At 33.7% G+C, this 288,358-nt stretch overlaps 14 protein-coding genes, 1 long non-coding RNA gene and 1 pseudogene across 41 annotated transcripts in view; 8 read left to right on the top strand and 8 right to left on the bottom strand.

Annotated features, from left to right (window-relative positions):
• The window catches only part of LOC7487580 (uncharacterized), a 2,972-nt gene extending 1,534 nt beyond the window's left edge, over positions 1 to 1,438 (top strand). For 2 of the 3 annotated variants that reach the window (XM_024593912.2, XM_024593913.2), the window contains exons 2-5: positions 1 to 40; positions 170 to 283; positions 546 to 971; positions 1,072 to 1,438. The exon at positions 1 to 40 is cut by the window's left edge. In XM_024593912.2, coding sequence (XP_024449680.2) covers positions 1 to 40; positions 170 to 283; positions 546 to 971; positions 1,072 to 1,248 — 757 coding nt within the window. In that variant the 3' untranslated portion in view covers positions 1,249 to 1,438. The remainder of the gene's footprint in view (positions 41 to 169; positions 284 to 545; positions 972 to 1,071) is intronic. The other variant, XM_002300380.4, reaches the window with a different exon arrangement.
• Positions 1,439 to 2,888: 1,450 nt separating this feature from the next.
• LOC7487579 (sodium/calcium exchanger NCL) lies at positions 2,889 to 14,024 on the bottom strand. Its single transcript, XM_024593910.2, has 7 exons — positions 13,393 to 14,024; positions 12,588 to 12,779; positions 6,492 to 6,673; positions 4,719 to 4,864; positions 4,344 to 4,620; positions 3,960 to 4,271; positions 2,889 to 3,353 (listed from the first exon to the last, which is right to left on the bottom strand). The coding sequence occupies exons 1-7, from the start codon at positions 13,808 to 13,810 to the stop codon at positions 3,105 to 3,107; spliced, it is 1,776 nt and encodes a 591-aa protein (XP_024449678.2). The 5' UTR covers positions 13,811 to 14,024; the 3' UTR covers positions 2,889 to 3,104.
• Positions 14,025 to 30,103: 16,079 nt separating this feature from the next.
• Positions 30,104 to 36,376, bottom strand: LOC7453596 (sodium/calcium exchanger NCL2). 2 transcript variants are annotated; one of them, XM_024593909.2, is made up of 10 exons: positions 36,272 to 36,290; positions 35,896 to 36,036; positions 34,585 to 34,773; positions 33,875 to 34,056; positions 32,720 to 32,865; positions 32,330 to 32,594; positions 32,046 to 32,191; positions 31,675 to 31,933; positions 31,027 to 31,326; positions 30,104 to 30,395 (listed from the first exon to the last, which is right to left on the bottom strand). In XM_024593909.2, exons 2-10 carry the CDS (start codon positions 36,023 to 36,025, stop codon positions 30,147 to 30,149), a joined length of 1,866 nt encoding a protein of 621 aa, XP_024449677.1. In that variant the 5' UTR covers positions 36,026 to 36,036; positions 36,272 to 36,290; the 3' UTR covers positions 30,104 to 30,146. The 2 variants fall into 2 exon arrangements, with proteins under 2 accessions (XP_024449677.1, XP_024449676.1); XM_024593908.2 differs by having other exon boundaries at positions 35,896 to 36,376.
• A 594-nt stretch (positions 36,377 to 36,970) lies between these two features.
• On the top strand, positions 36,971 to 39,101 carry LOC112327117 (uncharacterized). Its single transcript, XR_002981164.2, has 2 exons — positions 36,971 to 38,137; positions 38,395 to 39,101. It is a non-coding gene; the product is annotated as an uncharacterized LOC112327117 (long non-coding RNA).
• A 3,428-nt stretch (positions 39,102 to 42,529) lies between these two features.
• Positions 42,530 to 49,347, bottom strand: LOC18095389 (sodium/calcium exchanger NCL2). Of its 2 annotated transcripts, XM_024611014.2 has the most exons (9): positions 48,840 to 49,330; positions 47,326 to 47,514; positions 46,626 to 46,807; positions 45,174 to 45,319; positions 44,785 to 45,049; positions 44,503 to 44,648; positions 44,136 to 44,394; positions 43,547 to 43,843; positions 42,530 to 42,838 (listed from the first exon to the last, which is right to left on the bottom strand). In XM_024611014.2, the coding sequence occupies exons 1-9, from the start codon at positions 49,240 to 49,242 to the stop codon at positions 42,590 to 42,592; spliced, it is 2,136 nt and encodes a 711-aa protein (XP_024466782.2). In that variant the 5' UTR covers positions 49,243 to 49,330; the 3' UTR covers positions 42,530 to 42,589. The 2 variants fall into 2 exon arrangements, with proteins under 2 accessions (XP_024466782.2, XP_024466794.2); XM_024611026.2 differs by lacking the exon at positions 43,547 to 43,843 and having other exon boundaries at positions 48,840 to 49,347.
• A 13,395-nt stretch (positions 49,348 to 62,742) lies between these two features.
• On the top strand, positions 62,743 to 67,057 carry LOC7485149 (glutamate receptor 2.8). The gene is made up of 5 exons (XM_002300379.4): positions 62,743 to 63,181; positions 63,447 to 64,705; positions 65,285 to 65,591; positions 65,695 to 66,092; positions 66,510 to 67,057. The coding sequence occupies exons 1-5, from the start codon at positions 62,926 to 62,928 to the stop codon at positions 66,891 to 66,893; spliced, it is 2,604 nt and encodes an 867-aa protein (XP_002300415.4). The 5' UTR covers positions 62,743 to 62,925; the 3' UTR covers positions 66,894 to 67,057.
• Positions 67,058 to 70,042: 2,985 nt separating this feature from the next.
• Positions 70,043 to 73,934, top strand: LOC7485148 (glutamate receptor 2.8). The gene is given in 10 exon segments (XM_002300378.4): positions 70,043 to 70,373; positions 70,464 to 70,517; positions 70,520 to 70,656; positions 70,658 to 70,836; positions 70,838 to 70,964; positions 70,966 to 71,223; positions 71,226 to 71,717; positions 71,860 to 72,166; positions 72,288 to 72,679; positions 73,129 to 73,934. Coding segments are annotated over 10 exon segments (2,592 nt in total). The 5' UTR covers positions 70,043 to 70,108; the 3' UTR covers positions 73,510 to 73,934.
• Positions 73,935 to 92,786: 18,852 nt separating this feature from the next.
• LOC7485146 (glutamate receptor 2.7) lies at positions 92,787 to 176,099 on the top strand. Of its 15 annotated transcripts, none has more exons than XM_052445963.1 (6): positions 92,981 to 93,117; positions 153,720 to 153,904; positions 172,945 to 174,099; positions 174,249 to 174,555; positions 174,677 to 175,074; positions 175,558 to 176,099. In XM_052445963.1, exons 3-6 carry the CDS (start codon positions 173,038 to 173,040, stop codon positions 175,930 to 175,932), a joined length of 2,142 nt encoding a protein of 713 aa, XP_052301923.1. In that variant the 5' UTR covers positions 92,981 to 93,117; positions 153,720 to 153,904; positions 172,945 to 173,037; the 3' UTR covers positions 175,933 to 176,099. The 15 variants fall into 15 exon arrangements, with proteins under 15 accessions (XP_052301892.1, XP_052301888.1, XP_052301894.1 ...); XM_052445946.1 differs by lacking the exon at positions 92,981 to 93,117 and adding an exon at positions 115,929 to 116,247 and having other exon boundaries at positions 153,807 to 154,622; positions 173,663 to 174,099; XM_052445936.1 differs by lacking the exon at positions 92,981 to 93,117 and adding an exon at positions 115,931 to 116,247 and having other exon boundaries at positions 153,807 to 153,904.
• A 22,880-nt stretch (positions 176,100 to 198,979) lies between these two features.
• LOC7487578 (glutamate receptor 2.7) lies at positions 198,980 to 203,620 on the top strand. Its single transcript, XM_024611495.2, has 5 exons — positions 198,980 to 199,325; positions 200,490 to 201,730; positions 201,975 to 202,281; positions 202,416 to 202,813; positions 202,977 to 203,620. Exons 1-5 carry the CDS (start codon positions 199,046 to 199,048, stop codon positions 203,367 to 203,369), a joined length of 2,619 nt encoding a protein of 872 aa, XP_024467263.1. The 5' UTR covers positions 198,980 to 199,045; the 3' UTR covers positions 203,370 to 203,620.
• Positions 203,621 to 211,564: 7,944 nt separating this feature from the next.
• On the bottom strand, positions 211,565 to 214,291 carry LOC7487577 (basic leucine zipper 61). 4 transcript variants are annotated; one of them, XM_024604957.2, is made up of 5 exons: positions 213,796 to 214,291; positions 213,028 to 213,680; positions 212,698 to 212,791; positions 212,480 to 212,606; positions 211,565 to 212,206 (listed from the first exon to the last, which is right to left on the bottom strand). In XM_024604957.2, the coding sequence occupies exons 2-5, from the start codon at positions 213,648 to 213,650 to the stop codon at positions 212,055 to 212,057; spliced, it is 996 nt and encodes a 331-aa protein (XP_024460725.1). In that variant the 5' UTR covers positions 213,651 to 213,680; positions 213,796 to 214,291; the 3' UTR covers positions 211,565 to 212,054. The 4 variants fall into 4 exon arrangements, with proteins under 4 accessions (XP_024460725.1, XP_024460729.1, XP_002298901.1 ...); XM_024604961.2 differs by having other exon boundaries at positions 213,028 to 213,699; positions 213,943 to 214,291; XM_002298865.4 differs by having other exon boundaries at positions 213,943 to 214,290.
• A 5,944-nt stretch (positions 214,292 to 220,235) lies between these two features.
• LOC7485142 (homogentisate 1,2-dioxygenase) lies at positions 220,236 to 223,388 on the bottom strand. Its single transcript, XM_002298864.4, has 9 exons — positions 223,062 to 223,388; positions 222,737 to 222,979; positions 222,582 to 222,661; positions 221,892 to 222,059; positions 221,599 to 221,774; positions 221,438 to 221,507; positions 221,167 to 221,321; positions 220,909 to 220,992; positions 220,236 to 220,664 (listed from the first exon to the last, which is right to left on the bottom strand). The coding sequence occupies exons 1-9, from the start codon at positions 223,274 to 223,276 to the stop codon at positions 220,461 to 220,463; spliced, it is 1,395 nt and encodes a 464-aa protein (XP_002298900.1). The 5' UTR covers positions 223,277 to 223,388; the 3' UTR covers positions 220,236 to 220,460.
• Positions 223,389 to 228,089: 4,701 nt separating this feature from the next.
• LOC7487576 (ras-related protein RABA1f) lies at positions 228,090 to 230,872 on the top strand. Its single transcript, XM_002300372.3, has 2 exons — positions 228,090 to 228,443; positions 230,089 to 230,872. Exons 1-2 carry the CDS (start codon positions 228,223 to 228,225, stop codon positions 230,513 to 230,515), a joined length of 648 nt encoding a protein of 215 aa, XP_002300408.1. The 5' UTR covers positions 228,090 to 228,222; the 3' UTR covers positions 230,516 to 230,872.
• Positions 230,873 to 231,368: 496 nt separating this feature from the next.
• LOC7487575 (F-box/LRR-repeat protein At3g48880) lies at positions 231,369 to 232,211 on the bottom strand. The gene has a single exon (XM_002298863.3). The coding sequence runs from the start codon at positions 232,209 to 232,211 to the stop codon at positions 231,369 to 231,371; it is 843 nt and encodes a 280-aa protein (XP_002298899.1).
• A 12,129-nt stretch (positions 232,212 to 244,340) lies between these two features.
• Positions 244,341 to 249,161, bottom strand: LOC7487574 (probable E3 ubiquitin-protein ligase ZFP1). 5 transcript variants are annotated; one of them, XM_002298862.3, is made up of 7 exons: positions 248,849 to 249,161; positions 247,352 to 247,455; positions 246,242 to 247,102; positions 245,704 to 246,104; positions 245,416 to 245,514; positions 245,030 to 245,194; positions 244,341 to 244,858 (listed from the first exon to the last, which is right to left on the bottom strand). In XM_002298862.3, exons 3-7 carry the CDS (start codon positions 247,083 to 247,085, stop codon positions 244,712 to 244,714), a joined length of 1,656 nt encoding a protein of 551 aa, XP_002298898.2. In that variant the 5' UTR covers positions 247,086 to 247,102; positions 247,352 to 247,455; positions 248,849 to 249,161; the 3' UTR covers positions 244,341 to 244,711. The 5 variants fall into 5 exon arrangements, with proteins under 5 accessions (XP_002298898.2, XP_024439610.1, XP_024439620.1 ...); XM_024583842.2 differs by having other exon boundaries at positions 246,242 to 247,099; XM_024583852.1 differs by lacking the exon at positions 247,352 to 247,455.
• Positions 249,162 to 261,486: 12,325 nt separating this feature from the next.
• LOC127904086 (uncharacterized) lies at positions 261,487 to 266,372 on the bottom strand (annotated as a pseudogene).
• A 6,406-nt stretch (positions 266,373 to 272,778) lies between these two features.
• Positions 272,779 to 278,626, top strand: LOC7485140 (RNA exonuclease 4). Of its 2 annotated transcripts, none has more exons than XM_024603269.2 (9): positions 272,779 to 273,011; positions 273,131 to 273,197; positions 274,017 to 274,095; positions 274,550 to 274,631; positions 275,389 to 275,497; positions 277,142 to 277,230; positions 277,328 to 277,392; positions 277,491 to 277,569; positions 278,053 to 278,626. In XM_024603269.2, the coding sequence occupies exons 1-9, from the start codon at positions 272,928 to 272,930 to the stop codon at positions 278,113 to 278,115; spliced, it is 717 nt and encodes a 238-aa protein (XP_024459037.2). In that variant the 5' UTR covers positions 272,779 to 272,927; the 3' UTR covers positions 278,116 to 278,626. The 2 variants fall into 2 exon arrangements, with proteins under 2 accessions (XP_024459037.2, XP_002300407.1); XM_002300371.4 differs by having other exon boundaries at positions 272,783 to 273,011; positions 278,049 to 278,626.
• The last annotated feature ends 9,732 nt before the right edge of the window (positions 278,627 to 288,358 follow it).

The raw sequence follows: 288,358 nt of genomic DNA, 5'->3' as shown, positions 1-288,358 counted from the left end.
GCAACATGGACAACATTCTTCTTCTTCTTCATGCTCAATGGTAAGATATATAGTTCCTTCTAAATACGTGTGTGGTTTCTTAATTTCCTTCTTAAATTTAGTGTGATCTTTTTTGTGTAAATCCTAAAAAATCTTGCTTTGCATTATATATTTCGTGGAAATTGTGTAGGTAAATGCCTCGTCAGGAAGTTCATCATCATCTTTGCAAAATCCTCAGATGGAGCCCCCTTCAAACCAAAGCTATTATGACAACTATGTACCTGTTTGGATAGAGGAAGAGAAGGTGATTTAACTCTTCTCTTAATCAGTGAGTTAATGAATGCAATAGTACACTTTAACTCATTATATTTTTTTCTTTAGTTTTTAGTATAATCAATTAAGATTTCTCTTTAACAATAATGCTTAATACAATTCAAAGGGGGCAAAAAAAGGAACACGCCAATTTGTAAATGTCCTGATGGGAAATTTTTATCGGTTTTGAATTGAATGAAAATAATGGGAAGCATTTCTTGCTGTTTGTGAATTTGTTTCACATCCAAGTATAGATGGTTAGCAAGAAGAGACCGCATCCCTTTTCGCTAGGCTATCCACCAGGTTCTTCTTCCCACTGCTACAAGTGTCCCACAAATACCTCATTTGGCAATGGAGGCTTGTATAATTTCAGTTTCAGCAGCCGAAATTGCAGGTTTTTTTCTTATTCTCCATGGCATACTTGGATATTCTACTTTACAAGTGTTTTTACTGTATACCACTGTGCCCATTTTAGAGAAGACTCCTCGTGTTCTACTTGTATCTTGGAGCCCACTTCAAAGAAAATCATCAAAGAAAATGGGGCATGCAATGCAGATTTCCTCACTCCAGCCCCTCCTCCTGCTACAACTTTGACATCTACAGACTTCAAGCTCAAGCCTTCAGCTTATCTGGACTTCCATAACTTTGAATCCTTTGATTTCGATTCACTGCCGTATCAAGTGAGATTGCTTAAACAGCAAACCATTTCACTCGTTTTATTTTTTGTATTAAGAAATATTATCCACTTACTTTTCTTTTTCTCTCATGCATTTGTTGAAGGGTAACGTGGAAGATCGAATTCTCCAGCAGCCAGGAGCAATTGTACCAAATCAACAGCAGACCTACTATTGCTTCCTGCCCCCAGCAATAATGCAAATTGGCCATCCAACAAAGTCTAGTAATGATTACACTGGTGATGAAGTAGGGGAAAATATTGATTTGAATTTGAAGTTATGAACACCTATATAAAGTAGCTTACTTTTTCTTCGTTTTCTTCTCTCTTTTGCTCATCATCTCATGTGCTATCTGAGGAAGGCCAGCTGTTTCTCTCCATGAGACTATATGTAGTAGGCAGTCCTTGACTCCCTTTTCCCATTAATAACTTTTGAAGAAGAGTGAATATGTATAAATATGGATTTGTAGCTAAGAGTTTGAAAGTGACCCCTAAATCTTGGCCATGTGAGGGCAAGAGAGAAGAGAGAGACTGGGGAGGTTAGGAGTTCTAGATTTGTTTTTTGATGACCAAGTGATGAATTTGGTTTAGGTTCTGGGATTTCTTTTGTGTGTGTGTGTGAGAGAGAGTAGAGAAAGCACTTGATTATGGGTTTCTTTCAAACTCTAATTAGCTATAATTTTATATATTATAATATTAATTCTGAAATGGAACATGGAAATAAACTGATATAAGAATGATTATTGAAATAATATTAACAAATTATTTAAACGTTATTAAAATTTGTTGAAATAAACATGAACTTTGGATCAATTTGGTACAAAAAGTCATGTAAAAACATGAAAATAAAATTGAGTATTGTACATAGAAAACATGCTATCATGATTTGAGTTGCTAGACTACCCTTATTAAGAACTTAACACAAATTAAACAAGAAGAAGAAATAAAGGAGAATGAGAGATCCAGCCACCACCATTGGCAACCGGCCACGGCAGCTTCAATTAGAGCCGCCATGAATTAGGGGACTGCTTCTAAAAATACCCACGGTATTTTCCCGTGGAGATGGAATATCTGTTTGGAAATATAATAAATATTATGTTTTAAATTGTTTTTTTATTTAAAAATATATTAAAATAATATATTTTTTTATTTTTTAAATTTATTTTTAACATTAACATTTCAAAACAATACAAAAACAAAAAAAAAAAAAATTAAAATTTTAGAGAAGTCAAACACGCCCCCTATGTAATATGAATTTTGAGATGGGTTTTAAAAGGATCTTAGGTGCTTTTATTTTATTTTATTTTTATGTGAAAAATGATGCTTTTTAATTAATTAATTTTTTTCAATCATTTATTCTAAATTCATTTTCTCCTTAGAGTATTTCAATCTTTAGTGATGTTTTCTTAGCCAACACAACTAAATTTCTACTGCTTAAATAATAAGCCCACAACAAAATTAAAGTTTTCTAACTTATAATTTATGTATACTAACCCTAAGTAAATATTCAATTCATTTTATTCTTCGTCATCTTTTTTCACACTCTCAATAAAATCTTCTCACAAAAGTATTTTTATTGCAATAATGTTTTCGATGATGATGTCAGGAGATGCTGCATGTCTCCTCTCACACGACAACCTCTCCTGGGAATTTTTCGTGTGGTGTCTTTTTCCAGATGTGTTCTGTTTAGCTGAAGCATTAATCAATCCCTTATGATTAGTAAGGAAATTGCCAAAATATTCGTATTAGGTGAATCCTTGTTTTGCATCCATTAGAATCCCTGTCCCGTTTGTGTCTTGCTTAGCTGCTAAAAAGGGCAGAAAAACACAGCAAAAGATGAGGTTATGTAGTAGCATATTAAATCATAACGAGAGAGAAAAAAAGAGGAAGGGGGCAAGGGTTGTTTTCCAGGAGGGAACGGAGCTTTGAAGTCTGAAAAAGCACAACTGTAAATAGGAAATGTCACAAGAAAATCACAAGTACAATGTCTTCTGGATCAGCTCATGTGTCCAACAAAATTCATAATCACGCTTGGACAGCCAAAAAACACTCTCATAAAAGTCCATATGTTCGCTATCAAACAGGAACCATCCCACAAGATCCAACTACGAGCCTTGCTCTGATTTCAACTTGCATAAACCTATGACCAACCCAAGACATAATCAAGAACATAGACCAGTACCAGAGAGAATGGATACAGGAAGTATGCCAGAAAACAGGTCCAGAGAGGAAATGTGGTGCGGAAGCTGGCAAAGGCGCCCATCACGATGCACACAATACAAATAACCAGCACTTCAGCTGAGAAGTCCCAGGTCAATTCCCTGAAGTAAACAAGGGCCAAGAACACTGATAGGCAAAGGACATTATTCATAGTGACTGCCCCATATAGCTGCAGTAAGAAAAGCCATCAAGGTCAGCATTCAAAAAAACCGCAGTTTCTTTTATGATTGCATGATTATGTACTAACATAAGACTGCAAGTTGCCTCCTAAGAATGTAAGCAAGGCACAGAGTTATCTCTGAAATTAAACAGAGGATAATTCTTTGTTTATTTTCATCCCCTGTAATAAAGGCAAGTCATTTCAAAGGCAACCTTTCAGAAAGCACAACTACCATCCATACTATGAGTCTCCGTAAGTGGTTCATTGAGCTTGTGCTGTATGGGGTGTTTTTAGACAGGATACTGCATCACATGCCCAACTGAAATGAGTTAACATTTAGAGGAGATAATGCAAGGAACCATCTCAAATTGAAATGCATTCAGCTTGGAAATAGAAATCAATAACAAGTTCAGAATAGCACTGTGCTTTTGATGCTGCCTCCTTTGGCAATCAGAAATTATATTCTTGAAGACAAGCTATAAAACTGTACTCGAAATTTTTCTATTTTAGATTGAAATGTGACCTTTTAAATAGTTGCAAATGCCTACAGTAAATTATAATCAACTTTAAAGAGCAGGAAGCTGAAACACTGGGACTGGTAAGTAAGAAACACACCTCAGAAAATGTTAACGAGGCAGTGGTGACTTTCTTACGGCTAGCGAAAATGATTGCTGATACAGCTTCACTAGAGTTGGTAGCCAACGGAAGAGCAATAAATGAGATGAAGAAAGTAGGAATACTTGTTGCATCAGAGAAATTGTCAACAGCATCCACCAGAGGATCCGCGAAAGCAGCAGCAATAACAGCACCAGCCAACAACATCAGTGATGCTTTGAAGGACGTCCACCTGGGGTTTTTGACTCCCCCATCACTCTCTCCCTCCTCTGGTTCCTTAGACCCCAATAGAGCGTGTGCTTTCTTTGTTTTCTGCATGAATTACGAAATCAAATGATCATATGATACTATGGCACTAAGGTAAGCCACAATACTGCCACTTACATCATGAAAGTTATCCAAGTACTTATGTGTCCGGGGACCAGGGTCAGGAGAGCCACCTCCTACACGCATTGCCTCATCAAGCCATTTTTGGATACCATTAATGAACTCCCTAAAATTAATAAGATTATCATTAGTTTTGTCAAAATCTTTAATTAATTTAGAAACAGCATCATCCTTGTCGAAGTCTATCTCTTCAAACCGGATTCCTATGACCAGTGCCTTTAATTCAGAAGCAGAAAGGCAACCATCACCATTCTCATCAATAGTGTTGAACAACCTGGCATGGTGTATACATTAGAAAATTACAAATTAAAAGAGGTATAGATTGAAAGGCAAAGACTATCAGTTCAGGTGTAATGGAAGCATGGAACTGACTTTTGTACGACACTTTCATCCAGTGAACTGTCATCAGCCAAAAGCCTTCCTAAAGCACGCTGTTTTAAATGCTTTAAAATTCCTGACATCACAAGTTTGTGCCTTGTATACTTAAGTTTTCTCTCCTGGATCCAAGGCTGAAAGACCTGTCCGATATAATATGAAAGGAAAAACATTAATTTGGAAAGAAGCCCCAAAAACAGATCGTAGAAGGCTAGATTGTAGCATCTGATAACACACAGGCAGGCACCAAACACACATTATTTGACTCAATTATAACAAGAACCCAAGCCGCAGTATCTAACATTTGGGCCTTAAAATATAACTACTAAATAGGGCAACTCAGTCGATTCCTAACCTATTTTAAGCAAGGGAAAACACCAAAGTAGTATCAAGTTCAAACATATATTGTATGGCTGTCCGACAATTGTTAAAAACATTACTAGCAATAAATTTCTTCAGTGACAAAAAAGAGAAAAATTGAAGTAATTATTTGCACAATATAGCATGCACAATCTTACATTGGTATATTCAAACTAATCCACCCTAACAAACCTGCAACATTGTAAACAAATCAGAGACCGTAGAATGGAGAAAACATACACTGGTAGCTAAATTTTTTGCACTCGCTTAGAGCAATAAGCCATTAATTACCTAGAGCAAAAACTGAAAAAAAAAAAGAAGTTTCTACGAAGCTTACAGATATTCACATTCTAGATTTGACTAAAACTTGCAAATTGCTAGGGTCTACTGAAAATAAACTAGATTTACCAAATAACTGCCTGGCTCTTAAAATTCTGGTCTAAACTAGCAAGAAGTCACACCTCAAAAAACAAGAAGTCTGTGATGATAAGGCCAGGGTCTATTCATACTCCTTTTCCAAAACCAGATTCTTTGGATGTGAATTTCTCACAATATGGAAAAGAAAGTGCTTTGGTTTTGAGCACATTTTCATTGAAGTAGCAACTGGCAACTCGACAAGACACCTTATCCAGCAAGTCACCTTCCAAGAGGTGCATGTCAGTTTAGGATGCAGCTCACTCACATGATGATAAATAGCATATTTATTATGTTCACAGAGTACGGAGTAACACTTAGGCCCTTAAAGGCTACCACTAATCAAGAGGTTGATTTCCAGATTAATTTGTCAAGTACAAAATCATTAAATGACATTTGTAGAATTTAGAATATAATGAAACTTGGAGGAATTATTAGGTCTCACGAGGGTATCAAAAGAATCTAAACTTAATATGCATCAACGTTGGAAACTGTGCAACCATAGAGATCGAAACTTTATGGTAATTTTAGTATGCATATCATCCTTAACCAAGTAAAACCAAATAAACTTCATCGATCTTTGAAATTATAACATGTTACTGAACCTAGCAACATTTGCAATGTCAAATTGTTTAGGAATTAACATGATAATTAAGTCAAATTGTAGGGCCCCAATCTAGAGAGGTTATATTAAGAGAAAAGATGACCTAACTGCGTTGTTAGAAACATAAGGGACAAGCTCAAAACTATGCTTCCCAAGCATACCGAGTGCAATTATAAACATGGGCTCCTATTTCAATGAACTACAAAATATGAAAGCATGTGGAATGCCCGTTTAGTTCCTGCCAAAACTATGCAGCCAAAAGCAAGCCTTTGTAATTTTATGGGCTACAAAGAAGTGGGGACTGCAACAACGAGGTAGCTTTTAGCTTCTCAATAAAAAAAACAGCTTAATAATATCTACAAACTAGGTACACAGGAAAGAAAAATAGTTACCTGGTAAAGACAGTAAGATATCAAGATAGCAAGAGATAAAATTAGCCCAATCAAGACTGCTAAGTGCTTTCCTGAAGTTGAATGGAGGGTTTGCAGTAGTTGAACAACAATAAATGGAAGAATAGATATAGCCATTATTCTTGCAGCATAGCATGTCCAAATATCAGTACTAACTCCACTGCCTGCAAACATGGATAAATTATTTTGAGTATGGAGGCATCTAGTATATTCAACCACAATTTTCATACTGTTTCACATCACAGCTCCAATTGTAATCAATGCAATAAATTTGATAATGAATGTGCAATGTCTTAGAATGATATTTGTTTATAAAATTGGCATACAAGTAACCATGTAATTACTTCAGAATTTGATGGCTTCCATTATCAGTATAATGTTTCACATTTCACAACCCCAGCCCCTCCCCCTCTCTTTCAATTTCTGTAGGATTTAAATCCCTCCCCCCATCATTCCTTTCATACATCTGCTGCTAAGCTCAGCTCCCTCTAAATATTACATTTTTTTTCTGATTTTCACTCATCCTTTCCCTTTCTGTACTGTCAATAGAATGCCATAAATTATGCCTTATTAATAGCTGTTAATTTAGGTTGTATATAGGAGAGGAGATTTAACTTACCATGTATAGATTCCTAAAATCACTATGTAATTAGCATGTATAGATTTAAGTTTCTTTGCATAACTAGCAATCTTGCCTATATAATGAAAGACCTTCTCAAGAGAGGGCAATTCGAACCATTCTGTTACGGTTTCAGAGTCATTCTCTAAGAAATCTTAGTTCTAGTTTTCCCAGTCATAGCCTTAGTACTTATGGAGAAGTTAGATATTGTTTGTCAATTCTGATTGATTTACTAGCAAAAATTATGTTGCTTGGGAGTTTCAATTGGAGACCTTCCTAAAGGGTAAAGAGTTGTGGGGACATATAGATGGTAGTAGCAAAAGAGAATCTACCGGGGAAAGGTCTCTGACCGCAAGGAAGCTTGGGATGCCAAAGATAATAAAATCATATCCTGGATTCTTGGTTCTATAAAGCCACATCTTATTATCTCTACGTCCTCATAGGTCTGCAAATGCTATGTGGAATTATCTCAAGCAAGTCTATAACTATGACAAAAATGTTAGGCGTTTCCAGCTTGAGTTGGCCATTGCTAACTATACTTAGGGGGATCTATCAATTAAAGACTACTACTCTGGTTTTCTGATTTTTAAAAATGATTATTCCGACCTTGTTGCAACCATGGTCTCTATAATACAACACGTACACAAAACCAGACAAAGAGATCAATTTCTAATGAAATAGAGGCTTGACTTTGAATCTATTTGTGCCTCTAGTAAATAGAGATCTTATTCTGACTTTGGAGGTCTGTTATGAGAACTCTTGCGTGAGGAACAACGCTCAATACTCGAAATATTATGGAGCAGTCTTGTGTTGCTTCTAATACTGTCTCAGTTGCCTATGTTGCTTAAGGCAAGGGCAAGGGTTGTGACATGAGCACCACATAATGCTATAGTTGCAAGAAATATGGTCATAATGCTCCTAACTATCCTCAAGAATTTTGTAATTGCTGCAAGTAGTCAGGGCACATTATTAAGGATTGTACTATTCATCCTTAACGCTTCAACAAGGTCTATCATGCTGTTGTTACTGGTGACTTACAGCCAACTATGCTTGTTATTGTAACTTCTGTTGCTGGTTTATAGTCTCTAGCACCTTTTCTAACTCAGGAAACAATGCAAGAAATGATTGTGAGTGCATTTTCAACATTGGGTCTTCAAGGTATTGGTTCTTCATATCTCTTTTAGATCTTAGACGCAGGTGCTTCTAATCGTATGAATAATTCTCTAAACGATTTAAGTAATGTAAGAGAATATCGTAGCTCTTCACATATTCAAACAGCCAATGGTAGTGCTTTACCCAATATAGCAGTTGGTGATACATCTTCTTACTTTAAGGATGTTCTTATATCACCTGAATTTAGTTTCTTTTGGCCAGCTTTGTGGACCAAAATTATGATGTACATCTTACTCCTTGTGGTTTTTGTTGTGCAGGATCAAATGTCAGACAATTGATAAAGAAGGGGCCTAAGCATGGATGTCTTTTTTATCTACAACTACCTATTCCACAAAGTTTGCCTTATTTCTCTATACTGTCTTTATCTTCTAAAGTTCTATCTAATATGTTGAAATTTGGTCTATTGAATAATAAAGAGTATTCTTCTTCCATTGTGTTTTCTAATTGTGCAACTTGTAAACTTGGCAAAAGTAAAACCTAACTCTTTCCTTCTGAAGGAAATAGAGCCACCTATAATTTTGAGATCATTCATAGTGATGTTTAAGGTATTAGTCTTATTATTTCTCATGCCCAATACAAATGTTTTCTGACAATCATTAATGACCACAGCAAATATACATGGATCTATTTCTTGCAGCACAAATCAAAAGTTTTTCATATGTTCAAACTATTCTTAGCTCTTTTTGACACTCAATTTTCAGTTGATGTTAAAATTCTTTGGTCCGACTCGAGTGGAGAATATCTATCTCATGTGTTCCAATCTTTCTTGCAATTTAAAGGTATATTTTCTCTCAACATTCTTGTCCATATAATCCACAACAAAATAGAGTAGCTGAACGAAAGAATCATTATCTTCTAAATGTTGTCGGAACCATGCTCATTAAGTCTTCAGTTCCTCCTAAGTTTTGGGTAGAAGCATTTACCACAACAACCTTTCTCATAAATAGATTGCCTTCCCCAGTTTTGGATTTCGAGTCTCCATATTTCAGGCCTCATACAAATCTTCATATTTTTAGGTGTGTATGCTTTATAAAAACCAAGATATAGAGGGGAATAAAATTAAAAAAATTAATTCTGGACAAGTTTCTAGGGATTAATTGTCATTCTTGGTATAATTTATGCCCATGAGCAAATGTACATGCTAGACAAAATTTGATATGTAAATTGTTAATAAGGAAAATAGTAAACATTCATCTTGTCTGTCATAATCATTTTGGTGGTGGTTAGAATGATTTATTTGGGTATCCAATTGTTTAGAAGCTGCCTAGTTTAATTAGTGAGATAATGATTTGTAGTTTAATTAGTGATATAATGATTTGGAAATTTGGGCAAAACATATTTTAAAGTGGAATTTTCTACAAATAATGTCATTCTATATTATAGATAGCTTTGATAATCAGTGGTTAAGTGAAGATCTTTGTCATATTGCCACCTAGGGCTTATTTGAATCTTGTTTTTGCATTTCTTGCAAGATCATGAACAACTCTTAAGGAACATCCGGGTCTATTTGCTTTCAAAATCACTTTTAGCTTTGCTTGCTCTTACATATTTCACACTTGTTATTTATATTGTTCTCATGAGGATACCTAGCAGTACCCAATGAATATTCGAAACCCAATCAGGTCGGGTTTGGTTTATACTCAATCGGGTTCGGTTAAAATTTTTGGAATCAAGTTCGAATAAGGATGCCACAAAACCCGATCCATGAATACCCTTTGTAATCCCTAACAGCAGGCCATTCAGGAAGAACTACGTGCTCTTAAGGCTAATAAGACTTGGGAAGTGGTGGATTGTCCTGCTGGTGTGACTCCACTTGGATGATGTAAGTGGATCTATTCTACAAGGTCAAGTCTGATGTTAGTTTGGACAGGTATAAAGCCCACTTAGTAGCTCTTGGAAATAATCAAGAATATGGAGTAAATTATAAGGAAACGTTTGCTCCATTGACAAAAATGACTACCATCCACACAATTTTGGCTATTGCCGCTTCTCAAAATTGGGTTTTAAATCAAATGAATGTGAAGAACACCTTTCTTCAAAGGGATCTCAAGGAAGATCTTTATATGCGTCATCCTGCAGGTTTACTTTCCACCCTTACTTCAATAGTATGCAAGTTGCCTCGCTCCTTGTATGGTCTTAAACAGGCCCCTCGTGCATGGTATGAAAAATTTACTTATACCTTACTCAAGTTTGCTTTTCTCAAAAGCAATTACGATGCATCTGTGTTTCTTCGCAAAACTGAGATTGGGGTTGTCATTCTCTTAATGTATGTTGACGACATAATCATCACGAGCATTGATTTGGTTCTAATCTCCCAATTAAAGCAATATTTACATGACTCTTTTCACATAAAGGATCTGGATCCCTTACATATTTTTTTGGTCTAGAAATTACCGCTGGTTCATATGATATTTTTCTATCACAATACAAGTATACCCAGGATTTGATGGTTGTTGTTGGTCTCCATGACTCTACCCCTCTTGATACTTACTCCCTTGGAACTTAATCTCAAGCTACTCAAAGAAGAGGGTAATTTGTTATCAAACCCTGAAGCCTATCATACATTGGTTGGCAACTTGGTCTATCTTACAATTACTAAACCTGATATTTCTTATGTGGTCCAACATGTTAGCTAGTTCATGGCTTCTCCTCGGCACCTTCATATGGCTACAATTCGACGAATCATTCGCTATGTCCATGGCATAGCTTTGCAGGGACTTTTCTATCTTGTTGGTATTTCACTTGATCTTTTAGCATATAATGATATTTGATTATGTGATTATGCCGGGTGTAGTGACACTCGATGTTCTACTATAGGTTGGTGTATGTTTCTCATTCCGACTCTTATTTATTGGAAAAGTATAAAACAAGATTGTGTTTCTAAGTCCTCTACCAAATATAGGGCTATATCCCAAGCTTATGTTGAGATACATTGGCTCTGAGGGCTATTGCCTGAACTTAGCTTCTCTTCAGGTGGCCCTACTTCTCTTCATGCAAATAAACACTACTATCATTCACATTTCAGTCAATCTCATCTTCTATGAATGCACTAAACATATTGAGGTTGGTTGCCACTTCATCTGTAAGGCGTTTGAAGCTCAAACTATCTCTCTTCCTCATGTGTCTAGCAATCTTCAAGTGGCAAATATTTTTACCAAGGCTCTCACACGATAGCAACATAATTTTCTTACAAACAAATTGATGCTTATGGATAACCCACATCAATTTGCCGGGGATAGTTTTCAGACCCGGCCCGATCCAAGGCCCGAGTTCCGGGTTTTGACCGGGTCATCGGGTCGCTTGGGTCAATTTTATTTTTTTTAATTAAAATAACGTCGTTTTAGTAAAAAAAACAAAAATCAATGGGTTGCAACCAGGTTTTGACCGGGTCTTGCCGGGTCAACCCGCTGGGTCACACCGGGTTATTCCTTCCTCTATTTTTTCTTCAACCCGGCCCAGTTCCAGCCCCGGGTCGGCCGGGTCCCGGGTCGACCAGCCGGGCCGGGCCGGGTTTAAAAACTATGGCCGGGAGGGTCAATAGAATGCCATAAATTATGCCTTGTTAATAGCTGTTAATTTAGGTTGTAAATACTCTCATAAATAGAAGAAGAGATTTAGATGTATAGCTTCCTAAAATTACTCTATGTAATTAGCACGTAGAGATTTAAATTTCCTTGTATAACTGGCAATCTTGCGTATATAATTAAATAACTTCTCAAGAGAGAGGGCAATTAGAACCATTATATCATGTACAAAAGGGCAGCATTCAATATTCGGAAAGCTTATGATGTGTAATCTCAAGAAATTTTATGAAAATGTTCACTATATTTGATGTCCTCATGCATCATACATTTAATTGCAACATATTTAATAAATATGTGTTCGCAAGACAAAATGCATCACTTGCACTGTTTTCTAAAAAGAGAGGGGTAGCATTTATCCTAAAAAAACCCAAGGAAACAATGAAACTGCACAAAAAAATCCTGTCTAGGAAGGTAGATCTGGGCTTCAGAAAACTGATACAGATTGAGCATAACCTTATACCTCTAGACGTTACCAGATTAACAGCCTCGCAAGATTTCTCCACTAGTTTAAGTAAATAAGTTAAGTCTGATACTTCAGTTTGCATATTATCTAAGAAATACTGCTTATAATCTTCCAAGACAAAGAATGGTAAACAATATTAACCACATTTTCTGATGCCATAGTGCTTTAAATCTTTCAGAACTCAGCGTCTGTCTCTAAGTTCTGTCGATACCATGTTAATTCTAAGAAAAGAGACATACCAGTTAGGCTGAATCTTTTTGTGTCCTTTCGGTCTATTGCAGAGTTTTCTGTCTCACTCATGTCACATTTTCCGACAACAACACACGATCCCCAGATAACTGTAAGAAGCATTACAGTTGACCCGGCCAACAAGCCCATTCCAACCGAGACCTGGCTTTGAGCAGTTTCAGTACTTCCAGAAAGTCCAGAAACTATGGAGCAAAGGGGAGAAAATTAGACAATGTTACCAAACAAAAGCTATCTCGTGTCACCAAAATCACCATATACAATACAATTGGCAGTAATAATCAAAATGATTCGACAATCACTTTCCTTGTATCCGTAACACAGAAAATTCACATTCACATTCACATTCACATAAAAACTAATTCTTTTCATTTTCAGATTCAATGTTTCACTGTAAATTTTTAATGCTATGAGTAAATATAAATGACTATAGAAAAAATATAGAAAGAGGTAAACAAAGTGTGTGTGTAAAAAGCAGGCAACAGTATAAAGCACAAAAAGAAAAAATCTAAAAACTACAAATTTTAAAAAACAAAATCTAGAGGAAGAAAATAAAAAAACTCTTTTTTTTGCCGGTAAAACCATCAGATTCAAAAACCAGATAATTTCACACCGAAAATTATATATATATATAGATCGATCCAAAATGTTCATGTCATTTTTAATTAAACAATCGAAAATTAAATCCTAAATATCCAGATCACAAAACGAGATTAGTAAAAGTTGAAATTAATAGATTCCACCTCAAATCAGTCATATTTTCCACAACCAAAAAGAGGAAAAAGGAGATGAAATTACCGAGAATGAGCAATGCATCAGGAAGAGCACCAAGGACGGGAAGAAACAAGCCACCAATAATACCAGGTCCCAGAATCTGAAGCAAAAGCTCACTCCCACTAGACAGATATGTAGCGGCAAAGAACATCAAGTAGCCATAGACGAGAATCAAAAACAAGTTTCCAATCACCGTCGTAGTGCAGGGCAGGAAGCCGTAGGTCTGCTCGCACGTCTCCTCTGCACTACTCTTGAGGGCGAGATGGAAAGGCGATGATGTAGTTTGATTAAGGGACTGATTGTTGTGGACGCCATCGGAGATTAGATCAGACGGATCAAAGGGGGAGTAACGTGAATGCACGGTTGTGATTAGGAGGAGGAGGAGGAGGATTGGGATGGTGAGGACGAGGTGGCGTCTGTTAAAACTGAAACTGTTCCTCATGGCTTGGTTTCTTTGTAATGTTTAAGACATGAACAAAAAGAGAGGAACTGATGGTCAAGTGTTTTCCAAAGTGATTGGTCGTTAGATAGACGGGAGGAGTTCTGAAAACTAAAGGACGAGGTTAGGTTTGGTGAGATAGGCCGTGTCCTAGCCGCGTCAAGCTTCCAGATATGGAAGCTGTACCGTTTCAACTTGAAAATCACGACCCCACCTGTTTTCCGTATCTAAGAGGAAACGGCTTAACTATTTTAAGATTCTGCTTTTATATATTTAATCGTATTCTTATAAAAGTTACTGTGTTTTTAATTCATCTTTCCTTTGTATTTTTTTTTTTTCTATCAAAAATTCAAAACTAACTGAAATGGTTCGCATAATTATTAATTTTAAAATATTTAATCCACTCAGATGCCTCAAACTTTTAAAGTTACACGTATTTATTCATGAAAATGAATAAAGATGTGAAATTAAAGTGACATTTTAATATTGTTATAGTGGTTGTTTTTAAAGTATTTTTTACTCGAAAATATATTAAAACAATCTATTTTTTAATTTTTTTAAAATTTATTTTTGACATTAACATATCAGAACTTAAAAAAAAACACAAAATAATTAATTTAAAATAAAAAAATAAAAAATATATAATTGTTTTGAAAAACACTTTTAAAATTCATAAATAAACACGATATAAGAATTGTGAATATTAATCGATATAAATCAATCTTTGAAATAGAATCATTACACTTCATGAATATCAGGAGGTAAATTAAGATTTATCTAAATTTAAACTTTGAGGTTTTCTTTTATATATGATATAATTTTTTATTTTTGAGCCACCAAAAATGATTTTCAATCCACATTTTGAACTCTATAATAATGCTGATAAGAAATATTATTTAAACAATTTATAATTTTTGAGCCCAATGGTAGGACCATACCCGAGATGCCGCGCCGCGGCTGCCCTTTTTCCTTCCTCGTTTTCGTACAGATCTGTGAGTCAAATCGTGATTTATAATTAATTGGTGGAATAGAAATAGCATGGCAGGTATATACCGTTTTCATAATGATATTTCTTGTTAATTATATTTTTTTGCGGGAAAGAATCTACGTATACAAATATTTTGATATCTCTTAATATTTATTCTTTAATTATATTTCTATTTTTATTTCTTCTTAATTTTTATCCACAATTTTCTATCATGATAAAATTTGCTTCTATATTTTCTTTACTACCAACCTAATTATTTTAGTTCTTCCTTCTTGTTTTTTTAATCTTTAATAATAATAATTTATTATAATTATTATTATTAGTAATAGAAACTAAAACAAGAAGTGAAATTACTATAGCTAAAAACAATATAAACCTAGACAAAGGTAATATAATTACAAAAGTGATTTCACTGAGTTAATTTTTTGTTACTTAATTATTATTTTTAATTGCATCATTTTCTCATTTAATTAATTTGGGTTGAGTTCAATGGTTAGCTTTGTATAGAATTCTTGAGTGTCAAGGCAAAAATCTAACGGTGGTTAATATTCGGTTTGGCAAAAAAAAAAATGATTTCATTGATTCAAAATTATTAAAGCTTTAAGGACAAATTCAAAACTTGCCAATTCAGAAACTAATTTGAATGAAAAAGGGGAAGAGTTATTGGCACGTGTAAAATACGCACCGTGTAAAAGAGGTTAACCCGATCAACCTTTACAGCCAATTTTTTTAGCTTGTGATGATGACTTTTGGCTGATAGGTAGGATCCTTCCCGTTTGAATCAAGAGCCAAGATTTATTCATAATAAAGACCACATGTCCCTTTTTCATCTCCTATAAATAGAGGTGAATTTCATGCATAAAGAAAAGAGAAATCAGAGTGAAAAGAGAGCCAAAAAAATCCTTCACACCATTGTTTTTGTCCTTCTCGGCTTAACCTCCCCCGTATCTCTTCTCCACCACCAAACCATTTCCCTGCCATTTTTGCCTTCACCAATGACAGCCTCCTACACCAATAGTCGTGCATCTCCTTCACCAGCTCCTCTCCTCCATTTCATCCACAAACAACAACAGCAGCAGATGAGCTTTTTCTCCAGACCAGCAATAGGAGCACCAACAGTCTCACCAACCACCAGCTCTTCTACCAGCATCTACACCATCCTCACGCTAGACCTCCCAACTACAGTAGCCAAGTACACCTTTGACCTAGGTACTTTTTCTTTTTCTTCTTCTAACCCTAACTAGTATGCCTTGAAACTAAAATATGCAGAACATGAATATTAATTCACGTTTTGTATGTTACAAAATTTACATGGTCATTGGGTTAGGCCAATGACCATGTAAGCTGGGTTGAACACTTAGTGTAGCCCATCTTGTTTTTTTATTTTTTTTAAAAAAAGAAGGAATTGTTAGGTCTTCAATCGGCCCAACCCAACCAGATTAGGCATGGGTCTTAGGCCCAACCAGCCTAGCCCCCTAGACTAAGGGTGTGTTTGAAAACACACCCTAATGTCTTTCCCTTAGTTTTAAATTTGTCTTTATTTTAATGTTTAGCAAAAAAAAAATCTGAAAATTTCAAGGACCATTTTGAAATTATTTGTGCTTCTGTCACATGTTTTTTCAACAATTTTGCCTAATATTATGTCATAGACTTACACTGCAAGATACGAACCAGATATTCAAAATATCTTATTTTTCTCTTCCTAAAGATTTTTCATGCATATTTTCTAAAAATGATAAAATCATATTTTTATCATGTTTTAAAAATTAAAAATCGATATTGTAGTCAATTTATGATTATCCATTAGGGTTTGATTAAAATACCAAAAATCCCATAATAATAATTAATTTGTTATTTGGAGTGTTAGAATCTAATTGTAGACTTTAACATCTAAGAGTATAAAATTATACTGTAAAATATACTTTCAAGTATTAAAGATACAAAAATAAAAAATAAATGTGATGCTAAAATTAGAGTCTTAGAACGATTATGATTTAATTTGATAAAATAAAGACTTCCTCGTGAAAGAAGGTTAGCTTTGAACTATAGATGAGACCAACAAATAAAAATATGCTTTAGATTAACAACCAATCAACAAGTTTCTTGCTAATTTCTCAACATCTTAGGACTAAAACATTAAAAAAATAAAATTTCAAAATGAAATATAAAAAACTAAATAATACATAGAAGTTTACCTTGCTAAAAATGAAAAAAGTTATGTTTTTCTTGTGTTAAATTTGATATTTGTTCTTTTTTTTTTAACTATAATCTACAACTGTATTTTGTCTCATCGATTTTAATTTAATGCTAGATTCTTTTTTATACTTTATATATGTAAGAGTATGTGAAGAAAAATAAACTTTAACAAATAAAACCATGCTAATATAAATTTTAAAAATATAAATATAAAAAAATAAAATTTAATGATCGAAGTATAAAAAGTTGTATTGTAAAAATGAATAGTTTATATTGTTTAAAAACCACAATTCTTTTAGTTTTTATACTAGTTTATTAGCTCATACTCCACCACAATCAGATCAATTTTTTTAAATGTAAAAAGGAATGTTAAGAGCACAAAGAGTTTTTTTAATAGTGTCATTAAACTTAGCCAAATGGATCAATTTTAAAACCTCTCGTCCTAACTCTTTGTCTAACTCAAGTTTCCAATTAAACCACATGGTAGCTGGCTTGACTTAAATTGATTAATTTTATGGATTCAAAGGTAACCTGAATGACTAGTAAATACACAACCTAACTTTAAAAAAAACTTCAAAATGACAGTTTTTTAAAAAAATATTAAGATAATGACAAAGTGGATCAACCCCAGTCCCCTGCGACTCGGGTCATAGACTCTATTGGGTTTAATAATTTTTTTTATAATTTTTTTTATTTAATTATATAATCGGTCGGTAGGTAAACTAGTCAAATCTATGAATCGGGTAACTTGAGCTAGCACGCAAAATCCATGAATCGAGTTATGGACTCCACTGGGATTGTAATTTGTTTTTTAAAACTATATTTCATTTAGTTATATGTTAATAAAAATAAATAATTGCAAAATCGAACACCAACTCAATACCGAATTGTTTTTTAAGACCGCGATAACCTTATAATTATAAAACTAAATTCCTAATTAACCTAATATCTATATATGAAATAAAAAAAAAATGTTAAACTTGCTAAACCCGCGAACCATGTCAATCAACCAAACTTATGGACTTTATAAAGTTTAATAATAAGGTTTTTTTCTAAAATTATTTTTTTAACTACATGAAAAAAAAAATTAACAATGAAAAAGTTAAATTTAATTAAAAAAAAAACACCCTACTGAATTTATAAATTGAAACAACTTGAATTACTCTGACAATTGCATAAATTACTTTAACCCTATAAAAAGGCAAGATGAAAAAAAAATTACAAGATTCGATTTTTATAAAAACAAATTTAAAAAAAAGTTCATTAAATGAAAACAATGCACGGTGAATTATTATTATAATGTACGTTGATGAATAGTAGTTATCCGCGCCTTTAAGCTTTTCAGTTATATATATATATATATATATATATAATTGCAGGGGGTACCACAGCTATATATATATAATTGCAGGGGGTACCACAGCTTTTCGGTTGCCGACTTGCCTTGGGCGTGGATAATCTAGTAGCTGTCAACATTTTGTGTACTTTAATAAAATTTTATATTTAAAATTATTTTAAGTGTTGAAAAACAAATTTCAAATATCAAATTTAGTATTTAAAAATAAAAAATAAAAATTAGAGTGAAACACAGATGAGAAATAAAAATTAAAACTAGTTGTTTTTATTACTCATTTACATATTATTTTTAAAAAAAGATATTTAAAGGATAAAATAAAGGTAGTATACATAATATAAAAAAAATAAAATGAATTAAATTTTATTTATTTGTTAATTAAACTTAAATTTAATATTATAATTAAATTTAATTAAAAAAAAACAGTCACGCTGTTAATATCAGACGCCATGACAAATACCTAAGAATTTGCTGAAGTTATCATTTGTCAGAAAAGTCAAATCCATATCAAGTCTGTTTGGAATGAACCGCGTTCCTTTGTAGCGGAAGACAAATCTAAATTAAAGAGGAAGTGGGCAGTGGTGCCACTTGTATCTTCTTTTTTGGTGGAAAGGTAGTTGTGATTTCGGAATGATAAAGTCGGCAACTTGATTGCTTAGGCGGCAAGTTGCCTAGATGACAGATGTCGTTACCTCTTATGCCAGGAGTCAAACTTGTAACCTGTCGATGCATGCGTGGCATCTTGCCGACATCCGCCCACCCGCCCGCCCGCTAATCCTCTCGCCATTTGTTTGTTTCTGAGATGTCGATGGAAAAGCAAACAACAGGTAAGTATACTATTATTTTACGGTTAAACATTGTTTTTTAAAATATTTTTTATTTAAAAATATATTAAAATAATAATATTTTTTATTTTTTAAAATTTATTTTTAATATTAGTATATTAAAATTACTTAAAATAATAAAAAAATAATAAATTTTAATAAAAAAAATTCAATTTCAATACCAAACAAGATTGAAATGACAAAAATAATCCTGAAGAAAAGCTTTTATATATATATATATATATGCTTTAAAGATATTTAACTAATATATATTTTTATTACTGTTAAATATTTTCAATTACTTATAAGGGAATGGATATAAATATTTATTAAATTAAAATTTTTTATTTTAAAATTTGAATAATTTGTATAAAATCTGATAGTTAATATAAAAGCACTTTTAATTATACTAAAATAAAAAATTAAAGACATAAAACTCAATTATTTTTTATTATTTAATAGTTGGTAGTTAGTATAATAAATAATCATCAGTGCCCAATTTTTACCCACTTTAAGAATTCTTCATCTTTTATTTTAATTTTATTCTTACGAAAATAGAAAAGAAAAGAAAAAAGAGATAAGAGGCCAACATTCTTGGACTTGGTCCAGGTGCATGCTATAGCCCAAGTTTCAAGATTTTTGGACATTTTTTATTTGTTTTTCATGAACTTTATTTTGGGCTATTAAGACTCTTCTTTCTTTATTTTTTCCTAGTTGATGAGTTAATGATGAATTGCTGGCGAGTTGATGAGTTGATGGAGATGGCCTGGGTTAATGAGATGAGAGTTCAATGGACTGAAAAGTGAGAGACAATGTTGCTTAAATAGTATTTTCTCCATCTCAAAAATATTTTCTCACAATACAAGTTTTTACAGTTTTATCGATGGGCAAAATCTGTCAATATGAGATTCAGACTCCGTCGGTAATTTTTTTACCGACTAAATCACCGATGGAAATTATCTGTCGACATACCTTTCGTCAATAATACCACATTCCGTCGCTAAGTTTGTCAGAAACAAAAAAAATATTACCGATAGTTTTACAGACGGAAATTGCGCACCAAAAAAATTCCTGCTGGAAATATACTGACGGATTTATTCCTTTGGCGATAGTGGCATATCCAGTAAATATGTTGCAGCTCGCGGTAAAATGCCGACAGACAGTATCTGCAGGTGAAACCGTCGGTGATTGTGGCATTTGCAGTAAATATTTTTCAACTCTCTGTTAAATGCCGACGGATACATTCTGTCTGTAAATCCGTCGGTGATTATTTAAAAAAAAATTAAAAAAAATTTATTTAGAATAAATAATATAAATTTATATAAATTTATAGTAAAAAAACCAATTATGCAAATAAATTTTATTAAACATAAAAAAGAAAGTTAAATAATATTCATTACAAATTGAATATGTTTCCAAAAAATATTAAATTAGCACCATGGTGGAGCTAGAGGAGGAGGCTGGTTGTTCCCGGGACCATACGGCCACAAAGGGGGCGCACATGTATCACTACTCTGTGATGTCAAGTTCATGACCATTTAGCAAAGTTGTTCATAATTCGTCGAGAGTTGCTCGTATTTCTCGGTGAGATGAGTCGTGTGTTGATCATAATTCGCAGTGTGTTGTTCATAATTCGTCGATAGTTGCTCGTATTTTTCTGTGAGATGAGCCGTGTGTTGCTACAAGGCCACAAACTCCTTAGATTGGGTGCTCGATATTGATTGGAAGCTTCGAACGGTTGAGACACTATGGGCCGCCCGCAAGTTCTCGGCCGTGGTGTTGGAGAGCCCGTACACCCGATTTTTATCGGGTCCACCAGACGATCCTACCTCCATCCACAAATCCGGATCAAAATCCAGATGGATCGAAGGATCGTCTCCATATCTCTCCCTCAACCGGCTATTATAGGTGTCCTGAAAATGAAAAAAGAAATCATCATATTCAATTTAATAAAAATAATAACTTACGAAATAAAATGGTTGAACGAACATACCACAAAGTGTTGAGCGTGGTTGTCAACGAACTGTTGCACCCCCTTTTAGCGATCTTGACTCCGCACGTGCGTCTCAACAAACAGCTCCATTGGGCTCGGCTCACGTCCAAGAGACGTAACCTGTAAGGGAAAAAATTAATTAAGTAACAACAAATTATTTAACAATATATTTTATTTACATTAATCTCACCATCCGTTTCGCATGTGCAGCAAACAGAATGGAGCCGCCGGTGTGCGTTGTCACCGAACCATGAATTGGCCGGTTCCGGTTGCCAGCATCGGACTGTGAGTGTCGTGTGAACCGCTCAGACATCACGTGCTCAATATATTGCAGCCATATATCTGCCGGGATGTATAGCGGTTTGAAATCCCTCCAAACTGCCACGTCGTTCCAGCCTTGAAGACCATTATCTCTCGTGTTTTTTTTCTTTTTTTGTGTTTCATATAAAAAATCATGCAACCTACTTCCATAGTGAGAAATTAGATTTTAAAACATAAATTTTTTTAAAAACATATTGTATTGTTTTCGATGTTACCTAGTTGCCGCGTGATTTTCCCACACCCTCCTCACAACAGTGTCATACGCACTGTCCCAGGTGAATTTATCCTATGTATAAATAATTAATTTTAAATCAAAATAATAATTTATTTACTTAAAAATAAGCTGGAAATTAGAAATTAACACCAACCTTAAAATCTGTCAAACCATGCATCGATTTGAGTTATCCATAAGGGGTGATCATTTTCGGTTCGGTTCGGTTTTTATAAAAAAAAAGTAACCAAACCGAAATTATTTTTTTGAAAAAAAATGGAAACCGAACCGAAACCGGTTCAAACCGACCGTTTCGTTTTTTAGGACAAAAACCGGTTCAAACTGGTTTGGCTCGGTTTGGCTCGATTTTTTCGGTTTGGCTCGGTTTTGGCTCAGTTTTTTTCGTTTTTGTTTCGGTTTGGGTTCGGTTCGGTTTTTTCGGTTTTAGACTTATAAAACCGAAACCGAACCGAACCGACCGGTTTTTTTAAAATTTTATTCGGTTTAAACAGATTTTTTTCACGGTTCTGTTTTTTCGCTTATTTTTTTCCGGTTTTCTCGAGTTTTCGGTTTTTTTGCTCACTCCTAGTATCCATTTAGGATGTCTGGATACTTGACTCCATTGAAATAATAGAATCTCCATCAACTATTTAAACATCGATGATATTACTCGGGCGGCCTCAATGTTTGTAAACCTGAAAATAAATTAAATTAATGAAAAATAATTAGTTGTTCATAAATTATGTTATAATTAAAAAAAAAAAGTAAAACCGAAACAAACTTACATTGAAAGGTCGTCCTTCCATTGTGCCTCATACTTGCGGGTGAATTGATTCCGCTGTGAAGGCACCCCACCTCTGCGCTGTGAAACCGCGCTGGAAGAGGCAGCATCGGTAGATGGCGCAGGTGCCTCTTTTTGATGGGAACCAAAAAAAATCTTGAAGTAAAATAAAGTAGAGGAAATACATACCTTTTAATTTGCTGAAGATTCAAGTAGAGATTACAAGCTAAACAAACAAAATATTTGAAGGAAATGAGAGAAAAAAAAACAAAATGAGAGTTCTGAAACGAAGGAGACGAAGAAATGAACTGAAGAGGCGGTCGTTGGGATTTATAGCATAGTTTTACCAATGGAATTGCCAACGACCCATTTAAATAATATTATTTTTAATTATTCCGTCAGTGATCTTTCAAAAATCTGTCAATAAATTTTGAATTTCGCATCAGAATTTTTAATTACCCTCTATATTTTTCCCAGTCCGTCGGTAATGGCACGCGGTCAGAGATGCATTTAATACTCCGCCCCTTGGAATTCGCAACGTCCGTCGGTGATTATGAACTGCCGACGACGGACTATATCCATTTGCACAGTTGTCAGTGATTGTGCCCTTTCCACCACTCTCTGTGAAATGCCGACGGACGGAATCCATCAGCAAAGTTGTCGGTGATTGTGGCATTTGTAGTGAAGCTCTCTGTCAAATGCCAACAGACTTAATCCGTCTGCAAATTCATCGGTGATCATGGCATTTCCAGTGAAGCTCTCTGTGTAATGCTGACGGACTATAATCCGTCGGTATTGACATCGGTGATAGTGCACTATTCAAGAAATATTATGTTTGTGTTGTCTATTTACCATCCTGCAAACACTTAATTTACAAATTGTCAATCACACAAAATAATAACAACAGTTAACACTTATAAAATAAATATTTTGTGTTACAAAATATCATTTATAATATATATTACATGAAAAAAATGCTTTACACGTTGCTTCATTCTGATAGTTAGTCAGAATTTTTTTCTTCTTCGTCGTCAATTGAATAGTCATCACATTCACCACAATCTTCAATATGGATATCATCATCATCATCTTCATCGATATTTGCTTGTCTGCTAGAGCTCAAAACAACATTCAACTCCTCTGCGTCAACATCAATAAGACTATCATCGAAAACATGAAAATTTAAATTTTCTTCCAAGTCAATCGAAGGAGCAACTCGATATGGTTCAACCAACTCACTAACTTGAAAGACTTCATCTCGCACACTTGTGTCTTTGTTCTCATCCTGAACAACCTCGACATGACCCCTGAGTTTCGTTTTTAAAATGGATAACCAATCAACTATTGATTGATCCTTTCTAAAAGAAAGGGTGTATGTGTAATAAACTTGTTGACATTGCTTTGTGAAAACAAAGACATCGTTTATGTTGCAGAGTCTAGCTTTTGAGTTGATTTCGACCAGACCATAGTGAGGATCAACTCTTATTCCTCTGTCAGTGGTGTCATACCAATAGCATTTGAATAAAAACACTCTATTCTGCTCGCTATGATATTGCAGTTCGACGACCTCTCCTAATCTACCATAGTAGTCAACTTCTAACTCACTACTAGTCGATCCCTTAACACAAAAACCGTTGTTGTATGTCTTTCTTCCATACCCGTATTCTTCAGTATGGAACACATATCCATTGATAAAATACCCGTTGTAGCACTTAACTTTTCTTTCAAAGCCCAGGTTTAGTGAAGACAATGACTTAGCAACACTCCTTCCCATTTGATAAACCTTGATGTAATGTACAACAATGAACAATAAACGAGAATTTTATAATGACATACAGTAACTTTGCAAGAGATAATGAGTTTGTGATAGTACTTACATGTGTACCATGTGGCAAATTGTTCATCTTGTAATTGAAAGATTTGGGATTCGGTTAGCTGTGAGTTATTAGACAACAAATATTATCGATGTTGCCTGCAAGGTTGTTCCAAATTATATGAGTTTATGATATTACAATATATAAATAGTATATTATTAACAAAGTTTAATTAATAGTACATATATATACTTACTGAATAAAAGGTCTCAACTCATCATAGTTAAATAGAACATAATTGCGTGCTTGTCCGAACTCTATTTCCGACAAATATCTTTCCCCTATGGCTTTTTTAGGTGTGGGTTGTCTAGGATTGGAGAATATTGACAAGTTCCTACTAGAAGGCACTTCACTGCCATCATCATGCCGTGGAACGCGATTGATTCTCGTTCTTAAATAAGGTTCGAAATAGTACGAGATAAATGTTGACATCTCCTCAACAATATAGGCCTCACATATCGAAGCCTCAACATGCGCCTTGTTCTTAACCTTTTTCTTGAGATTGAACAAGTACCTGTATTGAATTAATCAAATATTTTCAATTAAGAAAAATAAAGAAAATACTTTTATATATAAATTACATTGCAACAGTAATATCTAACCGTTCAAATAGGTACATCCATCTATACTGGACCAGTCCTCCAACTTTTACCTCAAACGGTAGATGTATGAGGAGATGCTCCAGTGAGTCAAAAAATAATAGAGGGAATATCATCTCAAGTTTGCATAGTGTCTCGACGATATTTGTTTCAAGCCTCTCAATGTGATCGACATTCAACTTGTTGGAACATATATCTCTAAAGAAATGACTGATCTCGTGAGTGCATCACATATCTCTTTTATTTTAGAAAAGGATTTTGAAAATTGATTACCACTGGAAAGCACTTGGCCTTCGACAACTTGTACAAAAGTGATTATTCATCTTGACGGCTTATTTTTTTTATATTTTAAATGTGTTTTAAAAAAAAATTAATTTTTTTAGTTTTTCTTCAAATTAATATTTTTTTATGTTTTCAAATCATTTTGATATGCTGATGTCAAATATGATTTTTAAAAAATTAAAAAATATCATTTTAATGCATTTTCAAATAAAAAACACTTAAAAAAAACAACCATAACTACACTTTCAAATACCTCAAAATATCTACCTTATTTTAGCCATTATGGTAAGATTGAAGATGTGTGAAAATCCTTGAATCCCTCTACGTAGGGATGAATGTAGCCGGACCGGGCCCAGATTTTTATGCAACCTCACTTAACCTAACCTTTTTAATTATAAAAAACTTATATAAATTTCTTGTAACACTTAACAAATCACTTTGGAATGAATTATGATTAAAAATAAAAAAATTTCAATAATTTTGTTTTTCTAAATCATATTTAAATTATTAATACTAGATATAATATAAAACTGTATCATTAAACATCACTCATGCTATGTATTAATTACTCAATCATTTGTGATTAGTTAATATGTATATAAAATCCATGTATATAGTGTTGGATTATGCACTTATTTTTTTGTTAAATGACTTATATTCTGTACTTCAAAAAGAATACACCAATTACCTAACTTGCATCGTATACTACAAGATATTACATAACAAAAAATCTGATTATTTAAAGATTTATCATTGTATTCATTATAGTCCCTGGAGCATCAAAATAATGAAATTGCCATCCATGATTTATAATTACAATAATATAATCCATAATTCCATAAACACAAATTCCTTTTTGAATGCATCAAATATATTTTTAGAATTAATTAGAACTCCTAACTGAATTCATAGTATATTTATAATAGAATTTTTCTGGGTATTCTTAATTTTTTTTATTAATATAAGTGTTCATATTATTTTATATATACTTTGACTAATTTTATGGGTCGTAAAATTAACGACTAGATAAATCTTTAATAATTCTAAAATTTATAAAATTTAAATTAATAATTTTTTAAAAATAAATTTAAAATTTAATCAGTTAATCGTATATCTCTGAAATTTAATTATGCCGTCTATCTTGATAGGGTTGGAGAGGGCCCCACAATAATATAATATTAACTCAAAACATATTTTATTCAAATTCCAAGGAAGAAGTTACAGTCTGCTGCGACTTCAAAAAGACTAGGCAGAAGAGATAGAATTAACGACTTTTTCTGGGCATCCTCTGTACTTTCGACAATACCTCAACTTTTATTATATAATTCAATAGGTGGGTCTTCATTGATAGTGACGACACTACTAATAAAAGTCGGTAAAAACGAGGATGTTGAGGTAGAAAAGTACGGATCTTGAAAAACTTTAATAATTTTATAAAAATTAAATAAAAAAACATTTTAAAATTTAATTTTTAATCAATTTAATATTTTTTTAAAAAAACTAAAATCAACATGGATTAACATGTTAAATCTGAATTATAAAACAAAAATAACCTAAGAAAAAAAAATTAAAAAAATTATGAAACAAATTTCTAATTAATCCAATATTGAAGGATGTAATTGAAAATAAAAAATTCAGATTAACCTGTCAAACTCTTAACTTAAGTTATGAAACTGAGATAACATCTTATAAAATAAATTAAAATAAATTATAAAATTTAATTTTTAATTAATTTAAATATTAAATGATAAAATTAAAATAAATTTAATTATAAAAAATAACCCAAAATATCTCTAATCAAATAAACTTAAAAAAACAAATTAAAATAAATTATCTGTTTTGAACACTTATCGGCTAAAAGAGAGCTCAGATTTATCGAAGGTTGCAGTGAGTTTGCAATGCTTGAAACGAAGTTTCCACCTACTGGTTGTTAACTCTGGAGAATGGAGAACACGAGACTCTCATCCTTCTTAAGGAATTAATGGGAGACTGGTGGAGCTCTTCCATGGATAGTCAAGCCACGAATTTGATAATCCTTCGAAGCTTTGTTAATTTGAGTTGACAATCCTTCTGCACATAAGAGAAAAAGATATGGAGACAATATATCGGTCTCCTTCCCGCAGATCTCGTCACGGAGAGAGAGATTCACCACGAATATTACTGATATAGAGTTTAATTCTGGTTACTCATCCTGCTCATAAATTTTTTTTTTTAGTTTAACGTAGGTGTTTAGACCAGTTTACGCGCATCTCAACTAATTTCACGGGCCCTGAAGTTAACAACCATGTAAGCCTCCAGTGACCATCATATGAGTAATCATAGAGCTCGAACCTGAGACCACAGAGGGAACAAACCTCTTGACCCAAGCTTTTACCACTGGACCACCACCTAGTTGGTTCCTGCTCATAATTTTCTTTTCATAAGTGCTGTGTTCCCACTTTTCACTTTCTATCCCATTTGATCCCCCTTTTTTTTGAACATTTTATTTCAATCCCAAACTTCATTTGTATTACATTTGTGTTATTGGATTTTGAGAGCGGAGGGAGAGATAGACTCATCAGAAAATAAAAATAAAAATAAGCCAAGCACGAGTCCAGACTCTCAGGCGCAAGCATCGGCCTAGACTCTCAGGCGCAACCACATGCTTGGGTTTTTAAGCACAAGCACGCATGAGATCTTTGATGATTGGCCAGACATGTGGGTCGGACCCCTCTTTTTTTTTTTTTTTTTTTTTCTCTTTCATTGTTTTTTCTATTTGATTAATACCCCTTTCTTAACTTTTAACCTGTTTGGCCTAACTATTTTTTTCAAAAATTGTGATTGATCTTTTTATTTTTTGTTCTAATTTTATAATGTTTAAAATATATTATTATAATTTATTTTTATTTGTTTTCTCTAATATTATATATAAATGATTTTTTTTAATGATGCATTTACAAAAACAAAACAACCGGTTGATATTAGCAACCAGAATTAAACTCTAACATGAAATAAATAAAAATGTATGAAATAAAATAAATAGGCAACATAAAACATTTGCATTTGTATTTATTTTTTTATTTTACTAAGAAGATTAACTTTTCATTTTATTATTTAATTAGCATTAATACCTCTTTTGTAATTTATCATTTAATTTATCTTTTTAATTTATTTAAATAAGCATAAATAAAATCATTTTGTTTCTCATTTAAAATTATTTATAATACTTCAAAATGCATTATAATACATGTGCCTTTTTCTCTTATAATAACTCAATTTTTAAATTTAAAAAAAATAAAAAAAATAATAATTTGAGAACTGAGTCAAGATAATATAAATTGAAGTTTCAAGAACAAAGAAGAAATTATAAATCTAGAAATCAATTTGGCCAAAAATTAAGAGAATTAATAAGTTTAAGAACTTAATTAAACTTTAAATTAATTTAATTAATGCAATCAGGAACTTAATTGAAAAAATATCAAAGCTCAGGGTTAATTTAGATCAAAATTTCAAGAAATTAAATTCTAGGGACCAAAGTAAATAGATGTTGATACTATAGGAGCGTCAATTGATTTTTCTAGAAGTAATTTTAAAAAAATTAAAAATTAAAAAGTTAATTAAGAATTGAATTGATTAAATTTGAAACTAATAACTATTTCATAAATATTATTGAAATTTAAAGGCTCAATTGCAATTGATATAAGAGTGAAATTAATTTTTTTTTTTCTTAAATAAGAACCCGATTGATAAATGTCAGTCAGAACTTCAGTGGGGAATAAAAAATGGCCTTTTCCAGCCTAAAACAGCGTCGTTTCCAAACCTATTCATCGTCTCCTTCCTCCGGAGCAGGAGACATCACCCTAAGAGGCCATTCAGATGGCCTATGTTAAACCAAATCTCCCCATCAAACCCAAACCAAATCTAAGGCCACATTGTCTACCACAGAACCCATAGGATTTGGTTCGGTATCCCTCACCCTTATAACTCTCCCCTGACGCAAGGATAAGCATCGCCAACAGTCCAACAATGGCAGGACTGATGGTGTTTTGAATCAATCAAACATGGACCAAACCCGAGCTATGTTTATCCTCATCCACGAGATTGTCACCCTGGGGAGATCAGGGACGAAATTCGTGGATGAGAATTGGAGATTCGGCCCTATAAAAGCCAGACGAAAAACAGAACTAAGAGGACGAAAAAAACAGAAAGACAAAAAAAACCCCAAAGCTAGAGAGGGAAGAACAGAAAACAACAAAAAGAGAGTGAGGATCTGGGGTCATTACTAGGATCCAACAAAAAAAAAAAAAACACAGAAGAAAAAAAACACATCTTTCGCAAAGAAAAAGGAGAAGCCATTTTTGCTAATCTCTTCTTTCTCCAGGACCAGAGCTTTTCATGAAGAAATCACAGAAAAAACAAAAACAAAGGAGACACAAAGGAAAACCAGGAGAGCAAAAACAGAAGAGAAGACTTTTGCATTCCTTCATAACGCCCTCAGCTTCGCCTTCAACAACAGCTAACCACGTAAGTCATCCTTCTTCCCCCGCTTGCAATTTTAATTATTTTGTCACTGTTGCAAGTATACCTAATAATTCACGCATGCCTGCCGCTATGGCCAACTTGGTCACTGGCCTGGGCAAGCGATCAGGGCTTGGACTGGATGGGCCGGATGGAGGCTTGGACTGGCTGGGTTAGATCCAGCCTAAAAAAAGAAAGAAGATAGGGACTTTGAGGCCTGGATGGCCTGGTCCCAGGCCCATAGGGCCCAAATAAAATTGGGCAGTTATGCCCAACTTCTAGGAAGCACAACTGAAATTGCTTGTCTAAACTAAAAAGATGAGTAATGTTTTTTGTGGAATGAATCAGTAGGACCAATATAATTAAACTTGTGGTCTATGTGAAATCCAAGAGTCTTTTTAAAAATTTGCTGACTTGATCTAAACATGATCAAGAACATCGTTGAAAACATAAACAAGGAACAGAGAAAATGGATACAAGAGGAATGCCATGAATGATGTCCATAATGGGAAATCGGAGCGAAAGCTTACGGCGAGACTCATTATAGCACAAGTAATTAGCACAACCAGTACTTCAGCGGAGAATTCCCATGTCAATCCACGAGCATAAACTAGAAATAGAAGAACAGAACAGCCAAGAACATTGTTCATGAACACCCCACCATAAATCTGCACATTAATCAAAACAAGTCATGACTCTATTTTTTTTTATGTTTTAAAAATATTTTTATGCCTAATGTAATTCAGTACATAGGTCTCACGATTATATATATATATATGTTTTACAAATTTGTAACTAAAAATTTGTGTCACAAAATTTTATGCTCATAGAAATACCATAAACTACTCTAATTTTAAAAATCTTAACTCCCTCCTTTTTCCAAAATTTCACCAAATTTTTTGTTTTCTCTTTTATATACAATATATTTATACCCATTTATCTCTTTTACTTAAACACCTTTTCTCATTCTTCTCGGTTCTCACTTTCTCACAAATTCTTTTCTCTCTTCATCTACCTCTCTCCTTCCAACTCTTCTCCATTCAACTTCAACTTATTCTATTTCCTCTTGTAACTTGTATTTTATTTCATTCTCCCCCTCACTTCCATTCAATATATTGTATTTTATTTCTTTCTATTACATTTTACTCTCATTAATTAAGTTTTTTTTTAAATGGATCAACTAAAAATCCATGAAAAATGTTTACTTTATTATCTAAGTAAAAAATGTTTACATTTCCTCTTCATTATACCTTGAAATGAAAAAAGAAAAGAAAAATTAAGGCGAGTCCAACGACAAACCTCGGAAAATGTCAAGGAAGTGGTTATAGACTTCTTACGACAGGCAGTCGTGATAGCTGAAGTGGCTGCTCTTGCGTTGGTTGCGAGTGGAGCTAACACAAAGGAGACAAAAAAAGATGGTATCCCTGCATCCTCGGAGAAATTCTGAACACTCTGTGTCAGCGGCTCTGCTAGCACTGATAATATAGCAACTCCAAGCACCATAGACATTATAGCCTTAAACCAAGCCCATGATGATTTGTCAACAGCATTGGTTTTTTCATCCTTCAATAACTTGTCCACTTCTTCCCAGGGCGTTCTCTACACATTAATCCATTTTTATAGCTTTATTACTACCTAAATCACAGTTAATTAACAAAGCAGCTCCGTTTACATATTTTTTGATTTATTCAGAATACTTTAATTTGTTGTATTTGTCATCATGATTAATATTGCATTTCTTTTCTTAATAGATCACGACTTCAGCGAAAATATCTCTGGTATTTAATATTAGAAATATTTCTTGTGTCCTCATGTAAATTCTGATTGATAACCGTAATAAAATCGAAGTGTTTTTGTGATTTAGAAAAAAATAAAAATGAAAATGATATAGAGTAGTCGAATTCTTAAGATATTGATGATATTTCCCAGCAACAAGAATGGACTTACTCGATTGTTATCATCTTGGGACCGAGTTGATACAGGAGTTACATTTTCCGGCGGGTTAATCGACCACCTTACAATTCCCTCGGCGAACTCCTTCTCATCGATCATTTGATCTCCGCTCGTGTCAAGTGCTTCTATGATTTTTTCAGCTGCTTCATCTACATCCCAAGAGATCTTACCAATCTCAATCTTTTTCATTAGTTCTTTTAACTCATCTTTTGATATGCAATTATCTTCATCACGATCAATGTCTTCAAACAACCTATTACAAAATACAATTAAGTGATATATTCTCGAGCAACTCAGAAGAACAGATTCACTTGCTCCTTGGGATTATGCATGCTAATATATGAGGGGGGACATGGTGGCCTAACCTTCTAATAGCAAGTAAATCCGGAGTACCATCTTCTTTGATTAGGTTTCCTAAAGCAACGCTCTGTAGATGACTCACGATTTCTGACATGAGATTTCTCTTCATCTCACGTTCTTTTCTTTTACTTTCTACGAACGGATGAAAAACCTAAGCAAAACATTTAAAGATGTTAGAATAAATCAAATAAAAGATACAACTCAAAATTTAAAACCAGCAATAATTTCATGCCATCCATGATAGAAGAGGAATAATTCCTTCTACTTACTTAACACATGCACTAAATACCTGATCAATCCTCTTCAAGGAGTTAATTGTGAAGTATCGCTTCTCCATAGCATACTTTGTCTCTTCAAGCCATTTTGTAAAAGTATGGACAAATTCTTCCTTGGTTATTTTCTTATCATCATTCAGATCTAATACTTTGATTAATTCTTCTGATGCGCTGTCTTTATTGATATTCATTCCTGTAGACTTTATGTCGAGCAGAAGTTTCCTCACTTCAGAGGGCGATATACAGTCATCACCATCTTCATCTATTTCCTCAAATAGTCTGCAAATTAAAAAAGAATTTACATCTCCCTTTTCTTCTTTTCTTTTCTTCCTTTCTTTTTTCTTTAAAAATGCATAGCATGCATAAAGTATAATGATGCATGAGGTGTCATAAATCGAACTAACCTCTGTATAGCATTTATATTTGGAGCCCCATCTCCTGTCAGAATTATCCCTAAAGCACGTTCTTGCACAAGTTGCAGAATTCTTAAAAGACCTTCATTACATTTTACATATTCCAGTCTTCTCTTTTGAATCCACGGTTCGAAGATCTGTGCACAATTAATTATGCAGACAAAATATCTGAGTTCGACCAATAAATATTAATCACAGTATTTAAAACCGAGGTCCTAGCTACCCCTTGTAACTGCATTTTCATTTTAGTCTAAGGTAGCTATATTATCATTACTTTGAGCAATACTTTCGACCGGGGAAAATAATTGGGATTAATCTTATATTTGGTGTACTCGTATTTTTTTTTTTATTAACGTGGGTATCCAGGTCAGCTTGTGCATACATCGACTAGTCCTACAAACCTTGAAGTTAACGACCATGTAAGCCTCCAGTGACCATCATTGAAGTTAACAATCATGTAAGCCTCCAGTGACCATCATATTAACAACCACAGGGCTCGAACCTGAGACCACAGGAGAAACAAACCCCTTAATCCCAAGTTCTTACCACTAGACCACCTACTACTAAATTAATGATTGTACACTCATACTTTTGATATCCCTTTATATGGCTTCTCTATCCTTTTATTCTTTATCAATTTAGTTGGTATTCTGTTCAAGAAATTTTTTTAATGCAGTCCTTCTATCAAAATTAATTTAATAATTTTTTAAGTAATTGTTTTTTGAAAAACAGATGTAAATACAATACCATACAGGCTATAAAACATTGCCAAGGGTAATATACAATTAATGCAAACAATATCGCTAAAATAATCATTGATTCAATGATTCTACTAATTGTTAGTATTAGAATACACTTATTATAGAGTAAAATATAGCTTAATTAAATAGAAAGAAAAATAATCTAATTGTAATAATATATATGCTGATAAAGTTAGTTTAAATGTCATTAATTAATCATGAATAATACGACTACATGAAATGACATTGCATAATATAGTTACAGCGAACATTTCTATGAAAATACCTATATATGAGAGTAAGAAAAACTACCCCAACAAATCGATTTTATGGATATGAACAACAAATTCAAAACTAAAAATTAAAGAAAAGAACATTTATAAAAAAAGGAGAGACATGTGGATACCTGATAGAAGAAATATATCAACAGAGAAGCCACTGAAACAACAAGAGAGATCAATACCGTCAAGTATTCCCCAGAATTTGAGTTGAAAACTTTTGGGATTTGCAAAATAAGAAATGGTATGACAGAGAGACCCATAATCCTTGCTGTGTAGCTTGTCTGCAAATCCGTAGTGACTCTAAACTCTATGAAGATTACAAAAGACAACAAGAAGAGTAAAATGCATCAGCTGGCAATCTACTTGTTAGTCCTGGAGTTTAAATTGAAGTTTTTGCCTTAATTTTTAGCCCTGGAGTTTTTCAGTGAATATTAAAATATTAATTCTAGCCTTATATTTGATTTAGATTTTGTTAGGCTGAGATGTATAACAATTTGTAAATTCACAGGTAAAACTTATGTTTTTCTAGCCATATATGTTTTTTAATTTCTAGGAATGGATTTTGTAAATTCTAGCCTTATGTTTAAGAATTATTATTTTTTTGATTATTTATTTTCCAATTTAAATAATAATAAATAAATATTTTTCATTTAAATAAAAAGACTCTCCTTTGAAAATTAAATTACAATGAAGAAATAAAATAATTATTATTTAAAACGAGTTATTTTATTTTTCATTCTTAAATAACAATTATTTTTTTGTTATTTTTAATCTCTAAATTAAAATGACTCTTGTTTGAGAATTTAATAATGAATAAAAGAGAGGACGCACGCACCAGTAAACCATGATAATAATCTTGAGCTTGAAGTATTGGAAATGGTTGGCTTTGACGATTGAACGCTGCCAACGATCACACAGGTGCCCCAGAGCATTGTTAGAAGCAAAATAGATGTTCCTGCGAGGAGTCCGACTCCTGTAGACACGTACTCTTGAGCAACTTCCCTTGTGTTCAATAATCCAGATGCTGCCATTTATTTTAAGAGAAGATTTACATATATAATATATATAAAAGAGTTAAAATACATATATATTCTCTTAATTAAACCATATATTCTCCCAATAACCCAACACGGCTGGCTGGGTTGCTTAAAACCATATCCAAGTTGACTTGGAACACAGCACTCAAGTCCTTTAATTTCTTATCTGGTCTAGCCGCCTCTATCTTGAATATTTCCATGACGCGCAAATACTTGTTCCCCACCATCCAATTTTCTCATCCTACAAGTTTCCAATATTTCTCTTCCCTAATTCTTATATAAAAAATATATTTTATAAAGAAGAAGAAAAGAAGATATCGAATCCAACATATATATTTTGTTAATTAATATCAATAAAAAAATTAACTAAAATAATTAATACAAAAAAAAATATTGCAGCATACAATGGTTAAAAACATTGCTTCAAATTCTAGTAGGATAAGAGTGTGTTTAAGAGTCTAGTTATGATTGTTTTTTAAAATATTTTTTGCTCGGGAATACGCTAAAATAATATTTTTTTTATATTAGTACATTAAAATTATTTAAAAATACTAAAAAAATTAATTTGAAGTAAATAAAAAAATTAAATTTTTTCAAAAACAATTTAAAAAAAAAAAAAAAAGGGCTCCAAATTAGAGAAGGCATGTCAGCTTCCCAGCTAAGTTCCTTTTTTTTTTTCTTTTTTTTTTGTTAGAACGAGAGTTCAACTCAAGATTTTTGAAAAAAAATAATAAAGAAAAGACACGCATTAATATCAATATTTAAACCACAACTTATTATAACTTATAAACTAAATTGATTGCACGACAAATGATAGCTCCACGAGTTTATCATTTACGTTTGTGTGTGATGCAAACCATTTGGATCCGAACTGTTTCAGCAATTAATTCAAGCTTCGAAAACTCCGAATTCATTAGATATTGATGATAGCATTTACCAGCAAGCTGGAACCAGTATAAGAAGTTGGCACATTAAACTCATCTGAAATGCATCTTAATTTATAGTTGATCGATCACGCTGTTTCCGAAGAAGACAGTGTATAATTTCCAAGAGAAAACAAGTGATTTAAGGTGATAATTAGAAAATAAACAGAAAATAAAAGAGCATACCTAGAAGTATCAAGGACTCGGGAAGGGCTCCAAGAACCTGGAATGCACTGGCACCGAAGACACCAGGTCCAAGAATCCTGAAAATCTTCTCACCTCCAGAGGCCAAGTAGCCCTCTCCATGGAACAACATATATTCATACACTGCAATTAGAAAGAGATGCCCAAAAATATTACTGGAGCACGGCAAGAAGCCATACAATTGCTCACACTTCTCTTCAGAGGAAGAATCCATTCCTTTGAGAAGTAGAATGGAAGATTGGTTTTCTTGGACATCATTGATGCCATCTGAAACCAGTAATTCAACAGAGCTGTGTGCCAGAGAGCGGCCTTTAACGTTTATACGAACAGTTAAAAGAAGAAAAAGTATAAAACATACAGTTTTTGAGATAAGCCTCATTTCCATGGTGCTTTACTAGCTGAACAAATCTTTGGAGGTTATATAAGAAAGTTTAAAGGCCTGCGTGTTAGCTTAATTAATTATGGGGCTTGAAATTGTCATGTATGTGGAGATTTTTCTCTGCTGATGAAGTCTTCTGTGAAGTCAATGTTTGATTATCTAATTAATTTGTGGCTGCTAACATTTAAACCATATCATATTCGGGAAAATAAAATAAAATTCAAGTAGGTATTTTCTGACTTTAATTTATCTGCATCACAGTATAGTAGAAATACGGTTTCTTGTACTCCACTTAATTGTATTATATATTTTAGAAAAAAATGGTTTTCCCAATATTATATTTAAATTATATACAAAAACTAAAAGTCATCCTTATGAGTCAAGACACATTTCATTACTCATTGAAATAGTGAAATAACGTTTTTTTCTTTCTAAAAAAAACTAATAAAGTTTGCAATTGAGGTAAAATCATGTTTTTCAAGAGAATATATTGGGTATTATAAGATTGATAGGAGATAAATTGGTCTACACATATTTTTTTAGCACAGTGATTTTTTACACTTGAAAGCAAAAAAAAATATAATTTTGGTTCAAGGATTTTCTTATCTTTTCAATATTATTTGCACAATAATTTATTACTTTGATACTCTTAATAGAAAAAAACCATTAAAATTGCACAAGAGAACTTTTTTTCTTTTCATTTTTTAAGAACAATGAAGTTACAGAATTGATTTTAAAATAAAAAAATAAGCATGGTTCTAAGGGTAATTTTGTCTTTTCCTTTTTTTAAAAAAAAAAATTATTTTGGGGTCGACTAGGGGCTGTTTGGTAATTTTAAAAAATAAATATTATTAAAAAAAGCTTTTAATGCGTGCATGCATTAGCACGTGGCTCCCCCACTGTAACGACCCGACCTTTTCAAACCCAAAATCAATGGATTTTTTTTCCCATCCGGTTCTGGATGTTTTTCACCATATCATTCTACAAAATTATAATTGCATTCCATTCATTAATAAAGCACAATCCACGTAGAATAACGTAAAAAAAAAAGATTTCCATGAATAAGACCCGATTGCTAAATGTCAGAACTCTAGGGGAAATAAAAAATGGCCCTTTCCAACCTAAAACAGCGTCGTTCCCAAACCTGTTCATAGTCTCCTTCCTCCGGAGCAGGATAGATCACCCTAGGAGGCCATTTAGATGGCCTACGTTGAACCAAATCTCCCTGTCAAACCCAAACCAAATCTAAGGCCACATTGTCTACCACAGAACCCATAGGATTTGGTTCGGTATCCCTCACCCTTATAACTCTCCCCTGACGCAAGGATAAGCATCGCCAACAGTCCAACAATGGCAGGACTGATGGTGTTTTGAATCAATCAAACATGGACCAAACCCGAGCTATGTTTATCCTCATCCACGAGATTGTCACCCTGGGGAGATAAGGGACGAAATTCGTGGATGAGAATTGGAGATTCGACCCTATTAAAACCAGACAAAAAACAGAACTAAGAGGATGAAAAAAACAGAAAGACAAAAAAAACCCCAAAGCTAGAGAGGGAAGAACAAAAAACAACAAAAAGAGAGTGAGGATCGGGGATCAATTACTAGGATCCAACAAAAAAAAACACAAGAAAAAAAACATATCATTCGCAAAGAAAAAGGAGAAGCCATTTTTGCTAATCTCTGCTTTCTCCAAGACCAGAGCTTTTCATGAAGAAATCATAGCAAAAAACAAAAACAGAGGGATGAAGACACAGGAAAACCAGAAGAGCAAAAACAAAAGAGAAGATTTTGCATTCCTTCGTAACGCCCTCAGCTTCGCCTTGAACAACAGCTCACCAGGTAAGTCATTCTTCTTCCCCCGCTTGCAATTTTAATTATTTTGTCACTATTGCAAACAAGGTTGTTAAAATCGCGTTTTGACTCGTAAAATCGTATGATTTTACGAGTCAAAACATGCTTTGTGTGCTGAATCGTTTGAAAAAATAAAAAATGGGTGAAATCGGGTTGAAATCGGGCGAAAAATCGCGATTTCAGGATCGATTTTATGATTGTAACAAAACGCATGCACTGAAGCAAAATGTTCCCCCATGCTCCAGCTGTCAGGCGCCTATTGGCTGTGGAAATGCACAGTCACGCCACACGGTCTTCACTCCAATACACTAACTTCGTCTTCATTCTTCAGTCTTCACTCCTCCTTTTCATCGAACAAATCCCTAATCCCCTTCTCTAATTAACCAACTTGGCACCGGCAACCACAAAAGCGGTGACGATCACGGTCACGGTCACGGTCCAGTCTTCACTAATTCTCTTTCCTCACTCCAGTCTTCACTCTAGAGTCCAGTCATCAATGCTCACGGTCGCGACTTCCTTTTCATCAACAGCGGCGATGATCTCCTCAACAGCTCACGGCTTTGGGCTTCCTCTTCAATCTTCATCAACAGCAGCACGCCGGCAACGATCTCCTTTCTTTCCCATCATCAACAGCTGACGGCTTCCTCTTTATCAACAGCAGCAGGCGACATCGCTCCTCTTCACCGACAGCCGTTCGGCCTTCATCATCAACGACTCCTCTTCATCATAAGTTGATTTTGCCTTCAAAATGTAAAACTGCAGTAGTTGATTTTGCCCCGTAATTGTATATTCCCCTGTAACAGATTTTGATTTTGCCCCGTTACCCTGTAATTATTAATTACAGATTTTGATTTTGCCCGGTCCTGTAATTTGTATATTTATAATGTTGAATTGAATTGAATTGAATGGAATTGATGGAATGAATTAAATGGAATTGATGGAATTGATGGAATGATTTTGAATGTTTTTTTGTCCATTTATACTGTGGAGTGTGGACTGTGGACTGTTGAATTGAATTGAATTAATTAGTTGCTGAAATGTCTTTTAGGATGCCATTTCAGTATTATAGGATTGGATTGAATTGAATTGAATTAATCGAGTGAAAATTGAAATCGTTAAATCATGTTTTTTGCTTTGTGGAGTGTGGGGCTGTGGGCTGTCCATTTATACTGTGGAATGATGAAATGATTTTAGGATGCCATTTTAGTATTATAGTTTTGTGAATTGTTATGTATAACAAAAAGTTAATTACAATCATAAAATATTTGGATTGATTACAAGGCTGATTTGAGTTGATTGTTGAACGCTTGAACTTATGGCATCTAGAAAAAATTCTTCTGGTAATAGACTTGATGTGGGATGGCAACATGGTATAGATATTGATAAGAATTCTAGAAAAGTTCAGTGCAAGTATTGTCAAAAAATTATCAGTGGAGGTATTTTTCGTTTCAAACAGCATTTGGCTTGCACTCGTAAGGATGTTGGGCCATGTCAGCAAGTTCCAGAAAATGTTAAGCAAATGATTTTGGGTGTTTTGGTGAAAAATCTAGAAGCAAATGAAAAGAAAAAAAAGGCCCATCAATATAGTGCAAATGATGATGATGATGAAATAAAAGAAATTAGCTCCAAGGACAAAGGAAAGAGAGTAGTTAGTGGGAGTGGAAGTACACAAACAACCCTAAATCAGTTGCTAAAAAGGATATTAGAGAAGAAGCATGTCGACAAATTGCAAGGTTTTTCTACACTAGTGCAATTCCATTTAATTGTGTAAAAAACCCTGAGTTTGTAAAGGCACTTGAATTGGTTGCAAAGCATGGGCCAAGTTTCAAGCCTCCATCCTACCATGATATTAGAGAGAAATATTTAAAGCAGGAAGTGGATCAAACAATGACATTGCTTGAGGAGTACAAGCTAGAATGGAAAAAAAAAACAGGTTGTTCAATAATGTCTGATGGATGGACAGATAAAAAAAGGCGTTGTATTTGTAACTTTTTGGTTAATAGTCCTAAAGGGATAGTTTTTTTTTTTTTTTTATCATCGGTGGATACTTCTAATATGTCCAAGACTGCTGATAAGGTATTTGAAATGTTAGATGCCATTGTGGAGAGGATTGGGGAGGAAAATGTTGTCCAAGTAGTCACCGATAATGCTGCAAATTATAAGGCAGCGGGACAATTATTGATGGAAAAAAGAAAGAGTTTGTTTTGAACACCATGTGCTGCCCATTGTATTGACTTAATATTAGAAGATTTTGAGAAGAAGTTAGAGGTTCATCAAGTAACTATTGCCAAGGGGAGGAGAATCACCTCATATATTTATTCAAGAACTATTCTTATTTCCATGCTAAGGAACTTTACGAAAGGAAGGGATTTGATTAGGCCTGCTGCCACTCGGTTTGCTACTGCATATTTGACTCTGGATGTTTGAATGATCATAAAATGCAGCTGATGACTATGTTTACTTCCAACCAGTGGAGTTCATGTAGGTTTGCAAGAATAGAAGAAAGGAAACGAATTCAAAATTGTGTTTTGGATAGTAGGTTTTGGCATGATGTCACTATATGTATTAAGGCAGCGTATCCTCTAATTAAAGTTCTTCGATTAGTTGATTCAGATGAGAAACCAGCTATGAGTTATATATATAAAGCAATGGATGAAGCAAAAGAGAAGATACAAGTGAATTTTGGTTCTGTGAAAAAAATGTATATATCTTGCTAATTTTTATTTCAAATATTGTCATTTATTAATATGAATGTCTTTAGAGATACTTCCAATTGAGATATTCCTAAATTGTAATGATATTTTTATTGTTTTTTTTATATAGTTATATACCTATATGGAAGATTGTTGATGCAAGATGGGAACTTCAACTCCACAGGCCCTTACATGCAGCAACTTATTATTTGAATCCTCATTTTCATTATAATCCCAATTTTAAGGTTAATGCCAACATTAAAATTAGATTATATCAATACTTAGAAAGGATGGTGCCTAATGCAAGTGAAAGGTGCAAAATTGACTTGCAACTTGAATCATTCAAGGATGCAAAAGGGTTGTTTGGCATTGAGGCTGCCAAGACAGCAAGAGATAAAAAAACTCCAGCTCAATGGTGGGATTCTTATGGGGATGAATGTCCAGAATTTCAAAGGTTTGCAATCCGAGTTCTAAGCTTGACTTGTACTTCATCTAGATGTGAGCATAACTGAAGTGCATTGGAAATGGTAAGTTTTTTTTTTATTTTTTTATTTTAAATGTTGAAATATTTGATAAAAATCTTATAAATTTGAATTGTTTATTTAGGTTCATACAAAACGAAGAAATCGTTTGCACCAGAGAAAAATGAATGACTTGGTATTTGTAATGTGCAATCTGAAATTGAATCAAGTAAAAAAGCAAGCTGATGATTTTGGTGTAGAAGATGATCTTTCATCTGATGATGATTGGATAATCCAGGGAGAAAAACATTCGAACATTGATTTGCTTGGTGCTATTGACAGTGCAACACAAAGAAAAAATGGTAATGAAGATGAAAGTGATGAAGAAGAAATTCCTAATGATGCTGAAATGGAGAGTCATGGTACTGAAGATGATTTGGAGATTAAAATTGATGATATTGGTGTTGGTACTAGTAGTAGCACTAATGTTCATAATATTGGTGTTCGTACTAGTAGTGACACTAATAATCCTCTTGATGCTAATGATATTGATGAATGTCTGAGGAATAATGAGGAAGATGAAGGCACTGAAGCTGGTTTTAGTTTACATGACACACCGGCAGATTGTTTATTTTAAGTTTGTTAATTATTAGCTAATGAAAAGTTATTTAAATTATGTATGAATTTTTATTTGAACCATGTATTTTAAGATGCTTGAACTATGTATGAATTTTTATTTGAAACATGTATTTTCAGGTGCTTGAACTATGTATGAGTTTTTATTTGAAGCATGAATTTTTTGTTAATGTATTTTAAAATTCCTTATGATTTTACAATTTTACGATCCGAGTTTGTATTGTATTTTCTGTGCCATGTTAAAATCACGATTTTAACAACCTTGGTTGCAAGTATACCTAATAATTCATGCATGCCTGCCGCTATGGCCAACTTGGACACTAGTCGGGGCAAGCCATCAGGCTGGGCCGGCCGGTTTGGACTGGCTTGTCCTGTTGGAGGCTTGAATTGACTGGGTTAGATTCAATCTAAAAAAACAAAAAAGAAAAGATAGAAACTTTTGAGTCCTGGATGGGTCTGGCCCCTAGGCCCATACGGCTCAAATAAAATTGGGCAGTTATGCCCAACTTCTAGGAAGCACAACTGAAATTGCTTGTCTAAACTAAAAAGATGAGTAATGTTTTTTGTGGAATAAATCAGTAGGACCAATATAATTAAACTTGTGGTCTATGTGAAATCCAAGAGTCTTTTTAAAAATTTACTGACTTGATCTAAACATAATCGAGAACATCGTTGAAAACATAAGCAAGTAACAAAGAAAATGGATACAAGAGGAATGCCATGAATGATGTCCATAATGGGAAATCGGAGTGAAAGCTTACGACGAGACTCATTATAGCACAGGTAATTAGCACAACCAGTACTTCAGCTGAGAATTCCCATGTCAATCCACGAGCATAAACTAGAAATAGAAGAACAGAACAGCCAAGAACATTGTTCATGAACACCCCACCATAAATCTGCACATTGATCAAATCAGGTTGTGTATTACTTGTGGTAATAGTCATGTTCATCAAAGAATCATTTTAAGTTGTAAGCTGAGATTTCAAGAATAATTTTATATTATTTTTTAAAAATATTTATCAATTATAAAAAAAACTCTTATTTTATGCCCAATGTAATTTAGTACATAGGTCTCACAATTATATATATATATATATATATATATATATATGTTGTTTTACAAATTTGTAACTAAAAATTTATGTCACAAAATTTTATGCTCATAGAAATACCATAAACTACTCCAATTTTTAAAATTTTAACTCCTTTTTCCAAAATTTCACCAAGTTTTTTGTTCTCTCTTTTATATACAATATATTTATACCCATTTATCTCTTATACTTGACACTTTTTCTCGTTGTTCTTCTCTCTATCCGTCACTCAAACACATTCTCTTCATCTACCTCTCTCCTTCCAACTCTTCTCCATTCAACTTCAACTTATTCTATCTCCTGTTGTAACTTGTATTTTATTTCATTCTCCCCTTCACTTCCATTCAATATATTGTATTTTATTTCTTTCTATTACATTTCACTCTCATTAATTAAGTTTTTTTTTTTAAATGGATTATCTAAAAATCAATTAAAAATGCTTACATTTCCTCTTTATTAGACCTGAAAATGAAAAAAGAAAAAAGAAAAATTAAGGCGAGTCCAACGACAAACCTCGGAAAATGTCAAGGAAGTGGTTATAGACTTCTTACGACAGGCAGTCGTGATAGCTGAAGTGGCTGCTCTTGCGTTGGTTGCGAGTGGAACTAACACAAAGGAGACAAAAAAAGATGGTATCCCTGCATCCTCGGAGAAATTCTGAACACTATGTATCAGCGGCTCTGCTAGCACTGATAATATAGCAACTCCAAGCACCATAGACATTATAGCCTTAAACCAAGCCCATGATGATTTGTCTACAGCATTGGTTTTTTCATCCTTCAATAACTTATCCACTTCTTCCCAGGTTCTCTACACATTAATCCATTTTTATAGCTTTATTACTACCTAAATCACAGTTAATTAACAAAGCAGCTCCATTTAGAATACTTTAATTTGTTGTATTTGTCATCATGATTATTGCATTTCTTTTCTTAATAGATCACGACTTCAGCGAAAATATCTCTGGTATTTAATATTAGAAATATTTCTTGTGTCATCATATAAATTCTTATTGAAAACCGTAATAAAATCGATGTGTTCTTGTGATTTAGGAAAAAATAAAAATGAAAATGATATTTTCCAGCAACAAGAATGGACTTACTCGATTGTTATCATCTTGGGACCGACTTGATACAGGAGTTACATTTTCGGACGTGTTAATCAACCAGCTTACAATTCCCTCGGCGAACTCCTTCTCATCGATCATTTGATCTCCGCTCGTGTCAAGTGCTTCCATGATTTTTTCAGCTGCTTCATCTACATCCCAAGAGATCTTACCAATCTCAATCTTTTTCATTAGTTCTTTTAACTCATCTTTTGATATGCAATTATCTGCATCACGATCAATTTCTTCAAACAACCTATTACAAAATACAATCAAGTGATATATTCTCGAGCAACTCAGAAGAACAGATTCACTTCTTGGGATTATGCATGCTAATATATGAGGGGGGACATGGTGGCCTAACCTTCTAATAGTAGGTGAATCCGGAGTACCATCTTCTTTGATTAGGTTTCCTAAAGCAACGCTCTGTAGATGACTCACGATTTCTGACATGAGATTTCTCTTCATCTCACGTTCTTTTCTTTTACTTTCTACGAACGGATGAAAAACCTAAGCAAAACATTTAAAGATGTTAGAATAAATCAAATAAAAGATACAACTCAAAATTTAAAACCAGCAATAATTTCATGCCATCCATGATAGAAGGAATAATTCCTTCTACTTACTTAACACATGCACTAAATACCTGATAAGTCCTCTTCAAGGAGTTAATTGTGAAGTATCGCTTCTCCATAGCATACTTTGTCTCTTCAAGCCATTTTGTAAAAGTATGTACAAATTCTTCCTTAGTTATTTTCTTATCATCATTCAGATCTAATACTTTGATTAATTCTTCTGATGCATTGTCTTTATCGATATTCATTCCTGTAGACTTTATGTCGAGCAGAAGTTTCCTCACTTCAGAGGGCGATATACAGTCATCACCATCTTCATCTATTTCCTCAAATAGTCTGCAAATTAAAAAGAATTTACATCTCCCTTTTCTTCTTTTCTTTTCTTCCTTTCTTTTTTCTTTAAAAATGCATAGCATGCATAAAGTATAATGATGCATGAGGTGTCATAAATCGAACTAACCTCTGTATAGCATTTATATTTGGAGCCCCCTCTCCTGTCAGAATACTCCCTAAAGCTCGTTCTTGCACAAGTTGCAGAATTCTTAAAAGAGCTTCATCATATTTTACATATTCCAGTCTTCTCTTTTGAATCCACGGTTCGAAGATCTGTGCACAAATTATGCAGACAAAATATCTGAGTTCGAACAATAATTATTAATCACAATATTTAAAACCGAGGTCCTACCCCTAGTAACTGCATTTTCATTTTAGTCTAAGGTAGCTATATTATCATTACTTTTAGCAATACTTTCGACCGGGGAAAATAATTGGGATTAATCTTATATTTGGTGCACTCGTACTTGCTTTTTTAATTAATGTGGGTGTTCGGATCAGCTTGTATGCACCTCGACTAATCCTACGGGCCCTGAAGTTAACAATTATGTAAGCCTCTAGTGGTCATCATATTAGTAACCACAAGGCTTGAACCTGAAACAACAAGTGAAGCAAATTCCTTAATCCTAAATTCTTACCACTGGGCTACCCACTAGATGGTTGGTGCACTGATACTTTTGATGTCCCTTGATATGGTTTCTCTATCCTTTTATATATTCTTTATCAATTTAGTTGGTATTCTGTTCAAGAAATTTTTTTAATGCATTGATGTCCCTTGATATGGTTTCTCTATCCTTTTATATATTCTTTATCAATTTAGTTGGTATTCTGTTCAAGAAATTTTTTTAATGCAGTCCTTCTATCAAAATTTCAATCCAATTTACCATTAGTTCTCGAGACATAGCCTTAACATGTGTAAAACACATTTCTTTTTCTTTTTTGGTTTTCTAAATATTGTCAAGAAATGACATTAAATTGGAAGGAAATTATATGAAAGGACCAAATAAAAAGCATTATAGAATAAATGGACCTACCAAATTAAAAACAAAATTATATTAGTGTGTTTGATATTGTGGTGTAAAATGTTTTTTTCTAAAAGTATTGTTCAATTAAAAATAAATTAAATTAATGTTTTTTCTTTAATTTTTCATCTTTAATATTAATCTAATAAAATCATTGAAAAATAATTAAAAAAATATTAATTTAATATTTTTTTAAATAATTGTTTTTTTAAAAAACAAATGTAAATACAATACCAAACAAGCTATAAAACATTGCCAAGGGTAATATACAATTAATGCAAACAATATTGCTAAAATAATCGTTGATTCAATGATTCTATTTATTGTTAGTATTAGAATACACTTATTATAGAGTAAAATATATCTTAATTAAATAGAAAGAAAAATAATCAAATTGTAATAATATATAGTTACAGCGAACATTTCTTTGAAAATACCTATATATAAGAGTAAGAAAAACTACCCCAACAAATCGATTTTATGGATATGAACAACAAATTCAAAACTAAAAATTAAAGAAAAGAACATTTATAAAAAAAGGAGAGACATGTGGATACCTGATAGAAGAAATATATCAACAGAGAAGCCACTGAAACAACAAGAGAGATCAATATCGTCAAGTATTCCCCAGAATTTGAGTTGAAAATCTTTGGGATTTGCAAAATAAGAAATGGTAAGACAGAAAGACCCATAATCCTTGCTGTGTAGCTTGTCTCCAAATCCGTAGTGACTCCAAACTCTATGAAGATTACAAAAGAAAACAAGAAGACTAAAATGCATCAGCTGGCAATCTACTTGTTAGTCCTGGAGTTTAAATTGAAGTTTTTGCCTTAATTTTTAGTCGTGGAGTTATTTTATTTTTCATTCTTAAATAACAATTTGATTTAGATTTTGTTAGGCTGAGATGTATAACAATTTGTAAATTCACAGGTAAAACTTATGTTTTTCTAGCCATATATGTTTTTTAATTTCTAGGAATGGATTTTGTAAATTCTAGCCTTATGTTTAAGAATTATTATTTTTTTGATTATTTATTTTCCAATTTAAATAATAATAAATAAATATTTTTCATTTAAATAAAAAGACTCTCCTTTGAAAATTAAATTACAATGAAGAAATAAAATAATTATTATTTAAAACGAGTTATTTTATTTTTCATTCTTAAATAACAATTGTTTTTTTGTTATTTTTAATCTCTAAATTAAAATGACTCTTGTTTGAGAATTTAATAATGAATAAAAGAGAGGACGCACGCACCAGTAAACCATGATAATAATCTTGAGCTTGAAGTATTGGAAATGGTTGGCTTTGACGATTGAACGCTGCCAGCGATAACACAGGTGCCCCAGAGCATTGTTAGAAGCAAAATAGATGTTCCTGCGAGGAGTCCGACTCCTGTAGACACGTACTCTTGAGCAACTTCTCTTGTGTTCAATAATCCAGATGCTGCCATTTATTTTAAGAGAAGATTTGCATATATAATATAAAAGAGTTAAAATACATTTACCTTAGTTAAACCATCTTTACGTTTACCTACATTTATTTATTATAAATGAATTTATTATTATTATTTTTTTAATGAATGATTAGAGTTTCATCTACTTTGTCAACTCATCCATAACGTGTTAATTAAACTAAACTGGGAATCTATGGCATGGTAGAAGACTATTCTCCAATCCAACTATAACCCATTTTTTTTTTCCTGTTAATTGGGTTTTTTTTAATAAAAAAATAATAGTCCTTAATTGAATTTTCAATTTTCCGGCCAAACTTTTCACAAATTTTTATCACAAAAGTCATTCTCGCACAAAATAGTGTTATTTATTTATTAGAATTTTCCAAGAACAAAAAATAAATAAAATAAAATTGATCATTATGTGGGTGATAAGTTAATTTCAGTATAGAATGGCTGGCTGGGTTGCTTAAAACCATAACCAACCAAGTTGACTTGGAACAAAGCTCTCAAGTCTTTTTCTTATCTGGTCTAGTCGCCTCTATCTTAAAAAAAAATGTTCCCACATTCCAATTTTTCTCATCCTACAAGTTTCCAGTATTTCTCTTGTCCAATTCTTATATAAAAAATATATTTTATAAAGAAGAAGAAAAGAATATATATATATATATATATATATATATATATTGTTAATATTGACAAAAAATTTTAGTAAATTAATTAAAACAGAAAAAAAATTATTGCATGCATGCAGTGATTTAAAACATGTTCTTCAAATTCTAGTAGATCAAGGGGGTGTTTGAGAGTGTGCTAGTGGTAAATGCGTCAAAATAATATTTTTTATTTTTTAAAAATTATTTTTGATATCAGCACATCAAAACGATCTGAAAATATTAAAAAAATTAATTTGAAGTAAAAAAAATAAAAAATTTAATACTTTTTAAAAACATTTTTAAAATACAAAAACAAAAAAGCTCTAAATTATAGAAGACATGCTAAGTGTTTTTTTTTTTTTTTTTTCTTTTGGTAGAACGAGAGTTCAACTCCGTTTGTGTGTGATGTAAACCATTTGGATCCAAACTGTTTCAGAAATTAATTCAAGCTTCGAAAACTCCGAATTCATTTGATATTGATGATAGCATTTACCAGCAAGCTGGAACCAGTATAAGAAGTTGGCAAATTAAACTCATCTGGAAAGCATCTTAATTTATAGTTGATCGATCACGCTGTTTCCGAAGAAGACAGTGTATAATTTCCAAGAGAAAACAAGTGAATTAAGGTGATAATTAGAAAATAAACAGAAAATAAAAGAGCATACCTAGAAGTATCAAGGACTCAGGAAGGGCTCCAAGAACCTGGAATGCACTGGCACCGAAGACACCAGGTCCAAGAATCCTGAAAATCTTCTCACCTCCAGAGGCCAAGTAGCCCTCTCCATGGAACAACATATATTCATACACTGCAATTAGAAAGAGATGCCCAAAAATATTACTGGAGCACGGCAAGAAGCCATACAATTGCTCACACTTCTCTTCAGAGGAAGAATCCATCCCTTTGAGAAGTAGAATGGAAGATTGGTTTTCTTGGACATCATTGATGCCATCTGAAACCAGTAATTCAACAGAGCTGTGTGCCAGAGAGCGGCCTTTAACGTTTATACGAACTGTTAAAAGAAGAAAAAGTATAAAACATACAGTTTTTGAGATAAGCCTCATTTCCATGGTGCTTTACTAGCTGCACAAATCTTTGGAGGTTAAATATGAAAGTTTAAAGGCCTGCGTGTTAGCTTAATTATGGGGCTTGAAATTGTCATGTATGTGGAGATTTTTCTCTGCAGATGAAGTCTGCTGTGAAGTTAATGTTTGATTATCTAATTAATTTGTGGCTGGTAACATATAAACCATATCATATTCGGGAAAATAAAATAAAATCCAAGTAGGTATTTTCTGACTTTAATTTATGTGCATCACAGTATAGTAGAAATACGGTGTCTTGTACTCCACTTAATTGAATTAAATATTTTTAGAAAATACCTACTTGGATTTTATTTTATTTAAAATAAAAACTAAAAGTAGGTGTTTCCCATTATATTTAAATTATATACAAAAACTAAAAGTCATCCTTATGAGTTAAGACACATTTCATTACTCATTGAAATAGTGAAATAACGTTTTCTTCTTTCTAAAAAAAAACTAATAAAGTTTGCAATTGAGGTAAAATCATCTTTTCAAGAGAATATATTGGGTATTTCAAGATTGATAAGATAAGGGATAAATTAATCCACGTATATTTTTTTAGCACAGAGAGAAATAATTTTTTACACTTAAAAGCAAAAAAATATATAATTTTGGTTCAAGGATTTTCTTGTTTTTTCAATATTATTTGCACAATAATTTATTACCTTGATACTCTTAAAATAAAAAACCATTAAACTTGCACAAGAGAACTGTTTCTCTTTTCATTTTTTAAGAACAATGAAGTTACATAATTGATTTTAAAATAAAAAAATAAGCATGGTTCTAAGGGTACTTTTGTCTCTTCCTTTTTCATTAATTATTATTTTGGGTAGACCTAGGGACTGTTTGGTAATTTTAAAAAATAAATATTACTAAGAAAAGCTTTTAATGTGTGCATGCATTAGCACGTGGCTCCCCTACTTTAACAACCTGACTTTTTCAAACCTAAAATCAATGGATTTTGTTTCCCGTCCGGTTCTGGATGTTTTTTACCATATCATTCTACAAATTTATAATTGCATTCCATTCATTAATAAGGCACAATCCACGTAGAATAATGTAAATCAACATTCCCATAAAATGGATTCTCAATACACATGCCCATAATATTATATTTTCATACCATAAGTTTACATTACATCATATTGACATACTCATAAATTCACATTTCTGTTTTAGTCTTGTTATCATCACGAGTTCATACAAGAGTGCCGAACGGCAAGTTACACAACTCATTATCCTAACCTCATGTAATTTTATAACATAACATCCTTACAAGAATAATACCACACATATGTATATTCATGCATATCATATCTACATGTTCGCACATACACATCCGTGTTCCACTTCGATTTTTCATTTCAAGTCTTTACAAAAAGGGTTAGACAACTAATTGAGCGATTAATACGTATGTTCATACATAACTCATATTACCCATAACATGCGAATACATAGTTTGTTTTTTAAAATATGTGAGCTGCGAAACGGATTTTCTTACGCACCATGTTGGTATGAAGTCCGTGTTACAACATAAGGTAATTTCAAGCATTATAGGCAATTTAAAAACATAATAAAGCAATATTAACGTTACATTTCATTCATGGACCAAAACAACATAATTCTTTCATTTCTTCTTACTTATGTAATAACCACCCTTAATAATTCATCAATTACTGAGGCTAATTACAATACTCAAACCCGGTCATCCATCTTGAATACCGTTAATCGAACTAACAGTATTCCTTGTTTAAAGCATAACAATCATAGTTCTTTCATATACTTGGTACATACAAAATATAGCACCCATGAACGCATCAACTCTTGAAACTAACTCATAACTCCCAAATCCGGCAATCCTCTTAGGATGCCATTAGCCAAAGCCAATCGTTTATTCATCCTGGCTATCCTTTTAGAATGCCATTAGCCGAAGCTAATCATTTGTCAATCCCGGTCATCCACTTAGGATGCCATTAGCCGAAACTAATCATTTGTTCATCCCGATCATGCATTTAGGATGCCATTAGCCGAAGCTAATCATTTATCAATCCCGGTCATCCACTTAGCTAATCATTTATCAATCCCGGTCATCCACTTACGATGCCATTAGCCAAAGCTAATCATTTATCAATCCCGGTCATCCATTTAACCAACCAATCATTTCAGAGGCGGTTTATGAAATCACTATAACATGATATTATATCCTTTGTAATACACAAACAAACATTTTATAATAGTTTAACATTCAGTATAACACAACAATAGACCCTTCGTATTACTCATTCAACCATTAATGACAGTTAATGTTCAATATAATACAACAACAAATCCTTTGTAATACTCATACAAAAATTAACAACAATTTAGCGCTATGTATAACACAATAATAGATCCTTCATAAATCTCATATAAACATTCGTGATAAATAACCTTCAACATAATACAATGACAGATCCTTTGTAATACTCATACAACCATTCGTGACAATTAACATTCAGTATAATACAACGGTAGATCTTTTGTAATACTCATACAATCATTCGGGACAATTAACATTCAGTATAATACAACGATAGATCCTTTGTAATACTCATACAACTATTCGTGACAGTTTAACATTCCATATAGCACAACAATAGATCTTTCGTAATAAATTCACTTCAGAATCTAACGTTACACTAGAAGGGGGGTGGAAATCACCTACCTGTTCCTCTCGTGGTGTACTCATTCGGTCGAAGGTTCAATTCCGATCGCACCACCTGATACATCAAATGATTATAAGTCAGCACATTTGCATTCGACAAACACATAACTTATTGCCATACTTATTTCAAAATCCACATGTTCACATTCTAGTGTTCCACACAGTATACAATTATACAATGAAATCGTTACAAGCATTAAGTCATTTCTAACGTGAAATTCATTAGCGACTAAGCTACTACTGCCACAGAAAGTCGTTAGTGAAAACTGGGTCGAAGGTGACATTTAATTCATCAGCGAAAACTGATTTGCTGGTTACATAAGGAATTCAGCAGCAAAACTGATTCGCTATTTACATACAGAATTTGGTAGCGAAAACTAATTCACTGGTTACACAGAATTCGGCAGCCAAACTGATTCGCTACTTACATACAGAATTCGGCAACGAAAACTAATTCACTGGTTACACAGAATTCAGCAGCAAAACTGATTCGCTGGTGACCTATAATTCGTTAGCAAAAACTGATTCGCTGCAATAACACAATTCGGTAGTGAACACTGATTCGCTGCAGACAACACAGTTTCGGCAGCGAACGCTGATTCACTGTAGACAACACAATTTCAGCAGCAAACACTGATTCGCTGTGGACAACACAATTTCAACAGCGAAAACTGATTCGCTGCAAACAACATGATTCAGCAGCGAAAACCCATTTGCTGCAGACAACACGATTCAGAATCGAAAAGTGATTCGCTGCAGACATCATAATTTCAGCAGCGAATGCTGATTGGCTGCAGACAACACAATTTTGGCAGCGAAAACTGATTTGCTGCAGATAACATGATTTTGACAATGAAAACTGATTCGCTGCAGACAACACGATTTGGTAGCGAAAAGTGATTCGCTGTAGACACCACAATTCGGTAGTGAATGTCGATTCGCTGTAGACAACACAATTTCGGCAGTGAATGCTGATTTGCTGCAAACACTATAATTCAGCAACAAAAACCAGATTCACTGCAGACACCACAATTCAGAAGCAAAAACCGATTTGCTGGAGACACTACAATTCAGCAGTGAACGCTGATTCGCTGCAGACAACACAAAAAGAAGTGTTTCATTCGAGTGTGTTGCACTGGATTTAGGCTGAAATGAGTTGCACCAATGTTATCGCAAAAAACCTTAGGAGGATTTTAAGATGTAAACCAAGTTTTGTGATTAAGGAGTGAAGCCAGACTGTTTCAGAGGTTGCAGCTGCTAAGGCATGAAATTCAACTTCTGTAGAAGAACGCGATACAACTCTTTGTTTGTGTGCAGACCAAGAAATGGGATTAGAGCCTAGAAATGATAAAAGCAGTGGTGGAAATCTTTGTATCAGTGTTAGCAGCCCAGTCCGCATCAACAAAAGTTTGTAGACTTAAGGGGCTGCTCTGTTGAATAAGAATCCCATGAAACATTGTATGCTTGAGATACCTGAGAATTCGTTTTGCTGTAGTCCAGTGACACTCAGTTGGTTTGTGCATGAACTGGGAAAGGCGATTTACTACAAATGCAATGTCAGGTCTAGTCAGACCAAGATATTGCAGTGCCCCAATGACTTTTTGATATTCTGTGCTGTCTGTAGGAGCTGAACCATCTGATAAAGTTAATGGAGTGCTGGTGGACATTGGAGTGTGAACGTCTTTGGCCATATTCATTGATGTTTTAGAGAGTAAATCTCGGATGTATTTATGTTGTGAAAGGAAAAGGCTCTTGGCTGTAGGGATGACTTCAATGCCAAGGAAGAAATGGAGATGTCCCATGTCTTTGACAGAGAAGATGTGGCTGAGTTTGTTGATGATAGCATCTACTAATGTGGAGACGTTGCCTGTGATAATAATGTCATCAACATACACAAGACAATAGCAGAGAACACTATTAGAGACATATATGAATAAAGATGTGTCCGTAGCTGAGTGAACAAAGCCAAATTGCAGTAGAGCATCCCGAAGAGCTTTATACCACTGGGGAGGTGCCTGTTTCAAGGCATAAATACTTTTCTTCAGTTTACAAACATAGTCAGGCTTGGAAGTGTCTCTGAAGCCGGGAGGTTGATGCATGAATACTGTTTCTTCAAGATTGCCATGAAGAAAGGCGTTATTTATGTCAAGCTACCTAAGAGACCAACCATTCATGACAACAATGGAGAGAATTAAGCGAATTGTAGCTGGTTTGACAACTGGGCTGAATGTCTGGGAATAATCAAGGCCTGGTCTTTGATTGAAGCCTTTGGCAACCAGACGAGCTTTGTATCTGCTGATGGTTCCATCAGGATTGCATTTTGTTTGAAAGACAAATTTGCAGCCTATAAGATTTTGACTGGCTGCAGGGGGGACAAGGTCACAAACAGCATGATTGAGTAATGTAGTAATTTCTTCTGACATGGCATTGCGCCAAAGTGGATTTTTAAGTGCTTGACTAACACATGTGGGCTCAGTGGAGTCAGGTAATGGATGTGTTATGGTGTTGTGAAGCTGCTTGGGTACAAAGATGTTATTCATAGACCGAGTGGTCATATTATGTTGTCTTTGAGAAACAACAGGAGCTGGAAGATTTACCTGAACGGTGGAGACTGTAGTGTCCGAATTAGATGCAGGGAGAGAGAGCTCTTCTTGATGGATAATAGAGACTGGTGCAGGGAGGACTAGGTTGGTTGGGGGAACAAGCTGTAGTAGTGGAGCAGATACAGGAGGAGCAACAGGTAAGGAAGTCTTGGAGGTGGACTGGTTGATGATGTTCTGTAGGGGAAATGTGTTTTCACCAAACGTAACATACCATGAAATATACAATCTTTGTGTAGGTAAGTGGAAGCAAAGATATGCACTTTGTGTATTGGAATAGCCAAGGAACACACAGGGAACAGACTTGGGTTGGAGTTTATGTGTGTGGTAGGGTTTCAGCCAGGGTAAACACAAGCAACCAAATGTTCTGAGTTTGAGATAATTGGGAGCTGCTGCGAACAAGGTTTGAAAGGGAGATTTGTGATGAAGAATAGGAGAGGGCAATTGGTTGATTAGATAGGTTGCTGCAGCAAAAGCATAGGACCAGAAATAGGAAGGAAGATTGGCGTGACAGAGAAGTGTGGTGCCTGTTTCTATAATGTGTCTATGACGGCGCTCTGAAACTCCATTTTGCTGAGGGGTGTGTGGGGATGTGGTCTAATGGCTGATGCCGTGGAGTGTAAGAAATGGTTGTAGAGTGACAAATTCTCCACCATTATCAGAGTAGAGACTTTTGATATTAGCATTGAACCGATTGAGTATCATTTTATGAAATTGAGGAAAAATGATTTTAACATCTGATTTGTTTGAAGGGGAAAGAACCAGACATATTTTGTGAAGTGATCAATGACGATCACATAGTATTTATGACCTTGAATGCTGATTTGTGGGATGGTCCCCAAACATCGGTATATATTAAATCAAAAGGGGCAGAGCTAGTGAGACCATGCTTATGAAAAGGCAGGCGATGAGATTTATTGATAGAACAAGAATCACAAAAATGAGATGGAGATGAATTACTGGAAACAGGAAGAGAGAATGAGGAGATCATTCTGTCAACAACTTTGGATGAAGGATGGCCTAGGCGCTGATGCCAGCCAGTTATTGATGTGCGTTCATGAACCAGTGCAATGGGAGTGGAGGCATGAGGATGAGGTAGAGGATAAACACCATTCTCACAGGGTCCTTGAAGAAGAGTCTCTCTCGTCTGTTGATCCTTGACAAAGAAACAAGAAGGATGAAATTCAAGGAACACATTGTTATGTTTGGTAAAATGATGGACCGAAATCAAATTTTGATTTATGGTGGGAACACAAAGAGTATCTTGAACTTGGAATGTACGTTTATGAAAGGGAAGAGAAATAGAACCTGAATGAGTGATTTTTAAACCTGAACCATCTCCAATAAGCACCTCATCTGTTCCATCATATTCAGAGTGTAAATGCAGATTAGATACTTGAGAGGTGATGTTATGTGATATAGCAAATCAATGAGCCATCGCTGGTCTGGACTTTGGGAGGCAGTGGTGCAGTTGGCTGTAGCTTTCCTGGTGTGTAACTTAGGACATTGTTTGGCAACATGGCCAAATTGATCACAGTATTGGCATTTTTGCTGTCTGAAATAGCGAGATTGAGGTTTGGAATAATATTTTTGTGTGGCTGCATGAGGAGACCATGGTTGTTTTTGTGAAAAACTGTGATGCCTGCGCTGAGTGTTATGTGTTGTAACGACCAGGGACAGAGAAGTAATGTCCAGGCGTTTGAGGTAAGACTCATGACCAATGAGAAGATCATGAAGTTCTTCAAATGATAAGACAGATTCGCGTGTACGAATAGGAGCTACCATTTCTCTATATTCAGGCCCTAAGCCATTGAAAGCATAGAGAGTAATATCATCACTAGAGAGAGGAGCATCAATAAGTGCAAGCTCATCGGCAATAAACTTGATAGAATAAAGAAATTTTGTGACAGTGCGTGTGCCACGCTGAATGAGAGTGAGATCTTCTTTGAGTTGCATGACTCATGTTCTGGAACGACTAGCATAGAGCTTGGTCAGTTTGTTCCAGGCTTGAGAAGATGTTTTGGAGGCGGCTATGAAGGGTATCACAGAATCTGATACCGAAGTGAGTATAGCATTCAGAATGAGTTTGTCCTGTCGAAACCAGAACGTGGAGGCAACAGTAGGTGCTGCATCAGGATTCGTGGACAGGGGACATGTGAGTGTACCATCAATGTAACCATATAGGTTATAGCCGAGAAGGAGGGACTCAAACTGTGCATGCCAAGAGGGATAGTTTGTTGGTGTCAGTTTGGTCGTAATTTGTTGTGTAGCATTAATAGCAACAGGGGAGGACGCTGAGGAAGCCATTGCAGAAGCGAAAGAAGAAAAAAAAAGATCAAGGTAGAACTCGTTTGAGACAAGAGGGCTCTGATACCATATAGAATAAAAGAGAGGCAGTTTAATGGAATAACTTCACATGCTTTTCATTTACATTATACATGTATAAATACAGAATTGAGGAGCTTATTAAGCCTGAACTTTTGCTATTCTGTAACTAACTGCAAGCTGTACATAATTCAATTTAAACGTAAGGATTTGATTCCGGTGAGTGAGGATTTTGTGGAGGAACTGATGCTGTTGAATGAGTGATTTGTGGGAGAGTGATTGCTTTCCTTATAAAGGTAAGATTTTTCTTTTTTCTTTTTTTTTCATGATTTTTTTCACTATAATTGTTTTTTATTTCATTTTTAATTGTTTTTGTTCTTAATAATTGTATGAATGTTGTTGTGAGATTTTTTTTTCATATGAGATTAATTTTTAGTTGATTTATTTATAGGATTTTTAAATTTTTAGCAATCGCAACATCATTTTTTTCATATGAATTTTTTTTTCGTTTTATTTATTTGTTGCAAATTTGTTTGAGTTGATTTTCTTCTTCTTTTTTCCAAGCATTTAGAGTATATATTATAGAGTGTGATTTATGTTAATTTAATTATTTTATAATTTTATAAAATGGATTTTTTTAAATGTTTTTAAATAATTACTAACAGAATTACTGATGGTATTTTTCGAGGGATATACCGACGAAATGAAGCGGGTAATTTTTTTTACATGTCTGTTCCATCAGTAAATCCGTCAGTAATAATATATTTTTTATTACCAATTGATTTACCGACGGATAAAAAATTACCGATAAAAGATTCACTAACGAAGCATTTCCGTCGGTAAAACTATTAATAAACTGTAAAAAAAGAAAAATAAAAGAAAATATGTCAAAAGATTCACCATATATAGCTATTAATTCTACTTGAGAAGACCTGAAACAAGAGAGGATTGAGAGAGTGAGAGTGAGAGTGAGAGTGTGAGAATATAGAAAATTGAGAGAGTGAAGAGAGAAAAATGAACTTCCAGCTGGTTCACTGGGTTTTATACTATGTTTTTACCGATGTAATCACCAACAGACTATTAAATAATATTTTTTTAATTAATTCAACGGTGATTCCCTCGGTAAATTTACCTTGAAATTTTCATTTCACATTAAAATTTTCAAAAAACCCTCTAGATTTTTGGCGGTCCGTCCGTGATTCCATCGGTAAAAATTTATAAACAATACACAGTCAGAAATGCATTAATTTCCTGCTCGTTGGAATTCATAGTCTATCGATAATTCCCTTGGAAAACTGGCAGCACTTTAATTGCCACCGACATGAGAAGGGGAACAATACCCCTTGCCTCTAGAATTCACCAACAATCACAAACTGTCGGTATTTTCCTAGGTGTTCCCCAGGGGAGGGGAATAGTACCAAACAATACCCCTCGCCTTTGAAATACACCGACTGACACAAACTGTCGGTGTTTCCCTCTGTGTTGTGCATAGTAAATGACAGATTGCATTTGCATTCCCTGTCTATCCATCCTACAAGTGCTTGAATTGAAAGTTGCACACATAATACAATAATACCAATTCACATAACAATTATAAAATAAATATTTTTTTTTGTTGAGAATTTCATCGATAACTATATATTACATTATAGTTTGTGGTGTTACAGTACTTTCATGTTTTCATAGCTAGTCAGAATTGTCTTCTTCTTCTTCAATTGACTCGTTGTCAGCTCCAACACAATCTTCTACATTGATATCATCATCTTCATCGATTTGTGCTTGTCCACTGGAGCTCAGAACAACATTTAATTCCTCAACGTCAACGTCAACGTCAACATCAATAAAAATATTATTGAAGACACAAAAATTTAAATTTTCTTCCATGTCAATCGATGTAGAAACTCGATATGGTTCAACCAACTCATTTACTTGAAAGACATCATCTCTGATATTTGAGTAATCGTTCTCATCCTGTACAACCTCGACACGACCCTTGGATTTGGTTTTCAATATGGATAACCAATCAACTCTTGAACGATCATTTCTATAGGAAGAGATGTATGTGCAATAAACTTGTTGGCAATGCTTGGAAAAAACAAAGACATCCTTGACGTTGCAGAGTCTAGCTTTTGACCAAACCATGATGGGAATCTACTCTGATTTCTCTGTTAGTGATGTCATAATAATAACATTTGAATAAAAATACTCTATTCTACTCGCTATGATATTGCAATTCAATTACCTCTTCTAATTTCCCATAATAGTCAACTTTAAACTTATTAGAAGTCGATCCCTTAACACCAACCCCACTGTTATCTCTTTCTACCCTGCCCATATTCTTCAGTATAAAACATATACCCATTAACAAAATACCCGCTGTAGAACTTCACTTTTCTTTCAGGACCCAGACTTAGTAGAGACAATGTAGCGTTAACATTCTTTCCTATTTTATAAACCTGGTATATCAAGTACAACAATGAATAATGATCGAGAATTCTGTAATGAAATTTAGTATCTTGATATATAATGAGTTTGTGATAATACTTACATGTGTTCTGAATCATGTTGCAAATTGTTCATCTTGTAATTGAAAGTTTTGAGATTCTGTCAACTGTGAGTTATTAGACAGTAAATATTGACGATGTTGCTTACGAGGTATTAAAAAATGTATGAGTTTGTGATATTACAAGAGATAAATAGTCCATTAATAACAAAGTCTAAGTAATATACTTACTGAATAAAAGGTCTTAGTTCATCGTAGTTAAATAACATATAATTATGTGCTTGGTTGAATTCTAGGAGTGGGTCATCTAGGATTGGAGAATACTGACAAGTTCTCACTTGAAGGCACTTCACCACCATCATCATTTCTTGGTAGACGATTGATTATTGTTCTCAAATGAGACTCGAAATAGTATGAGATAAATGTTGAGATCTTCTCAACAATATAAGCCTCACATATCGATGCCTCAACATGCCTTGTTTTTTTACTTTTTTCTTAAGGTTGAACAAATACTTGCATGGAATAAAATGAATATTTTCAATTAAAAAAAACAATGAAAATAATATCGAAGATTACATTACATATGTAATCTCTAACCTCTCGAATGGATACATCCATCTATACTGGACCGGGCCTTCAACTTTTGCCCCATACAGTAAATGTATGGGTAGATGCTCTATGGAGTCAAAAAAAGATGGAGGAAATATCATCTCAAGTTTGCATATTGTCTCGACAATATTCGTTTGAAGGCTCTCAATGTGCTGTGTCTGTGATTTGCTAGAGCATATATCTCTAAAGAAATGACTAATCTCCATGAGTGCATCCCATATCCCCTTTAACAATAAATCACGATAAGCTAATGGAATAAGTGTTTGAATAAACACATGGCAGTCATTGCTCTTCATTCCATACAATCTACAATCCTCCAAATTAACCAACCTTGATATGCTTGAGGCATATCCATTGGGAAAACACAAAGTCTTTAGCCATTAGTACACTAGTATTTGTACATTCTTGTCTAAGACAAAAGTTGTTTTGGGCTTTGCAACCCGTGACCCAACATAAACCAACTCCATATATATATATATATATATTAGGTATAACATGAATGATATAAAAGCATTTGAGGGACATAAAGAGAATTTATCACCCTAAATGAATTATAAAAATCATTCCACATGTTCTTGAATAATATTAATTGTGAAATCCTTGCACAAGGTGGAATGAGATTTGAAAAGAGTTTCAAATCTTATTTAAGGAATAAATAACTATAATATTGAGAACAAATATAATTTGACAGAGCAAACACACTCTATGCTCTAATATCTAAATCAGAACATTCTTGATGAAATAATTCTATAGTTGCCTATTCTGTAATATTTGAGTCACCTGTGACATGAAAGGAGAGAAGGTCAATAATTTTTTCAAAATCTAGGTGGGCACAATGGGGATGAAGATAATAATTATATTGAGAAACTAGTCACTGAGAGATTATGTCAACCATGTATGACTTTCTTAATATTTGATGGATCATGACATGTTGCTAGATATTATACTTGATCTTCAATTATAAATCAATCAATTTGTTAAATTATAATAAATTCAAAGATAATTTATTTAATCTTATTTTATTTAGAAATATGATTCATATTTAGGCAAACTTATTAGGAATCTAATAAGTCATACACATTAAGAACCATTAGTCAAAAAATATATTGGGATGATTAACAAAATGTGACTTAATTATGAATAAGTTTTAAAAATTAAAGATTACATATAATTAATAGAGAAAATTACAATTCTAGACAAAAAAAAAAAACAAGTAGGGACTTGATTGAATATTTTTTTAAAATTATCCTGAAATAATATATGTGATATTTTCAAGGAGCAAAGTAATATTTTACCATTCATATTAGGTTTTTTTATATAAATAGAATGTTATATATTTTTATATATAGAAAAATATTCATGATCATATAAGATTAAAGACGGTAGTTAGACATATATAATTTTCTCCAGCAAAAACCTCAATTATTGAAATATCAGGGAATGACTTAGCTAATGACACAGTGGCAACAATAATAGAGTAGGCAATAAGAGAGATGATGGTAGCTAAGTTCTCAACAACAACAATGTTGAGGGCAACAACGTTATCGATAGTAATGTTTTTGTCCATGTTACTAAAATATCTTTAAGATTGTTGTAATTAAAATACAATGAACAGAAACAAAATATAACTTGATACGTGTACAAACACTGTTTTTAAGGATATTTTCTCAACACAATACTATTCTCCAGGATCCAACAAGTTCCTCCTTTACAAATAAGGGTTACAGAAACAACGATCAAGATAGAAAGGAAATACCAGCAAGCCTTGCAAACAAAAAAATAATAATATATGGTATTTTTCAGCTCTCTTTTGACTGTAAGAGTGCATGGTATATATAGACTGCTAATATATAACAAATAGACAAAAAATAAATTAAAAAATTAAAGAGTTGTTACAACAGTTAAAGAAATAAAAGAGTTGTTAGGGAATTAAAGAGTTGTAGTTGTTAAAAAAATTTTTTTAAAAAGTTTCTAGAATTTTATGACTTATAAAAAATTAATTCTAATGAAAGACATAACGCTTTACAATGTCTCCAATACTTTTCATTTAAGATGTTATTTTGATCCGAAATAACCATAAAACACCATAATCTTGAATTTGTGTTTTGGAAAAAATTAAAGAAACACAAAGTTACATTAGTTTTATTTCTATTTTTATAATTATACGAGAATATTCCACCTCAGATAACTTCATGTGAACTTTCTATATGAATAATGCTATCAACATAAGCGATTTTTCCTCGGAAGAACAACTTGTATAGATTCCAAACTTCAAAGGATATTGAAGAATATTCAACAAATTTATGGATATGTTCTGCCAACTACCGTGTCCTTGCTTGGACGATGCATGCTTGTCTGTTACGAGGAAACTCCCCCACCCGGGACCTGCATAAATGCGATCAAATAGAAGACGACAAGACAGCCTGAAGAAAGACCCAAGAAATTGTTGACTATTGACCAGACTATTCTAAAATTCTAGCAGGATCTGCTTAGCATATTGTCATTACAGAATCTGGCATGCTTAGCAAGTAAACCAATTTTTACGGGAGAAATTCCTGGAAATTGAATGTCCCCGGCAGTATAGTAAATTAAAAGATAGAAGTGGTATATATATATATATATATTAAAGCACTATTCTTAGCTTAGACACGTCTTTCGATCTCGATTAGACGACTTCACATGAACTAAATATTCTATTGCAAATGAATATTCTTCCATTGGAAATGCATGGTCCTAATTAATTAACACTATATTGTTCAACGTTTCCGTAGTTTTGTTATATAGTATTTGTTTTAATTTCGTAATATAATCCGTAATACTTAATGTTGACCAAGTAAATGATCAGACTACTAACTGCGCATATATGTGTATGTGTGTGTATGTAGGGAAATTAAGCTCGAGCTCTATGTTACTGCCTTGAAGCACAAATGAACATGTTTAACCATATGATCTTCTCTTTCTTTGCATTAACCTTTTTATTTATGCTGAAGAAAACTGCAGCAGAGGGAGTCCATGCAAAAGGCATCAATATTGGAGCTATTATCGATATGAGTTCACGTATTGGTAAAGAGCAGAGAGTTGCCATGGAAATTGCAATGAAGGATTTCTATGGCACCGGCAATCAGACCTTGAATCTTCACATTCTAGATTCTCAAAGGGATCCTGTCTGTGCAGCTCTTGCAGGTATTTATTTCGCTGGCCTATCTTAATGAGTACTATGAGCTTACTTGTTTACATAATTGCAATGGAGTAGACATGTTTTGCCTCATATTTAAATATGCAGCTAGCAGCAGGTATCTAATTGTTGCTAAATGTAATACTTTCCACAACAATTAATTTAGTGCTGATGAATTACAATTAAACTTGGCTACTTGTTCTGCTGAATTAGAGTGCAGAATTAATATGTTCTTAAAAGGTTATTAATTCTATATGCAATTTGAGTAAACAGCAATGGATCTCATCAACAATCAACAAGTACAAGCCATTTTAGGACCACAGACGTGGGAAGAGGCGTTATCAGTCGCTGAGATCAGTAGCCAAACTCAGGTTCCAATTCTTTCTTTGGCTGACACCACTCCCAAATGGGCAACAGAGCGATGGCCTTACCTGCTTCAAGCTTCACCTAGCAAGCAAGAGCAAATGAAAGCCATCGCAGCTATTGTGCAATCATGGAATTGGCATCAGGTCACTGTAATATACGAAGGTACGGATTCATCAGCTATTGCAGTCACACCATATCTCTTTAATGCCCTGAGAGATGTAGGTGTAGGAGTCATCCAAGGTCTAGTCCTCCCTACTTTTGCTTCTACCATTACGTTGTCTGAAGAGCTCGAAAAACTTAAAAGAGAGCAGAGCAGAGTCTTTGTTGTTCATTTGTCCTTCCCTTTGGCCGTGCGACTATTTGAAAAGGCAAAGAAAATGAAAATGATGGAAAAAGACTATGTATGGATCACTACAAATCCCATTACAAGCCTTGTTCACTCCAATGCCTCTATTATCTCCTCGTCAATGGAGGGAATAATAGGGGTCAAGAGTTATTTCCCTGAAGGAGGGCACCTTTTTCATGAGCTTCGTCAAAAATTTCGAAGGAAATTTAGCTTACAAAATCCTAAAGATGACAACAATGAACCTGGAATTTATGCAGCAGAGGCCTATGATGCATTTTGGACACTGGCTGTAGCGCTGAATGGAAGTAACCGAGGAGGTCAAGAGTTGTTAGAAACAATTTTGCAAGTGGACTTCCATGGTCTATCAGGAAAAGTTCAGTTCATCAAATTCATCAACGAAAGAGCTCCTGCAAACAGATTTCATATCATCAATATAATTGGAAAGAGTTACAAGGAACTTGGGTTTTGGTCAAAAGGATTAGGCTTCTCTAAGACTATCCATGAAAATTCTACTTACAGACCTTGTATGACTGATTTGGAGCAAGCGCTTTGGCCAGAGGGACCGTGGCATACTTCTTCAAGAGGATGGATTATCGCAACGAGTGCTAACCCATGGCGAATTGGTGTGCCTGGCGAATCAGGTTATAGAGAGTTTGTGCATGTGGAATATGATCACTTGGGAAATAGCGTTGCTTTTTCTGGATTTGCAATCGAGGTTTTCAAAGAAACTATAAAACGCTTGCCGTTCACTTTGCCATACGAGTTCATTGCCTTCAAAAACACTTCTTATGATGAGCTCGTAAAACAAATCCATCTCAAGGTAAGACACAAAAGAACAACTTTTTGTCCACTCACCTTTTCGTTTGATTTCTTGACCATTAAACATTGACTAGATAATTTCTAGGAACGTAAATGCTCATAGTATCCATATTTTTTCTCACTTCTAATGATTATAATCTTCAATTAATGCCTGGAAAAAGTGGTTATGGTTTGACTTCAGAACATGGATGCCAACTGAAATATGTGTAAATTTGCTTTTGTTTTTGCTTTATTGGGAGGTCTAATAGTGTTTTGAACCTGAGACCTTCTAGTAAGCATCTCAATGGCTTGGTTTGGTTGTCCTCTCAAGGAAAGGTTATGTAGTTGATTGTAATTAATTTGAACTTAACTTGGATATGAATCTACATTTGTTCTTGAAAAGATTTGTCCTAGAAAGAAAGAACACTAGCATAATTATTAGAAGGAAAAGTCCATGCATACAAAAAAGCCAAACGTAAAAATCTTATTAACTCAAGTGATCATAAATGTTAGCAGAAGTATGATCCAGTAGTCGGTGAATTTCTCTAATTTTCAAAGGCTTGTGACTGATCGGGCTTGAACTTTCTATCCATGTTAGCAGAAGTATGATGCAGTAGTTGGTGATGTGGTAATATTGGCTAGCAGATACCAGCTTGCAGAATTCACAAAGCCTTACACGGAAACAGGATTGATGCTGATAGTCCCTGCTCAATCAGGCAATAGAGAATTGTCATTCATCAGACCCTTCACAAAATCCATGTGGGTTCTAATTGCAGTCATAACTGTCTACAATGGTTTTATAATTTGGTTGATAGAGCGAAATCATTGCCCTTCACTTAAGGGTTCTATGCTGCATCAAATAGGAATAATGCTTTGGTTAGCCTTCAGCACTCTTTTCTCGTTACATGGTAAGATTCCTTTATCACCCGTTTCTTAATTTTTCTTTTCAGATCTAGAAACTATAGTAATTCCATGTTGATATATAATAGAACTAATAATATTTTGGTATAGGGGGGAAAATGCATAGCAATCTATCCAGGATGTCGATGGTAGTCTGGCTATTCGTGGCGCTAGTAATCACACAGACTTACACAGCTAACCTTTCGAGTATGCTTACTGTCCAGAAGCTTGATGGTGCTGCTCCTAATGTTGAGGCCCTGCTAAATAGCAATGCAGTTGTTGGATATTGCACAGGTTCCTACCTGCAAAATTATTTGGTGGATGTTTTACGTTTCAAGACGCAAAACATCAGGAATTATACCACACTGGAAGCTTATGCTCAAGCATTCAAGAACAAAGAAATTGCTGCTGTCTTTCTTGAAGTTCCTCTGGCCAAATTATTCCTTGCAAAGTACTGCCGCCGCTTTGTCTTAGTAGGGCCAACGTACAAAGTCGGAGGGTTTGGATTTGTAAGATATCCCCTACTGATTCATTTTCCTTTTATTTTTTCCTGTGAAAAAACAGGGATTGAAATGAACATTTGCAAAACTTAAATAGAACTGTATCACATGAACATGCTGCATTTGGAATAAACTGTACTGGAGAGTATCAATTCTATACTGTCTAGAAACCACATTATACTGCAACCTAAGACATTCATCATATCACTTGTATTTCACACTTGCTGTTGCACTGTCCACTAATCATGGTCCTCTCTTTTCTGAAGTTACATAGAACAGTGAGAAATGAAACTTTGCTCAACATATAATTTTAGATTAGTGGCGTGGTGGGAAGATAGTTGATTGTAGCCTTATTCCTTTCAGCCCTAATGACATTGTAGGTTTATATCAGTGTAATTAATTGAAGTTTCATGATTTGTGTCTCAGGCATTGCCTCGTGGATCTCCATTACTTCCTAGCATCGACGAAGCTCTACTGAAAGTATCTGAAAATGGAACTCTACTGGAACTAGAGAACAGACTCATTAAGCCAGGAAATTGCCCAGATGTGGAAGATGAAAATCATAGCCTTAGCCCCAGCAGCTTTGGGACACTCTTCATAATAACCACCGGCACATCAACAATCTCCCTTGCAATCTACATTTTCTCGAGAGCCAATTCCATGCTCGGATACACAACCACATGGAGACTTATGCTGGCTGCAATGAGATTTTGGGTCTGTCAAAGGCAGATCACTAGAAGATCAAGCAATGCTGAGAATTCTGTTAATAATTTGGCTCCGCAGGCATCAGGCATGCAATCTCTTGTATGATGTATATAAACCCAAAAGTTGGGGCTTAATCTATCATATGTCTCAATTGTTCAAAATTGCTCCTATATTAGTAATTTGTTCAAGAACAGTTTGTATTTATAAAATTGGCTCAATTGGATATGATATGAACTAACAATTTTCTCATAAGAAGAGAATTGAACTCACATACTAATTGAATGAATTGAGCTGTACAACTCATATATAGATCCAAAAGTGTTGTTCTTTATTGACATGGAGAATTAAATGATGAAGAGCATCCTCTACACATCTGATGAAGACTACTCCATTGGGCACTGTGTTTAAGGTGGACTCACTGATCATCAATCACTATAACCATGTTTTTCTCATTTAATTTTTTGACATCGTAACTACTCTGTTATTAGTCTAACAAATTAGTCCTCAGGAATATATTGATTATTTGATTTATATGCTACCTGTCATTTATTTCTTCCTCCCAACGAAGAAAAACTATAATTAAAAACATAATCCTGAGCTAAGACAAGTAATAGACTTACAGATCCCTAAGCGAAGTGTTTAACTTTAATAGGTTAAGAGAAAGAAAGAAAAAAAATAATGCCCAAAACTATAAACTAGGTAAAAATGCCAAGTAAATAAAGAAAAATAAATAAATAAAAATTACCAGAAAGTGATAAAAGAAAGTTTGTAAATTGCATAAAACTTGTGAATAAGTTTTATATATGGGGCTAACTACCATTTCCAGCTAATTTATTTATAATTTTATAAAACTAAAATTTCACATGAATTTAAAATTTTAATTCTATACAAATTATCTATGACAAATAAAGACAGAATCTATAATTCTAATATAATTATTCTCTTTATTCGCATATTCTTAAATTCCTAGCTGTATATATTCTTGTTATACTCAATTGTTGACCACTAATATGAATCTAATAGTGAATAATTATTCTTTTTAATGAAATGACACATGGATACATGATTTTTTTTATATAAATACTAGTTGAATCTTAATCAAAATCTCTTAAATTGTTTAAGAAAACTATGATAGCATAGTAGTTTAATTATATATTGTTCCGTCCAAATTGTTTTTAATTCAAAGCTCTTATTGATAAAAATGAAATTATATGATATTTCTTTTAAAAAATTCAACAGAAATTAAAAATATTAAATTGAATATACATGGAGATTATAAAATGTTTTATATCCACATATTCTATATTGATTTTTTTTTTATTATATATATTAAAAAAATTATTTCAACCAATATATATATCAATAGGCAAATACATATATTTGGATGAGAGGTGCAATACAAAATGTGTTTTGAGTTGAGAAGGAAATAGTTCATATTCTTAGATGAGTCTTAGATGATCATGAAACACCTATTTAATTCAAGGATTTTTCACGGGTATGGGATTCATTATCATTTGTTTCATTTTAAATATTACAAGATTAATAATATGAATAAAAAGAATTTTATGCCAAATAGCTATGTTAATTAGATTAATATACAAACATACAATCCGTGTTTGAAATGATTTCAACTTCAATGGGAGGTAATTAAAATTGTTCATGAGATTAATTAAAAAGGGATAAATTTATATAATTCGAAAATCAATAAATTATGAAATATTAAAAAATAAACAAAATATGACACCAGACCACTCTTACAACTAAATTCTTAAATGATAGTCAATTTAAAATGTTTTACATTAATTAATAGTCAAGCTTGGAAAAACGTAACTGGATACATACTAGAGTCGTGATTCTCTTTTCTGAAGAACTTGAAGCGTATCAAGAGTACTCGATGCGTGCAGTTTCCAGTCTTGCACTCCGACACGTATTTCCAAGGACTGTAGAAGTGCTGAAGCATTAATTTCCAGGAACTCGGCTTCCACAGAAATCTGGAGTGTAAATGTCCATCACGAGGAAATTCTTGAATGGCTTTTTCGTAGCTGACAAATGAACTTCAATCATGTACTCTGTCTCGCGTGCATGGCAAGCAGCCCCACACAGAACAATCCTCGTCTTTACCTTGTGTGGCCTTCTCACACATGTTAAATACAATCGAGCGTGCATCCTATCGGACCCCACTTGCACTGTGCTTTCGGATTTGAGTATCGGACCTCGTACTCGTGACAAAGATGTTATGCTATAAAAATGTTTCCACATTATCGAGCCACGAAAATCATGAATAAATTAATTCCATCTTCCTCTATAACCCAATGTTCAAGGATAATTTTCTGATAATTAATTTAGAAAGAGAAAAAAACCATTGACAGCCTAAGAATCGAGAAAGTTGGACCTACAAATACGTACATGAATAAATCTCATAGCCGCCATTGGACCTTTGACATGTATGTGATTCCATGGCAGGCATTACAAGTTATACTTCTTGTTGTCTCATATGCATGTAGAAGTAGCAATCGTAGATTGGCCCCTCAGACATAGGATCTTGGCTCTTTTATTCGTAGAAATAACTTGGATGGTTTCCTTCCTTGTATATATATGGAAGAGGTGAAAGGAGTAAAAATGGAGAAATTTTTTAATTAAATTTTAACTATATTTATAAGAAAATTATTAAAAAAATTTAAAGTTGAAAACTGTTCACAAAATATAGTAATTTCTTTCATTTTCTAATTATATATTAACTACTTAATCAATTCTTGAAAAATGTAGTAAAAATATTAAGTAAATGAATGAATAATACATGTGCGTGAAGCTCTAATAAGAAAATTCGTGTAAATGGTCATTGATAACTATTATTGAGTTTTCTTTACTTAAAACAAAAAAAAAAGTTGAAATCGTGAGTCAACCTAACGTTTGTATTGACTCAAATCTAAGCATACCAAGAATCTGAAACAATTGTCATGCTAATACTCAAATTAACACCAACAAATATTAAGTAATTAGCATTACAAAAAATAACTTCAAATTAATTTTTAAATTTTTTATCACTTTATATATATAAACAGTTCTATTTTTAAAATGCTGTTTCGTACGGTGTCAAAAATCGGCCACAAAAAATAGTAGGATATACTTGCACACAATATTTAATGAAATGATACAGAAAATGGATGAGAAATATAGTCCAGATTATAACCCCTGAATAAAGGAGAAAATTCTAAAGGTTGAAAGTTGACGAAGTAAAATATAAATTAATTGAGGTCTAGGCTAACAAGTATGGAGAAAGAGAATCAGCTCTAGTACTTTGTTGTTTCGTTAAGAATACAATGGGTACTTTGCCTCACGCCTTCTCGTTGTTCGCTCTAATTTTGCTCTTGACATCCGGTACAGGAGCCGATCAAATTACCAAGACACAGGCTATTTTCAATGGAAGCACTGGAATAGGAGCTATTGTGGATACAAGTTCCCGTATTGGCAAAGAAGAAATAGTAGCGATGGAAGTTGCAAAGGAGGATTTCTATGGCTTCGGAAATCTAACATTTTTGCTTATAAATGACTCTCAAAAGGATACCATCCATGCAGCTCTTGAAGGTAACTATATGTTTTGCTTTTGAAATAAGTATCGTTTGCCTTAAATTTAAGAGATAAATCCAAGCTCACATCTGTGCGTTGCCTATACAGCTAAGGATCTTATCGACACACGACAAGTACAAGCCATTATAGGACCACAGACATGGAAGAGGTGTCATTAGTTGCTGGGATTGCCAGAGAAACACAGGTTCCAATTCTTTCTTTTGCTGACACGGCTCCAGAATGGGCACCTGAACGATGGCCTTCTCTACTTCAAGCTTCACCTGATAAGCGTGCTCAAATGAAAGGCTATAGCTGCTATTGTGCAATCATGGAACTGGCATCAGGTCATTGTGATATATGAAGATACAGATTCTTCAGCAAGGGGAGTCATACCACATCTACATGATGCCCTTAGAGAAGTTAATTCAGAAGTAAGCCAATTTGTAGCCTTCTCTCCTTTTAATTCTTCTGATTCAATGTCCAAAGAGCTTGAAATATCAAAAGAAGCAGTACTGTAGAGTCTTTGTTGTTCATTTGTCCTTCAAATTGGCTGTGCGGTTATTTGAAATGGCAAACAAAATGGAAATGATGAAAAGGGACTATGTATGGAATCACAACAGATCCCTTTACAAGCCTTGTCCATTCCATCAATGCCTCTGTAATATCCTCAATGAAAGGAATTCTAGGAGTCCGGAGTTACTTCCCTAAAATGGGACCGCATTTCGTGAACTTTAATCAAAGATTTCGTACACGTTTTAGGAGAAAATATCCCCGAGAAGAAAGGAATGAGCCTGGGATTTACGCCGTGCAAGCGTATGATGCTATGAGGACAATAGCTCTTGGATTAAATAAGACCGGAAGTAAAAGGGAGGGAAAGAGTTGTTGGAAAACATTTTGGACGCAGACTTTCATGGTTTATCAGGTAAAGTTAAATTCAAAAACCAGAATGTTGCTGCAGCAGAAATATTTGAGATCGTGAATGTAATAGGAACGGGTTACAATGAACTCGGGTATTGGTCCAATGGATTGGGATTCTCGGAGAACATCCATGAAAATTCTAGTTATAACAGCGCGTCGATGATTGATTTGGAGCAAGTGCATTGGCCAGGGGGGCCTAGGTATACTCCAAGAGGATGGACTGCACTGACAAGTGCTAAGCTATTTCGAATCGGAGTGGCTTCCTTGTCAGGTTACGAAGAATATGTGAAAGTGGAAAGTGATGATCGCTTGGGAACGAACTTCTCTGGTTTTGCAAACGAGGTCTTCAAAGCAACTACAGCAAGCATGCCATTCTGTCCGCAATACGAGTTCCAATACTTCAATGGAAGTTACAATGAACTTTTAGAGCAACTTCATCTAAAGGTAAGAGGCAGCTTGATAGAGTAAAATGATTAATTAAATTTTCATTAATTGATCATGCATGCACGCATATTCTGAAAAAAAAAAAAAATACTTTAGACTAATCATACTTTGTTGTACTTGGACTTTTTGCCCACAACACCAGAATTTTGACGCAGTTGTTGGTGATGTGGAAATAGTTGCAAGCAGACACCAATATGCAGAATTCACCTATCCATATACTGAAACAGGATTGGTGTTGATCGTCCCGGTCCGTTCGAGCAGTAAAGCATGGTCATTCATTAAACCATTCACCGCAACCATGTGGGTTTTAATCTCAGTGATTACAGTCTACAATGGTTTTGTTGTTTGGTGGATAGAGCGAAAGCATTGTGATGAACTACAAGGCTCCATCCCAAATCAAATTGGGATCATGATTTGGTTATCCTTCAACACTCTTTTCTCCTTGAATGGTAAATTAAAGTTTTTAGTTCCAATCAGTTTCCTTCTTTGATTTGAACTTTTGAAAATATATAACTAATCCTTTAACAAGCAATTAATTAACAATATCTTGCTGACAACAATTTGATTTAGGGCCAAAGCTTCATAGCAATCTATCAAGGATGTCAGGGGTGGTGTGGCTGTTTGTGGCTCTAATCATCATCCAGACGTACACAGCCAACCTCTCAAGCATGCTAACTGTACAGAGGCTTGAACCCACTATACCAAGCGTTGAAGAACTATTAAATAGCAATGCAATGGTTGGTACAGGAACCTATATGGAAAGATATTTGGCGAAAGTTTTAAAATTCAAGAACCAAAACATGCAGCATTTTCAGTCAGCAGAAAGTTATGTTAAAGGCTTCGAGGACAAGAAAATTTCTGCTGCCTTTCTTGGAACTCCCAGTGCCAAGATATTCCTTGCAAAATACTGCAATAGCTTCATCCAAATTGGACCAACGTACAAAATTGGAGGGTTTGGATTTGTAAGATCTCGCGCTCATATTTATTCACCTTTTCCGTTCATTAATAATTTTCCTGAAATTACTATTGCTAATTTACATTCTTACGGGCCAAACCAAAATATGCATATATATAGGATTAGTTCTTGTAAAATTTGTATTAGGGCCAGAGGCTTTTTGTTGACTTTGTAGGTAGGTTGGACCACAAGTTACAAGGTGTTGAGTTTGACCAAAGGAAACTAACAATGAAGTCTTCGATTTTGAACAAAATTAGCAGGAGAGAGATGATCACTTAGATAGGTTCAATGAATCATTAAATATAAGTTGAATAAATTAGTAGGTTATGGTAAAAGACACATGCCTAATCTTATGCTTAGTTGCTTCGAAATACTAACACGTCCAAATATATATATATGAATTAAACATGAACTTAAGGAGTGATTAAATTTTTACATGGTTAATTTGTTTACCAGGCGTTTCCGCGCGGATCTCCATTACTTGCTAGCGTGAATGAGGCTCTACTGAAAATATCAGAAAATGGAACGCTACAAGAACTAGAGAAGACATGGATTACCCCACAAAAATGCCCGAAGATGCCAAGTGATAGTTCCAGCCTTGGTCCCAGTGGATTTCGAGAACTTTTCTTTATAACTGCAGGCACAACAACAATTGCCTTCGTCATATACGTTTGTCGCACTAATTTGTTGAGGCATAAAAACATATGGGGAATTATCTCAGCTGTACTGAAACGTTGGGTCTCTCCGAGGAGGCACTTCACTAGTAGAAGAGTAGCCAACGTAGAAATTTCATTACCGGAAATTCATCTAAAACCAACAAAATTATCGACGGAATAATTATATCAATAAATTATGGTGATAATTACTGATAGCCAATATTCCATTTGTAATTCAGTTGGTATATACCGATAGAATTACAGACGGAATATATAGAATTTGAAAAAAAAAAACGGTTCGATGATGTGAAAGTTTTTGCGGGTGATTTTACCGATGGACTCACCGAAGGATTCAAACCGGGATCTCCGTATAGTGACGTGACTAATTCACCGTCAGAATTACCGACGCAATCACCGACAGAATAAGTCCGTCAGTGATTTCATCTGCAAAAGTTAATATATCACCACTCTACCGACCCTCTCCTTCTCTATTTTGCCTTCTTCTTTCCCATCCCAACTCTTCCCTCCCAAATTGCAAACAACCCCCCTAAAAATATCCCCCTCTTCTCAACACAAGTCATATTTCTTTAAGTTTCGTGGTCACAACATCCGTGTTTTTTTGTGTGGATTTTATCATTTTTTGTAAGTAAATTTTTTTTAAAAAAATTTAACATTTAAATGTCAATTTTATTGTTTTTTTAGTATATGTATTTTGTTAATGTATGTACAAGTTTTATTGTTATTTCTCAAACAAACTTTGTAGTATGAATGTATAATTTTGTACTTATTATGATTTGTTTTAGATTTTATAAAATTGTATTTGTTAGTAAATTGTTGAAACTTTGTTGAATTACCGAATTACATGTGTTGTGGTGAAATAATTAATAGCTTGTTTAACGGGTCCGTTTTGATTTTTATCAATGCTATTGCAGAGTTATAATTTCCGTAAATTTATATGTATAAATTTGTATGGACGTTGATAATTGATAATGAATATTTATGAGAAGTTTTAATTAGTTTGTTGGATAATCTGGAGGTAAACCAATATTTTTGCAAATTTATTTACCTAATATAGTTAATTAATACATGTTGTCACTATAATTTTATAGAGGTTCGATAGAAGTCATGGGTGATCGTTCATGGATGTATCGAGATTCACCCTAAGGATTGCGGAGGATGAATTATTGTAATGGGGTTAAGGGTTTTATTAATTTTGCAACATCTATTCCCAGAAATTTTACTGAAGGCGGTATTAGGTGTCTATGCAGGAAGTGTCAAAATAAAAAGTATCTGCATCCAGATGTTGTAACGATGCATCTTTTACACAAAGGGTTCATGAAGGATTACCTATGTTGGTATGCACACAGAGAACTATTTGTTCGTAATGATAGCATGGGAGAAAGGGTGGTTGGGTCAACTTCTAGTGCTAACAACGTGCACTGACTATCAATGATGCTTACAGGAATATGGTTATGGATGTTGTCGCACGTACCCCACGCGGCGTCGATGGCAATTTTTGTTTGTTTGCTTGATTGGTTCTGTAGGAGTCTCCACCTAGTATTTAATTGAAGGTTACTAGGAAACTCGAGTGTACTGGTCATTGTCAGAGATTCGAGGGTAAGGAACTGGTTGTGGCTAGGGAAGGTATTAGCATCCCTAGCGCACCCTACCTGAGGTAAGCTACTTCGTGTTTTGATGTGATTTTAAAAAATTAAAATATTAGTCAAATTCTTAAGGCGTTAATAAATCAATTATTAAATCCCAAAATATATGTAGAAACGTGTTCTTACATTTTTACAGGAAATACAACATGATTTTATTTGTACTTAAGATACTTGACCATATGCAAATTAAAACATTAAATTTTTGTCTTTTTTATTTTATAATTCAATAACATACATAAAAAAAAGTTCAAACACACACACATCATTTTTTACATGTTAATAGTGTAGGCAATTTTGGTTTATTATTAGGAATTTTAGGTCTTTATTGAATAACAGACAGTTTCGAATTTCAGGATTTGTTTGAAATTTTCAATAACTTGATTTATAATAATGATAATGAGGTTTATTTTTTATTTGTTACCTTGTGCGCTTTCCTATTATTTTCCGATGCAATTGCTAAATCGGCGCAATTTCCCCTTCATGTGTGGTTACCGAATGCCATGGAAGAACCTACCCCTATTTCGGCTCTAATACATGCTGCTACCATGGTAACAACAAGAATTTTTCTTGTAGCTCGACTTCTTCCTCTTTTCATAGTTATACCTTACATAATGAAGCTAATAGCTTTGATAGGTATAATAACAGTACTATTAGGAGCTACTTTAGCTTTTGCTCAAAAAGATATTAAGAGAGGTTTAGCTTATTATACAATGTCTCAATTGGGTTATACGATGTTAGCTTTAAGTACGGGCTCCTATCGAGCCGCTTTAGGTTTAGCTTATTCAAAAACATTGTTGTTTTTTAGGATCTGGATCCATTATTCATTCAATGGAAGTTATTGTTTGCTATTCTCCGGATAAGAGTCAAAATATGGTTCTTATGGGTGGTTTAACAAAACATGTTCCAATTACAAAAATTGAAAAATAACAAAAATTCAAAAAAATCAAATACAATTCAAAAATTTAAAAATAAACCCTAGAAATCTACAAGAATTGCAAGGAAGGCCTTCTGTAACTGTAGGAACAGTGGCTGGAAGGTTTCTGGACATTTGAACAGTGGCGGCGCGTCTTCTCCACGTGCCACCGCCACTGGCGGCACATGGGTTCACGCGCCGCCGCAAGAAAGTCCAAGCGAATAGAGAGATCTAAAACGTCTTCTCCCCCTCTTCCTTTCTGCACCGGAGGTGAGGATCACTGTCACTGCAACAAGAGAAAAATGCATAAACAACAGTTGATTTTAGTTTTTCTTTTCTCCTTTTCGGATCTGTTTTTGGGTCTGTTTTCAGTTATGGTTTGTTGTTCTTCCTTCTTCCGGTGGCCGATCTGGCAGTTGTAAAGAGGGCTGCGGTGGTGGCTGGTGGAGATGGAGACCTGGTTCGGTCGGCGGGGAGTGGTTGTTTCTGGTCTTGGAGAACCGGTTGGGGTTTGGCTGGGACAATAAGAAGAGAGGAAGACAGATCAGGGAAGAGAGGCTGGGTGGTGGACGGTGGTGTTGTCTTGGCCGCGAGGGAGAGCGACGGTGAGGGAAAGAAGGAGGGTGAGCGGCGGCTGGCTTCTGTGGAGGCCAATCTGCAGGGAGAAGAGAGCAGAACAGATCCGGGAAAGAGAAGGTCGGGTCATTGTCTGTTGATGTTGGCCAGGTGAGGGACTGTCTTGTAGCCGGCTGGGACAAGAAAATGTGGGCTGGTGTGCTTTCCGGTCGGCTCAGGGAAAAAAACCAAAGGAAACAGAGGTTAGAGGAGGTGTATGAGTGGCGGCTGGAAAAGCTAGGAGACTGAAATCCAAAAGCTGGGGAGGCGGCCACGGTTTCTGGCTCTCTATTTTTTTGCCAAAAGAGAGGGGGACCACAACTGCTGGGAGAAGAAAAGCTAGGTTATTTTTAGGGTTTTTTTGTGGTTTAGGTTTCTCCTTTGATGTCTCAAAATTGACCCTTGTAAATTTTCTCCCCCTTTTTTTATGTGTGTTGCAACCTCTATTTCTAAGCAAAGTGGCTTGGTCCCCAAAACACATTGGTCCCTCAACTTCTTTATTTTTTGTCAATTTTGATTTTTTCTTATTTTTTTGTATTTTTTAAAACGAGCAATATCAATGTCAACTCAACAAGAAAAATCAGTGATTGTAAAATTAACGCGTTAAAAGTTGAACACGTTCAAAATACCTTTGAAAATTTAAATTCTTCTAAGATGACGTTGAAAATGCTAAAAATGATGCAATATATCCAAAAATGCATTTTTTTGGGTTTTTGTTGTTTTTTTGCTATTTTTGGTTTTTTCTGAAAATTTATCAAAAACATAAGTCTAAAATTGGGTAGCAACAATTGCAATGAGAATGAATTAAGGTAATGTCAGTAAATGTCTAATCGTAGAAGAAGAACCTAATGCAGATGCAGTAAGGTTTTTTGATCTGTTAAAAAATTCTGACGAATCATTATGGGATGGCTGCACGAACCACAGTAAATTATCGGCTGTAGCACAGGTATTCACCATCAAGTCAGATCACGAGTTGAGTGAGGCCGGTTATGACAAAATTATTGAATGAGCGAGAAGCATTTTCCCTAAAGGGAACAGGCTGAAAGAGAACTTATATGCTCCAAAGTCTATGATGAAACCCCTTGGTTTAGGATACCAGAAAATTGACATGTGCCCTAACATCTGCATGTTATACTACCTTGAAAATGCTGAGCTGACCGAGTGCATGACATGTGGACATTCCCGTTACGAACCCAGAACTGGCAGGGGAAAGACTCTCAGGCATATAAAACACTTAGACACTTTACAATCACACCTAGACTGCAGAGATTATTCATGTCACCAAGGACTGTTGAACACATGACATGGCACCAATCACATGATGCGGTTGATGGAGTGATGATGCATCCTTCTAACGGCGAAGTATGGAAACATTTTAACAGTATGCATCCTCACTTTTCAGCTGAATCAAGGAATGTGCGTCTTGAGTTGTGTACAAATGGATTCAACCTATTTGGGTCATTTGCTACTCCTTATCCTTGTTGGCCGGTCATACTCACGGTTTATAACTTACTACTAGGAATGTGTATGAGACCGGAGTTCATGTTTTTATCTACTGTCATACCCAGTCCGAGCAGTCCAGGCCGGAATATAGATGTTTGTCTTCGACCGTTGATCGATGAGTTGACGTAGTTTATAAAATTTTGTTGTGAGGTCAGCTTTGATGTGGACTATCAATGATTTTCCAGCTTATGAAATGGTTTGTGGTTGGAGCATGCATGGAAAAATAACATGTCCATACTGCATGGAAAACAACAAGGCATTCATGATAACAAATGGAGGTAAAGCTTCTTTTTTTTTTACTGTAACCGTCGTTTCTTGCCAACGAATCATAGGTTCAGAAAGAACATAGAGGATTTCTTTGTTGGCAGAGTTGAAAATGATGTTGCACCCCTGCGTTTTTTTTGTGAAGAATTGCATGATGTTGTATCAAAGTACGGTGACATTGTGTTTGGTTTTCAATCTCCTCTGCCATAAACTTGATGTCATGCATATAGAAAAAAACATGTTTGAGAATATTTTCAACACCATCATGGATGTGAAGGGGAAGACAAAGAATAACATCAAGGCTAGATTGGATATAGCTTTGTTCTGTAATCGTAAAAACATGGAGTTGGTTTTTGATGGGTCATGAGTCGCAAAACCAAGAGCAAGCTTTGTGTTAGAGAAAAATGCATAACTACTGGTCTATAAATGGTTTAAGAGTCTGCGTTTTCCTGATGGACATGCCTCGAACATATCAAGGTTGGTTAATATAGAGGAATGCAGATTGTATGGAATGAAGAGTTATGACTGTCACGTGTTTATGCAAACACTCATTCCATTAGCTTATCGTGATTTGTTGCTAAAAGGGATATGGGATGCACTCATGCAGATTAGTCATTTCTTTAGAGATATATGCTCTAGCAAGTTGAATGTTGATCATATTGAGAGGCTTGAAACAAATATCATCGAGACAATATGCAAACTTAAGATGATATTCCCTCCATCATTTTTTAACTCAATGGAGCATCTCCCCATACATTTACCGTTCGAGGTAAAAGTTGGAGGACCGATCCAGTATAGATGGATGTATCCATTCGAACGGTTAGATATTACAGTTGCAATGTAATTCATATATAAAAGTATTTTCTTTGTTTTTCTTAATTGAAAATATTTGGTTAATTCCATGCATGTACTTGTTCAATCTTAAGAAAAAGGTTAAGAACAAGGCGCATGTTGAAGCTTTGATATATGAGGCCTATATTATTGAGGAGATCTCAACATTTATCTTGTACTATTTCGAACCTCATTTAAGAACGAGAATCAATCGCGTTCCACGACATGATGATTGTGGTGAAGTGCGTTCTAGTGGAAACTTGTCAATATTCTCCAATCTTGGACGAACCACACCTAAAAATGTTGTAAGGGGAAGATATTTGTCTGAAATAGAGTTCAGACAAGCACACAATTATGTTATATTTAATTATGATGAACTGAGACCTTTTATTCAGTAAGTATATATACTACTTAAACTTCGTTAAGAATGTACTATTTATATATTGTAATATCATAAACTCATATAATTTGGAACAACCTTATAGGCAACATCAACAATATTTACTGTCAAATAACTCACAGCTGACCGAATCTCAAATCTTTCAATTACAAGATGAATAATTTGCCACGTGGTTCAGAACACATGTAAGTACTATCACAAACTCATTATCTCTTGCAAAGTTATTGTATGTCATTACATAATTCTCGTTTACTGTTCATTATTGTACATGATATACAAGGTTTATCAAATAGGAAGGAGTGCTGCTATTTCATTGTCTTCACTAAGCCTGGGTCCTGAAAGAAAAGTTAAGTGTTACAACGCGTATTTTGTCAATGGATATGTGTTTCATATTGAAGAATACGGGCATGGAAGAAAGACATACAACAACGGTGTTTATGTTAAGGGTTCGACTTGTAGTGAGTTTGAAGTTGACTACTATGGTAAATTAGAAGAGGTCGTCGAACTGCAATATCATAGCGAGTGGAATAGAGTATTTTTATTTAAATGCTATTGGTATGACACCACTGGCAGAGGAATTAGAGTAGATCCTCACTATGGTCTTGTTGAAATCAACTCAAAAGCTAGGCTCCGCAACGTAAACGATGTCTTTGTTTTCCCAAAGCAATGTCAACAAGTTTATTACACATACACCCCTTCCTTTAGAAAGGACTGATCAAGAGTTGATTGGTTATTCATTTTAAAAACAAAACCCAGGGGCTGTGTCGAGGTTGTTCAGGATAAGAATGAAGACACAAGTGTGCGAGATGAAGTCTTTCAAGTTAGTAAGTTGGTTGAACCATATCGAGTTGCTCCTTCGATTGACGTAGAAGAAAATTCAAATTTTCATGTTTTCGATGATAATCTTGTTGATGTTGACGCAGAGGAGTTGAATGTTGTTCTGAGCTCTAGCGGACAAGCAAATGTCGATGAAGATGATGATGATGATATCCATATTGAAGATTAAAGATGGAGCTGATAACGATTCAATTGATGACGAAGAAGAAGAAAATTCTAACTAAATATCAGAATCAAGAAAAGTGTAAAGCTTTTTTTTATAATTTAATATTATGGATGATATTTTGTAACATGAAATATTTATTTTATAATTTTTAACTGTTGTTATTGTTTTGTACGGGCAGTTTGTAATTTAAGTGTTTGCAGGAGGGTAAATAGGCAATACAAACATAATTTTTCATGCATAGTACATGATCACCGATGTCTTTATAGATGGAAACCGTCTGTCGGTATTTTACCGAGAGTTGCAAAATATTTACTGTAAATGCCATAATCACCGACGTATATCCTGATGGATACTGTATTTATCGGTATTTCACCGAGAGTTGTAAAATATTCACTGCAAATACCACAATCACCGACGTCTATACAGATGGATATTGTATCCGTCGGCATTTCACCGAGACTGTGCTATAAATCCCAGCGACTGCCCCTTCAGTTCATTTTTCCCCTGCTTCGTTTGAGAGTTCTCTCGTTTTTGTTTTTTTCCTCTCATTTCCTTCAAAACTTTTGTTTTTTTTCCTTGTAATCTCTAGTTCAATCTTTAGCAAATTAAAAAGTATGTATTTCCATTTAATATGCTTAATAATTTTATTTTATTTTATTTTTTCTTTGTTTTAGTTATTGTTATTTTTGTTGTGTTTTTTGTTTTGGTGTATTTTTATAATGTAGATAAAGTTTTGAAATAAACACATTATTAAGGTAAGCATTTTTCATTTCTAAAGTCTATAGTTTTTTTTTTTTTTTAATTTGTTCAATATATTCTATTGTTATTATTGCCATAATAATTGAATACTTTGTTGAATTTTAATTGTTATTGTTGAATTTACCTTGTAATTAGTAATTGAATATATAGAAATAAATTTAATTATTTTATCTTAATTTTACTCTATTATTGCATGATATGTGTTTAATTATTTCCATTGATTTTAATTGTTATTTGTATAAATGTTAGGTTATATATAAGATTTTTGAATGGGGTCAATTGGTTATGGGTATTTTCAATATTTGCAGGTTTGAAAACTTGGGGTAGTCTCCAATATAGGGGAGGTGCTGTCAATTTTTTTTTTAATAATCAAATTTAATTATGTAATTATTCATATAAAATTATGTAGATGCGTATAACGAAATCAACAGCTTGTCGCTCACATATAGTCGCAGCTAGTTCTTCTAGCAGCGAGGATGACATGTCATTAGGTGCCGATCAAAAAAGTCACTTGCGCTGACTCGCGATGATGCCTCTTCCAGTGCGGTTTCACAGCGCAGAGACGGCGTGCCTTCACAGCAGAATTAATTCACTCGCAAGTATGAGCACATTGGAAGGACGACCTTTCAATGTAAGTTTGTTTCGGTTCGGTTTTGTTTTTTTTTAATTATAACATAATTTATGAACAACTAATCAATATTTCATTAATTTAATTTATTTTCAGGTTCAAAAACATTGAGGTCGCCCGAGTAATATCATCGGCGTTTAAATTGTCGATGGAGATTCTATTATTTCAATGGAGTCAGTTTTCCAGACATCCTGAATGGAGACCTTATATTGATGCATGGTTTTGAAGATTTCAGATTGGTGTTAATTTCTAATTTCCAGCTTATTTTTAATAATTTATTATTATAATTGTAAATAAATTATTATTTTTATTTTAAATAAATTATTTATACACAACATAAATATGAGTGGGACAACGCGCATGACAATGTTGCAAGGAGGGTGTGAGAAAATCACGTGGCAACTAGGTAACATCGAAAACAATACGATATTTTTTTTTAAAAAAAATTTGTTTTAAAATCTAATTTGTCACTATGGAAGTATGTTGTGTGATCTTTGGTATGAAACACAAAAAACACAAAAAAAACGTGAGAGATAACGGTTCCAAGGCTGGAACGACGTGGCGGTTTGGAGGGATTTCAAACCGCTATACATCCCGGGAGATATATTGAGCACGTGATATCTGAGCGGTTCACACGATGCTCACAGTCCGGTGCCGACAACCAGAACTGACAAATTCATGTTTCGGTGACCATGCACACCGGCGGCTCCATTCCGTTTGCTACACATGCAAAACGGATGGTAAGATTAATTTAAATGAAATATATCGTTAATTAATTTGTTGTTACTTAATTAATTTTTTTTCTTACAGGCTACGTCTCTTGGATGTGAGCAGAGCCCAATGAAACTGTTTTTAGAGACGCACGTGCGAAGTGAAGATTGCCAAAATGGGGTGCAATAGTTCGTTGACAATCGTGCTCAACACTTTGTGGTATGTTCGTTCAACCATTTTATTTGGTAAGTTATTATTTTTCTTGAATTGAATATGATGATTTCTTTTTTCATTTTCAAGAGACTTATAATATCCGGTTGAGAGAGAGATATGGGGACGATTCTTTGACCCATCCGGATTTTGATCCGGATTTGTGGATGAAGGTAGTATCGTCTGGTGGACCCGATAAAAATTGGGTGTACGAGCTCTCCAACACTACATTCATTTCTAGCAATGATGCTCTGCGACAACATCAACCACAGATAGACCGACATATTCAACCTCAGTCTGCCTCTGATTCCAGCAATAATGTCCTGCGACAACATCACCCACAGACTAACCAACAGATTCAACTCAAGTCTGCTACTGATTCCTGCAATTCCCAACTTAACCGTATCAGTGATTCAGAACTACCTGGTTCTCTTGATGCTCTGCAAGACACTAGGAGAGTTTCTCTTCGAACATATCAACCACCATCTCGAATGCAAGACTATGTCACCTATAGTGTGAGGTATCCTATTTCTAGATTTGTGTCTTATCATCGACTGTCTCCAACACATAGTGCATTCCTTACCTATATATCAAATGTCTATGAACCGAAGAGCTTCAAAGAAGCTCAATCACAGACAATATGTGACACGACTAAACGATTGATGTCTTCTCCCAAGTGCAGGAGTGTCGAAGTAATAAATAACCCGGCAAGATCGGGGTCGAACCACAGGGAGGTTAACTATATAAATTATAAATAATAATAATAATAATAATAGTAATAATAATAATAAGTTGAAGAGAGCTTTGAGATGTGATATTGATATAATGATTAAACAATGATAAAAACAATTATCAAGGTTAGAGGATCCACTAATGGTATTTCAAACAAGTATACTATAAACTCTTATTACTCAACTGGAAACCACACACAAAGGAGGTTCCAATCAGATTATAAATTGTTAACATGATTACATTAGTTATCTTATTCGAATAATGCTAATACTTGTAAATGTTGTCAGGTATTCATGATTATAACTTATGTTAACAACAAATCAAGTTCCTTTCATAGCACAGGTGTCGGTTATACGATACGGTTGGGCTATGAAAGTGCCAAATATTTGTTGTACCAAGGGTTATACAACATAAATCTAGATTAAGCATTTAACAAGCAAAGTATTAAGAGTGAATAAGATAACAAATACAAAACATGTTAGTATCAAATATTAAAGTCCATGTTGAGTTTATACTATACTTATTCTTACACCATTAGTGTAACCTTTTCACCTTGACATAATAAACTTAGCTAAACATAATGAAGAAGAGAAACATAAATAAACAAGATAAGAACATAAATAAGATATAAGTTAACTAAGTAAAGGAAAGGATATTTAAAGCATAAATAAAAGATTAATATAAACAAAACTTAAGCATTACAAAAATATAAAGAGAGAGCAAGAACATGATATTGATCTGAAAACCAAGATGCCTAAATGCATTACAAATGCCTCCTTTTATAGGCCAAAATTTGAAACTATTGATTTGATGATTAATTGTTGAGTGGGTGACCACATCTTGACTTGGTGACAATCCTTATCTTCTTATCTGAACAAAACATCATTGATAACGTTAGAATTTGAACAGACTTAAATCATGAAAGTTCTAGGAAATTATCTCAGCTTTCCAACAAAAAAAGAATCAGAGCATTTGGACTTCTAGAACTCGAGATATGAGCTGAACACTGAACAGTGTCTGGGCTGTAAGACAGATTTCGACTTCTCCGTTGTTGCTAAGATTTGGACTTCCAAACAACATAATTAGGTCTTACACTCTCCATGAATGTTTTAGGCCTATGTCTTAACTTTCTAGCCATATAAACCAAATTGAAATCCAAGATCTACAGCTTCACATATGTCCTAATGACTGAACAATGTTCCAGTTTGGACAAAACCAGCATCTCTTTTCTAAGCTTAACCCTTTCTTTGTCTTCTCAATTTCAGTAGTTAAACTCATCAATCAATCCTTTGATTTATGTGATAGGCCTGCATTTAAGATGAACATTTAACATAAATTAAAGGTATCTTATAGTATTAGACTTGTTATTATAAAACATGCTTTAGTTAAGGAGTTATTGATACTTCAAGTGCAAAATGATGATATAAAACCTTGGTAAAAATGTACTTTTAAGTACTAATCATCGTGGATTGATGGTGTTTTCACTGGAGGTTGTGCAAAAATCCCTTTTTCCATTTTTGGAGCTCAGCACTTGTTCAAGCAGATGTGTAAGTCTAACTACTTCACCTTTGATGCTCTCAAGTTCATTTTGATAATAGGCCTCCAATTGAGCTCTTTCTTCATTTTCCATCTTTCAGGTGTAGCAAATCTTGGGTGGGGGACCTATGTTTCAACCTGGTAACATGTATGATAAATGCATGGTTGTTAAAATCGCGATTCAAGTCGTAAAATCGTATGTTTTTACGATTTAATATAGACTTTACGTGCTAAATTGTTCATAAAAATTGGAAATGAGTAAAATCAGGTCAAAAACAGTTAAAATCGTTAAAATCGGGTGAAATCGCATAAAATCGCGATTTTACCACCGATTGAACGAGTTTGCCCGCAGGAGAACAAAATTCAGTGTAGCTGCCACGTGTCACCCGCCTATTGGCTTGAACAGATCAAAGGCAATTTATTTAGTAACTGTGACTCACCGAATTAGTCTTCCGCCACACCAAAAAAAAAAAAGATTCTATCTAGCAACCCAACCCCGAGAAATATATATATATTAATTTCCTGCATCGATGGAGCGTTCAACTGTTTCTTGAAACACGAATAATATTGTTTGAGACCGCCCACTATACCCAAGGGTTAAGCTTTTTCTCCAGCAAGCTAATGAAACTGCCACGTCAGATGTAAATATTCGCATGGTTGGTTAATAAGTGTATGGTTGCTATTGAGATTGAATAGCCAAGACTTTTATATAAATAAATGGAATTAATGAATGCTTCTCTTATTTTCAAATGATCTCGAGTCTAAAACTCTCACGCTTGAGATCATGCATGATCTCTTGGAAATAATTCTAATGTTTCTAATGGTTCTCGTTAAATAATAATTCTAAATTAAATCACAGTTAAAAAATCAAAATATCTTAGAATCAAATCAATAAAAAAATAATTTAAATATAAAATCAATATAATTTAAATTTAATGTATGAATTTTTATTTGAAGCATGAATTTTTTTTTAATGTATTTTAAAATTCCTTACGATTTTTTTACGATTTTACGATCCGTTTTTACGATCCGAGTTTGCGTGCGGCTTTCCGTGCCGTGTTAAAATCACGATTTTAACAACCTTGGATAAATGTATGAGTATGTTTCTATATGATGAGTTCGCCCTTCTAGGGTTGACACATGGTCGTACCCTTGCATGATGATACAAGAATTTTGATTATTGCTCTACAACAAAAATTTCTAGTGGTGGAGGTGGCTAACGGTGGCTGTCAGGTGGTGTGCTTGTAGTGGAGTAGCTGTTGCGGTGGAGAAGGGAGTTCTTCCTCTGTGTTTGCGGGGAGTATAAGAAGAAGAAGGAAGAAGAGAGGAGGAGGAGAAGGAGGAGGAGAGGGAGGTGGACCTGCGGTGGCTTCAAGGCAGTGCTGCCGGTGGTTGCTGACCGGTGGAGTTGCTGTGGTGGGCGACGATGGCTCTTCTCCTCTCTATGCAAAGGCATGAGCCTCTGTTTTTTTTTTTTTGCTGTTGATCGATACTCCCTTCTCTATCTTTTTGTTTGCTAAGTCTGTTTTCGATGCAATCTTCTCAGTGGCAGTGGAGAGGAAGAACAATGGTGGTTCTCCTTTTTCCTTCCTTCTTCCTCTATAATTTTCTCCCCCGTCCCTCTATTTTTTTTCGTTCTTTTCAAAATATTTTCCCCCTGGTATCTATCGTTTGCTCCCTGTTTTCTCAAAAAAATTCCCCCTGGTTTCCTTTTTCTCTCCTCCCCTCTCCTGTGTCGCTCGTTCCCTTGTATTTATAGGCAGTCGGGGAGAGGTTCACTGTACCTTGTCCAAGCACAAGGCATGGTGGTTGGGGCATGGTTCTTTCGCTTTTCATCATGGTGGGGGGCATGGGTCTCCTGTTTCTCCATTAATGAGGGTATGGGTTGTGTCAGTAGTTAGGCAAGTGGGGAGGTAAAGAAGGAGAAGTTGAGCGGCAAAAGGAGATTTAAAATCTTCTTCTTCCCTGCCTCTGTATGTGCAGGGAAGAAGAAGAACAGTGCCATTCAAAATGGCATTGTTTCATTTTATTTTTTGAAGCAAAAGAAATGTAATTGGGAAGAACCCAAAAATGGGTTATGACAACCTTGATGTCATACACATAGAAAAGAACGTGTTTGAGAACATTTTCAACACCATCATGGATGTGAAGGAGAAAACAAAGGACAACATCAAGGCTAGATTGTATATAACTTTGTTCTGTAACCTTAAAAATATGGAGTTGGTTTGGGATAGGTCACGGGTCGCAAAACCAAGAGCAAGCTTCGTATTAGAGAAAAATGCACAACTACTAGTCTACAAATGGCTTAAGAGTTTGTGTTTTCCCGATGGACATGCCTCGAACATATCAAGGTTGGTTAATATGGAGGAATGCATATTGTATGGAATGAAGAGTCATGACTACCACGTGTTTATGCAAACACTCATTCCATTAGTTTATCATGATTTGTTGCCAAAAGGGATATGCGATGCACTCACGGAGATCAATCATTTCTTTAGAGATATATGTTGTAGCAAGTTGAATGTTGATCACATTGAGAGGCTTGAAACAAATATCGTCGAGACACTATGCAAATTTGAGATGATATTCCCTCCATTATTTTTTGACTCAATGGAGCATCTCCCCATACATTTATCGTTTGAGGCAAAAGTTAGAGGACCAGTCCAGTATAGATGGATGTATCCATTCGAATGGTTAGATATTATAGTTGCAATGTAATTCATATATAAAAGTATTTTCTTTTTTTTTTCTTAATTGGAATTATATGATTAATTCAATACAGGTACTTGTTCAATCTTAAGAAAAAGGTTAAGAACAAGGTGCATGTTGAGGCTTCGATATGTGAAGCCTATATTGTTAAGGAGATCTCAACATTTATCTCGTACTATTTCGAACCTCATTTGAGAACGAGAATCAATCGTGTTCCACATCATGATGATGGTGGTGAAGTGCCTTCCAGTAGGAACTTGTCAATATTCTCCAATCCTGGACGACCCACACCTAAAAAGGTCGTAAGGGGAAGATATTTGTTAGAAATAGAGTTCAGACAAGCACATAATTATGTTCTATTTAATTGTGATGAGCTGAGACCTTTTATTCAGTAAGTATATGTACTACTAATTAAATTTTGTTAAGAATGTACTATTTATATATTGCAATATCATAAACTCATATAATTTGGAACAACCTTGCAGGCAACATCGATAATATTTACTGCCCAATAACGCACAGCTGACCGAATCTCAAATCTTTCAATTACAATATGAACAATTACCGACGGACGATGCGAATTCCAAAGGGCAGGTAATTAATGCTTCTCTGACCGCGTGCACTTGCCGACGGACTACGAAAATGATGGAGGGTAATTAAAAAAATTTAGTGCGAAATTCATAATTTGCAGATGGATTTTTAAAAATTCACCGACGGAATAATTAAAAATAAAATTATTTAAATTGACCGTCGGGGATTTCGTCGGTAAAATTGCGGTATATATCCCAGTGACCGCCACTTCAGTTCATTTTTCATCTGCTTCGTTTCAAAGCTTTAATTTTTTTTTTCTCTCATTTGCTTCAAAACTGTTGTTTGTTGCTTGTAATCTCTAGTTCTATCTTCAACAAATTAAAATGTATGTATTTCCATTTAATATGCTTAATGATTTTATTTTTTTATATTTTCTTCTCTAGTTCTATTTTTTTGTTGTGTTTTTTGTTTTGGTGTATTTTTATAAGGTAGATAAAATCCTGAAATAAACACATTATTAAGGTAAGCATTTTTCATTCCTAAAGTCTATAGTTCTTTTTTTTAATTTGTTGAATATATTTTATTGTTTGTATTGTCATAATAATTGAATATTTTGTTGAATTTTAATTGTTATTATAGAATTTAACTTGCAATTAGTAATTGAATACATAGGAATAAATTTAATTATTTTATCTCAATTTTACTCTATTATTGCATTATATGTGTTTAATTATTTCCATTAATTTTAATTGTTATTTGTATAGATGTTAGGTTATATATAAGATTTTTGAATGGGATCAATTGGTTGTGGCTATTGTCAATATTTGCAGGTTTAAAACTTTGGGTAGTCTCCAGTATAGGGGGGTGTTGCCGAATTTTTTTTTAAGAATCGAATTTAATTATGTAATTATTCGTATAAAATTGTGTAGAAGCGTGGAACGAAATCAACAGCTCGTCGCTCACATATGGTCGCAGCTAGTTCTTCTAGCAGTGAAGATGACATGTTCTTAGGTGCCGATCAAGAAGAGGCACCTGCACTGACTTGCGATGCTACCTCTTCCAGCTCGGTTTCACAGCGCAAAGACGGTGTGCCTTCACAACGGAATCAATTCACCCGCAAGTACGAGACACATTGGAGGGACGACCTTTCAATGTAAGTTTGTTTCGGTTTTAGTTTTTTTATTTAATTATAACATAATTTATGAACAACTAATCAATATTTCATTAATTTAATTTAAAAATTGGATGTACGGGCTCTCCAACACTACGGCCGATAACTTGCGGGCGGGCCGTAGTGTCTCAACCGTTGGGAGCTCCCAATCAGTATCGAGCATCTAATCTAAGGAGATCGTGGCCTTGAAACAACACACAACTCATCTTACCGAAAAATACGAACAACTATCGGTGAATTATGAACAACACACGACTCATCTCGCCGAAAAATACGAGCAACTCTCGGTGAATTATGAACAACTCCGCCAAATGGTCATGAACATTACATCACAGAAGGATGATACATGTGTGCCCCCTTTTTGGCTGTATGGTCCTGGGAACAACCAGCCTCCTTCTCCTCCTCCAGCTCCACCATTGTTCTTGTTTAATATATTTTTGAAAACACATTAAATTTATAATGAATATTATTTAACTTTATTTTTTTATTTTTGATGTTTAATAAAATTTTATTTGCATAATTGGTTTTTTTACTATTAATTTATATAATTTTATATTATTTATTCTAAATAATATTTTTTAAAAAATATATAAAAAACCCCACCAACGGAGTTACCGACGAAATGTCTTCGTCGGTATTTTACCGAGAGTTAAGAAATATTTAATAAAAATACCACAATTATTGACGCCTTCATAGATAAATAAAGTCCGTTGGCATTTTACGGTGTTTTTCTCATTTAATTGGGCACTGTGTTTAAGGTTGACTCACTGATCATCAATCACTATAACCGTGTTTTTCTCATTTAATTTTTTGACATCGTAACTACTCTGTTTTTAGTCTAACAAATTAGTATAGAATTTAAAATTTTAATTCTATATAAATTGTCTAAAACAAATAAAGACTATAGAATCTTAATTCTAATATAATTTATTCTCTTTATTCACGCATATTCTTAAATTCCTAGCTGTATATATTCTTGTTATACTCAATTGTTGACCACTAATATGAATCTAATAGTGAATAATTATTCTTTTTAATGAAATGACACATGGATACATGATTTTTTTTTATATAAATACTAGTTGAATCTTAATCAAAATCTCTTAAATTGTTTAAGAAACTATGATAGCATAGTAGTTTAATTATATATTGTTTCCGTCCAAATTGTTTTTTAATTCAATTAAGCTCTCTATTGATAAAAAATGAAATTATATGATATTTCTTTTAAAAAATTCAACAGAAATTAAAAATATTAAATTGAATATACATGGAGATTATAAAATGTTTTATATCCACATATTCTATATTGATTTTTTTTTCTATTATTATATATTAAAAAAATTATTTCAACCAATATATATATCAATAGGCAAATACATATATTTGGATGAGAGGTGCAATACAAAATGTGTTTTGAGTTGAGAAGGAAATAGTTCATATTCTTAGATGAGTCTTAGATGATCATGAAACACCTATTTAATTCAAGGATTTTTCACGGGTATATATGGGATTCATTATCATTTGTTTCATTTTAAATATTACAAGATTAATAATATGAATAAAAAGAATTTTATGCCAAATAGCTATGTTAATTAGATTAATATACAAACATACAATCCGGTGTTTGAAATGATTTCAACTTCAATGGGAGGTAATTAAAATTGTTCATGAGATTAATTAAAAAGGGATAAATTTATATAATTCGAAAATCAATAAATTATGAAATATTAAAAAATAAACAAAATATGACACCAGACCACTCTTACAACTAAATTCTTAAATGATAGTCAATTTAAAATGTTTTACATTAATTAATAGTCAAGCTTGGAAAAACGTAACTGGATACATACTAGAGTCGTGATTCTCTTTTCTGAAGAACTTGAAGCGTATCAAGAGTACTCGATGCGTGCAGTTTCCAGTCTTGCACTCCGACACGTATTTCCAAGGACTGTAGAAGTGCTGAAGCATTAATTTCCAGGAACTCGGCTTCCACAGAAATCTGGAGTGTAAATGTCCATCACGAGGAAATTCTTGAATGGCTTTTTCGTAGCTGACAAATGAACTTCAATCATGTACTCTGTCTCGCGTGCATGGCAAGCAGCCCCACACAGAACAATCCTCGTCTTTACCTTGTGTGGCCTTCTCACACATGTTAAATACAATCGAGCGTGCATCCTATCGGACTTCCCACTTGCACTGTGCTTTCGGATTTGAGTATCGGACCTCGTACTCGTGACAAAGATGTTATGCTATAAAAATGTTTCCACATTATCGAGCCACGAAAATCATGAATAAATTAATTCCATCTTCCTCTATAACCCAATGTTCAAGGCATAATTTTCTGATAATTAATTTAGAAAGAGAAAAAAACCATTGACAGCCTAAGAATCGAGAAAGTTGGACCTACAAATACGTACATGAATAAATCTCATAGCCGCCATTGGACCTTTGACATGTATGTGATTCCATGGCAGGCATTACAAGTTATACTTCTTGTTGTCTCATATGCATGTAGAAGTAGCAATCGTAGATTGGCCCCTCAGACATAGGATCTTGGCTCTTTTATTCGTAGAAATAACTTGGATGGTTTCCTTCCTTGTATATATATGGAAGAGGTGAAAGGAGTAAAAATGGAGAAATTTTTTAATTAAATTTTAACTATATTTATAAGAAAATTATTAAAAAAATTTAAAGTTGAAAACTGTTCACAAAATATAGTAATTTCTTTCATTTTCTAATTATATATTAACTACTTAATCAATTCTTGAAAAATGTAGTAAAAATATTAAGTAAATGAATGAATAATACATGTGCGTGAAGCTCTAATAAGAAAATTCGTGTAAATGGTCATTGGATAACTATTATTGAGTTTTCTTTACTTAAAACAAAAAAAAAAGTTGAAATCGTGAGTCAACCTAACGTTTGTATTGACTCAAATCTAAGCATACCAAGAATCTGAAACAATTGTCATGCTAATTACTCAATATCAAATTAACACCAACAAATATTAAGTAATTAGCATTACAAAAAATAACTTCAAATTAATTTTTTAAATTTTTTTTATCACTTTATATATATATAAACAGTTCTATTTTTAAAATGCTGTTTCGTACGGTGTCAAAAATCGGCCACAAAAAATAGTAGGATATACTTGCACACAATATTTAATGAAATGATACAGAAAATGGATGAGAAATATAGTCCAGATTATAACCCCTGAATAAAGGAGAAAATTCTAAAGGTTGAAAGTTGACGAAGTAAAATATAAATTAATTGAGGTCTAGGCTAACAAGTATGGAGAAAGAGAATCAGCTCTAGTACTTTGTTGTTTCGTTAAGAATACAATGGGTACTTTGCCTCACGCCTTCTCGTTGTTCGCTCTAATTTTGCTCTTGACATCCGGTACAGGAGCCGATCAAATTACCAAGACACAGGCTATTTTCAATGGAAGCACTGGAATAGGAGCTATTGTGGATACAAGTTCCCGTATTGGCAAAGAAGAAATAGTAGCGATGGAAGTTGCAAAGGAGGATTTCTATGGCTTCGGAAATCTAACATTTTTGCTTATAAATGACTCTCAAAAGGATACCATCCATGCAGCTCTTGAAGGTAACTATATGTTTTGCTTTTGAAATAAGTATCGTTTGCCTTAAATTAAGATAAATCCAAGCTCACATCTGTGCGTTGCCTATACAGCTAAGGATCTTATCGACACACGACAAGTACAAGCCATTATAGGACCACAGACATGGGAAGAGGTGTCATTAGTTGCTGGGATTGCCAGAGAAACACAGGTTCCAATTCTTTCTTTTGCTGACACGGCTCCAGAATGGGCACCTGAACGATGGCCTTCTCTACTTCAAGCTTCACCTGATAAGCGTGCTCAAATGAAAGCTATAGCTGCTATTGTGCAATCATGGAACTGGCATCAGGTCATTGTGATATATGAAGATACAGATTCTTCAGCAAGGGGAGTCATACCACATCTACATGATGCCCTTAGAGAAGTTAATTCAGAAGTAAGCCAATTTGTAGCCTTCTCTCCTTTTAATTCTTCTGATTCAATGTCCAAAGAGCTTGAAAATATCAAAAGCAAGCAGTACTGTAGAGTCTTTGTTGTTCATTTGTCCTTCAAATTGGCTGTGCGGTTATTTGAAATGGCAAACAAAATGGAAATGATGAAAAGGGACTATGTATGGATCACAACAGATCCCTTTACAAGCCTTGTCCATTCCATCAATGCCTCTGTAATATCCTCAATGAAAGGAATTCTAGGAGTCCGGAGTTACTTCCCTAAAATGGGACCGCATTTCGTGAACTTTAATCAAAGATTTCGTACACGTTTTAGGAGAAAATATCCCCGAGAAGAAAGGAATGAGCCTGGGATTTACGCCGTGCAAGCGTATGATGCTATGAGGACAATAGCTCTTGGATTAAATAAGACCGGAAGTAAAAGGGGAGGGAAAGAGTTGTTGGAAAACATTTTGGACGCAGACTTTCATGGTTTATCAGGTAAAGTTAAATTCAAAAACCAGAATGTTGCTGCAGCAGAAATATTTGAGATCGTGAATGTAATAGGAACGGGTTACAATGAACTCGGGTATTGGTCCAATGGATTGGGATTCTCGGAGAACATCCATGAAAATTCTAGTTATAACAGCGCGTCGATGATTGATTTGGAGCAAGTGCATTGGCCAGGGGGGCCTAGGTATACTCCAAGAGGATGGACTGCACTGACAAGTGCTAAGCTATTTCGAATCGGAGTGGCTTCCTTGTCAGGTTACGAAGAATATGTGAAAGTGGAAAGTGATGATCGCTTGGGAACGAACTTCTCTGGTTTTGCAAACGAGGTCTTCAAAGCAACTACAGCAAGCATGCCATTCTGTCCGCAATACGAGTTCCAATACTTCAATGGAAGTTACAATGAACTTTTAGAGCAACTTCATCTAAAGGTAAGAGGCAGCTTGATAGAGTAAAATGATTAATTAAATTTTCATTAATTGATCATGCATGCACGCATATTCTGAAAAAAAAAAAAAATACTTTAGACTAATCATACTTTGTTGTACTTGGACTTTTTGCCCACAACACCAGAATTTTGACGCAGTTGTTGGTGATGTGGAAATAGTTGCAAGCAGACACCAATATGCAGAATTCACCTATCCATATACTGAAACAGGATTGGTGTTGATCGTCCCGGTCCGTTCGAGCAGTAAAGCATGGTCATTCATTAAACCATTCACCGCAACCATGTGGGTTTTAATCTCAGTGATTACAGTCTACAATGGTTTTGTTGTTTGGTGGATAGAGCGAAAGCATTGTGATGAACTACAAGGCTCCATCCCAAATCAAATTGGGATCATGATTTGGTTATCCTTCAACACTCTTTTCTCCTTGAATGGTAAATTAAAGTTTTTAGTTCCAATCAGTTTCCTTCTTTGATTTGAACTTTTGAAAATATATAACTAATCCTTTAACAAGCAATTAATTAACAATATCTTGCTGACAACAATTTGATTTAGGGCCAAAGCTTCATAGCAATCTATCAAGGATGTCAGGGGTGGTGTGGCTGTTTGTGGCTCTAATCATCATCCAGACGTACACAGCCAACCTCTCAAGCATGCTAACTGTACAGAGGCTTGAACCCACTATACCAAGCGTTGAAGAACTATTAAATAGCAATGCAATGGTTGGTACAGGAACCTATATGGAAAGATATTTGGCGAAAGTTTTAAAATTCAAGAACCAAAACATGCAGCATTTTCAGTCAGCAGAAAGTTATGTTAAAGGCTTCGAGGACAAGAAAATTTCTGCTGCCTTTCTTGGAACTCCCAGTGCCAAGATATTCCTTGCAAAATACTGCAATAGCTTCATCCAAATTGGACCAACGTACAAAATTGGAGGGTTTGGATTTGTAAGATCTCGCGCTCATATTTATTCACCTTTTCCGTTCATTAATAATTTTCCTGAAATTACTATTGCTAATTTACATTCTTACGGGCCAAACCAAAATATGCATATATATAGGATTAGTTCTTGTAAAATTTGTATTAGGGCCAGAGGCTTTTTGTTGACTTTGTAGGTAGGTTGGACCACAAGTTACAAGGTGTTGAGTTTGACCAAAGGAAACTAACAATGAAGTCTTCGATTTTGAACAAAATTAGCAGGAGAGAGATGATCACTTAGATAGGTTCAATGAATCATTAAATATAAGTTGAATAAATTAGTAGGTTATGGTAAAAGACACATGCCTAATCTTATGCTTAGTTGCTTCGAAATACTAACACGTCCAAATATATATATATGAATTAAACATGAACTTAAGGAGTGATTAAATTTTTACATGGTTAATTTGTTTACCAGGCGTTTCCGCGCGGATCTCCATTACTTGCTAGCGTGAATGAGGCTCTACTGAAAATATCAGAAAATGGAACGCTACAAGAACTAGAGAAGACATGGATTACCCCACAAAAATGCCCGAAGATGCCAAGTGATAGTTCCAGCCTTGGTCCCAGTGGATTTCGAGAACTTTTCTTTATAACTGCAGGCACAACAACAATTGCCTTCGTCATATACGTTTGTCGCACTAATTTGTTGAGGCATAAAAACATATGGGGAATTATCTCAGCTGTACTGAAACGTTGGGTCTCTCCGAGGAGGCACTTCACTAGTAGAAGAGTAGCCAACGTAGAAATTTCATTACCGGAAATTCATCTAAAACCAACAAAATTATCGACGGAATAATTATATCAATAAATTATGGTGATAATTACTGATAGCCAATATTCCATTTGTAATTCAGTTGGTATATACCGATAGAATTACAGACGGAATATATAGAATTTGAAAAAAAAAAACGGTTCGATGATGTGAAAGTTTTTGCGGGTGATTTTACCGATGGACTCACCGAAGGATTCAAACCGGGATCTCCGTATAGTGACGTGACTAATTCACCGTCAGAATTACCGACGCAATCACCGACAGAATAAGTCCGTCAGTGATTTCATCTGCAAAAGTTAATATATCACCACTCTACCGACCCTCTCCTTCTCTATTTTGCCTTCTTCTTTCCCATCCCAACTCTTCCCTCCCAAATTGCAAACAACCCCCCTAAAAATATCCCCCTCTTCTCAACACAAGTCATATTTCTTTAAGTTTCGTGGTCACAACATCCGTGTTTTTTTGTGTGGATTTTATCATTTTTTGTAAGTAAATTTTTTTTAAAAAAATTTAACATTTAAATGTCAATTTTATTGTTTTTTTAGTATATGTATTTTGTTAATGTATGTACAAGTTTTATTGTTATTTCTCAAACAAACTTTGTAGTATGAATGTATAATTTTGTACTTATTATGATTTGTTTTAGATTTTATAAAATTGTATTTGTTAGTAAATTGTTGAAACTTTGTTGAATTACCGAATTACATGTGTTGTGGTGAAATAATTAATAGCTTGTTTAACGGGTCCGTTTTGATTTTTATCAATGCTATTGCAGAGTTATAATTTCCGTAAATTTATATGTATAAATTTGTATGGACGTTGATAATTGATAATGAATATTTATGAGAAGTTTTAATTAGTTTGTTGGATAATCTGGAGGTAAACCAATATTTTTGCAAATTTATTTACCTAATATAGTTAATTAATACATGTTGTCACTATAATTTTATAGAGGTTCGATAGAAGTCATGGGTGATCGTTCATGGATGTATCGAGATTCACCCTAAGGATTGCGGAGGATGAATTATTGTAATGGGGTTAAGGGTTTTATTAATTTTGCAACATCTATTCCCAGAAATTTTACTGAAGGCGGTATTAGGTGTCTATGCAGGAAGTGTCAAAATAAAAAGTATCTGCATCCAGATGTTGTAACGATGCATCTTTTACACAAAGGGTTCATGAAGGATTACCTATGTTGGTATGCACACAGAGAACTATTTGTTCGTAATGATAGCATGGGAGAAAGGGTGGTTGGGTCAACTTCTAGTGCTAACAACGTGCACTGACTATCAATGATGCTTACAGGAATATGGTTATGGATGTTGTCGCACGTACCCCACGCGGCGTCGATGGCAATTTTTGTTTGTTTGCTTGATTGGTTCTGTAGGAGTCTCCACCTAGTATTTAATTGAAGGTTACTAGGAAACTCGAGTGTACTGGTCATTGTCAGAGATTCGAGGGTAAGGAACTGGTTGTGGCTAGGGAAGGTATTAGCATCCCTAGCGCACCCTACCTGAGGTAAGCTACTTCGTGTTTTGATGTGATTTTAAAAAATTAAAATATTAGTCAAATTCTTAAGGCGTTAATAAATCAATTATTAAATCCCAAAATATATGTAGAAACGTGTTCTTACATTTTTACAGGAAATACAACATGATTTTATTTGTACTTAAGATACTTGACCATATGCAAATTAAAACATTAAATTTTTGTCTTTTTTATTTTATAATTCAATAACATACATAAAAAAAAGTTCAAACACACACACATCATTTTTTACATGTTAATAGTGTAGGCAATTTTGGTTTATTATTAGGAATTTTAGGTCTTTATTGAATAACAGACAGTTTCGAATTTCAGGATTTGTTTGAAATTTTCAATAACTTAATTTATAATAATGATAATGAGGTTTATTTTTTATTTGTTACCTTGTGCGCTTTCCTATTATTTTCCGATGCAATTGCTAAATCGGCGCAATTTCCCCTTCATGTGTGGTTACCGAATGCCATGGAAGAACCTACCCCTATTTCGGCTCTAATACATGCTGCTACCATGGTAACAACAAGAATTTTTCTTGTAGCTCGACTTCTTCCTCTTTTCATAGTTATACCTTACATAATGAAGCTAATAGCTTTGATAGGTATAATAACAGTACTATTAGGAGCTACTTTAGCTTTTGCTCAAAAAGATATTAAGAGAGGTTTAGCTTATTATACAATGTCTCAATTGGGTTATACGATGTTAGCTTTAAGTACGGGCTCCTATCGAGCCGCTTTATTTGATTTGATTACTTATGCTTATTCAAAAACATTGTTGTTTTTTAGGATCTGGATCCATTATTCATTCAATGGAAGTTATTGTTTGCTATTCTCCGGATAAGAGTCAAAATATGGTTCTTATGGGTGGTTTAACAAAACATGTTCCAATTACAAAAATTGAAAAACAACAAAAATTCAAAAAAATCAAATACAATTCAAAAATTTAAAAATAAACCCTAGAAATCTACAAGAATTGCAAGGAAGGCCTTCTGTAACTGTAGGAACAGTGGCTGGAAGGTTTCTGGACATTTGAATAGTGGCGGCGCGTCTTCTCCACGTGCCACCGCCACTGGCGGCACATGGGTTCACGCGCCGCCGCAAGAAAGTCCAAGCGAATAGAGAGATCTAAAACGTCTTCTCCCCCTCTTCCTTTCTGCACCGGAGGTGAGGATCACTGTCACTGCAACAAGAGAAAAATGCATAAACAACAGTTGATTTTAGTTTTTCTTTTCTCCTTTTCGGATCTGTTTTTGGGTCTGTTTTCAGTTATGGTTTGTTGTTCTTCCTTCTTCCGGTGGCCGATCTGGCAGTTGTAAAGAGGGCTGCGGTGGTGGCTGGTGGAGATGGAGACCTGGTTCGGTCGGCGGGGAGTGGTTGTTTCTGGTCTTGGAGAACCGGTTGGGGTTTGGCTGGGACAATAAGAAGAGAGGAAGACAGATCAGGGAAGAGAGGCTGGGTGGTGGACGGTGGTGTTGTCTTGGCCGCGAGGGAGAGCGACGGTGAGGGAAAGAAGGAGGGTGAGCGGCGGCTGGCTTCTGTGGAGGCCAATCTGCAGGGAGAAGAGAGCAGAACAGATCCGGGAAAGAGAAGGTCGGGTCATTGTCTGTTGATGTTGGCCAGGTGAGGGACTGTCTTGTAGCCGGCTGGGACAAGAAAATGTGGGCTGGTGTGCTTTCCGGTCGGCTCAGGGAAAAAAACCAAAGGAAACAGAGGTTAGAGGAGGTGTATGAGTGGCGGCTGGAAAAGCTAGGAGACTGAAATCCAAAAGCTGGGGAGGCGGCCACGGTTTCTGGCTCTCTATTTTTTTGCCAAAAGAGAGGGGGACCACAACTGCTGGGAGAAGAAAAGCTAGGTTATTTTTAGGGTTTTTTTGTGGTTTAGGTTTCTCCTTTGATGTCTCAAAATTGACCCTTGTAAATTTTCTCCCCCTCTTTTTATGTGTGTTGCAACCTCTATTTCTAAGCAAAGTGGCTTGGTCCCCAAAACACATTGGTCCCTCAACTTCTTTATTTTTTGTCAATTTTGATTTTTTCTTATTTTTTTGTATTTTTTAAAACGAGCAATATCAATGTCAACTCAACAAGAAAAATCAGTGATTGTAAAATTAACGCGTTAAAAGTTGAACACGTTCAAAATACCTTTGAAAATTTAAATTCTTCTAAGATGACGTTGAAAATGCTAAAAATGATGCAATATATCCAAAAATGCATTTTTTTGGGTTTTTGTTGTTTTTTTGCTATTTTTGGTTTTTTCTGAAAATTTATCAAAAACATAAGTCTAAAATTGGGTAGCAACAATTGCAATGAGAATGAATTAAGGTAATGTCAGTAAATGTCTAATCGTAGAAGAAGAACCTAATGCAGATGCAGTAAGGTTTTTTGATCTGTTAAAAAATTCTGACGAATCATTATGGGATGGCTGCACGAACCACAGTAAATTATCGGCTGTAGCACAGGTATTCACCATCAAGTCAGATCACGAGTTGAGTGAGGCCGGTTATGACAAAATTATTGAATGAGCGAGAAGCATTTTCCCTGAAGGGAACAGGCTGAAAGAGAACTTATATGCTCCAAAGTCTATGATGAAACCCCTTGGTTTAGGATACCAGAAAATTGACATGTGCCCTAACATCTGCATGTTATACTACCTTGAAAATGCTGAGCTGACCGAGTGCATGACATGTGGACATTCCCGTTACGAACCCAGAACTGGCAGGGGAAAGACTCTCAGGCATATAAAACACTTAGACACTTTACAATCACACCTAGACTGCAGAGATTATTCATGTCACCAAGGACTGTTGAACACATGACATGGCACCAATCACATGATGCGGTTGATGGAGTGATGATGCATCCTTCTAACGGCGAAGTATGGAAACATTTTAACAGTATGCATCCTCACTTTTCAGCTGAATCAAGGAATGTGCGTCTTGAGTTGTGTACAAATGGATTCAACCTATTTGGGTCATTTGCTACTCCTTATCCTTGTTGGCCGGTCATACTCACGGTTTATAACTTACTACTAGGAATGTGTATGAGACCGGAGTTCATGTTTTTATCTACTGTCATACCCAGTCCGAGCAGTCCAGGCCGGAATATAGATGTTTGTCTTCGACCGTTGATTGATGAGTTGACGTAGTTTATAAAATTTTGTTGTGAGGTCAGCTTTGATGTGGACTATCAATGATTTTCCAGCTTATGAAATGGTTTGTGGTTGGAGCATGCATGGAAAAATAACATGTCCATACTGCATGGAAAACAACAAGGCATTCATGATAACAAATGGAGGTAAAGCTTCTTTTTTTTTTACTGTAACCGTCGTTTCTTGCCAACGAATCATAGGTTCAGAAAGAACATAGAGGATTTCTTTGTTGGCAGAGTTGAAAATGATGTTGCACCCCTGCGTTTTTTTTGTGAAGAATTGCATGATGTTGTATCAAAGTACGGTGACATTGTGTTTGGTTTTCAATCTCCTCTGCCATAAACTTGATGTCATGCATATAGAAAAAAACATGTTTGAGAATATTTTCAACACCATCATGGATGTGAAGGGGAAGACAAAGAATAACATCAAGGCTAGATTGGATATAGCTTTGTTCTGTAATCGTAAAAACATGGAGTTGGTTTTTGATGGGTCATGAGTCGCAAAACCAAGAGAAAGCTTTGTGTTAGAGAAAAATGCATAACTACTGGTCTATAAATGGTTTAAGAGTCTGCGTTTTCCTGATGGACATGCCTCGAACATATCAAGGTTGGTTAATATAGAGGAATGCAGATTGTATGGAATGAAGAGTTATGACTGTCACGTGTTTATGCAAACACTCATTCCATTAGCTTATCGTGATTTGTTGCTAAAAGGGATATGGGATGCACTCATGCAGATTAGTCATTTCTTTAGAGATATATGCTCTAGCAAGTTGAATGTTGATCATATTGAGAGGCTTGAAACAAATATCATCGAGACAATATGCAAACTTAAGATGATATTCCCTCCATCATTTTTTAACTCAATGGAGCATCTCCCCATACATTTACCGTTCGAGGTAAAAGTTGGAGGACCGATCCAGTATAGATGGATGTATCCATTCGAACGGTTAGATATTACAGTTGCAATGTAATTCATATATAAAAGTATTTTCTTTGTTTTTCTTAATTGAAAATATTTGGTTAATTCCATGCATGTACTTGTTCAATCTTAAGAAAAAGGTTAAGAACAAGGCGCATGTTGAAGCTTTGATATATGAGGCCTATATTATTGAGGAGATCTCAACATTTATCTTGTACTATTTCGAACCTCATTTAAGAACGAGAATCAATCGCGTTCCACGACATGATGATTGTGGTGAAGTGCGTTCTAGTGGAAACTTGTCAATATTCTCCAATCTTGGACGAACCACACCTAAAAATGTTGTAAGGGGAAGATATTTGTCTGAAATAGAGTTCAGACAAGCACACAATTATGTTATATTTAATTATGATGAACTGAGACCTTTTATTCAGTAAGTATATATACTACTTAAACTTCGTTAAGAATGTACTATTTATATATTGTAATATCATAAACTCATATAATTTGGAACAACCTTATAGGCAACATCAACAATATTTACTGTCAAATAACTCACAGCTGACCGAATCTCAAATCTTTCAATTACAAGATGAATAATTTGCCACGTGGTTCAGAACACATGTAAGTACTATCACAAACTCATTATCTCTTGCAAAGTTATTGTATGTCATTACATAATTCTCGTTTACTGTTCATTATTGTACATGATATACAAGGTTTATCAAATAGGAAGGAGTGCTGCTATTTCATTGTCTTCACTAAGCCTGGGTCCTGAAAGAAAAGTTAAGTGTTACAACGCGTATTTTGTCAATGGATATGTGTTTCATATTGAAGAATACGGGCATGGAAGAAAGACATACAACAACGGTGTTTATGTTAAGGGTTCGACTTGTAGTGAGTTTGAAGTTGACTACTATGGTAAATTAGAAGAGGTCGTCGAACTGCAATATCATAGCGAGTGGAATAGAGTATTTTTATTTAAATGCTATTGGTATGACACCACTGGCAGAGGAATTAGAGTAGATCCTCACTATGGTCTTGTTGAAATCAACTCAAAAGCTAGGCTCCGCAACGTAAACGATGTCTTTGTTTTCCCAAAGCAATGTCAACAAGTTTATTACACATACACCCCTTCCTTTAGAAAGGACTGATCAAGAGTTGATTGGTTATTCATTTTAAAAACGAAACCCAGGGGCTGTGTCGAGGTTGTTCAGGATAAGAATGAAGACACAAGTGTGCGAGATGAAGTCTTTCAAGTTAGTAAGTTGGTTGAACCATATCGAGTTGCTCCTTCGATTGACGTAGAAGAAAATTCAAATTTTCATGTTTTCGATGATAATCTTGTTGATGTTGACGTAGAGGAGTTGAATGTTGTTCTGAGCTCTAGCGGACAAGCAAATGTCGATGAAGATGATGATGATGATATCCATATTGAAGATTAAAGATGGAGCTGATAACGATTCAATTGATGACGAAGAAGAAGAAAATTCTAACTAAATATCAGAATCAAGAAAAGTGTAAAGCTTTTTTTTATAATTTAATATTATGGATGATATTTTGTAACATGAAATATTTATTTTATAATTTTTAACTGTTGTTATTGTTTTGTACGGGCAGTTTGTAATTTAAGTGTTTGCAGGAGGGTAAATAGGCAATACAAACATAATTTTTCATGCATAGTACATGATCACCGATGTCTTTATAGATGGAAACCGTCTGTCGGTATTTTACCGAGAGTTGCAAAATATTTACTGTAAATGCCATAATCACCGACGTATATCCTGATGGATACTGTATTTATCGGTATTTCACCGAGAGTTGTAAAATATTCACTGCAAATACCACAATCACCGACGTCTATACAGATGGATATTGTATCCGTCGGCATTTCACCGAGACTGTGCTATAAATCCCAGCGACTGCCCCTTCAGTTCATTTTTCCCCTGCTTCGTTTGAGAGTTCTCTCGTTTTTGTTTTTTTCCTCTCATTTCCTTCAAAACTTTTGTTTTTTTTCCTTGTAATCTCTAGTTCAATCTTTAGCAAATTAAAAAGTATGTATTTCCATTTAATATGCTTAATAATTTTATTTTATTTTATTTTTTCTTTGTTTTAGTTATTGTTATTTTTGTTGTGTTTTTTGTTTTGGTGTATTTTTATAATGTAGATAAAGTTTTGAAATAAACACATTATTAAGGTAAGCATTTTTCATTTCTAAAGTCTATAGTTTTTTTTTTTTTTAATTTGTTCAATATATTCTATTGTTATTATTGCCATAATAATTGAATACTTTGTTGAATTTTAATTGTTATTGTTGAATTTACCTTGTAATTAGTAATTGAATATATAGAAATAAATTTAATTATTTTATCTTAATTTTACTCTATTATTGCATGATATGTGTTTAATTATTTCCATTGATTTTAATTGTTATTTGTATAAATGTTAGGTTATATATAAGATTTTTGAATGGGGTCAATTGGTTATGGGTATTTTCAATATTTGCAGGTTTGAAAACTTGGGGTAGTCTCCAATATAGGGGAGGTGCTGTCAATTTTTTTTTAATAATCAAATTTAATTATGTAATTATTCATATAAAATTATGTAGATGCGTATAACGAAATCAACAGCTTGTCGCTCACATATAGTCGCAGCTAGTTCTTCTAGCAGCGAGGATGACATGTCATTAGGTGCCGATCAAAAAAGTCACTTGCGCTGACTCGCGATGATGCCTCTTCCAGTGCGGTTTCACAGCGCAGAGACGGCGTGCCTTCACAGCAGAATTAATTCACTCGCAAGTATGAGCACATTGGAAGGACGACCTTTCAATGTAAGTTTGTTTCGGTTCGGTTTTGTTTTTTTTTAATTATAACATAATTTATGAACAACTAATCAATATTTCATTAATTTAATTTATTTTCAGGTTCAAAAACATTGAGGTCGCCCGAGTAATATCATCGGCGTTTAAATTGTCGATGGAGATTCTATTATTTCAATGGAGTCAGTTTTCCAGACATCCTGAATGGAGACCTTATATTGATGCATGGTTTTGAAGATTTCAGATTGGTGTTAATTTCTAATTTCCAGCTTATTTTTAATAATTTATTATTATAATTGTAAATAAATTATTATTTTTATTTTAAATAAATTATTTATACACAACATAAATATGAGTGGGACAACGCGCATGACAATGTTGCAAGGAGGGTGTGAGAAAATCACGTGGCAACTAGGTAACATCGAAAACAATACGATATTTTTTTTTAAAAAAAATTTGTTTTAAAATCTAATTTGTCACTATGGAAGTATGTTGTGTGATCTTTGGTATGAAACACAAAAAACACAAAAAAAACGTGAGAGATAACGGTTCCAAGGCTGGAACGACGTGGCGGTTTGGAGGGATTTCAAACCGCTATACATCCCGGGAGATATATTGAGCACGTGATATCTGAGCGGTTCACACGATGCTCACAGTCCGGTGCCGACAACCAGAACTGACAAATTCATGTTTCGGTGACCATGCACACCGGCGGCTCCATTCCGTTTGCTACACATGCAAAACGGATGGTAAGATTAATTTAAATGAAATATATCGTTAATTAATTTGTTGTTACTTAATTAATTTTTTTTCTTACAGGCTACGTCTCTTGGATGTGAGCAGAGCCCAATGAAACTGTTTTTAGAGACGCACGTGCGAAGTGAAGATTGCCAAAATGGGGTGCAATAGTTCGTTGACAATCGTGCTCAACACTTTGTGGTATGTTCGTTCAACCATTTTATTTGGTAAGTTATTATTTTTCTTGAATTGAATATGATGATTTCTTTTTTCATTTTCAAGAGACTTATAATATCCGGTTGAGAGAGAGATATGGGGACGATTCTTTCGACCCATCCGGATTTTGATCCGGATTTGTGGATGAAGGTAGTATCGTCTGGTGGACCCGATAAAAATTGGGTGTACGAGCTCTCCAACACTACATTCATTTCTAGCAATGATGCTCTGCGACAACATCAACCACAGATAGACCGACATATTCAACCTCAGTCTGCCTCTGATTCCAGCAATAATGTCCTGCGACAACATCACCCACAGACTAACCAACAGATTCAACTCAAGTCTGCTACTGATTCTTGCAATTCCCAACTTAACCGTATCAGTGATTCAGAACTACCTGGTTCTCTTGATGCTCTGCAAGACACTAGGAGAGTTTCTCTTCGAACATATCAACCACCATCTCGAATGCAAGACTATGTCACCTATAGTGTGAGGTATCCTATTTCTAGATTTGTGTCTTATCATCGACTGTCTCCAACACATAGTGCATTCCTTACCTATATATCAAATGTCTATGAACCGAAGAGCTTCAAAGAAGCTCAATCACAGACAATATGTGACACGACTAAACGATTGATGTCTTCTCCCAAGTGCAGGAGTGTCGAAGTAATAAATAACCCGGCAAGATCGGGGTCGAACCATAGGGAGGTTAACTATATAAATTATAAATAATAATAATAATAATAATAGTAATAATAATAATAAGTTGAAGAGAGCTTTGAGATGTGATATTGATATAATGATTAAACAATGATAAAAACAATTATCAAGGTTAGAGGATCCACTAATGGTATTTCAAACAAGTATACTATAAACTCTTATTACTCAACTGGAAACCACACACAAAGGAGGTTCCAATCAGATTATAAATTGTTAACATGATTACATTAGTTATCTTATTCGAATAATGCTAATACTTGTAAATGTTGTCAGGTATTCATGATTATAACTTATGTTAACAACAAATCAAGTTCCTTTCATAGCACAGGTGTCGGTTATACGATACGGTTGGGCTATGAAAGTGCCAAGTATTTGTTGTACCAAGGGTTATACAACATAAATCTAGATTAAGCATTTAACAAGCAAAGTATTAAGAGTGAATAAGATAACAAATACAAAACATGTTAGTATCAAATATTAAAGTCCATGTTGAGTTTATACTATACTTATTCTTACACCATTAGTGTAACCTTTTCACCTTGACATAATAAACTTAGCTAAACATAATGAAGAAGAGAAACATAAATAAACAAGATAAGAACATAAATAAGATATAAGTTAACTAAGTAAAGGAAAGGATATTTAAAGCATAAATAAAAGATTAATATAAACAAAACTTAAGCATTACAAAAATATAAAGAGAGAGCAAGAACATGATATTGATCTGAAAACCAAGATGCCTAAATGCATTACAAATGCCTCCTTTTATAGGCCAAAATTTGAAACTATTGATTTGATGATTAATTGTTGAGTGGGTGACCACATCTTGACTTGGTGACAATCCTTATCTTCTTATCTGAACAAAACATCATTGATAACGTTAGAATTTGAACAGACTTAAATCATGAAAGTTCTAGGAAATTATCTCAGCTTTCCAACAAAAAAAGAATCAGAGCATTTGGACTTCTAGAACTCGAGATATGAGCTGAACACTGAACAGTGTCTGGGCTGTAAGACAGATTTCGACTTCTCCGTTGTTGCTAAGATTTGGACTTCCAAACAATATAATTAGGTCTTACACTCTCCATAATGTTTTAGGCCTATGTCTTAACTTTCTAGCCATATAAACCAAATTGAAATCCAAGATCTACAGCTTCACATATGTCCTAATGACTGAACAATGTTCCAGTTTGGACAAAACCAGCATCTCTTTTCTAAGCTTAACCCTTTCTTTGTCTTCTCAATTTCAGTAGTTAAACTCATCAATCAATCCTTTGATTTATGTGATAGGCCTGCATTTAAGATGAACATTTAACATAAATTAAAGGTATCTTATAGTATTAGACTTGTTATTATAAAACATGCTTTAGTTAAGGAGTTATTGATACTTCAAGTGCAAAATGATGATATAAAACCTTGGTAAAAATGTACTTTTAAGTACTAATCATCGTGGATTGATGGTGTTTTCACTGGAGGTTGTGCAAAAATCCCTTTTTCCATTTTTGGAGCTCAGCACTTGTTCAAGCAGATGTGTAAGTCTAACTACTTCACCTTTGATGCTCTCAAGTTCATTTTGATAATAGGCCTCCAATTGAGCTCTTTCTTCATTTTCCATCTTTCAGGTGTAGCAAATCTTGGGTGGGGGACCTATGTTTCAACCTGGTAACATGTATGATAAATGCATGGTTGTTAAAATCGCGATTCAAGTCGTAAAATCGTATGTTTTTACGATTTAATATAGACTTTACGTGCTAAATTGTTCATAAAAATTGGAAATGAGTAAAATCAGGTCAAAAACAGTTAAAATCGTTAAAATCGGGTGAAATCGCATAAAATCGCGATTTTACCACCGATTGAACGAGTTTGCCCGCAGGAGAACAAAATTCAGTGTAGCTGCCACGTGTCACCCGCCTATTGGCTTGAACAGATCAAAGGCAATTTATTTAGTAACTGTGACTCACCGAATTAGTCTTCCGCCACACCAAAAAAAAAAAAGATTCTATCTAGCAACCCAACCCCGAGAAATATATATATATTAATTTCCTGCATCGATGGAGCGTTCAACTGTTTCTTGAAACACGAATAATATTGTTTGAGACCGCCCACTATACCCAAGGGTTAAGCTTTTTCTCCAGCAAGCTAATGAAACTGCCACGTCAGATGTAAATATTCGCATGGTTGGTTAATAAGTGTATGGTTGCTATTGAGATTGAATAGCCAAGACTTTTATATAAATAAATGGAATTAATGAATGCTTCTCTTATTTTCAAATGATCTCGAGTCTAAAACTCTCACGCTTGAGATCATGCATGATCTCTTGGAAATAATTCTAATGTTTCTAATGGTTCTCGTTAAATAATAATTCTAAATTAAATCACAGTTAAAAAATCAAAATATCTTAGAATCAAATCAATAAAAAAATAATTTAAATATAAAATCAATATAATTTAAATTTAATGTATGAATTTTTATTTGAAGCATGAATTTTTTTTAATGTATTTTAAAATTCCTTACGATTTTTTTATGATTTTACGATCCGTTTTTACGATCCGAGTTTGCGTGCGGCTTTCCGTGCCGTGTTAAAATCACGATTTTAACAACCTTGGATAAATGTATGAGTATGTTTCTATATGATGAGTTCGCCCTTCTAGGGTTGACACATGGTCGTACCCTTGCATGATGATACAAGAATTTTGATTATTGCTCTACAACAAAAATTTCTAGTGGTGGAGGTGGCTAACGGTGGCTGTCAGGTGGTGTGCTTGTAGTGGAGTAGCTGTTGCGGTGGAGAAGGGAGTTCTTCCTCTGTGTTTGCGGGGAGTATAAGAAGAAGAAGGAAGAAGAGAGGAGGAGGAGAAGGAGGAGGAGAGGGAGGTGGACCTGCGGTGGCTTCAAGGCGGTGCTGCCGGTGGTTGCTGACCGGTGGAGTTGCTGTGGTGGGCGACGATGGCTCTTCTCCTCTCTATGCAAAGGCATGAGCCTCTGTTTTTTTTTTTTTTGCTGTTGATCGATACTCCCTTCTCTATCTTTTTGTTTGCTAAGTCTGTTTTCGATGCAATCTTCTCAGTGGCAGTGGAGAGGAAGAACAACGGTGGTTCTCCTTTTTCCTTCCTTCTTCCTCTATAATTTTCTCCCCCGTCCCTCTATTTTTTTTCGTTCTTTTCAAAATATTTTCCCCCTGGTATCTATCGTTTGCTCCCTGTTTTCTCAAAAAAATTCCCCCTGGTTTCCTTTTTCTCTCCTCCCCTCTCCTGTGTCGCTCGTTCCCTTGTATTTATAGGCAGTCGGGGAGAGGTTCACTGTACCTTGTCCAAGCACAAGGCATGGTGGTTGGGGCATGGTTCTTTCGCTTTTCATCATGGTGGGGGGCATGGGTCTCCTGTTTCTCCATTAATGAGGGTATGGGTTGTGTCAGTAGTTAGGCAAGTGGGGAGGTAAAGAAGGAGAAGTTGAGCGGCAAAAGGAGATTTAAAATCTTCTTCTTCCCTGCCTCTGTATGTGCAGGGAAGAAGAAGAACAGTGCCATTCAAAATGGCATTGTTTCATTTTATTTTTTGAAGCAAAAGAAATGTAATTGGGAAGAACCCAAAAATGGGTTATGACAACCTTGATGTCATACACATAGAAAAGAACGTGTTTGAGAACATTTTCAACACCATCATGGATGTGAAGGAGAAAACAAAGGACAACATCAAGGCTAGATTGTATATAACTTTGTTCTGTAACCTTAAAAATATGGAGTTGGTTTGGGATAGGTCACGGGTCGCAAAACCAAGAGCAAGCTTCGTATTAGAGAAAAATGCACAACTACTAGTCTACAAATGGCTTAAGAGTTTGTGTTTTCCCGATGGACATGCCTCGAACATATCAAGGTTGGTTAATATGGAGGAATGCATATTGTATGGAATGAAGAGTCATGACTACCACGTGTTTATGCAAACACTCATTCCATTAGTTTATCATGATTTGTTGCCAAAAGGGATATGCGATGCACTCACGGAGATCAATCATTTCTTTAGAGATATATGTTGTAGCAAGTTGAATGTTGATCACATCGAGAGGCTTGAAACAAATATCGTCGAGACACTATGCAAATTTGAGATGATATTCCCTCCATTATTTTTTGACTCAATGGAGCATCTCCCCATACATTTATCGTTTGAGGCAAAAGTTAGAGGACCAGTCCAGTATAGATGGATGTATCCATTCGAATGGTTAGATATTATAGTTGCAATGTAATTCATATATAAAAGTATTTTCTTTTTTTTTTCTTAATTGGAATTATATGATTAATTCAATACAGGTACTTGTTCAATCTTAAGAAAAAGGTTAAGAACAAGGTGCATGTTGAGGCTTCGATATGTGAAGCCTATATTGTTAAGGAGATCTCAACATTTATCTCGTACTATTTCGAACCTCATTTGAGAACGAGAATCAATCGTGTTCCACATCATGATGATGGTGGTGAAGTGCCTTCCAGTAGGAACTTGTCAATATTCTCCAATCCTGGACGACCCACACCTAAAAAGGTCGTAAGGGGAAGATATTTGTTAGAAATAGAGTTCAGACAAGCACATAATTATGTTCTATTTAATTGTGATGAGCTGAGACCTTTTATTCAGTAAGTATATGTACTACTAATTAAATTTTGTTAAGAATGTACTATTTATATATTGCAATATCATAAACTCATATAATTTGGAACAACCTTGCAGGCAACATCGATAATATTTACTGCCCAATAACGCACAGCTGACCGAATCTCAAATCTTTCAATTACAATATGAACAATTACCGACGGACGATGCGAATTCCAAAGGGCAGGTAATTAATGCTTCTCTGACCGCGTGCACTTGCCGACGGACTACGAAAATGATGGAGGGTAATTAAAAAAATTTAGTGCGAAATTCATAATTTGCAGATGGATTTTTAAAAATTCACCGACGGAATAATTAAAAATAAAATTATTTAAATTGACCGTCGGGGATTTCGTCGGTAAAATTGCGGTATATATCCCAGTGACCGCCCCTTCAGTTCATTTTTCATCTGCTTCCTTTCAAAGCTTTAATTTTTTTTTCTCTCATTTGCTTCAAAACTGTTGTTTGTTGCTTGTAATCTCTAGTTCTATCTTCAACAAATTAAAATGAATGTATTTCCATTTAATATGCTTAATGATTTTATTTTTTTATATTTTCTTCTCTAGTTCTATTTTTTGTTGTGTTTTTTGTTTTGGTGTATTTTTATAAGGTAGATAAAATCCTGAAATAAACACATTATTAAGGTAAGCATTTTTCATTCCTAAAGTCTATAGTTCTTTTTTTTAATTTGTTGAATATATTTTATTGTTTGTATTGTCATAATAATTGAATATTTTGTTGAATTTTAATTGTTATTATAGAATTTAACTTGCAATTAGTAATTGAATACATAGGAATAAATTTAATTATTTTATCTCAATTTTACTCTATTATTGCATTATATGTGTTTAATTATTTCCATTAATTTTAATTGTTATTTGTATAGATGTTAGGTTATATATAAGATTTTTGAATGGGATCAATTGGTTGTGGCTATTGTCAATATTTGCAGGTTTAAAACTTTGGGTAGTCTCCAGTATAGGAGGGGTGTTGCCGAATTTTTTTTTAAGAATCGAATTTAATTATGTAATTATTCGTATAAAATTGTGTAGAAGCGTGGAACGAAATCAACAGCTCGTCGCTCACATATGGTCGCAGCTAGTTCTTCTAGCAGTGAAGATGACATGTTCTTAGGTGCCGATCAAGAAGAGGCACCTGCACTGACTTGCGATGCTACCTCTTCCAGCTCGGTTTCACAGCGCAAAGACGGTGTGCCTTCACAACGGAATCAATTCACCCGCAAGTACGAGACACATTGGAGGGACGACCTTTCAATGTAAGTTTGTTTCGGTTTTAGTTTTTTTATTTAATTATAACATAATTTATGAACAACTAATCAATATTTCATTAATTTAATTTAAAAATTGGATGTACGGGCTCTCCAACACTACGGCCGATAACTTGCGGGCGGGCCGTAGTGTCTCAACCGTTGGGAGCTCCCAATCAGTATCGAGCATCTAATCTGAGGAGATCGTGGCCTTGAAACAACACACAACTCATCTCACCGAAAAATACGAACAACTATCGGTGAATTATGAACAACACACGACTCATCTCGCCGAAAAATACGAGCAACTCTCGGTGAATTATGAACAACTCCGCCAAATGGTCATGAACATTACATCACAGAAGGATGATACATGTGTGCCCCCTTTTTGGCTGTATGGTCCTGGGAACAACCAGCCTCCTTCTCCTCCTCCAGCTCCACCATTGTTCTTCTTTAATATATTTTTGAAAACACATTAAATTTGTAATGAATATTATTTAACTTTATTTTTTTATTTTTGATGTTTAATAAAATTTTATTTGCATAATTGGTTTTTTTACTATTAATTTATATAATTTTATATTATTTATTCTAAATAATATTTTTTAAAAAATATATAAAAAACCCCACCAACGGAGTTACCGACGAAATGTCTTCGTCGGTATTTTACTGAGAATTAAGAAATATTTAATAAAAATACCACAATTATTGACGCCTTCATAGATAAATAAAGTCCGTTGGCATTTTACCGTGTTTTTCTCATTTAATTGGGCACTGTGTTTAAGGTTGACTCACTGATCATCAATCACTATAACCGTGTTTTTCTCATTTAATTTTTTGACATCGTAACTACTCTGTTTTTAGTCTAACAAATTAGTCTAACATGTCAATTAATCATTTCTTGACATTGGTTATTTAATTAATGTTACCTGTCATTCATTTCTTCCTCCCAACCAAAAAAAACCTATAATTAAAAATTTAATCCCGAGTTAAGCCAACTTGCAGATTCGCAAATCAAGCAAAGAGTCAAAATTTTGCACTTAACTTTAATAGGTTAAGAGAAAGAAAGATAGGTAAAAATGCTAAGTAAATAAAGAAAATTAAATAAAAAAAACAATAAAAAATAAATTACAAGAAAGTGATAAAAGAAAGTTTGTAAATTGTATAAAACTTGTGGATAAGTTTTATATATGGAGCTAACTACCATTTCCAGCTACTAGATGATTTATTTATGATTTTATAAAGGTAGAATTTCACATGAATTTAAAATTTTAATTCTATATAAATTGTCTAAAACAAATAAAGACTATAGAATCTTAATTCTAATATAATTTATTCTCTTTATTCACGCATATTCTTAAATTCCTAGCTGTATATATTCTTGTTATACTCAATTGTTGACCACTAATATGAATCTAATAGTGAATAATTATTCTTTTTAATGAAATGACACATGGATACATGATTTTTTTTTATATAAATACTAGTTGAATCTTAATCAAAATCTCTTAAATTGTTTAAGAAACTATGATAGCATAGTAGTTTAATTATATATTGTTCCGTCCAAATTGTTTTTTAATTCAATTAAGCTCTCTATTGATAAAAAATGAAATTATATGATATTTCTTTTAAAAAATTCAACAGAAATTAAAAATATTAAATTGAATATACATGGAGATTATAAAATGTTTTATATCCACATATTCTATATTGATTTTTTTTTCTATTATTATATATTAAAAAAATTATTTCAACCAATATATATATCAATAGGCAAATACATATATTTGGATGAGAGGTGCAATACAAAATGTGTTTTGAGTTGAGAAGGAAATAGTTCATATTCTTAGATGAGTCTTAGATGATCATGAAACACCTATTTAATTCAAGGATTTTTCACGGGTATATATGGGATTCATTATCATTTGTTTCATTTTAAATATTACAAGATTAATAATATGAATAAAAAGAATTTTATGCCAAATAGCTATGTTAATTAGATTAATATACAAACATACAATCCGGTGTTTGAAATGATTTCAACTTCAATGGGAGGTAATTAAAATTGTTCATGAGATTAATTAAAAAGGGATAAATTTATATAATTCGAAAATCAATAAATTATGAAATATTAAAAAATAAACAAAATATGACACCAGACCACTCTTACAACTAAATTCTTAAATGATAGTCAATTTAAAATGTTTTACATTAATTAATAGTCAAGCTTGGAAAAACGTAACTGGATACATACTAGAGTCGTGATTCTCTTTTCTGAAGAACTTGAAGCGTATCAAGAGTACTCGATGCGTGCAGTTTCCAGTCTTGCACTCCGACACGTATTTCCAAGGACTGTAGAAGTGCTGAAGCATTAATTTCCAGGAACTCGGCTTCCACAGAAATCTGGAGTGTAAATGTCCATTACGAGGAAATTCTTGAATGGCTTTTTCGTAGCTGACAAATGAACTTCAATCATGTACTCTGTCTCGCGTGCATGGCAAGCAGCCCCACACAGAACAATCCTCGTCTTTACCTTGTGTGGCCTTCTCACACATGTTAAATACAATCGAGCGTGCATCCTATCGGACTTCCCACTTGCACTGTGCTTTCGGATATGAGTATCGGACCTCGTACTCGTGACAAAGATGTCATGCTATAAAAATGTTTCCACATTATCGAGCCACGAAAATCATGAATAAATTAATTCCATCTTCCTCTATAACCCAATGTTCAAGGAATAATTTTCTGATAATTAATTTAGAAAGAGAAAAAAACCATTGACAGCCTAAGAATCGAGAAAGTTGGACCTACAAATACGTACATGAATAAATCTCATAGCCGCCATTGGACCTTTGACATGTATGTGATTCCATGGCAGGCATTACAAGTTATACTTCTTGTTGTCTCATATGCATGTAGAAGTAGCAATCGTAGATTGGCCCCTCAGACATAGGATCTTGGCTCTTTTATTCGTAGAAATAACTTGGATGGTTTCCTTCCTTGTACATATATGGAAGAGGTGAAAGGAGTAAAAATGGAGAAATTTTTTAATTAAATTTTAACTATATTTATAAGAAAATTATTAAAAAAATTTAAAGTTGAAAACTGTTCACAAAATATAGTAATTTCTTTCATTTTCTAATTATATATTAACTACTTAATCAATTCTTGAAAAATGTAGTAAAAATATTAAGTAAATGAATGAATAATACATGTGCGTGAAGCTCTAATAAGAAAATTCGTGTAAATGGTCATTGCATAACTATTATTGAGTTTTCTTTACTTAAAACAAAAAAAAAAAGTTGAAATCGTGAGTCAACCTAACGTTTGTATTGACTCAAATCTAAGCATACCAAGAATCTGAAACAATTGTCATGCTAATTACTCAATATCAAATTAACACCAACAAATATTAAGTAATTAGCATTACAAAAAATAACTTCAAATTAATTTTTTAAATTTTTTTTATCACTTTATATATATATAAACAGTTCTATTTTTAAAATGCTGTTTCGTACGGTGTCAAAAATCGGCCACAAAAAATAGTAGGATATACTTGCACACAATATTTAATGAAATGATACAGAAAATGGATGAGAAATATAGTCCAGATTATAACCCCTGAATAAAGGAGAAAATTCTAAAGGTTGAAAGTTGACGAAGTAAAATATAAATTAATTGAGGTCTAGGCTAACAAGTATGGAGAAAGAGAATCAGCTCTAGTACTTTGTTGTTTCGTTAAGAATACAATGGGTACTTTGCCTCACGCCTTCTCGTTGTTCGCTCTAATTTTGCTCTTGACATCCGGTACAGCAGCCGATCAAATTACCAAGACACAGGCTATTTTCAATGGAAGCACTGGAATAGGAGCTATTGTGGATACAAGTTCCCGTATTGGCAAAGAAGAAATAGTAGCGATGGAAGTTGCAAAGGAGGATTTCTATGGCTTCGGAAATCTAACATTTTTGCTTATAAATGACTCTCAAAAGGATACCATCCATGCAGCTCTTGAAGGTAACTATATGTTTTGCTTTTGAAATAAGTATCGTTTGCCTTAAATTAAGATAAATCCAAGCTCACATCTGTGCGTTGCCTATACTGCTATACAGCTAAGGATCTTATCGACACACGACAAGTACAAGCCATTATAGGACCACAGACATGGGAAGAGGTGTCATTAGTTGCTGAGATTGCCAGAGAAACACAGGTTCCAATTCTTTCTTTTGCTGACACGGCTCCAGAATGGGCACCTGAACGATGGCCTTCTCTACTTCAAGCTTCACCTGATAAGCGTGCTCAAATGAAAGCTATAGCTGCTATTGTGCAATCATGGAACTGGCATCAGGTCATTGTGATTTATGAAGATACAGATTCTTCAGCAAGGGGAGTCATACCACATCTACATGATGCCCTTAGAGAAGTTAATTCAGAAGTAAGCCAATTTGTAGCCTTCTCTCCTTTTAATTCTTCTGATTCAATGTCCAAAGAGCTTGAAAATATCAAAAGCAAGCAGTACTGTAGAGTCTTTGTTGTTCATTTGTCCTTCAAATTGGCTGTGCGGTTATTTGAAATGGCAAACAAAATGGAAATGATGAAAAGGGACTATGTATGGATCACAACAGATCCCTTTACAAGCCTTGTCCATTCCATCAATGCCTCTGTAATATCCTCAATGAAAGGAATTCTAGGAGTCCGGAGTTACTTCCCTAAAATGGGACCGCATTTCGTGAACTTTAATCAAAGATTTCGTACACGTTTTAGGAGAAAATATCCCCGAGAAGAAAGGAATGAGCCTGGGATTTACGCCGTGCAAGCGTATGATGCTATGAGGACAATAGCTCTTGGATTAAATAAGACCGGAAGTAAAAGGGGAGGGAAAGAGTTGTTGGAAAACATTTTGGACGCAGACTTTCTTGGTTTATCAGGTAAAGTTAAATTCAAAAACCAGAATGTTGCTGCAGCAGAAATATTTGAGATCGTGAATGTAATAGGAACGGGTTACAATGAACTCGGGTATTGGTCCAATGGATTGGGATTCTCGGAGAACATCCATGAAAATTCTAGTTATAACAGCGCGTCGATGATTGATTTGGAGCAAGTGCATTGGCCAGGGGGGCCTAGGTATACTCCAAGAGGATGGACTGCACTGACAAGTGCTAAGCTATTTCGAATCGGAGTGGCTTCCTTGTCAGGTTACGAAGAATATGTGAAAGTGGAAAGTGATGATCGCTTGGGAACGAACTTCTCTGGTTTTGCAAACGAGGTCTTCAAAGCAACTACAGCAAGCATGCCATTCTTTCCGCAATACGAGTTCCAATACTTCAATGGAAGTTACAATGAACTTTTAGAGCAACTTCATCTAAAGGTAAGAGGCAGCTTGATAGAGTAAAATGATTAATTAAATTTTCATTAATTGATCATGCATGCACGCATATTCTGAAAAAAAAAAAAAAATACTTTAGACTAATCATACTTTGTTGTACTTGGACTTTTTGCCCACAACACCAGAATTTTGACGCAGTTGTTGGTGATGTGGAAATAGTTGCAAGCAGACACCAATATGCAGAATTCACCTATCCATATACTGAAACAGGATTGGTGTTGATCGTCCCGGTCCGTTCGAGCAGTAAAGCATGGTCATTCATTAAACCATTCACCGCAACCATGTGGGTTTTAATCTCAGTGATTACAGTCTACAATGGTTTTGTTGTTTGGTGGATAGAGCGAAAGCATTGTGATGAACTACAAGGCTCCATCCCAAATCAAATTGGGATCATGATTTGGTTATCCTTCAACACTCTTTTCTCCTTGAATGGTAAATTAAAGTTTTTAGTTCCAATCAGTTTCCTTCTTTGATTTGAACTTTTGAAAATATATAACTAATCCTTTAACAAGCAATTAATTAACAATATCTTGCTGACAACAATTTGATTTAGGGCCAAAGCTTCATAGCAATCTATCAAGGATGTCAGGGGTGGTGTGGCTGTTTGTGGCTCTAATCATCATCCAGACGTACACAGCCAACCTCTCAAGCATGCTAACTGTACAGAGGCTTGAACCCACTATACCAAGTGTTGAAGAACTATTAAATAGCAATGCAATGGTTGGTACAGGAACCTATATGGAAAGATATTTGGCGGAAGTTTTAAAATTCAAGAACCAAAACATGCAGCATTTTCAGTCAGCAGAAAGTTATGTTAAAGGCTTCGAGGACAAGAAAATTTCTGCTGCCTTTCTTGGAACTCCCAGTGCCAAGATATTCCTTGCAAAATACTGCAATAGCTTCATCCAAATTGGACCAACGTACAAAATTGGAGGGTTTGGATTTGTAAGATCTCGCGCTCATATTTATTCACCTTTTCCGTTCATTAATAATTTTCCTGAAATTACTATTGCTAATTTACATTCTTACGGGCCAAACCAAAATATGCATATATATAGGATTAGTTCTTGTAAAATTTGTATTAGGGCCAGAGGCTTTTTGTTGACTTTGTAGGTAGGTTGGACCACAAGTTACAAGGTGTTGAGTTTGACCAAAGGAAACTAACAATGAAGTCTTCGATTTTGAACAAAATTAGCAGGAGAGAGATGATCACTTAGATAGGTTCAATGAATCATTAAATATAAGTTGAATAAATTAGTAGGTTATGGTAAAAGACACATGCCTAATCTTATGCTTAGTTGCTTCGAAATACTAACACGTCCAAATATATATATATATATATATATGAATTAAACATGAACTTAAGGAGTGATTAAATTTTAACATGGTTAATTTGTTTACCAGGCGTTTCCGCGTGGATCTCCATTACTTGCTAGCATGAATGAGGCTCTACTGAATTTATCAGAAAATGGAGCGCTACAAGAACTAGAGAAGACATGGATTACCCCACAAAAATGCCCGAAGATGCCAAGTGATAGTTCCAGCCTTGGTCCCAGTGGATTTCGAGAACTTTTCTTTATAACTGCATGCACAACAACAATTGCCTTCGTCATATACGTTTGTCGCACTAATTTGTTGAGGCATAAAAACATATGGGGAATTATCTCAGCTGTACTGAAACGTTGGGTCTCTCCGAGGAGGCACTTCACTAGTAGAAGAGTAGCCAACGTAGAAATTTCATTACCGGAAATTCATCTAAAACCAACAAAATTATCGACGGAATAATTATATCAATAAATTATGGTGATAATTACCGATAGCCAATATTCCATTTGTAATTCAGTTGGTATATACCGATAGAATTACAGACGGAATATATAGAATTTGAAAAAAAAAAACGGTTCGATGATGTGAAAGTTTTTGCGGGTGATTTTACCGATGGACTCACCGAAGGATTCAAACCGGGATCTCCGTATAGTGACGTGACTAATTCACCGTCAGAATTACCGACGCAATCACCGACAGAATAAGTCCGTCAGTGATTTCATCTGCAAAAGTTAATATATCACCACTCTACCGACCCTTTCCTTCTCTATTTCGCCTTCTTCTTTCCCATCCCAACTCTTCCCTCCCAAATTGCAAACAACCCCCCTAAAAATATCCCCCTCTTCTCAACACAAGTCATATTTCTTTAAGTTTCGTGGTCACAACATCCGTGTTTTTTTGTGTGGATTTTATCATTTTTTGTAAGTAAATTTTTTAAAAAAAAATTTAACATTTAAATGTCAATTTTATTGTTTTTTTAGTATATGTATTTTGTTAATGTATGTACAAGTTTTATTGTTATTTCTCAAACAAACTTTGTAGTATGAATGTATAATTTTGTACTTATTATGATTTGTTTTAGATTTTATAAAATTGTATTTGTTAGTAAATTGTTGAAACTTTGTTGAATTACCGAATTACATGTGTTGTGGTGAAATAATTAATAGCTTGTTTAACGGGTCCGTTTTGATTTTTATCAATGCTATTGCAGAGTTATAATTTCCGTAAATTTATATGTATAAATTTGTATGGACGTTGATAATTGATAATGAATATTTATGAGAAGTTTTAATTAGTTTGTTGGATAATCTGGAGGTAAACCAATATTTTTGCAAATTTATTTACCTAATATAGTTAATTAATACATGTTGTCACTATAATTTTATAGAGGTTCGATAGAAGTCATGGGTGATCGTTCATGGATGTATCGAGATTCACCCTAAGGATTGCGGAGGATGAATTATTGTAATGGGGTTAAGGGTTTTATTAATTTTGCAACATCTATTCCCAGAAATTTTACTGAAGGCGGTATTAGGTGTCTATGCAGGAAGTGTCAAAATAAAAAGTATCTGCATCTAGATGTTGTAACGATGCATCTTTTACACAAAGGGTTCATGAAGGATTACCTATGTTGGTATGCACACAGAGAACTATTTGTTCGTAATGATAGCATGGGAGAAAGGGTGGTTGGGTCAACTTCTAGTGCTAGCAACGTGCACTGACTATCAATGATGCTTACAGGAATATGGTTATGGATGTTGTCGCACGTACCCCACGCGGCGTCGATGGCAATTTTCGTTTGTTTGCTTGATTGGTTCTGTAGGAGTCTCCACCTAGTATTTAATTGAAGGTTACTAGGAAACTCGAGTGTACTGGTCGTTGTCAGAGATTCGAGGGTAAGGAACTGGTTGTGGCTAGGGAAGGTATTAGCATCCCTAGCGCACCCAACCTGAGGTAAGCTACTTCGTGTTTTGATGTGATTTTAAAAAATTAAAATATTAGTCAAATTCTTAAGGCGTTAATAAATCAATTATTAAATCCCAAAATATATGTAGAAACGTGTTCTTACATTTTTACAGGAAATACAACATGATTTTATTTGTACTTAAGATACTTGACCATATGCAAATTAAAACATTAAATTTTTGTCTTTTTTATTTTATAATTCAATAACATACATAAAAAAAGTTCAAACACACACACATCATTTTTTACATGTTAATTGTGTAGGCGATTTTGGTTTATTATTAGGAATTTTAGGTCTTTATTGAATAACAGACAGTTTCGAATTTCAGGATTTGTTTGAAATTTTCAATAACTTGATTTATAATAATGATAATGAGTTTTATTTTTTATTTGTTACCTTGTGCGCTTTCCTATTATTTTCCGATGCAATTGCTAAATCGGCGCAATTTCCCCTTCATGTGTGGTTACCGAATGCCATGGAAGAACCTACCCCTATTTCGGCTCTAATACATGCTGCTACCATGGTAACAACAAGAATTTTTCTTGTAGCTCGACTTCTTCCTCTTTTCATAGTTATACCTTACATAATGAAGCTAATAGCTTTGATAGGTATAATAACAGTACTATTAGGAGCTACTTTAGCTTTTGCTCAAAAAGACATTAAGAGAGGTTTAGCTTATTATACAATGTCTCAATTGAGTTATACGATGTTAGCTCAATTGAGTTATACGATGTTAGCTTTAAGTACGGGCTCCTATCGAGCCGCTTTATTTGATTTGATTACTTATGCTTATTCAAAAACATTGTTGTTTTTTAGGATCTGGATCCATTATTCATTCAATGGAAGTTAATGTTTGCTATTCTCCGGATAAGAGTCAAAATATGGTTCTTATGGGTGGTTTAACAAAACATGTTCCAATTACAAAAATTGAAAAATAACAAAAATTCAAAAAAATCAAATACAATTCAAAAATTTAAAAATAAACCCTAGAAATCTACAAGAATTGCAGGGAAGGCCTTCTGTAACTGTAGGAACAGTGGCTGGAAGGTTTCTGGACATTTGAACAGTGGCGGCGTGTCTTCTCCACGTGCCACCGCCACTGGCGGCACATGGGTTCACGCGCCGCCGCAAGAAAGTCCAAGCGAATAGAGAGATCTAAAACGTCTTCTCCCCCTCTTCCTTTCTGCACCGGAGGTGAGGATCACTGTCACTGCAACAAGAGAAAAATGCATAAACAACAGTTGATTTTAGTTTTTCTTTTCTCCTTTTCGGATCTGTTTTTGGGTCTGTTTTCAGTTATGGTTTGTTGTTCTTCCTTCTTCCAGTGGCCGATCTGGCAGTTGTAAAGAGGGCTGCGGTGGTGGCTGGTGGAGATGGAGACCTGGTTCGGTCGGCGGGGAGTGGTTGTTTCTGGTCTTGGAGAACCGGTTGGGGTTTGGCTGGGACAATAAGAAGAGAGGAAGACAGATCGGGGAAGAGAGGCTGGGTGGTGGACGGTGGTGTTGTCTTGGCCGCGAGGGAGAGCGACGGTGAGGGAAAGAAGGAGGGTGAGCGGCGGCTGGCTTCTTTGGAGGCCAATCTGCAGGGAGAAGAGAGCAGAACAGATCCGGGAAAGAGAAGGTCGGGTCATTGTCTGTTGATGTTGGCCAGGTGAGGGACTGTCTTGTAGCCGGCTGGGACAAGAAAATGTGGGCTGGTGTGCTTTCCGGTCGGCTCAGGGAAAAAAACCAAAGGAAACAGAGGTTAGAGGAGGTGTATGAGTGGCGGCTGGAAAAGCTAGGAGACTGAAATCCAAAAGCTGGGGAGGCGGCCACGGTTTCTGGCTCTCTATTTTTTTGCCAAAAGAGAGGGGGACCACAACTGCTGGGAGAAGAAAAGCTAGGTTATTTTTATGGTTTTTTTTGTGGTTTAGGTTTCTCCTTTGATGTCTCAAAATTGACCCTTGTAAATTTTTTCCCCCTCTTTTTATGTGTGTTGCAACCTCTATTTCTAAGCAAAGTGGCTTGGTCTCCAAAACACATTGGTCCCTCAACTTCTTTATTTTTTGTCAATTTTGATTTTTTCTTATTTTTTTGTATTTTTGAAAACGAGCAATATCAATGTCAACTCAACAAGAAAAATCAGTGATTGTAAAATTAACGCGTTAAAAGTTGAACACGTTCAAAATACCTTTGAAAATTTAAATTCTTCTAAGATGACGTTGAAAATGCTAAAAATGATGCAATATATCCAAAAATGCATTTTTTTGGGTTTTCGTTGTTTTTTTGCTATTTTTGGTTTTTTCTGAAAATTTATCAAAAACATAAGTCTAAAATTGGGTAGCAACAATTGCAATGAGAATGAATTAAGGTAATGTCAGTAAATGTCTAATCGTAGAAGAAGAACCTAATGCAGATGCAGTAAGGTTTTTTGATCTGTTAAAAAATTCTGACGAATCATTATGGGATGGCTGCACGAACCACAGTAAATTATCGGCTGTAGCACAGGTATTCACCATCAAGTCAGATCACGAGTTGAGTGAGGCCGGTTATGACAAAATTATTGAATGAGCGAGAAGCATTTTCCCTGAAGGGAACATGCTGAAAGAGAACTTATATGCTCCAAAGTCTATGATGAAACCCCTTGGTTTAGGATACCAGAAAATTGACATGTGCCCTAACATCTGCATGTTATACTACCTTGAAAATGCTGAGCTGACCGAGTGCATGACATGTGGACATTCCCGTTACGAACCCAGAACTGGCAGGGGAAAGACTCTCAGGCATATAAAACACTTAGACACTTTACAATCACACCTAGACTGCAGAGATTATTCATGTCACCAAGGACTGTTGAACACATGACATGGCACCAATCACATGATGCGGTTGATGGAGTGATGATGCATCCTTCTAACGGCGAAGTATGGAAACATTTTAACAGTATGCATCCTCACTTTTCAGCTGAATCAAGGAATGTGCGTCTTGGGTTGTGTACAAATGGATTCAACCTATTTGGGTCATTTGCTACTCCTTATCCTTGTTGGCCGGTCATACTCACGGTTTATAACTTACTACTAGGAATGTGTATGAGACCGGAGTTCATGTTTTTATCTACTGTCATACCCAGTCTGAGCAGTCCAGGCCGGAATATAGATGTTTGTCTTCGACCGTTGATTGATGAGTTGACGTAGTTTATAAAATTTTGTTGTGAGGTCAGCTTTGATGTGGACTATCAATGATTTTCCAGCTTATGAAATGGTTTCTGGTTGGAGCATGCATGGAAAAATAACATGTCCATACTGCATGGAAAACAACAAGGCATTCATGATAACAAATGGAGGTAAAGCTTCTTTTTTTTTTACTGTAACCGTCGTTTCTTGCCAACGAATCATAGGTTCAGAAAGAACATAGAGGATTTCTTTGTTGGCAGAGTTGAAAATGATGTTGCACCCCTGCGTCTTTTTTGTGAAGAATTGCATGATGTTGTATCAAAGTACGGTGACATTGTGTTTGGTTTTCAATCTCCTCTGCCATAAACTTGATGTCATGCATATAGAAAAAAACATGTTTGAGAATATTTTCAACACCATCATGGATGTGAAGGGGAAGACAAAGAATAACATCAAGGCTAGATTGGATATAGCTTTGTTCTGTAATCGTAAAAACATGGAGTTGGTTTTTGATGGGTCATGAGTCGCAAAACCAAGAGCAAGCTTTGTGTTAGAGAAAAATGCATAACTACTGGTCTATAAATGGCTTAAGAGTCTGCGTTTTCCTGATGGACATGCCTCGAACATATCAAGGTTGGTTAATATAGAGGAATGCAGATTGTATGGAATGAAGAGTTATGACTGTCACGTGTTTATGCAAACACTCATTCCATTAGCTTATCGTGATTTGTTGCTAAAAGGGATATGGGATGCACTCATGCAGATTAGTCATTTCTTTAGAGATATATGCTCTAGCAAGTTGAATGTTGATCATATTGAGAGGCTTGAAACAAATATCATCGAGACAATATGCAAACTTAAGATGATATTCCCTCCATCATTTTTTAACTCAATAGAGCATCTCCCCATACATTTACCGTTCGAGGTAAAAGTTGGAGGACCGATCCAGTATAGATGGATGTATCCATTCGAACGGTTAGATATTACAGTTGCAATGTAATTCATATATAAAAGTATTTTCTTTGTTTTTCTTAATTGAAAATATTTGGTTAATTCCATGCATGTACTTGTTCAATCTTAAGAAAAAGGTTAAGAACAAGGCGCATGTTGAAGCTTTGATATATGAGGCCTATATTATTGAGGAGATCTCAACATTTATCTTGTACTATTTCGAACCTCATTTAAGAACGAGAATCAATCGCGTTCCTCGACATGATGATTGTGGTGAAGTGCGTTCTAGTGGAAACTTGTCAATATTCTCCAATCTTGGACAAACCACACCTAAAAATGTTGTAAGGGGAAGATATTTGTCTGAAATAGAGTTCAGACAAGCACACAATTATGTTATATTTAATTGTGATGAACTGAGACCTTTTATTCAGTAAGTATATATACTACTTAAACTTCGTTAAGAATGTACTATTTATATATTGTAATATCATAAACTCATATAATTTGGAACAACCTTATAGGCAACATCAACAATATTTACTGTCAAATAACTCACAGCTGACTGAATCTCAAATCTTTCAATTACAAGATGAATAATTTGCCACGTGGTTCAGAACACATGTAAGTACTATCACAAACTCATTATCTCTTGCAAAGTTATTGTATGTCATTACATAATTCTCGTTTACTGTTCATTATTGTACATGATATACAAGGTTTATCAAATAGGAAGGAGTGCTGCTATTTCATTGTCTTCACTAAGCCTGGGTCCTGAAAGAAAAGTTAAGTGTTACAACGCGTATTTTGTCAATGGATATGTGTTTCATATTGAAGAATACGGGCATGGAAGAAAGACATACAACAACGGTGTTTATGTTAAGGGTTCGACTTGTAGTGAGTTTGAAGTTGACTACTATGGTAAATTAGAAGAGGTCGTCGAACTGCAATATCATAGCGAGTGGAATAGAGTATTTTTATTTAAATGCTATTGGTATGACACCACTGGCAGAGGAATTAGAGTAGATCCTCACTATGGTCTTGTTGAAATCAACTCAAAAGCTAGGCTCCGCAACGTAAACGATGTCTTTGTTTTCCCAAAGCAATGTCAACAAGTTTATTACACATACACCCCTTCCTTTAGAAAGGACTGATCAAGAGTTGATTGGTTATTCATTTTAAAAACGAAACTCAGGGGCTGTGTCGAGGTTGTTCAGGATAAGAATGAAGACACAAGTGTGCGAGATGAAGTCTTTCAAGTTAGTAAGTTGGTTGAACCATATCGAGTTGCTCCTTCGATTGACGTAGAAGAAAATTCAAATTTTCATGTTTTCGATGATAATCTTGTTGATGTTGACGCAGAGGAGTTGAATGTTGTTCTGAGCTCTAGCGGACAAGCAAATGTCGATGAAGATGATGATGATGATATCCATATTGAAGATTAAAGATGGAGCTGATAACGATTCAATTGATGACGAAGAAGAAGAAAATTCTAACTAAATATCAGAATCAAGAAAAGTGTAAAGCATTTTTTTATAATTTAATATTATGGATGATATTTTGTAACATGAAATATTTATTTTATAATTGTTAACTGTTGTTATTGTTTTGTACGGGCAGTTTGTAATTTAAGTGTTTGCAGGAGGGTAAATAGGCAATACAAACATAATTTTTCATGCATAGTACATGATCACCGATGTCTTTATAGATGGAAACCGTCTGTCGGTATTTTACCGAGAGTTGCAAAATATTTACTGTAAATGCCATAATCACCGACGTATATCCTGATGGATACTGTATTTATCGGTATTTCACCGAGAGTTGTAAAATATTCACTGCAAATACCACAATCACCGACGTCTATACAGATGGATATTATCTCAGCTTTCCAACAAAAAAAGAATCAGAGCATTTGGACTTCTAGAACTCGAGATATGAGCTGAACACTGAACAGTGTCTGGGCTGTAAGACAGATTTCGACTTCTCCGTTGTTGCTAAGATTTGGACTTCCAAACAACATAATTGGGTCTTACACTCTTCATGAATGTTTTAGGCCTATGTCTTAACTTTCTAGCCATATAAACCAAATTGAAATCCAAGATCTACAGCTTCACATATGTCCTAATGACTGAACAATGTTCCAGTTTGGACAAAACCAGCATCTCTTTTCTAAGCTTAACCCTTTCTTTGTCTTCTCAATTTCAGTAGTTAAACTCATCAATCAATCCTTTGATTTATGTGATAGGCCTGCATTTAAGATGAACATTTAACATAAATTAAAGGTATCTTATAGTATTAGACTTGTTATTATAAAACATGCTTTAGTTAAGGAGTTATTGATACTTCAAGTGCAAAATGATGATATAAAACCTTGGTAAAAATGTACTTTTAAGTACTAATCATCGTGGATTGATGGTGTTTTCACTGGAGGTTGTGCAAAAATCCCTTTTTCCATTTTTGGAGCTCAGCACTTGTTCAAGCAGATGTGTAAGTCTAACTACTTCACCTTTGATGCTCTCAAGTTCATTTTGATAATAGGCCTCCAATTGAGCTCTTTCTTCATTTTTCATCTTTCAGGTGTAGCAAATCTTGGGTGGGGGACCTATGTTTCAACCTGGTAACACGTATGATAAATGCATGGTTGTTAAAATCGCGATTCAAGTCATAAAATCGTATGTTTTTACGATTTAATATAGACTTTACGTGCTAAATTGTTCATAAAAATTGGAAATGAGTAAAATCAGGTCAAAAACAGTTAAAATCGTTAAAATCGGGTGAAATCGCATAAAATCGCGATTTTACCACCGATTGAACGAGTTTGCCCGTAGGAGAACAAAATTCAGTGTAGCTGCCACGTGTCACCCGCCTATTGGCTTGAACAGATCAAAGGCAATTTATTTAGTAACTGTGACTCACCGAATTAGTCTTCCGCCACACCAAAAAAAAAAAAAGATTCTATCTAGCAACCCAACCCCGAGAAATATATATATATATTAATTTCCTGCATCGATGGAGCGTTCAACTGTTTCTTGAAACACGAATAATATTGTTTGAGACCGCCCACTATACCCAAGGGTTAAGCTTTTTCTCCAGCAAGCTAATGAAACTGCCACGTCAGATGTAAATATTCGCATGGTTGGTTAATAAGTGTATGGTTGCTATTGAGATTGAATAGCCAAGACTTTTATATAAATAAATGGAATTAATGAATGCTTCTCTTATTTTCAAATGATCTCGAGTCTAAAACTCTCACGCTTGAGATCATGCATGATCTCTTGGAAATAATTCTAATGTTTCTAATGGTTCTCGTTAAATAATAATTCTAAATTAAATCACAGTTAAAAAATCAAAATATCTTAGAATCAAATCAATAAAAAAATAATTTAAATATAAAATCAATATAATTTAAATTTAATGTATGAATTTTTATTTGAAGCATGAATTTTTTTTAATGTATTTTAAAATTCCTTACGATTTTTTTACGATTTTACGATCCGTTTTTACGATCCGAGTTTGCGTGCGGCTTTCCGTGCCGTGTTAAAATCACGATTTTAACAACCTTGGATAAATGTATGAGTATGTTTCTATATGATGAGTTCGCCCTTCTAGGGTTGACACATGGTCGTACCCTTGCATGATGATACAAGAATTTTGATTATTGCTCTACAACAAAAATTTCTAGTGGTGGAGGTGGCTAACGGTGGCTATCAGGTGGTGTGCTTGTAGTGGAGTAGCTGTTGCGGTGGAGAAGGGAGTTCTTCCTCTGTGTTTGCAGGGAGTATAAGAAGAAGAAGGAAGAAGAGAGGAGGAGGAGAAGGAGGAGGAGAGGGAGGTGGACCTGCGGTGGCTTCAAGGCGGTGCTGCCGGTGGTTGCTGACCGGTGGAGTTGCTGTGATGGCCGACGATGGCTCTTCTCCTCTCTATGCAAAGGCATGAGCCTCTGTTTTTTTTTTTGCTGTTGATCGATACTCCCTTCTCTATCTTTTTGTTTGCTAAGTCTGTTTTCGATGCAATCTTCTCAGTGGCAGTGGAGAGGAAGAACAACGGTGGTTCTCCTTTTTCCTTCCTTCTTCCTCCATAATTTTCTCCCCCGTCCCTCTATTTTTTTTCGTTCTTTTCAAAATATTTCCCCCTGGTATCTATCGTTTGCTCCCTGTTTTCTCAAAAAAATTCCCCCTGGTTTCCTTTTTCTCTCCTCCCCTCTCCTGTGTCGCTCGTTCCCTTGTATTTATAGGCAGTCGGGGAGAGGTTCACTGTACCTTGTCCAAGCACAAGGCATGGTGGTTGGGGCATGGTTCTTTCGCTTTTCATCATGGTGGGGGGCATGGGTCTCCTGTTTCTCCATTAATGAGGGTATGGGTTGTGTCAGTAGTTAGGCAAGTGGGGAGGTAAAGAAGGAGAAGTTGAGCGGCAAAAGGAGATTTAAAATCTTCTTCTTCCCTGCCTCTGTATGTGCAGGGAAGAAGAAGAACAGTGCCATTCAAAATGGCATTGTTTCATTTTATTTTTTGAAGCAAAAGAAATGTAATTGGGAAGAACCCAAAAATGGGTTATGACAACCTTGATGTCATACACATAGAAAAGAACGTGTTTGAGAACATTCATTTTCAACACCATCATGGATGTGAAGGAGAAAACAAAGGACAACATCAAGGCTAGATTGTATATAACTTTGTTCTGTAACCTTAAAAATATGGAGTTGGTTTGGGATAGGTCACGGGTCGCAAAACCAAGAGCAAGTTTCGTATTAGAGAAAAATGCACAACTACTAGTCTACAAATGGCTTAAGAGTTTGCGTTTTCCCGATGGACATGCCTCGAACATATCAAGGTTGGTTAATATGGAGGAATGCATATTGTATGGAATGAAGAGTCATGACTACCACGTGTTTATGCAAACACTCATTCCATTAGTTTATCATGATTTGTTGCCAAAAGGGATATGCGATGCACTCACGGAGATCAATCATTTCTTTAGAGATATATGTTGTAGCAAGTTGAATGTTGATCACATTGAGAGGCTTGAAACAAATATCGTCGAGACACTATGCAAATTTGAGATGATATTCCCTCCATTATTTTTTGACTCAATGGAGCATCTCCCCATACATTTATCGTTTGAGGCAAAAGTTAGAGGACCAGTCCAGTATAGATGGATGTATCCATTCGAATGGTTAGATATTATAGTTGCAATGTAATTCATATATAAAAGTATTTTCTTTTTTTTTTTCTTAATTGGAATTATATGATTAATTCAATACAGGTACTTGTTCAATCTTAAGAAAAAGGTTAAGAACAAGGTGCATGTTGAGGCTTCGATATGTGAAGCCTATATTGTTAAGGAGATCTCAACATTTATCTCGTACTATTTCGAACCTCATTTGAGAACGAGAATCAATCGTGTTCCACATCATGATGATGGTGGTGAAGTGCCTTCCAGTAGGAACTTGTCAATATTCTCCAATCCTGGACGACCCACACCTAAAAAGGTCGTAAGGGGAAGATATTTGTTAGAAATAGAGTTCAGACAAGCACATAATTATGTTCTATTTAATTGTGATGAGCTGAGACCTTTTATTCAGTAAGTATATGTACTACTAATTAAATTTTGTTAAGAATGTACTATTTATATATTGCAATATCATAAACTCATATAATTTGGAACAACCTTGCAGGCAACATCGATAATATTTACTGCCCAATAACGCACAGCTGACCGAATCTCAAATCTTTCAATTACAATATGAACAATTACCGACGGACGATGCGAATTCCAAAGGGCAGGTAATTAATGCTTCTCTGACCGCGTGCACTTGCCGACGGACTACGAAAATGATGGAGGGTAATTAAAAAAATTTAGTGCGAAATTCATAATTTGCAGATGGATTTTTAAAAATTCACCGACGGAATAATTAAAAATAAAATTATTTAAATTGACCGTCGGGGATTTCGTCGGTAAAATTGCGGTATATATCCCAGTGACCGCCCCTTCAGTTCATTTTTCATCTGCTTCCTTTCAAAGCTTTAATTTTTTTTTCTCTCATTTGCTTCAAAACTGTTGTTTGTTGCTTGTAATCTCTAGTTCTATCTTCAACAAATTAAAATGAATGTATTTCCATTTAATATGCTTAATGATTTTATTTTTTTATATTTTCTTCTCTAGTTCTATTTTTTGTTGTGTTTTTTGTTTTGGTGTATTTTTATAAGGTAGATAAAATCCTGAAATAAACACATTATTAAGGTAAGCATTTTTCATTCCTAAAGTCTATAGTTCTTTTTTTTAATTTGTTGAATATATTTTATTGTTTGTATTGTCATAATAATTGAATATTTTGTTGAATTTTAATTGTTATTATAGAATTTAACTTGCAATTAGTAATTGAATACATAGGAATAAATTTAATTATTTTATCTCAATTTTACTCTATTATTGCATTATATGTGTTTAATTATTTCCATTAATTTTAATTGTTATTTGTATAGATGTTAGGTTATATATAAGATTTTTGAATGGGATCAATTGGTTGTGGCTATTGTCAATATTTGCAGGTTTAAAACTTTGGGTAGTCTCCAGTATAGGGGGGTGTTGTCGAATTTGTTTTTAAGAATCGAATTTAATTATGTAATTATTCGTATAAAATTGTGTAGAAGCGTGGAACGAAATCAACAGCTCGTCGCTCACATATGGTCGCAGCTAGTTCTTCTAGCAGTGAAGATGACATGTTCTTAGGTGCCGATCAAGAAGAGGCACCTGCACTGACTTGCGATGCTACCTCTTCCAGCTCGGTTTCACAGCGCAAAGACGGTGTGCCTTCACAACGGAATCAATTCACCCGCAAGTACGAGACACATTGGAGGGACGACCTTTCAATGTAAGTTTGTTTCGGTTTTAGTTTTTTTATTTAATTATAACATAATTTATGAACAACTAATCAATATTTCATTAATTTAATTTAAAAATTGGATGTACGGGCTCTCCAACACTACGGCCGATAACTTGCGGGCGGGCCGTAGTGTCTCAACCGTTGGGAGCTCCCAATCAGTATCGAGCATCTAATCTGAGGAGATCGTGGCCTTGAAACAACACACAACTCATCTCACCGAAAAATACGAACAACTATCGGTGAATTATGAACAACACACGACTCATCTCGCCGAAAAATACGAGCAACTCTCGGCGAATTATGAACAACTCCGCCAAATGGTCATGAACATTACATCACAGAAGGATGATACATGTGTGCCCCCTTTTTGGCTGTATGGTCCTGGGAACAACCAGCCTCCTTCTCCTCCTCCAGCTCCACCATTGTTCTTCTTTAATATATTTTTGAAAACACATTCAATTTGTAATGAATATTATTTAACTTTATTTTTTTATTTTTGATGTTTAATAAAATTTTATTTGCATAATTGGTTTTTTTACTATTAATTTATATAATTTTATATTATTTATTCTAAATAATTTTTTTAAAAAATATATAAAAAACCCCACCAACGGAGTTACCGACGAAATGTCTTCGTCGGCATTTTACCGAGAGTTAAGAAATATTTAATAAAAATACCACAATTATTGACGCCTTCATAGACAAATAAAGTCCGTTGGCATTTTACCGTGTTTTTCTCATTTAATTGGGCACTGTGTTTAAGGTTGACTCACTGATCATCAATCACTATAACCGTGTTTTTCTCATTTAATTTTTTGACATCGTAACTACTCTGTTTTTAGTCTAACAAATTAGTCTAACATGTCAATTAATCATTTCTTGACATTGGTTATTTAATTAATGTTACCTGTCATTCATTTCTTCCTCCCAACCAAAAAAAACCTATAATTAAAAATTTAATCCCGAGTTAAGCCAACTTGCAGATTCGCAAATCAAGCAAAGAGTCAAAATTTTGCACTTAACTTTAATAGGTTAAGAGAAAGAAAGATAGGTAAAAATGCTAAGTAAATAAAGAAAATTAAATAAAAAAAACAATAAAAAATAAATTACAAGAAAGTGATAAAAGAAAGTTTGTAAATTGCATAAAACTTGTGGATAAGTTTTATATATGGAGCTAACTACCATTTCCAGCTACTAGATGATTTATTTATGATTTTATAAAGGTCGAATTTCACATGAATTTAAAATTTTAATTCTATATAAATTGTCTAAAACAAATAAAGACTATAGAATCTTAATTCTAATATAATTTATTCTCTTTATTCACGCATATTCTTAAATTACTAGCTGTATATATTCTTGTTATACTCAATTGTTGACCACTAATATGAATCTAATAGTGAATAATTATTCTTTTTAATGAAATGACACATGGATACATGATTTTTTTTTATATAAATACTAGTTGAATCTTAATCAAAATCTCTTAAATTGTTTAAGAAACTATGATAGCATAGTAGTTTAATTATATATTGTTTCCGTCCAAATTGTTTTTTAATTCAATTAAGCTCTCTATTGATAAAAAATGAAATTATATGATATTTCTTTTAAAAAATTCAACAGAAATTAAAAATATTAAATTGAATATACATGGAGATTATAAAATGTTTTATATCCACATATTCTATATTGATTTTTTTTTCTATTATTATATATTAAAAAAATTATTTCAACCAATATATATATCAATAGGCAAATACATATATTTGGATGAGAGGTGCAATACAAAATGTGTTTTGAGTTGAGAAGGAAATAGTTCATATTCTTAGATGAGTCTTAGATGATCATGAAACACCTATTTAATTCAAGGATTTTTCACGGGTATATATGGGATTCATTATCATTTGTTTCATTTTAAATATTACAAGATTAATAATATGAATAAAAAGAATTTTATGCCAAATAGCTATGTTAATTAGATTAATATACAAACATACAATCCGGTGTTTGAAATGATTTCAACTTCAATGGGAGGTAATTAAAATTGTTCATGAGATTAATTAAAAAGGGATAAATTTATATAATTCGAAAATCAATAAATTATGAAATATTAAAAAATAAACAAAATATGACACCAGACCACTCTTACAACTAAATTCTTAAATGATAGTCAATTTAAAATGTTTTACATTAATTAATAGTCAAGCTTGGAAAAACGTAACTGGATACATACTAGAGTCGTGATTCTCTTTTCTGAAGAACTTGAAGCGTATCAAGAGTACTCGATGCGTGCAGTTTCCAGTCTTGCACTCCGACACGTATTTCCAAGGACTGTAGAAGTGCTGAAGCATTAATTTCCAGGAACTCGGCTTCCACAGAAATCTGGAGTGTAAATGTCCATCACGAGGAAATTCTTGAATGGCTTTTTCGTAGCTGACAAATGAACTTCAATCATGTACTCTGTCTCGCGTGCATGGCAAGCAGCCCCACACAGAAAAATCCTCGTCTCTACTTTGTGTGGCCTTCTCACACATGCTAAATACAATCGAGCGTGCATCCTATCGGACTTCCCACTTGCACTGTGCTTTCGGATTTGAGTATCGGACCTCGTACTCGTGACAAAGATGTTATGCTATAAAAATGTTTCCACATTATCGAGCCACGAAAATCATGAAAAAATTAATTCCATCTTCCTCTATAACCCAATGGCATAATTTTCTGATAATTAATTTAGAAAGAGAAAAAAACCATTGACAGCCTAAGAATCGAGAAATTTGGACCTACAAATACGTACATGAATAAATCTCATAGCCGCCATTGGACCTTTGACATGTATGTGATTCCATGGCAGGCATTACAAGTTATACTTCTTGTTGTCTCATATGCATGTAGAAGTAGCAATCGTAGATTGGCCCCTCAGACATAGGATCTTGGCTCTTTTATTCGTAGAAATAACTTGGATGGTTTTCCTTCCTTGTATATATATGGAAGAGGTGAAAGGAGTAAAAATGGAGAAATTTTTTAATTAAATTTTAACTATATTTATAAGAAAATTATTAAAAAAATTTAAAGTTGAAAACTGTTCACAAAATATAGTAATTAATTTCATTTTCTAATTATATATTAACTACTTAATCAATTCTTGAAAAATGTAGTAAAAATATTAAGTAAATGAATGAATAATACATGTGCGTGAAGCTCTAATAAGAAAATTCGTGTAAATGGTCATTGCATAACTATTATTGAGTTTTCTTTACTTAAAACAAAAAAAAAAGTTGAAATCGTGAGTCAACCTAACGTAATGAATGGGTGGGTAAGTATGTATTGACTCAAATCTAAGCATACCAAGAATCTGAAACAATTGTCATGCTAATTACTCAATATCAAATTAACACCAACAAATATTAAGTAATTAGCATTACAAAAAATAACTTCAAATTAATTTTTAAATTTTTTTTATCACTTTATATGCTAATATTAAAATTAAATTTTTTAAAAATAAAAAATATTATTTAAATACATTTTAAACTTAATTACTAATTAGTTATCGATACATAATCTTTTTTTTTTTATTGTCGGGTGTTTTTTTTTTTTTTTAGAATAAGGGTATTCTCAATTAGATTGTAAATCAACCGAAAATAACCCTTTTTCATGTCAATCCCTTGAAATTTAATCTTAGTTGACACGTAGATAGCCAAATAACACTCTAGTGAAATTTGTAGCTGTGGGGATTTGCACCAAAGGTTTCGAATTTAAATTTTGCGTGTCCCATTGATCACCTTGTTTTATATATATATATATATATATAAAACAGTTCTATTTTTAAAATGCCGTTTCGTACGGTGTCAAAACTCGGCCACAAAAAATAGTAGGATCTACTTGCACACAATATTTAATGAAATGATACAGAAAATGAATGAGAAATAAAGTCCAGATTATAACCCCTGAATAAAGGAGAAAAATCTTAAGGTTGAAAGTTGACGAAGTAAAATATAAATTGAGATCTCTAGGCTAACAAGTATGGAGGAAGAGAATCAGCTCTAGTACTTTGTTATTTCGTTAAGAATACAATGGGTACTTTGCCTCACGCCTTCTCGTTGTTCGCTCTAATTTTGCTCTTGACATCCGGTACAGGAGCCGATCAAAGCACCAAGACACAGGCTATTTTCAAAGGAAGTGCTAGAATAGGAGCTATTGTGGATACAAGTTCCCGTATTGGCAAAGAAGAAATAGTAGCGATGGAAGTTGCAAAGGAGGATTTCTATGGCTTCGGAAATCTAACATTTTTGTTAATAAATGACTCTCAAAAGGATACCATCCATGCAGCTCTTGAAGGTAACTATATGTTTTGCTTTTGAAATAAGTATCCTTTGCCTTAAATTAAGATAAATCCAAGCTCACATCTGTGCGTTGCTTACACAGCTAAGGATCTTATCGACACACGACAAGTACAAGCCATTATAGGACCACAGACATGGGAAGAGGTGTCATTAGTTGCTGAGATTGCCAGAGAAACACAGGTTCCAATTCTTTCTTTTGCTGACACAGCTCCAGAATGGGCACCTGAACGATGGCCTTCTCTACTTCAAGCTTCACCTGATAAGCGTGCTCAAATGAAAGCTATAGCTGCTATTGTGCAATCATGGAACTGGCATCAGGTCATTGTGATATATGAAGATACAGATTCTTCAGCAAGGGGAGTCATACCACATCTACATGATGCCCTTAGAGAAGTTAATTCAGAAGTAAGCCAATTTGTAGCCTTCTCTCCTTTTAATTCTTCTGATTCAATGTCCAAAGAGCTTGAAAATATCAAAAGCAAGCAGTACTGTAGAGTCTTTGTTGTTCATTTGTCCTTCAAATTGGCTGTGCGGTTATTTGAAATGGCAAACAAAATGGAAATGATGAAAAGGGACTATGTATGGATCACAACAGATCCCTTTACAAGCCTTGTCCATTCCATCAATGCCTCTGTAATATCCTCAATGAAAGGAATTCTAGGAGTCCGGAGTTACTTCCCTAAAATGGGACCGCATTTCGTGAACTTTAATCAAAGATTTCGTACACGTTTTAGGAGAAAATATCCCCGAGAAGAAAGGAATGAGCCTGGGATTTACGCCGTGCAAGCGTATGATGCTATGAGGACAATAGCTCTTGGATTAAATAAGACCGGAAGTAAAAGGGGAGGGAAAGAGTTGTTGGAAAACATTTTGGACGCAGACTTTCATGGTTTATCAGGTAAAGTTAAATTCAAAAACCAGAATGTTGCTGCAGCAGAAATATTTGAGATCGTGAATGTAATAGGAACGGGTTACAATGAACTCGGGTATTGGTCCAATGGATTGGGATTCTCGGAGAACATCCATGAAAATTCTAGTTATAACAGCGCGTCGATGATTGATTTGGAGCAAGTGCATTGGCCAGGGGGGCCTAGGTATACTCCAAGAGGATGGACTGCACTGACAAGTGCTAAGCTATTTCGAATCGGAGTGGCTTCCTTGTCAGGTTACGAAGAATATGTGAAAGTGGAAAGTGATGATCGCTTGGGAACGAACTTCTCTGGTTTTGCAAACGAGGTCTTCAAAGCAACTACAGCAAGCATGCCATTCTTTCCGCAATACGAGTTCCAATACTTCAATGGAAGTTACAATGAACTTTTAGAGCAACTTCATCTAAAGGTAAGAGGCAGCTTGATAGAGTAAAATGATTAATTAAATTTTCATTAATTGATCATGCATGCACGCATATTCTGAAAAAAAAAAAAAATACTTTAGACTAATCATACTTTGTTGTACTTGGACTTTTTGCCCACAACACCAGAATTTTGACGCAGTTGTTGGTGATGTGGAAAGAGTTGCAAGCAGACACCAATATGTAGAATTCACCTATCCATATACTGAAACAGGATTGGTGTTGATCGTCCCGGTCCGTTCGAGCAATAAAGCATGGTCGTTCATTAAACCATTCACCGCAACCATGTGGGTTTTAATCTCAGTGATTACAGTCTACAATGGTTTTGTTGTTTGGTGGATAGAGCGAAAGCATTGTGATGAACTACAAGGCTCCATCCCAAATCAAATTGGGATCATGATTTGGTTATCCTTCAACACTCTTTTCTCCTTGAATGGTAAATTAAAGTTTTTAGTTCCAATCAGTTTCCTTCTTTGATTTGAACTTTTGAAAATATATAACTAATCCTTTAACAAGCAATTAATTAACAATATCTTGCTGACAACAATTTGATTTAGGGCCAAAGCTTCATAGCAATCTATCAAGGATGTCAGGGGTGGTGTGGCTGTTTGTGTCTCTAATCATCATCCAGACGTACACAGCCAACCTCACAAGCATGCTAACTGTACAGAGGCTTGAACCCACTATACCAACCGTTGAAGAACTATTAAATAGCAATGAAATGGTTGGATATTGTACAGGAACCTATATGGAAAGATATTTGGCGGAAGTTTTAAAATTCAAGAACCAAAACTTGCTGCATTTTCCGTCAGCAGCAAGTTATGCTAAAGGCTTCGAGGACAAGAAAATTTCTGCTGCCTTTCTTGGAACTCCCAGTGCCAAGATATTCCTTGCAAAATACTGCAATAGCTTCATCCAAATTGGACCACCGTACAAAATTGGAGGGTTTGGATTTGTAAGATCTCGCGCTCATATTTATTCACCTTTTCCATTCATTAATAATTTTCCTGAAATTACTATTGCTAATTTACATTCTTACGGGCCAAACCAAAATATGCATATAGGATTAGTTCTTGTAAAATTTGTATTAGGGCCAGAGGCTTTTTGTTGACTTTGTAGGTAGGTTGGACCACACGTTACAAGGTGTTGAGTTTGACCAAAGGAAACTAACAATGAAGTCTTCGATTTTGAACAAAATTAGCAGGAGAGAGATGATCACTTAGATAGGTTCAATGAATCATTAAATATAAGTTGAATAAATTAGTAGGTTATGGTAAAAGACACATGCCTAATCTTATGCTTAGTTGCTTCGAAATACTAACACGTCGAAATATATATATATATATATATATATGAATTAAACATGAACTTAAGGAGTGATTAAATTTTTACATGGTTAATTTGTTTACCAGGCGTTTCCGCGTGGATCTCCATTACTTGCTAGCATGAATGAGGCTCTACTGAATTTATCAGAAAATGGAGCGCTACAAGAACTAGAGAAGACATGGATTACCCCACAAAAATGCCCGAAGATGCCAAGTGATAGTTCCAGCCTTGGTCCCAGTGGATTTCGAGAACTTTTCTTTATAACTGCAGGCACAACAACAATTGCCTTCGTCATATACGTCTGTCGCACTAATTTGTTGAGGCATAAAAACATATGGGGAATTATCTCAGCTGTACTGAAACGGTGGCTCTCTTCGAGGAGGCACCTCACTAGTAGAAGAGTTGCCAACGTAGAAATTCCTCCAAAAGCTTTTCCAGAGGCTCCAGTCTCGCTGGCTTGAATTTAGCCATAGAAAGCCGTTGTTGTGAGGAGAAATCTAACAAAATTGATGAAGCTATGCAGATTTATACATTACTGTACATGTTGCTAATTAGAATACAAATTAGCTAAAGGGATAATTATCGTGATTATCATTTAGTTATGTGATTTTCACTTTCCCTCCTCTTCTTTTTTTATTTCACTTTGCTTCTATTTTACATCGTGTAAAAAAATTAGATTATTTACAGAATTACCATTATATTTTAATTAATAATTAAAAAATATTTATATAAATATTACAACTTTATCATCAAAATAATATTATAATATTTTTATAAAAAAAACTAAAACTTTCACAATTGAGATTTCATCAAATTGTGCATCCAAAATCAAACCCAATCACTATCATGCTAAAAGTTAAATCTAAGCACAAATCCTTGTACCTATAGCGTTTTTTCATATTGTGCATATGCTAGTTTGCCCAAAGAACATTATCTAAAAATTGTCTTCATGAAATGAAAAGTATATCATACTAACCTCTTTCATGACTTTTTTCGGTCGTATATGTTACATTAGTATTATTATTGTCATAACCTATTTTTAAGTTTGTCGCACCCGACATCACAACGGTCTTAAAAATAAATTCATGAAAAGAACAGATTTTTGACATCTTGTTCTTAGATAGGAAAATGTCTTGTTTAAGGAGTCGCCATTTAGTATTATGGTCACTAGGAACCCTAACTGATCTATAAAGATTCTATGGTACGAGATTGGTTACGTAAAAATAAAGATATATATTATCATCCCTTAAATGTCCTACCTGAGGCAGACTGCATTGATGATTTTGTCTTAAATTGTTAAATGTTTGTTGGTTTATGCTATGATGGTTTGCTTCTAATATTCCTGACTCTGGCGTCAGTGAATATTCAACTACGGATACTTTTAACTCTGGTGTTGGTAAATATTATGTAGTAAAAAGACGTATGGTATTCATGACTCTGACATCAGTGAATAAATCGGTAAAATGATTTTAAAATCAATGCATGCATATTTTTTAATTTTTTTAAAGGGAAAAAAATGTATCGTACACTATATTTGTATTTTACAGTAAAAATTCACAGATCAGTTATACAGTGTAATACCTAAAACAAAATTTGAGGTACCTACAAATAAATTCAAAAAGGTCTACAATTTTTTTTTGGAATTTTTTGATATTCAAAAAGTCCTGTTTGGCTAATTATCAAAATAAAAAGGGATGAAAATAAAGAGGTAAAGAATAAGGATGTGTTTTGCCAATCACATCCTTGATCCAAAGCAAACTTAGCAAGCCCGGTTCAATCTCAACCATTTTTTTTTCTTTTATTTTATTTTTGGGGTTGGGTCTGACCCAATCAATATAGACTGAGCTGAACCCAGCTGGTCCAGTCTGGCCACTGGCTTGGACAGTGACCCGGTTGAGAAGCAGGCGTGCATGACAACGCACGCTTGCTACAGAAACAAAACATGTATTCATTGCTACTGGTGAATTATAATCCACAGCTACAGTAGCAAGTGAATTATAATTCACAGCTACAGTAGCGTGAATTATAATGCAAAGGATAAATTAAACTGTAAAGCGGGGGAAGAGAAGAAGAGAGAGACTGACCTGGTCTGCTACTCCTGAAGATGAAGACGAAGTTGAGGACGATCGGTGCTCTGGTTGGGCGACGTTTCTTTCTCTCCTTTTGCTACTGTTTTCGTTTCTGATTCTCCTTTTCGTTCAATTCTTGTCTGCACTCTTCTTCTTCTTCGTCTCTGTGTTATCCCTTGGTTTTCTCTGTGTTTCTCTTCAGGAGCCGCTGCTTTAAGACGAAGATGTTGAGGAGGGAGGGTTGGTTAACCAATGTTCCCCTCTGCTTCTGTTTCTTCTTATCTTCACTTGTTCTGGTCACCGGTTTTCTCTCTGTCTCTATGTTCTTCTTCTTTTTCTCCTCTCTATTTTCTTGACTCTCTCTACACTCTCTCCGTCTGTTCTTTTTCTTTGCGTTTTCTTTCAGTCTCCTCTTGCTTGCTATCCTCTGTCCGTTTTTTTTTAGGCTGTCTGTCCTCCCCCTGGTTCGTGGCCTTCTCTGGCTTTTATAAAGCCAGAGAATGGCCTCTGTTCGAGCGTTCATGCCTCAAGATAATGGGGCACGTTCGCTCCTGTCATTGAGAAGAGTCAAGACTGTTGGCCACTATATCATGGCCTCCAAAGAGGGTGTCGTGGAGGGTAATGGGCAGCTGTACATTCCCTGCAAAACCAGTCCCTGGGATGAGGTAGAAGGCGATAACCAGTTTTATGACACGCCGCCGTTTTCTACTATGCAGTGGCTATTTAAGATTTGGTCACTAAGTTCTGAAATTTTGTAATCAATCCCCTGGATAAATTGTAATTGGAACCCTACATTTTAGCATCATTTACAAAATGATCCTTGAACTTTAATTTCTTTCAATTTTAACCCGAATCATCTCCAACCTTTGGTATTTCTTCAATTAAGCCTCTGATCATTAATTAAACTAATTTCAAGTCCAGTTATGTCCTCAAACTTTCAATTTATGTTGTCTTGACCCAAATTTCAATTTATTCTTCATTTATTTTATTTTTTATTATTATTTTTACAAAATAAAATAAAATAAAAGAGTAAAAAATTGGGTTATGACAAGGTTATTTTACAAATTCATCTTTTTTCTTTTCAAAATCAAAAAATCAAAAAATAAAATAAAAACTGGCATTTTAGCAAAAGTAAGCTAGGAAGATTTCACATGTAGAAAATATCAAGTTATAATTTTAGATAGAATCAGAAATCTAATTGTATCCCATTTTATCCAAAACTGGAGAGACAATGAAAATTCAAGGTCAAATTACATGATTATTGAACAAATCTACATAAAAATTAAGCTTAAGGACATAATTAGATTTTTAATAGGCCAACTTGATTTAATCATGAGCGAAATTAAAGTTTAATTATGTTTAAGAATTAATTTGGGTACAATTGAAAGATTTAATTAGGTATAAGGACTTAATTATATTTTAAATGAGTCAAATTAATTTTATTAAGAGCTTAATTGGTGAAAAAATAAGTTTGGAAGCCCAAAATAGTTAGGATTCTTCAGGGTTGAATCAAGAGTCATAATTTAGTATCATTAAAGACAAAATATCCATCTTCCATCCCCTATAATAAAGGTAGATTCCCTAATTATAATGATCATGATTACACTTAAACATACAAATTAACATTATCATATCCAATTCATACTTTGAAATCCTATAATTTTCCCTAACCATAATTGGCTGCCCTGGGCTTAGAATCCATGGTTAGTAATAAAAATATAAATTGCCCTCATAAAATCACAAAAATTCAATCAAACTAATATTTCCATACAAATAACTTAATATCTATGCATTTTATTTTACATGAATCACAATCATAATTAAACACAATTCCATCATCATACAAATAAAGATCAATCATCACAACATCATTTAAAATAAAAAAAATCAATCCAATTTAGTCAAATTTCTACACTTTCATAATTCCAAAATATAACAACAATAACTAAATTTTTAGCAATTAATATTATAATATTCAAAATCAATCTTAAGCATTCCCCAATATCATTAACATCAAAACTAACTCAATTTAGTCAAATTCCCAAATCCTCCAAAGTTTATAACCATGGTGGCCACTTTCATTTTTTAATTTTCATAATTGATTTTTAATTTCTTCAATTTAATCTTTATTCATGTCTTCACAACCCTAAATAACTATGAATTATATAATTTGAAATTTCCATTTAAAATTACATAAACCCTAAAAATTCAAAATTAGATATTTTCAATCCCCCATCATCAATAATCAAGAAGACAATTGCATTTAATTGAAACAAAATCTCTTGCCATAACTAATTAACCCAAATTAACGAGTCTTTTGCAATAAAATCCAAAAATTCCTTATTTCTCTTTCATTTGTCACATTTCTCTCTCTATCCCTTAAACTCCCAACATCTCTCTGTCTCTAAGGTTTATTAGTTTGATTTAGTTTTTTAAGGTAGAAATTACCTAGTTCAAACTCTTCATTCTATCCAATTTGAGAGAAATGACAGAGAGGATGGAGAGGAAGAACAAAAATCAAGCTTTCTTTCCTTTTGAAACTGTTGGCTGCCAATTATAAAAAGAGAGGGAAGATTTTCCTTTTATTTACAATAATTCCACTCCTTTAATATTTCATATGCTATTTCTATTAAATCTTTGATTTTTGGTAATTTTCGCATACAAATTTATTTTTATTTTGTCTGAGGTTTTAGGCTAATTAACCAAGTATTTCTACAACTAGATATATATTTTTTTTAATTGTGAATTATGCTATATAACACGAGGTTTACATAGATTTTGGAGACTGCATCTAAACATGAAACTATAGGATTGTTTAAAAGAGAACAATATGGAAAGGAGGTAACAAAGTTAATTACTTTTTATTTTAATGTTGGTGACAAATTATGATAAGTGATCAATGTTGGTGTGATGATGTGTTTGTTTATGCAAATGGTCAAGATTGAAACAAATTTTAAAGAATACGAGAAGGAAAAGCTAGAGAAAAATAACAAGAGAATGGGTTTGATTACTACTTGTTTGATTATTTTTTAGATTTTGAATATAAATGCCAATAAATCATGTTGCCAGTGTGGAGGAGCTTCAATTGCATAAGCAAGAAAGAAAAGGAAAAATAAAGAAAGTTTTGTGTTGTCTTTTATTAACGCTCATGAGAATAGATGTGTCAAAGAGGACGATCAAAACAATTTGAGATCATATGATTTAGCATGGTAAGCTATTTACTTTGTGAATTAAAATTTTGTTTTGTGTAGGTTGTATTTTATGGGGGGAAAATATCTTTTATTTTGAAAAAATCATTGATATGTTGGGTGATTTTTTTGTCTTTTTGGCCATAAAATTCCTGATAATTTGGCCATAGACTGTCTTTTTGGCCAATGTAATTTTTAAATTGGCCATTTGGAAAACAAACTAGACTCTAAGAAGGGATTTGATGATTTTTATTTGTTTTCTCTATCCTTTTATCAATTTATTTATGATAATTTTTTAATTGATATTGGTTGACTATATATTAGATCATTATAGAGGCCAACAATAGCATTACTGTATTTAACAGTTATATTGATGAAATATTCTTTTGGTATTTACTTTACCTTTTTGTCGGCAAGTATTTTACCAACTGATTCGCGGATGAAAACCGTCTATCAGTAATTTATTTTCTGTCGGCATGTTCATTGATGAAAAAAATCCGATGGTTTTACAAACAGATAATGCGCGCAAAAAAAAAACATTACTCACTAAAATATACCGATAGAATTATTTCATCGATGATTGACAGTGGCATTTGGAGTAATTTTATTCCAACCCTCTATAAAATACCGACGGAATAATTACGTCGGTGATGTAACAGTTGAAGTGGCATATGTGGTAATAGTTTTCCAACTCTTTGGAATATGAGTCCGTCGGTAACTCCGTCCGTAATAATTAAAAAAAATCTATTGAACAAAAAAAGAAAATAACTAAAAAAAATTAAAATTGTATAAAATTCAAGTATGTAAAAATAAATTATCTTAACATAAAAGCTAAATATTTATTACAAATTTATATTTTCAAAGACAATGAAACTAGAACAAAGGCGGCACTGGAGGATGAGAAGAAGGCTAGTCGTTCCAGGACCATAGAGCCAAAAAAAGGGTGCTCATGTACCACTCATCTATGATCTAATATCCATGACCATTGATCGAAGTTCTTAATATTCCACAGAGAGTTGTTCATATTTTTCATTTAGATAGGCCGTAATGTTCTTGCACTCCTTATTGTAACAAGGTCGTGAACTCTAGAGATTGGGTGTTCGGTATCGATTGCAAGCTCTCAACGGTTGAAACACTATGGGTTGTCTGCAAGTTCTTGGTCTTAGTGTTGGAGAGTCCGTACACCTGATTTCTATCGGGTCCACCAGACGATCCTGCCTCTATCCAAATAAAACGATCATCTCCGTATCTCTTCTTTAACTAGTTTTTATATGTCTCATGGAAATAAAAAATAAAATCATCAAATTCAATTCAAGAAAATAATAACTTATGAAAGAAAATGGTTGAATGAACATATCATAAAGTATTGGGCATGGTTGTCGACGCATTGCTGTACCCCTTTTTGGCAGTCCTCTTTACGCATATGCGTCTCCACAAAAAGCTCAATTGGGTTTGGCTCACGTTTAAGAGTCGTAGCCTGCAAGAAAAAAATGTTACGAGTTAAATATATTTATAAATAACAACAAAATAATTAAAGATAGATGTGATTAAAATTAATCTTACCATTCACTTCACATGCAAAACAAACATAACGAAGCTGCTAGTGTGTGTGGTAACTAAACCATGAATTTGCCTGCTCTGGTTCCCTACACTGGATTGTGAGTGTTATGCGAAATGCTCGGACATCACGTGCTAAATATATTCCGCCCATATATTTTCCAAGATGTATGGCGGCCTGAAATCCTTTCTAAATTGTCACGTCATTCAAGCCTGATATAGTGTTTTCTCAAGCATAATTTTTAGATCTTTGTTACGCATCATATAAAAAATCACGTAACTTACATGATACAAATGTATTCTATATTGGATAATGACAAATGAAATTTTAATATTTAAAATTAAAAAAAAATTATCGTATTATTTTTTATGTTACCTTATTGCAGCGTGATTCTCCCAAACTCTCATTACAACATTATCATTAGCTATATCCCACTCAAATTTAACCTTGCATTAAACATTTATAAAAAAATAAATCAATAATTTCAATCAGGATGTTTGGAAACCATGCATCAACATGTGGTTTCCAATCTTAAATCTTAAAGGAATTAACATTAATGATAGTATAATTTTTAAGTTAACATTAATCTTAAATCTTGTAAATCATGCATCGATATGTAGTTTTCAATCAGGATGTTTGGAAACCTGGCACCACTGAAACAATGAAAGCTCACACCGACGGATTTGATCCGTAGGAAAAACTATGAATTCTGGTATTGTGTATCACATGAACATGCTGCATTTGGAATAAACTGTACTGGAGAGTATCAATTCTATACTGTCTAGAAACCGCACTATACTGCAACCTAAGACATTCTCAGATGTATATAAACCCAAAAGTTGGGGCATAATCTATCGTATGTCTCAATTATTAAAAATTGCTCCTATATTAGTAATTTGTTCAATAACACTTAATTTGTATTTATAAAATTGGTTCAATTGGATATGATATGAACTAACAATTTTCTCATAAGAAGAGAATGAATTGAGTTGTACAACTCATCTATAGATCCAAAAGTGGAGAATTAAATGATGAAAAGCATCCTCTACACATCTGATGAAGACTACTCCATGGCCTCATTATAACCATGTTTTTCTCATTTAATTTTTTGACATCGTAACTACTCTGTTATTAATCTAACAAATTAGTCCTCAGGAACATGTCAATTAATCATTTCTTGACATTGGTTATTTAATTAATGTTACCTGTCATTCATTTCTTCCTCCCAACCAAAAAAAACCTATAATTAAAAATTTAATCCCGAGTTAAGCCAACTTGCAGATTCGCAAATCAAGCAAAGAGTCAAAATTTTGCACTTAACTTTAATAGGTTAAGAGAAAGAAAGATAGGTAAAAATGCTAAGTAAATAAAGAAAATTAAATAAAAAAAACTTTAAAAAATAAATTACAAGAAAGTGAAAAAAAAAAGCTTGTAAATTGCATAAAACTTGTGAATAAGTTTTATATATGGGGCTAAGTACCATATTCCAGCTACTAGATGATTTATTTATAATTTTATAAAAATAGAATTTCACATGAATTTAAAATTTAATTCTATATAAATTGTCCATGACAAATAAAGACAGTACAATCTTAATTCTAATATAATTTGTATTCTTTATTCACGTGTATCCTTCCTAGCTGTATATGTTCTTGTTATACTCAATTGTTGACCACTATTGTGAATTTAATAGTGAATAATTACTGTTTTTAATGAAATATATTGTTTTATATAAATACTGGCTGAATCTTAATCAAAATATCTTAAATTGTTTAAGAGACTATGATAGTATAGTAGTTTAATTATATATTGTTTACGTCCTTATTGTTTTTTCAATTAAATTCTTTATTGATAAATTATTTCAACCAATATATATATCAATAGGCAAATACATATATTTGGATGAGAGGTGCAATACAAAATGTGTTTTGAGTTGAGAAGGAAATATTTCATAACGTTAATATTTTTGTATACAAATCTTAGATGAGTCTTAGATGATCATGAAACACCTATTTAATTCAAGGATTTTTCACGGGTATGGGATTCATTATCATTTATTTCATTTTAAATATTACAAGATTAATAATATGAATAAAAAGAATTGTATGCCAAATAGCTATGTTAATTAGATTAATATACAAACATACAATCCCGTGTTTGTAATGATTTCAACTTCAATAGGAGGTAATTAAAATTGTTCATGAGATTAATTAAAAAGGGATAAATTTATATAATTTAAAATGTTTTACATTAAATAGTCAAGCTTGGAAAAACGTAACTGGACATATACTAGAGTCGTGATTCTCTTTTCTGAAGAACTTGAAGCGTTTCAAGACTCGATGCGTGTAGATTCAGTCTTGTACACCGACACGTATTTCCAAGGACTATAGATGTGCTGAAGCGTTAATTTCCAAGAACTCGGCTTGCGAAGAAATCTGGCGAGTAATTACGAGGAAATTATTGAAGGGTTTTTTCTTAGCTGACAAATGAACTTCTTCAACCATGTATTTTGTCTTACATGCATGGCAAGCAGCCCCACACAGAACAATCCTCGTCTTTACTTTGTATGGCCTCTTCACACAAGTTAAATACAATTAAGTGTGCATCCTATCGGCCTTCCCACTTGCACTGTGCTTTTGGATTTGAGTATCGGACCTCGTAATCGTGACAAATATGTTATGCAATAAAAATGTTTCCACATTATCATAAATTTAGAAAGAGAAAAAAGACATTGACAGCCTAATACGTACATGAATAAATCTCATAGCCGCCATTGGACCTTTGACATGCATGTGATTCCATGGCAGGCATTACAAGTTATACTTCTTGTTGTCTCATATGCATGTAGAAGTAGTTCTTCCACCTTTCGGCAAGTTTGAGGAATGGCCGCAACCACATCAGCAAGATTGAACTTGTTAAGTAATATTTATCTAGTTTTATTTATTGAGGGTAGATTAGTATTTTCAGTTTAACCTAGTTTAACCTATATATAATTCCTTTGTATTTAGGTTAACTTAAGCACTCATAATAAACATATTATTGAGAATTCTAGCCTCCTTTTATGTTTGATCTGAATTACTTTAACATGGTATCAGAGCATAGTTGATCGAATCCTTGGTTTGTTAATTTTATGGAACTCGCTGCCCTTGTAGAAATCATGTTCACCAATGTCAGAGCCACTGCTCGTATCAAAATCGTTATCATCATCCACTTCATTCCCTGTAGGATGTTCCAGCACGCTCAATGCATTCCTTTGAAGCTTAACTTCAGATTCATTTTTCAAAACATCAGACATGGGTTGTTTGACCTATTAAAAGATGGAGGATGAAGATCAGGTTTTGTGCCTGCGGCTGAAGAATTAATATCTGAAACTTTATTTTAGATTCTTCAGCTTCTGCAATTTGGTATTTCTTTTTTGTCTCTGCAATTGTTTTGGTATTTTGTCTTCTCTTCGGTTTTTGCAATTTGGTATCAGCTTTTGCAATTTGGTATTTCTGTTCTGTCTCTGCAATTGTTTTGGTATTTCATCTTCTCTTCGGTTTCTGCAATTTGGTATTCGTCTTCTCTTCGGTTTCTGCAATTTGGTATTTCTGTTTTGTCTCTGCAATTGTTTTGGTATTTCGTCTTCTCTTCGGTTTCTGCAATTTGGTATCAGCTTCTGCAATTTGGTATTCGTCTTCTCTTCGGTTTTTGCAATTTGGTATCAGCTTTTGCAATTTGGTATTTCTGTTTTGTCTCTGCAATTGTTTTGGTATTTCATCTTCTCTTTGGTTTCTGCAATTTGGTATCAGCTTCTGCAATTTGGTATTTCTGTTCTGTCTCTGCAATTGTTTTGGTATTTCGTCTTCTCTTCGGTTTCTGCAATTTGGTATCAGCTTCTGCAATTTGGTATTTCTGTTCTGTCTCTGCAATTATTTTGGTATTTCGTCTTCTCTTCAGTTTCTACAATTTGGTATTTGAGTTAAGTTTCTGCAAAAAAAAAAATAAAATAAAATAAAATTGGAGTGATATTTTGTCTTCCGCTTCTGCAAAATCTGGTATTTCGACTTTCCTTCAGCTTCTGTCATGGCATTTACTACCAAAGAGATTGTTTGGTTACGTTGGTTACTTGCTGATATGAGAGTTTTCTTTTCTCATCCTACTCCTATGAATTGTGACAACCAGAGTTCTATTCAGATTGCTCACAACTCGGTTTTTATGAGCGAACTAAGCACATTGAGATCGATTGTCATCTTACTCGTCATCATCTCAAGCATGACACCATTACTTTGTCTTTTGTTCATTCTTCCTTGCAGATTGCAGATCGCATTTCATATCTCGTTTTCGTTTTCTAGTTGGCAAACTCTCGATGCTTGCAGATGCCGCATCGTGAGTTTGAGGGGAGATGTTAAGTAATATTTATCTAGTTTTATTTATTGAGGGTAGAATAGTATTTTCAGTTTAACCTAGTTTAACCTATATATAATTCCTTTGTATTTAGGTTAACTTAAGCACTCATAATAAACATATTATTGAGAATTCTAGCCTCCTTTTATGTTTGATCTGAATTACTTTAACAGAACTGAATGATAGATTTTTAGTCTCTCCAAATGATATCAAAGAGGGTGCTGTCAACTTCTTCTCATCTCTGTTTGCCAAGCCACAATGCAAAAGAATTGAAATGGGAGGCTCGGGATTCTCTAAAATCTCATAAGCAAGATCAGTTTGGTTAGAAAGATTACCTTCATTGGAGGAAGTGAAGCAAGCTGTATGGGATTGTGACGGTTCAAAAACCCCCGGTCTTGACGGGTTCACCTTCTCCTTCTATAAAAAGACATGGAATCTTATCAGCTCCGACATCTTTGTGATGGTCAAAGAATTTTTCAGAACAGGTAAATTACCAAAGGGGATTGGCTCATCCTTTGTAACGTTGATCCCAAAGACTAAGGGGTCGTGCAGATTCTCCCAATTCCGGCCGATTAGTTTGATTCATGGGTTATATAAAATAGTGGCAAAACTATTGTCCACTAGGCTCATAAGTGTCTTGCCAGATGTGATAAGTGTAAACCAGTCTGCTTTCATTGCGGGGCGTCAGATTCTAGATGGGTTCATGATAGCAAACGAGGTTGTCCATGCTATTCGCAGTAAAAAGGACCACAAGTTTTTGCCAAAGGTAGATTTTCATAAAGCCTTCGACTCGATTTTGTGGGAGCATATCGATTCTACCATGGGCTATATGGGTTTCGGCTCTCATTGGAGGAATCTGATTTCTGAATGTTTGTCCACATCTAAATTGGTCATCCTCATAAACGGCTCTCCTAGCAGAGAATTCAGTGTGGAGAGGGGTCTCAGGCAAGGGGACCCCCTCTCTCCTTTCCTATTTGACATAGCAGTTCAGGGGCTATTAGTTTTATTCAACAGGGCATATGATTCGGGTTACTTCAAAGGCTTGCAGACTTTTCCAGGGCATCACATAACCCATTTGCAATATGCAGATGACACTCTGATTTTCCTGCCAAATGATTATTCCTCTCTTCTGCATGCCAAGAGGATCCTTCGCTGGTTTGAGATCATTTCCGGACTGAAAGTTAATTTCTATAAGAGCTCACTTATAGGAATTAATTTGGACAACGTATACACTTCAGGTCTGGCTAACGCAATTTTCTGTCGCAGTGACACTTTCCCAGTCACATACCTTGGGCTGCCTCTTGGTGCTAACCCAACTAGGCTCTCCACTTGGATACTGGTATTGTCAACAATCAGAGCAAAGTTAAGCAAATGGAAAAGGGAAGCTTCTGAGCATGGCTGGGAGAATATGTCTTATTAAATCTATCTTAAACTCTCTACCTCTATACTATATGTCTGTTTTTACAATGCCAAAGGGCATTACAAAGGCTATATCCTCCATCAATCGTTGTTTTCTCTGGAAGCGCACCTCAAATTCACATGGTATTTGTAAGGTTGCTTGGCACAAGGTAATTAAGAGTAAGCCGCTTGGAGGTCTTGGGTTGGGTTCTATTCACAACAAAAATTTGGCTCTGATGTTTAAATGGCTCTGGAACCTTGATAAAAGAGTGGTAGGAGGTTGGCAAGATCTTATCCTACGAAAGCACCGGCCATACTTCGTAAATGGCCTTCCTGTGTTTGCAGGCTCTTTATCTCCAACTTGGCGTGGCTTGGTATCTGCAATTTCATTAAATCACAGCATATCCGCTCCCCTCCAATCCAATGTCAGGTTCAAGGTGGGCGATGGGAGAAACATCAGGTTCTGGTCTGATTCCTGGCTAGGCCACGCAGCCCCTCTTCAGTTCATGTTTCCTAGGCTTTACAACCTCTCCCTGCAGCAATCTTTAAGCATTGCAGAAGTCCATAACCAAAGTGATAACTCAATCAATCTTTCTTGGAGAAGACCCCTTCGATCCCGCGAGCTCTGTATGCGGGAAAGCTTGATAGCAGAAGTGGAACGTGGTCTAGTCTTCTGTGATGGTGAAGACAACAAGATTTGGAAATCCCACAGCTCCAACGTTTACACAGTCTCCTCAGGATGCCATCTTCTTGATGGTTTAATTGTTTCAACAAACCTTCACTCCCCTGTTCTGCTTTGGAAAGGGTTTGCTCCTCCGAAAATAGATGTGTTCATATGGCTTCTCCTAAACGGCAGTGTTTGCACAAAATATTTCTTAGCTAAGAGAAGAATCATCAATTATGAGGAAGCTCTTTGCCCTTTCTGCTGCAAGGAGATTGAGACTATACATCATCTCTTCCATCTCTGTCCTACATCTTGGTCTCTCTGGGGTAGACTCTTTAGTTGGTTTGGGTGTGTAGGCTGTCTGCCAAAAGACCCAAATCATAACCTTCAAGAATGGTCTGGCCTGTTAAAAGGAAATTTTCAACGTCAAGCAATTACCCTTCTCTGTAAAGGATTATACTGGTCAATTTGGATAGCGCGCAACAATATGATCTTCGACTCCAAAAATCCAGACTGAGATGTGATTTTTGACCTCACCTTTCATCGGTTGGCCTTTTGGTTGAAGTCCTCTGTTAAAAATTTCAGTTACACAGGTTCCGATCTTTATAGAAATCATGAATGTATCATGAACTGGACTAACTAGTCGGGGTTGTAAATTTCTTGCTCTCTTTATGTTTTAATTCCCCCCTGTAATCTTTCTTATTGCAGCCCTCATCTTCTTAATGGGGTCGCCTATTTATAATATACTCGATTACTATATAAAAAAAAAAAGTAGCAATCGTAGAATGGCCCCTCAGACATAGGATCCTGGCTCTTTTATTCGTAGAAATAACTTGGATGGTTTCCTTCCTTGTATATATATATGGAAGAGAGGAAAGGAGTAAAAATGGAGAAATTTTTCTTATCTTGGTTGGAGATGAGAATAAAAGAGAAGAAATGGAAAATATTAGGGTTAACAACAAAATACCTTTAGTAAGTGCATCAATCAGTTATCCCTTAAATATTAGGGTTATATATATATATATAAGTTCTATTTTTAAAATGCTGTTTTGTACGGTGTCAAAAATCGGCCACAAAAAATAGTAGAATATACTTGCACACAATATTTAATGAAATGATACAGAAAATGAATGAGAAATAAAGTCCAGATTATAACCCCTGAATAAAGGAGAAAAATCTTAAGGTTGAAAGTTGACGAAGTAAAATATAAATTGAGATCTCTAGGCTAACAAGTATGGAGGAAGAGAATCAGCTCTAGTACTTTGTTATTTCGTTAAGAATACAATGGGTACTTTGCCTCACGCCTTCTCGTTGTTCGCTCTAATTTTGCTCTTGACATCCGGTACAGGAGCCGATCAAAGCACCAAGACACAGGCTATTTTCAAAGGAAGTGCTAGAATAGGAGCTATTGTGGATACAAGTTCCCGTATTGGCAAAGAAGAAATAGTAGCGATGGAAGTTGCAAAGGAGGATTTCTATGGCTTCGGAAATCTAACATTTTTGTTAATAAATGACTCTCAAAAGGATACCATCCATGCAGCTCTTGAAGGTAACTATATGTTTTGCTTTTGAAATAAGTATCGTTTGCCTTAAATTAAGATAAATCCAAGCTCACATCTGTGCGTTGCTTATACAGCTAAGGATCTTATCGACACACGACAAGTACAAGCCATTATAGGACCACAGACATGGGAAGAGGTGTCATTAGTTGCTGAGATTGCCAGAGAAACACAGGTTCCAATTCTTTCTTTTGCTGACACAGCTCCAGAATGGGCACCTGAACGATGGCCTTCTCTACTTCAAGCTTCACCTGATAAGCGTGCTCAAATGAAAGCTATAGCTGCTATTGTGCAATCATGGAACTGGCATCAGGTCATTGTGATATATGAAGATACAGATTCTTCAGCAAGGGGAGTCATACCACATCTACATGATGCCCTTAGAGAAGTTAATTCAGAAGTAAGCCAATTTGTAGCCTTCTCTCCTTTTGCTTCTTCCGATTCAATCTCCAAAGAGCTTGAAAATATCAAAAGCAAGCAGTACTGTAGAGTCTTTGTTGTTCATTTGTCCTTCAAATTGGCTGTGCGGTTATTTGAAATGGCAAAGAACATGGAAATGATGAAAAAGGACTATGTATGGATCACAACAGATCCCTTTACAAGCCTTGTCCATTCCATCAATGCCTCTGTAATATCCTCAATGAAAGGAATTCTAGGAGTCCGGAGTTACTACCCTAAAATGGGACAGCATTTCGAGAACTTTAATCAAAGATTTCGTACACGTTTTAGCAGAAAATATCCCCGAGAAGAAAAGAAAGAGCCTGGGATTTACGCCGTGCAAGCCTATTATGCTATGAGGACAATAGCTCTTGGATTAAATAAGACCGGAAGTAAAAGGGGAGGGAAAGAGTTGTTGGAAAACATTTTGGACGCAGACTTTCATGGTTTATCAGGTGAAGTTAAATTCAAAAACCAGAATGTTGCTGCAGCAGAAATATTTGAGATCGTGAATATTGTAATAGGAACGGGTTACAAAGAACTCGGGTATTGGTCCAATGGATTGGGATTCTCGGAGGACATCCATGAAAATTCTATTTATAACTCGTCAATGATTGATTTGGGGCAAGTGTATTGGCCAGGGGGTCCTAGGTGTACCCCAAGAGGATGGACTGCACTGACAAGTGCTAAGCGATTGCGAATCGGAGTGCCTTCCATGTCAGGCTACAAAGAATATGTGAATGTGGATGATCGCTTGGGAACGAACTTCTCTGGTTTTTCAATCGAGGTCTTCAAAGCAACTACAGAATCAATGAAAATGGAATGTGATGATTGCATGCCATCCTTTCCGCTATACGAGTTCCAATACTTCAATGGAAGTTACGATAAACTTGTAGAGCAAATTCATCTAAAGGTAAGAGGCAGCTTGATAGAGTGAAATGATTAATTAAATTTTCATTAATTGATCATGCATGCACGCATATTCTGAAAAAAATATATATATATATATATACTTTAGACTAATCATACTTGTACTTGGACTTTTTGCCCACAACACCAGAACTTCGACGCAGTAGTTGGTGATGTGGAAATAGTTTCAAGCAGATACCAATATGCAGAATTCACCAATCCATATACTGAAACAGGATTGGTGTTGATCGTCCCGGCTCGTTCGAGCAGTAAAGCATGGTCATTCGTTAAACCATTCACCACAACCATGTGGGTTTTAATCTCAGTGATTACAGTCTACAATGGTTTTGTTGTTTGGTGGATAGAACGAAAGCATTGTGATGAACTACAAGGCTCCATCCCAAATCAAATTGGGATCATGATTTGGTTATCCTTCAACACTCTTTTCTCCTTGAATGGTAAATTAAAGTTTTTAGTTCCAATAAATTTCCTTCTTCGATTTGAACTTTTGAAAATTTATAACTAATCCTTTAACAAGCAATTAATTGACAATATCTTGCTGACAACGATTTGATTTAGGGCCAAAGCTTCATAGCAATCTATCAAGGATGTCAGGGGTGGTGTGGCTGTTTGTGGCTCTAATCATCATCCAGACGTACACAGCCAACCTCACAAGCATGCTAACTGTTCAGAGGCTTGAACCCACTATACCAAGCGTTGAAGAACTATTAAATAGCAATGCAATGGTTGGATATTGTACAGGTTCCTATATGGAAAGATATTTGGCGGAAGTTTTAAAATTCAAGAGCCAAAACTTGCTGCATTTTCGGTCAGCAGCAAGTTATGCTAAAGGCTTCGAGGACAGGAATATCTCTGCTGCCTTTCTTGGAACTCCCTATGCCAAGATATTCCTTGCAAAATACTGCAATAGATTCATCCAAATTGGACCAACGTACAAAATTGGAGGGTTTGGATTTGTAAGATCTCGCGCTCATATTTATTCACCTTTTCCGTTCATTAATAATTTTCCTGAAATTACTATGGCTAATTTACATTCTTCCCGGCCAAACCAAACTATGCATGTAGGATTAGTTCTTGTAAAATTTGTGTTAGGTCCAGAGGCTTTTTGTTGACTTTGTAGGTAGGTTGGACCACAAGTTACAAGGTGTTAAGTTTGACCAAAGGAAACTAACAATGAAATCTTTGATTTTGAACAAAATTAGTAGGAGAGAGATCACATAGATAGGTTCAATGAATCATTAAATATAAGTTGAATAAATTAGTAGGTATGGTAAAAGACGCATGCCTAATCTTAGGCTTATTTGCTTCGCAATATAAATACGTCCAAATACATATATATATATGTGAATTACACATGAACTTAAGGAGTGATTAAATTTTTACATGGTTAATTTGTTTACCAGGCGTTTCCGCGCGGATCTCCATTACTTGCTAGCGTGAATGAGGCTCTACTGAAAATATCAGAAAATGGAACGCTACAAGAACTAGAGAAGACATGGATTACCCCACAAAAATGCCCGGAGATGCAGAGTGAAAGTTCCAGCCTTGGACCCAGTGGCTTTCGAGTACTTTTCTTTATAACTGGAGGCACAACAACAATTGTCTTCGTCATATACGTCTGTCGCACTAATTTGGTGAGGCATAAAAACATATGGGGAATTATCTCAGCTGTACTGAAACGTTGGTTCTCTCCGAGGAGGCACTTCACTAGAAGAGTAGCCAACGTAGAAATTCCTCCAAAAGCTTTTCCAGAGGCTCCAGTCCCGCTGGCTTGAATTTAGCCATAGAAAGCCGTTGTTGTGAGGAGAAATCTAACAAAATTGATGAAGCTATGCAGATTTATACATTACTGTACATGTTGCATGTGATTAGAATACAAATTAGCTAAAGGGATAATAATCGTGATTATCATTTAGTTATATATGTGATTTTCACTTTCCCTCTTCTTCTTCTTCTTGTTTTTTTTTTATTTCACTGTGCTTCTATTTTACATCGTGTAGAAAAAATTAGATTATTTACAGAATTACCATTATATTTTAATTAATAATTAAAAAATATTTATATAAATATTACACCTTTCTCATCAAAATAATATTATAATATTTTTATTAAAAAAAAACTAAAACTTTCACAATTGAGATTTCATCAAATTGTGCAATCACTATCATGCTAAAAGTTAAATCTAAGCACAAATCGTTGTACCTATTGCGTTTTTCGTATTGTGCATATGCTAGTTTGCCCAAAGAACATTATCTAAAAGTTGTCTTCCTGAAATGAAAAGTATATCATACTAACCTCTTTCATGATGTTTTTCGGTCGTATAGGTTACAAGTGTTACATGTGGTATTATTATTGTCATAACCTATTTTTAGAATTATGGCACCCGATATTGCAGCGGTTTTAAAAATAAATTCTTGAAAAGAACAGATTTCTGATATCTTGTTCGTAGATGGAAAAATATCTTATTTAAAGAGTCGCCACCTAGTATTATGATCACTAGGAACCCTAACTGATCTACAGAGATTCTATGGTACGGGACTAGTTATGTAAAAATAAAGATATATATTATCACCCCTTAAATGTCCTACCTGAGGCAAGCTGCATTGCTGGTTTTGTTTTAAATTACTAAATGTTTGTTGGTTATGCTATAATGGTTTGCTTCTAATATTCCTGACTCTGGCGTTGATAAATATTACGTAGTAAAAAACATATGGTATTCCTGACTTTGACATCAGTGAATAAATCGGTAAAATGATTTTAAAATCAATGCATGCATATTTTTTTTATTTTTTTTAAAGGGAAAAAAAGTATCGTACACTAGATTTGCTTTTCACAATAAAAATCCACAGATCAATTATACAGTGAAATACCTAAAAAAAATACGAGAGACCTACAAATAAATTCAAAAAGGTCCACAATTTTTTTTTGAATTTTCTGATATTAAAAAAGTCTCATTTGGCTAGATATCAAAATAAAAAGGGGTGAAAATAAAGAAATAAGACATAAGGATGTGTTTTGCCTATCACATTCGTGGCCCAAAACAAACTATGTAGGCCCGGCCCAGTCTCAACCTGTTCTTTTTTATTTTTTTGGGGCTGGGTCGGACCCAGCCAACATAAACTGGGTGGAACCCAGCCGGTCCAGCCTGGTCCCTGGCCTAAGCTAGTGACCCGGTTAAGTAGCAGGCCTGCATGACAACGCACGCTTGCTACAGAAACAAATCATTTATTCATTGCTACTGGTGAATTATAATCCATAGCTACAGTAGCAAGTGAATTATAATTCATAGCTACAATAGCGTGATGTATAATTCACAGCTATGCAAAGGATAAATTAAACTGTAAAGCGGGGGAAGAGAAGAAGAGAGAGACTGACTTGGTCTGCTACTCTTGAAGATGAAGACGAAGTTCAGGGCGATCGGTGCTCTTGTTGGGCGACGTTTCTTTCTCTCTTTGTGCTACTGTTTTCATTTCTGATTCTCCTTGTCGTTCAATTCGTGTCTGCACTATTCTTCTTCTTCGTCTCTATGTTATCCCTTGGTTTTCTCTGTGTTTCTCTGCAGGAGCTGCTGCTTGAATATGAAGATGTTGATGTTGATAAGGGAGGGTTGGTTAACCAATGTTCCCCTCTGCTTCTGTTTCTGTTTCTGTTGGTGGGAGAAACCACTGGTGGTGGTTTTGAAACACTCAGAGGTGATAAAACACACTGTTTTATTTCAACAACAAGAAGCTTACAATAATTAAACAAAAGCTCTTAATACACGCCCTCTCTTTCTCTCTAGTGTTTCTCTCTAATCTCTCAACACATAATAACATAAACTTAGCTGCCTATTTATATACAAATTGAAAGTAAGAAAAAATCAAACTTCAAGTGTGAAGGCGACTGGCGGCTGCAAGTGGTGGCTGGGCGGTGACAGCTGGTGACTGCAAGTGGTGGTTGCCTTCCTTGACCTTCTAGATTGAGTTTACTTCAACAAATTTCCCCTTTAAACTCAATCGAGGGACGTCATGTCAAGCATGAACTTCAATCTGATAAATATTTCTCCCTTCAATGGCTTTGTAAAGATATCTGCAATTTGATCATTTGTCTTGCATGATATCAGTTCAACTTCTTTGTTCTTCACATGTTCTCGGATAAAGTGATGACGTGTATCAATGTGTTTACTTCTTTCATGATACACCGGGTTCTTTGCTAATGCAATCGTTGATCGATTATCAATATAAATCTTTGTAGGATCTTGTTGAGGAAATCCCAAATGCTTCAGCATATTTCTTAACCATATTAAATGGCATACAGCTGAGTTGGCAACAACATACTCAGCTTCACAGCTTGATAACGTTACTATCGATTGCTTCTTGGATGACCATGGGAAAGATGTATCTCCCATTGTAGTCTATAATTGTCAGATGACAATTCTTCGTGTAAAGAGTATAACCCTTCTCCATAAATTGACTTATACTCACCAAGTTCTGCTTTATGGTTGGGACATAGTAAACATCTGCGATGTAGCTATGATCGCCATTCTTCAACTTGATTGGGATGTTGCCTTTACCTTTGAATGGAACTTTTGAGGTATCTCCAAATATGACTAGACCTTGTATGGTCTCATCTAGATCATCAAATAGATCCCGTTGGCCACACATGTGATTGCTGGCTCCAGAATCTAGATACCAAATATTCTCTTGATTCTCGCCAAGTCCTTGTTGGACAAATAATGCAGCTGCTCCTCTGCTGTTGGCATCCTCCTCTGCATAGTTGGCTTGTTCACGTACCTCTAATGGAGCTTTCCTTTGACATTCAGTGCTATAGTGCCCAAATTGATTGCAATTATAACACTGGATATTCTTCTTGTCACGGTTATTGTAACCACTTCCTCTTCCTCTAGGAGTGAATGCTTGTTGTCCTCGACCTCCTCTGGTGGTGTTTCTACCACCTCTTCCTCTAAATCCTGTATGCCAAGATCCTCTTCCTTGAAATCGCTGAAATCCTCTTCGTGTTTGTTGACTTCTTCCTTGAGTTGTATATCCACTTGTTGAAGTCTCCCCTTGCTCATATCTGTCTTTGAGAGACAACTTTGCTTGTAAGGCATGCTTAATTGCCTTATCTCCATTTCTTTTCACGATCTTTTGCTCATGAGCTTGCAAAGAACTCATAAGCTCATCCACCATCAACTTGTCCACTTCTTTAAACTCTTCAATAGCGACAACAACAAAATCAAATTTTGGATCTAGGGATCTCAAATTTTTTTCAGAAATTCGAGCATCTGTGAGGGCTTCTCCATTTCTTCTCATCTGATTGACTATCACCATGATTCTTGTGTGATAATCAGAAATAGATTCTGAGGACTTCATTTGCAATAATTCAAATTCACCTTACAAAGATTGGAGACGAATGTTCTTGATTCTGTCAGCACCTTTGTATTTTTGTTGGAGAGATTCTCATATCTCTTTTGATGTTTCTGCGAAAGCAATGATCTCAAATATTGCTTCATCAAGACCTTAATAGATGATGGTCTTTGCTTTGTTGTCCTTCTTTCTATTGGCTTTGAGGACTTGCTTTTCTGCCTCTTGTAGAGTATCTTCTACTTCTTTGAACTCTGGTTCATCATAACCATATTGCACAATCTCTATACACTCTTGTGAACCAAGAAATGCCTTCAATCTGATACATCAACTATCATAGTTGTCTTTGGTCAGCTTTGGGATGAGTGTTTGTGTATTTTCTGTAGTCATTTTGCTCTTTGAATGACTATATCACCTTCTGGGAGTTGAATTTGGCAAAACGGACACCGTAGATGGATCCTAAATGCTAAAAAAAGTAGGGAATCGGTCTGACTTGGTTGAAAATGGGTCAGAAATGGGGTGAACCAGTCAGGAAACCGATTCTGGGCGTCGGGCGATTCGCTGGGGTTGAACCGGGAATATTCTGGGGAATATTCTTTTGGCTCGGCTTGGCGGTGGCTTAGGCGGCTCAACACGGCTTAAATATGGTGTGCGTGCTCTCCAGTCATCTTCTTCCTCAGGGCGCGTCGGCTGCGCGTGGGCTACAGTTGCAAACTTTCAGGCGGCGTGTGTAGGCTACCGCTGGCTTCGATGAAGCTGATTTTGCACCAGTGAGTTCATATGGATGAAACCTACACTGTGGAATGATCAAAATGTGTTTTTGACAACTTTGAAAATTCAGGTATATCCCAAAACTCTTCTGTTTTCTGACGAATGGGGCTCTGATACCAATTGTTGGTGGGAGAAACCACTATTGGTGGCTTTGAAACACTCAGAGGGGATAAAACACACTGTTTTATTTCAACAACAAGAAGCTTACAATAATTAAACAAAAGCTCTTAATACACGCCCTCTCTTTCTCTCTAGTGTTTCTCTCTAATCTCTCCAAACATAATAACATAAACTTAGCTGCCTATTTATACACATATTGAAAGTAAGAAAAAATCAAACTTCAAGTGTGAAGGCGGCTGGTGGCACACAGTTGGTGGCTGGCAGCTGGCGGCTGCAAGTGGTGGCTGGGCGGTGACAGCTGGTGGCTGCAAGTGGTGGTTGCCTTCCTTGACCGTCTAGATTGAGTTTACTTCAACAGTTTCGTCTTATCTTTACTTGTTCTGGTCACCGGTTTTCCCTCTGTCTCTATGTTCTTCTTTTTCTCCTCTCAATTTTCTTGACTCTCTTCGTCTGTTCTTTTTCTTTGCGTTTTCTTTCAGTCTCCTCTTGCTCGCTATCCTCTGTCCCTTTTTTTTTAGTCTGTCTGTCCACCCCCTGGTTCGTGGCCTTTTCTGGCTTTTATAAAGCAAGAGAATGGCCTCTGTTCGAGCGTTCGTGCCTCAAGATAATGGGGCACGTTCGCTCCTGTCTTTGAAAAGAGTCAGGACTGTTAGCCACGATATCGTGGCCTCCGGAGAGGGCGTTGTGGAGGATAATGGGCAGCTGTACATTCCTTGCAAAACCGATTCCTGGGATGAGGTAGAAGGCGATAAACAGTTTTATGACACGCCATCATTTTCTACTCTGCAGTGACTATTTAAGATTTGGTCACTGAAGTTCTGAAATTTTGTAATCAATCCCCCAGGTAAATTATAATTGGAACCCTGCATTTTAGCACCATTCACAAAATGATCCTTGAACTTTAATTTCTTGCAATTTTAACCTGAATCGTCCCCAACCTTTGGTATTTCTTCAATTAAGCCTCTGATCATTAATTAAACTAATTTCAAGTCCAGTTATGTCCTCAAACTTTTAATTTATGTTGTCTTGATCCAAATTTCAATTTATTCTTCATTTATTTCATTTTTTTATTATTTTTACAAAATAAAATAAAATAAAAGAGTAAAAAATTGGGTTATGACAAGGTTATTTTACAAATTCATCTTTTTTCTTTTCAAAATAAAAAACTAAAATATATAAAAACTGGCATTTTAGCAAAAGCAAGCTAGGAAGATTTCACATGTAGAAAAAATCAAGTTATAATTTTAGATAGAATCGGAAACCTAATTCTATCCCGTTTTACCCAAAACTGGAGAGACAATGGAAATTTAAGGTCAAATTACATGATTATTGGATAAATCTACATAAAAATTAAGCTTAAGGACATAATTAGATTTTTAAAAGGCCAACTTGATTTAATCATGGGCGAAATTAAAGTGTAATTATGTTTAAGAATTAATTTGGGTACAATTGAAAGATTTAATTAAGTACAAGGACTTAATTATATTTTAAATGAGTCAAATTAATTTTATTAAGATCCTTCAGGTTTGAATCAAGAGCTATAATTTGGTATCATTAAAGACAAAATATCCATCTTCCATCACCTATAATAAAGGTGGATTCCCTAATTATAATGATCATGATTACTCTTAAACATACAAATTAACATTATCATATCCAATTCATACTTTAAAATCCTCTAATTTTCCCTAACCATAATTGGTTGCCCTTGGCTTAGAATCCATTATGGTTAGTAATAAAAATATAAATTGCCCTCCTAATACATATCATTTCTATCATAAAATCACAAAAATTCAACCAAACTAATATTTCCATACCCAAATTCAGATTTCTATCTTTCTACATTTAACAAATAACTTAATATCTATGCATTTTATTTCACATGAATCACAATCATGATCAAACACAATTCCATCATCATACAAATAAAGATCAATCATAACATCATTTAAAATAAAAAAAAATCAATCCAATTTAGTCAAATTTCTACACTTTCATATATAATTCCAAAATATAACAACAATAACTAAATTTTTAGCAATTAATATTATAATATTCAAAATAAATCTTAAGCATTCCCCAATATCATTAACATCAAAACTAACTCAATTTAGTCAAATTCCCAAATCCTCCAAAACTTCTAACCATGGTGGCCACTTTCATGTTTTAATTTCCATAATTGGTTTTTAATTTCTTCAATTTAATCTTTATTCATGTCTTCACAACCCTAAATAACTATGAATTATATAATTTGAAATTTCCATTTAAAATTACATAAACCCTAAAAATTCAAAATTAGATATTTTCAATCCCCCATCATCAATAATCAAGAAGACAATTGCATTTAATTGAAACAAAATCTCTTGCCATAACTAATTAACCCAAATTAACGAGTCTTTTGCAATAAAATCCAAAAATTCCTTATTTCTCTTTCATTTGTCACATTTCTCTCTCTATCCCTTAAACTCCCAACATCTCTCTGTCTCTAAGGTTTATTAGTTTGATTTAGTTTTTTAAGGTAGAAATTACCTAGTTCAAACTCTTCATTCTATCCAATTTGAGAGAAATGACAGAGAGGATGGAGAGGAAGAACAAAAATCAAGCTTTCTTTCCTTTTGAAACTGTTGGCTGCCAATTATAAAAAGAGAGGGAAGATTTTCCTTTTATTTACAATAATTCCACTCCTTTAATATTTCATATGCTATTTCTATTAAATCTTTGATTTTTGGTAATTTTCGCATACAAATTTATTTTTATTTTGTCTGAGGTTTTAGGCTAATTAACCAAGTATTTCTACAACTAGATATATATTTTTTTTAATTGTGAATTATGCTATATAACACGAGGTTTACATAGATTTTGGAGACTGCATCTAAACATGAAACTATAGGATTGTTTAAAAGAGAACAATATGGAAAGGAGGTAACAAAGTTAATTACTTTTTATTTTAATGTTGGTGACAAATTATGATAAGTGATCAATGTTGGTGTGATGATGTGTTTGTTTATGCAAATGGTCAAGATTGAAACAAATTTTAAAGAATACGAGAAGGAAAAGCTAGAGAAAAATAACAAGAGAATGGGTTTGATTACTACTTGTTTGATTATTTTTTAGATTTTGAATATAAATGCCAATAAATCATGTTGCCAGTGTGGAGGAGCTTCAATTGCATAAGCAAGAAAGAAAAGGAAAAATAAAGAAAGTTTTGTGTTGTCTTTTATTAACGCTCATGAGAATAGATGTGTCAAAGAGGACGATCAAAACAATTTGAGATCATATGATTTAGCATGGTAAGCTATTTACTTTGTGAATTAAAATTTTGTTTTGTGTAGGTTGTATTTTATGGGGGGGAAAATATCTTTTATTTTGAAAAAATCATTGATATGTTGGGTGATTTTTTTGTCTTTTTGGCCATAAAATTCCTGATAATTTGGCCATAGACTGTCTTTTTGGCCAATGTAATTTTTAAATTGGCCATTTGGAAAACAAACTAGACTCTGAGAAGGGATTTGATGATTTTTATTTGTTTTCTCTATCCTTTTATCAATTTATTTATGATAATTTTTTAATTGATATTGGTTGACTGTATATTAGATCATTATAGAGGCCAACAATAGCGCCATTACTGTATTTAACAGTTATATCGATGAAATATTCTTTTGGTATTTACTTTACCTTTTTGTCGGCAAGTATTTTACCAACTGATTCGCGGATGAAAACCGTCTATCAGTAATTTATTTTCTGCCGGCATGTTCATTGATTAAAAAAACCCGATGGTTTTATAGACAGACAATGCGCGCAAAAAAAAAAAAACATTACTCACTAAAATATACCGATAGAATTATTTCATTGATGATTGACAGTGGCATTTGGAGTAATTTTATTTCAACCCTCTATAAAATACCGACGGAATAATTACATCGGTGATGTAACAGTTGAAGTGGCATATGTAGTAATAGTTTTCCAACTCTTTGGAATATGAGTCCGTCGGTAACTCCGTCCGTAATAATTAAACAAAATCTATTGAACAAAAAAAGAAAATAACTAAAAAAATTAAAATTGTATAAAATTCAAGTATGTAAAAATAAATTATCTTAACATAAAAGCTAAATATTTATTACAAATTTATATTTTCAAAGACAATGAAACTAGAACTAAGGCGGCACTGGAGGATGAGAAGAAGGCTAGTCGTTCTAGGACCATAGAGCAAAAAAAAGGGTGCTCATGTACCACTCATCTATGATCTAATATCCATGACCATTGATCGAAGTTCTTAATATTCCACAGAGAGTTGTTCATAATTTTCATTTAGATAGGCCGTAATGTTCTTGCACTCCTTATCGTAACAAGGTCGTGAACTCTAGAGATTGCGTATTCGGTATCGATTGCAAGCTCTCAACGGTTGAAACACTATGGGTTGTCTGCAAGTTCTTGGTCTTAGTGTTGGAGAGTCCGTACACCTGATTTCTATCGGGTCCACCAGACGATCCTGCCTCTATCCAAATAAAACGATCATCCCCGTATCTCTCCTTTAACTAGTTGTTATATGTCTCATGGAAATAAAAAATAAAATCATCAAATTCAATTCAAGAAAATAATAATTTATGAAAGAAAATGGTTGAATGAACATATCATAAAGTATTGGGCATGGTTGTCGACGCATTGTTGTACCCCTTTTTGACAGTCCTCTTTACACATATGCGTCTCCACAAAAAGCTCAATTGGTTTTGGCTCACGTTTAAGAGTCGTAGCCTGTAAGAAAAAAATATTGCGAGTTAAATATATTTATAAATAAAAACAAAATAATTAAAGATAGATGTGATTAAAATTAATCTTACCATTCACTTCACATGCAAAACAAACATAACAAAGCTGCTAGTGTGCGTGGTAACTAAACCATGAATTTGCCTGCTCCGGTTCCCTACACTGGATTGTGAGTGTTATGCGAAATGCTCGGACATCACGTGCTAAATATATTCCGCCCATATATTTTTCAAGATGTATGGCGGCTTGAAATCCTTTCTAAATTGTCACGTCATTCAAGCCTGATATAGTGTTTTCTCAAGCATAATTTTTAGATCCTTTTTACGCATCATATAAAAAATCACGCAATTTACCTGATACAAATGTATTCTATATTGGATAATCACAAATGAAATTTTAATATTTAAAATTAAGAAAAAAATTATCGTATTATTTTTTATGTTACCTTATTGCAGCGTGATTCTCCCAAACTCTCATTACAACATTATCATTAGCTATATCCCACTCAAATTTAACCTTGCATTAAACATTTATAAAAAAATAAATCAATAATTTAAATCAGGATGTTTGGAAACCATGCATCAACATGTGGTTTCCAATCTTAAATCTTAAAGGAATTAACATTAATGATAGTATAATTTTTAAGTTAACATTAATCTTAAATCTTGTAAATCATGCATCGATATGTAGTTTTCAATCAGGATGTTTGGAAACCTGGCACCACTGAAACAATAAAACCTCACACCGACGGATTTGATCCGTAGGAAAAACTATGAATTCTGGTATTGTGTATCACATGAACATGCTGCATTTGGAATAAACTGTACTGGAGAGTATCAATTCAATACTGTCTAGAAACCACACTATACTGCAACCTAAGACATTCTCAGATGTATATAAACCCAAAAGTTGGGGCATAATCTATCATATGTCTCAATTATTAAAAATTGCTCCTATATTAGTAATTTGTTCAATAACACTTAATTTGTATTTATAAAATTGGTTCAATTAGATATGGTATGAACTAACAATTTTCTCATAAGAAGAGAATGAATAGAGTTGTACAACTCATCTATAGATCCAAAAGTGGAGAATTAAATGATGAAAAGCATCCTCTACACATCTGATGAAGACTACTCCATTGGCCACTGTGTTTAAGGGCCTCTGTTAATTACATGGACTCACTGATCAGCAATCATTATAACCATGTTTTTCTCATTTAATTTTTTGACATCGTAACTACTTTGTTATTAATCTAACAAATTAGTCCTCAGGAACATGTCAATTAATCATTTCTTGACATTGGTTATTTAATTAATGTTACCCGTCATTCATTTCTTCCTCCCAACAAAAAAATACCTATAATTAAAAATTTAATCCCGAGTTAAGCCAAGTAGCAGATTCACAAATCAACCAAAGAGTGAAATTTTTAACTTAATTTTAATAGGTTAAGAGAAAGAAAGATAGGTAAAAATGCTAAGTAAATAAAAAAAATTAAATAAAAAAAACTTTAAAAAATAAATTACAAGAAAGTGATAAAAAAAAGCTTGTAAATTGCATAAAACTTGTGAATAAGTTTTATATATGGGGCTAATTACCATATTCCAGCTACTAGATGATTTATTTATAATTTTATAAAAATAGAATTTCACATGAATTTAAAATTTAATTCTATATAAATTGTCCATGACAAATAAAGACAGTACAATCTTAATTCTAATATAATTTGTATTCTTTATTCACGTGTATCCTTCCTAGCTGTATATGTTCTTGTTATACTCAATTGTTGACCACTATTGTGAATTTAATAGTGAATAATTACTGTTTTTAATGAAATATATTGTTTTATATAAATACTGGTTGAATCTTAATCAAAATATCTTAAATTGTTTAAGAGACTATGATAGTATAGTAGTTTAATTATATATTGTTTACGTCCTTATTGTTTTTTCAATTAAGTTCTTTATTGATAAAATTTGAAATTATTTGATATTTCTTTTAAAAAGTTCAACAGAAATTATAAATTATAAATTGAATATACATGGAGATTATAAAAAATTTTATATCCACATATTCTATATTGATTTTTTTTTCTATTATTATATATTAAAAACATTATTTCAACCAATATATATATCAATAGGCAAATACATATATTTGGATGAGAGGTGCAATACAAAATGTGTTTTGAGTTGAGAAGGAAATATTTCATATCGTTAATATTTTTGTATACAAATCTTAGATGAGTCTTAGATGATCATGAAACACCTATTTAATTCAAGGATTTTTCACGGGTATGGGATTCCTGATCATTTATTTCATTTTAAATATCACAAGATTAATAATATGAATAAAAAGAATTGTATGCCAAATAACTATGTTAATTAGATTAATATACAAACATACAATCCCGTGTTTGAAATGATTTAAACTTCAATGGGAGGTAATTAAAATTGTTCATGAGATTAATTAAAAAGGGATAAATTTATATAATTTAAAATGTTTTACATTAAATAGTCAAGCTTGGAAAAACGTAACTGGACATATACTAGAGTCGTGATTCTCTTTTCTGAAGAACTTGAAGCGTTTCAAGACTCGATGCGTGCAGATTCAGTCTTGTACACCGACACGTATTTCCAAGGACTATAGATGTGCTGAAGCATTAATTTCCAAGAACTCGGCTTGCGAAGAAATCTGGCGAGTAATTACGAGGAAATTATCGAAGGGTTTTTTCTTAGCTGACAAATGAACTTCTTCAACCATGTATTTTGTCTCACATGCATGGCAAGCAGCCCCACACAGAAAAATCCTCGTCTTTACTTTGTATGGCCTCTTCACACAAGTTAAATACAATTAAGTGTGCATCCTATCGGCCTTCCCACTTGCACTGTGCTTTTGGATTTGAGTATCGGACCTCGTAATCGTGACAAATATGTTGTGCAATAAAACCACGAAAATCCCTGTGCACTTTCCATTAGGATATCAACGATCAGCGGCAATGAAATTAATTCCATCTTCCTCTATATATTCAAGGAATAATTTTCTGATAAATTTAGAAAGAGAAAAAAACCATTGACAGCCTAAGAATCGAGAAAGTTGGACCTACAATACGTACATGAATAAATCTCATAGCCGCCATTGGACCTTTGACATGTATATATGCGATTCCATGGCAGGCATTACAAGTTTTACTTCTTGTTGTCTCATATGTAGAAGTAGCAATCGTAGATTGTCCCCTCAGACATAGGATCTTGTCTCTTTTATTCATCGAAATAACTTGGATGGTTTCCTTCCTTGTATATATATGGAAGAGATGAAAGGACTAAAAATGGAGAAATTTTTCTTATCTTGGTTGGAGATGAGAATAAAAGAGAAGAAATGGAAAATATTAGGGTTAACAACAAAATACCTTTAGTAATTGCATCAATCAGTTATCCCTTAAATGTGATCTAATTAACTACAGAATTTAAAGACATATTAAATTTATAATTTAAAAGAAGATATAAACAAAATTATAGTAAAAAAAAATTGAAACCCAAAAATTTCAATTTTTTAGTTTTTTTATTTTGACTTTATATGAAATTTAATTTTTCTTTTATTTTAGTTTTCATAACTTCTATTTTAATTTTAATTTTAAGTTTAAATAAGATTTTATTTTCGCTAAAAAAAAGCAATTTAATTTGAAAGTCTTTCTTTTCTTCATAAAGTTTTAAATATTAAACTTGATTAATGAAATTTTTTGGAGTTGCTACATGTATTATTAATGGATTTTGTTAATAGAATTGGATGAAGAGTGTAAGAAAGGATAGGATTGAAACTCTTACATAAGTTTAGTGTAAAATTGATGTTTGTGATTGGTGAGGGGTAGTATTTTAATTAACCCAAAATACTAATAAAAATGTTGCTCCAATATCCTCGTTTAATCAACAATAAAATCGAGCACCCCATATATTTTTCAAAACAAAATTTTTTCTTACTTCCTTTAAAGCACTTTTTTTCACCATCCAAATAAACAAAAATTACTTTTTCCACATTCATCCTTTTTTTTCTCATATTTTCTTTTCTCGAACAAATTGTGAGATTAAAAACTATTCCTATAATATTGATGATTCTCCAGAATCCTGAATGCTAGAGAAAATATATTTTGCGGCACTTGGATGATGGATGATCACGTATTCATGTCAATTTTCTATTCTTCATAGATGAGGTTTCTAGGGGTTGATGGCACAGACTGGATTTCCGACAAAACAGTTCCTTTGTGGATTTTTTGGGATCCTCTGATGATTAATTAGTGACTTTTATGAAGAGTTGTAGTAAATGTAAATTCTATTCTAAAAACAAGAGTATTTGTTCTTAGTATGTGATAAATGTTAAGAATTAATTGTAGGAGAGTAAAAGATCATAAACCATTTTCTTGAGTTGTTCAGAGCGTATTTATAACCTTTTTCCTTTTCTCCTTGAAGGGTTGTAAGTATTTTCTTTCTTCATCTAAGTGGGAGGAAGACCCTTACAATCAACATTAATATTGATTGTAAGTGTCTCTTTACATGACATTAATGTTAAAAGTGTCACGTGCTTATGGAAGATGGTCGTATGTTAATCTGTACACAATATTAATGTCGAAATCAACACTCATATTAATTTGACGTAGGGATCGTCTTCAGAGGACATTTTGGCTGGCTAGGGAGTACGGAGATTATGACCCTAGATTTCCACTTTGGGTGCTTGTATCTGAAGAAAAAATTACCTAGGCCCAAAAGGTATTTAGGTCTAGTAAGATGTTGAATCCACAGGTGGTTGGGCCTAGTAGGTAACCAAGCTCAAATGAGTTAGATCTAGTAAAGTACCGAACCCACAGACGCTTGGGTCTAGCGTGTAGCTGAGCCCCATAAGGTTGGGTCTAACAAGATACCAGACCCACAGATGCTTGAGCCTAGCATGTAGTCAAGTCTAAATAAATTGAGTTTGGGAAGGTGTCAGACCTATATGCACTTGAACCTGACGCGTAGCCGACGTCAAAGAAGTTGGGTCTGACAAGATGCGAGACCCACAACTGTTTGGACATGTAGTCTAGCCCTAAAAAAAGGAGGGTGTTATCGTTGCCAGACCTTTTTCATAGGCCTTGGCCTTTGCTGAGCTTCTCATTTCTCTTGGTCCTTCTGTTTACAGGCTTTTGTGAAAAAGATTTTAGTATTAAATACATTGATCCATCAAATATATTCTCACATATAATGATAGAAAACTCGTTGTAAAAGAATTCATAAAAAATATAATGGTAATATTAATAATAGCTCCCTTTATAAATCTCACATCCTAAAAGAATATTATTTTAATTAAAATTTAACTATTCTTGTAAGAAAATTATTAAAAAAAATTTAAGGACGGTCTTTTAACCGTTCACAAAATATAGTAATTTTATTCTCTAATTATTAACTACTTAATCAATTCATGAAAAAAATAGTAAAAATATTAAGTAAATGAATGAATAATACATGTGTGAAGCTCCTAATAAAAAAAACTTGTATAAATGGTCATCGCATAACTATTATTGAATTTTCTTTATTTAAAACATGAAAAACCTTGAAATTTCGAGTCAACCCTAATTTATTGATCAAGGGGTGGGAAGTATATATTAACTTAAATCTAAGCATAACAAAAATTAAAAACAACTTAAGGTGCAGGTATTTCACATAGCGGTCAACTGGCATGTTAATTACTTAATACCAAACACCAAATAATATTAAGTAATTAGCATTACAAAAAATAACTTCAAATTAATTTTATATTTTTAAATTTTTAAATTGTTTCAATGTGTTTATATTAAAAATAAATTTTAAAAAATAAAAAAATTATTTTAATATATTTTTAACTTTTTTACTAATTAGTTACTCATAATCTTCTTCTTTTTTATTATCGTAGAGGATCAAGGGTATTCTCATTTAGCTTGTAAATCAACCGAAAATAACCCTTTTCATGTCAATTCCTTGAAATTAATCTTAGTTGACATGTAGATAGCCAAATAACACTCTAGTGAAATTTGTAGCTGTGGGGATTTGAACCAAGGGTTTCGAATTTAAATTTTGCGTGTCCCATTGATCACCTTGTTTTATATATATATATATATATATATATATATATAAAAGTTCTATTTTTAAAATGCTGTTTCGTACGGTGTCAAAAATCGGCGACAAAAAATAGTAGGATATACTTGCACACAATATTTATTGAAATGATACAGAAAATGGATGAGAAATATAGTCCAAATTATAACCCTTGAATAAAGGAGAAAAATCTTAAGGTTGAAAGTTGACGAAGTAAATTATAAATTGAGATCTCTAGGCTAACAAGTATGGAGGAAGAGAATCAGCTCTAGTACTTTGTTATTTCGTTAAGAATACAATGGGTACTTTGCCTCACGCCTTCTCGTTGTTCGCTCTAATTTTGCTCTTGACATCCGGTACAGGAGCCGATCAAAGCACCAAGACACAGGCTATTTTCAAAGGAAGTACTGGAATAGGAGCTATTGTGGATACAAGTTCCCGTATTGGCAAAGAAGAAATAGTAGCGATGGAAGTTGCAAAGGAGGATTTCTATGGCTTCGGAAATCAAACAGTTTTTCCTATAAAGGACTCTCAAAAGGATACCATCCATGCAGCTCTTGAAGGTAAACTATACGTGTTGCTTTTGAAATAAGTATCCTTTGCCTTAAATTAAGATAAATCCAAGCTCACATCTGTGCTTTGCTTATACAGCTAAGGATCTTATCGACACACGACAAGTACAAGCCATTATAGGACCACAGACATGGGAAGAGGTGCCATTAGTTGCTGAGATTGCCAGAGAAACACAGGTTCCAATTCTTTCTTTTGCTGACACAGCTCCAGAATGGGCAACTGAACGATGGCCTTCTCTACTTCAAGCTTCACCTGATAAGCGTGCTCAAATGAAAGCTGTAGCTGCTATTGTGCAATCATGGAACTGGCATCAGGTCACTGTGATATATGAAGATACAGATTCTTCAGCAAGGGGAGTCATACCACATCTACATGATGCCCTTAGAGAAGTTAATTCAGAAGTAAGCCAATTTGTAGCCTTCTCTCCTTTTGCTTCTTCTGATTCAATGTCTAAAGAGCTTGAGAATATCAAAAGTAAGCAGTACTGTAGAGTCTTTGTTGTTCATTTGTCCTTCAAATTGGCTGTGCGGTTATTTGAAATGGCAAACAAAATGGAAATGATGAAAAAGGACTTTGTATGGATCACAACAGATCCCATTACAAGCCTTGTCCATTCCATCAATGCCTCTGTAATATCCTCAATGCAAGGAATTCTAGGAGTCCGGAGTTACTTCCCTAAAATGGGACGGCATTTCGAGACTTTTAATCAAAGATTTAGTACACGTTTTAGCAGAAAATATCCCCGAGAAGAAAAGAAAGAGCCTGGGATTTACGCCGTGCAAGTCTATGATGCTATGAGGACAATAGCTCTTGGATTAATTAAGACCGGAAGTAAAAGGGGAGGGAAAGAGTTGTTGGAAAACATTTTGGACGCAGACTTTCATGGTTTATCAGGTAAAGTTAAATTCAAAAACCAGAATGTTGCTGCAGCAGAAATATTTGAGATCGTGAATGTAATAGGAACGGGTTACAATGAACTCGGGTATTGGTCCAATGGATTGGGATTCTCGGAGAACATCCATGAAAATTCTAGTTATAACACGTCGATGATTGGTTTGGGGCAAGTGTATTGGCCAGGGGGCCCTAGGTATACTCCAAGAGGATGGACTGCACTGACAAGTGCTAAGCGATTGCGAATCGGAGTGCCTTCCATTTCAGGCTATGAAGAATATGTGAAAGTGGAAAGTGATGATCGCTTGGGAACGAACTTCTCTGGTTTTTCAATCGAGGTCTTCAAAGCAACTGCAGCAAGCATGCCATCCTTTCCGCTATACGAGTTCCAATACTTCAATGGAAGTTACGATAAACTTGTAGAGCAAATTCATCTAAAGGTAAGAGGCAGCTTGATAGAGTGAAATGATTAATTAAATTTTCATTAATTGATCATGCATGCACGCATATTCTGAAAAAAATATATATATATATATACTTTAGACTAATCATACTTTGTTGTACTTGGACTTTTTGCCCACAACACCAGAACTTTGACGCAGTAGTTGGTGATGTGGAAATAGTTTCAAGCAGATACCAATATGCAGAATTCACCAATCCATATACTGAAACAGGATTGGTGTTGATCGTCCCGGCTCGTTCGAGCAGTAAAGCATGGTCATTCGTTAAACCATTCACCACAACCATGTGGGTTTTAATCTCAGTGATTACAGTCTACAATGGTTTTGTTGTTTGGTGGATAGAACGAGAGCATTGTGATGAACTACAAGGCTCCATCCCAAATCAAATTGGGATCATGATTTGGTTATCCTTCAACACTCTTTTCTCCTTGAATGGTAAATTAAAGTTTTTAGTTCCAATAAATTTCCTTCTTCGATTTGAACTTTTGAAAATTTATAACTAATCCTTTAACAAGCAATTAATTGACAATATCTTGCTGACAACGATTTGATTTAGGGCCAAAGCTTCATAGCAATCTATCAAGGATGTCAGGGGTGGTGTGGCTGTTTGTGGCTCTAATCATCACCCAGACGTACACAGCCAACCTCACAAGCATGCTAACTGTTCAGAGGCTTGAACCCATTATACCAAGCGTTGAAGAACTATTAAATAGCAATGCAATGGTTGGATATTGTACAGGTTCCTATATGGAAAGATATTTGGCGGAAGTTTTAAAATTCAAGAGCCAAAACTTGAAGCATTTTCGGTCAGCAGAAAATTATTTTGAAGGCTTCAAGGACAAGAATATCTCTGCTGCCTTTCTTGGAACTCCCTATGCCAAGATATTCCTTGCAAAATACTGCAATAGCTTCATCCAAATTGGACCAACGTACAAAATTGGAGGGTTTGGATTTGTAAGATCTCGCGCTCATATATTTATTCACCTTTTCCATTCATTAATAATTTTCCTGAAATTACTATTGCTAATTTACATTCTTACGGGCCAAACCAAACTATGCATGTAGGATTAGTTCTTGTAAAATTTGTGTTAGGTCCAGAGGCTTTTTGTTGACTTTGTAGGTAGGTTGGACCACAAGTTACAAGGTGTTAAGTTTGACCAAAGGAAACTAACAATGAAATCTTTGATTTTGAACAAAATTAGTAGGAGAGAGATCACATAGATAGGTTCAATGAATCATTAAATATAAGTTGAATAAATTAGTAGGTATGGTAAAAGACGCATGCCTAATCTTAGGCTTATTTGCTTCGAAATATAAACACGTCCATATATATATAAATATATATGTGTGTGTGTGTGTGTGTGTGTGTGTGTGTGTGTGAATTACACATGAACTTAAGGAGTGATTAAATTTTTACATGGTTAATTTGTTTACCAGGCGTTTCCGCGCGGATCTCCATTACTTGCTAGCGTGAATGAGGCTCTACTGAAAATATCAGAAAATGGAACGCTACAAGAACTAGAGAAGACATGGATTTCCCCACAAAAATGCCCGGAGATGCCAAGTGATAGTTCCAGCCTTGGTCCCAGTGGCTTCCGAGTACTTTTCTTCATAACTGGAGGCACAACAACAATTGCCTTCGTCATATACGTCTGTCGCCCTAATTTGTTGAGGCTTAAAAACATGTGGGGAATTATCTCAGCTGTACTGAAACGGTGGCTCTCTTCGAGGAGGCAAGTCACTAGTAGAAGAGTTGCCAACGTAGAAATTCCTCCAAAAGCTTTTCCAGAGGCTCCAGTCTCGCTGGCTTGAATTTAGCCATAGAAAGCCGTTGTTGTGAGGAGAAATCTAACAAAATTGATGAAGCTATGCAGATTTATACATTACTGTACATGTTGCATGTGAATAGAATACAAATTTGCTAAAGGGATAATTATCGTGATTATCATTTTAATTTTGTGATTTTCACTTTCCCTCTATTTTCTTTTCAATTCTCTTTGCTTCTATTTTACATTGTGTAAAAAAAACAGAAAAACAAATTTAGATTATTTACAGAATTACCATTATATTTTAATTAATAACTAAAAAATATTTATATAAATATTACAACATTGTCATCAAAATAATATTATAATTTTTTTATAAAAAAAAACCTAAAACTTTCACAATTGAGATTTCATCAAATTGTGCATACAAAATCAAACCCAATCACTATCATGCTAAAAGTTAAATTAAGCACAAATCCTTGTATCTATTGCGTTTTTCATATTGTGCATATGCTAGTTAGCTCAAAGAACCTTATCTAAAAGTTTTCCTCCTGAAATGAAAACTATATCATATTAACCTCTTTCATGACTTTTTGCGGTCCTATAGATTACATGTGATATTATTATTGTCATAACCTATTTTTGAGTTATTTTATAAATTTATTTTTTTTCCAAAATAAAAAATCAAAAAATAAAATAAAGACTGATATTTTAGCAAAAACAAGCTAGGAGGAGATTTCACTTATAAAAAAAATCAAGTTGCAATTTTGGATGGAATCGAGAGCCTAATTGTATCCCATTTTACCCAAAGCTAGAAAGACAATGGAAATTTAAGGTCAAGTTACATGATTATTGGACGAATCTACATAAAAATTAAGCGTAAGAACATAATTAGATTTTTAATAGGCCAACTTGATTTAATCATGGGCCAAATTAAAGTTTAATTATGTTTAAGAATTAATTTAGGTACAATTGAAGGGTTTAATTAGGTACAAGGATGTAATTATACTTTAAATGGGTTAAATTAATTTTATTAGGGACTTAATTGGTGAAAAATTAAGTTTGGGAGCCCAATTTAGGCTTAATTAAGTAGATTGAGATTTTAGGAAATCAAATTTAATTTTTACCAAGTCAATTGATTGAAATCAGAGGTAAAACTGCAAGAAAATCAAAATTTTAGGGTCAATTAAGAGCTAGATTGAAGAAATTCACGGCCAAAGATTATTTTGAAAAAGGCGCCAAACTCTAGGCACCCAATTGGCTAAAATCTAGGGTGAAATTGAAGAGATTTGAAAGTTTGAAAGTTTAATGGTCAATTAGGGGTTAAATTGAAGAAATCTAAAACCAAGTACCTAAAGAAATTGAAGTTTATTAGGGGTGAAATTGAAAGTTTGATGACAATCAGGAGTGTAATTGAGAGAAGTCATAAATCGAAGGACTAAAATGGTGTTGTTTTGGGTCAACTATTCATCTTTTTCTTCAGGTTTTCACTCGAAAAGGTTGCTTAGGGGGCTCCCTTCCCAAGGTATTTAATGTTTCATCTCTCTATAAATTTTGGCAAAACTTGTACGCAAACGATGGCCTAACATCCGATTACACCATAGTGTAGTCCGTTATGGCTGATTAACACCACAATGGTTGTGGGATCGCCTTAAAGTGGCTAAATCGACCAGCCCTTCAACAGTAACTTTGTTAGGCCATGATGGCCACTTTGACCACCGGTTGGGATCCTTTGAGGTTGAATCAAGGGTTAAAATTTAGGGGTGTGCAAAAAAACCAGAAAACCGAATAAACGAGAAAACTGAAAAAAAAATTAACCGAAAAAACCGAACCAAGAAAAAAAACCAATTAAACCGATTAGAATAGTTAGAAAAAATCCCGATTCGGTTCGGTTTTCGGTTTTGTAGTGCAGGAACCGGTTAACCCGGACCGAACCGAACCGGTTCAAAAAAAAGACACTATAAATAGAAAAAATTACTCTCCCTCCCCCTAGACTTAGAAGCAGCCCCTTCTCACCTCTTAATCCTAGGATGAATCCGGGTGTAGAGGATCTTGCTAGGCTTGGGTGCGAGAGGATGTTGATCTTTGCAGCTGAGGAAGACTATTTGACTGTTACAGCTAAGAATTATTATGAGAAGTTGAAAAGAAGTGGATGGAAGGGAACTATTGAACTTGTCGAGAATGAAAAGGAAGACCACTACTTCCATTTGCTTGATCTCGATGGTGACAAGGCTCAGGAAATGAGGCATAAGTTTGTTTCGTTTCTCAAACAAGACCAGTTCAATCTTTTGTAAAACTTTGTTGTCTATTGTCTTGGTAATGGAAGTTTGTATCCTCTTTTCATTTAATAATTTCATGCAAGACGCTTAATTACAGTTTATATGATTGATTTAATCCATGTAAAACTAAGGTTATGTGTTTCCTGTTGTTTTTAATGTTGTTTGGGTTTGGGTTTTGATATTTTTTATATAAAAAAAACATGGGTTTTGTTTTTCAGCTTCTGGGTATTCTTTTAAATGCAGGGAAGATAAGATTTATCTGTATAAGAAGATTTGGGGTTTTGATTTTAAAAAATCGGGTTTGGATTTTTAGCATTTGAGTATTTGAAAAATATAGGAAAAACCATGTTTATTTTGCAAGAAATTTAGGGTTTTGATTTATAGCAGAGTTTTGGATTTGGGATGAAATCAGTGGTGTTGATTTTTGGCTTTTAATTCGTTTGCACAATGCAGGGAAAACAATATTTGTGAAAAGGCATCTTACTGGCGAGTTCGAGAAGAAATATGAGCATATAGGTTTTCTCGGTTTTTTGAAATCAAGAACCGAACTGAACTGAACCGAAACTGGTCGGTTTGACTCGGTTTCGATTCGGTTTCGGTTTTTTTTTCAAAAAAATAAAATATCAGTTTGGTTGTTTTTTATAGTTAAAAACCGAACCGAACCGAAAATGATCACCCCTACTAAAATTTAGTATCATTAAAAAAAAAATATCCCTCTCATCTCATATAAATAGAGATGGATTCCCTAATTACAATGACCATGATTAAACTTAAACATACAAATTAACATCATCATATCCAATTCATACAATTCCAAGCTCAAAGTTTGTAATCCTCTAATTTTCCCTGACCATGGTTGGCTACCCTTGGCTTACAATACATGGTTGGTAATAAAAATATAAATTGACCTCCTAATATATATCATTTCTATCATAAAATTACAAAATCCAACCAAACTAATATTTCCATACCCAATTTCAAACTTCCATCTTTCCACATTTAACAAATATAACTCAATATCTATGCATTTTATTTCACACGAATTACAATCATGATCAAACACAATTCCATCATCATACAAATAAAGATCAATCATAACAACATCATATAAAATACAAAAATCAACCCAATTTTGTCAATTTCTACACTTTCATAATTCCAAAATATAACAACAATAATTAAATTTTTAGCAATCAATATTACAATATTCAAAACCAATCTTAAGCATTCCCCAACATCATTAAAACATCAAAATTAACTCGATTTAGTCAAATTCCAAAATCCTCTAAAATTTCTAACCATGGCCGGCCACTTTCATGTTTTAATTTCCATAATTGGTTTTTAATTTCTTCAATTTAATCTTTATTCATATCTTCACAACCCTAAATAACTATGAATTATATAATTTGGAATTTCCATTCAAAATTACATAAACCCTAAAAATTCAAAATTGGATACTTGCAATCCCCCATCAAAAATCAAGAAGACAAGTGCATTTAATTGAAACAAAATCTCTTACCACAACTAATTGACCCAAATTAACGAGTCTTTTGCAATAAAATCCAAAAATCCCTTATTTCTCTTCTAATTTGTCACATTTCTCTCTCTATCTCCTAAACTCCCAACATCTCTCTATCTCTAAGGTTTATTAGTTTGATTTAGTTTTTTTGGTAGAAATTATCTAGTTCAAACTCTTCATTCTATCCAATTTGAGAGAAATGAGAGAGGGGATGGAGAGGAAGAACAAAAGTCAAGCTTTCTTCCCTTTTGAAACTGTTGGCTGCCACTTATAAAAAGAGAGGGAAGATTTTCCTTTTATTTACAATAATTCCACTCTTTTAATATTTCACATGTTATTTCTATCAAATCTTTGATCTTTGGTAATTTTTGCATACAAATTTATTTTTTATTTTGTCTGAGGTTTTAGGCTAATCACTACTAGAAATTCAACAAACACAAATAGAATTACCAACAAGTTTTTTTCTTGGTATTTTGCAGTGAAATTTATCGACAGAAATTTTTCCATCACTAACTTCGTCGGTATATACCGACAGAAACAATCCGTTGGTATATACTGACACTACAACATTTAACAGTTTTACCGACAGACATTATCCATCGGTGTAAGATTGCCGGTCCGTCGGTAAAAATTTTACCAACTAAATCACCAATGGACTACATTTGTTGGCATAACATTCATTGGTAATTCCATGTTCTGTCGCTAATTCTGTCAGTAAAAAAAATCAATGGTTTTACAGATATATAGAAAATGCTCGCAAAAAACATTTCCGCTAGAAATGTACCGACGAATTCATTTCTTCTGTCATTCCATCGGTAAAATTACCAATGGAATAATGACATCAGTGATTGTGGCATATGTAGTAAATATATAAAACCTCTGGGCGAAAAATCATAAATTGATTAGTTTCAGGTAAAACAAAAAAACAATTCGTAACTCTCGATCAGGTTATCAGAAAATTCTGAAATTTTATGTGTAGCCTTCTAATATGATGCCTTAGCTTGGGTTAAAATTTCAGAATTTTTAGAGAAATTCAAAAAGTTGACGAAAAATCATAATTTGACTAGTTTTACATTGTTGGACGTAATTTTCAATCCGACCATCAGATTGAGCTAAACTTTTATGAGAAATCTTAAAATACATTGTATAAAATCTGGTTAAAAGTTTAGGATGAACGGAGCTCGGTAGTGCTAGCAAAAAAATAAGTACCGTCAAATAGAAGCAAAAGGACTCATTAAGGGTAAAATGGTTATTTGCCATTAAAAATAAAATAAGTCAGCTCTCCTTTTCTATTATAAGCTACTGACTGGGCAGAAACAAAATGTGAAAAGAAAAAAAATAAGAGAAGAACGTTAGAAATCAAGCGAAAAACAAGAAAAAGTGAGAGAGCTTTGAAACATGTAAGATTGAAAGACTTGGAACATTAAATTGAGGAAGAATCAAGTGAAGGAAGATATAAGAAAGGAGAGGAGGGCTGGCCACACTAGGAGGAGAAGAGAAGTTGGGAGAACTTAGATTGGTAAGCATGAAAAATTAAGATTCTTACTTGAATGAAGTGTTTTTGAGTTTATTTGAGTAAGTATTCAAACAATGACAATTAAATTTGATTTAGTTTCTTATATTCTTGACTTTTTAAATTAGGGTTCTTATGAGAATTTGAGGATTTTGAGAAAAGTAGTAAACATGATGAAATTGAGATAGAATAGTATAGAAATAATGAATGTTAAGTAGTAATTAAGAAAGAAATTGAATAAGTTTGAAGAAATGAACTTGTAACCAAGGATGAGGAAATAAAGGAATGAGGTTTTGATTGTTTTATGTTTGAGAAATGATGTTCTTTATCTTATTTGAAGTATTCAAAATATGAACAAGTGAAGAAACATCATAAGAATGTGAAAAGAAGGAATAAATAAATGGTAGGAATAGTTCATGGTAGAATTCTTTAAGTGAGTTAAAAGAAGAAAATTGATTAAACTATATGTTGAAAATGAGGTGACAAATGAATGAAAATTTTGGTGCAAAACCCAATTAAATAAAAGATATTACGTGCTTCAAATTTAGACACGTAGGAGAAATAATAATGGATTAATAATGTAGTGCAATTTGATTGATTCAGGAGTTGTTTCGGGAGCAGGGCATCAGGTAGGAGGAGCTGGGCCATCACGAGCAGACGGTAGGTGATTCGTCACTTTCTTTTAAAATTCAAAATTTCATTATTAGTTATGAGTTGTTTATGACATAATGATATGGGAAAAGTAGAAGAAGAAATTTGTTGGTATTATAATTGGAATGTTGGGTAATTCGTATGGAATTACCGGTTAGATTGGCTATTAAAAGAGAATAGCCAGATGTTGGGTAATTCATATGGAATTACCGGTTTGATTGTTGGCTATCGAAGAGGGTTAGCCGGGTTTGAGGTAAAATTATGAATTACCAAATTAAAAATTAAGCAATGAGTGTTGGTTGCAGAGGTCCTATAAGTATAGGATTAATAAATTATGAATGGGTTATTAATGTTGATATGTAGTAAGTTAGTGATGAAAGACAATTTGATATTTTGAAGAATTGTGAACATAATAGCTAGTGATGAAAGACAATTTGATATTTTGAAGAATTGTGAACATAATAGCTTTATCATTTTTAATGTGTTATCATTCTTATTTCTTATTAATGTTATGTATACAGTTTTTTCACGAGGTGATGCGGAGCGTTAAATGAGCTTTGTGTTTAAATCTGTTTATTTTGTGGGATGTAATATCTTTTGCTTTATATGTAATTTGTATTATATGTATCCTAAAGATATTTGCTTTTGGTATTTATACATTTAGAAAGTATGAGTAAGGAACTAATATTAGCAAATTATTTGAAAAGAATACTTAGTAATAACCATGCATGTTTAAAAGATGGATGCATGTTAATATAATAATTAGTTCAATATGAATCCTTTGAGTTTATATTTGTTTGTAGTTAATGTTTTATTTGTTGATGATGTAAGGTTGAGAAAGCACAACGAAGTATGGTTATCTGAAATATTGTATAATGAGATGGGAAATGATCCAGGATGGTTGGATCAAAGTGGAAGATTTGAGTATTGTGATTGAATGAAGTTTAGTCGATAACTTGGTAACATCAAAAATCAAAGGAAACTCTGCTGAAATTTTCAAAAAAAAAATCTCATAATCTTAGACATATTATTCAATACTTGACATTAGTAAAGAAATGTTTGAGATTTTATGACATTATAATTTAAGGATGTTACATTTTGGTATCAGAGCCAGGTTAAGGTTCAGGAGTCCATTATTAATGTATAATAACATTGTTTCAGGATGGTACGTACACGGCAAGAAGCCAGGGCTGACTCGTCACCAGCGAGAGACGAGCGTCTAGTCGAGACAGGAGATAGAGGACTACAGGGAGATCCTCTAGTAGATACAACATATTTTATGCCAGCTGTGTCGGTGCAATCTGGACAGAGAGAGTCATCAGGACTCCGAGATGAGCGGGGGATATTTGATGGAGATGGGCAGGGGACTCAGCCCCCACCAACAGTAGCGCCTGTAGTAACACCAGCAGCACCTCCACCATATCCAGATCCAGCTTATTTTGCACAGTTAGTTCGTGTAGTGATGATAGAGATGTCGGGACCACTGAGTAGTCATCAGGGATACTGTGGTCATTTTAGTTTGATGGGTAAAGAGTTTGAGGGAATTAGGTTGTGAGGCATTTATGGAAGAGGAGGATGCTGAGATAGCTGGCTGATGGTTATGAAAGATAGAGAGGTCATGGATCAGATAGCAGTACCAGCAGAGCTTATAGTGGATTGTGCTACTCAGCTGTTATCGGACAGAGCCCAAACATGATGGGATATTGTTAAAGAGAGACGGGCTGCTGAGACGCTTAGATGGAGGGATTTCAGGACAAAGTTTCAGAACCAATATTATTCCTGTCAGCATCGAAAGATCAAGGAACAGAAGTTCTTGGCTCTTACATAGGGAGATATGACAGTATTGGAATATGAGAGGCGGTTTCAAGACCTCTCTATGTTTGCTTATGTTTATTTACTGACTGAGCAACATCGAATTGAGAGACTTCAAGATGGACTCCGACAGGAGCTGAGGATGGATTGGCTGCTTTGTAGTTTCCAACAATAAGGGATTTTATAGAGGCCGCTCAGTCTCTAGAGGTCGTTGCAGCTGCAGGGCGGCGAGAAGGTGATGGACAAGGTACTATGGGAGCAAAAAAGCGTAAGGAGCCTGCATCATTTACAGGGAGACCTCCTTTTCTAAAAAAGAGAAAAGGAGGACAATTTGGTCAGTTCAGAAATAAGGGAGGAAATCTTGGATCAGGGGGTACATCGAGTAAACCTGTGCAGAGCTCACTACACCATTAAATAGTTTTACCGACGGAATAATTCCATCGGTCTAAGGCATGCAATCCGTTAGTGAAATTATTACTGATGGTCTCACCGACAGCCTGCGTCCGTCGATATACTAATCGTCGGTAATTCCCCTTTCCATCGCTAATTCTGTCGGAAATAAAAAAAACCACCCACCGACGGAACACCGACGGTCTTATAGACAGATACGCGCGGCAAAAAAAAATTTCTACGAGAACATTACCGATGGACTAAACCCGTTTAAATTTGTAACTGTAATTACCGACGGATATTCCGTCGGTAATAGCTATGGTAAACACCGACGGAAATATTCCGTCGATAATTATAGCATGGGTGGTAATTGTTTGGCAACTCTCGGTGAAATACCAACGGAATGTATCCGTCGGTACAGCAATCGGTAGTTATTCAAAATATATATATATATAAATAATTTATTAATAGTAAAAAAGCTTAATAAACAAATAAAATTGGATTAAACATTAAAAATATAAAAATAATGTTAAATAATATTCATCCAAATATTCATTACAAATTTAATGTGTTTAAAAAACAAAATTAAACTAGAATAGTGGCGGAGCTGGAGGAGGAGGCTGGTTGTTCCCGGGACCGTACGGCCAAAAAGGAGCTGCACATGTATCATCACCCATCTTTGATCTCATCTCCATGACAATTTGACGGAGTTGTTCATAATTCGTCGAGAGTTGTTGATATTGTTGTTTCAAGGCAATGAACTCCTCAGACTGGGTGCTCGATACTGATGGAGAGCTCCCAACGGTTGAGACACTATAGGTCGACCACAAGTTTTTGGCCATAGTGTTGGAGAGCCCGTAGACCCGATTTTTTTTCGGGTCCACTAAACAATCCCACCTCCATCCACAAATCCGGATCGAAATCTGGATGGGTCGAAGGATTGTCCCCATATCTCTCCCTCAACCGGCTATTATAGGTCTCCTGAAAATTTTAAAAAAAATCACCATATTCAATTCAAGAAAATAATAACTTACAAAATAAAATGAATGAACGAACATACCACAAAATGCTGAGCACGGTTGTCCATGAACTATTGCACCCCCTTTTAGCGGTCTTGACTCTGCACATGCATCTCTACAAACAACTCCATTGGACTCTACAGGCTGTAAGGAAAAAATAGGTTGCAAGTTAAATATATTATAAGGAACGACAAATTAGTTAACGATATATTTCATTAAAATTAATCTTACCATCCGCTTTGCATGTGCGCTGAATGGGACGGAGCCACCAGTGTGCGTGGTCACCGAACCATGAATTTGCCGGTTCCGGTTGTTGGCGCCGGACTTTGAGTGTCGTGAGAACCGCTCTAAGGTCACGTACTCAATATATGTCATCCATATTTCCCTCAAGATGAATGGCGGTTTGAATTCCTGCCAAACCGCCACCTCATTCCATCCTTCAAGACCGTTATCTCTCGCATGTCTTTTTTTATTTTATTTTATTTGTCATACCAAAAATCACGCAACCTAATTCCATAGTAACAAATTAGAATTTAGAACATAAAATTATAAAACAAAAATAAATATTATTTTCGATGTTACCTAGTTGCCCCGTGATTCTCCCATACCCTCCTCACAACATTGTTGTTTGCTCTATCCCACTCAAATTTGTTGTGTATATAAATAATTCATATAAAATAAAAATAGTACAAGATATAAAATTATAAAAATAATTTATTAAAAATAAGCTGGAAATTAAAAGTTAACACCGACCTGAAATCGCTAAAACCATGCATCGATATTAGGTTTCCACTCAGGATGTCTGGAAACCTGACTCCACTGAAACAATGGAATCTCCATCGACGATTTAAACACCAATGTTATTGCCCTTGCAGCCTCAATGTTTGTGAACCTGAAATTAAATAAAATTAATAATATTAATTAGTTGTTCATAAATTATGTTATAAGTATATAAAAAAAACTAAAACCTAAACAAACTTACATTGAGAGGTCATCCTTCCATTGTGCCTGGTACTTGCGGTTGAATTGACCCCGCTGTGAAGGCACACCGCTTCTGCGCTGTGAAACCGCGCTAGAAGAGGCAGCATCACAAGTTGGCGCAGATTCCTCGTCGTGATCAGCACCTAAGGATACGTCCTCCTTGCTGCTAGAAGAACTAGCTGCAACCGTCTACTGATGAAGTGCTGTAGATTTCATTCTACGCATCTACACAAATTTATATGAATAATTACATAATTAACTTTGATTATTTTAAAAAAATTCGGCAGCACCTCCCTTATACTGAAGACTACCCACTGTTTTCAAACCTACAAATCTTTACAATAATCACAAACCAATTGACTCCAGCAACATCATATATACAACCTAACATCTATAGAAATTCAATCATTTAAAAAAATTCGGCAGCACCTCCACTATACTGAAGACTACCCACAGTTTTCAAACCTGCAAATCTTTACAATAACCACAAACCAATTGACTCCAGCAACATCATATATACAACCTAACATCTATAGAAATTCAATCATTTAAAAAAATTTAGCAGCACCTCCCCTATATTAGAGACTACCCACGGTTTTCATATCTACAAATATTGATAATTACACAAATATTGCAAAATCAACTCTATACAACCTAACATCTATAGAAATTCAATATATATATATATATTCAACTAAAATCAATACAAATTCATAAATAACAATTAAAATTAATAAAAATAATAAACAACATAACAAACAATAATATCCTAAAATTAAGATAAACTAATTAAACTTAATTCTATATTTCAATTAACATTTAAAACATAAATTCAACAATAACAATTATAGCAATACAAACAATAATATCTTAAATTAAGATAAACTAATTTACATTTAATTCTATATTTCAATTAACATTTAAAACATAAATTCAACAATAACAATTATAGCAATACAAACAATAATATCCTAAATTAAGATAAACTAATTAAATTTAATTCTATATATTAATTAACATTTAAAACATAAATTCAACAATAACAATTATGGCAATACAAACAATAATATCATAAAATTAATAAATAAAATGAAAAAACTAAAAAACATTACAAAAAACATTCTCTTTTCCACTCTTCAATGTGGTTATCATCTTCTTCATCAACATTCTCTTTTCCATTAGTAGAGCTCAAAACAACATTCAACTCCTCTGCGTCAACATCAACAAGACTATCGTTGAAAACACAAAAATTTGAATTTTCTTCTAAGTCAATCGGAGCAACTCGGTATGATTCAACCAACTCACTAGCTTGAAAGACTTCATCTATCACACTTGTGTCTTCGTTCTCATCTTGAACAACCTCAACACGACCCTTGGGTTTTGTTATTAAAACGGATAACCAATCAACTCTTGATTGGTCCTTTTTAAAGGAAGGGGTGTATGTGTAATAAACTTGTTGGCATTGCTTTGCGAAAACAAAGACGTCGTTTACATTGCGTTGTCTAGCTTTTGAGTTAACTTCAACAAGACCATGGTGAGGATCTACTCTGATTCCTCTGTCAGTTGTGTCATACCAATAGCATTTGAATAAAAACACTCTATTTTGCTCGCTATGATATTGCAGTTCGATGACCTCTTCCAATCTACCGTAGTAGTCAACTTCAAACTCACTAGAATTCGATCCCTTAATACAAACACCGCTATTGTATGTCTTTCTTCCATGCCCGTATTCTTCAGTATGAAAGACATATCCATTGAAAAAATACTCGTTATAGCACTTGACTTTTCTTTCAGGGCCTGGGCTTAGTAAAGACAATGAAATAGTAGCACTACCTCCCATTTGATAAACCTTGTAAATTAAATACAACAATAATCAATAAACGGATATTATGTAATATTGACATACAATTAATTACATTGCAAGAGATAATGAGTTTGTGATAGGACTTACATGTGTTCTAAACCATGTGGTAAATTATTCATCTTGTAATTGAAAGATCTGGGATTCGGTCAGTTGTGAGTTATTAGACAGTAAGTATTGTCGGTGTTGCCTGCAAGGTTGTTCCAAATTATATGAGTTTATGGTATCATAAAATATAAATAGTACACTTTTGACAAAGTTTGAGTCGAACATCTACTTACTTAATAAAAGGTCTCAGCTCATCACAGTTAAATATAACATAATTAAGTGCTTGTCTGAATTCTATTTCAGACAAATATCTTCCCCTCATGGCATTTTTAGGTGTGGGTCGTTCAGGATTGGAGAATATTGACAAGTTCTCACTTGAAGGCACTTCACCACCATCATCATGCCGTGGAACACGGTTGATCCTCGTTCTCAGATGAGGTTCGAAATAGTATGAGATAAATGTTGAGATCTCCTCAACAATATAGACCTCACATATTGACGCCTCAACATGCGCCTTGTTCTTAACCTTTTTTTTAAGATTGAACAATTACCTGCATATATATATAATTAATCAAAAATTATTAATTAAAAAAACATTTAATTATGAATTACATAGCTCCTGTAATAACTAACCTCTCGAATAGATACATCCATCTGTAGTGGACCGATCCTCCAACTTTTACCTCAAATAGTAAATGTACGGGTAGATGCTCTGTTGAGTCAAAAAAAGATGAAGGGAATATCATCTCAAGTTTGCATATTGTCTCGACGATATTCGTTTCAAGTCTTTCAATGTGATCAACATTCAACTTGCTGGAGCATATATCTCTGAAGAAATGATTGATCTCCGTTAGTGCATCCCATATCCCCTTTGGCAACAAATCATAAAAAGCTAATGGGATGAGTGTTTGCATAAACACATAGCAGTCATGACTTTTCATTCCGTATAATCTGCATTCCTCCATATTAACGAGCCTTGATATGTTTGAGGCATGTCCATCGGGGAAACGCAAACTCTTAAGCCATTTATAGACTAGTAGTTGTGCGTTTTTCTCTAACACGAAGCTTGCTCTTGGTTTTGCGACCCGTGACCCATCACAAACCAACTCTATATTTTTACTGTTACAGGACAGCGCTACATCCAATCTAGCCTTGATGTTGTCCTTTGTCTTCCCCTTCACATCCATGACGGTGTTGAAAATGTTCTCAAACACGTTCTTTTCAATGTGCATGATGTCAAGGTTATGGCGGAGAAGATTGGTCTTCAAATAAGGAAGCTCCCATAAGATACTTCGTTTCACCCAGTTATAGGTCAAACAAAAACCAGGAAACTTCTGCTTACCTGATTGGAGACTAAACACAATGTCACCGTACTCTGACACAACATCAAGCAATTCTTCACCGGAAAGACGCAGGGGTGCAACATCCTTTTCAACTCTGCCAACAAAGAAATCATTTTTGTTCTTTCTGTACCTGTGATTCGGCTGCAAGAAATGACGGTGACAGTCAAAAAAAGAAGCTTTACCCCCGTTTGTTAGCGTGAATGCCTTGTTGTTCTCTATACAGTATGGACATGCTAGCTTTTCATGGGTGCTCCAACCAGAAACCATTCTATAAGTTGGGAAATCATTGATAGTCCACTTCAAAGCCGCTCTCGTAAAAAAATTTTGTTTCTTCGAGATGTCATAAGTCAAAGCTCTAGAGGACCACAACTGCGTCAACTAATCAATCAACGAACGAAGACAAACATCTATATTCTGCCCCGGACTGCTCGGACCTGGTATGACCATAGATAAAAACATGAACTCCGGCCTCATACACATCCCCGGTGGCAAGTTATAAACCGTCAGTATGACCGGCCAACAAGAATAAGGAGCAGCAAATGACCCGAATGGGTTGAATCCGTCTGTACACAACCCAAGACGCACGTTCCTTGATTCAGCTGAAAAGTGAGGATGCACACTGTTAAAGTGTTTTCAGGCTTCACTGTCAGAAGGATGCACCATCACTCCATCAACCGCATGATGTGATTGGTGTCATGTCATGTGCTCAACAGTCCTTTGTGACATGAATAACCTCTGCAATCTAGGTGTGATTGAGAAGTATCTAAGTTTTTTATATGCCACGAGAGTCTTCCCTCTACCAGTTTTGGGTTTGTAACGGGAATGCCCACATGTTATGCACTTGGTCAGCTCAGCATTTTCAAGTTAGTATAACATGCAGAAGTTAGGGCATATGTCCATTTTCTGGTATCCTAAACCGAGGGGTTTCATCATGGACTTGGCAGCATAGAAGTTCTATTTCAGCCTGTTCCTTTCAGGTAAAATGCTTCTCGCCCATTCGATAATCTTGTCATAACTGGCCTCACTCAACCCATGATTTGACTTGATGGTGAACACCTGTGCTACGGCTGATAATTTACTGTGGTTCGTGCAGCCATCCCATAATGGTTCGTCAGAATCTTTTAACAGATCATGGATGTAGGTTGCGTGACTTTGGTATAAAGCGCGAAAAAAAGCAAAAAAATACGTTAGAGATGATGGTCTACAAGGCTGGAATGACATGGAAGTTTGGAGGGATTTCAGGCCGCCGTACATCTCAGAGGATATATGGGCGCAATATATCCAGTACGTGATGTTTGAGCTGTTCACACGACGCTCATAGTCTGGGGCCGAAAACCAGAACCGGCAAATTCACAGTTCGGTTAGCACGCACACCGACGACTCCTTTTCGTTCATTGCACATGCGAAGCGGATGGTAAGATTAATTTTGATGACATCTATCTTTAATTAATTTGTTGTTATTTATAAATATTTTAAACTTCCAATATTTTTTTCTTACAGGCTACGTCTTTTGGACGTGACCTCAGCCCAATTAAGCTTTTTGTAGAGACGCGCGCGCGGAGTGAAGACCACCAAAAGGGGGTGCAACAGTTCATTGACAACCACACTCAACACTTCATGGTATGTTCGTTAAACCATTTTCTTTCGTAAGTTATTATTTTCTTGAATTGAATTTGATTATTATTTTTTTTAATTTTCAAGAGACATATAATAGCTGGTTGAGAGAGAGATACGAGGACGATCCTTCGACTCACCCGGGTTTCGATCCGTATTTGTGGATAGAGACAGGATCGTCTGGTAGACCCGATAGAAATCGGGTGTACGAACACTCCAACACGACAACCGAGAACTTGCGGGCGGCCCGCAGTGTGGCCTTGCAACAATAGATGACTCATCTCACCGAAAAGTATGAGCGACTCTCGGCAAAGATTATGAACAATACCATTAAATGATCATGGACATGATATCACAAATGGGTGATACGTGTGCACTCCTTTTTTGGTCGTATTATCCTGGAAACGACCAGCCTTCTCCTCATCTTCCAGTGCCGCCATTGTTCTAGTTTAATTTTTATTTGTACAAATAAAATTGTAATGAATATTTGGATTTTATTAATATAAAATTTTATTATATTATTGAATTTTATTTTTACATATTTCAATTTTATAAAATTTTATTTGTTTAATTATTTTCTTTTTTTCATCCATACAATTCTATATTAATTATTCTATACAATTTTATTTTTTAAAATATTTTTTAATTATCACATATGGATTTACAGATGGAATACATATGTCAGTATTTTCCAGAGAGTTGGAACAAATTTATTGCGTATGCCACAATCACCGACGAAAAACATCCATTAGTGATTTACCGATGGGAATACAAATGAAATCTATCCGTCAGTATATTCCAGAGAGTTTGAAAAAAATTAATGCATATGTCATTATCACCAATGGAAATATACTGACGGAATATTTCTGTCAACATATTTCCAGCGGGAATTTTTTTTTAAGCGCGTATTTTCCGTCTATTAAACCATTAGTTTTTTTTTACTGACAGAATTAGTAACAGATGTTGGAATTACCGACGGATGCATTCCATCAGTGAAGTAGTCGGTAACATTTTCACCGATGGAGTGGTAATCTTAAGTCGACGGAAAAATTCTGTCGATAAAACTGTTAAATATTATAGTGAAATCACTAAGAATTTCTACCACTAGATATAAAAATTTTCTTCTATATTTATTATTTTTCAATTGTGAATTACTTTTTTTTCTTTTTTTAATTACTTTTTTTCTTTTTTCTTTTTTCTTTTTTTAATGTTGGTGAAAAAATTATGATAATTGATCAATGTTGGTGTGATGATGTGTTTGTTTAATGGTCAAGATTGAAACATGAGACAGTTAGCCGGATGAGTGCCAAAGACAACAGCCGATTGTCCCTGCTTGGAGTTAAGAAGGCACGCGCCCTCATATATGAGAAGGAAAAGCTAGAGAAAAATAAGGAGAGAATGAGTTTGATTACTACTTGTTTGATTATTTTTTAGATTTTGAATATAAATGCCAATAAAGATTGATATTTTATATTATCAGTGTGGAGGAACTTCAATTGCATAAGCAGGAAAAAAAAAAGGAAAAGTAAAGAAAGTTTTGAGTTGTTTTTTAATGCTCATGAAAACAGAAGTGTCAAAGAGGACGATCAAAACAATTTGAGATCATATGATTTAGCATTTACTTTGTGAATTAAAATTTTGTTTTGTGTTGGTTGAGTTTTATGGGGGAAAATATCTTTTATTTTGAAAAAAGCATTGTCCAATAGCAAAGTGCTATGTATTTTAATTTTGTTATGGACATTTTCATTCAAGATCCTTAGTCTAACCCATCCCTCTTTCTATCTGGATTTTGTTGCTGCTTTATTATTCTCCAACTAGATAAGTCAATTGGTGTTTTTTATCTTTTGTTTTGCAATTATAAAACTAATTAACTTTTCACAATGATTGTCATATAGCCTATATGAGAAAAGGTGTTTTTCACTTCTTTTAAAAATTTTAGCCTGTTTTCCAACATGCTCTTTCATTTTATCTTTTTGCTTAGGTTTTTTCTATTGATTTTAATAGTTATGTGTTTTTCCTGGTTTTATCTCTATTATATGCACTCCTTTAATATGATGGACATATGCTTCTTTTGTTTTTGTAAATTATTGTTATTATAGATTGCTACTCTTTTGTTTCAAACCAAATAGTCAATTGAGACCTAAAAAACAAATTACATAGACTAGTTTGTGCTTTTAACCTTCCCTCTTTTGGTATGTTGGGTAGTTTTTTTGTCTTTTTGGACATAAAATTCCTGATAATTTGGCCATAGACTGTCTTTTTGGCCAATGTAATTTTTAAATTGGCCATTTGGAAAACAAACTAGACTCTGAGAAGGGATTTGATGATTTTTATTGGTTTTCTCTATCCTTTTATCAATTTATTTATCATAATTTTTTATTTGATATTGGTTGATCATATATTAGATCATTTTAGAGGCCAACAATAACACTACTAGATTTAATAGTTTTACCGACGAAATATTCTGTCAGTATTTACTCTACCTTTCCGTCGGCGAGTATTTTACCAACTAATTCATGGACGAAAATCATCCATCGAAAAACCGCTCGTCAATAATTTATTTTCTGTCAACATGTCCGTTAGTAAAAAAACCCAATGGTTTTGCAAACAGACAATGCACGCTAAAAAAAACATTACCCATTGGAATATACCGACAGAATTATTCCATCGATGATTGGCAGTGCCATTTGGAGTAATTTTATTCCAACCCTCTGTAAAATATAGACAGAATAATTTCATCGGTAATGTAACAGTTGAAGTGGCATATGCAGTAATATTTTTACAACTCTCTAGAATATACTGACGGATTGAGTTTGTCGGTAACTCCATCCGTAATAATTAAAAAACAATATTTAGTCATTCCCGGGACCATAGGGCCAAAAAGGGGGTGCTCATGTACCACCCATCTATGATCTAATATCCATGATCATTCGACGAAGTTCTTCATATTCCGTAAAGAGTCGTTCATATTTTTCATTTAAATGGGTCGTATATTCTTGTACTCCTTGTTGTAACAAGGTCGCGAACTCCGGAGACTCGGTGCTCAATATCGATTGCGAGCTCCTAATGGTTGAAACAATATGGGTCATTTGCAAGTTATTGGTAGTAGTGTTGGAGAGTCTGTACACCTGATTTCTATCAGGTCCACCAGACGATCCTGCCTCCATCCAAAAATCCAGGTCGAAATCCGGATGGGTTAAAGGATCGTCCCCGTATCTCTCCTTTAACCAGCTGTTATGTGTCTCCTTTAAATAAAAGATGAAATCATCAAATTCAATTTAACAAACGTACCACAAAGTGTTGAGCACACGAACTGTTGCACCCCTTTTTGGCGGTCCTCTCTATGCACATGCGTCTCCATAAAAAGCTCAATTGACTTTGGCTCATATCTAAGAGTCGTAGCCTATAAGAAAAAAAATATTGTCGGTTAAATATATTTATAAATAACAAAAAATTAATTAAAGATATATGTGATTAAAATTAATCGTACCATTCACTTTGCATGCAAAAAGAATGGAACGGAGTCACCAGTGTGTATGGTAACTGAGCCATGAATTTGTCGGCTCTGGTTCCCCACACTGGACTGTGAGCGTCGTGCGAAACGCTTAGACATCACGTGCTGAATATATTCTGCCCATATTTTCTCCAGGATGTATGGCGGCCAAAAATCCTTCCAAACTGCCATGTCATTCAAACCTGGTATAACGTTTTCTCTAGCATATTTTTTAGATTTGTTTTGCGCCTCAAACCAAAAATCACGCAACTTACATGATACAAACGTATTCTATATGAGATAATGACAAATGATATTTTAATATTTAAAATTAAGAAAAACATTATCATATTATTTTCGATGTTATCTAATTGCAGCGTGATTCTCCCAAACCCTCCTCGCAACATTATCATTATCTCTATCTCACTCAAATTTAGACTTGCATTAAAAATTTATAAAATATAAATCAATAATTTCAATAAAGTAAAGGAATTAACATTAATGATAGTATAATTTTTAAGTTAACATTAATCTTAAATCTTGTAAACCATGCATCGACATGTGGTTTCCAATTAGGATGTTTGGAAACCTAGCTCCATTGAAATAATAGAATTTTCATCGATAATTTAAATGTTGATGTTATTACTCAGACAGCCTTATTATTTGTGAACCTGAAAATTGATAAATTTAATGAAATATTATTTGTTCATAAATTGTTAAACATAAACCAACTCAAAGCAAAACAAACTTATATTGAAAGGTCGTCCTTCCAATGTGCCTATACTAGCGGGTGAATGGATCCCGCTATGAAGGGACACCTCATCTACATTGCAGAACTGCACTCGAAGAGGCAGCGTTGTGAGTCGACGCACGTGTTTCAAGTTTTTTAAGGAAGAATGAGAAATAAGGGAGGGGGAGAGGAGGATCGAGGGCTAGGTCATTTATTAAATATTACCAATGGATTGACCGATAAAATTATTTTGTTTGTCAATCCGTCAGCAATTCTATCTGTATAAGTGACACATCAATATACTATTTGGTATATTTGTTTGAATCCAACTGTAATTCTGTCGGTACAGCATCTGTAAAAACTTACATGTCATCGTACTGTTTGGTTTTTTTTATTCCTTCTATTCGGATTGGGATTCCCTCGGTATATACCGACGACATATTTCCATCAGTTAATACCGACGAAGTTAGCGATGGAAAAAATTCGGTCAGTAAAGATCAACACAAAATACCGATAAAAAAAATCTGTCGATGTTTTCATTTGTGTTCATAGATTTTCTAATAGTGTAAGTGAGGTATACGTGATGGGTTATTTTTTATTTTTTATGATATTTTTTATTGCCTTTTATTATATTTGTTTTTTCTTTGCTTTATTTGTTTTGATATCAAGTTATATTATTAGGGTTAGGTTTCTTGAAATTCTTATACTTAGAGAAAATGATAATTTAAAATATTTTTTAGAGTTCTAAGGATCTTGATAAACAATTTAAAGTTGTTTAGGGTTTGAGAGAAGATTACTTGAAGATCAGATCTCTAAGTGTTCGTCCTCTAACAATTATCTACATAAACCATAAGTAAAAGATCTTATAAAACTCTTTTAGAAGAGACGGGTCATTATTCCTTTGAATGTTAGCCTTTTCTTTTTATATTTTCAGGTGTTTTATGTTCTATAACACATGTTGTACAACTCACTTCTATTCAAAATATGAGGCATAGCATTTTATTTATAAGGAAAGCCTAATAACCCTATAAATGGCAAAATGTCAATTTACCCCTAGAATAATATCATATATTTTATTTAAGGTTGATTTTAAAAAGTTGTTTAATCAAGTCCCTACTTGATTTTTTTAGGTTTAGAATTATAATCCCTGTATTAATTACAATCAAGTCACACTTGATTATCTATCCTAATTTAATTTCTAACCAATGGTTCTTAATATATGTGATCCATTAGGTTCCTAATGAGTTAGCCCAAATATAAATCACAATCCTAAATAAAATAGAATTAAATAATTTAATTTATTATCAATTTAATAAATTGATTTATATTTAAAAATCAAATATAAAGTCTAACAACGTGTCATGATCCCTTAAATATTAGAAAAGTTATACGTGGTTTGACTTTACCTTTTATTATTAGTTTATATGTAGTTATTATCTCTTCATCAATAATATTCTGATTCAGACATTGGATAAAGTGTGTTAGTTGTGTCAAATCATGTTTGTTCTCAACATCGTAGTCATTGAATCTGTTAAAAAACTCTTTTCAAATCTCATTCCACTTTGTACAAGAATTTCACAATTAATACTAGTTGATAACATATGGAATATTTCTCTAATTCACTTAGGGTGATGAATTCTCTATGTATCACTCAAATATCTTTATATAGTTTATGTAATACTCAATATCTACTTTTTTGTTATCCTTGATTACAATATGTAGTCAGGATTAAAGCATAACATTTCATATACAAGATAACTTGGTAATCTCAAGTTTAAGAATCATTTACATAACTGTCACGTGAGTTTTTTCATAGACATATGTGATTTTTTTATATTGAATTTTCATGTGGGTCAGTTCAGTGTACATGTCATTCAACAAGAAAATATATATTAGTTTCATAGATTCTTCACACCTCATCTTATGAGAACAGTTGTTTCTTTTCATAAAGAAAATAATATAATATGTATTAGTCTCAATAGTTGTAATTAATATATAGTCTTAATAGAGCATTGACCATGAATATTTAGAAATAATATTTTGATGCAATATGAATCTTATAATTATAATATCTTTATAATTTTTCTTGCAAAGTATTTTTATCTCAAATACTTTATCTTTACTCTAGATTCATTAATCAATCATTAATGAATATTAAAGATAAAAAAACATTTATTAATAATAAATATACTTTTGCATAAACGAAGTTAGTGTCACATGTAACTCACCAATTGGCTAAAAAAAAGCCTCTTTTTGTTGATTACTTTTATGCTATAAACATAATTTCTCAATAAGTTATTTTTTATATTAATATAAAATATCATTGTAAACTTAAAGCCTCTAAGCAGGAATTATGGTGATCCACTGCAAGTGTTTGTCCCATGTGTTACATACATTGCTAACATAGACTTGTTGCTCGTTAAGTGCTCTTTTTTACCAACTCCTCCAAGGGAAAAAAATATTTTTTTTTAACTATTTAACATACCATTATAGATTAACACTTACCCACAACGTAGTGTAGAAACATAAGCTAGTTTGCATCTAAGATAGGTATATTTTAACTAAATTATATTCTAAGCCGAAAATATTGTTGTCTTTCATAAGATAAGTAGTCTAGAAATGACGGCCAAGGAATAAACGCAACTCCTACAACATTAGTCATACAAAAACGTTTGTCGAAAAACTTATTAGTAGTGATCTTTTGTAACTTTTATATACACATAGGGATGAATCGACAAACTCGAGAGCATTACTTTACACATCTACCAGACTTAACAAGGAAAGGACAATAGACCTAACACAAGTGAGAACAAAACAACTCCCCGACTTAACAAGAATGAATCGTAAACCACTGCTTCAAACCATTAACACCTAAATCAGAATGTATAAAAACTGACTAGCACCAAAGCACATTCAACAAAGAAGCTTGGGTCAAGGCTCAAGGTTCAAGGCTCAAAGAAAAACAGTTCAGTCACAATTTTAAGCTAGGAAGATGTGTTATGTAGAAGAATTCTAGCAAGCATTTTACATCAACGAATTGGTCAAGATGTGATGAATAACAAGCTGTCGGGTCATATACTGAATTCCAGCTTTTAGAGCAACAAATCTAGGTTGAGTCAAGATTCTAACGTCTAGATTCCAACTTCAAGAACCGCTCAGTACAATGATATGCTCCAGATTGACGCGTATAGACTACACGAACGGTCAGGACAATTAATATATATAATTTCCTTCTGACATGAAAAAAAGAGTTAATATAGAAAACAAAAATTAAATTTGTGATAATTAAAAACAAAGAACAAAACAATGGGATCTGGCTGGTTAGTTAAAAAAAAAAAAACAAATTAAGAAAATCATGAGGTAGGAAATTGAGGTAGATTTGGTGATATCAAAATTTAAGCCGCCTTGAAGGGTTCAAAGTCTTTGTAGCGTAGTCACCTTTCGGATAGTGAATCCAGGCTGCGAGGAAACTCTATTGCCGTTTCCTACCTTACCAAATTCCTGACAAAGTCAATCATTAATTACCCTGTTAAATTAATGATTAATTTCTGCGTCATGTATAATACTGGTCCTTAACTAACTCTCGATGGAATACTTCTTCTTCGAATACGAAAGTCAATTTTTTGAATGCATCCCTAGTTTCTTATTGATTGAGCGACTTTGACGAGCAGGAACTCTGAAAATTATACACCTTAATATAGAGTAAAAATATTACAGGTATGCAAAGATGCAGCGGATCACTAAATTGGAATAGTATAAATACTTTCTTAGACTCCGATCCAAGAAAAAAGAGTAGAAAAATCTTGCAGTTGACCGAATAATTAAAAAAATAAAAATAAAAATCTTGGCATATACAGAGGTAAGAGAGCATCAGTTCTAGTTCGCCAATATTCCTCAGCAAATGAAATGGCTACTGTTCATTTTGAGCTCTCGTTAATGGCCGTAGTTTTATTACTAACACCAAGTAGTGGTATAGCAGCTGATCGAAGCAGTGGGACAAAGGGCAACCAGCAGCATGTTAATGGCGTTGTTGGTGCCATAGTCGACACAAGCTCCCGTATTGGTAAAGAAGAAAGAGTAGCAATGGAGATCGCAAGGGAGGATTTGTATCGTTACTCCAATCAAACTTTGATTCTGCACGTAAAAGACACCGATCAAAGGAAACCCATCCGAGCAGCACTTGCAGGTACGTTTGTGCTGTCATTGTATCTCCTTATCTTAAACAGAAACTAAGCCTGCGAAACACATCTATGCTTGCAAATTATAAATTATGCCTGCCTCCTTATCACAACAATAGACAAGAAAAAAAATCAATTTTTGTCAAATTTTCATACTTAATTAGCTATAGTTGATTAGGGTTTAGGACTTAGAGCCGCCGGCCGGTTAATGGGCGCATAGATATACAATATTTATTAGCGTAAGGCAAATTCCCTACCATACAATCCATTGTCTTGAACCTCCTACACAACTTGATTAAGAGAATAAATTAAAGGGTGAAAAGGAGCAGGAAGTCCAAATCACAACCAACTCTCATCGAAGTGTAAGCAATCTCTTTTCTAATCTCCATAGTCGAATGCATCACTTTACAGGCTGATTAATGTTCCATGTGTTGCCTCCTGAGTGGTATAAAAGTTCTTCAAAATAGTTGCTTCCAATGTGTAACTGTCACCAATAAAAATATACATGTTACCATCATTGATCAACCCCCAGACTTCGAGTCATAGTAAACATTTTCTCAAAAAATAAAAATCGTAGAAAACATAAAAAATTGACTTGGATCCAAAAGAATAGAACAGAAGTTATAGACTTTGTCAATCATGCATTAAAAACAAAGCCAGAAATCCTTTTCGTCTCTATGTTTACATCAGAAAGTAGTTGTTCACTCTAACTCAAAAAAATCTTAGGCATGTATCAATTTGCTTCGCATAGGTTTTTTGGGTTTCTTTTATAATCAATTGATAATGAATATTAAGGAAATAGAGAAGATATATATATATATATATATATATATATATATATTGAAATCAAATGTCTTGCATATGATCACACCATCAATGCCTATTCCAATATTCCATCATTGTACAAATTACCTTCATTTAGTATCCATGCACACATATTAGAGTTGATTAAGAGGCCAGGACCACAAGAATTGCTTGCTACCTGTCCAAGAAAATTAGAAGTTTTTTTTTTCTTTCCTTTCATCTCATTGAGAGACTCGTGAGCTACACAATGGAAATAGCCATCTCTCCTAGAAAGTTATCGGATATACAAACATTAAATCATGCCTGTGTAAAAATAATTAAGTCAGCATACCCAAGAAGTCAAGAATTTGAACTCTATGCATTTACAGGTATGGATCTCATCAACACACAAGTACAGGCTATTCTAGGACCGCAAACATGGGAAGAGGTGTCATTGATTGCTGATATCTGCACCAAAAACCAAATTCCCATTTTTTCTTTTGCGGACACAACTCCAGAATGGACAACAGAGAAGTGGCCCTTTCTACTTGGAGCTTCACACGACAATTTTGCACAAATGAAAGCCATTGCTGCTGTTGTACAGTCTTGGAATTGGCATCAGGTAACTGTAATACACGAAGATGTAGGTTCTTGGACGAATGGAGTCATGCCATATCTCCATGATTCCTTAAGAGAAATAGGTGCAGAAGTTAGCCAATTCGTAGGCCTCTCGTCTTTTGCTTCTTCTGATTCATTATCCAGAGAGCTTAAAAATCTTAAAAGAGAGCAGTGTAGAGTCTTTGTTGTTCATCTGTCATTACCATTGGCCGTGCGTCTATTTGAGATGGCGAAGAAATTGAAAATGATGGAGAAAGACTATGTTTGGATCACTACACATCACATTACAAGCCTTGTCCACTCCATCGATGCCTCTATCATCTCCTCAATGCAAGGAATTGTAGGAGTCAAGAGCTACTTCTCGGAAACAGGAACACGTTTTCAGGATTTTAGTTCAAGATTTCGTAAAAGGTTTAGAAGAGAAAATCCTGAAGAGGAAAACAATGAGCCTGGGATTTATGCAGTGCAGGCCTATGATGCTATCTGGACAATAGCTCGAGCGTTGAAAGGAAGTAATAGGAGGAATCAAGAATTATTAGAAAAAGTTTTGCAAACTGACTTTCAAGGCCTGTCAGGAAAAGTTCAATTCAACAATCACAAAATGGCTCCAACACAGATGTTTCAGATCATCAATGTGGTGGGAAAGAGTTATAGGGAACTCGGGTTTTGGTCAAGTGGATTAGGTTTCTCAGAGACTATTGGTAAACATGCTACCTACAGCCCTCTTATGAATGATTTGGAGCAAGTGCTTTGGCCAGGGGGGCCTAGATATACTCCTAGAGGATGGACCGAACTTACAAGAGAGAAGCCACTGTTGGTTGGTGTGCCTGCAAAATCAGGTTACAAAGAGTACGTGAAAGTGGAATACGATCGATCAGGGAATGCTTCTTTCGATGGCCTTGCAATTGAGATCTTCAATGCCACGGTACGACGCTTGCCATTCTATTTGCCATACGAGTTCGTCGCCTTCAATGACATCTCTTACGATAATCTAGTGGGCCAAATTGGTAAGGTACGAATTTGCTCTTTCATAAAGCACTTTGCACCATTGACATCATAGCTTAGCTCAAGAAAAGATTAAGTAGCCTCACAAGCATAGCATATTGTCCTTACTTTTGGTCAACGTAATGAAGAATAAATTTGTAATCATCATAAAGGTCATTTATATTATAATAAAATGTAATGGAAGTAAAATCATCAACCATTTCTTGTAGTTAACGTTACTCTGCACACTAACTCTTGGTCCATGTTATCAGAAATTTGATGCCGTGGTCGGTGATGTGGCAATAGTGGCTAGCAGATACTCGCATGTGGAGTTCTCACTTCCCTTCTCGGAAACTGGATTGATGCTGGTCGTCCCTGCTCGATCAAGCAATAAAGCATGGTCATTTATCAAACCCTTTACAAAATCCATGTGGGCTTCAATAACCGTCATAACCATATACAATGGTTTCGTTGTTTGGCTAATTGAGCGACATGCTCATCCTGAATTAAGAGGCTCCATGCTCCATCAAATAGGAATCATGCTTTGGTTATCTTTCAACACTCTTTTCTCTTTACAAGGTAAAATTTTCTTTTCTTTAATTCCCGTACGCTTTTAGATCATGAACTGTTATTTATATTGGATACAATTATAATATTTGGGATGAAAGTAGCTATGTAGAATAATTTATTTGTGCATATATGTATATGTATAGGTGGAAAACTGCATAGCAATTTGTCAAGGATGTCAGTGGTGGTTTGGTTGTTTGTTGCGCTAGTTGTCATACAGACATATACAGCCAACCTCACCAGCATGTTGACTGTCCAGAGGCTTGAACCTACCGTAACCAGTGTTGAGGAGCTGCTGAAAAGCAATGCAGCCGTTGGATACTGTTCAGGTTCATACTTGGAAAATTATCTGGTAGAAGTTTTACGCTTTCCTCGCAACAATGTTAAACATTATGGCTCAGCAGAAGAATATGCTCAAGCCTTCAATAAGAAAGAAATTGCTGCTGCCTTTATTGGAACTCCTTTGGCCAAAATATTCCTTGCAAAATTTTGCAAGAAATTTATTGCAGCTGGGCCAACATTCAACATCGGAGGGTTTGGATTTGTACGTAGTATATTTATCTCCTCCTAGCTCATTTTTCCTTGCTTTCTTAAACAATAATTTTGCAACTTCAGTTGTTTCAGAAGAAAGGGACCAAACCAAACCAGCTAGCTTGAGTTAGATTGATGCGAAAAAGGCTTAAATTTGCATGGTTTGTTCTCTGCAGGCATTTCCTCGGGGATCTCCATTGCTTGCAAGTATTAATGAAGCTCTACTGAAGGTATCTGAAAATGGAACGCTAGTACAACTGGAGAACAACTTTATTGGCGCACTTCAAAAATGCCAGGACAAGGAAGAAGAAAATCCTAGTCTTAGCCCCAATGGGTTCCGGGCACTCTTCATAATAACTGTAGGCACATCAACAATTGCTCTAGTAATTTACATTTTTTGTATAGCTAGTTCTTTTTCCGGACTTACAACCATTAGGGGCCTTATGTTCATTATCATCAAACATTGGTGCTACCAAAGCAAGAGATTCAGCAGAAGAGTAAGCAATGTTGAAAGCCTTGGAAATTCTTCTCCACAGCATGCACCAAACCTGCAGCTCTCTCAAGTTTAAGATCGGGAAATCGGTTACATTTTTTCATTTACATCATGATGTTGTCTGTAACTTCTTCTCTTTTTTTCTTTTTTCTTTTTTTTTTTTTTTTGCAATTTTGTACAAAAGCTAAATCAGTAATTATTAATAACCATGTAAATAATCCTGGGTTTTTCTTTTCCCATACGAGAGCTAGCTGTCATTGTAATGAAGGCACTTACTGTAATTTCTTTCGTGTACAACGTTTTTTCTTGTAAGGATTTTTTTTCCCCACTATTTCTTTTTGTTCATGTCATTCAAAATAAAACAAGGTGAATTCTAGCCATTCAAAATAAAGCCCGTGATCAAACATTTTCACTTGAAGTGTAAAGAATTAAGAGAAGGCGAGAATTATAGGGACTCAGGATTATGTATTCTAAGTTTTAATAGACCTCCTAATGAAGTGGAGGGGGGAGAACTGGCCTGCCGCAATGTGCTGGAGAGGTTGCTGGTTAACGCTGATTCTTATTGGCATTCACTGTTCCTTTGTGTAATCTGAAGTTCGACTGTTTATTAATTATTAATTTTAATTAAAAGAAACTAAAACGCGTGAGGAAAATACTTAGCTCCAATTATTGGGCTCCCTTTCATGTTTCATTGTAAATTGAAGCAATAATTTCTTTTTTATTTTCATACCTAAACTTTTTGTTCTTCTTTTTAATTGCTTTTTTGGCAAATGATGACCAATTACTTCTAACGCCCTGTTTGTTTTTGTATTTAAAAGTGTTTTTGAAAAAATTTAAATTTTTTTTCTTTAAATTAATATTTTTTAGTGTTTTCAGATCATTTTGATACGCTGATGCCAACAATGATTTTTAAAAAATAATAATAAAATATTATTTTAATGTATTTCTAAATAAAAAACTTTGAAAAATAACTGCAAATATACTCTCAAACACCCCCTTATCTTTAACAAATGGCAAGATTAAAAGACAAAGAGTCAAGGTGAAAAAGACGAGGAAAATATGTGATTGTTTCAAATTGATGCAGAAAGTTAAAGTTCGTCCTCGTACTTTTCAAATAATAAATTTTTGATCTCTTTAGTTTTTTAAAAAAGGGTCCAAAACTTCATTTTATTATTTTATTTTTTAGTCCTTGATTTGAGGAGATGAAAGAGAAAGTCATCAGTTTTGATGATAGAGATAAAAAATAACGGTTAACACTGATTTCAACCACAAAATAAATTGATTTTCATGTCAAAGGATTACATTCGATGAGAAAAGTTTCATTAGGATAATCTTTGGCCTTTACATTACTTGAGAGGGTAGATATGAGGTAAGGAGGTTTTTTGAACTCTTGTTGATTTTGGGTTTTTGGACCAATCTTTGGTCATTTAAGGCCATAAATATGTTTATCAAGGTTTCTAAAGTATTTTCTATGATATCGTTTAGTTAATATCCTGTGACAGAAACAATGCAGATATACGAGGCAAGACAGAATAGGAGACAGAAATAAAATTGTATTTGATAATAAAGTACAAGAAAGAGTGATTATCACTGTATTGTATTTGGTTGATAGTGGACAAACAAGAATAAAATATTAAACAAAATCTATTTTATCCTTAACATGTATTATTGTCAAACTTACATATTAAAAAAATATTTTTTTTTACTTTAGTTGACATTGGGTATTGAAATTAAAAATAATATAATAACATTAGTTATAGAATCCAGATTTGCCTAGCAAGTTGCCATGGGACTTGACAACTCAAGGTCTTGACTACTCTAGATTCAAGAGAAATAGAGGAAAGACTCACCTAACCTAACTTAACTTAGTCAAGAATTTGAGTCAATCTATGACTTGGTCAAAACCCGAGTAAAAAACCTATTAATTTTTTTGAAAAACAAATTATCTAAACTATATTATTTTGATCCTTTTAAAAAAATATATAGAATTGACCTATGTCAGCTCGAGTTGACATACCTAACCTGCGTCTTGGGCCTTATCCCGGGTCAACACCTGGGTCAAGTTTTAAAATTATAATAATAATCATTTTTATCCTTATATGTCATAGTTAGAAAAGTTTGGAATTAAAAGTTTTTTACAGGGTTACTTTAGGGATAAAATATATTAAATATTATCTCTAGAGACATCCTTTTTTATACATCTTATTTTGAAAATACAGAAATTCACCCCAAAGTTGTCCCAATGACAAATTATTTTTATGTCTCTGTGTCATTGACCAAACACTTTTTTATCTCTATTGTCTCTAACTCTTATGCCTTAGGACAATAATCAAGCGTTGCCTATGTATTTTTGGTCAAAAATAAGTTGAAAAAAATTTTCAAGGCATAAAATACCCCGGCCCTAATTTTCTAGTGACTTTGCGGTTGTTAGATTCTAGAGACACTGACAATGAGTCATTTGTGATTTGTTTTTTAAAAAAAAAAGGCAAATAAAATGTTGTTTGCCCTCTAATATTTCCTTTAAGATAGTCTATGGACATAACCTTTCTAGAGTACTGGAATTAATTCATATTCCTTACATCAGACGACTAAGTGTCCAAGCTACAATAATGACAGGTTACTTGCATGACATTCATGAGCAAGTCAAGTAGACAATCAACGAAAACAATGTCAAGTATAAATTTATGGCTAGTACTCATCGTAGGAAAGTGGTGTTTGAGGTTGGTGATTTGGTATAAACAATCCTTACAGGTGATAGATTTCCAACAGGTGAGTATAACAAGTTGAAGGAATAGAAGATAAGCCCATGTGAGGTGTTACAGGAGATAAATGATAATTTGTACATGATTCGTCTGCCTAATCACCTAAAGACTTCTGATGTCTTCAATGTCCAACATTTGACATCTTATTTAAAGGAGGAACAAAACTTGAGGATGAATGATGTCGTCGGCCTGAGATAACAGGTGATCATGAGTAGTCAAATATGGGTTTGCCATGGCTAGATGATGATCTTATCCCATACAGATTATGTAGATGAACTAGTGGGACAAGTCTACACTCAAAAGGAAATCTGATAACGCCAGACCAAAATGATGGCTTAAAATGGACATAATTTTTTATCTGACTGTTGGATTGTGCGTAAATTTTTATAAGATTTTTCAAAGGTTGTTTTCCTTATAGTACCCAACTTTATTGCTATACAAACCTTCAAATCTTTAGATATAAAAAAATCTCACTTAGACCCCTGGTTTTGGCAGTTTTGTTATTTTCCTTGTTATTTTTTAATTACAAGCATTGTTTCAGATTTTATGGTTATTTCCTATTTATTTTTGGATTTTTATTTTTATTTTCTAGTTAAGGTTTCTAACCTATTTAAGGTTTTGTAAACCTCCTAAAGAGACAAAATTCTTGAGTATTATTTTTAGAGAGAATAAAACTATAAATTTAGGGTTCATACCTGCAATTCCTTTCACTCATTAAATTCATGTGCTCTATGCGTTTGATTGTTGTCTTTAGCTTCTGCTTGCATCAATTGGTGGTGTCCTTGTAGCTCCCCTCATATGTTCACTAGATGAATGTTATTTTCTTTTGGTCCTTTAATTTTTTTTTCATTTGGTTTTTTGTTATTTATTCCTTAAACATTGCATTGTTTAGGACTTTGTCTTCATAATTTTTTGTCTCCTTGCATTCTATAAGACTATCATAGTCTTAACAAAACATCCTATCATATGGTAGGCTCTTGATTTTATAGAAATATATTTGATTGTATTGTTTGCGCGAAATTAAATGTTAAGGAACCAAATTTGAAGAAGGTAAATAAAGGTAGTCGTAATATAAAATAAAATAAAAATAGTCTCTCCACTTTTTGGCTAAGTCTTGCCTTAGGGTTTCGTCAAAGTTCTTTTATAGTCCTTTTAGTTTGGGAATCATGTATTTTAATTCAAAACTTTATTTTGTTCTCATCTTGGTCCATGGTTTGAGAGAGAAGAGAGAGCTGTCTAAAACATAGCAATTAAATGAATAAAAAAAAGGCTTTAGAAAGCCTTTCATTTGTAAATTTAGTAGTGTTTATCATCTTGAGACAAAGATAGTTAATTGCAGCATTGGCAACTTACAACGAAGCTTGGCTAGAGATAAGCCGAAACAGTGGGATATGGCATTACTACAAATAGAGTTTGCTTATAATAGGTTTTGGGATTGGACCACCCAACTAAGTCCTTTTGAGATAGTCTATGGACATAATCTTTCTGGAGTACTGGAATTAATTCATATTCCTTGCATCGAATGACTAAGTGTCTAAGCTATAGATATGACAGATTACTTGCATGACATTCATGAGCAAGTCAAGTAGACAATCAACAAAAACAATACCAAATATAAAGCCATGGCTAATAGTCATTGTAGAAGAGTGGTGTTTGAGGTTGGTGATTTGGTATAGGTATTCCTTACACGTGATAGGTTTTCAGTGGGTGAGTATAACAAGTTGAAGGAATAGAAGATGGGCCCCTGCAAGATCTTGTAGGAGATAAATGATAATGTGTACATGATTCGTCTTCCTAATCACCTAAATACTTCTGATGTCTTCAATGTCCAATATTTGACATCTTATCTAGAGGAGTAACAAAACTTGAGGATGAGTTCACTCTAATCCGGGAAGAATGATGTCGCTGGCTTGAGATAACATATGATTATAAGTAGTCAAATGTGGGTTTTCCATGACTAGATGATGATCTATCCCAGACAAATTATGTGGATGGAGCAATGGAACAAGTCTAGGTTCAAAAGAAGTTTGGTCACACCATACCAGAATTATAGCTTAAAATTAGCATAATTTTTTATCCGATCGTTGGATCGTACTTAATTTTTTACAGGATTTTTTGGAGGTTGTTTTCCTTATAGTATCCAACTATATTTCTATGCAAATCTTCAAATCTTTAGATATAAAAAAATCTCGCTCAGGCCCCTGGTTTTGACAGTTTTGTTATTTTTCTTGTTATATTTTAATTTCATGCATTGTTACGGATTTTATGGTTATTTCCTATTTTTTTTGGATTTTTATTTTTATTTCCTAGTTGAGATAGGGTTTCTAACCTATTTAAGGTTTTGTAAACCTCCTAAGAAGATAGACTTCTTGAGTATTATTTTTAGAGAACAAAAATGTAAATTCAGGGTTCACACCTGTAACCCCTTTCGCTCATTAAATTCATATGTTCTATGTGTTTGATTGTTGTCTTTAGCTTCCGCTTGCATAATCTGGTGTTTTCCTTGTAGCTCCCCTTATATGTTCACTAGATGAATGTTCTTTGCTTTTGGTACTTCAATTTTTTTTTCATTTGGTTTTTTTATTTATTCCTTAAACAATGCATTTTTTAGGACTTTGTCTTCGTAATTTTTTTTCTCCTCGCATTCTATTAGACTATCATAGTCTTAACAAAACATCTCATCATATGGTGGGCTCTTGATTTAGTATAAATTTATTTGATTGTATTGTTTGCACGAAATTAAAAGTTAAGGGACCAAATTTGAAGAAGGTAAATAAAGGTAGCCGTATTACAAAAAAAAATTGTCCCTCCGCTTTTTAGCTAAGTCTTAACTTAGGGTTTTGTCAAAGTTCTTTTATGGTCCCTTTAGTTTGGAAATCATGTATTTTAATCCAAAACTTTATTTTGTTCTCATCTTGGTCTCTGATTTGAGAGAGTATAGTGAGTTGTGTGAAAAATAGCAAGTAAATGAATTAAAAAAAGACTTTAGAAAGCCTTTCATTTGTATATCATTCTCTAAAAATTTGGACCTTGATTTCTTGATCACTTTAAGTTATTTGTATATCATTCTCTGGTTTGAGAGAGAATAGTGAGTTATCTAAAACATAGCAAGTAAATGAATAAAAAAAAGGCTTTAGAAAGCCTTTCATTTGTATATCATTACCTTGATTTCATGATCATTTGTATATCATTCTCTGGTTTGAGAGAGAATAGTGAGTTGTCTAAAAAATAACAAGTAAATGAATAAAAAAAAGCTTTAGAAAGCCTTTTATTTGTATATCATTCTCTAAAAATTTGGACCTTGATTTCCTGATCACTTTAAGTTATTGGAGAAGAGATAATCAAGTGATAGGCCGTGTGCCGAAGCAAGTGACATATCACCTATTATTAAGAAGAACATTGAAGTGGACGGCGGTGTGTCTTTTGTTCTTTAAAAAAGAAAAATATTAGCCAGGAGCCCGTGCTTAGACTTATCCGATGGTCATGTGTGCCAAGCTACCTGAGCTTGCGCACCTGACCTGGTTTTGTTTTTTTATTTAATTTAAATTTAAAATTTTTAATAATTAATTAATTTAAAATGTTATAAATGTAGTAATTTATTAATTTTTTTAATTAATTAAGAATACATTTTAGATTTTATTTTATTAAATAACATTCAATTTTTAGTTTGTTTTCAAATAAGTTTATAATATTTTTTTTATAATATTAACAAGTTTTTTTAAAATCCTATTATTTTTTAAAACTTTTATATGGTTACTTTTCAAATAAAATATATTTTTATTATTATAAAATTAAATAAAAATTATTTTATAAAATGATGATATGGAGTCAATTGAGTTCATAACTCAAGTTACGAGTTTGATATATTAGTTCAGATTAGTCAGGTCGATTAAAGATGTCATTTTTTTAGTACTTGAAAAACATTACTTCATATGATTGAATCTTAAGTTCATAATCAAGATTTTACTTCCAAGTAACAATGTCTACATTTTTTTTACATTCAAAAAGATTTTTATTCCATACAAAACGCGAGCCACTTACCTCATTAGTTCCTCTTATTTTGTCCTTCCTACTATACAAGAACAACAGTTCAATGGAGGGAGACTGAGTCCCCATGTTCATGAGAATTAATAGAGATATCATTAATTGCTATACTAGAAAAGTTAGGGTTTTTCCACCTTCTTCACTTTCTCTATATAAATAGTAAAGGAGGTAGCTCCTTTTTTATTTTATTTTTTAAATTCTATCTTTAAATTTTTTATTCTTTTGATAGAATATTTTTAGTTTTTTTTTTTAATTTCATCATTCAATATTTTAGCGATTTTGAATTGGTTAATATGATTTGTTTCGATTTGCTTTCTATGAAATTATTGTCGTCTCAAACAAACATATCTGTATTTTATTAGTGTTTAATTTTACAAGCGTCTATTTGTGTTATCATATCATTAATTAAAAAAAGGTTTTTAAACTCATTAGAGTTTATGATATCGGTTGTGAGTTTGACGAGTTAAGTCGTAAAGTTCATGTCTATTCAATATATCATTATCTCAATATTAAAAAAATATTTTTTTAAGAAAAATCATATTTTTACCGGTCGTCTAGTTGCATTTGGACTCGTAAAGTCAACCGGATCATGTAAGGGCAACTCTCATGCATATTAATTTTAAACTCAAGCAAAGCAAGGAGTCGGGTCTGGAGGTTTTAAGGTTGACCCGCTAAATAACAATGTTGAATGGTTTCTTTATTTTTAAATTCAATCTTTCTTTCTTTTTCTCGATTGAATCATTTTTTGCTTTTTTTTATTATTTCTTCATGCAATATTTGGTTTATTTTGAATAGATCTTTATAATTTGTTTCGCGTTGTTCTCTATAAAGTTATCTCAAAATCAAACAAATATCATGATATTTAGTTGGTGCTCAATTTTATAAGCGTTTACTCTTGTTATCATATTAGTAAGTAAACAAAAAAAAAAATGTTAAACTTAGTAGCAGGTTAAAAAGTGAATTTTGTAAGAGTTCATCATTCAGGTTGCATATTTGACAGGTTATAGAGCGAAACCCGGATCAATATCGTTATTTTAATATTAAAAAATATCGTCTTGAAATTTTTTTAAAATCAAATTATAATTTTACCGGGTTGCTTTTAAAACTAAATTAAAAGATGAAACTGAAATCTAAAAGCTCATTCCTTCTCTCATCTATACAAGAGTACGTATCACTCCTCTCACTTGTGTCATGGCATCACTGAAATGAATTACAAGCTCATCACATGAAGTGATGAAGAATTTAGGTCAATGGTAAAGTGGAAAACACTGGGTTGCCTCAAGTTCAAATCCCTCCATCTTCAAACTAGCTATCAGTTAACATATTAACAAGGCAGTGATGGATGCTTTCGATTTCAATTTTTCTACAATTATTTGAAGCATAAAAGAGAATTTTCTGAGATCCAATTACGGCTCAGTTTGTGTTCATGAAAGAAAAGGAAAAAAATTCCGAACTGAATTCCCAATGGATCCGAAATCATTTCTACATTTTCATAGAAAAAAAATTAAAAGAAACAAAAGACACAAAAAAAAACAAAACAATACAATGAAAGCATTAACCTCTGCTCCTCCCTGACAACTTTTCCTTTTCGTGTATCCCAACACAAAACCCCACTCCCAATATCTAGTTCTAGTCGCACAAAAAAAAAGAAAAATAAAAGAATTCAAGTCATTTTTTAAGCATATAAGCAAATTAAAGAGAAATCAAAACCCACTTTTGAAATTAATTAAAATAGAAATTCGTCACCGCCCTATACTAGCAGTCCACGTTTCCTTGACTAGTTCCATCCATACAAGCTTGTCAGGGGTCCTACCATATAGAGACACATCACGTGAAAGCCCATGTTAGCACCAGAAGTGCCCCCACAGCCTCTCGTTACTAGTCACTACCTCTTCTTCTTTTCTTTTCTTCTTTTTACTTTTTAATCAATTCATGTTAGAACTTTAAAGCTTTGCTTAATTTTCCGAACACTGAATTGCTTCGTGGTTTGGCGATTGCTCTCTTGCTGCTTCTGCTGCATGGCCGCTGCTGTTCATCTTCTTGAGATTTTGGTGGTGATAGACCTGCCTGAGTCTCTCTATTTCCTTCTTCAATGCCTCTTGATGGGCTACCATTTTGCACCGATTCAAGTCAGCATCAAATCAACGATATAGCTAAATGTATGGTAAATTAATTGAGTAGTTCTTAAAAAAAAGAATTTGAGTTAATTTGGTTATAAATACATCATTTAATAAAGGCACTTCTTGTGTGTTAGGTCACGTTAACAATTTCACGGAAACAGTCGTTCTCCCGCAAATCATTGCATAATCAATCATAATGTCCAAAAATCAAATCATAATTTTTTTGAATTTGAAATAAGGAGAGGAGGGAGAGCTCTTACCATCTTTGAAAATCTTGTCTTGAGCCAAAGCGGCAATCCGTTGCTTGAGGGCACTATTATCAACGTTGAGAATCAGCCGTTGATGGTCTAAAAATGCAACTCTTGGCGACAATGCTGATACTTCCGTCTAGATTTTTGCATTAAGTAAAGAGTCCCAGAATTATACATTGCTAATGCTTCATAATGAACAGTAAAATAGTAGCAGTATGTAAAGATACCTGTAATGTTGTCACGCTACGTTCAAGCTCTGAAATGTATTGCAATTTCCTCACTCTTGACCTTTGTGCAGATTGCCGATTTGCCAAAATTCTGCTAAATATTGCAAAAGAATCAGTTTACAACCATAATTTCACTATATAAAATAATTATATCTCACTGAAAATTAGAAAATAAATATAACGAAACTAAGATTGCCATCAGATTCATTGGTATTAATCCACATGCAATTCTTCATGACATGAAATCGAATAATCAAGTCTAAAACATTAGAGTAGCTAGGTGAGTTAATTATCAATAATGTAATGTAATTCAAGTTAATATATATTCACCTTTTCACCCTCTTCGGGTCATTGATGGTATCACCATTATTTGAAGATGTGGGAAGAGGAGGCTGGTGTGGTTCTTGCTTGCATGAACTCTCCACCTCTCCTGGCTCGGTCTTGGCCACCGCTGCTTGTTGCTGCTCGGTATTTCCTTCTTCTTGATGGTGATGTTGATCTGTTGGCTTTGATGGTTTCTCATCGTTTTTGCTATTTTGGTCGGACGGGGTGGAGGGGTTGGAGGAGGATGGTGGCAAAGACAAGGACATGTCATGGGAAAACATGGACATGAGCTGGTCATCATCCAACTTGTCGAACCCAAGATTAGCGGAAATCAAGGCATTGGAAGAGGAATGGTTATTATTGCAGCTGCTGCTGTTGTTGTTGTCGTGGCATTGATCTTCCACCAAGGAGGGCATGTTGGTCGTCTCGATGAAAGTGATGCAGTCGCTAATAGACCGGCGGTGGGACCCGCGTCTGGTGGACGTGAAGTCCAAGAACTCATCAACCCAACAGGGTTGATGGTTCTCCATGGTGGCGGCAGCGTTTGAGAAATAATTGGACATTGTTTGGTGAGAAAAGGAAGGCCAATTTTGGGTGACAGCAGGAATTTTGGGTGGCAATTGAGCCATAATCTTAATCTTCCTTGTATATCAAACCTCCTATGTAATAACAACAACACTGTAGATTAAAAAAAAAAAAAAAAAAGCGGGTTCTTTATAAGAGAAAAATCTAAACAAACTCAACAAAGAAAAAAAACAAACTATCAATCTATACGTGTGATATCAGAAAATCTTGGGCTGCTGATAAAACGCTCTCTATCTAAAGGAATCGTTACGCCAAGCAAGTGATATTCATCTCGTCTGGTTGTAAGCTGATGCAAAAATAGAAATATTTGGTTAGGACAGGCAAGTTACAACTTACCGAACACAACTAACCAATCCCGAAATGTAATGACAAGATCTTGGGGATAATGTCCTCCTCCTATAAACACTCCGTCCAGCAAGTGATGGGGAGGGGGTTGTTATAGGAGTGTAAAATAGTATCTAGCTAGAGAAGCAAGCACAGTATGAGGTTAGATGGCTAAATTTTTAAGGCCCAGAGGTATCGGAGGTGGAGGGGGAGATGGTAGGGCACATGGGGAGTGGATTAGAAACAGCTAGCAACAGCTGGGATTTGGGCCTCTACGGTTTTACTGGAAAGTCGCAGGCCGAGAGAGAGAGAGAGAGAGAGATTTAATTAACTGGAGGGAATCGGCCACCACGTGCCGATGTGACCTCTCCCGCATCCCATCAACTCATACACGAGACTATCACTGCTGCGCTGCCATGACATTAGTAATAATCTATTTTTTATAAACGTATATTCTCCAAAAAATAAATAAATAAACTACATGGGATATGTTTTTCTAATCCATCACATTCTTTGCTTTACGTGTATGGGCTCACACTTTCAATCTGTTGCTCACATCCATCCTTGACCCTTGGATCCAAACCCTCATTAACCACATCTTTCATCGTCGAGTTTCTCATCTTTTTGCCCCTCCCAGATCATTCTTGCTTTGGGTTTTTCTTTTTATAATGAGAGATTGAAAACTTGGGATCCATGACATTAATTTCCCAATTTGATCAAAGATGTGCTTGGTCGGTCCATGGGGTGGAATTAAGGCATGATATCACACATGCAGGCAGATCTCATGGCTAGAGGTTGTGTGGAGTAGATTTATCATGCTGTGAAAGAGATGCTTGGCATGAGATGATATCTTACGAAAAGATAAAATATACAAGGTAGTGGTATAGTGGGAAGATGTAGGATTTAGGGATGATGAGCTGTGAAAAGAGAGGAGGAAATGTAAGAATCATGCCCTCCTCCTTCCCATGTGAACTCTTTGGAAGAGCCCACTTTCCTTCCCTTTGTCTCCAAATCAGACTCACATGGCCCCCTCCTCCCTCTCTCTCTACAGTTTTTCCTGGTAGCTTCCAGCATCATCTCATGTTGGCATTTATGTTGTTCTGTAAGAGAAAAGTGCTTAAGAGACACTAATAATGATTAGTGAAAAGTTGGAAGGTAAGTTAAGTACTCTAGTTGTCCGGGAAAAATATTATCTTGATCCCCCGCCTCCTCAATATCATATTAGAGAAAACATCCCACTTGCCTCCTCGAGGAATATGATCACAAGATTGTACTTCTGATCGATCAAACCAAGCAAAAGTCAATCATTTCAACGGCCAAGATGATGATCCCATGCCATGTTTTACGTGGAAAACACCATAATTAATCATTTAGAAGGCCCAATATTCTCAGAGGTGCATAACCAGGACGAATAAATGTTAACTCATTGGAGGGTAGGTTTGCATGTGCCTCCCATGGCCATTAATTTGACATTACACAACCTAGAGATTAGAGAATTGTTCAGCAGCATAATGTACTTCGATTTTCCATTAGTTTTTGGATCCCAAAATATTCTGCGATTACCGTACAGGAGAGGGGACTGTGGAATGAGAATTGGATGCAAACTATAGAGGCATCATTGCACGTGGAGAGGAGAAAAACAAGGGCCTACCTTGTTCGTGTTTTGTTGAGATGATATAATACCAAGTACCATAACCAGAACATGTTAACACTAACACTAATGCTGTAAAGAAATATAAAGGTAGAGTTTGTGGTGGCCACTTGCTCGTATGTCCGGGGAGATCCCTTGAGTTGGTTGCTATGCTCGTGTCAATTTATCAGATGAACTCGTTTAAGAAACAACGTTTCAGCAAGTGGGGAGAAAAAACCGATTAAACCAAGAAAACTGGAAAAAAAATAACCAAAAAAACCGAACCGTAAAAAAAAACCGATTAAAATTTTGAAAAAACCGATTGGTTCGGTTTTGGTTTTATAAGCCTGAAACTGAAAAAACCGAACCGAACCGAAACTGAAACCGGAAAAAAACAACGAGCCAAAACTGGTCAAGCTGAAAAAACCGAGCCAAACCGGTTTTTGTCCAAAAAAACTGAACCGAAACCGGTCGGTTTGAACCAGTTTCGGTTCGGTTTTGGTTTCGGTTTTTTTAAAAAAAAATTGGTTTTATTACTTATTTTAAAAAAAACCGAATCGAACCGAAAATAATCACCTCTAATTCTTTACATTTCAGCCTAATTGGGTTGGATTTCAAACGATAAAGCAGTCTCTCCCGTCGGCTGGATTCGTCACTCTTTGCTTGCAGTTTAGTCTAATTGAGTTGAGTTGATGAAGTAACGAACATGGAGGTAGATTTTGAGGAAACTGTTTTCACGAAGATTGATTTCCCGAATTGACATAAACACAGGGGCTAGATTGTGTGTTTCTGTACAAAAAACCAAGAGCCCGGTTGCAACTTGCAGCTGGTCCACGATAGAAAAAACTTTGGAGACAAATGGAAGTAGACTTGGCCTAATGATAATAAACCTAGTCCACCTTAGAGATAGATAGTTTTGTGTGTAGGAAGATCATTAGATTCAACTACTTTACAGTCCGCAGCTCGAATTAAAATTGTTTTGAATGTAAAAAAAAAAAATGTTGAGGTTATATATACTATTTATATTATTATTAAACTTAATTTAATGGGTTAAATTTAAAATTTTCTAACCCGATTTATTTTACTTAGATTTAAAATTAAATTGTATAGGATTGTTCAACATGATCTAATTGACTTGGTAGGTTTAAAGACAACTCGGATGATTAGTAAAAAAATATGGTTTTGATTTTAAAAAAATATATATATAATTTAAGATGATCTTTTTAATATTGAGATATCAGCATATTAGATAACACAGGATTCACGATTTAACCCGTCAAATTCACGATATGGATAATAGACTCTATAATTAGGTTTAAGATGTTTATTTTTTAAGATTATTTTTACTCAAGTATATAAATGCTCATAAAATTAAGAATAAATAAAATATCAGGATATTTGTTTAAGATTGTTATAATTTTATAGAAAACAAACCGAAATAATTTATATTGAGAAATTTAAAATCAAGCAAATTTTTTTTAAAAAAAAAGAACATAAGAAGTAAAGAAAAAGTCACCTCCTTCACTATATAATATTTATATGAACAATGGGTGAGTTGACACCCCTAACTAGTTTAAATGTATTAAGTAATTGATATTAATGTTCTCCATTCTCTTAAGAGTTTTGGAGTTTAAACTTCTACTTTCTAATAAGTAATAATTAATAGTAATATTAGGTGTTCTGAAAAAAATATTTTTTTTATTATAGAATATTTATTGAACTAAAGTAAGAACTCCCCACGATCACATACCAGACTTCTATGCCGGATCTCAAAGAAGGCAAGTGAATCAGCAGATCGAGCAAATAAAGACTCAAGTCCAGCAAATCACCCTAAACGGTATATCTGCTGAGGTATATAAACCCTCCAGCTGTTCGATGAAATGCACCAGCGAAGCCAAAAGCTTATTTACATGAGTTCACTCACTCTGTTAGCTTGTCGATTGCAAATTACCTCTTTCCTGTGTAATAATCTTAGACATGACAAGGTGAAATGAGTGATTGGTGGTACTTTAATGCTTATTCTTGCAACAGAGTATTAAGTACAGGTGCCAAGTCATCCTAGTATAATTTCTCTTGCTGGTTGATAAGAGCAGAAGTATAAGCTATATATATATATATATTGAAGGAAATGCAATAAATCTCATGGCCTTCATGAGGACTGGACTGCTCACATGTTTGTGAGGAACCAGTATAAAAACCTCTGATCAAGCTTTCCTCACTATCTCTCTACTTATATTTTATGCTCTGGTTATTTCTGTCTTGGTAACTCGTATAGGGTTTGTTTTGCATAAAATATTTTATAAAAAAATTAGTTAATATATAATATTTAACGGTAAATTTTTTAGAGAAATATTTTTAAAAATTTATAAAATATTTTACAAATAACTTATAAAATCATTTAACTATTTTAATTATTATTTTTATCTCACTATCATGAACACATCATCTTTTATTTCTTCCACCACTATTATCATCTCATTAAAACCTTCTCATTCACGATCATTTCATCAGTGTCTCCTTCATCATTATTGCTATGTTATCATTTTCTTTCCTGCCACCACTATCATCTCATCGAAAACTCCTCTTTCACCACTATCATGACCACCTCCACCACCAATATCATGTCATCACAACCTCCTTCATCACCACAACCATTTCACCACACCACCTTCTCCACCACCACTATCATGTCATCACAACCTCCTTCATCACCATAGCCATTTCGCCACCATGTTCTTCTCTACCATTACCATGACTAAATTTTTTTTATAACCATTATCTTCTTACAACCACCACCCCGATCTTCTACGTTATTATCATCATATTACTATCATCACTATTATATTAAAAAATATTTACATATAAAATATTTTTCAATTTAAATATTGAAAAACATTTTAGAATAAAACATTTTACATATAAATTATTATTTTTTTTATCCGTAAAATATTTTACGTTCACGGACTCTTAATAGTTGTGCCTTGTTCACAGCTGCATGTGTTGTGTTTTCATGTGACGAACAGTTCACCCCTCTTGGTTAGCTTTGGGACCAGCATTTATATGTGAGGAAAGGAAAAGGTATATGCTACCAAAAACAAGGACAAGTGATTTCATAATGATTTTAAATTTGAACCACAACATTTTGTACCTTAACATTGTTTTTCTTTTGAGAGAAAGGGACATTATATTTCAATTTAGGAAATATACAAAAATATGAGGAATTAATTTGGTTATTGTGATTGTTAAGGTGGCAACAATTTAATTGTTGTTTTGACCGTGCTACCTCTCTCAAATATGGATAGCAATTTCATTTTAGTTCTTACTAATCTAAACTAATTTTTTATAATTATTTTATCCAATAAATAATAAATAGAATATGATTATTGTTAAAAAATGACTCAAGAGAGAGAACATTTATATTTTTTTAGTACATAATATAATATATATATATATATATATCCTAATATTGATATATAAGACACATAAATGTACAAAATTTATAATTTCATTGTTTAATATATATATATATATATATGAATATTACTTTTATTAATAATACTCAGATAATAGATATCTATATAAATACATAAAACTGGATGAATAAAGTATAAATATCTAAATTAATTACTTGTAAATAATGAATAAAATATAAATATAATAAAAACTCAATTCATGAATATTAATTCTCATCCTTAATCTCAAACCAAAATATTCAATTCTAAGAATTAGGGCCTTTACTCTCTCTAAAAACAAGTCTATTCGGAGACAGTACTAATAGCAAAGAAATTATACCTACATTTATGTTAGTTAATTATTTATCTGTAGTAAAAAAACAAAAACAAAAACAAAAATTTCACATGCCACATCATTTATTAGCGACTCACCTATAATGCATATGAACACAAAATTTGTTAGTTAAATTAAATTGTGGCAATAATAATATAAATTGAAATTGGCCTTGCATTTTGAAAAAAGAAGATTGCTTTTAAGGAACGTATTTTTCTCAGCATATGAGAGAACCCTCTTCTAAAGCTTTTTTTTCCATTTACATAATAAGATTGGTCAATTTTATATCAGGAATATTCTTAAGAGAACTAGGTAACGTTTTTTGTTTTAAAAAAAATCCAAATGAGATGCAAATTGCTTAGGAATAAAAAATTATTTGAAGGTAAAATTCATATACCAAAATGTTGGGGTCATAAATTTGAAAAAATCCCAATCAAACCATGTCCATGCTCTCCACATAAAATGTGGATCGCAGTCCAAAATTTACACAAGAATATCCGGACCAATTTGTATGTACCTCAACTAATTTTATAGATCCTGAAATTAACGATCATATAAACTTCCAGTGGTCTTAAAGTTTGTAAAACTCGAACTAATGATCTCCAAAAAGAAAACCCAAAACCTAACGAGTTAAACTATACCCCTCAAAATTAAATTTCCACGATTTACTTTCCTTCAAGGTTGGCCCAAACACGACGCTCCCCATAAAACACCATTAAAACGGATTCTTTTTTAAAAAAAATAAATTGTAGAGGAAATTATAGTCGCAACTTTCCCAAACAGACCCTAAGACAAGTGCGTCTTAGCTGTTCATGGCATTATCCTCCAACTTTTTGATTGGCTCAGTGAAAAGTAACAAGTATCCCAGCCAGACAACAATGTGCACACGTTATGTACAAATGTCATTCATTGATTAGTGTTGATCACATAAGATAAAAGGCTACATTTCCTGTATTTGATTATTTCTATTTCTATTTATATATTCACCTTCTTTTATATGTACAAAACTAAGCTGTCAAGTTTCACCGAATAAAGGCTCATGCATGCCCAAGGTTTATATTAAAGACCAAATCAGATCTGAGTTACCTCCGCTTCGGGTTCCCTTGGGTGAATTCTATACACCATTGCCTTTGCTATCTGCTCCTTCGCCGGAAAAATGGGATTTGAGTCCAGTCCAGCATTGGTAGTAATCATTATCCATTAACGGTGACTTAAGAGCACAAAGGCTGATCCTGGGAATTAAACATGATTCAAACATGAAAGCCAGTGTATTAGTGATTTTGGATGGTCCTGCATCATGCCCACTCTCAATGGTAGCCTGAAAATCAAAATAAAGTTGTTAGACTAAGACCGTTCAATCATCAATTGCCAGATCGAGGAGTGGTTTGACAGCCAACCATCTGAGTCACGATAGCATGTAAACACTTAAATTACAAAGATTTCCAACACAAAAATGCTACCAGTGCGTTTTTATCCCGATCAATGTTCTAGAATATGGAGAAAGGAAGGGGGCACAGTAGAAACCAGAGTGCACGCGTAAAAATGCCTACAAGAAAGTATACCTCGTATGTCTTTGTATCAGGACCATGTGGAGTCATGCAGCTATGAAGGCTTGCACCTCCTGGGAGAAAGCCGTCAGCTTTTGCCTGAAAACAAAAATTTAGGATTGGAAATTTACAGGGAGAGGGAACAAAAATGGATAAAGAATCCTTCCTCTTAAATTTAAACAGGAAATTGAGCCAAGGTTTAGACATATATCAAATGACCCTGAATTTATGAGACTATAATCAACTAAAACTAAAGCGTGTGCAAAAGTTTACCTCATATCCACCATAAATCAGGCCCATAAATTCACTCATACAATTGCGATGGTAGTATGGAGGTCGGAACGTATGCTCAGCAACCAGCCATCGGGGAGGAAAAATAACAAAATCAAGCAATGCCACGCCAGGTTTATCAGTTGGTGCAGTCAAAACTGCAACACATTACAGAAATGCAATTAAGGAAAAGAAACACAAAGCATGGTATTTTTTTCAAAAAACATCAAAAAAAAAACAGGAAGGGGGAAATATGGTTGCATAAACCTCCTACCTGTATTTATTGATGGATCACTGTGATCAAACAAGACAGTATTATAAGGGCAAAACTTATTGAGATCATACTGCAGAAAAGACAGATGCCCAATTACTAAAACGCCAATTTGCAGCTAATATGTCATCAACCAGAACAAGTGCTATGACAGCTAGACTTACCTTATATGGAACATAATTACCATGCCAAGCAACCACATTGAAGGGAGAAAAATCTTGTTTTGCAACAAAAAGTTCTCCACCATACTTTTGAACGACAGTGTATCCTGGTCTGGAACCATCTTCAAACCAGGCCTTGGGAACAAGGAAATCCCTTGGAGCAGCAAGACCATTAGCACCTAAAAGTAACCAAAATCAAGTCCTTGTTGTGCTAGCAAAATGCGTTGAATAAAGATGAATAATAACTTCACACTTTATCACTCAGAAGGCCAGAACAAGGATAAGAGATTAGGTACCTATTGGCCCAAGATCAGGAAGTTGAAAATGGGTTCCAAAAATCTCAGACACATAACCACGTGACGGGCCATCTGGCAAATCTACAGCGAAACGGAATCCTTGAGGTATAACAACAATTTCACCAGGAGAGACTTGCAATTTCCCACATTCAGTAGCGATCCACAATCCTACACCACCAGTACCAAAAACTAATATGAATCATTTGATCCAATTCTCAAGCATATAATAAACAGAAATACATTAAAGAAAGAAACAGAAAATATAATATCCAGAAAACATGAGCACAAGTGAAGGCATAAGAAAATACAGTCATAGCCTAAACAACCTGATGATGCAAGTAGTTCACAAGAAGATTAAAAAAAAAAAGGAGGGATTGAATATTTAGAAGCTACTCCTCTACACATGCTGAGCCGAATTATTAGAAAGTATAATTGTGATAACAATTCAAGAATTTAGTAGCAAATACGTACTGAGTTGTTTGAATCATTTGAGAGTTTAAAAGCAGCATTAAATTGCACAAAGCAGTGTTGAAGAAGTAACTCAAACTGAAAAAACAGATACCAATCTCAAAAGCATCAACGGGAGACACACAGTCTCATAATCATGGAATACTGTATGCCCATCCAATGGTCCAAAATTAAAAAAAAAATGAAAAGCAATCTTGGATTCTAATTGAATAACTCACTCACTTCCTTTTTGTGGAACAATCAAGAAATCGCCATCGGCATTGCAAAAAGCACGATCATCCATGGATTTATTGGCGGTATACCTAAACAAAAAACAAATTAAGTTCCATACATCCATTGTAACGGTAGAAATGATTGGTAAAACTATACATGCATACATGTGAATAGCAAATCCATGGCGGAGGAAGGAGCTGCCAGCTCCACAAACTGTATACAAGCCCTCAACAAAATCAATTGGTGCTGATTCTTCAACAGTATCTACTGGCTTTGGCTTCCACCGCAGTTGCGTGGGCGTTGTATAACTGTTTGATTTATCAAATTCACTCACGAGTTTATCGTGCCTTGGAAACCTTGCCTGAAACGGCTCGTGAGTGACCGATGGCTTGATTCTATATAACCAACTGATTTACCAAAACCAAAAAACAAAATTAAGATTAGTAATCAAATGATTAATTACATGATCTACGGAACAATTGAGGGAACCTGCGTTGGTTGAGTTTGTGAGGGGAAGTGAAGGAGGTGCCGGAGATCTGTTCTGCGTAGAGACCGTAGGGGCATAAGAGAGGGCTGTTCTGTCTGCGAGGCAATGATCCAGGGATGGATTCGGATTCGAAGGTGTTGCCGAATCCCGATAGATAATCATGATCGTCGGAGGGGAAATCATTGGTTATGGTGATCTGCTGCTGCTCCTGCTCCATTGGAATATCTCTTCAATTGATTTGTGGGGAAGAGTGAGGCCATCAACGGAATTAATTTTATAGCTCTTGTCTCTTGCAGAGAAGAGGATGGGGTGGATGATATTGACGTGGCATCATAATCTATTCGTTTTTGCGTTCAAATTATCTTAAAACTTCTGACGTAAGTTAGTTAATAATACCATAGTTTTTAAACCCGGTCTGGTTCAAGACCCGGGTTCCAGGTTTTAACCGGGTCATCGGGTTTTGGCCGGGTCGGCCAGATCAATCTCTATTTTAAAAAAAATTCAAAACGGCGTTGTTTTAGTAAAAAACAAAAACAAAAGTCAACGGGTTTTTGACCGGGTTTTGCCGGGTCAACCTGCCGGGTCGGCCAGGTCACACCGGGTCATGGCTTATCCTATTTTTTCATCAACCCGGCCCGGTTCCAGCCCCAGGTCGGCCCGGTCACAGATCGCCCACCGGGCCAGGCCGGGTTTCAAAACTATGGTTAATACTATCATATTAACAGATTTATAATAATTTTTATTTTAAATATAAAATAATATAAAACGAGATTTTAAATAATTTAAATCTAGCTACAACCTAATATTTTTAGGTTCGGCTTGATTTTTTAATTTAATATTTTTTTATTTGGTTTCTTTCATCTGTCATCACATTAAAATAATATAAAAATATTAAAAAATATTAATTTGAAGTAAAAAAATAAAATAAAATAAATTTTTTTAAAGCATTTTTTAAATGTAAAAACAAAAATGTTTTAATAAGAAAATTCAACTTAACCTGAAATGATAAAAAATTATCATCACCCAACTTTTGTATAATATAAAAAAGTCACATCAATTTATTTTCTCTTTATAAATTAAAAAAAAAACAATAAGAGAAAAAATTAAAAAATTAAAAAATAAAAAAATAAAATTAGAAATATCTTAAAAGGAAAACAATTAAAGAGAAAGAAATTAGTTATCTGTGTATTAGGCGTTGCTCTGTTATGTGTTATTCATGATGCTACTGTAGAAAATACTTTAAATATCACAAAACTCAATCTCCAATCAATCTAATATTAAAAAATAAAATTAAAAACAATCAATTTTTAAAAGAAAAAACCTAAAAAAAGACTAAAATCAATTCGATCTAATCTTTAAACTCATGACTTGATTCATGAGTTTGAGACCAACCCCATAGGAGGAAAATCCAAAAAAATCGCAAAGTTATATATTCTCAATACGCTAAGGGATGAAATTGAGAAAAATAAATTCAAGAAAAAAGATAAAAATAAATAGCAATCAAAAGAAAAATGATTAAATTTGATATAAAAAATAAATGAAACTAAATGGTGAGGGATTAAACTAAAAAAAATAAAAAATAATGTAAAATAAAACAAATAACAATAAAAAAAACTATATTTGATAAAAAAATATTAGCTAAATATATTCTATAGATTGATTCAACTGAATATGAAAAAAAGGAATATGTGCTATAGTCCTTAATGTTTTTAAAAATTGACAAATCATACACTTAATCAAAATCAATCCCTAATCTTTTAATTTTTAATTTTACTCTTTTTAAAAATTAAATTAAAAACAAATGGGATAAAAATCAGGTTATGATATTCCTTTTTCATATATTCACTCAAGATTTTCAAGTCTGATTTCATTTCAGTGGAATTTTTTATTATTATTAAAACTAGGTTTTCAAATCATGGGATTTTTTATTTAAAAAAAAAATCCTTTTGATAAAAAAGATATTTTATCAAAATGAAAAAGAAATAAATGAACAAGGAAACTGATTTTTAATAAACTGTTTTCAGGGATTGGCTAATTAGATTTCCAAATTCTATACTTAAAAGGGGATTAGTGGAGATCATTATCCGTTAATCTTGAAGATTGGCCAATATATTTGTGGGCCAAAGCCATTTCTATTTCTTAATTGTTTGTGGCAGAATCAGACTTCCAACGTACAGTGTTGCAGCAGAGTTTTGGAGTCAATAATGGCTGGATTATCAAGTACCATTTATGATCTCTCACCCACGTGTCTACATAATTAACCACATGCTACAAAACTCCAAGAGAAGGAACCCCAAGACCGAGATTTCGACGTTTAGAAAAACAAATTTTTTTTATTATTATTAATCACGTAAATATTCAAGCTAATTTATATATATTTTAACTAATTTTATAAATTCTAAAATTATTTTAACATCTATTTACATGTACAAAAAAGAACCATTTGAATGTTAATAGACTTGTTTTAAAAGGTTTTAAACAATAAAAAGATTATTGTTAAGTTCTAAAACAATAAAAAAATGTTAATTATTTTGATGTATATTATAAACTGCATAAAACTATATATTATATACTCATTTAGCAAACATTGTAGATTTATCAATAATTCAAATATGAATCATTGAAAAAAAAAAAAATTACTTCAATATTTGAGATGCGTATTAAATTATGAGTTACAATATATTAGTTACTTAACTATAGTAAAAATATATAATAATAACAAATGAATATCTAATATTAAAAATCTGAAATCCATTAATAAATATGTTTTTTTGAAAATCTTCTGACATAAGATGAGAATAGCTAAATTTGTTTCTAGGCAGATTTAAATATGAATTTTGACACAATTTCTTCCGAATAAAATGGAAATCACATATTTTTCTCCCCGCTGATTTAGCTTAGATGAAAATCAACAACCGTACTTTAGATGTAAGAGTGAGAAAATTGATAGCACATTTAGGCATAAATTAAAGGTGGCTCGTCATTACTCTTGTATACTAAAAAACCTGACATTGTTCAGGTAGTTTTAAGCTCCTTCTCTTTCAACTTTATCTTTTATCTTTTTTTCTTTTCTCATTTCCTTCTTTTATTTTTTTTTATTTCAATTTCATCTATTTTTTTTTAGTTTCATTTTTATATGTTTTTTTAACAATTATTCAAGTTATTTTAATCTATAATTTATCAAGTCAACTGAAATAAGTTGGGACAACCTCTACATGATTTACTTTTAATTCGAGCTATACAAGGAATCATTTCTAGATATTTTTTTCTTCTAGTTTCATCTCTTTTTTTATAATTTTGTCTTTAGATTATTTTTACCGGTCGGTCAAATTGATTTTGGACCGATTAAGTCGACTAAATCATATTAGAACAACTCTTACATGGTTTAATTTTAAATCTGAATTAAGCAAGAAGTTGGGTTAAAAGATTTTCCTATCAATTTCATTATCGAACTTTGTTTACCGGTTAATTATATTATTTTTAGACTAACCAAGTCAATTAACCATGTCTAAATAACTAATAAATAATTTAATTTAGAAATCAGAAAATTTTGAGATTTAATAATTTTTGCTATGTTTAAATAAGTTTTGATGTAACTCATAGCGTAAGGCAAACCTATAAATTGTTTTGAACTAATTATTTATTTTCGATCCCCTTGCTAAAAATTTGCTGGAAATACATTCGGACCTCATGATCCAACCCAGAATCAGCAGTCACAAGTCATTAATGAACTAGCATCTTTTCATTAATGACTTATCCCTAAAACTGGACCTTTGTTTATTTGTTGACACGTTGTATTGTTGCTTGTTAGAATTAAAAAAGAAATTGTTGTATTTATTTTTTTTATAATAAATTAATATTATTGAAATAACTCTCACACATAAATCTTTATATCTATTTTTCGGTCCGATTAAAAGTATGTTGAATGGAAAATAGAATATTATATTTAAATAATATGTTTTTTCTATCTGGAAAATTGAAAAACACGATTTTCCAATTTCCCCACTTAAAGCTAAGTTGAGGAGATATTTTCTTATGTTCTCCAAGATTTTCCCATTATAATTTATGTATAGGAACATACATTTGTATCTTTGAGTGTTTTTTTTTTTTTTTTATGATTGAACTTATTTTTCAAAATATATTTTGTTTAAAAAAATATTAAATTGATATATTTTTAGATATATTTTAATGATTTTAATGTACTAATATAAAAAATAAATAAAAATTATTTTGATATATTTTTAATTAAAAAATATTTTTAAAAAACACCCTGCATCAAATTACAACATTACAATTTGAGGTTTTTTTTTATTAAGATAAACATGCTTTACTTATTTATTAATTTAATAAATATCAGCTTATAAGTTATATCTAAATAGCCTAATAAATATCTTCAAGGAGTTGATTTGGTTATTAAGGAGGTTGACTCCTCCATTCATTGACTTTGCAGGTTTAGATCTTCGGGTAAGTACCTAGAAAAATTATTAAATTCCTTCTAATACTATGTTTGTATGAAACTTTGCTTGCATAGATTACTTGTTGAATTGGTTGGTAAAAGAATAAAAACTTTATGAAGAATATAAATTGCTTATACTATGTAATAAAACTACATGAACAAATTATAAAATTAATTGAGGTTTATTCTCCACAATTTTAATTTTAATTTTAGAATCAATATTTTTTTAATACATGGGAGTATTCTTAGTGTTTTTCAAAAATATTTTTATAACTTTAAAAAAATATTAAGTTGATGATTTTTTAATAGTTTTAATGTGTTGATATAAAAAATAAATAAAAAATTAAAAAATTAATTTAATTTATTTTTAAATAAAAAAATTATTTAAAAAAAATACTGTATATTATAATATCAAAGATGCGTCCAAAAATATCTTTTATCAGCTTCTGAAAAAATAAAATAATTGGATAGTAAAATGAACGGGAAAACAATTTTAAGGAATAATAAATGGGCCTATGAGCTTTAAAGCCAGCCCACATCCCAACTGCATGCCTTGCTTTTTACAGGAGGGCATGGACATCCTTTTGATTTATAATTGACTAATGACTGTTTGTCTCTGTTTGTGTCAAAGCGCAAAATCTGTAATCTCCCAACTGTACCAGGTCCAGAAGCAAAGTTAGGCTTACAAAACCTTTCGTCTCTTGAAAATGAGTGCGTACAGAGCAGATGAAGATTACGACTATCTGTTCAAGTTGGTGTTAATTGGAGACTCTGGAGTTGGGAAATCGAATCTCTTATCTCGATTCACGAGAAACGAATTCAACCTGGAATCCAAATCCACTATTGGTGTCGAATTCGCTACTCGTAGCATCCGTGTTGATGACAAGATTGTCAAAGCCCAGATTTGGGACACTGCTGGTCAAGAAAGGTTCATTTTTTTATTCAACTTTTCTTTCATTTCAAATTCACAACTTACTATATACTTGAGATCTCTTTGGTTGCTACATACTTGGATTTTACTGGCTTTGAAATAATGGGATTTGTGTTTTGTAGCTGGTTCAACTCTAAGCTAAAAGATTTTTAGTGTTTTTTGTACTAAAGGTTTGGATTTTTATTTTTTCAAAAGGGTATTTTTGGTTTTGTTGAAGAGAGTTGGATCTTTGATTTGGTATAGTTTGAATTAGGATCTGAGATATATAGCATAGACCCACTTGTAGTTTTTCTTTTCTGGTTATTCAATTGGGATTTTGTTCCAAGATCTTATTCTTTTTAATTGAGGCTTAAGAGGGTATGTATACTCAGTTATTTGAAACTCTACTTGCAAGTTGAAGATGAGTTCACAAGAGTTGTTATACTACGCTGATGCTTTTGATTCAGAACATGTCATGTCTCTCTCTAAGATCGGTGATATTTTGTTTCCACTCTCGTCTAACGTATTTAAGGAAGATTGCATCAAATATGGAAGAAACGAAACGTTCAGCTTCTGATATATGTTGCCTATAGGAGGGTATTGAGTAACTGTGTGTAGGTATTAGCTTATGAGTGGACAACTTTAGCAATACGTTACTAACCTGTAGGCGTTCTACTTAGAGATCTTTTAACTGCGGGAAGATGCATTTTTTTGTCTCGCCATCATGCTCTGGATGAGTCTCGAGTTGAAGATAATGTTTAAAGATGTTATGGTGCAGCTAATTAGTTTCTATTTTATTATTAAAGGATTTAAGATTCAAGATTGTTTGAGGTTAAGTATAGCAAGAAAGTCATTTGAAGGTACTTAATGGCTACTACCGAGGCAAATTGCTTCAAAATGTTAGGAGAGTAGCTTTTCCAGTTAAATAAGGTGGAAGTGTATGTTATGCATGTTACCAAAGTTGGCATGTGTTTGCATTTGGTGTAAAAGCAACGCCATTATTGCATCATATTAGCCTAGAGGCTTCAATGTCTTAGTGAGAAGCTGATTCGGTACTGAATACAGACATATAGATGTGATGCAGTGAAATTGTTAGCTATATGAGGTCTCAAAATTCAAAGTATTCTTGCCTAGATGTCTGGGAAGTTTTTATTTTTTTCATACCCATCAAAATACAAATTGGTATTTGGAATCCTGATGTTCCTTTGTCACGCGACCTTTTTGATTTTGGCATGATCTCTTTTTATCTGCATTCTTTACCCTCTTTTTGTTTGTTGTGGATTTTCTTGGGCTGGGGGGTTGTAGTGACACTTATCACTTCCTCTAGGATTGGAGCTGCGAATGGCTCGCGAACTATGTCTTGAGCTTCCAAGCTCAAACAGTGCATTTGGTTCACTCACCTTCACCATCTGGTTGCTGAACATTATAGAAGAAACAATAAAAATGAAATACAATGCACACATTTTATTGTTAGTGTCATTTGGTGCTTGGGATAGACAAGTTCTGCATTTTTTTTCTTGTTATCTTTGTCTTTATAACAGTATAAGTTGAAATTAATAACAGTAAAAGCAATGAGCTTACTTTCATTGTTAATATCATCATGACTCTGAATCTCTGCATTCTGAAACTTGAAAGTGATTGCTATCTTTATGCTTTACCATAGATACCGGGCAATCACAAGCGCATACTACCGAGGAGCTGTCGGTGCATTGCTTGTTTATGACGTCACTAGACATGTCACGTTTGAAAATGTTGAGAGATGGCTAAAGGAGCTGAGAGATCACACAGATGCTAATATTGTGATTATGTTTGTTGGTAACAAGGCAGACCTGCGTCATCTGCGTGCGGTTTCTACTGAAGATGCCAAGGCCTTTGCTGAGAGGGAGAACACATACTTTATGGAGACATCTGCTCTTGAGTCTCTGAATGTTGAAAATGCTTTCACTGAAGTGCTAACCCAAATATATCATGTGGTCAGCCGCAAAGCACTTGACATAGGAGATGATCCAGCAGCCTTGCCCAAAGGAGAAACCATCAATGTTAAGGATGATGTTTCAGCAGTCAAGAAAGTTGGTTGCTGCTCTGTTTAAACCCAAGTGAGAGGATGCAGTGGAAAAATACTCCAATTCTCTGCCACCATGAACTCAAGACTTCCTCTTTTCAAGTCACGGTCCCTCCCCAAATTTTGTCATTGTCACAGTCATAATGGGATGGACGCTAAGTTCTTAGAGTTTGTAGTCTGATGAAAATGTCTGCATCTTCCAGGTTTTTAATTTTTCATTTGATGCCAGTTTCTTTATAGTTTCTCAAGGCTCGTATCTCATATGTCTTTAGTGATATAGCTTTTGTTGTATTTTATTGCTCCTAGCATAAGACATTGTTCCAGACAATTTTATTTCTGTACGTGATTGAATGATTTTTATGATACAAACTGATACTTCCTATAATTATATTTGTGTCCACACGATCAAGGAAATCTTGATATTCCAATCCAGCTTGTAATTGTTTAATGTTGGAACTTGATTACAAGACAATTAGTTCTGTCATGGTTCATATGAAAAAAATTTCTTTCCCATGGGTAAATCATGCATACGGTGCATGCAGCAGGGATTCTGATGACAAAGGCCACATAAACCAGGTATATATGCATGGACTTGCGAAACATACTGTTGCTACATGCAGTTGTGCCCCTATAATTGTTGCTCGCAATGTTATGAAGCAGCAACCAAAACAGAAATTTGGAGAAGGCGATGCAAAATAAGAGATCATCTTCCATTATATTATCATTGGGTGTAATAAGAAAAGAGGTAGTGAAGGTGTTTCGATCTCCTCTCATGTCAACAACAACGTACAACAGCAAGAAAGGAGGACGAAATCTTAAAAAAGAACAAAGAAAAACACAAACAAAAAACTAATTTCTTTCAATCGTCTCTATTTTCAAGCCTAAGACTTGTCCTTGCAGTGCTCACAAGACTTTCCGAAACAATGCATGAACTTCCTGAGACTCCTAAAAGTACAAGCCTTTTCCAACATCTCTTTCTTGAAATCCCTCAATCTATCCATGTCGGCACCTATGTCTTTCCCATCATCATCCTCAATTAAGCAATGCAATACATTTAGCTCATAAAGATATTTCAATTTCCCATCTAAGACCATAAACAAAGCCTTGCTTGACAAGGTAGAGTCAGAAAAGTCTAAAATCCTAAGTTTAGGGAAGCCTTCTACAATAGCCAACGCTTCTTTCTCAGTAATCTTCCCATGAAATCCAAGCTCACCGATGTTGTTGCAGCAAAAAACCAATTGCGATATGATGTGCAAATGCAACCCTTTATCAGGGGATAATCTAGCATGAAAAACCTTAAGCTGCTTCCAATATAACAGGGGTATGTATATTGGTGAAACCCTATAAATTGTATCACAAGGCAGAACAACACATGAAACATTAGGCGTTTTTTCAGCTATGTAAATGGTAGCGAAGTAGCCAAAGATATATTTACGTGGGAAATATATAGACACCCAGCCGTTGAACCGATTGATGGCCAGTCTGAGAAGATGGGTGAATCTCAACTGTTGTTCTTCTTCGTCGAGCTTGTCGAGCAAACGAAGGTCAAGTATGGAGTTTTTGAAGAGGGTATCCAAGGTTACTGAAAGCCACGCATGACATACACGAGGAAGAAGAAATAATTGTTCATGGAGGCTTAGACATGAAAATATTAGAGATAATATGGAGAAGTTTAGGTCTTCCCATGATGGATTGCTGCTCCTGGTCTCCTTGTTCGTCTTCATGGGGGCGGCTTGTATTTAAATCTCTATGGCTGCTTGATTAATTAGGGTTTTGAGCTGGGGATAATTTGTGATTAGTTGCTCTGGGTGATTATATAAATTTATGTGTGTGCGCGTTTTGTGAAGCATATCAGAAGATTTTAAAAGTTTTGGGTCGGTAGGAATTTGAACCGGGGATAATTACATATTCATAAAATTTGAAATCGTGTACCTGGTCAATAAAGTTATGAACTACTCGGTCAATAATAAAATTAAGATATTATGATAAGGAATTATCTTTACTTTCCAACATAATTAAATTATTAAATAACATCTTAAAATATAATTTATATTATTCTCTAAACTACAAAAAAAAATATATCTTTTATATAATATTTGATTATTATCTTGAAACAGAAAAAATCAAGATAATTAAAACAAAAAATATAATTTTTATATTTTAAAATTAATGATTAAAATTCACTCTAAAACTATCATAGAAATATATTTAGTTTTATGTATTCATCTTCTTTCCTCTAATCAACCACGTTTCTATTTATTTTATATCTGTTCTTTATATTCTAAAAATATTAACCAAACACATCATTTATAATATAGACAAGAAGACATGCCCGCATGCAGGGGCGGAGTCAGAATTATTTGTTAGGAGGGGCCAAAATTAATATAACAAAGTATAATATTTGTTTTAATTTATTGTACAGGAGTTGCAAAACAAAATCTGCATAATTTAATTTTATTCAAATAACTTACTACAAACATATAATGACCTTTGTATAAGGTAAAAGGTTTGGAGCAATACCAAATCGAGTCAAAGTAATGAAGTTAATTTCATCTTCATAATGCATCCATCACTTTAATGTTGTTGGTCTTTATACCTATCAAATATAAACATATAAAGTATATAAGAAACATTAGCTAAAGCGAAGCATTATTTATGTTTGATAAACTTTGAAATAAAGCAAAAAATAATAAAGAATGATTCTTACATATTTATTTTAATTGTGCTCATCGTTCTTTCATAAAATATAAATAATCGATTATCATATTAATTGTGAATCTTTCAACAATTTCTTTTTCTATATAGACAATCAAATAATTTGCAAGAAAATCATCCTCCATTCGATTGCGAAGTCTTGTTTTAACAATCTTTATCACTGAAAAAGCTCGTTCAATAGGCTGTGTGTTATCAATATTTTTTCTTTTTTTTTTTCAAAAAAAGAATCAATTCTTCTCATTTTGTTAATGGTTCAACCTAAAATCAAAACATATATCGTAAGAAAAAATTGATAATTTTAGTGGCTCTGGTAAAAACAAAACATAAAAAAAATCCAAGCATAATCAAAACAAACCAATAAAATATATCTAATTAATTAGAAGAAAAAAATCACTATAACAAGAATTCAAAAAACAATTGGTAAAACTAGCAGATCTGAGAAAAAAAAGGAGTAAAAATGATAGAATTATATATAAAAAAAACTTCATCAAATTATTAACAAACATTTCAAAACAAAACAAAAATAAATTTTAAATTTAAATTATCTTGTTTTGTTTGATGAAAGATAAATTAATTGGTGGCTCTGCTTCAATCTTTTTATAGAAAAATTTTGCTCGTGATTTGTGTTTTTATTTTTGTTTTTAATCAGCTGCAGAATTTATATTAGAAAAAATTGATGGGTCTATTTTTTATTTCACAAAAAAAATGCTCTTATATTATTTTCTTTCCATGTACGTCAATAGTAAATTTAAAGGAAATCAAAAGTATAGTCACAGGCCTCCCTCTTTAAAATAACAAATATAACTTTTCCTCCTACTTAAAAATTAAAATGTATTGCAGGGGGGCTCGGCCCCTGCTTGCCCCCCTTGCTTCCGCCCCTGCCCGCATGCTGCCGCGAGCTATGAAACAAATGTGCTTGAGTATTGGTATAATTATAATAATTATAACACAAATAATACAATTTTAAATATTAATACTTTTAATCATAATAAAAATAAAAATAATTATAAGACAAATAATAATATTTTTATTATAAGTAATAATATTATAATCACAATGGGAAGCAGACACCTGACACTTTGTCTGCCCTAGCGCCACGTGGTGCTAGGTCTGCCCCTGCGCCATGTGGCGCTAGGGTGACCCTTCCCTAGCAATTAGAACCGAGTGCCTAGTGGCGTTGGGAGTGCTTGGGTGAGCAAGGATGCGCCAACTCCACGTACAGACCCGAGCGCCACATGACGATGAGGCTGGCTTGGGGTTAGCTAGCACATTTGGATCATGGTAAAGGGCCTGATTATCTTAGGTCTGAGGCAGGACCCGATTGTCTTGGGTCCGGCGTCAGACCCCAGCTCAGTGAGTCTTACACTGACCTAGCGCCACATGGCGCTAGGACAACCCTTCCCTAGCAATCAGAACCGAGCACCATGTGGCGCTTGGGAGTGCTTGGGTGAGCCAGGGCACGCCAACCCCATGTACAGACCCGAACGCCACGTGGTGATGGGGGTTTTGGGGTGAGCCAACATATTTGGGTCATGACAAAGGGCCCGATTATCCTGGGTATAAGGCAGGACCGAATTGTCTTGGGCCCGGTGTCATAATCCCAACCCAATTGGTCTTGCATGACCCACTTCTATTGGGTCTTGATGAAAGATTTTATTTTATTTTTATTATAATTAAAAGTATTACTATAAAAATAGTATTATTTGTGGTATAAATATTTTAATTTTTATTATAATTAAAAATATTAATAGTAAAATAGTATAATTTGTGCTATAAATATTTTAATTTTTCTTATAATTCAAAGTATTACTCTTAAAAATAGTATAATTGGTGTTTATTATAATGAATAGTATTTGCGTTAAAAATATTATTATTTTTATTAAAATTTAAAATATTCATATAAAAATAATATTATTTGTATTATAAATATTATTATTTTATTTATAATTAATAACATGAATATTAAAATATTATCAGTTATGGTATAAATATTAGTATTTTTATTAGAAGTAATAATAATATAATAATAATAATAATAAGCGGAAACCTGGTGTTTGGGTTGCCCTTGCGCCACATGTGACGCTAGGGCTAACCTAACGCCACGTTTAGGCTGCAATAGCCAATTAACTTGGCATATAAATGATCTGTAAATTTTTTGTATTAAATGTTAGTAAAACTTTCAGTACAATTTTTCTATTTGTATAGTGAACGATTGAAATAATAGATAAACACAAGACAAAAGCTAGCAACAACCAACAAGCATGCGATAAAATACATGCGATAAAATACTACTACTACTAATAATAATAATAAACATTGAATAATACTGATCGAGAGAATCTAGGTGGTTGTCCAGTAATAAGAGCTTGGGATCAAGAGGTTTGCTTCCTCTGTAGTCTCAGGTTCGAGCCCTGTGGTTGCTCATATGATGGCCACTGGAGGCTTATATGGTCGTTAACTTCAGGGCCCGTGGGATTAGTCGAGGTGCGCGCAAGCTGGCCCGGACACCCACGTTAAACTAAAAAAAAATAATAAGCATTGAATAATACTGATCAAGGGAAAAACTTGAACCTTGGTTGTCCAAATTAAAATTACAAATACTGATCAGTACTGAAATTATTCATACAAACATTTGATAAAATTATAAAACTACTATTAGAGAAATAATTTTTTTTTCTTGGAATGCGTTCAATGTGAGTGGACAATCTAGAACAAAAAAAAAGAAAAAGAAAAAAGCAATAACTAAGTTATATATGACTCAATAAATGGGTTGCATTCAATTAACTTAATCGTGTTGCACCAAACCTCCCGGCTGGGATAGGAATATATATAGTATTTACTAGATTTTTTTTTTTGCCCACATTATGTTACGGGTTGGTTATGTTTTTCCAATCTTAAAAAAAAATATAAAGATATTAGAAAGTAAATTTTTTGATACATATTAGACAAAAAAAACCTTTCAAAACACTGAAGTATTGACATATTGGGCCGGAGAAATTTTAACCGAATGTAAAAAAAAAACATTAAGACAAAGTATGAGTTTTTTAAAAAATAAAAAAATCCTAGACTCAGGTCATTAAGTCATCTGGGTTTCTTAAACTCGTATAATCTAATAATATATATAAAAAACTCTAATTAAATAATATAAAAAATAAAATAAACCCGAGCAAATTTTCTAAACATAAGTTAATCATCCAAATTCACAGCCTATAAAATCTTACATTTGAGTTCAATAAAAAAACCTTACTTCCAATCAATTTAATGTTTAAGGATGAAATAATAATAATAATAATAATAAACAAATCCTAGACTCAGGTCACTGAGTAACTAGTTTAATAAGCTTCATTATTTTAATAATATAAAAAAGTAATTTTAATTTAATAATATAAAAACCAAGCAAACTCGGGTGAATATCTTGAACCCGGGTTAATCTCTTAAATGTGCAATGCATGGAATCCCAATTTCTATCAAAACTAATGTTGAAGAATGAAATGGAGAAAAAAATTTATTTAAAAAATTTTCCGAAGAAAAAAAATAAAAAGAATGATGATCAAACTTGTTGAGAAAAAAACTAATGGAGGATGAAATTGCAAGAAAAATAATATGAAAAATCATTCTGAATAAACAAATAACAAATAAAAGAATGGAGACCAAACATGAGAGATGAAAAAATTAAAGGAGGATGAAATTAAAATAATGTCCAATTTGAAATAATTAATTGAAATAAAAGAAATGCAATTAAAATAAGAGGGAATAAATCTCAAGAAGAAATAAATTGAAGGGTTGTTGCGATTTTCTTAGGGGCAGTGCACAAATTGAGGAGGAGAAAGAGGAAAAAAAAAGAAAAAAGAAAATCCATTGGCACTGAACCAGTTGGAATTACAATACACGCACCATCCATATAGGTAGCCACCACCAAGATGAATTGGAAAATACCTTGGAAGGCTATTTTTGGCCATCATAAGCTACCGCACTCGTCGCTTGAATGCGACGAGGTGATTACCAGCCTACCACTTTTTTTATTTATTTTAATTAATGAAAATACTAATTTTCCCCTTATAACACATGACAATTATGAAAAAAAAACCAAGATGAAAGTACTAATAAGCTCCTGAAGAGTAGACTAGATTTTTTCAATTTGAAGGGCAATATAGTCATTACACTTTACTTAAAAAAGTGAAAAGTTCAATGAGCCTCTAATCCCAAGTTAACCAATCTTTTTCCTTGGAGGGCAATCAAGTAATTCCATTGTACCAAAACATGGAAAAAAACCAAGCCACACCTAATTAAATCAATAATGTCTTATGAATCTAGTGAAAAGATTCAATTGTTGTTCTAAAATTAAGGTAACTATAACTCCAAAGAGAGGTGAATTAAGTGTCTTCCTAATATTATCAAATAATAAACTTTAATTCAATTAAACACAATAACCAACAATATAATTAAAGTGCTTAAAATAAATAAGTAAGGGAGAGAACTTACAAACTTGATTTTTAACGTAATTCGGCAACCCTACATCCACATCTCAAGTACTAAACTAGTTTAGAGTATTGTATTCTTTCACTAGTCTGAGTTCAAGAGTACAATAACCACTTAATGAATCCACACCAAGATTTTTACATCATTTGAAGATATATTCTCTACAAGATTTTTCTTTAGTGAAAATATTTCACCAATATCAAGAGTTTTTACCTGGCTCTTAAAGGTTTACGAGAATGATTTATCACATTTTACTCTCTCAATAGAGTGAATAATACAATTTAAATTTCTAATATCTCTGTATCTTACAAGATAGCACTTGAAGGACTTGAAGGAGTTTAAATAATCTTGTGCTAGGATATGAAGGTTTTAATAGCATAAATTAGAGTATAATCAATGATCGATAAATTTATAGTGTTTTTGCACTTAGAATAACTTGTATATCATATAAGTTTGGATTCTCTTTTTAATTTTACAATTAGGCAAGATATATATATATATATATATATATATATATATATATATATATATATATATATATATATATATATATATATATATGCTTTTAGCAAAAACTAGTTGTTTATAGTTGCTAAAGTCTCACTAACGGCTAAAACGGTCGACTGATTCATGCAAAATTACAGATTTATTAGTTTTTATCTAGGTGAATTCTTAGAACTGTCTATATTTTTTTATCAATCCTTTTAAATGTATGTATAGTGAAGTGTGTGTGCAATTATTTTAATTTGTGCTATCAATGTGAGATATAAGATTTACATAAAGCACTAAAATGAACACTTAATTCTAAGTCATCAATATGTTTCCTTCTTGGACTTCTTCTTGGTTTCTTCATGAAATCCTTCATATTTGTTGATATAATATTTGAAAAAACTAGTTTAAAACTTATTTTCAATCAAGCATATTATTAGTCTAATTTTCATATTATCAATATATATATATATATATATATATATATATATATATATATATATATATATATAAGTGTGTGTGTGTGAGAGAGAGAGAGAGAGAGAGAGACCTAAAGGTCAACACCAATGACCCCTTGTAATAAATCATTTTTTGATTATTCCCTAAAATTTTTACCTTTTTTCTTTTCAAAATAAAAATAAAATAATAATAGCAAGAAGATTGACATTTTAGAAAAAGCAGGCTGACGAGGATTTCAAATGTACCAAAAAATCAAGCTGCAATTTTAGATGGAATCGGAGTATAATTATACCCCATTATACCCAAATCTGGAGAGACAATAAAGATTCAAGGTCAAATTAATCATTATTGGATGAATCTGCATAAAAATTAAGCCTATAAACATAATTAGATTTTTAATAAGCCAATTTCATTTAATAATAGGCCAAATTAAAAGTTTAATTATGTTTAAGAATTAATTTGGGTCAAATTAAAGGATTTAATTATGTGCAAGGACTTAATTATACTTTAAATGAGTCAATTTAATTTTATTATGGGCTTAATTGGTGAAAAATTAAGTTTGGGAGCCTAATTTGAGCTTAATTGAGAAGATTTGAATTTTAGGAAACTAATCTTAATTTTTACAAAGTCAATTGGTTCAAATCAGAGGTAAAATTGTAAAAAATCAAAGTTTTTGGGTCAATTAAGGGTTAAATTGAAGAAATTCATAGCTAAAGACCATTTTGAAAATAGCGCCGAACTCTAAGGACTTAATTGATCGAAATCAATGGAGAAATTGAAGAGATTTGAAAGTTTAATGGTCAATCAAATGCTAAATTGAAGAAATCGAAGACCAAGAACTAATATGAAAAGCTGCTAGAATTCAGGGCTGATATTGAAGTTCGATTGGTGCAAAATTGTATAAAATTGAAAGTTTGTAGCCAATCAGGAGTGTAATTGAGAGAAATCATAAATCGAAAGACTACATTGAACTTTACTAAAATAACGTCGTTTTGATTACTATTCATCATCTTTTTCAATTTTCATCGAAAAATTGCTTAGGGGGCTACTTTTCAAGGGCATTTAATGCTTCATTTCTCCACTAAATTTGACAAAACTTGCACAAAAATGATCACCTGACATCTGACTACACCCGGTATGATCCTTTCTGGCCGATTAACACAACAATGGCTATGGCACCGACCCAAATAAGCCAACTTAGACAGCCTTCAATTGTCAAATTTGACAGTTCATGATGCTCACTTTGGGCCAACACTTGGGATCCTTCGGGGCTGAATCAAGGGCCAAGATTTGGCACCATTAAAGATAAAACGTTCCTTCTCCACCCCTTATAAATATAGGTGGATTCCATGCCCTGAACAGAAAGAAAATCGGGTGCAAAGTTGAAAAAAAATCAGCTTTCCTCCCTAGTTTTTTTCTTTCTGCCGTTAGTTCTCTGTATTATTTCCTTCTCTCTGTCATGCCTTCAGCCTCGACGACCTCACAGAAGCCATTATCCTCCACCAATAGTCAGGAACATCCTCCACCAACTCACCCTCTTCTCCTCCAACAACCAACACCAGTCATCGCTCCACCGCTAACTTTTCTTTTCTTTTCTCTTCTAACAACCAACGCCGACCACCAATTCCTTCATCAGCACCACCATTAGCCTCACGTCGGCGTCCTAGACCACTAGGCAGGCTTCCTGACATCAGGTGATCCTCTCACCCCCTTGTTGCAGCCATAAGCACTGCATGTAGAACGTTATTTCGTTCTGCATACATAAGTTAAATTAATTAATATAGTTGCCGGGCCGGGCCAGGAACCATGTGGATCGTGGGCTAGATCCATTTCAGCTAATCTAGATGACTGGGCCAAGTCCATCCCAAACAAAAAAAAAGGCTAGGTCTGTTGGGCTTGCAGCCCAACCCAATATATTTAATAATAATATAGTAATATTAAAAAGAGAGAAAATTTTTCAAAAGGCATTTTAAAAATATTTGTGGCCCCTTCGCATGTTTTTCCAACCATTTTGCACAATATTGAGTTGTATATTTACACTGTAAGATACATATCCAATATTAAAATACTTGGTTTTCTCTGAATTTTTTTTAATTAAAAAAAAATCTCAAAAAAGTTTTAAATTAATTTCCTCTTTCAAAAAATAAAAAAATATTTTGCTTTCATGCATATGACCGAATCCTAAAAGTTTTCCAAGCATATTTTCATAAAAAAAAAACAAAAAAATTGCATCTTTCTCATGTTTTTAAAAATGCAAAAAAAAAAAAATAGATATCATAACCAGTTTATGGCTATCTATTAGGGTTTGTCCAAAATATTAAAAACCCTTCACTAATTATTTTGTTCACTTTATATTTAAATTTTTAGGGTTTAACTGTAGATTTTAATATTTGAGGGTGTAAAACTACACAGTAGTGTATACCCTCAGATATTAAAGATATAAAAACAAAAAATATAAATAAATAAATGCGATGTTAAAATTTAGACTTTAGAGCGGTTATGATTTAACTCAATAAAATAGAAACTCTCTCACGAAGGGAGATCTACCTCAAACCTTAGAAAGAAACCAACAAATAGAAATGTGACCTAGAAAAATAATCAAACAGCAATGCAACTTACCTTAGGTAGGGTGTATTGGGGGTGATGTATTTTTTCCTTGCACAACCAGTCCCTTACCCAGATTCTCGCAAACCATAGGTTTTCTAGTAATCATAATATTAGGTGGCGACTCCTGAACTTCATAATCATAATTTTATGATTAAACCAGAAACCCATTTCCAACACACCTCTTAGGAGGCAGACGTCGTCGTCGCCCGACACCCCCCGCGCCCTCCGCAACACCCCTCAATTGAAAGTTATGTGTTCCTTAAGTAGGAGATTACTTTGCAGTCAATTAGTTAGTTACACGTAACATTGATTTTATTCATATAAAACATATTTATTATTAATAAAGGCTTTTTTATTTTTAATATTTAATTATACTTGATTGATGAATCTAATGTTTGATTAATGAATCTAGAATAAAAATAAAATTCATTGAACAAAAATGGTTTGTATAGGAAAATATAAAGTTGTTATAATTATGAGATTCATATTGTATCAAAGCATTGTTCCTAAATGTTCCTAATCAATGTTCTACTACGATTGACATTAATTAGAGCTACTGAGATCGATGCATATTATGTTTTTTTCCTTTATAAAAAGAAGCAGTTACTCTTATAAATTAAGGTATCATGGATACCTAGAACTAATATGCAGGTATTTGTCAAGTGACATGTACATTAAACTGACCTGCAAGAGAATTTCATATGGAGAGATCACCTATGTCTATGGAAAAGCTCATGTGATAGTTGTGTAAGTGATCCTTATATTTGAGATCACTATGTTATCTTATATATGAAGTGTTATGCTTTAATCGTAACCACGTGTTGTCATAATCAAGGGTAACAAACGGGCAGATATTGAGTATAACATAAACTATGTGAAGATATTTAAGTAATCAAGAGATGATTCATCACCCTAGGTGAATTAAGAAAAATATTTCATCTGTTCTCAAATAGTATTGATTGTGAAATTCTTGGCTATGGTGGAATGAGATTTCAAAAGAGTTTCAAATCTTATTTAAAGAATCAATTACTATAGTATTGAGAAATAAAATGATTTAACAAAGTAGATATACTTCATGCTATAATGTTTAAATTGGAATATTCTTGATGAAGTGATAATAATTATATAGAGAAACTGGTCACTGAAAGGCTAAGTCAAACTATTTATGACTATCCTAATATTTGAAGGATCATGACAGGTTGCAAGACATTGTATTTGATCTTCAAATATAAATCAATCAATTTTTGAATTGATAATAAATTAAATTGTTTAATTTATTTAATCTTATTTTATTTACAATTATGATTTATATTTAGACCAACTTATTAGGAAACCTAATGGGTCACACACATAAGAACCATTGGTCATAAATTAAAATGAAATGATTAATCAAGTGTGACCTGATTGTAAATAAATTTTAGAAATTAAAAACTAGAATGTAATTAATATAGAGGGTTACAATTCTAGACCTAGAAACAATCAAGTAAGGACTTAACTTGATTGAATAAATTTCTAAAATTAGCCTAAAATAATATATGTGATGTTATTTAAAGGGCAAATTAATATTTTATCATTTATAGGATTTTTAGATTTCTCTGTAAATAGAAAGTTATGTCTTTTATTTTCCAAGGAAAGTAGAGTAAAATACAGAAACACCTAAAACACAAAAAAAAAGCTAGAACTCTAAGGTATAACAATCTTTCTCCTAACTCACTAATGGTTCATATGAATTACTGTTAGAGGCCAGATATTTGGACAGCTTATGGTTTGCAACAACCCAACTTTGAAGAAAATATTCAAAACTGAAAAGAACATTTAATATTTAGGTAATCTTCGCATAAATCCTAAATAACTTTAGATCTATTTAAAGGGATCCTTGAATCTCCAAAAAAAAAAAAATTAAATTTACTATTTTTGTTACATATATGTTTTTCAAAAAACCCAAGAAGTTCTTGGCTCTAATTTTTAGAAACAGGAAAGCTATGTGAGATTTGTTAAAAATCCACTCCAAAGATGTTCCACATTGCATCTAACTTTACATGCAGTAGGTCCCTACCTGACATCTAAGAAATTAGCAAACCACGCTAATTAACCTATAAAATCCCCAACTCCAAAACTTTCTAAGCAACTTATCTTACACATCAAAAGACACAATGGTTGGCACTCCTAAGAACTGGTGCATCACAGCAGAAGAATACACAAAGAAAGTATGATGTAATGTAACTACAAAGCATTATGGAAGTAGTTCATCATTATGTTTGTTCTCCTAAAGTATGGACATTGGCCTGATCACTTTTGCAAAACCCAAGATTTATATCTCAAACCTAATCACATTTATCATGATTGAAATGTAGAACTTTCAACATCGAAAGTAGCACAAAAGCAATGATCACTTGTGCAAAACCCAAAGTTTTGTTTTCCTTTACATGTAATCACATCATAGACAACACCATCAGCCACCCCATTCAGCTTAATTCACCTACATCCCACCCTTCATCTTCATCAAGTCTTAAAAAAGGAGGCTTCATCAAGGTTTTTTTTTTGTCTTGGTACAATGTTAGCCTAGATAGAACCATGATTCCTGAACAACATAAATAAACTTACTAAACAACCCTAATGCTTGTTGAATCTATAGTACTTTGTTTTGACAGCCAAAGAATACGAAGGAATAAAAGAGCAAAAATCCAAAAGTAAATCAAATAAGAAAACTCACCTCAAGACTATCTCTTGAAATTGCAGCTGAGCACCAAATAAATAAAGAGTTATTTATATTGCGAGTATAGTTCATAAAGTTAGAATAGAAAGTCTTTTTGAGAGCAAGAATTATACGAGTGAAAACCTTCCTTGCTAGCTATTATAGAGAGCATGAACATGGATGCTCTGAGAAAAAGCAAGTAACCAATTCCTTAATAAGTACATCAAAGTAACCAAGCAGGCCATCCAACAATTCAATCAACCATGCCAAATGTCTTGAACATCATGAACCAAAAGGAGAGATGGGTGGTGGACAAAGCTGCTGCGCATTCCTAAGCAAACATAATATCATCCAATACAAACCGATAGAAAAACCAGCATGCACTTATAAAAAAATTCAGAAACCTCAATTCAAGGAAAAGCAGACCGTTATATCCATCAGATTTATGATCCAACATTCCAATACTGTGCATCTCAAAATACAAAGGGAACCGGAATGGCACCTTAACTGAAAGTTAATGATACAGCACACGAAATCTATAATGAATGTCTGTACAGGTTTTGATACATTCAGAGCCAACAAATAAATGACTTCGTGTGACAGTTAGTCGTATATTTGCAAGTGCATGTACAAAATACATGTACCAAAATATCAACTTTGTTATAATAAACAAATTAAGAGAGAGAGAACTGGCTGTGCTTTGAATGCTCGCCTATAAAGCTGTCACCCCTTTCCTCCGCTTTATTTTTCCTTTTATTTTATACAAGCAGGATCACCACCTTAAACATCCTTTCCTTCCATGGTTAAGGCTTCAGATTTGCAGATGGGGCAGACATTCTTCAAGCGTAGCCACTTCTTCAAGCAATCTGCATGATACTCGTGTCCACAATCAAGAGATGCAATTTTCTCCTTACTCTTATAATCATCCTGGAAAATCCCAAAATATCAATATAAATTCCATGCATTGCGTGAAGGAGAGAAGATAACATTTTGGTCAATATATAGAAAACAGGTGACAAAATTATAAGGCATTCTGATAAATTGAGCACAATTCAAAAATGTCCAAATACTAAATTCACAAGGTAGCTTTTATAATACCTGGCAAATAATGCAAGAATCAGCTTCTTGATCCATACAAGATACTTCCAAATTGATTGAATAAGGAGATGATAAATAAGTTCTTGTTTTTAATTGACTTCTGATAGTTGCATCTGATAAGCCAGTATTTACATTACCAATACGCTCCCCAAGTGCAAGAAGCTCCTGTAGACAGTTGAAAATTTCATGTTATAAAATAAAAGTGGGTGCAATTCCAGGTTTCTTGTATCAGATGCTTAAAATTAAGACATGTCAATCCTCCATTCATCTAGACAATCCAAAACCAACTGGATGCTCTTTCATATTCTCCATACTACTGATTACATCACCATCTAGCTTAATTGCATGTTAAAAGAAAGATTGTTGTCAAAGTATCTCAAACTTACCTCATAAGACATGTCCTCTATATCCAAGCGCATATCTCTGTGGTGGTCAGCATAATTCTCTACTTCATAATAGTCAGGGAACCCTAGTATTGCTACCCCCTACACACATGAATCAGAAATATTTTAGCCACTTTATTAGCATAAGAAATACAGTTAATTGAAGATAGAAGTACGTAAAACAAAGGGATCTTTTTCACCAATAAAATCCTTATGAACCAAAGATAACCACTCATAATAATAAATGATGGAAAAGAAATAGCAGAAATGAAGATGAAGATGGGAACTTGCATCTGTTGGCAACACTCTTAAGCGAGGGAGGTTGCGATGTCTTAGTGTGGTCTCAGGTGCAACTCCCTCATGGCGAGGCCGGTACATTCGAAGGCCGGTTGGTTGAACAGATCCCGGATTCCTAAGTCCAATATCTAAACCATCTTGAGATAGATTCATAGTGCTTTGTGAGGCATTGGCTGTAGGAACTCTGAATGAAGCTGCTGGTGCTTGAGGAAGAATATTAATATTGTGACCTCTAATTCCTTGAATTGGTGGAGACAGGTGATGAAAATTATGGTGCTGAGGGTTTACTGGAGAAGGGTGCGAGAAACTGGCATTACTTCTGTTGCTAGCTGGCTCATGATACCGCTGTGGACCCATGCTCCCAGTTTCTATAGGAACTCCATTGACATTGTTCCCTACAAGAAAATGAAACAAGGAGCTTAATATTTCCATGATGGGCCATTTGTGGTACTTAAAACAAATTCCAAGAAAACAGGATTCGTCATACATAAAGAGACCAAAGAGTAGAAGTAATGAGGAACATAAAAGTTACCGTGCATGTAAGGAATAGTAGGGGTCTGAGTCCATACTGAAGCGCCTGCATCAGTAGAACCGTTGCTTAAGTGTTGTTCTAACCAGAGAGAGCCACCTGGCTGATAGGGTTGGCCCAAATAGTTTCCTTGAATAAAATGGTTCGGGTTGTGTGTCAAGGCAGGATCGAGCCCCACAGAACCTAATCTATTCCTCACACTTCTTTGAGATCCTACTTCCCTGATTGATGAAGCACTAGTCCCCCTGTAATGTGGCAGGGTGAATGATGTAGCATCCATCAGAGCAACCCCCTCGGGATGCCTTGTATTCATTGGGGGAACTGAGGAACTAGAGCTTGCTGAGGCATTCAGATAGTGGAAATTCCCTGGATTTCCTTCAGCATTCTTTCTCTTGTATGAACTTCTAGCATTATCCATGAAGTGACTGTTTGTTCCATACTCATCAGCAGAAACTCCAATCACTCCATAATTGTTGGATGAAGATAATTGATCACAAGATGCATGACTGATAGGAATACCAGAAGATGGAGTCATGTAAGGAACATAGAAGTTGGGTGCAGTAGCCACACTTAAATCAAGATTTGGGCTGTGATACTGAGGATGAGGATGAACACCATGGTATTGGGGCATCCCATAAAACATAGCACCATCATAACGATCAGCTAGATGGGCGTCACGATTGATAGTGTTCCCTGAAGCTGTTAACATGGTAGGAATATCAGGTGGTCGGAAGTTTGTCACACCCCCTAGAAGAATGCAGGACTCAGGATGTAGATATCCCTGGCTTTGTTGATCCATTTCTAAATCAATCATCTGATTGGTGCATAGCATGTTTCTTTGTCCCATATCTCAAATTATACCTGCTTCATAGCCAAGATATTAGCATAAAGATGTTAGAATTGGTTGGAATGATAAACTGTGATATAAGTTGTCATTGAAAGATGAAGTGCAAAAACAATACAATAATGATCCACCAACCAGAACAAGGATGGCATCTGTAATAAATACATATCCATATGCATATTCGAATATATATAAACCAAGAAAGCAATACAAAATACCATCTCAGACATTAGGAACGCATGATGGAAGATATTAAATAATACACTTACCAACATTGCATATCAAGCAATATGCACAAATTCCATCCATATTTGTACACAATTCATTCTCATCAATTTAACACCATTTATACTACAGCTTACTGAAAAGCATCCTGTATTAGAAAAACATAATACATGAGACCAAAAGATTCCTGTGATATTGTCATTTCAATGTTAAATTGCAAAGCATACCATGGAATGCCCACATCAATGCATCAATCTGATGTGAGGTATGATGAGAGAGAAGAAGAGACAGGGAGGACGGAGAAGATCCCAGAGACGAAACAAGAATGAGACGTGAGAACAATACCACAGTGAACAAGGAGAGAGAGCACGTGTACGAGAGAGATGTACAACTGCTGCAACTAAGCTGGCACTATAACCCACTTCCAGATTCCTAGAAAGCCTTTGGATGAAAGACTTTACATCTATCCTAGATGATGACACTTACCTCACTAATGCAGAAAGTCTGCAGAACTTTTTCTCACTGACATCTAAAATGGAGCTGCACTCCAAGTCTCATCACAACTGAAACTCAAGATGCAATGAACTCTGGCTTCTGAAATACCTTCTCTAAAGGAAAAGACCCCTAGGTCAAAACAGAAATACCTTCTCTAAAGGAAAAGACCCCTAGGTCAAAACAGAATGCAAAGCCTCCAAGGAGTACAAGCAGAACATTCTCAATAGTCGACAAACACATGCAATCTCAATGCAATCAGCCCAGCCCTACAATTGAAAAGCAGATCCCATTTCTTCTTGTGCAGCATAAGATTCATGCCCCAAATGGATGCCAAAACAAGATGCTCAAGCAAAGCAACCTTAGAAATCATAGGAATCCTGAATCCTCCAATAAATTTGAGGTGGGCATGTTAGAGACCTATACATTTTATTCTCTCTGCTCTATTTAAATTTAAGCCCCAATCTTTAATTGCTCTTCTAGGAAAACTTTCAAATTTACCCCATAAGAACAATTACCAAACCCTCTGGACAAGATTTGAAAGTAAAAACAAAACGGAATAAACAAAAAAAGTAAGATCAGTATGCTGCCAGATAACATGTAATGCAAATAACAAACCAACTTTTCATCCAAAAATGACCAACCATTGAAGCAACAACTCTACAGGATAATATTATAATCGAAGGTTTTTCCTCTTGATGTAGCAAATTTTGGTGCCACCAAATCTAGGAAACACGGCAAGAGGATCTCCATTCTTCAAAAGAGCACTTTCATCTATCACGCCAAGTCAGCTTAAACTACAACTAAAGGGAAACAGACTCCTCCATGTACCAAAAGAATTCAGTATCATGCTAACAGAAAACATAGCCCAGCTTTTAATTAGATTCAATTATTTTCAAAAAAAGAAATACAAAGAGAAGATTAAAAATCATTACCTTACACCCATTATTATTTATCAACAGAAGGTGAGAAAAACCCACTAGTGGAAAAAACTGTGCATAAATTTTGAGACTTTTTTTACGAAGAAAAAAGGAAAGATGACGACGTACCTTGTGATCATGTAATTATCAACCAAGAGCAGGAATTTCACCAAAGGTTGTTTGGTGAAATTATGCAAAATAAATAATACCTGCAAAAACAAGAAAACGATATAAAAGAAGCCAAAATTAAAGAATTGAAACCCTAGATTTTGAAAATCGATTTAAGACCAAGAAAATCAAGAATTGAGAGACAGAGAGAGAAGAAGGGAAGTCTAGAAATTGAGAGATCTCTGTGTTATGATTTGGGCGAGAGAGATAGATGGAGAGGTTGTGCTTGTGCTTTTGTAAAATATAAGGTAAGGCTGCCAAACGCAGACGGACTGGAAGTTTTTTTATTTTATCTTTTTATTTTATTTTATTTTAACCGTTGGCGTTGAGGTTATTACAGTCACTGTACTTGTGGGATTTTTTATTTTTTATTTTCACAAGCGTTGTTGTTTTATATATATATAGCTTTAACTCAACGCGTTTCAGAATAACTTGTACCATAAGTTTATTTCCATCAAAATACATAACAGAAAATATTTGGACAATAAATAATTTATCATCACCAAAATACATTAAAAAAATATTTTTTTTTGTTATTATTATTATTATTATTATTATTATTTAATGATGGTCATAGATTTTGTGCCTTTCCATGAAGGTAAAATATCGACCATTATATGTGTCGTAAAGTCAACTTGAATATTACTACATTGGTATATTTGATGATTTAATAATTAATATATAGATTGGCTTAAAATATATAAATTTATTTATATTAGTGTTGCGTGACATTGAACATTACCCTATAAACTATTCTTAAATTAGATTAAGAGAATGAAATCAAAGAATCATTTATTTATTTATTTTTATCAAAGAATCATTGATAATTAATTAGATATTAATTTCCAATTTAATTAATAGTGAAGTCCTTTAATGTAAAGAAAAGAAAGATCACAATAATAAATTATTTAATTTTCCTGGTTACAAACACAACGTAAAATGAAGGGATTAATTAGAATCAAGATCCAATTAGTAAACATTATTTGAAAGAAAAGAACTTTAACTTGAAATATTCATTGAATGTTGATTTTCATGTCTTCTTTCAATGATGGCTTGCACTTAATCAACGCATGCAATTAAAAAAAACAGGTACTTTGTTCATTTGCGCTAGTATTCGTAGTGGGTTCGGCACAATTACACGTCTTCGCCTTCTTTTTTTATTTTTTAAGATCAATTAAGAGGAATGAGAAAGTTAATATACAATTAAATATCAGAGCTATATCCATTATTTGGAGCTGCTTTTCAGAATTCTTTTCACCTAGTATGTAATATCGGTGACGAGGGCATAATTCTGAATAAGTTGAGAAGAGAAGACGATGGTCGACGTAGAAGGCATGGAATGGAATCGAAATGCAGTAAAAGAACCCTAAAAAGCATATTCTTGTTCTTGGCAACGGGCAATATTGGCATGCAAAGCTGGAGATGACTGTAGTTTTTTTCTGGGGTCCTTGTAATTTCAAGCCACAAAGCGTACAGGTAATGAATCCAAGGTGGATCCCACGCTTCCATGGAGTATGGATGGTCTCATAAGACAAACATATTAAATTCCTTTTTTCGACAAATTAATTCATATCAAATCTTCAAGCTTTGATCTGCAAGTTATGCCACCATTTTCTTTCATTTCGTTCACTTCAGGATTTGGAATGCATGAACAGATCCTCCACCTCTCCTTTTTTTTTCCCTCGTCGAGAAGGGAGAATCCTTTTTTCTTTTTTTCTTCTTTTTCTTAACGTGGTTCTATTTGAATGCTTTGCACGACTAAGCAACGAACACAAGTGAAGTTACTTGACAACCAGAACTTGGAAGATCCATTTTCTTGCAATTTTCCACTTGATGAGGTTTAGAATAAGAAGATTGGCTGTGCCATGACAGATTCTGTAGCTGTTTCTGTAAGGCAGGTCCTTTCTGGGGGTAAACACATGCTAGAAGCCATTCCTAAATGAGGGTGTAAAGCACTCATAAAGAACTATTTCCATGGCAATGATCAAGGTATCTTTCCTTGTCCTGCTTGTAATTTACTTCAAAATGGTAGGCTCAGACGAGACTCTTTTAACTTTCTTGTGCCAAAAACAAAATGTGCTGGCTCTTGTCTATATATACATCATAGGCACCAACATCCTCAACTTCCTCCACTCTTCTTATCTCTTTCCTATTCAAGTATTTAAAGAATAATATGATCAATCATTGCCAGCTTCCCCTGAAGATTCTTTATTTATCTTTTTGTTCACGGGATAGATAATTGTTCTTAATGCTTTGCACCAACAATTGTTCACGGGGAAAAGCACCAGTTACGGATGATTTAATGGGCTCCAACTTCATTATTGAATTTTTTTTTTTTACGTTTAGGAAAATAAGCTACGACCACTTCTTAGCAAGCACAAGTTTTAGGCAAGCCACACGACTTGACATATACCAAGAAGGAATTGTGAACAAAAAAACCTAAAATTCATGAAGGGATCTTTTTTCCAAACATTATTTTCCAAGTTAAGAAATATTTATTGTTTATAAGGAAAAGATAATTAGATAATCGTTGGTTTTTTTAGATAATTAGATAACTGGTAGTAGAAATAGAAAAAAAAAAAGAAAGAGAGCAAGGAGAAGAAAAGATAAAGAGAGAAAAGAGATAAAAGTGTTATGTGTTTTACTATAGACCCATATATATATATATATATATATATATATATAGAGAGAGAGAGAGAGAGAGAGAGAAGGTAATTACATAAATACCCTAACAATACTCCCCTTCAGAATTGTGTATAAATGTCTTTGATGTTCATCTCACAGGAAATTGAGTGAAACATCCTACTACTAAGATGCTTTGTAAAAATATCAGCTAATTGATTTTTAGAGTTTGCAAAAAGTATATAAATTATCCCATCATTTATTTTCTCCTTGATAAAACACATATCAATCTCAATATGCTTTGTTCTATTATGTTGAACTGAATTATGAACAATATTAATGGCAGCTTTGTTATCACAAAACAAAGAAATAGAATTATCACTTATTATAAATTCTCAGTTTCTCCATCAGATTTTTAAGTCATAACAACTCACAATATCCATGTGTGATGGACCTACATTTGACCTTATGCTAGATATTGCCATCATTGTTTGTTTCTTGCTTCTCATATAGAGATCCAGCTCGGTCAGCATCAGTAAAGACTTCCATCATCAAATGACCATTATCAGAAAATAGAAGTCCCTAGGAGTTGACTTCAAATATCTAAGAATGTGATAAACAACATCTAGATGTGGTGAGCGAGGATCATGCATAAATTAACTAACCTCATTGATTGAATAGGCTATGTCTGGACGAGTATGAGATAGATAGATCAACCTCCCAACTAATTATTGATATCTTTCTTTGTCCACTAGCTCACCTACATAACCTTTGTGGCGATGGTTGGTTTATATAAGACAATCAATAGGTCTGCATTCTAATATTTCAATCTCTACAAGTAAATCATGGATATACTTTCTTTAAGAAATAAAGATGTCCTTATTTGATCGAGAAACTTCAATTCCCAAGAAATATCGTAATTTTCCCAAATTCTTGATCTCAAACCTCTAAGCAAGATAATCATTCAACATGGTGATTTCTTCATAATCATTTTTTGCCACTACAATATCATTAACATATACAATGAGAGTTGTGGTCTTACCATTGTAATGTTTGGTGAATAAAATGTGATATACATTACTTTATTTGTACCCAAAACTAACAACAACTTTACTAAATTTATCAAATCATGTTTGTAGAGATTATTTCAACCTATTAAGGCTTTTTTCAGTTTACAAACTTTTCTTTTTGTTCTTTTGCAAGCGAAACTAGGGGATATCTCTATGTAAACTTTTTCTTTCATATCTCCATGCAAAAAGGTATTCTTTACATCTAATTATTGTAAACCAGATCTCAAATTTATAGCACAAAATAAAAGAACCCGTATAGAGTTTGTTTTTGCTACTGGAGTAAATATCTCCTGATAATCAATGCCAAAGGTTTGAGTGAAGTCTTTTGCCACTAGTCTCATTTTGAACCTCTCAATAGCTCTATTAAGTTTTTGTTTAACAACAAAGACCCATTTACATCCTATTGTTTTCTTCCCAATAAGAAAAATGGTAAGCTTCTATGTGTCATTCTTTATCAACGCATTAATCTCCTCCACCATAGTTGTTTTCCGATTTGGGTCACCTAAAGCTTCCTTCCAATCATGTGGAATTGATGTAGAAAACAAAAAAGATACAAATGCTCTATGTGAAGGAGACGAGTCATACAAAATAAAATTAGATATAAGATACTTAGTACAATTTTGAACTCCTTTCCCAGGATATAAAAAAGATCATTAACATCAGAACTATGAACAAGAGACTCGGGAACATGGATAATAGACATACCTGGAGAAGAAAATTGTGACATTGAGTCGAAGGTTGGTTACTAGCTTGGTAGAGAATGCAAAATAGCTTTATCTATTGGCTTTCTCCAAGAGTAATTCAAGATCTTCTTCTCCCCATCTTTTGAGCTATTATATCTTTCTTCTCATTCCTTACTACTAGTCCCCACCTTTTGCTCCTCTTTTATAAAACTATCTTTTTCTTTCTCCCCATCAATTTCATCTTCTGAATCAAGTTTAGACATCCATAAATGACATAATAACAAAGTCATATCTTCCTTAAAAGTCCATAAAAAAAGATAATGACACAGAAAAATCTTTCTTTATACCACATATACCACTCTTCCCTGAAGATATGACTTAGTGAAATAGGTGTCACTCTCATAAAATGTCATATTTATATTATAACATCCCACATCGAAAGAAGAGTGTTCAGAGCCAGGGCATATTAAGGCAGTTGATACCTAACCTTGTAAGACGCGTTTTGGGGCCTGTGGGCTGCCAGGAACAAAACTGTGAGGCGTGGAAGCTGGGTTGGGTTGAGCCATAGCGGACAATATTCTGTAAGGGGGAATGGGTCGGGCCTTACATATGGTATCAGAGCCGAGGACGGCTCGTTCTTAAGATGGGGGGATTGTAACATCCCACATCAAAAGAAGAGTGTCCAGAGCCAAGGCATATTAAGGTAGTTGGTACCTAACCTTGTAGGACGCGTTTTGGGGCCTGTGGGCTGTCAGGAACAAAACCGTGAGGCGTGGAAGCCGGGTTGGGCTGAGCCATAACGGACAATGTTCTGCAAGGGGGAGTGGGTCGGGCCTTACATATACTAACAAATGTTTTTCTGTTAAGAGGATGATAACATTTGTAATCTTTTTTAGTGATAGAGTACTTGATAAATACATATCTTAAAGCTCTAGATCTAATTTTCTAATTGTTTGTCAATGATCTCGAACAAAACATATACAACTAAACACTTTGGAATGAACTATAAAATAACAAACTCCCTGTAGAAGTTCTACATGAGGTTAAAATTCAAAACTCTCAAAGACATTCGATTGATAAGGTATATTGTAGTAAGAATTGCATCACCCCAATAGGATTTTAGAACATTTATTATGGATATAAAAGATCTTGCAACTTCTAAAAGATACGGATTCTTTTGTTCAGCTACACCATTCTGATTTAGTGTATCTATACAACTTGTTTGGTGAACAATATCATGATCAGCAAGACAACTCTGAAAGGTTCCATCCATATATTTTGTACCATTATCACTTCTTAAGACTTGTACTTTAGTATTGAATTATATGTATATCATTTTATGAAATTATGGAAACCCAAGTGGTGCAACTATAACAAATAATTAAGGTGACAAATCATTAAAAAACTAGACAAGAAAACAATACTAAGACCCCAAACATCATAATGAATAGTTGTAAAAAGTGTAATATACCTCTCTTATTAATAGGTGAATAAATAGCACATGTGTGCTTTGCAAATTCACATGCATCACATAATAAGTTCTTCATATTGCAATATTTGGACAGAGTTGAAAAGATCTTATTTAAGGATACAAAAAAAGGATGCCATATACAATTATGTCATTCATATAACCATTGTTCAACATTTATCAAATAATCAAGTTTTAAAGCATGTTTAGTTATACTTGCCCCAACCAGATTAACAAAATCCATATTCCATAGATATAACTCATTTTCCACTTTATCATAGTCAATCACCTTCCTCGTCTTCAAGTTCTTAAAATCACAATAATTTGAAGAAGAAAAATGAGACTTTACCATTAAAATCTTTTGTTTTTTCACTAATAGACAACAAATTATTAGAAAAATGAGGAAAATAAAGAATTGAAGACAAGGGCAAGGTAAGAGTGCATTAAACTAAACCTTTCTCAAACACAGAACATAGAGAACCATCTATACAAACTTTATCTTTATCTAAAAAAGGAAAATTAAAAAAAAATGAAAGATCTAATCATGTGATTTGTTCCTGAATCTATAACTTATGGACTAGAATCAGTTATGGTGGAAGTATTCAGAGGGTGTGATATTTATACTTGTATGAGCAAAATTGGATGAGTAATTAGAGGGAGGTTTTAGCTTGGTCATCAAATGTCTAAGGGTTCACAACTCCTCCTTGGAAAGAGTAAAAGAACTTGAGTCTCCACCTGAAACTACAATTTCAATCACCTCAAATATATGAGCTTGTGATTGGGTAGGTCCAACCCTTTTTCCTTCATGTCCCCTGGTAGGATGCCCATGAAGTTTCCAACAGGTTTCTCTAGTGTGTTTAGTACACCCACAATAATCATATTTCAGTTGCTCTTTGTCTGAAACTCCTTAATCACTAAATTGAATTTGTCTTCTGTTATCCTATTCAGAAGAATGGACAACCATGGTTGATCTTTATGGAATTATGAATTGTAACACAACATTCCTCCTACTCTATTCATTTTCAACATGCAAGTAGGTTTGCCTTAATGAAGGAAAAGAATATTTACCAAAAACCTGAACTTTAATTTGATTATACTCTATATTGAGTCCGATAAGGAAGTTATAAACTCGTTATTTATCCACTAACTTCTAAAATTTAGTTGTATCATTTAGACAATCAACTTGAAAATCTTGATAGAAATCCAACTCTTGCCATAAACTGTTAAGTTCTGCAAAATATTGAGCTACAATCATCTCACCATGTTTAGTCTCATGTACCTTCTTACACAGCTCAAAAACTTGCATCATTACCAAGTTAAAAATGTCAGATTAGCAGCACTCCAAATCTTTGATACAGAATTAAGGAGCAAATAACCACGAGTAATATAAGGCTTCATGCATTTAATGAGCCAAGACCTAATTAAGGATATATTTTTTAATATCTTCGATTAAATGATAGGTCAGTTACTGCTGGCCTTACTTGTTCTCATGTGATGTAACCATACAATTCTCAGGCTTTGATAAATAACAAGCATGAACGTGCCCAATCTGACAAACTTAGAAAACTTTGAGCAAGAAAAGTTGTGTTTCCTCCTTGTATAATCGCTACTTATCATGAATACAATTCAAGCTAAACTTTAACTCTTGTAAAATAACTAACCTACCATATACATACTTTCCTAACAACTAGCCTACAACTAGTATCCTAACAAAGAAAAGAATAAGATATTTACAAATATAAAAAGGTAATTGTCAAATATGTCTCAAAATATATAATTAACTCCTTTGACATCACCCCTCAAATTAATATTGGTAATTCTACGAGCATTAATTTGCTAACAAGAAAAAGATGATGCTAATAAGTCATTGATTTGGTGAACATATCCACGATCTAGAGAGTAACAGTGATTTGTGGGAGGGTAATAACCTGACGGTCAAAAACCTCTTGTATAGAGTGATAGTCAACCTCTATGTGCTTCGTGCATTCATGGTAGACAGGATTGACACCAATTTGGATGACACTAGTGTTGTCAACATGCAATAATGTAAGTTAAACCTGGAAAAAACCAAGCTATGTGAGAAGACCACGAAGCCAAATGATCTCGAAGTAGGCAATAAACATGGCATGATACTCAATCTCAATAGATGACTTGGAGACAAAGTCATTTTTTTTTTACATTTCTAAGAGATAATCACATTACCAAGAAGCATACACTAACCGATAATAGAAGTATTTGAGCAACCGACCCAATCAACATCATTGTAAGCATGGAGCTATAGTGAAGAACTGACAGGAAAAAATAAGTCATGATTAGGTGTGCCAAGGAGATATCAAATAATACAATGGACAGTAGACAAATATAGATGTTGAGGAACTTGCATGAACTTATTAACAATATGCATGACATAAAAAAATGTATGATCAAGTGTTGGTTAGATAGATAAGACTCCCAACCATCTTCTTATAGAAAGTAGGATTCTAAAGAAACTCCATTTCATCACAATGAGACTTTACTAAGTTTTAAGAGAGTGTTAACAGAAGTAGTATCTATGAGTCTAGCTAATCGAACCAGATCCTAAATATACGTGTTAATTCAAGAAAATACCCTTAAGCCAATGATGCACTTCTAACCCTATGAAATAGGTAAACTGACCAAGATATTTCATGTGGAAAGTAGAATACAATAAGTTCTGAATTGCATAGATGCCTTCCATATTAGAACTAGTGACAACGATGTCATCCACATAGACAGAAAGAATAACTATACCCTTAGATGTTCTCTATAGAAAGAGGGAAGAGTCATACTAACTCTAAGTGAAGGAAAAACCAAAGACAATGGATAGAGACTTTCCAAACCAAACTCGTGGTGCCTACTTCAAACCATACAAAGAGCGTTTTAATTTACAAACATAATAGGTAAGGAAGTAGGCATACAAAAGGGAAGTTTCATGTAAACTTTCTCCTTAAAATCACTATGTAAGAATGCATTATTAAGATCCATCTTATGAAAAAACCATGACTAAGATGCAACAAGAGCAAGTATGGTTCACGCAATGGATATTTTAGCAACCAGTGCAAAAAGCTTTATCATAGTATAGGTCATGCTTTTATTTGTTGCCAAGAACCACCAAACTAGCCTTGTATCAGTCAATGAACCCATCTAAATTAAGCTTGATAGAGAACATCAACTTACTACCTTAAAGTTAGAGAACATTAAAAATATTTCAGGTTTGGTTTTTTATAAGTGCTAGAAGTTCTGTTTCAATAGCTTTTCGCAAACACTCATGCTCCATTACCTAGTTATAAAAAGATGGAATAGGCGTATAAGACAAGGGTGGTGGTCAAGGCTAAAGGAGAAGGAAAATCATACATATCAAGGGGTCTACTAACCCAAGTACTATAACGGAGATAAGGGGCAAGTGTTGTAATAAGATCAACAATCTGGGAATGAACTTGAAAGGGTGTAGAAAGTGTGTAAATCTTATATATGTTGGTGGAACATTGTTGATATACCAGTAGAGGCTTAAAATGTACATGATATGCACTATAATTAGTAAACAAAGGAATAACAAAACAAAAGGAGGAAGAGGATCACAGAGAGTAGGGAAAAGGTATTGGTTTTCAAGAAAGATCACATTTCTATAAACTCGTACACGATGAAGGTTTGGGTCATGACAAAAAAAAACCCTTATAATGTACAAAATATCATAGAAATGCACAGTTTGACTGACTAAACCAAGAGTTTAGTGTGCTCACGTATAGGAAGATGACATAACTAAAGGTACGAAGATTATAATAATAAAGAGGGTGACCAAATAACCGAGTATAAGAAGAGACATGGTTCAACAAGGAGGAAGGTAATATGTTGATGAGATGAATAATAGAGAGAGTTTCACACCAAAACTGAGAATGTACAGATGACTCTAAATAAAGATTTGGACCATATCAAGAAGGAGACAATTCTTTCTTTCAGTCACCCTATTTTGTTGAGGGGTCGAAGGACAAGACTGTTAAGAGATTATGCTATTAGTTTGCAAAAGTCTTCAAAAAAAAAAAAAAACCAAGGCATTGACTCACCTATAATATCAAAGGGAAGAATTTTGATATTAGCTAAAAATTACGTCTGAATAAGAGCATGAAAGAAATTGAAAACAGAAAGGACCTCATCTTTGGAATGCATGAAATAAATCCATGTAAAACAATTATGGTCATCAATAAAAGTGAGTATTTATAATTAGCATGAGAAGTAATTGATACAATACCCCTACACATCACTATGTATCATGTCAAAAGGTCGAACTACTTTTGGTGTGTGAGTGGAAAAAGGCAAAGTTTTATTTTTCCGAAGTCAACAAGAATTGCAATCAAATTGAACAGCACTAAGAGATTGTAACTCTTTATTCCCAAGTAAACTATAATGTAGCAAATTATGAAGTACATTAGAGTTTGGATATCCAAGACATTTATGCCTTGCTCAGTAATCAACATAAGCAGAATTACAAGTGACAAACAACAAAAAAGAACATGGATATAAAGGAAATTGAAAAGGAAAAATAAATCCAACTTTAGACCCCCCTCGTGATCATATTCCCTATTTGTTGATCCTACATAACACAACCAGATTTAGAGAATTTCATGTTACAATCATTATCAATCAATTGACCAGCCGAAATAAGATTTGTGTTAAAACTAAAAGAAACAAAGGCATTGATTATAGGAGACATATCACTAGTAGCCATGATAGGCAATTGGTTACCATCTACGGTATAAATCTTGAGATTGTTAGTATAGTTATGTATATTGGTAAGGTAATAGGCAATGTTTATCATATAGTTAAAATTCAGAGAATCAAAATGCCAATGAAATGATGTAGAGAAGGGTTTACTTGAGAGTCCTAAAATATAGAATGTTGAAATGATCATTTGTTGATGCATGCATATGGAAGGAACAGTTTCTTGATTCATAAGATTAGATTTGGTGCCTTTAAATTCAAATTTTAATTTCATAAGAAATTGGTTCCTCTCTATAGTTTCATAAACAAATTAAACAGAACTAAAACTTTCAGAAGGTAAAGTAGTATAGACTATATCAGTATATTCAGCCCAAAGATTCATATAACTAGAGTAAAACTCAAAGATAGAAAGATTGTCCTGTTGAAGATTAGCCAAGCCATGTTCAAGCTAGAACCAACATGTAGTGTTATGCTGACTAAAAAGCCTCTTGAGATAATTCCACACCTCGGCTGCAATCGTGGAGGATCGAAGATTCCAGATGATGTTGGATTCGACATATCCTAAAATCCATGTCATAACTTGGGCATTTGTGACCTCCGAATTAGCATGTTGTTCCTTATGTTTGTTTTTGTCAAAAGTTGAGTTGATGTCATCAGCATGGCCCTATGGCCCATAAATCCTCCCCTTTAACAAATATCATGAATTAGAATACCTATGTTGAGTAATTTTTTCCACAAAACAAACCAGGAAAGTTTCAGACTTTTCTAAAAACATGATGCCAAGATTGTTTGATCTATAATAATCAAGAATAAGGAACTGTGTTAGGACTAAGATGGACTTAAGGACAAGATACATGAAAGACAAACAAAGATGGAACTAGGGTTAGGCTGAGAAAGGCTTCGATACCATGACAAACTTAGAAAACTAAGCTGGAAAAGTTATATTCTCTCCATGGAGAATCATTATTTATCTTGAATACGATCACAAGCTAAACTTTAGCCCTATAAAATAATTAAACTATAATATACATACTTTCCTAACAATTAGCCTACAGTTAGTATCCTAACAAATAAAAAAATAAGATATTTACAAGTATAGAAGGTAATTGTCAAATTTGTCTTTAAATAGACTGTTAATTCCTTTAACACAAGCAAGATAATTCGTTCCATCTAGTTTCACATGAATGATCTAAAGTGAGGGATTATCAATAAAAGCTCCAACTCGACCTCCACTACTCTTATTAGTAGTGTTTTTTTAGTTTTCTCCTGAACTTACTTTCACCATGTCTAAACCAATACAATTGAGCCAAAATCAATCTCAACATTATAAAAGACCACTTGACTTTTGCTAATCCTTAAAATCCAAGACAAACTCAGCTAAACATATCTTCAAAAAAAAAAAAACTCACATACCTTGATCAAACAGTCCCTAACAACTGGATAATGTAAAAAAATCAAGTATGACCTTTTTATCAAACCATCTCTCTACAAATTAGCAAAGTAAATGACATCATTTTTTGTTGAAACCATGGGCTTTTGTTGTTGGGTAAAAGAGCTTTCAAAAACAGGAAAATGATGTTATCTGACACATTTACATCATGCTGGCATTAGCGTGATGTCACTATTGATGCCAACACAAGGCTAACTTTTGTTAGTATGTAGAGCTATGATACCACGTTGGTTTTCTTAGATTGAAATAACTGAAAGTAGAGAAAGGAGAAGGAGAGCATGAAGAAGAAATGAAGAAAAGAGAGAAAGAGGAAAAAGATAGACGTGTTGTGTGTCTTATTATAGACCCACGCACATATATATATATATATATATATATATATATATATATATATATAAAGTATGTATACAATTACATAAATACCCTAACAATAATACTTCATCTTTTTTTTCACTATACAAGTCTTGAGAATGACAAAAGGTAATTAGCTGGTTTATGAGGTGAGATACTCCCAAAACAAAAGGAAAAGGGCAGTAATTTACCTACTTAAAATCTATTAGCTCCTGCATACCATTCCCTTTTTCTTTTCTTTTCTTTTAACAAGAGCTGTTGTTTACACATCAATAAGAGAAAAAAGCAGACAAAACAAGAGCTTTGATAACCTGTTCATCTCTGAGGTTCTGCCTTTTTCTGTTCTTTGGCTGACAGAATCGATGAAACTAGTATTAGCTTCTAGTGAAAAAAATATTTAACACATATATAGCAATGGCCCTAAGTTTACTCAACAACTTTATGCTTCCAACTTACTTTCCATGAATACTTTAATAAAAATGTGATGAAGTGAAGCAAAAAGAGGGCAGGCAAACAGGACATTACCAGCTTTATCTTCTTCTCGCTTCCTAGCGCCTTCTGCCCTTCATTGGCGTATTAGGGCCAAGCGTTCTGCAAGGAACAATGTTGTATCAGTAAAAACCATGAAAAGAGAGGACATCTAGAAAGAAAAATGGGTTCAAATCATCAAAACCAATGAACAAGGGCAAAATTGGAGAGGTTTGTCATGTGCTTTCCAGAAATAATATAGAGAAGGAAAATGGGGTGTCTACAAAACACAACAGAGAAATCAACTGGTACAAGTACAGAGAGAGGAATGGGATAGTAAAGAAGTGCGAAAATAGGTTCAGAAATTGCAATGTACGGACTCCCAAAAGAAAAGTTATCGGATAGTCCTGGATTTACAATTTTTTTCTTTTTTCTTTTTTCTTCTTTGTTTCATTATGTTTTTTGGTGAAAAATATATTGGGTCCTAGCCAAGCCACGGATTCAAGACCAACTATAATTTTTAAGTGAAAGATTGTAGTTTCTTTACATTTAAAATCAACAAAAGTAAATGATGGTATAAGATCCTTAACTTCAAGGATAAGTTCATTAGATCATTCGTTCAACTATCAACTAAAACACACAATTATGATATCCTAGTTTTTTAGAAACCTTGCTTCTTAACAGCAACATTGTCATTTACATTATTTTATTTTCAATCGAATCTGTTTCTCCATTGATGTAGTTTCTGAACATCGTTAATGAACTTAATTGGAAGATCGTGTTCAACAAACCATACCATAATACTCCCTTCTAGTCTGGGTCAAAAAACCAGTAGTACTCTTGTAAATTGGAGGAAAAAGATCTTCCAAGACAATTATGATTTGATATAAACCTGTGAAGTTGATTCCATCTAAAAATCTAAAAAATAGTTAACCAAATCGACCTTAAAACAGTCCCCTTCACCTTCTCCTAATACATATTCTATTTGTATGCCTAACCAAGAGATGCCATTATACAGAAGCATGCATTCATATGTGCCCATAGGTATTTTAATTACTAGGATAAAAAAAAAGGGTCTTGGTCACCTTTAATCAAACTTATCAGACTGATGGGGAAAAGCCAAAAGGAAAGAATTGTTAAGACACTAGACCTCAGCCAGTTATTTATTCCAACCCTGATTTGATGCAAATCAAAAAATGGATGACAGAAAACCCAACATATAACTTCAGGACAAGTTTGATTCAATATGTACTAGCATTTCCTACGGCGGGGCTATGATAAAATTATGTAAAAACTTTAATGAAGTATCAGGAAAAAGGTAAAAACACAAATTGGTAATGATATTCAATATCCAGTAATTACCTAAATCTTTCCTTGATTGTTCAGTTTTTCCTTGTTCCTGCAGCTTCATATATCGTTCATGAGCTTTCTGTTTTTCTATTTCCACTCTACAAGCAAGAGTACTCAAAGTAAGTCAACAATGGAACCCCTCAAATAGACACTTGGAAGCATCAGAATATACAAGGGACAAACAACAGCAACAACGAGAAATCAACCACAGAGCCATGCAGTTTTATTTTTAATAAAAACATACACTCAAGACTTGTTCTGCCTTCAGGAGAATGAGGTTTATATTCACAATCCAAGGATATCTAGCGTTTACATTAAATAATTTGAGTTTGTACATTCCAAAGAGGTGAACATCATCCAGACAATTACATCATAACACCACTTCATATATGAGCATTTCTCTATTAATGGATTATATGTTCTAAAACCCAGACCATAAAGCACTATTCAGAATGATAAGTGGTACAACTTATCTTGATATAATGTACAATCTTATTATATGTCACCCACTATTTCAATAAAAATCATTTTTCTTGATAAAAGAAAACTATTAATCATCCATTCAGATACGTAACAATGGATTCGAATAATATTCCTTGTTACTTTTTTTTTTAGTGTGGAGAAGAGGGTGAATCATGGCAAATTGACTGAATAATTTCAAAAAACAATTAAGCAAGAGGCTTGGCAGGACATTTAGTCCATGTCGCTATTCCTGACAGTATGTTTGATGGAATAATTTCTTAGATGTATCACTGCATCACCTATGAGATATTAAAATCTGGAATCAGACCACCTATAGGCATTTACACAGTGAGTGTCATCTGCTAGAAAGCCTTTATCAGTTATCACAATAAAAGGGAACTCCTTGGTCCTTTCTTCACTTTCATCACATTCAATATTGATGGAGGCATCCTAAATGAATTGGAAGAGATAATAATAATAATAATAATAATAATAATAATAATACTCATTGCGTAAATAAAAAAAAATATGCTTGTTGTGCTCCACCAGATCCCAAAATCTCTAATAATTGGTGTGAAAGTCTTCACATTGGATTAACTTCTAAGTTGCAAAACTATAATACTAAAAAATGTAGGGGTAGCAAGGTAAACATGGAAACTTAAAAATTCAAATAAATCCTAGCACTTTTAATAGAATGTAGTCATGAGCCATATTTCTAAGGTAAAAATAAATTGAGTCAAAAAAATTAATATAATCGAATCAGTGTGCAGAGAATTAGTTTCCACACTCACACAATGATCACATGCATAAGCAAATTACTACTTAAAATGGATTAAAGCAAGAAAGTAGCTAACCTCTCACGCCTTGAGAGTTCAGTTATTTTCCTAATCTGGATAATGAAATTTTGATTTCTTAAACAATTAAATTTTAAAAAAATTGAAACGATGTGCAATTTGAAAGTGTGACAACTTACATCATCATTTTAGCCTTCAAATTCTTTGGTTTTACTAAATTAGGGTTGTTGATTTCAATGAGTCCCGTGGTACCTTTCTAAATCTGCCAAAATTGGGAGCCAATTTCAGGCCAAAAATTAAAGAAAATAACCCAAAAGCATAATTATGACGCCCAAGGTCGCTGACCTCAGATGGTTCCTCCAACTCCTCTTCAGACTCTTCTTCTACATTCTCTGCTGCTTCTTCCTGAAATGTTCAAACAGACTTCTATATCATGTACTGAAGCACATTTACAACTTCCAATATGTATAATCCAGCATGCTTATATATGTGTAGAGAAGAGAGAACCACTATAAACAACCGAGTACAGAAAATTCTTAGTTCATTGACTTGTTTTCCAATAAACAATTTGAAATAGGATCATATAGACATATCAAATACAAAAGAAAAAAAATGAGAGATTGGGATATTAATGGTATCAAATATAATTGTCAAAAAATTCAAACTCATAAAATGGAGAAGATAATAACTCTCTACCATCTCATCCAACTTTCATAGATATGGAGCTACATTAAATTTGTCTATTAAGTATACCAAAACAAACCACAGATCATATTTCGACAAAACAGTGGAACAACCATAAAACTACTGACTAGCACTAGGAAATATGTTTTAAGACCTAATATCTAAAATTGAAAACTTAAATCTATTATGCAATTCGTAGTCATAAAAACCTCTGAAGTATGGGGTACTATATGGTGAGTACAGCAGCTCAGAGGGTGATACCTGACTAAAAGTGCGAGGGCGAGTGGCGGTGGTACCAGCAACTGCAATCATTTAAAAAATAAATGCAAAAGATCATAAAGTGAGTTCACATAAGATGAAAGTATTACAAACAATCAAGACTGTTCAATCAACGATAAGTCAAGACCATATTCTTCAAAATATTTGATGATCCCATCCATGGAAGCTAATGCTTTGAAAAAAAGAACAAAGCTGTGTTTGGATATTTTTTTTAAAGTGAATTGAATATTTGACCATGTATAGAATTCCTTAAAGTAAATTGAATGATATTTCATTCCATTTATATCTACTAAACTAATTGTAGAATTGAAAAGTACAGCTCCAAATTCAAATTGAAACGACAGGACATCGAGGGTTATTATCAATTTCCATAAAGTTCTAAGATTGGGCTTCTAAAGAAGTAATGATATAGAAACTGAGAGGCTGAGGAAATCAAAACTAGATTCTAAAGTTAATAAATTTACACTAAAATGCATTAATAAATAAATAAATAAATAAAAACATGAAAAAATGACATAAAATGCATTTAAATAAGAGAGGAAGGGAGAGGGGAGAGTACTGACTAAGTTCTTCAGGCGTAGAGAAATGGCGACGACCAGTAGGTTTGCCTTTGAATTTTCCTCTACCCATATCTTTCTTCTTCAAGACAAACAAGAAATGTTGTAGCTTTCTTGAATTTGATGAGTTGCTCTCTCACTGCCATTGCATTCAATTATATATAGAACAACATGATTTTGGACAACCAAGAACCTAGCTTTTTTCTTCTTCTTCTTTTTTGTTTTCATTAGTGAAATGCAATTGCTTTGAGAATCCCTCCTCCACTCACTTCACAAGAACCTATAACAGTTTCTTTCTGTGGTAGAGAAAGTGATAAAAGATGCTTGACCTCTGATCATGATCTTCAAAAAAAAAAATGTTCTTTCTTCGAGGAGTCGGATGTGATCCAAGACTAGATGCTTCCAGCCCATTATTTGTCGTCGACAAAGAAGATCACTCCCATCCACAACTTGCTACTCTTTTTTACAAGTTTGGATTCTCATGAGAATTTGTTCTTGATATAAAGAAAAGCATGTTATTCAAATCTCAAATTAACCCCTGACATATCCCCTCTTACCATTTGAGTCTCGAACTTTTTTAGTTCATAAATTTTATTCTATACGTGATGAACATAAAACAACATCACTTCTTAATCCATCCACAGTGATAGTTATATATTTTCAGGTGCACGTTAAGGGCTTCCATCCAAGGCGCTATTATAAGTATGGATATGCCCTAAAAAACAATTTTAGCATTAAATCATAATTATTTTATTTTTTTTCTCCCTTTTTATGGCTCTTATAAAAGAGAAATTTATCTTGATTTGATAGTAAAAAATTATTAATTATGATATATTAAAGTCGGTCAAAATTTTATATTTTTTTAATAGTGTTTACATATAAAAAATATAAAAACATAAATCTTTTGTTAAAAAGGGAAATATATTATAGGATGGTTTAAAAGAACTACAAAGATGATTATTCTCTAAAACTAAAACTGAAATCAATTCTAAAAACCATTTTCCTCTACAAATAAAAGACATTACATATTTGTAGTTGAGCACATAGACTTGAAACATGCTTGAATTATGAAATTGTAATGGATGATATTTGTTGAAAGAGACATTATTTGTAAACTGGAAGAGGAAATCACCGCATATGAAAGTTTTTAAAGTTGATATTAACAGTTGTTTGTCAAGTAAAAATTGTTGTTGTCTTCTGAGGATAAGATTTTTAAAATTATTGTAAGGTTTTATCGGTTTGTAAAAGTGGATGCTGACATCATGGGTGATGTCATAGAGGAATCTAAATTATTGAACTGTCTGGTGTCACTGTTGATACGAATGAGCATTGATGAGTCTAAAGGTTATACAATTGTCCTATCATATCGAGACCATAATCTGGATCTTTGTTGGCTAGCATATGATCTTCTTCATCAAATGAACTTGAAATCTATGGCAGGGCTTCTTGCAGTTTTTTTTTTTTTGTATTGAGATTTAGAGCTGGAAGATGTAAGATGAGCTTAAATTTTGCTTTTTGAAGTTAAGAAGGTATATTGAGCCGAGGTTGACAATGATGGTGCAGGTTGAGTTTGGGAAGACTATAGCGAGGATTGAACGACTTGAGAGTAGGCTTGGTCTGCATTGAATTAAGGCCACCAGTTTACCTTAATATCTCTCGTGAGATATGGGCAGTAGTTAATTTCTTCATACGTGTCATACATTATCATGAAGTCCTAACATAATATATATAAGGGACCCTAAAGACAGAAATAAAGTGTAAAGAGGTAGAAACATATTTTAAAAGTTTCTTTGAAGCAAATAGTTTCAAAGCTTCTAAAGTCTTTTGAGGTAGAATTTAATTTGTAGGAGAGAAGTATTGCCACCATCTATTTGAAAATCATATTGAAATATTCTTTGGATAGTTTTTATCAAAATGAATAAACCAAGAATTATCAATTTTTTTAGGTAAGGATTATTGAACCATGCTTATTGATAATCAAGATAACTGAATCTAGAAGGTTGAAAGTTTTGAGAAGATCTTTTCTGGGTATAAGCACTTTGGCTCTAGTATTGATAGGTTAAAACCATTAAAATCTTTATTTTTTGAATATGCAATTCTAGAAGAATTATTTGTATTATGATTATGAGTTATCTCAATTCAGTTAGTATCAATCAAGATGAATTCATAAAAATGCTTGGTTATTTGCATTTTTTCTATGGAAAATTGGAATTGAAAAGGAAAAATATGAAGGATGTGGGGTTTGCAAAGCTTGAGAATAGTTTGATAGTGAAGAGGTAGGACTAGAGGAGTTTGACATGAATAAAAACTGGTTGGTTAAGGTAAAAGTTGGTCTCATAGAGGGAGGCCTCACATAGGTTGAATTAAGAGGATTTGTGGTTAAGTGAACTTGTTTTGAAAGGGTAATGTTATATGTCTATTTAGTTTTTTTTTTTATTGATGTGTTTATCTTGAACCCTATAAAAAATCTCTAGATAGAAAATATAGAATAGAATTAGTTTCACCTTTTATAAATTCTATTTCAAAATCAAAATTTAAAAGTATAGATTGCTATATGGTAAAAAATTGTTATGAAATAATATTTTGAACATCCTTTTCAATGACATATTTTATTGATTAACAATCAATTCTTAAAAGAATTTTTTTAAGAAATGGATCATCTTTAAAAGAAGATATACATAAAACAATTAATAAAATCTCTTTTTTAAATAGTTGAATATTTTGTTTGAAGACCCGACTATATACTAAAATGGTACTAGATAACCTGTTTATAATCTTGAACTTTCGTTTGAAGATCCCTCTATAACCTATATCTGAGGCATCAATTTTTACAATGAAAAAAAGCCTCAAGATATGGAATATCTAGACAATAAAGACTTTTAACATGACTTTTGAGAGACATGATGATTTTGGTCATTTAAGGACTCTAAGTATGAGGATTTTTCTTGAGCCTCTTATAAAGGAGTTGACAGATTATTCTAAGATTTGAGAAGAAATCTAAGACATAATTGAGACATCTCATAAACCTTTGAAGTTGACTTTTATCCTTAATTTCATTAGAGAATTTAGCAACAAGCTCAATTGCTATGCTAATTGAAGTTATTGATCCTTGATAAATATCATATCCTAATAATCTAATTTTTGTTTGATATAATTTGCTTTTTTAAGGTGAGACAACTAGTTCATTTTGTTTGATAATATTGATTTCTTTTTGTAAATAACTAAAATGTTCACTAATTGATTTTGAAAACACAAGGATATTATCTATGTAGACAGTTGAGAATTTTGAATAAAGGTTGAAAATATCATTCGTGATCTTTTGAAATTCTAAAAGGATGTTTTTGAGACCGAATAGAATTACATTCCATTTGTAATGTCCAAATGGGACAATTAAAGTTGTTTTATAATGATCCTTTTTATTTATTCAAATTTTCCAGAAACCAAATTTCATATCAAAACTTGAAAGTATTGAAGCGTTATGAAGTTTTTTAATGAGATTTTTTTTTATTTGGAATATGATGTTTAATCTATTGAAAAACTATACTGAGTGGTTTATAATTGATGACGTGCCTTGGAATTTCATGTTCAATTTAAGCTTGGTTTTGAGCTTAGAAAGCGGCACAAGACCAATGAGACTTGCTTATCCTAATTAAACTTTTGTTAAGTAGTTCATTGATTTTTGTTTTGCGATATTTTAGTAATTCTTGATTCATTTGAATAGGTCTAGCTTTTATAGAGATTTTTATTTCATTGAGTCCCTTTTTTATAGGGTAACAGGAGGCATTTGGTAAATTGAAAAAAAAAATCTTATTTTCAAATAATTCTTGAAATTGTTTGACTTTTTCTTGATTTTGAGGAAGTTTAATATCTTCTTCAGTTTTTTAATAATATACTTCTTGATTTAATGAGTATAGGTATTTCTTCTTCTGAATTGATTCTATAAATTTACTTACTTTAAAAAAAAAAATTATTTCTATTAGCATAGGAGATAATATAAGTCTAAAAATTATTTCTTGACCAAATATTCTTGTTTTGAATCCTTGACTGCTTACTTTAAAAGAATATATTTGAGTTAAGAAAGGATTGACAAGTAAGGTTTGTTCAATGGTTTTTGTTTGATAATGCATGCATCTTTCAAGTGTTTGTATTAAATATATATTTTTCTTTAATTCTTTAGGAATATTCTAGTTTTGAAGACGTTGCTAGATTGAAGCTATTTGATATTCTTTTTTATTAATATATTGGATAATAATTGGTATACCACCCAAAACTTTTCACGTACTCGAATTGCATTTTTTATTTATTTTTAATTAATTTTTTTATTAAGTTCCAACCTGCAAGTGTAATTATTTTTTATTTTAGTATTTTAGCTTAAGAAAATTAATAGCTAACGTGTTGAAACAATTGGAATATCCAATTTTTCCAATTTATTTTATTTGATCGACTAAAATCGATAATGAGAATTCTAAACAAAAATAATCTTGAAGCAAAAACATTGTTATTTATAACTCCTCTTCTTTTTAATGCTAATCTTCAACTATCAAACCTTTATTATTGTGAAAACTAGGGATGAGAAAAAAAACTAAAAAACCGAGAAAACCGAAAAAAAATAACTGAAGAAATCGAATCGTGAAAAAAAACCGATTAAAATTTTAAAAAAACCGACTGGTTTGGTTTCGGTTTTATAAGCCTAAAACCAAAAAACCAAACCAAACCGAACCGAACCGAACCCAAACCGAAAAAAAACCGAGCCAAACCGGTTTGAACTGGTTTTTGTCCTAAAAAACCGAACCGAACCGAAACCGGTCAGTTAGAACGAGTTTCGGTTTTTTTTAAAAAAAAATTCGGTTTGATTATTATTTTTTGATAAAAACCGAACCGAACCGAAAATAATCACCCCTAGTAAAAACAAATCCACAACTAATCATTATTTGTTATGTTAATGATTTTTTTTTTACTATTTTATACAAACTAAACAAAAATGAGTTAAGATTATGGAAAATAATCATTATTTTTTTTAGAGGTTTTATTAAGAATAAAAAATAATCAATAATTATTTGGAGAAAATTTATATTGAAAAAATAATAAATAATGGAAAAATATAAGCAAGGAAAAAAGGGGAAAATATAAGGAAAAAAGCCAGTTTTTTTATGACCATATTGTTGCCAAAATAGTTGGTGGGGTGGCACTGCCTTCAGCCCTCCAAACCCATTTCTACACTATTTTTTACCAAAATCTACCTTAGAATCATCCCAAAAAGATTTTAAAACCATCTTAAACCTAATATATGCTCTAATCAAACTCAAAAACCTAATGTTTTTTTTTTCAAAATTAATCTCTTTTTTCTAATCACTCAAAAACCATAAATTTCTCTCCCTCCTACCTTCTCTCTTCTCCCTCTATGTTCAAGAATAAATTTGCAATGCACTTGAGGTCGTGGCCTAGCGAGGAAAGGACATTGTTCCCTTCCTCTGCACTCGGATTCGATCCTCTCTGTGCATGTCTGTCACCCCCGCGGTGCCTTACCTGTCCACTGGGCTTGCAGGGTGTTTAGTAGTCCCGGAGATTAGTCATGGTGCACGTAAACTGACCCGGACATATCGGGTTATCAAAAAAAATTAAATTTTTTTTTTGCAATATGAGGTTATTGGACCATTCTAAACAAACTTCAAACTCCAAGATCAAACCTTCTATGAATCTTTATCAAGTAGTGATAGTATGTGAAGTAAGTTAGGCAATTAATATATTATTTATAAAAAAACACACATGATGTCACTCAATTTAACAATTACTAACACACTTCAACGCTATGTGCATGATTTATAAAAATAAAAGAGATCTCGGTGATTTATTTAATTATGCATATATCCATGCTAATCACTATTAATTCACTAATTAATACATATCACTGTCAATAACATTTTAAATATGTCTTGAAAAAAATAAATTTATTGGATAGGTGAGATTCTTTGCATTTATTTATTATAATGTGATTTTTCATGAGGTGATACAATAATTTTCTTAAAAAAAATTAAAAAATCAAATACATTCGATGATCTGTTGCCATGGTTTATTTATTCATTTTTAACATGGTTTATTTATTCATTTTTAAACAAGAAAAAAAAAAGAAGAGAAATTGGGTTTTACTATTATTTGGTTCTTGTATTCTTCTAGTTTTTTTTTTTTTTAGAAATTAGAACCTCAAACTCTTCTTTTTTATATTGATTGATTCGCTCTTTTATTTTATTTTTATTGTATAAAGGTGCCTTAGTTATAAGGTGGTTAATTCTAATGTCTACATGCACATTTCTATTATAATAATTCTTTCATTTATTAAATTATTCAATTAAATAAATAATAAATACTTGAAATTTAATTTATATTCATAAACTATATTAGTTTAATTATTTATTCTTAATTAATATACCTTATTCTAATCGTTTAGTTTTCACTCAAAAGAAAAAAATTTAAAAAATAAGAGTTATTGTGGTCCTATAAAAAAAAGATTTCAAGAATCCAATTTTAATATAATAATAAAAAATTTTCATATAAAACATTTTAAGTTATGAAAAAGGGTTTTAGTATTTAAAATTATAGAGAGATTATTTTTTAAAATATTTTTTTTTTGAAAATATATAAAATTAAATAATATTTTTTATTTTTTAAAATTTATTTTTGAAATATATTAAAATAATTTAAAATTATAAAAAAAATTGATTTAAAATAAAATTTTTTTAAATATTCTTTTTAAACACAAAAACATCCTCAGCTTTTGTAGAATAAAATAAAGAATGTGACTCAATCAATACAAAAAGAAGCACAAGGCTTTAATTTAAAAAAAAAGGGTAATTGGGTAAAACCCAATGAGAAATTTTGCAGTTTTGCAAGAACGCCCCACATCTTCAGGCATTGATGCAAACGACAGGGTTTCCAGCGATGCTATCTGGTCGTTCTAAACGACATCGTGTACGAAGAGACAGACATTACTCACATACAGATGCTGTGTAGTCTCGTCGTAGAAAAACCTATTTGTGGTGTTGTGTGCAGAAACTGAAGAAGAAGAAGAAGATGGGAAGCGAAGAGCAGAAGAAGAAAAACCCCAAGAAGAAGCAAAAGTTACCAATCAACCCCAACTGGGCTCAGCTCCAACAAGTTATCCTTCTCTTCTATCTATCTATCTCTCTCTATCCCATACACCTGCTTTTGTGTATTTACTACTGCACATGTTCTTGATTTTATTCCATGCTTACAGAATCTCCTGGTTTATGCAGACGCTACAAATTCATGGCTCTAGGCGTCCAAAAACATCAAATACAGAGACCCAAGATTCTATTTTAGGTAATGCAAATTGTTGTCTTGTCTACTTCTTGTTTTGCATAGCTGAACTACTTTATTGTTATTATTTAATGAAAACAGGTTATATTCTTTTATTGGTTGAATGCACTTTCAATTTACAGGTTTCCTTATAAATTTTCTTGCTCACTGCTTGGTTGGTATTTTGGGAGTAAACTTTGAGTTTACCATGCTATTGGCTAGTTATATGGTGTCAGTATCAAAATAGTACTGTTTCATGTTTTTTAGGTTTCCTGTAAGTTAACTTGTGGTTGCAAGAGCCACAAATTCAGTTTGCTTTTTTGTTTTAAGAGCAAAGTATCTGTCTGTTTCTAATCATATTTTTCCCTTGTTCATATATATTTTTTGGTTTAAAGATTGTTAGTAGTTGGAGATTGCTTGACCATGTTTGTACTTTTGCAAGTTGAGTACTTTTTCATTCTGCACGCTTCTATGTTAACTTTCGACTCTTTCACCTTTTCAATGTGTTTAAATGGTCAATTGTTCAAGAAAGGGGAAGAATTCTAGAATTCAAATGTTGTTTGCTCAGCACTTTGAAACTGTTTCTCTTATTTAATAACATGAACAAATGAAAACACTTTCCTTCAAGAACCCAGGACAATGGTTGGCATATGCTAGTTAAGGGCTGTTCTTGTTCTCCTTTATCTTTTTTTTTCTTTGATTTCTCATGCTCTCTTATTTTAGATGCAAATGCATCTGAATGATGTTTACCTTTCATAAGCAAGAAAAGTACTTTGATTATGCATCAATGATGCCTTCATTTCACTTCCTATCATTATTTGGCTGAGACTATTCTTCTAACAGGGAAACGTAAAGAAAGACCTGATGCAGAGTCTGACAAATCTCAGATAAATCCTCTCATTCCAACCAATGATGACTTCAGGTGCTTTTTTGTGACACCATTGTATTGCATGACATGCTATAGTATGTGAATATATCATCTTAAAAAAACTCAATCAGAACTTGTAAGTGTGGCTTACACATTGTTCAGCATCTTTTGAATCACAATTTATTATTGTTCTATATGCTCCTGAGTTGCTGATCACCCCTTGTTTACTTTGTAAAATAAAATTCTTGCCTCTGACCTTCTCCTTGTGAAAGCTAACTAATCAATTTACATCTCTTTTATGCTTCTAGTGGCTAGTGGACATGATATATTAATTTCTGACATCATAACATGGATATTAATCAATGTACTGTCATTTCCGTAATCAATGTTATGGGCTTCTATTATGCAATTCACACAACAAAGAATCTCTATTTATCATGGCTCATTACCATAATTCCCATTGATTTTCTCATGTCACATGTCTTACTTAACTAATCAATTACCACAGCGTTACAGATGCAATAGCCATGGATTGCGAAATGGTTGGTGTTGGTCAAGGAAACAGAAGCGCTCTTGGACGGGTCACTTTGGTATCCATCAATTCCCTTTCTGGCCTCTTTTTATACATTTTTTCCCCTAGAGGTTACTTGTATACATCACTAAGATCGTTAGGAAAACTCTAAATACTTGCAAAACTTGAAATCGCAGTGGGGATTTTCACATATCAAATGCCACATTGTTTATAATAAAAAATCAACACTGATTTGTTCATGAATTCCTTGTTTAGGCTACAATTTCTATTTTATCTTTTCTAGAAGGCAGTATCTTTTAATATCAATTAATCGACCTTAACTGACCTTTCCTGTTTATTGGCAATCTAGTAGGACCCAGTATCGTTTAGTTTTTTTCCTTTTGGCACTGCAGAGTTCTCCATAGGCAGCCATCAATGTCCCACAAAACTTCTTCAAATCCTAAGACTTGATCTTAGATCTTGTGTGAGTTAGACACTGCTAAGCCAAACAAAATACTTTATTTACACCTCAGGGAATTCAACATCTTCTCACCTATTATTTTCATGGTGTTCCTTACAACAATTCAGGGAGTCTAAATTCAAATAAGTGAATGACATGTCACCTTTTTGTGCTTACCAGCCTCACTGACGTATTCATGGATGCATGTTTTAAGATGTGTAGGGTGAAAAGTGATGTTCAGTGATACTTTATTCTGGAGAAATTAGACATTGTCAGTTCTGTTGGAACTTTTAAGACTACTTTATATTGATTTTATTGTTATATTATACATTTCTAAGGTTGTGAGTAGAAGTAACATTATTCCACTGCATGCCAGGTCAATCAATGGGGAAATGTTTTGTATGATGAGTTTGTTCGTCCAGTAGAACGTGTTGCTGACTTCCGTACACAAATTAGTGGCATTCGACCCCGGGACTTAAGGAAAGGTTGGTATTGTCTATTCTCTTTCTGCTATCTTTTTGATATGCATGTGATTTGTTACTCACAGATTGGATGAAACTTCTTTTGTTTTTGGCTGGAGCTCCTTTTTTTTTCCTTAATTTTTTTTATAGGAATTGTTTCAACTGAGTTCCCTGAAAAAGATTGTTCCAAGCATTTTTGGAGATGCTTTATTAATCACCTAAAATGAACTCTGGATAGTTGATAAACTTTTTTTTTCTCTTAAGTTTGATGGTACAGTGTCCATCAAGATATGTAAAGCCTTAAAATATAATACTTTTTTCATTTTTCATCCCTGCAAATATCTCCTTTCCATTAAAACAGATTGAACCTGCTTCTTGAACATGCAACTTGAATGATGCCTCCTTTCTCTCCATGAAGTGCGAAATCAATGTCTATTGCAAACAAAGTGAACAATTATAGCATTGAGAAGTGCTAATGTGACAGTTTTCAACGTTGAAATCATTCTAACATATATGGATTTACCACCTTATTATGTGGAATGGTTGTTCTAAACTATTTTCTTTGAATTTCTATGAGAAAGGAAATCTGTCAACAAGTTAGAAGATTATTGAACATAGTAACTTTTCAATTTTCCACTTGAGCATTGCTAATGTCCCCATTTGTTTCATGAAAAGTGGTTTTCTGGAAACTACTTTTTAAATTTTCATGTGTTTATTTACTATTATAAAAGTTGGTCAATACAAAACGAAAACACTTTCTAGTCAAAAGAAAACTTGGCTTGGTTTCCAGGAAAGTGTTTTCTATTTATTTTGGGAGGAAAACACTTTCTAGAATTTGCAAGAAATTAAAAAGTATTTTGTTATTTGTTGATTATATCAAATTTAGTCCTCAATCTTTTGATTGCTATATATTTTGTTTTAAATCCCTTTTTTATTATTTTTTTCTTCAATTTCATCTCTTAGAATTTGATTTAGTTTGATTTTTATATCAATTTGGTCTTCATTCTTTTGATTGTTATTTTTTTCTCATATCCTTAATTGATATTTTTTATTTATCAAATTTGATCCATATTTTTTTTATTGTTATTTATTTTATTTGGAATAATTTATAAAATTAGATTATTTTTTTTCATCATCTTTCAACTTTTTTGTGTTAGATTTGGTCTCCATTCTTTTGATTGATATTTGTTTTATTTATTTATAAAATTAGATTTTTTTAAATTTCATTCTCCAACTTTTTTATCTGTCAGATTAGGTCCCTATTATTTTAATAAACTTGAAAAAAAACTAAAACATTGGTAAGTTTTTTTCCAGTTTATTTTCCATGATTTAGCCAAATATTGGAAAGTGCTTTCCAACTCAGTTTTCAATACATTACCAAATATCGAAAAATAATCCACTTTTTAGAAATCCACTTTCCAAAAGAAAACTACTTTCCAGCAAACAAATGGGACCTAAATGATTGTTTGTTTTAGGTCATATAATTAGGAAGATGACATGGATTTTGAATTTAATTATTTGGTGTATTTATAAGGCATGCGATATTTATACATAGTAGAAGTTTTTCTATAACACCAAAATAATGTAAGTTATTAGGATACAAGAAGAAGAAAGACAATAATTTAAAGTTACTCCGACAGTTATAGAATGCTTTGATGTTGTTTGCAGCAAGGGATTTTTCAACCGCTCAGAAGAAAGTAGCAGTGTTGATCAAAGGAAGGATTCTTGTGGGTCATGCCTTGTCCAATGATCTTAAGGTTTAGCACATCTGGTTTCTTATGTGTTTTACATATACGGTGAATCTACAAATATGGATTGAATTTTTTCTTTCTTTTATTTTTGAAAACAAAAAAGGCATTGCTGTTGGGTCATCCCAAGAAGGACTTGCGGGATACATCAGAATATCAACCATTTCTCAAGTACCTATCCTTATATATAATGAATGAATTTTTAATTGCCATTATTATTATTCTACATGCCAAGATGACCATAATAACATGGGTGATTGTGAAAGCAGGGGACGACGCAGGAAGGCACTCCGGCATCTTGCAGCTGAGTTTCTTGGTGCTAAGATCCAGAGTGGAGAACACTGCCCTGTAAGTTCTTCAACTTTGTATTGGAGATCACATCATATTTTAGTCACATGTTAAGTATATTTGCAAGTTTGCATAGATTGTATAAAAAATAGTTCTATATCAGAGTGAGGCTATTGATTTTGGGTCTTCAAATATGACCACTGGTCTCAGGACCAATGAGTCCCAGATATTGTTTGAATTACTTACATAATAATTGGAGTGATGTTCATAATGAATTGATGTTCTTCACAGTTTAAGCATGCATGTATTTTTTGACTGACTTCCCAAATTGGTTAATGGGTTTATTAATTTATTTCTGAGTTTGCATTAGATTCTGTGGGGAATCACTGGGTGGGATGTGTTCTCTAAATTCTTTGCTGATGGACTAGATTGCACCAGCATTTTAGGACACCACAGAGTATTGATATATCAATTGAATCCTTGAATTCGCTCTATGAACCTTGATTGACAATCTGATTGTCGATATGAATTTTGATTAGATAGAGGATGCCCGTGCTGCAATGCTGCTATACCAGAGAAACAAAAAAGAATGGGAGAAGAGTATAAGAGATCAAATGAGACTCAGACAGAAACAGAATAAACGCAACCAAAAAGGGAAAACGAACGAGGGGGGTGCTCTAGATGTCAACCGTGTTGCAATTATATCCTAGCATTCACTCCCCGTTGATGGTTCTGCTAACATTTTCGAAATGTGCATGTACAAATTTGAAATTCACTTCAAAGTTGTTCAGCACGCTAGCCTCCAGATTGTGAAAGAAGATGAAGCAGCCGGCACAATTATATCCAAGAACCAACTCCTATATTAAACAAATGGGATACGTATAATCTCACTAGTCAGATGGTGATCCTGTATGCCACCCTCTGTAAAGAAAATTTTGCTTGTAGTGACTCAGAATACACGTTTTTGTCTTGTTTTTGTTTTTTTCCTTACCTTTCCCTTGATTTGTTGAAAGAGAACTGGATCTCTGGGTTAAACAATGTTAGATAGCCATACGGCAACTGTCCCTAATTTTAAATTGGAGAAATGAGATCTTTATATAATATAAATGTTTGGTTATTTTCGGGACAGTAAAGACAGACAAATTTGTGTTTGGTAATGATGTATAAGATAAAATAATTGTTTTTATATCTTATTTGGTTATGGTGGATAAAATAATAAAATATAAAAAAATTATTTTATGTCAAACTTATATATTTAAAAAATAATTTGTTTTATTTTATTTTACTTTAGTTTATATTGAACGTTGAAATTAATAATATTATAATTAATTTTAATTATAAGACCAAGACTAACATAACAGGTTAACTCGGGGTCTGAATTGGCCTAAGTTTAAGAAAAAAATAGAGGAATGATTGACTCAATTTGACTCGGTAAAAAACCTAAGATAATCCAAGATTAAACACAAGTCAGAAACCTGTTAATTTTTTTGAAAAAAACAAATTGATCAAAACAAGGCTGTTATGTTATTATTTTAAAAAAAATGGGTCAGTCAGTTTGACCTTTCCAACCCGTGACCTGAATCTTGTCTTAGGTCAACTCCCGAGTTGAGTTTTAAAACTATGATAACAATAATTTTTATCTATATGTTAACTCGAGTTAATTCGTGTTGACCTTCTCTCACCCGTGATCTAGGCTTTACCTTGGTTGACCCCAAGTCGGGTTTTAAGATTATGATAATAACAATTTTTATCCTTATATTGACCCTTTTAATTTGTAACTACATTGGATCGACCTTCGAATCAAGTTTTAAAACTATGATAAAAACCATTTTTATTCTTACGCTGACTCGGCTCAATACGGGTCAACCTGAATCGTAACATGAGCCTTGACCAGCGACTTAAGCTTTTTGCTGGATTGACTCCTGAGTTAGGTTTTAAAACTATGATAATAATAGTTTTTATCATTACATGTCTTAGTTGAACAATTCAAAACTAAGCGTTTTTTATAAGGATATTTTAAAAGTAAAAAATAATAAATATTGTCTATGAAGACATATCCCCTTTATACCTTATATTTTGAAAGTACAGAAATTCACTCCAAAATTATCCTAGAGACAAATTTATTTTCATGTCTATGTCTCTCTTTCTTCAACCAAACACATTTCTTTCTCCATTATCTTTGTCTCTTTTATCCCGGGACAGTAACTAAGCATTACCTTAATGTTATTTCAACTATCATTTTATGGAAAACATATTGGCATAGAGCAGTTGCAAAAAGTGGAGTTTAATAAGTGATTGAGAGTGGTGTCCCTTTTCATGCCCATTTGACAAAAAAGTTTTGTCTTTTCAAAGACAAAACCTACTACGTGGGTGAACCCATGTCAACTGAGACAATACCTTTTGTGAGGCTTACCATGTGCGGATGTGGGTATATATTATCAGGATGAACCTTGATTTTATTATGTTTAGGTGATTGAAAATTATCATGATTGGATTAAACTGGAAAAACAAATTGAATCAACTTGATGCTCAATCAAAGTCTCTTAAATAAGTTTGGTTATTTAAATAATTTTATAATTCAAACTCAATAAAATTACTTTTAAGTGATAAATGATAAATTATGAATGATTAGTTATAAAAAAAAAGTCATTTAATTTATATGTCAATTGTCTTTTTTTTTTTCATGTATAACATTGCCCTTTACAATTTACCATTTGGATTAGTTGATATATGATTTAATTATACCAAAAGAGAGTGTAATCTTAGTGCATAAAAGAAAATACTATAACCCTTAACATGAAAAAAGAAAATCTACATTTGGATAATTAACAAAGCACTATAGTTACATCCATAAAATATTATTATCTAGAGTGGTGTTTTTTTTTTTGGTTTTTTTTTTCAATTTCACTCTTAAACAACTCAATTTTCTTTTTTGTTTTCTTTTTAATTTTAATTTTATCCTTCAATATTAGATTGTTTGGAAATTTAGCTTATCCTTCAATACTCATCTCCTAGAAGAGGTTCCTTTTTAAGGATAAAACCCACTACATGACAGAACCTATGTAAGTTAGGACAATACCTCTTAGAAGGATTATCATGTGTGGATGTGGACATACATCATTATTGATGTTGTTTGTGGAACGTAAGCCATGTTGTGCTACCCAAGCCCTTCACTCAGGGGTCTATGATGATGTCATTATCCCACATTGGTTAAGAAACGGGGGCCTTAGTCGCTTATATAGCATGAATATCTCTTCTCTCCTTAAGAGGTGTTTTGGCTAGACAAAGATAAAACCCACAAACGTTGCTCTACCAGCTAAGCTAGAATAATGTTGTTTTTGGGAGATGAGGTTAACCGTTTTTTCTCATAAAAGGTGTATTTTCAAGGACAAAAACCATTACGTGGATGAACTCATATCAACTAGGATAATACCTCTTGGGAGCCTACCGTGTACGGATGTGGGCACATATCATCATGGGCGCCATCTATGAGAATTAAATCTAGATGTGCCAATCGATGATGTGTGCCCATATCTACACATGGTAGGCCCCCCAAGAGGTAGTATCCTAGTTGACATTGGTTTATCCACATCGTGGTTTTGGTCTTTGAAAAGCCAAGACACCACTTGGGAAGAGAGGAGACCCCCGTGCTATATATGAAAGAAAATGTCTTCTAAACAGGATAATAAATGTCCCTCTTAAGATACCCAACATTTAAGGGTACTCCTAGAGTACCTATATGAAATAGACTAGTATGTTTAAAGTTAATGATGACTTCATTGAATACCGTTAGAGCTGAAGTGTTTATTATAATAAAGAAAAATGGTTATATCTAATATCCACCACTAATAAAAAGAGATATGGGTAAACAAAACCAAAGAAAGTATTGTTTATTTCATAAAGACAAAGGATATGACATTGAAGAGTGCTTTACTCTAAAAAAAAAATAGAGAAACTCATAGATAAAGGCTATCTTCAATGGTTCATGAAGTAATAACCAAATTAACAAGGAGGAGAACCTAAGGCTCCCTATAGGATTCTCTCTAAAATCAATTTGATTTTAGGAGGAGATTTATTAGGTGGAGATTCCATTGAAAATAGGAAAGCTTATAGAAAACAGGTATTGTTGTCAAGAGTCAAGAATTCATGGCATAAGCCTATTGTATTCACTCATGAGGATGAAGATGCCCTGATGATCTTTATAATTTTATCCAACTACAATGTGTACAAGATACTAATTGATGGAAACGATGTAAACATCCTTTTAGAAGATGCAATGATACAAATGGGTATGGACTCAACCAAATTAACTTATATAAAGACCTCTTTATAGGAATTAAAGGGGAAAAAGTATTAATAAAGTGTGTTTTAGACCTTTTAATGATCATTAGAACCTACCCAAGGTGTCACACTTTTCAATAGACATTTATGGTGATTAAGATGAATCTCTCTTATAATGCTATCATTGGTAACCCTCTTTTTCATTAAATCAATATAATGATCAACAATAGGTATCTGTCTATGAAATTCCCTACATACAAGGGAGTGGCTATTGTGAAGGAAAGCTAATTGATCTCTAGAAGGTGTATAACAATGTGTCTAAAGGGGAATAACACTTTGTGTATGTACCTTATATTACCCAAAAAAGAAAAACCCAAGATAAGAACAAAAGCTATAAAAGAATTGAAGAATGTTAGCCTCCATTTAGAAGAAAATACCTCAACCAAGATTGGTTCCACCCTATCCTAAGCAAAAGAAAGCTTTGGTAAAGATCCTTAACAACCAAAAACAAAATTTAAATTTTAAGCCATCATACAAGTTTGGCATCAGCTTAAAGGTGGTTTTTTATTGGCCGGATATTATTCCCTCCTTCATTCATGTTAAAAAAAAAAAGAAATTATAGAGGAGAAAGATGATAAGCCATCTTAGAAGAGACATATAAGTTGAGACAGATTAGTTTTATTCGAGAAATAATATATCTAGAATTGCTCACTAATATGGTTATAATGAAAAAACCACATGGAAAGTGACGAATATGTGTCAACTTCACTGACCTCAACAAGATGTGTCTTAAAGACAACTTTCTATTATCAAAGATAAACTAATTGGTAGATATCATGGCTAGTTTTGAGTATCCGAGTTCTCTATATACTAATTTAGGATATCATTAGATTCTTATACACCTTGATGATAAAAAGAATACCATTTTTATCACTGATCAATGAACCTTGTGCTATCGAGTCATGTCTTTTGGTTTGAAAAATATAAGAGCTACATAGCAACAAATGATGAATAAAGTTTTCAAGAATCAAATAAGCTAAAATATAAAAGCCTATATTGATGATATATTAGTCAAAAGTATGACTTTTAAGAAACATCTCTATAAATTGTAAGAGGTCTTCTCCATTCTATACCAGTATTAGATGAAGTTGAATCCTATCGAATGTTTCTTTGCAATGAAGGGGGAAACGTTCTTGGGTTTCTTGGTTAGAAACAGAAAGATTGAGCCCAATCATGAGAAGATACAAGTTATCATAAACATAACTTCTTCTCAGTCTATAAAAGATATCTAAAGGCTAACAAGAAAGATCGCAACCTTCAACAAGTTCATTTCCTATAGGGAATGTTATTTTCCATTCTTTAAAACTCTAAAAAAATATCTCTAATTTTGAATAAACTCTAGAGTGCCAACAACTGTTGAAGAGCTCAAGCTCTATTTATCCTTCCTTAAAGATTCTTTTCTAACCTAGAGAATGAGATAACCTTTTTTTTTTATTTAGGGGCTATAGACTTAACAATCAATGCAATATTGGTACAAGATGAAGGAGTCCTAAAAATTGTATATTATGCCAATAAGGTGCTCTATGGTACAAAAACAAGATATATGAAGATTGAAAATATAGCCTTTGCATTGATTAGTGCTGTAAAAAAACTAAAACCATACTTCTAGACGTACCAAATTATTGTGTTAACTGACTAGCCTATAAGGAAAACTCTCTATAAATCTGACTTGTCAAGGTGTCTAGTCAAGTGGGTCATTGAGTTGAGCAAGTTTAGACTCTAGTATCGACCTAGACAACCTATCAAAGGATAAGCTCTAGCTGATTTTATCATAAAATGCTCACTCATTAAATTATCTCAACAAGAGGTCGAATGAATAATAGTAGACTCAAATTCCACCATTGATCTATGGGTGTTACATGTTGATAAAACATCAAACATTAATAAGAGTGGAGTTGGACTTATGTTAACTAGCCTTAAAAGAGCAAGTTTTTGAGCATGTAATCTGATTGAGCTTTCCATCCTCCAATAATATAGCTGAGCACGAGGATCTTTTAGTCGACCTCAGTCTAATAGATAGCCTGAAGGCATATCCACTCTATGTGTTTAATGACTCATAATTTATGGCTTTGCAATGTCAAAAGTTATTTAAGGTAAAAAAGCCTTCCATGATAAACTACCAATATAAGATGCTTTTACATGCCATTTTAAAGAAAAGAAAAGAAAAGAAAACAAATTTCTATCTTTAAAGTCATTCATTAAGATAACAACAAAACTGATCTCTTTTCTAAAATGCACAACCATAATATAACGAAGTTACTAACTTATATCTAGGTTGAGGTGTTAGAAAAATTGAGTATTAAAGAAGAAACTAGTATGGTGATGGCGACTATATAGGCAACCACATCAGATGAAGATTGGAGAACCCCAGTTAAACAATACTTGCTCACTTAGAAGTTACCACCAAGCATGATTGAAGCGATCAGGCTAACATCAAGAGCGTTAAGGTATTGTCTTCAAGGTGTTGAATTATATAGACGATCAACCATTGCTCCATTATTAAAGTGTATATCGTTAGAAAAGAGTGAGTATGTACTCAATGAGATCCACATAGAAGCGAAGGCCTTAGTTTCTAGAACAACACATGGAAGCTTTTATTTGAATATTATTTTAAAAGATGTCACATATATGGTAAAGAAATGTGACAAATGCCAAAAGTTCACTCCAGTATCTTGCCAACCTTCTACGGAGCTAAAAACCATTGCTTCTTCATTATTGTTTTCTTAGTAGAGAATGAATATATTGGGACCATTTCCAAAAGCCTGTGGAAAAAGATAGTTCATTTTGGTAGCAATTAAGTACTTCACCAAATGGATAGAAGTAGAGGCTCTAACTGATATAACCACTTGCAAAGTTATTTTCTTCTTATGGACCCCGAATATTGATAACTAGTAATGGCACCTAATTTAATAACAAAAAGATAAGGAATTAACGTTAAAGGCTCAAGATTGAGCATTGATTCTCTTCGATCTCACACCCATAAAAAAATGGACAAGACAAAATCACTAACAAAATCTTGTTGAACGGGTTGAAAAAAAAGATAGAAAAAGTTAATAGTGAATGAGCTAAACTACCAAAATCTTGTTGAATGAGCTTCACTACACAACAAAATTTCACTAGTGAAACACCATTCCTACTAACCTATAGCACAAAGGTTGTAATCTCTGCAGAGATAGGATGCCCTAGTTATAAAGTATTACACTTCTCCACCAACAACAATGATGAATAACTAAGGGCATATTTGGACTTGATTAAGGAAGTCATACTTAGTGCGGTAGTTAAGAACCAAACATTTCAATATTGAGTCATTTAGTACCACAATGCAAGAATAGCATATAGAAGATTCAAAGTGGGAGACATGGTAATGAGAAAACTGGAGGCAACATGCAACTCTGAAGGAAGAGAAAAATTAGTGCCAAAATTAATAGGATTGTCTATTTAAGGTGGTTAGAGTCATTAAGTTTAACACATATCATCTATAGGATAAAGAAGGAAAAATACTTCCCCATGCATGACATTCAGACAATTTAAAGATGTGTTTTTGTTGAATCCTCATGAAATTGATGCAATCAAGCTAGATATTTGAATCTCTTACATCTTCAGTTAGCTTTGTATAAAATGACTCTTGTATCTCTAATAATTTTACATCTCCTATATATATCCAGAATTACTTTTATGTATATTTTCTATTGCCTTTAGCTTTCGAACTAGAATTTTAACAATGAAATCTTATTTCTCCAAGTTAATCTTCATATCTCCATATTATTTTCTCCAAAGTTCATTTCTTTTGGTCATTTTCTCCAAGTTAATGTTTTGTAATTTTCTTCCTTATAATATCTATATATCTATATGGATTATCTATCCTGATTATTTTTTTTTCAAAAAATAAAACTTTCTACAAGTTAAATTTCTCAGCATGGATCAAACCAAACTAAATAGTAGCTTGGTCCGATCGACCTATACTTGTAGCACGATCTAACTGACCTACGCTTGTAGTTTGGTCCTAACCGAGCTCTGAAGTCATTCCTACCCAACTTAGAATTTTTTTTGTTTAAGTTGAATTATTTTTCTTCAGTAAATTTCCCTTGAAACTGTTAGTATCCAAATTAAACTCAATTAACCAAGCTTGATAGGGCTCGATCTTTGCGACCCATCACATTTTCTCTCTCATCCATTCCCCCCTTATTTTTATCACCCATCTATTTTTATGGGAATATCTATTTATATATACTATAACTTCATCTACACTTTAGCTGGAATTGCCACCTGCTATAGGTAACATGAGTAAACTATGCTTGATATAAGCTATAAGCTATGTAATAGAATTGCCACCTTACCAGGTAAATAGCTTTAGATTTTTTTCTAAAATAAGCTATATATAAAGTTTATAGGAGAAAATGGATTTTTTTCTCATCTCAAAACATAAGAAAAACATCTAACTCTCTTTATCACTTTTCTTATATAAAATCTATCTGAAAAATCCTAAACTAATTTCTGCACTAGAGGGTCCTTTTATCGGTGAAGTTTTTTTGAGCTTCATAACATCTTGTTTAACTTCATTGAACTCACAACAAAGATTGCATTTTTTTTTTCTTTTTGCTAGTTTTTTTTTTGTAATTTTGGTTATTTTTTTTATTAATAATTTAATTGAAGGATGAACCTCAAGAAGGAGAAGAAAGAAGAATCATGCTAGTAAGGAACGATAATATATGTCGTTTTCCTTTCATTTAACTTGGACCATAGTTATTAAACCTGGACCGACCTGGCAGGTCGACCTGCAAACCGGTCGACCCAGTGGATGGATCGATCCGGGTAAGGTGAAAGACCAGCAATAGCAAAAAAACGGTCAAACTTGGTTGACTCGTGACCCGGGCAACCTGACAAAACTCGTTAGAGACTGGTTTTTTTTTTTCAAAAGTGTTTTTTCTCCTAGCCAGAAACCCTTTTTTTCAAATTTTTTTGGTTGGTTATTAACCATTTTCAAAATTCATTATATAAATACTAGAAGAATATTTTATTTTATTAATGTGGGATTTGAAGCCCTTTAGTATATATTAGAAACGCGGCCCGCGCTACGTTGCGGGGTCAATTTGTTTTACATAAAAAATATATAAAAAAAGTTAAGATCTAAGAGTGTTAGGTCTTTCTGCAAAGCTATACCTAAGAGCATTGAGTTAGTCTTTTACGCCTGACCTAGAAGTTATATTTATAATATTAATAATAATATTAAACTTGCATAACCCAAGTTTAAGTGAATTTGGTTGCAACATCAAACCCGGAGCCTTGGGTATGGGTTTGACTGCAAGGTCGTGTTATAAAAGTGTGATAATTAAAAAGAAAAAAATTTAATATTACAGAATGAAATTAAAAAAAAATTAATTGAAAAGAAAAAAACAATAAAGCAAAGCATTATTCCGATAAATAGAGCTTTGCAAGTAGAGGTACAGTAAAATAATCTCATGAGATCACAATAATCTAATGAACAATAAACAAAACAAATCATAAAGTTTAATTCTTAATAAAATCGATATTAAAAGATGAAATTCAAAGAAAAAAACTACTTAAGAAAAAGAAAAAAAATCTGAATCAACTGGTTTAACCTGTCAAACTCGGGATTCGTGTCATGAAATTGAAAGAAAAAAGGTTGATGCCTTTTAGTTATAGTTAATTACAATATTTAAAGATGAAATTGGAAGAAAAAAACCAAAGAAGAAAAAGAAAAAAAATCTGAATCAACTGGGTTGACCAACCAAATTAGGTTACAAAGAAAAAAAAAAGCCTACATGAAGAAAAAAACTAATGAAGAAATAGAAAAAAAAATCTGAATTAACTGGGTTAATCCTTCAAACCAGGTTAACCAGTCAAACCTGGGATTCGTGTCATGAAAGTTTGATAATTGAATAGGAAAAAAAAATTTACGGGTTAACCCGTCAAACCCGGGATCCGTGTCATGAAAGTTTGATAACTAAATAGAAAAAAAATTAACATTAACAAACTAAATTAAACGAAAAAATTAATTATAAAGAAAAACCATAAAAAACAATCTGGGTTAACCCGTCAAACCCGGAATCTGTGTCATGAAAGTTTGATAACTAAATAGAAAAAATTCAACATTAACAAACTAAAAAAAAATTTCATTAAAAAGAAACAAAAAAGAAACAAAAAAAATTTGCCCAACCTTTTCACTGTGGGTTAATTATAATATTAAAAGATGAAATTAGAAGAAAAAAACTAATGAAGAAAAAGAAAAAAAATTTGAATCAACTGGGTTAACCCACCAAATCAGGTTAACCCGTCAAACCTGAGATTCGTGTCATGAGAGTGTGATAACTAAATAAAAAAATCAATATTAATGAACTAAATTAAACAAAAAAAAAAGATTAATTAGAAAGAAAAAAAACAAAGGAAAAAAACCTACAGGAAGAAAAAAACTAATGAAGAAAAAGAAAAAAAATCTGAATTAACTGGGTTAACCCGTCAAATCTGAGATCTGTGTTATAAAAGTTTG

The sequence above is a fragment of the Populus trichocarpa genome, chromosome 1, assembly GCF_000002775.5.
Source record: "Populus trichocarpa isolate Nisqually-1 chromosome 1, P.trichocarpa_v4.1, whole genome shotgun sequence".
NCBI classification, from domain to species: Eukaryota; Viridiplantae; Streptophyta; class Magnoliopsida; order Malpighiales; family Salicaceae; genus Populus; species Populus trichocarpa.
Note: the sequence above shows the minus strand (reverse complement) of the source record. Positions and strands in the feature narration are given on the sequence as shown.

Bases quoted from the DNA above. Each gene is read 5' to 3' on its own strand.
- LOC7487579 (XM_024593910.2), bottom strand. From the start codon at position 13,810: ATGAGGAACAGTTTCAGTTTTAACAGACGCCACCTCGTCCTCACCATC. The intron at 6,674-12,587 runs GTATGTCTCTTT...CCATGTTTGCAG, and splicing joins AAAAAGATTCAGCCTAACTG to GCAGTGGAGTTAGTACTGAT. The intron at 4,865-6,491 runs GTAACTATTTTT...TATATCGGACAG, and splicing joins TATCTTACTGTCTTTACCAG to GTCTTTCAGCCTTGGATCCA.
- LOC7453596 (XM_024593908.2), bottom strand. From the start codon at position 36,298: ATGGAAATGAGGCTTATCTCAAAAACTGTATGTTTTATACTTTTTCTT. The intron at 32,192-32,329 runs GTATTTAGTGCA...TGTTTTGCTTAG, and splicing joins CCTTGAAGAGGATTGATCAG to GTTTTTCATCCGTTCGTAGA. The intron at 31,327-31,674 runs GTAAGTCCATTC...ATTAATGTGTAG, and splicing joins CCCAAGATGATAACAATCGA to AGAACGCCCTGGGAAGAAGT.
- LOC18095389 (XM_024611014.2), bottom strand. From the start codon at position 49,242: ATGGAAATGAGGCTTATCTCAAAAACTGTATGTTTTATACTTTTTCTT. The intron at 44,395-44,502 runs GTTAGGCCACCA...ATTTTGTAATAG, and splicing joins GATTCACCTACTATTAGAAG to GTTGTTTGAAGAAATTGATC. The intron at 42,839-43,546 runs GTTTGTCGTTGG...ATCAATGTGCAG, and splicing joins CTTCCTTGACATTTTCCGAG to ATTTATGGTGGGGTGTTCAT.
- LOC7485149 (XM_002300379.4), top strand. From the start codon at position 62,926: ATGAACATGTTTAACCATATGATCTTCTCTTTCTTTGCATTAACCTTT. The intron at 63,182-63,446 runs GTATTTATTTCG...TTGAGTAAACAG, and splicing joins TGTCTGTGCAGCTCTTGCAG to CAATGGATCTCATCAACAAT. The intron at 65,592-65,694 runs GTAAGATTCCTT...ATTTTGGTATAG, and splicing joins CACTCTTTTCTCGTTACATG to GGGGGAAAATGCATAGCAAT.
- LOC7485146 (XM_002300376.4), top strand. From the start codon at position 153,455: ATGGGTACTTTGCCTCACGCCTTCTCGTTGTTCGCTCTAATTTTGCTC. The intron at 153,720-153,806 runs GTAACTATATGT...TTGCTTATACAG, and splicing joins CATCCATGCAGCTCTTGAAG to CTAAGGATCTTATCGACACA. The intron at 156,054-156,500 runs GTAAGATCTCGC...TTTGTTTACCAG, and splicing joins AAATTGGAGGGTTTGGATTT to GCGTTTCCGCGCGGATCTCC.
- LOC7487578 (XM_024611495.2), top strand. From the start codon at position 199,046: ATGGCTACTGTTCATTTTGAGCTCTCGTTAATGGCCGTAGTTTTATTA. The intron at 202,282-202,415 runs GTAAAATTTTCT...GTATATGTATAG, and splicing joins CACTCTTTTCTCTTTACAAG to GTGGAAAACTGCATAGCAAT. The intron at 202,814-202,976 runs GTACGTAGTATA...TGTTCTCTGCAG, and splicing joins ACATCGGAGGGTTTGGATTT to GCATTTCCTCGGGGATCTCC.
- LOC7487577 (XM_024604957.2), bottom strand. From the start codon at position 213,650: ATGGCTCAATTGCCACCCAAAATTCCTGCTGTCACCCAAAATTGGCCT. The intron at 212,792-213,027 runs GTGAATATATAT...TGCAATATTTAG, and splicing joins GACCCGAAGAGGGTGAAAAG to CAGAATTTTGGCAAATCGGC. The intron at 212,607-212,697 runs GTATCTTTACAT...GCAAAAATCTAG, and splicing joins GTAGCGTGACAACATTACAG to ACGGAAGTATCAGCATTGTC.
- LOC7485142 (XM_002298864.4), bottom strand. From the start codon at position 223,276: ATGGAGCAGGAGCAGCAGCAGATCACCATAACCAATGATTTCCCCTCC. The intron at 222,980-223,061 runs GTTCCCTCAATT...TTGGTAAATCAG, and splicing joins CACAAACTCAACCAACGCAG to TTGGTTATATAGAATCAAGC. The intron at 222,060-222,581 runs GTGAGTGAGTTA...CTGGTGGTGTAG, and splicing joins GATTGTTCCACAAAAAGGAA to GATTGTGGATCGCTACTGAA.
- LOC7487576 (XM_002300372.3), top strand. From the start codon at position 228,223: ATGAGTGCGTACAGAGCAGATGAAGATTACGACTATCTGTTCAAGTTG. The intron at 228,444-230,088 runs GTTCATTTTTTT...GCTTTACCATAG, and splicing joins GACACTGCTGGTCAAGAAAG to ATACCGGGCAATCACAAGCG.
- LOC7487575 (XM_002298863.3), bottom strand. From the start codon at position 232,211: ATGAAGACGAACAAGGAGACCAGGAGCAGCAATCCATCATGGGAAGAC.
- LOC7487574 (XM_002298862.3), bottom strand. From the start codon at position 247,085: ATGGGACAAAGAAACATGCTATGCACCAATCAGATGATTGATTTAGAA. The intron at 246,105-246,241 runs GTAACTTTTATG...ATTTTCTTGTAG, and splicing joins TACTATTCCTTACATGCACG to GGAACAATGTCAATGGAGTT. The intron at 245,195-245,415 runs GTAAGTTTGAGA...AACTGTCTACAG, and splicing joins TAGAGGACATGTCTTATGAG to GAGCTTCTTGCACTTGGGGA.
- LOC7485140 (XM_002300371.4), top strand. From the start codon at position 272,928: ATGGGAAGCGAAGAGCAGAAGAAGAAAAACCCCAAGAAGAAGCAAAAG. The intron at 273,012-273,130 runs GTTATCCTTCTC...TGGTTTATGCAG, and splicing joins ACTGGGCTCAGCTCCAACAA to ACGCTACAAATTCATGGCTC. The intron at 277,393-277,490 runs GTACCTATCCTT...TTGTGAAAGCAG, and splicing joins GAATATCAACCATTTCTCAA to GGGACGACGCAGGAAGGCAC.